Source organism: Sceloporus occidentalis, unplaced genomic scaffold (genome assembly GCF_023333645.1).
Source record: "Sceloporus occidentalis isolate IW3139 unplaced genomic scaffold, rSceOcc1.0.p SCAF_1, whole genome shotgun sequence".
NCBI classification, from domain to species: Eukaryota; Metazoa; Chordata; class Lepidosauria; order Squamata; family Phrynosomatidae; genus Sceloporus; species Sceloporus occidentalis.
Genome location: NW_028316981.1, coordinates 282,628,138 through 282,916,495, shown reverse-complemented (window position 1 = coordinate 282,916,495; position 288,358 = coordinate 282,628,138). Strand labels below are relative to the sequence as shown.

General features: G+C 40.1%; 3 protein-coding genes, 1 long non-coding RNA gene and 2 pseudogenes across 7 annotated transcripts; 5 read left to right on the top strand and 1 right to left on the bottom strand.

The window, feature by feature from the left end:
* The first annotated feature begins 31,999 nt into the window (after positions 1-31,999).
* RGS7BP (regulator of G protein signaling 7 binding protein) lies at positions 32,000-98,917 on the top strand. 3 transcript variants are annotated; one of them, XM_089495198.1, is made up of 7 exons: positions 32,749-32,817; positions 35,643-35,740; positions 36,882-37,048; positions 85,929-86,059; positions 93,620-93,767; positions 96,477-96,547; positions 97,860-98,917. In XM_089495198.1, the coding sequence occupies exons 3-7, from the start codon at positions 36,978-36,980 to the stop codon at positions 97,955-97,957; spliced, it is 519 nt and encodes a 172-aa protein (XP_089351324.1). In that variant the 5' UTR covers positions 32,749-32,817; positions 35,643-35,740; positions 36,882-36,977; the 3' UTR covers positions 97,958-98,917. The 3 variants fall into 3 exon arrangements, with proteins under 3 accessions (XP_089351316.1, XP_089351324.1, XP_089351334.1); XM_089495190.1 differs by lacking the exon at positions 35,643-35,740 and having other exon boundaries at positions 32,000-32,817; XM_089495208.1 differs by lacking the exons at positions 32,749-32,817; positions 35,643-35,740 and adding an exon at positions 38,083-38,147 and having other exon boundaries at positions 36,959-37,048.
* Positions 98,918-125,970: 27,053 nt separating this feature from the next.
* SREK1IP1 (SREK1 interacting protein 1) lies at positions 125,971-139,463 on the bottom strand. Its single transcript, XM_089495182.1, has 5 exons — positions 139,188-139,463; positions 135,116-135,163; positions 128,752-128,892; positions 127,903-127,981; positions 125,971-126,303 (listed from the first exon to the last, which is right to left on the bottom strand). Exons 1-5 carry the CDS (start codon positions 139,198-139,200, stop codon positions 126,111-126,113), a joined length of 474 nt encoding a protein of 157 aa, XP_089351308.1. The 5' UTR covers positions 139,201-139,463; the 3' UTR covers positions 125,971-126,110.
* Positions 139,464-140,191: 728 nt separating this feature from the next.
* CWC27 (CWC27 spliceosome associated cyclophilin) lies at positions 140,192-280,186 on the top strand. Of its 2 annotated transcripts, XM_089495164.1 has the most exons (14): positions 140,195-140,477; positions 146,401-146,497; positions 148,870-148,982; positions 149,628-149,771; positions 151,711-151,809; positions 154,065-154,168; positions 154,596-154,665; positions 155,712-155,791; positions 157,979-158,012; positions 159,934-160,091; positions 225,227-225,330; positions 243,504-243,613; positions 247,023-247,126; positions 278,786-280,186. In XM_089495164.1, the coding sequence occupies exons 1-14, from the start codon at positions 140,436-140,438 to the stop codon at positions 278,946-278,948; spliced, it is 1,422 nt and encodes a 473-aa protein (XP_089351290.1). In that variant the 5' UTR covers positions 140,195-140,435; the 3' UTR covers positions 278,949-280,186. The 2 variants fall into 2 exon arrangements, with proteins under 2 accessions (XP_089351294.1, XP_089351290.1); XM_089495168.1 differs by lacking the exon at positions 247,023-247,126 and having other exon boundaries at positions 140,192-140,477; positions 278,786-278,897.
* On the top strand, positions 176,327-177,835 carry LOC149323996 (uncharacterized). Its single transcript, XR_016277759.1, has 2 exons — positions 176,327-176,598; positions 177,437-177,835. It is a non-coding gene; the product is annotated as an uncharacterized LOC149323996 (long non-coding RNA).
* LOC149323995 (5S ribosomal RNA) lies at positions 238,061-238,168 on the top strand (annotated as a pseudogene).
* On the top strand, positions 238,180-238,302 carry LOC149323994 (U4 spliceosomal RNA; annotated as a pseudogene).
* Positions 280,187-288,358: the final 8,172 nt, after the last annotated feature.

Here is a 288,358-nt window from a genome sequence, read left to right as displayed (position 1 = left end):
GCAGCATTCCCCATTCTTACTCTACAAAAGTTCAGCAGATCTCTTGAGGTCAAGAGGGTATAGATTTCACTGCAATTTCAGCAAATATTAGATGTTGAACTAATGCAGTTATTTAGACTGTATCATTTTGACCATGACCAAAATGTTATCTGGAAAGGACTTTCAGTGGCCAGTGGTGACTGTAATACAAATGAGGAATCAATGAAATCAATGAAGATCATCTCTCCCCCTTTCCACCATGGTGATTCACCTATAGGATCGTATATCTCTCAAAGAGAAAACAAACTCTTACATCTGCAGGAACTTCTCTGTCCAACCAAGTGAAATTAGCCTCTCCACATGTTTACTCAGAAATAAATAAGTCTCATTAAGGTAAATGTATTCAATGGCATAGCCATGTCTCTTTCAGCATAAAAATATATTTCTAGAAATTTCTTAGGGGCAAAACAGATGGTCCTGAAGTGGTGACTAGATGCCGCCCCTTTCAGCACCGGATCGGGCTGACAGCTACCACACACTGTGGGCCCGATCTGATGCTTTGCGTTGCCAAAAAAAAAACAAACACACAGCAAAATGCTGCTCCTTTTTAGAGTGGCAAAGGGGTGCCCTTGCCATCACGGTGGCAGCTTTTCCACGTTTCTTTGGTGAGGTGCATCTAAACGCTGCAGTCAGGCAGGTGGCAAGACGCCAGCATCGGGGCAGAGTTGGTGTGTGTGGCATGCGGCCGCCATGCCCCCCAACTCCACCCCAATGCTGGCATTTTATGTCGGTCTGTTTAGCCCCATAGTCTCAAAGGTGCACCAGGATTCCTTTACATTTTTAATGAAGTAATGCATAAATGATTACAAATAAGTACTTATGGTATCAGTACATCTGAGAATTCTCTTTACTGGAAATATTGAAACCACAAATGATTATCCAAAGCAGATAATGTTTAATCCAGTGCTAGTCAAAGTGGTGGTCCACAGAAAGATTTTAAACCAGTCTTCCACACCAGATACCTTGAGAAGCACTGGTTTAAAATTCCATTTCTTATTTAAAATATCTATTCATTTATTGGGTAAATGGAGGATGCTTTGTAACAAGATCTCTCCTTCTACAAAGGATGTTTCCAGACTAAGGGCTTCTCAGTTAGCATTTTTAGAAGACACTTCACCTTTTTCATCTTTTCTCCTTAGTGAATTTTCCACCTAAAAATGGACAAAGACGTGGGATAACAAAAGAGGATTATGAGTGAAGTATGGCGCAACAATAACAACAACAACATAAACCAATTTTACTGGTGTAAGATACTATCAGTATAATATTTTAAGCATGCTTCCTGTATTGTGAACTGATACAAATATAATTGGAGAAGATGATGAAATTTGTTTCCATTATTTATCTCATCTAGAGCAAGCCTATTCAAAATAGTAGTACTGGACTGATGTTTTTCCATGACCCACCAGCTTCTGGCCCACAGTTTCCAAGGGGAAAAAAAGAAATCATTGTAACCTGTCATGCCTCTCCCTCACAGTTCGGCTTCTGAGGATGAAACAGAACCACCCAGCAGTCCTCCCCTACAGAGGTTCGGCCACTGCAGGTGACTTGCCACAGCCGGGCTCTCCTCTAGCTCTGTCTGACAGACACTTGAGTGATCCACAGGAGGAAGATGGAAAAGAGTTAACACCACAAGAAAGGGGAAGGTGTAGGCATCTCAAGCAGACTCAGCCATTCCCGCACTGATGAAGTGAGAGCTTTGTGGACACAGCAGTGAAATGCCCTCCTGGAATAACGACTGCAAGGAGGGTAGGTCTGACTCAGTATGCTTTATGAGGTGTGGGCTTTTCCCATCCCATCCCAGTTGTTGGAAACAACTGCATTGCTTCCTGAAGCCTGTGTTTACAAGACCTGACTCTGCGATGTATGATCTTGGACTGTTCCTTGGCCTTGCTTTCTGTGAACTGTACATAGGATTTACAGCCTCTGGTCTTTTGGCTGATTGATGTTGGATTCCACTTGCTCCTTTGGCTTCTGGACTCCTGGCACCCTGCCAGCTAGTGCAGCATGAAACAGGACAGAGCCAATGGTCACAAATATGGTAGTGGCCTCTTGTATGTTTGTGGGGGAAATGCCAGCCCTCCACATCAGGCAGCCTGAAACACATTACTCTAGAGCTTTGGTTCCCAAATTTTAATCTGTCAGGTGTTTTGGACTTCCACTCCCAGAAGTCCTAGCCAGCTTGGCCAACACTCAGGAATTCTTGGACGAGATGTCCAAAACACTTAAAGGACCAAAGTTTGGGAACTATTGCTCTAGAGTGCAATCCAGGTCCTGCTCCCATACTAATTTTAATCCACTTATACTTTAGCAATACATGTACATTTCTTTTACAAGTAATAATTAAACCCTGTTTATATAAAGTTGATGTTATACTCTTCATAGCCACTTTATATTGCATACAAAATTTTCAAAAGTAAGTAAACCTGTACTTTGGTGTAATACTACTTTTGAGGATCAAAAAGTGTGACTTCATGTATTTGCCATGTTAAATTAAGTTGATCTGGTAACTTTGACTTGTTGACCTGTAATTTGGACTCCATTTGAGTAAAAATCAAGCAGTACTATATAAGCCATTATTTCTCCAATGAGCAAATTGTGCAAATTTATTTGGGTGATGAAACAAAGGGTGAATCAATACAGGATTTAAGGACTTAATGAGAGAGGCCAAATAATTACTCCGGTGATGTGAGACTTGAATTGTGGTTCTAAAAAGGGTATTTTCAGCCCTTAAAATTTGCTGCTCTGTCTTTTTGGAAGAAATACTGTATAGCTTAAATGAGAACTCTGTAACCCAGGATTTTTCAGATCCAATAATAAATAAAGGGAATATTTGGCATTGGTGAAATGCAGCATAGTAATTATATATATATATATATATATATATATATATATATATATGGAGGCCCAGGGGCCCCATGATGGGGTGAGCTCCCATCACTAGTCCCAGCTTCTGCCAACCTAGCAGTTCAAAAGCATACAAATGCAAGTAATAATAATAATAATAATAGTAATAAAGTTTATTTATATTTCTCGCCTCTCCCAAGGATCGAGGCGGGATTACATCAGTAAAAATAATACGATACAATCAATAAAACATTAATACTGAATTAACCGACATTCCTATTAGTTCTCTAAAATAACAATTCATCAATAGACAAAAATCATGGTCAAGAGTGGAGCAATAGGTACCATTTTGGTGGGAAGGTAAACAGCATTCTGTGAAATCATGCTGGCCACATGATCATAGAGTAGTCTCTGACAACACTGGCTCTTCTATTTAGTAATGGAGATGAGCACCACCCCCTATGGTCGGACACGACTTGACAACCTTGTCAATGGGGAATACCTTTACCTTTAATTTTACACACACATACACACACACAGTATTCCTAACTCTCCATCTCATGATCTTCCATAGATGAAGCCTTTTGCTATTCTTGGCTTTTATTACTTAATATAAACTCTCCCCTGTCCCCCTGCAATTCTGTCAGAGGCAGCAGTACTGGAAGTGTCTGAAACAGTTTTTTTAGGGAATGCCGAAAATTTAACCACAGCCAACTTACCTGATAGCTGTTACTAAATTCCAGAAAGGTTATTTAAAGTATCCGGACCCCCCTCATGCAAAGCAACATTGCCAGGAAGAAACACCTTTGTTGGCCTTACATGACCAGAGAGCATGTTAATTTTAATCTTGACCTTGGGAACCATGGCAAGGAGTGCAGCAGAGTAAAGTTATTGGTTATTTTAGTTCAAAATGCCCCACTCTTCCTCCTGTTGAATTGCTCTCAAGCAATCCCAGGGTGATGTCCTCCTTTTCTAGGATATGTCCTCCATTTTGACCTTCTGTCCAGGAGGAATTTCAAAATGTTCTCCTTTTTGAACATGACTAAGAAACATCAATGTGGATTTATATCAGTGTGTTTAGCTTTTGTTTTGTAATGTCCTACATTGTTCTTGAATGTAGGACATTTTTGCAGAGCCTTGTCCTCCTTTGTGGTTATGACATCTAGTCACCCTGAGCAAGCCATAGTGGACAAGGAGGGGTTCAGCAGGAGTACTGAGCAGTTTGTGACATGGCAAAGCTTGATCATTGGGCAGCATTATCTAATCAGAACTGCTGCGTGATCCAACTTACCAATGGAATTATTTGTTTTATTTCTCTTATTAATTGAATAATTTAATTGATTAATAGACTCCAGTTGGGCTGTGAGGGTGGGACAACACTGTGGTCTTTGCCATCGAGGGGTGAATTTGTTTATATAATTATTGATTATTGATTGGGGTTGGTTTAAATATTGCTCTTATCTATTGCAGGTAGTGGGTGGGGGGAGAAAGTAGGAATTTGGTGAACACCTATGGAACCCATTTAGTGAAAGATAGGTCTCTTGAGCTATCACTACATTTCATGAGACACAGGGGTAAGGAAGGAGCCTGTCCTTCTGGCAGGCCTAAGGGTTTAGTCTTCACTAGATGTCATATGCCTTGGGGGCTGGATCCTCAGGTTAGCCTTCCAGTAGATGACCGGCTGAAGACCAACCACTTTTGGCTTCTCCCTGGGGCTCAGGTGTTTTGCCTGAAGAAGCTACAGAGGAAGTCTGCGAGAGACCAACTGGCCCAGGGGCTCTGCACTAGATGCTTCTTTTTGTAATTCTCAGTGGATAAACTTAAGTTTAAGGTGATAGTTTAAGTAAAGTGGCCTATATTTCAAGCCCAGTGACTTGGGGTGGTCTCATTATTTCCTGTGTTGGTAATCAAGATAGACAGAAGATAGATGATAGAGAGAGAGAGAATGGCCCTGTGCAGATTGGAACTTGGGCTGGCCTGGGAGCAGAGTCGAGGCATGGCATCTACGCAATGCAGGCCCTGGCTCTGCCCCCAGGGTGCCAGGATGCCATGCACCACACCACACGGTGCGTGGCATCACACTGCTCCTCCGTTGCTGCATCCAACCAATGCAGTGCCAAAGGAGCGCCATATAGCTGCGGCTATTCTGCCCTTTCCAGGGCACAAAAATTAGCCACTTTTTGCCCCTTCTTTTCATGCTCTGGAAAGGCCAGATCGGGGATGCAGTGTGTGGTTGCCACAGCCCTGATCTGGCTGGAAAAGGGGTGGCTGTCTCACAAACAATATACACTACCCTAAAACAGCAACAGAACATAGGAGGGGTTTTGCATGAAAATGCAAAAAACACAAGAGAAAAAGAATGGATTTAGGCATGGAACGGAGAATTCCCCCAAACTGCTGCCTAGATAACATATACTGCTGCTGTGAGTTATAGTAGCTTAGTGCTCTCTGGAAAACAGATTATGTGAGGCTCTTGGGGGCTATCATTCTCCCAGTGTCTCTCTGCATAGTTGGAGGGCATTCATACAGCTGAAATCAATCATGCTCTCACTGCCCTCAGAGTTTATGTTGTGTCTTTCCCTGCCAGAATCCAGTAATGGGGACAGGAAAAAGGCCAGTGCAAGAGTAAGAGGTTTGGAATGGAAGCAACTGTGCATTTTGTACAGGCCTCTGTGTTGCAACAAAAGCATCCAGTGCTAAAGATTCACGGAAGAACCCAAGCTACACCTTTATATTTACCCCTCCCTCTTCTTCTGTACTGAATTTGGCCTCTGTCACTGGGCAAATGGGTTTTAGAGTCCTTGTTAGCATCATAGCCAAAAGTTAACAGCTTGTCTAGTGGCACAGAAAGGGGTGATTTATATGAAAGAGCTTTGCTAGATACTTTTCTTTCATTTGGTAATTCAAGGCTGGGAACAAACCAGGAAAGTAAACTTTCCTTTGTTACTAACCTGCTGGTACAATGTTTATAGCAATGGCAATAGCAAGTACATTTCTATACCACTTATCAGTGCACTTAAGCACTCCCTAAGTGGTTTACAAAGTGTGAGCTAATTGCCCCCAACAATCTGGGTACTCCTTTTAGCGGCCTCCTCGGAAGGATGCAAGCCTGAGTTGAGCTTGAGCCCTTTCACTGGTATTGAACTCACAACCTTATGGTTTGTGAGTACACTGGTGCCTCGGGATAAGAAATGATCGGGTTACGAAATTTCCGGGATACGAAAAAGTTGGATTGGCAAAAACTGTTTCGGGTTACGAAATATTTTTCGGGTTACGAAATTCATTTCGGCGCGAAATTCAAATGCTGCAAAGTGCAGCTATAGGCTTTCCAGTGCTAACGGATTATTTTTCGGGTTACGAAATTTTCGGGTTACGAAAGGAATGGCGGAACGAATTAATTTCGTAACCCGAGGCACCAGTGTAAGTGGCTGCAGTATAGGCATTCAACCACTGTGCCACCAGGGCTCCTCATATAGGTTCCTCCTATAGGTTTGGGACAGGAGATGGACCACATTGATGCATTTCACTTTGCTGGCTTCTGCAGTATATAACCCACAGGAACCCATCTTTTATTTGTCTCAATCATGGGAGGGGGGCACTCCAGCCCAGAGGTCCCATTTGGCCAGCCATGAGGGGACAGATTTCCAGCACTGAGTCTGGGAAGAATATGGTCCCAGTTCTACCACTGGCTGTGGGGGGATGTTGGACCCCATGAGTGAAAGGGTTGATATGCTCCTCTGCTACATACAAGCAGCTCATTGTATTTGTGGATTGTTCAACCATCCATGGCATGAAAATATTCCAAAAATATGTAAATTCCCAAAAGCAAACCTTGATTTTGCCTATGCATGCATACATGCATACATTACATATATATATATATATATAGAGAGAGAGAGAGAGAGAGAGAGAGACATTTTACATAAGGGACACAATTTTACTATGACACAGTATTTAATTGGACTTGAGCACTTGTTATCCACTGAGGGTTCTAGAACCAAACCCAGCAGATATGAAGAGTCCACTGTAGCATCTTATTGTGTAACAGTAATGAGTGTCAGTGCTTGGTACCCAACAAATTCTGGAGGGCATCTGAAACTGCAACCAGCACCCCATGATATTTGGGTTTGTTGTGGTCACATAATAATCCCCTTACAATGCAGAAACAAAGTGGTACTGCAGAACATGCTGGGATGAAACTGTACAGAGTCCTGGCCTGGATTAACAGACGAATAGATTCATAACTCTTTCAAAGTTCAGATTAAGAGCCAGAGAGAATTCACCACCCGCACTGACATCAGTCACCAGCCTCCACTGGGAAAACTACCAGACTCCCTGTCTTACTATTTTAAGCAGTCTGAAGGTGAGCATGTTTTTCCCAAGAGTTGTTTTATGACTAACAGTTCAGTCCTACACATTACTACTCAGGCCGGAGGAAGACTATAGAGAATAGAGAATGAAGCCTCATTCTACAAGCAGTTCAGTATAAAGTTGGCCCTCCATAGCCACAGATTCAACCATCCACAACTTCAAAATATTCCCCCACAAAAAAACCCCCAAAAAACCCAAAAGCAAATTTTGCCATTTTATATATGAAATGCCTTTTCACTGTGCCATTGTATATTATAGAACCTGAGCATCCACAGATTTGGGTATCCATGCGGGGTCCTTGAACCAAATCCTAGTGGATACCAAGGGCCCCACTATATGTGCTTGCTTTAATACTTCTGTAAGCTTTTAATTTGTTATGGAACTTTTATATCATTTTCTTGATCATAGTGTTTAAATTTATTGTCCATAAGTTAGTTTTATATCAGCTTTCTTCCAATGATCTCACAAAAGCCTGCATGGCTCTTTTCTGCCCCATTCAACCCTGAGATGGAGCGTAGACCGAAGACAGTGCTAGCCCCTAAGTTAGCCATTAAGTTCTATTCCTCAATAAGGTTTTCCCAAACCCCAATCTAACAGTCTAACCCTCTACACATACTGTTTCTCTGCAAACACTTTAAAAGTAGGTTATGCATAAGGTAGGAAATAAATATTTTGTAAGTGTCTTATTTATTTCTTCTCTTATAAATAAGTCTTATTTATGAATATGCTTTATAATATATATAATATGTATAAATAAATTATTATTTATAGTAATATTATATATTATAAATTATTAAGGTTATTTGTAATAATATGTCTCATGTATACATTTATAATTTATTGACAAATAAGTCCCTTATTTATTTATTTATTTATTTATTTATTTATGAGATCAAGCGAGATGTAGTGGTTTGAGCATTGGTCTATAGCTGTGCGTACCAGAGTTCAAATCCCTGCTCAGCCATGAAAACCCAGCAGGTAAACTTGGACAAGTCACCTTCTCTCAGCCTGAGAGGAAAGCAAACCTTCACCTCTCACAAACAAATCTTGCCAAGGAAACCCCATGATAGGTTCACCTTAATGACTTGAAGGCACCCAACAACCACAACAAAGTCTCTTAAATGTATTGTTTTCTGACAAAGTCAGAAAAGGCATAACAAAAGCAACAGTAAGTGAGAATGTGCCAATCAAGAATTTCTAAAGAAATCTCTTTCCTTATCCTAAGTTGAAAAGATCTCAAAATATATTATTTTTCCATGCAGTTCCATATCTTCATTGTGTATTTTAAAATTGTTTATCAGGCAGTGTTGACTACTGGTTCTTTGATTCTAACTCATAAACATAACTGAAACAGGATGCATCCACAATGCAGAGTTAAAGCAGTTTGACACCACATTAACTGTCATGACTCTATTCGATATAATATTGAGATTTGTAGCTTGGTGTAGCACCAGAGTTCTCTGACAGAGAAGGCTAAATATCTCACAAAACTACAAATACCAGGATTCTGCAGGATAGAGTCAAGGCAGTTAAACTGCTTTAATTCTACACTGCGGATACAGTGTGAATTACTAGATCACCCTGCCCCTGATGTTGGGACTCTGACATGGCTTGCCATTCCTGCCATCTGCGATATCTGAGGAAAAGGAAGAGCAGACTTGATTCTGAAAAAGCATGTTTTAAGTAGGAATGGGCAGGGCAAAAAAAGAGACCAAAAAGGGCAATTATAGGTTTCACATGGGACCTTTTATATTACACAGTTATAGAATTTTCATTCCACTTAGCTTACATAGGTACACCCTATGGAACCCTGAGGCTTGTAGTTTGGTGAAGCACTAGAACTCTCTTGTTGAAAATTCTAAATACCCTCATGAAACTGGAAATTCTTTCTTGACCCATGTTGTATTTTGGTAGCAGCAACAAAAAGGGAGGCACTGTTGTTCTTGTCCTAGCCATCCTCTGTTTCTGCTGGGTCTGATGTCACTGATGGGTATCCTAGTGACCGGTCTTCCTCATTGGTCTCCAGGCCGCTCCATTGGTCTTGGGGGCCTGAATTCAGAAGAAAGAGGAGTGAAGATGGGTGGAAGGAACAGCAACCATCTAAAATATGCGGATGACACTACACAACTAGTGGAAAACATCACAGACTTGGAAGAATTATTAAGGAAGGTCAAAGAAGAAAGGTCAAAGGCAGGCTTATTGCTGAACATAAAGAAAACAAAAATAATGACCGTGGAGGAGCTACATATGTTCAACCTAGACAATAAGGAAATTGAAATAGTACAAGAATTCCCATCTCAAGGATCAAACATTGATCCAAATGGATTCTGCAGTCAAGAAGTCAGAAGAAGACTAGGAATGGGAAGGGTAGGCATAAAAGAGCTAAATAAGATCCTAAAAATATGCAACTGAGCACAAAATGTCCAAGCCATTATATTTCTCATCACCACATACGGATGTGAGAGCTGGACAGCAAAGAGATCTGACTGAAAGAAAATCAACTCATTTGAGATGTGGTGCTGGAAAAGAGTGCCAAAGAAAGCATGGACACCCAAAAAGATTATTGTCTTTTCTAATGAAATAAATAGGTCCCTGAGCAGACTAAACCTGAACTCTCCCTGAAAGCCATGGTGACGAAACTAAAGTAGTCGTACTTTGGCCACATCATGAAAAGGCTTCACTCATTAGAAAAGGTAATAATACTAGGGAAGGTGGAAGGCAGTAGAAAAAGAGGAGGACTGCATGCCAGTTGGATGGACTCACTTGGAGAACCAAGGATCTTAGAGATACCTCATTCACAGGGTCACCATGAGTCAGAGTAAATGCAAGGGCAGTTAATAACAACAACAAACTGGAAATCCCAGGATTCTATCAGATGGAATGATGACAGAGTGGAATCAGCACTGCAGTTGTTTGTTGTGAAAGGCCCATAAGTGAGGGAAATGGCAGAAACGATAAACTCTGTGGAATGTGGATGCTTCATTAGAAAGGAAACACAGGAAGGTTAGCATGATGTGTGTCTTTGTTTGGCTTTTGCACAGGAATGGAAGGGATGCATTTTCTACATGTGCTCCCAAAACATAAACTGTCTTAAATCCTGATGTTTTTTCTGTGGAACATCAGCCATTGATTTTTCCCTCTCCGACAAATTCCTCATAAATAATGTCTCACTGGAAAGGACCTTGCTTCTGTTCCTTCAGGCGAACCATGTTTTTGATATTTTCCCAAAGATAAGTGGCACACAGGGCCCTAAATAAAACAGCTTTGTGCAACATTATTCAGAAACCATGGCAACAAGAAACCACAGACCTTCACAACTTCATAATGGCTGCAGCCACAAGGAAATAGCAAGCCACCACTAAATGCCACAACATGAACCTGTCTCTCCAGGGCAAGTGTGGTGGTGAGTGTCTCCCCCTGAACACTGGTTTTAGATCCAAGTGTCCAAGTGATTTCAAACACTGGTGTTTTTGCTTGCAAGTCCCACACCACTGTGACCACACAGTACTGACAAGAAAGGCAATGGTTTTGTTGTTTGGGAGACTGTTCTGCTGTCATCTGCCCATGTGTAGCTTAAAAAAAAACATTGAAGTGTTTCCAGAATTGAATAATAAATGCACTCTTCATAGGATTTCTGTTTATTGGGTGTGTTCAAGCATTTAATATATTCACATTTATATTTGTCTGTAGACTAGCAGATCTTTTTAATAAACTGGGGGAGGATTCTATCCCGCTGGAATAGGGATTTTTTACTACCCTAGGATGGATAATTAAATGTTTTTGTCATTCTTTTACCATCCTAGTACAAAAAATTCTGCTGAATCAATAGAAGCGCAAGCACTGATACAGTCTACAGAGTCAGACAAGGGATGGTGACCAAAATATGTTGAAAAACATGTTTCTGACATTGCTGTAGTGTTTTAACAACATCATGGCAGGCAGCAACTCAACAGGTGCAGCTTTTTCAATTGATGGGTATGAGAAAAGCTTTGTCTGCTGAATTTCCTCCTGCCTGACAGTTGTGAAAAGCATAGGAACTGGCACTTGCCAGAAAAAAAGAACAGCAAAAGACAAGTTGAAGAGTAGGAGTGGGAAAAGGTAATAATCTAAAATCAGCATTGGTCATTTTAATTTATAAAAAGTAAGACTGGAAATATTCCCACTTCTTGTGCATCAGCAGTTATAACTGTGATCCCACTCTGTACTGTCAGCCAAGACCAGGAAAGATTCACAGCATGAATGTGCTCTAATAGACCTTTCCACATGTACTATAACAACATATTTTCCATCTAGTAAATGTTTTATAAATACTATACATTCAGAGAACTGAAGGAGGGGAAAGCTCCTCCTTAGATCCACTTTTAAAATATTATAACAGTTGTAACTAGACCCATTACTGGAAATAAAGAAGGGTGGTGTTTCTTGTGATTTTATTATTATTATTAACATTACTTTTTGAAATTAAAACTCACAATCTCAAATCTGTTCCCTTGTGAATAAGTATCAGAACATTTAAAATACCTACAATTTTCTGAAAATTGATTCTAAAATAACAGACTACACACAGAGAAACATACATATTGTCTTCATTTCACCAGTTCCAATTAGTTCCATTTATCTCAAGAATTGCATCCTAATATATGAACTGACTTCCTCTGAGATCTACCTCTGAGTTTTTACTCCAGATTCCCTGTTAGGACTTTTTCTGTTTAGTTCCTAGCATTTAAAATACTCTCCAAAGGACATTGTTTTGGCCCCATCACTGTTCATTCTAGCAGAAAGATCAGTTCTGTTCCAAAGAGCTTTACTGATCAGTTCTGTTACAAAGAGCTTTAGCCGCAGCCTCTCAATGGGAACTTTGTCAACTGACCCTTATATAAACTCAGCTGATCCAATGTCTGCATGCTGATTGTGACTTAGGGTTGCCAGATTGAAAACTTAATAGGGCTCCTGTACTGTTAAAGATTGTGTAGAAATGGGAATCTCAGCAGATGCACAATCAAGCAACAAAGAAAACCTGCTGACATTCCCACTTTTACACAACCATTAAAGATACCGAAGCCCTTTCTGGTTTTCTTTCTGGCAGCTCTATGGCTATCAAAAAATCCCTTGTCTATTGTTGTGTGCTGTCAATTCATTTCTGACTTATAATGACTTACAGCAAACCTATCAAGGTATTTTTCTTGACAAGATTTGTTCAGAGGTGGTTTGCCTTTGCCTTCCTTTATGGCTGAGAGAGAGTGACTTACCCAAGGTCACTCACTGGGTTTAAGTGGCCAAGCACAGATTCAGACCTCTGCCTCCAGAGTCATAGTCCAATGGTCAGACCACTACATGGCAATTGCTCTTTATATTAATTTTAAAGCATATTTATTTTATAGGATTGCTGTTTTAGTTTGCTAAAATTAATAATGTTAATTTCCCCCTTTATATATTCCAAAGAGTTTTTTAAAATCTTCCAAAAAAATTGAAATAACTTGCTCAAATACTTTAATCATTTCCAAGTGGAGTCTGAGTAAATGAAAAGAGCCAACATGTCACAGAAGTAGGCAGCAACAGAGACACGCTGGGTTGTTTGGGTTTTTTCTTTTTCTTTTTTGGCAAAACATCCCTCCCACATGCATAATTGAATATAAAGCACTCAAATAAAATAAAATAAAATAAATACAGATCTCCCCTCCCCGCTCATGTGATGTGCTTTTATCATTGCTTACACTTTGGCCATCCACCCAGATCTCAAAGATTTTGCTCCCAGCATGGAAGTAGGTGTGAATGACAGCACTTGACATTTCACTAATGAGAAAGCTTCTTCAGATCTTTGGCAGCCTGTACCTCTGAACTCTTCATCACAGTCTTTAAGATTAAGACAACAGTCTTATCCATCCTTACTGAATAGTAAGGCCCACTGAACTGAGACTTATTCATGACAAAACATGCTGAAAAGCAGTAGTTACTTTTTTGGGGAGGGTGTACATAAAGGAAGGGTAGGAAAGCTTGGATATTCCTGATGTTTTTGGATGACACATTTCATAATCTCTTGCCACTGACCATACTGGGTAGAACTGATGGGAGTTGTAAGCCAAAACATCTGGAGGACCAAATCTCTCTCACATCATGTCTCAAGCTACTTGTGTCCCTCATCGGAAAACCTACACAAGCATAAGCAGGGAGAAATGTAAGGTATTACACTTAGGCAGAAAAAAATATGTGAAAGTCTCAGATATAGGTTAGGTGACACCCGATTTGACAACAGTATGTGCAAAAGGGATCTGGGAGTCCTAGTAGACCACAAGGTAATCACAAGTCAACAGTGTGATACAGCAGCTAAAAAAGACAATATGATCCCAGGCTGCATCAATAAGAAAGTAGTGTTTAGACTGAAGGAAATAACAGCACCACTCTATTCTGTTTTGGTCAGACCTCACCTGAAATACTGTGTCCAGTCCTCTCCTGTCTAATTCAAGAAGGATATTGACAAGCTAGAGCGTATCCAGAGAAGAGCAACCCAAAATGGTTTCACCAGGCAGGTCCAGCTCCATCAGGACTAGACTGGAAGAATGAAGAGCCCTCCCTCCAATCCATCTGCCTTGGTCCAGGTCTCAGAGGGAGAGAAGATCCACTGGACCTCATCCCCTTTCCCTCCACCATTCCCTTCTCCTTTTGTTTCATGTCTTTTAGATTGTAAGCCTGAGGGCAGGGAACTGTCTGATTAAAAACAATAATTGTAAGCCGCCCTGAGAGCCATTAGGGCTGAAGGGCAGGGTATAAATACCTAAATAAACAAACAAACAAACAAACAAATAAATAAATAACTAAAATGGTGCAAGGTCTGGAAACCATACCCTATGAAGAGTGGCTTAGGGAGCTGGGTATGTTTAGTCTGAGGAGGAGAAGGTTAAGAGGTGATTCAATAGCCATGTTTAAAAATGGGAAGGGATGTCATAGTGATGCTGGAAGAAGCTTGTTTTCACCTGCTTCAGAGACTAGGATATGGAGCAATGGATTCAAGCTACAGGAGAAGAGATTCCGTCTCAACATTAGGAAGAACCTCCTGACTGTAAGAGATATTCAACACTTGAATACAGTGCCTCTGAGTGTGGTGGAGACTCCTTCTTTGGAGGTTTTTAAAGAGGCTGGATGACCATCTGTCGGGAGGGCTTTGAGTGTGTCTGCAGGACACTGGACTGGATCGCCCTTGTGGTCTCTTCCAACTCTCTGATTATATGATTCTATTTTATTCAAGTGAGGAATATTTTAGTTATGTAGACAAGCCTGCTATGATTCCACTTTAATTGCCATGGATGCGTTGTATGGTATCAAGGAGCTTATAGTTTTCTGAGGCACTGGAGCTCTCTGGCTGAGAATTCTAAATGCCCTAAACTGCAAATCCCAGAATTCCATTAGAATGGAATTATAATGCTAAAACTGTAGTAATGTGTAAAGGTCCCAAGTCTAAAGTAGTTGTATTTCAGACTACTTGACTCTAGGCATGGGACATTCCAAATAAGGCTTTTATTTTGCAATTGCCTGACCTCTAATTCACAGGATTGGGGGGGGGGGGGGCAGGTGTCATTGCCTTCCCCTTGTAATTCTGCCTTCCCTTTCTTCTGTGGTTTTTTTTTTAACCATAGGAAATCTGTTAAGAAAGCAAAGATGAATAGCTTTTGCATAATGCTTTTTGACTTGCAGCACTAGAGACCTTTTGCATTTGACTGAGAACAGGCAATCATAATATTGGTGTGGGGTACATGGACATGTTGCTAGGAATGAAGGAACAGGATTTTATTTTTTTTACAATTTGTGATCTGCACCACAACTAAGCTCATAGCTTTGTTCATATAAAAATCTAGGGGTGTTTTTTTCTTCCCCCAAGTATCCTTTTTCAGACACCCAATTTAGCAATTCAGGAGCATTTTGGTTTTGATGTTGCTAAATAACTGGTAAGAAAACTTCTCAAACTGCTCCAAATCACCCAGAGAACCACCAGTATATCCTGTTCTACCTTCTGTCGGCTCTTGATCTAAATCATTTGTTTTTCATCTTGAATTATTGCAATTCATGCAGGCTTAGCATGTCAAAAAGAAATTATTCCCAAATTGAAAATATTCATAGAAAGATCACAGTGCGAAGTAAAATATAGGGGAATAAGGTAGAACAATTGGCACATTCTCCTCAGAATATAGTTTAGATAAATAAAAGTTCAGAAGCAATGCTGGAGCAATCTCAGTACATGTAATTATAAGCCTTTTAATAAGGAACAGCTGCAGGGCTTTCCTCACTCCTCTTATGTCCCTGTTGCCCACGCAAAGCAATAAGCAATCACATGTGGTTTCTTATATGAGATCCCAGGGCGTGTGGATAGATCTCGTGGAAGAACTGCTGATGTTTTTATGGCCTAGCTCTGTGGCAACTATCCCCTCAATCCAGTGAGAGCAATTGTGGAGAAATAGACTTTTTTGTGCTGCTCTACTACCCCATGTGCCAAAAGGTGCCTGCCTTTGAAAGAGAGGTTTTTTTTAAAAAAAAAACAAAACAATTAATAGATTAAAAAAACATATTCCTCATTATTTTATCATGCCCTCCAACTGTCCCAGTTTGTCAGGGACAGTCCTGATTAATCATCTGTCATCCAACTTTTTTCAGATGCTTTCAACATATCCTGGTTTCTCTCACTTCCTCCTACTTTCCCTTTCATCCTCAGTTTACTTTAGTGCAAAAGTAGTTTGTACCCACCTTTGCAGCAGGTAGAGGTGAGGGGATAGGATCTTGCCCTTCCCAGAAGGCTCAAGCAGGATCAAACTGCTTTACCATCTCCACGCTTGTGTGCTCTTCCTCATTCATACCTTTTGCCATCTTAACCATGCTTTGATGTTCTCTGTACATATTTGTAAAAAGATGATATTCAAGCCGGTGCTCTCTCTGTCAGGTGCTCTGGCAAAAAGCCCCTTGACACATTACCAGCAATATTTGGAGAGGTTTTACATCGGATGCAATAAAGTAGAATTTGAAAGAATCTTGACATATTGTGGTTTTAGTGTGACATACAATCCAGGAACTCTGGCTTAATTTTTCACCCAGACCAAGCCATAAGCCATGATTTGTTCTTGTTTTATCACTGGGTTACCAGAACAAAAAAAGTTCCGGATGTGCACATTATAGTAACAAACCAACAAATGGTTTATGGTTTTAAGATGCCAGCCACAGATGCTGGCGAAACATCAGGAATAAACTCTTCTAGAACATGGCCACATAGCCCGAAAAACCCACAAAAATCTATGGTTTATGGTTTGTTTACCAATGAAAGCAAGTGAGACTTGTGCATATAGGGTGCTGATCAAATGATAAACTTAGTTTGCCCCAGACTCCTGGTTATTATTACATGTATTCTATCCCCTGATCATGTTTATATTCTTGTGGATATCTCTAGATATCCTTGGGGCCTCAGACAACTTCATCTGGGCATTTGGTCATACAACGTATCCTCAGCAGGGATGAAAGCTAGAGGGGGGGGGAAGTGGAGGGTTAATTTATGCACATTTGTTTCATGTTCCATGAGTTAGTCTTTGCCTCATATTCAAGATCTGTTCCTAACTTATGATGTGCAGGGAGTATTCTTAGCAAATCATCTACTTACCACCCTCCTCTGAAGATAGCAACTTGACATTTGAAGACAACTTTGTTTAGGAAGGCATTCCATATCACTGATTGTTAATTGGTCATGATGCTTGTGTTTTGATTGTGTGCCTGCTGTATTATTTTAGAGATGTTTTAATTTTATAATATTGATGTTTTAGACTGCGTGCCATTTGGCAGGTTTTTAATCTTATTTCATTTTGATTTCTACTGTGTAAAGCACTATGCAAATCCTACAGTGCTCTATAAATAAATGTTAATAATAATAATAATAATAATAATTTGTTTCTCAAGTTCAGAAAGGGGGACTGGCAGCACCTGCTGCTAATGTAGCTTATCTCTTGGCTTGGGAGTCAAGTAACAACAGCAAATCTATCAGATAGTCAAAAAACAGAAAGTTCTACATACAGTATATCATATCCCTAATGAAAGTATTTGATCCTGGTAATTTCTGAAATGTTGAGTTTTATTCCCATTCATTATCAGAGATCTGAACCAATCAGTCTTAGTGGGAAACTAGGGTCTTCCATTCTGTAAAGATTCATGAAATGGGTCCACAGTTCTTTATTTTAGAACTTTAACTTAGCCTGTCAGAAAAGTCAGAAATTATTTACCTTTTTAAAAAATGTTCAAATCACAAAAGAAACTTAATGAAATTAGTGTCAAAGGGGAGTTTCATCAGAATTTCAAGATAATGCATCCTAGTGGTAATGCTCATAAAACTATGATTTCCTATATTATACTATGTATTCTATTTCTAGAGCAGGGGGACCCAAGTTCTAAGCAAACCATCCCTATGAAAGCTCATGATATCTTACAAATCCTAGGACTCAACTTTATACAGTTATGATAGAAATTGCATAGCAATGTATGACTCTATCCTAATAAACCTTAGTTCCTATTATGGATTAGTTCTGCAAGATACAATATGTGCTGTTTGTAAGACTGTTGCCTTGATGGCAATTTCTTTTTCTTCCCCTTCTTCTTCGTCATCAACAATACTTATATTATGAAACAAAACATTGCAGTTCCTACATGCTTGCTTCTCTATGCGATATTTCTGAAGTTCCAGATGGCATCATTTTCTCCATCTGTAGACAGACACTGAGAGGAATTGTTTTGAAAGGAAAACTTCACAATTGTAAGACAATGTGTTCTGGAAGTTTGTAAAGAGCTACTTACAACAATTAGAAATCACCAGAAAGTCATGCTGATGTAAACAGACTACAAATGAAATAAAAGTCAAGTACACTTTAATATATTCTTTGTGTATATAAGTTTTCTATTTAGTTCTAGACTTGATTCCATCCATCTTTCCATCCCTTTATTTTTATTCTGTCCTTCTCCTAAGCTAAGACTCAAGGTGGCTTACAAAAAGGCAGAGAACAGAGAGCCAGTGGTTTGAGTATTGGCTTAAAGCTCTGGAGACCAGGCTTTGATTCCCAGCTTGGCCATGAAACCCACTGGGTGACCTTGGGTAAGTCACATGCTCTCAGCCTCAGGGGAAGGCAATGGCAAACCTCCTCTGGCTCAGGCAGGCTCACATGGGAAGACATGGTCCTTCAAGTGGCCTGGGCCTGAGCTGTATGGGGCTTTACAAGTCAAAACCATCACTTTAATTTATGCCTGGAAAAAGAACAGCAGCCAGTGGAGCTGTTCCAAGAAGGGAATTGTGTGCTCCCTGTAACCAGCACCCATTAGCAACCTAGCTATAGTTCTTTGGACTCGATGAAGTTTTCAAACACTCTTCAAAGGCAGCCCCACATAGATTGCAGTAATCCAATTGGGATGCAACTAAAGCATGTATCTCCATGACCGAGTCAGACTTCCCAAGGCGCAGGCACAGCTGGCACACTAGCTTTAACTCTGCAAATACATTCCTGGCCACAGCTGAAACCAGAACATGCAAGTTCAGTGCTGAATCCAGGTGTACAGCCATGCTGTGGGACCTGCAGCTTCAAGGAAAGTGAAACCCCATCCAGCACAGGCTTAACCTCTATTTCCTGATCTGCCTTACGACTGACCAGGAGCATCTCTTTCTTGTCTGGAATGAGTTTCAATTTGTTTGCCCACATCCAATCCATTACAGTTGCCAGGCAATAGTTTAGCACAGAGATAGCTTCCTTGGAATTAGGTGGAAAGAAATAATAGAGCTGGGTATAATCAGCAAATGAGTGACATCTGACCACAAAACTCCAGATGGCCTGTCCCAGCAGCTTCATGTATATATTGTATTAAATATATGACATGAAGGACAAGACAGAGTCCTATGGGATCCACAGGTCAACGGCAAGGGGGTTAAACAGGAGTCCCCCAGCACCACCTTTTTGGTTTGCCATTCCAGGAAGGAATTAAATAGCATTGGGGGGGGGGGGGGGGGGGCAAAACAGTGCCTTCAAGTCCCATCCCAGCAAGGTGGCCCAGAAGGCTACCATGGTTGATACCAAATGCCACAGAGGTCCAGCAGAACCAACACAGACACACTCCTCATCTAATTCTCTGCATAGTTCATTCACCAGGGTGACCAAAGCTGTTTCCATCCCATAACCAGGCTTGAAGCCAGATTGAAATGGATTCAGATAATCCAGAAACCCCTGGAATTGAAAGGCCACCACACATCCCAGAACCTTGTCCAAACATTGGTGATTGATACCTGATTATAATTATCGCACAGGGTGGGATCCAGCATGGCTTTTTAAACAAGGGCCTTACAGTTGCCTTTTTTAGGCAATTTGGGACCATGCCGTGTTGTCATTGCCCTCCCGTTATCCTGTCTTCCTCTGGCCTCTTTGGTAAGCCAGGGAGGGCAAGAACCTAGTATACATGTGATGGCTCTCACCTCTCCTAGGATCCTGCTTACATCCTCAGGCTGCACAAGTTGAAAACGATCCATTAACATTGGACAAGTAGGAGGCAAGGTTACACAAGATCTGTATTAACTGTAGCATCCAAGTCATAGCAGCTCTGATTGATTTAATCTGCAAAATACTTAGCAAATTGTTCACAGTTGGCTATTGAGTAATGTCGATTCCATTCCTGAGAGCCAAGGTGTAAAAGGCCCCTAAGGGCTTGAAACAGCTTTCCTGGATGGCTCTTTACAGATCCAGTGGTGGCAGAGAGGGGAAAAGTCTGCTGCCCACATTGCAGCAGAGTAGGTCCTCAAATCAGCTCTAGCCCATGTTCAATCAGATTCACTCAGTCTTCTTCCAGTGTCAGTCTAGTCACCATCTCACTCGTTTCGTTGCTGCCAGCTCCCTAAAGAATCAGGATGCTAGTTCACCTCTACTCTGTGAGAGGGATACTCAGCCACAGATGTGATTCTGTCCACCACCCTGGCCATTTCCTTATTCCAGAGGTCAACCAGGGCTTTGCCAGAATTTCCTGTTGTCAAAGTTTCTTTTACACAGGGCTCCCAACCCTCTAACAGTCACAAGAGAGGAACATGGTCAGTAAATGTATTTCCTATTGCATCACATCCATCACATTTCAGCTAAAGAACTAATCCAAAGCAGTGAATATACTGGAATCCCAAGGAGGCACAAAGATAAGAACACAACATATCCTAAAAATTGCAAGAACCATACACTAGAAGCACGAAGAACTGACAGGGAAGTCCGAAGCTTTTTATAGGATTTTTGAGAAGTGACTGCTCCCCTTGTCACTGGAGTCATCTTTCTTACAAATGGAAATTGCTTCATTGAACATGGCAAAGGAAAGAAGCTACAAAAAGCAGTTGGTGATGACAGTTTCCTTCACTGAAAAATCTAATCAAGACAGAAACATCTTTCCCTAGTAACTGCTACCTCTGAATGAAGCAATGAAGTTCATTGGTCAAACATTCACACCTGTAGTTAACAACGAGCCTGTACAGATAGGTCAAAATAAAGCTGCTTCGAGCCACTTTGGAGGCATGCTGTTTAAAAGATGCATGCATCCTAAGAGGCCAGAAGCCACGCCAAAGCCACACTCCACTCCTAAGGACTGGAGCACAGCTTTGGTGCAGCTTCTGGCCTATTAAGATGCATGTGTCATTTAAGCAGCATACCTCCAAAGTGACCGGAAGCAGCTTTATTTTGGCCTGTCTGTACAGGCCTATTGTTATTATTTTGGACTATGACTCCCAGAATCTTCCAAGCTGGAGGATTCTGGCAACTGTTGTCCAACATACTTTTTCAAATTCTGGTTTACACATATCACCTGATGCAGGGGTTGGCAACCTACGGCCCGTGGGCCGGTTCTGGCCCGGCAAGGCCTCGGGACCGGCCCCAGCCCGGTCCTACCGCCAATTGCCACCCCCACCGCAGCTTGGGCGCCGCTCTGGGCGTCCGCGGGGGCCTCACTGCCATCCTCCTCCTTCACCGCGCATGGCCACGTGGAGGAGGTGGAGGAAGAGGAGGGCAGCGAGGTCTGGGGCGGAGGAGGCGAAGGTGGAGGCAGCGCCTCCTGCACGCGGCTGCACCACCTTCCCTGCCTCCCCGCAGCCTCCAGCTTCCCTCTTGGCCTCCGTGGAGGGCAGCCTCCACGGAGGCCGAGAAGGAGCGCGCGGGGCCGCCGGCTTCCCTCTCGGCCTTCATGGAGGGCAGCCTCCACGGAGGCCGAGAATTAGCGCACGGGGACGGGAAAGAGGGGAGGCCTGCAGCACTGGCGCCCCCCCCCCCCCCGCCGGCTCTTTCCCGGCCTCTGACGGGGCCTGAGCCCCTCAGGGGCCGGGAAAGAGGGGAGGCCTCCAGAGCTGGCGCCCCCCCAACAGCTCTTTCCCGGCCTCTGACGGGGCCTGGGCCCCTCAGGGGCCGGGAAAGAGGGGAGGCCTCCAGCACTGGTGCCCCCCGTTGGCTCTTTCTCGGCCTCTGATGGGGCCTGGGCCCCTCAGGGGCCGGCAAAGAGGGGGAGGCATCCAGTGTTGGCGGCCCCCGCCGGCTTTTTTGCTGGCCTCTGACGGGGCCTGGGGCCCCGTTAGGAGCTGGGAAAGAGGGGGAGGCCTCCAGCGCTGGCCCACCCCCGGAGGGTGGAAGCTCCACCCCCGGCACGCGGCCCCGCCCCCAGAGGGTGGAAGCTCCACCCCCGGCTTTGGCCCACCAGTTATCTGAGGGACAGCAACCCGGTCCCCTGCTCAAAAAGGTTGCCTACCCCTGACCTGATGAATGGTCTTCCAGACCCTCAAAGAAAATGTTACCCAAGAGAGAAGTTTACTCAAGAGTTAACTGGAGTTCTGTTTGATTGTCCTAATTCAGTCACCAAGTTCCTTGCCTTGTGGGATACAGGAGACCACAACTACTCCTCCTTGTATGGATAGATTTCAGGCTGCACCACTGTGGATACCAGCAGCATGGAGGGCACAGCCTACAGACTGCATGCAGCTCAAGTAGGGTTGCCATAATTCTCTACTATAAACTGGGACAAAATGTAGGACAAAATTTAGAGCAAAATATAAAACAATTGCAGGACATTTAAGAAAAATGGAGGACCCTAAATATCCTACATTTTGGGCTAAATTTTATCCTACAGTTGTCCTATATTTTGGTCTAAATTTTGTCCTACATTTTGTCCCGGTTTGTAGTAGAGAATTATGGCAACTCTAAGCTCAAGGCTATTTTTCTGACCATCCCATCACCTTTTGCTTTAAAAAAATAAAAATATACACAATGCCCACAATCTATGAGCTTCAAGGAACGGCACGTGCAGGTCCCAGATATTGGATAGCAGCCTGCTCCTGTTTTATACATACCCAAAACAAATCTGCATCTAAGGCATGGAGGGGATTCACCACAGGCCTTTGCAGGCATGGCAGCAGCTTGCCACTCCCACCCCATGACAACCCTGTTTCTAAGTGTTGCAAAAATGTTGGCCTGGCTCTATAGATTTCAACATGTTTTTGCATTTTGATTACCTACCAGATCTTTTAGGATCATCTGCAGTACAAAACACTCATCGCCAGGATGTTCCCTGTAGACAGCATTTGATTCTGAGAAATGTTTTCTAAACACACGAGTCCAAGCAAGCCCATGCCTCTGCCATCCGTGAACTAGCCAAGGATTGTTTTTTTTCTCCATCTGTGTAACCAGGTAACATAAGTATACTTGAACACCATTAGTGTTACTTATTTCTGTAAACACAAGGATTGCTTTATTGTCACAATAAACTGTAACACCTATGACAATGACACAGCAATGCAGGAATACAAGACTTGTTCTGAATCAGACCATTGGTCCATCTAATTCAGTAGTGTTAGCAACAGCAGTTGCTCTCCAAGGCTTCAGACAAGTCTTTCTCATCACTAGCTGGGTCATCTCTGGTTAGTACTTGGATGGGAGGCCACCAATGAATACAAGGTACTGTAGGCTATACTTGAGAGGAAGGAGCTGGCAAAATCACCTCTGAGTATTCCTTGCCCAAGAAAACCCTATGAAATTAATGGGGTCACCGTAAGTCAACAGGTGACTTGAAGGAACACACATGCACCTGGAGATACCTGGACTTAACATGGGATCTTTCACATGAGAAGTGTTTCCTATGCTATTAATTTATAGGCTGCATCTACACCATAGAAATAGTGACATTTCCCTCTCATGAGTCCATCCAACAGAATCCTGAGATTTATAGTTTTGGGAACACCAGCTCTCTTTAGCAGAGAAGGCTAAAGACCTTGTACAACTGTAAATCCTAGGATTCAATAAGTTGGATCTAGAGCAATTAAAGTGATTTCAAACTGGATTATTTCTACAGTTCAGATGCACCCATAGCCTTCCACTGATGAAATATAGGTTGTGAAACCAGGGTAATTAAATGCTTGTTATTATTGCCTTCCTTAATGAATCACAGTTCTTTGCTTTCCTGGAAAGAACTATTTCTGTGCTGTGATTAGTATGCCGTACAAATTCAGTTCCCTTGCCTCATGTGACTGTTCAGGTGGAAGAGTTTGTTTATTCCGTTATTATATCTGTTTATTCATTAGTAACACTGATATCCTGCCTTTTCGCCAGTGAACTCAGTGTGACATTCATCATCTTTCCCCCCACCAACTCTGGCTGAGAGAGGTCAGGCAGAGAGGGATGGAAGGCAAAGTCATCCAGCAAGTTTCATGGCTCAGTAAGGATTAGAACCAGGTTCTCCCAAGTCCCAGTCAAACACCCTAACCATTACACTGAACTGAAGAATTGGAGTGAATGGACTGAGGCAGAAAGATGAGAACTCCATTTGCCTTCATATCATTGAAGGAGAAAGGTATACAGTCTGCTGAGCAGGCCTGATTCACCTGACAGCAATGTATTGGGAAAGGCTAGGATTACACAGGCACAGGATTATTCCTGCTGATTCTCTGAAGGTCTAGCTCCTTGTGGGGATGTCATTAACCACTGCCATACATGTACAGTTGGCCCTTTGCACTCTTTGTTTTGATTTTGATTATTTATGGTTTTGATTAAAATGTTCTCTCTAGGAATCTCCAGGTCCTCGAACACAACTCTGCCAGAAGTTGACCATAGAGTTGTGCTGGAGAACCTAGAAGTTCCTGGAGAAAACACTTCTCTAGGCATTTGTAGGTCCTCCAGCAAGATTCTATGGTCACCTTCTGGAAGATGTTGACCATAGGGTTGCTCTAGAGGACTTAGAGATTTCTAGAGAGTTGTTCTCTTAGGTAAAAGAAAATAGATTTTTTTAATTTGCAGTTTTTCTACATTCACGGGGGCCCTTCACCCCCAATCCCAGTGAATGTGGAGGGACCACTGTAGTTTCTTTATAAAACCACTGGGACTGGATCCAGAGACTTGTAGTTTCCCTAAAAACCACTGGAACTGGATCCACTGTAGTTTCCTTATAAAACCCTGGAACTGGATCCAGTTGAAAGGAGAAGCAAATCATATTTATATTGCTGCTGTTGTGTACCTTCAAGTCATTTCCAGCTCATGGCGACCCTAAAGCAAACCTATCACTGGGATTTTCTGAGAGTGTGACCCATCCAGTAGGTTTCCATGCCCAAATGGGGATCTTAACCCTGGTCTCCAGAGTCAAATGCTCAAACCACTATGCCACAATTGTACCCCCCCTCTCTGTATACACTTATAGGAAACCCATTCACACATTTCAAATACAAGGTCCATTCTTATTTACATTCAGGAAGGAGAGCTTAGTTCTTGTAAGAGCCACCATGGCACAGCACCTGCTGCTTCCTTCTCTCTGTGCAAAAAGAGGAATGGAGTGTAGAGATATTTTAAATAGTACAGTTGCCCTCTTGGTATAAGATCTAGGTTTCTCGAATTGAGCCACCATTCTCTTTCTGGAAATGGTCAGGCAAATACCTTTAAAATATGGTCACAAACAGGACCCTAAGGAAATTATCAGACAGCAAAAAAGGACAAAAGAGAAGTGGGATGCTCCCGTCCTTATCGCGTGATTGCAGAAGATTATCTGACATCCTGTGATGTCACTTTTATCCTGTCTTTCTTCCATCAGTGAAGTGAAATGGCCCCATAAGTTTTTGACAAAAACCTGCCATCAATCAAAAGTTATGGCGCTATTCTTCTAGTCTTCACTAATGGCAGAAGGACAGGATGAGTGTGACACTGCAGGACATCGCCTGATAATCTTCCTGCAATCACACGATAACGATGGGAACATCCTGCTTCTTTCCCATCTTTTTTTGCCGTCTGATAATCTCCACAGCTGATGGCTTTTGTTTGTTCTCTGCCTCCATCTGTCCAGGTTGGATAGTCAGTAACTGCAGAAATACTCCAAGGATTTCTCTGAGACATTTTTTTAAAATCATCTGATTGATTTAGCCTATAAAGTCCTGGTTTATATAATTTGGACCAATTTATATGTTCCTATCTGGTTGTCAGCAAGAAAAATTAGCTGGAGAGTAACAGGGAACAAGACACTGCCTTTTCTGTGGCAGCCCCATCATTTTGTAATCCTCTTGCCAAGAAGGTATGTATAGCCTCATCTCTGGTTTCTAGATACACATTAAAATACTTTTTTAAAAAAGAAAGAAAATCCAGTTATTGTGGAGATGATTTTAGGGTTGATTTTTATAATTATTTACTGATGTCATTTGTGAAATATATAACATGTCAAAGAAGGGACGCGATGATATTCGGGTTTGAGTTATTAGGGAGGTCGTTAGGAGTAATTTGTAGCGTATTTGGTAAAAAATATAACAGAGATACTTGGAGGGAAACGGGAAGTCTGTTTTACAGGGAGGATCCAGATTAAACAGGGATGTCACTTTATTAGTAGTTCTCATTGTAATGAAATGATTTCTTGTTGTCATTATTTTTGTAATACGTATTGTTTTTATTTGTGTGGTTTTTGTTATTGTTGTATTTTAATGTTTTGAAAATCAACAAAATTATATCATAGATAATTATTTGCTGGTGTTATAGTATATTTTATATGGTTACATAGTTCATATTTGATTGTTGTGGTACCAGTTGTTGTAAGCCATCCTGGATATTAAATCTTTCAGTGTATTGTAAATTCTGTAAATTAATAATCTGAGGTGGGGGGAATATTTCCTTCACTTTTGAATTGAGTGGAAATCAGTGTCGTCAGATAACAATATCAAGTGCCATGTGCTAATAAATAATAATAATTAAAAAAAATAATAAAATTTTTATTTATATACCGCCCTTCCATCAGATCAGGGCGGTTTACAGCAGTTAAAATAGAGAATAAACATTAAAATCATACACCATACAATATTACAAAAAAACATAAAAACAAAAGGCCCCAGGTTAGCCAGTCCCGTTGCCAGTGCGGCGGGGGAGGCCTATAGGACCTTATTCAGGGAATGCAGTCCTGAACAGGAAGATCTTAAGATCCCGTCTGAATTGGGCCAGGGAGGTAGCTGAGCGGAGCTCTGTGGGCAGCGTGTTCCAAAGGGCTGGGGCGGCGATGGAAAATGTGCTCCTGGTAGTGGAGACAAACCTCGCCCCGGGAACCCTAAGTAGTTGCTGCCCAGATGTTCTGAGGGTGCGGGGCGGAATGTACAGGGAGAGGCGGTCCTTCAGGTATCCTGGGCCCAAGCCTTTTAGGGCTTTATAGGTCATCACCAACACCTTATATTGCGCCCGGAAGCGCATAACAATGGTCCTTGCCTTCCTGATAATGAACATTTCTATCCTTGAGAGCAGGCAAAATCCATGTGTGTGCATATGCACAAGCATTTTGCAAAGTTTTTTTCCCAAGGCAGCATTTTCCAGGAGATTACGAGTGCACAGCAGCATGAAGTCATTCCACAGTATTTGTAAGATTTGTGTGGATAAGGCAAAAATGGAGTAGTAAGAACATCATGTGAATCGCACACCTATGGACCTATGGACACTTGGGTTGTCCATAGGTACCCAAATCAATAGCAATGAGGGAAAACATTAAACAAACCACTCTCAGATCTGGAAAGTGTGGGCCTGAGGATTCAAATTCAAAATCTCCCTACAAAGCGTGGGCTGGCGTTGCATGAGTAATTCTATCTACTGCAGCCTAAGTGCCTTTCTGCCAAAAGGAAAAGAAGAACCAGCAGGAGCACCTGCTCTTTGTCTGCGGATCCAGACAATAATGACCTAATTCTGAGGCCTCAGGTTCTCTGACATGATAATAGACAGAAGAGAAGACAGGAGGGAAATGACAGATCGCAGCCTCTCAGGGTGCGTCTACAGTGTAGAAATAATGCAGTTCGACACCACTTTTAAGTGCAGTAGTTGAAATCAACTTGGGGGCAGTTAACAGCAACAAGAAGCTCTGTCCTATTTGGGATTTGTAGTTGTACAAGGAGAGCCAGTGTACTATAGTGCTTTCAGTGTAGGATTCTGGAGACCAGGGTTTGATTCCCAGCTCGACCATGTAAACCCACTGGATGGAAGGGAATGGCAAACATTGGAAGGGAATGGCAAGCCCCCTCTGAAGAAACTTGCCAAGGAAACCCCACGTGATAGGTACGCCTTAAGGTGGCCATAAGCCAGAAATGACTTGAAGGCACACAACACACTCTGTTTTACAAGGTCTTTAGCCTTCTCTGGCCAAGATGGCTGGTGCCTCACAAAAATGACAAATCCCAGGGTTCTGTAGGATAGAGCCATGGCACTTAAAGTGGCATCAAACAGCATTGTTTCTATAGTGTAGACGTACCATTAGAAGGTCCAGAAACCAGTTCAACAGGCCTTGCCATCCTTTAAGCTGGGGCTGCCCAGACCTAGAGATAGTCAGCTTGGTGTTGGGTGTTGGGACTAGGACACTGGAAAACCAGGGTTGAAATCCATAGGAACCCAGTTGATGAATAGAATAGAATCTTTATTACAGTCATAGACCAGCACACTCACTTGATTGCAGTGGTAATGGCAAACCCCTTCTGAACAAATCTTGCCAAGAAAACCTTAGGGTGGACATAAATTGGAAATGATTTGAAAGCACACAGCAACAAAGATATACCCCTAGAACAGTGGTGGCGAACCTATGGCACGTGTGTCAGAGAGGTTGCTCAGAGCCCTCTCTGTGGGCACGTGTGCCGTTGCATTCGCCAGAGTTTGTTACTAGAAAGCTAGAGGAACATGGCACTTTGCCATAAATGAGTGTGTTTTGGGTTGCAGTTTGGACACTCAGTCTCTAAAAGGTTCACCATCACTGCCCTAGAAGTTGCAGAAACCAGTTCAACAGGCCTTGCCATCCTTTAACTCCAGGGCTTCCCTGTCATGTCCAAAGGTCTATCGTGGAGGCCCTTGTGTTGGTTTTTAATGTCAGAAATCTGGACCACTGTTTGAGGATGGTCTGGAGGGGAGTCTCTTTCTAGCTAGCAAATCCTTTCTTACTGGTGGAGATTGGGCAGAAGCAGCATGTAGCCACTGCAGCGGCCCTCCCTGGAGCCAGGCTTTGGAGAAGCAGGGGGCGGTGCAAGATGACCAGAGCTCCTCCTTTTCCAGGACATGTCCTCCATTTCAGCCTTCTGTCCAGGAGGGATTCCAAAATGCCCTTCCCCATTTTGTGCATGACAAAAGAGCATGAGTTTATACTGAGTGTTTTGTAGCTTTTCTTTGGTCATGACCTATGTTTCGCGGTGCCTTCCCCTGGGTGACTAGAGGCCCTCTTTTTCCAGGACATGTCCTCCATTCTAACCTTCTGCCTAGGAGGAGGAATTCCAAAATGTCCTCCATCATTTTAAGCCTAAGTAGAATGGATTTACATTTCTAAGAGTGTTTTGAGCTTTGTTTTGGTCTTGCCTTCCATTTTTCTGGAATGTACTACATTTTGTGTTGGCCTGCCCAGGGGGACCAGAGCTCCTCCTTTCCCAGGACATGTCCTTTATCTCAACCTACTGTCCAGGAGGAACTCCTAAATGTCCTCCATGATTTTGAACATGAATTTATGAGCTGGCTGTGTCCTCTGTTTTGCTTGAACAGCCTCCATTTTGAGCTGCCCTGTCCAGGGAGACTAAAGATCCTCCATTCCAGCCTTCTCTTCAGGAGAAGGGATTCCCAAAGGTCTTCCCTCATTTGGAGCAGGACAAGAATTTATATTCATAGGAATATATATTCTGACTAGATCGTTAGATAGATAGATATGGATCTATATAGAAATGTTGGAGTATATATTGTAAATATATTTTGTTTGTTTGTTTGTTTGTTTGTTTGGAGTATTTATATCCTGCTCTTCAGACACAAAGGCTCTCAGAGTGGCTTGCAAATTTATTTTATTTTTAATTAACAATTACCTGCCCTCAGTTTTATGATCTAAAAAGAGAGGACACAAAAGGAAATGGGGATGTATCGGAGTATGTGTATATATATGTGTGTGTGTGTGTGTGTATACACAGACACACACACACATATATATAAATTCCCTTCTCCTTTTGTCTTTTCTTTCTAGATTGCTTAAATCTAATCCTAAGATTTCTTTTTAGTTGCTTAAAACCATATATGTGTGTGTATATATATATATATATATATATATATATATAAACTTCTCAAGCTTTATTTATAAAGCACTGTAAATTTACAGTGCTGTACATACAATCCATTTAAACAGATAAAAATAAACGTGCCTATGGCATGCATTCTATGAAAATAATTATTTTTATTATTTTTATTATTATTTATTTAATTTCTATTCCACCTTTCTCCCTGAAGGGACCCACTCCAACTTAAAAAAATGAACTGTGGAGCTGGATTTCTCAGTGTGGGGTCCATGTTATGATATATATGTATACACACACACATCCTGTATATACTTGACTATAAGTTGACCTCATATTTAAGCTAAGGGCAGGTTTTGGGGCCCAAATTATGGGTTTTGGTATGACCCATGGATATGTTGATGGTAAAACCTAGGGGCATGGTAAAACAGGGATGCCTGCCTTGGGTCGGTAATGGGCTGGATGAGGGAAAACAAACTCAAGCTGAATCCAGAGAAAACGGAGGTACTCGTGATGGGTTCCCCAGGTCTGGGGAAGGAGCTCTGTCAACCAGTCCTGGACGGGGTCACACTTCCCCTAAAGGATGAAGTTCACAGTTTGGGAGTACTCCTGGATTCATCATTACAGCTGTCATCTCAAATAGAAGCAATGGCCAGGAGTGCCTGGTATCAATTTCTGTAATGTGCTCTACATGGGGCTACCTATGTACCAAGTTCAGAAGCTTCAATTGGTTCAAAACACAGCAGCCAGATTGGTCACCAGAACACTGAGGTCTGACCATATATTATAACACCTGTGTTAAAATCTCTTCCCTGGCTGCTGAATAGCTTCCGGGTGCAGTACAAAGTGTTGGTTATTACCTTTAAGCCCTTCATGGCTTGGGCCTGAGTTACTTGAAGGAACACTTCTCCATACACAATCCGCCCCGCACTCTCAGAACATCTGGGAAGAATGTATTAGAATACCATAAGCCCAGGTTAATGTCAACTTCCCATAGATCATTTATGGCTGCAGCCCCCAAACCATGGAACAGCTTTCCAGAAGAGATCCCTCTTATCACCATCTTGGGTGCCTTTAAGAAGGCACTTAAGACGGATCTCTTCCGGTGGGTTCATCCATCCGACCTCTTATAGAAGATCTTTAACATAAAATGCTTCACTTCTGGTTATGATGTATGTTTTCTAAATGTTTTAGATGTTCTAGCTATTTTATTGAATTAATAATAATGTCCGTGTTTTATTGGTTGTGTGTTATATGTGTACTGTGTTAATTTGCTGATGTAATCCTGCCTCGATCCTCAGGGAGAGGCGGGAAAATACAAATAAAAATTATGATGATTATTAAAGGATCTAAAGTGGATAAAGCAAAGCAAAGCAATTCCAAAGACCATACACAATTCCAACAGCGATAGCGATTTGTGCTCATACTAAAGACTGGTTGGAAGAGAGACTAGAAGGGGGTCAGTGCTTCCAGGGCAGATTACACACTTGCCTTTGACCACACACACACACACACACACACACACATATATATGAGTTAAGATACTGTACTTTTATTGGCCCATGGATAAACTGACCCAGGCTCTTCTAGATTTCTAGACTTATACATGAGTACAGTGGGGCCTTGTTATCCGCTGGGGTTTGGTTCCAAGATCCCCTGTGGATAATGAAATCCATGGATGCTCAAGTCCCATTAAATATAATGACAAAATGCAAAATGGTGTCCCTTATAGAAAATGGAAAATCAAGGTTTGATATCTGAAATGTATATGTTTTTTGAACAGTTTCAAACTGTAGATGCTTGAATCCTGTATAAAAAAATCTGTCTATAAGAAGGGCTGACTGTATATACAGTGTGTGTATATATATATATATGTATATAAAATTCTCTCTCTCCCTCTCTCTCTCTATAATACATTTAATATGTACACTATATATATATATATCAATGGAGACCATGGACCCCGCACTGGGAAATCCAGCTCCTCCCTGCTGGGCACTTCTCCATCAGAAAAGCTTCACAAACACTCTGAGAAGTCAGCTGGGTTCCATGGAGCTGTCTATAGCTATATCTTGGGTCTGGGTCCCTGGGGCCCTCCCTGGGGCCCCTCCTGCGCCTGCCTTCCCTCCCGCCTGCCTCCAGGCGCCTCCTCCTCCTCCTCCTCCTCCTGGGGCTCCTGCGGCGGAGGGAGGGAGGGAGGCAGGCAGGCAGAGCAGGCGAGGGTTCTTCCGGCGGCGACGGACGGAGGCGCCCAGGCGAGGGATGATCATGGCAGCCAGGAGCAGGCGGGCGCCCCCCGGGAGAGGCTCCGGCTGAGGAGGAGGAGGAGGAGGCTCCGGCTGCTGCTCCTGGCCCAGCCCCGCCAGGGATGCGCCCCGGCTGCCTCTGCCTCTGCCTCTGCCGCCCGACGCCCCGCAAGAGGAGAAGAAGAAGAGGAGGAGGAGGAGAAGGGCCCCTCCGCCCCTGAGGAGAAGCAGCAGGAAGGGAGGGAAGGAGGAAGGAAGGGAAAGAGAAAGGAGGAAAGGAAGAAGGAGACGGGAGAAAAGGAAGAGGAGGAGGAAGGGGTAAACGGAGAAGGAAAAGGAAAGAGAGAAGAAGAGGAGGAGGAGGAAGGAAGAGGGAGAGAGGAGTCAGGGAGAAGGAGAAGGGGGCAAGAGCGACAGAAGGAGGGAGAGAGGAAGGAAGGAAGGAAGGGGAGAGAGGCGGCCTGGGTGTCGGGGCCGGGACCTTCTCCTCCGGCTGCCTCCGGCTGCCTCTTGGCCTGGGCCCGGGGCTCCTGGGTCCTGCTGCTGGGGCTGCTGCCCGTGGCCTGCCGCCTTTGCCGGCCTGGATGCGTCTGGATGAGTGCTGCTGCGGCGGCGGCGGCGGCGGCTGGGCGGAAGAAGCGGCCCAGGTCCTCGGTGGCGGCGGCGGCGTCGGGAAGCAGCAAGGGCCCCGAGCGAGAGAGAAGGGCCAGCGGAGGAGGAGGAGGAGGAGGAGGAGGAGAAGGGGGGCCCAAGACCCAGCGCCTGGCCCTCGACGACTGCAAGATGGTGGGTACCCTCGCAGACAGCCGGGGCAGGCGGCCACGCTGCCGCAGAAGAACCCGCTTTGCACCCGCTTCGATTCTCTCTCGGACTCTCTGCTATGGAATTCTGGGAGTTGGAGTTGGTTGTGGGGTCCGGAGCGGAGCGGATTCTCCCAGAATTCCATAGCAGAGAGTCAAAGAGTGAAAGCGGGTGACTATGTTTCCAGAGGGAGAAAGATACACAAGAGCCCCTGCTGCTCCCATTCTGCCCCTCGGCGCCCACCCTCTTTCCCTCCTTCCTTCCCTCCTTCCCTCCCTCGCCTTCGCCATTCCCCTCACGTGCAGCTGCACTATTTTTAAAACTGCAGTCCGCCTTGGAGTTGAGACCTTGCCTCCTTCAAAGGCCAGAGAGAGACTCCGATGTCGAGGGAGAGGAAGGGAGAAGGGACGGGGTCCCAAACCCACATTTGGGAAGAAGAAAGAGGGGGAGGTGAGGAGCAGGCTGGGGAGAGGAGGACCTGGATAGATAAGAGGGGGACTTGGATGGGCAGTTAGGGACCAGGATCCTGGGATGAAGACCAGGATGGTGACTTGGGAACCAAGACATTGAGATGTGGACCAGGATAGTTGAGGTGAGGACTTGGATGATGATGAGTTATGGATTAGGATGCCCAGTTAGGGGCCAGGATGATGGCTTGGGGACCAAGATGGTGAGATGAGGACCAGGATAGTGAGTGGAGGTCTTGGATGTTGAGCTGTGGATCAGGATGGCAAGTTGGAGACCAGGATGGTGGGTTGAGGACCAGGATGATGAGCTGGGGACCAGGATGGTACGTTAGGGACCAGGATGGTGTGTTGAGATCCAAGATGTTGAGTTGGGGACCAAGATAGTGAGCTGATGGTGAAACAAGGACTAGGATGGTGAGTGGAGGGCTAGAATGTGAGCTGAGCACCAGGATCGTGAGTTGAAAACCAGGCTGGTGAGTTGATGGTGAGCTGAGGACCAGGATAGTTGAGGTGGGGACTAGGATGGTGGGTTGTGGGTCAGGATGGTGAAGTGAGGACCAGGATGGCAGCCAGTAGCTGAGAAATAGACCCATGGAAGTACAGGACACATTACTATGGTTCTTCTAATATGGGGAATCTGGCAAGCCCCTGTTGTGTACCACAAACCTAGGCTGCCAAAATCCAGATCAAGTATCCGGTGTAGGTATAAATTTAATTCCACTTGTAAAATCAGTAACAAGTCAGCCTGGGCATGGGTCTTTGCTGTGGTGCGCATAAGATTGTTGATGCCTCCACATCAGGGCTAACTAATTGGAGAGGCAGAGAAAGCGGCATCTCTAGGCTTGATTTTGCTCTATTCTGTGCATCAGCAAACCAGCTCCCTTTATTTCCATATCCAAGATAAGTAAGACATCAGTCTGGCATAAGTATGCTCTCCCTGAACCAAATTGTAATACACTCAGAGGCTTCTGAAAACTCCCAACCAACTGGGTTTGCCACTGCTGTCCCCCAAAATGTACTGTCAGATTCCCCCCTGGAGGGGTTATGTTAAAGCTGTTTTTCAAAAAGAAAACATTTTGTACATCATCAGCCCCAAATTTCAGTTTTGTGTAGCATTAAGGGGGTGACATTTAAAATACAATGTAGTGAATTCTCTGGGTGACGGGGCAGGGAGGGTCTGCCTTGGATTTTCCTCCTTTGGAGGCCTCTGGTTTTTCAAAAATGTCGTGTCTCTGGTGGGGATAACAATACAGTATATAACACCAGTCGTTTTTGAAAAGCCGACTTGGGTTCAGCTGGAAAAGAAATGCTTCCTAAATTTTTACAGGAAACATTAAGGCTGCAGTCCTCTGCAGCACCCACTTTTGAGTAAACACCTAGGATTTCACAACTACAGTCTGCATTTTAATTTCTCTTGGGCCCTGAATGGGTTACAGGCAACTGTCACTGAGCTGAAGTTAGAGAAAAATTGCATGTTCAAATAGGAGCCAGAGGAATTTTGCAGTTGTTGTTTTGCCCTTGATAAATATTAAAAAAACAAAACAAAATAAGAAGGAAGCCATTTTACTTTGGAAAAATAGCTTGTACCCACTAATAAGCCTCCTTTTCTTTAATACAGACTGTTTGGGCCACTAAATATTTCAAGTAGCATCCTATCAGTCTTTTATTTAAAATACTCTGTGCCAAAACTGGAAAGTCCCAGTGGTTTTATTGGTGATGCATAGTTCAGGAACATTGGGCCTGAACTGAATGTTGTTCAGCAGCAAAATATATTTTGGGGGGGGGGGGCTAATTTAAGCTAATTTTTATATCTGAGATATGTTATAATTGGCACAATGTCCATGATCTAGTGCCATGGCAGAACTGTTGCACTTAAACCAAAGAACTCTTATAGCAACCTTATGCCTGTTTACTAAGACGTAAATACTTCAGTGACTTTATTCCCAAGGAAAATATGCACCCGAGTTTTAGCCTTATGCAGATATGCCTTCTCTTAGTTGTGAGGGGGAAAACTGAACTCATCCTTGAAAGATCTCAGAATATGGATTTAACGTTTAAGACGTTTGAAAAGCATTTGGCTTGAGGTTTTTGTTTTAAATTACTAGCCTCTTTCTTTCAATTTCAGCTTTTTAAAAAATCCTTGGGTTTAAAATAAGATCTTTCTGTAGAAGGCCTTGAGAGCTGGAAATGTAATGTTTACTTTAAAAAAAATGGAGCCTAGGATTCACAGGGCTTTCTCAAGACTCTCCCAGCTTCCCAGAAGAGCTTTTGATGATAGTGTTGCTTTCTTTTGGCAGTCAGTCAAATGCATATTTTCTTCTTTTTCTTCTTCTTTTTTTTAAGGCCAAAGGATTTTTCAATCCGAAAGGAAGGAGATGGAAGATTAATTTTCACTCCACAACACTTTCACGCAACAATCCCTTGAGACTTTGACATACTGGGTAGATAATCCCATTTTGCAGTAAATCCTTGTAATTTCTTTGTGGAACAGCCACAGTTACTACCAGATCTAGTAGATAATATATGTTGATATTTTAATTAAGTGCCAATACCTGAAATGATTTATACAGTAGGAACAGGAGTGTTAATATTTGGGATTATGGGCCATCATACAGTCGACATGCATCTTGAGATTTGCTTTCTGAAGAATTTAGGATCCCTATACGCTTGGAAGAGATGTTGTTAGTCTCTTCTTTTGTAATAGTTTGAAAATTGGATTTAAATCCAGAGAAAATCTGGTGAAATCTATATTGTGCCTTCTTCCCCAAAGAGACCTTTTCAAACTGGTAATGCTTTTCCTTTCTCCAGTGTGTTCCTTGGACACATTTATTTTATTCGCACAAAAGGTTCAGCGATAGCAGTTGAGCTGAACAAAACAATAATCATCTTGATAAGCGCTGGGCTTGTAATGATTTTTCAAGAAGTGCAAAAACGGGTATTCTAGTTCGATGCTGGCGCGAAGTGTTTCATTGGTGGGTGGTAGCTTGCTTGCCTGTTTTATTTTACATGCTCCAGAGTGTTTGTATGAATGCTTAATGGTGAGGACCTTTTCTAGTATATGTGTCTTAGTAGCCAGCAAGTCTAGAATGTCGAATCCAGTGAGAACTGTAATGGAGCTAGAAGGAAAATAATGCCAACATACATTAACAGTGTCTATTGCAGAAAGGTGAATGGCACATTCCACTCCCTGGAAGGCTGGCAAGACACAAATCAGTGAGAGAGAAAAGGAGAGAACTATTTCTGGAAATGTTACCTTCTTTCATGATAAAATAATCCTTTGATTCCAGAAGCAGAAAAGCTGGCTTTTAAGCCTGCTTCAATTTTTAAAAACAGAGCCAATGGTTTGAAGCTTATAGAATAGTCCACCTTCTCCAGAAATACACCCTCTTCCTATATTAAGGGCAAGACCAACATCTTGGATCATATATATTATCACTGAGGCTGATCTTTGTCCTATCTGGAGTTCAAGGTTATAGGTGTTTGGTGTGATAGAGAAGAACTTTAAAAAGAAAAAAGAAATACAGCATTATCTTACAGTGTAGTGAAGTTTTTTCTGTTAGTAAGTCTTTTTTTTTTTTCCAGCTTGTCCAGGATTTCAACACCCAGGTGGCTCTGTACCGGGAGTTGGTCATTTCCATTGGGGACGTCTCAGTCAGTTGTCCATCTTTACGTGCTGAAATGCACAGAACGCGAACCAAAGGATGTGAGATCGCCTATCAGGCACACCAAAAGCTGACAGCAATCTCTGGGTAGGAGCCTCCTTCTGTTCTTTTTCCCATTTCCATTCTCTATGGTATACACATTTCTGGATTGCTTTGTAATACAAGCTCTGGAACTCAAAAGAAACTGCATTAGGTTATAACATTTTTATGTAATATGTTTGTTACTGTTTAATTCCTCTTTTAAGTTGTTCTGTGCTTAACTTTCGTACATGAGAAGAAATGTCTTAGAATAATCTTGTGTGGCCTTTAACTTCTACCCTGAGGCAGCTACAAATGGGTGGGTTTTACAGTAATGAAGGAGCATACCAGTTCTTAGGTTTCAAAAGTGTATTTAATACCACTCTCCTATTCTTCCTCTACTGCTGTGAGTAAGAGAGGACAATAAGTGCATGGTTGCACTGGAGTCCTTAAACAACTTAACACTTGATCTTTTGCATTCAAACTGGTTTAAAATGGATATATGTTGATATAGAAGAGCTAGGACTGCTAATTCTCAAGTAGCCTGAGGTAGTTACTTTGTGAATTGGTGAAGGGTGAGATTAGATTTTAAGGTTAATAGGAAGCTGCAGAGCATGGGTGGGCAAAGTATGACCTCAGGGCACATGAGCTCCCCTCCCCCAGTTGTTTTGGGGGGACTGGCTTTAACGGATGGTCCTTGCTCTTGTCAAAAAAAGGAAGAAGTACCTCTTCTGGTACCACCAGGAGTAATAATCCACCTTTTATATAGATGTCCGTTGCTTTTTTCTTGCCCATAAGACTGTTTAATTTTTTAAATATGATTTTCAAAACCAGAAGTGGGTTTTGGACACATCCAGTTTGGAGTTCCCTCTGTGCTGTGTGTGTGTGTGTGCATGTGTGTTAGTAGTCAGGATGGCCCCAATGGGTTTCAGGCATGAAATTATATACTAAATTTGCCCACCCAGAGGGACATTATTTTACTGACCTCTGCATGATTCTTCATATACCTTGGCTGTTAACTAAACTGTGGCAACCCAAATAATATAATTTGCTTCAAAACTGCTGTATTTTTATGTTTCTTTTTTTAAAAAAAACAATTACAGCTGAGACAGCGAATCACATCCAGCAAATACAAGACCTATCTGAAAAGGCAATTTCCCTCTTGCAGGTACAGTTAGCGCTTGTAAAATCTTCACCGTTGTTTAGTATACTGACCAGTTATCTCTGTGGTGCAGACAGAATTTTATCACATCTAATTTACTTGGTCTATTCATTTTTAAGTATCAAAATACACAGGTACTAATTGCACCTGCAAAAAGGAGGCTTAAAACCCATCTTTTTGAACGTTTATCCCAGGTAAGTAGTGAATACTCAAAACTGGTATGCTAGAATCCTAATGTTCAATAGTGTCTTCCTGGCAAGCATACTGAAACACGCTCCCTATTTCTGCAGGTACTAATAACTAAATTAACTAAATTGTTAAACATTTAACTAAACTAAATTTAACTAAATTGTCAAACATTTGCATCTTAGCTTGGTGGGCAGGAGTGTGGGCATACCCCATCTGCTCACACTGAAGTACGGAGAAAACAGAACAACTGTTGTGATATACGGTGGAGTGATCATGCAAGGACACTCTTTCTCTTTCTCTTTTCAGAGGTAAAAGGACACTGTGTTCTTAGAGGGAAAATGCTTGCATGACCATTATGCCTTCATTCTGTTTTTAAAAGCTGCAGGGAATGCATGAGGGTTGCTATCATCCACATTTCGTATGAATTTGTTCTTAGTATTAGCTGTGGCATGGGAAAAAAAAGATGAAGTAAGATACAGACTGTTGTAAACTCACTGTGGAGTTCATAACAACACAGTTTTGTATTCATTTTCTTTCAGTTTGTATGTCTTCTCAGATAGTAATGTGGGAAGATTTCTTTCTACACTAAGCAGTGTTTGGATTACTTTTTTGACCTGGTGCATATTCTATGTTGAATTTCTCAAGGACCAATGGGTAAAACAATAGACAGTGGGCCACGGGCAAACAGCCCTATAGGAACTACAGATTAGAATTTGAGAAGAGGCTGGAACAAATTAGTTAGAGGCAAAAGGCTGCTGCTGCTGTTATTGTTATTGTGTGGCATCAAGTAATTTCTGACATGGCAACCCTTAGATGACCCTATCATGGCATTTTCTGGGGCTGAGAATGCGTGACTCACCCAAGATCACCCAGTGGGTTTCCTTGGCTGAATGGGGAATCAAACCCTGGTTTCCAGAGTTGTAGTCCAATACTCAGACCATTATACCACACTGGTTTGCATTGGTTTATATCAGAATTTGAACAGGAAAATAACTATGTAGCTTCATATGCCTTTCCTTGCAAAACAGGGTGTGGATTGTGTGGTCCACTGAATATTGTTGGTAATTTCCATCTACCTAGCCAGAGGAGCCATGGTTTGGGATGTTGGCAGTTACAGCCTAACACTATCTGGATCCACATCCCTTGCTTAGGTATATTAGCCTTTCTGAAAATACTACAATGTTTTCCTGTCTTTGAATTAGTCCTTTTACATTTTACCTGTTTCTCTCAACTCTAAAAAAAAGAAAGAAAAGAAAAGAAAAGGAAGATTTCCCTCCCCCCCCCCCCCAAAAAAAAAAATGTCCAATATTTTCTAGCCTGTCTTTTTGGAAACAAAAACTGATGATTACTTTGTTGTTTGAGCAGTGTCTAGACTGTCTGGAAGACATGCTCTTTGTCTTAGAAACCATGTCCCAGGAGCCAGCAATTTTCATATGCTCAGAAGTAATGTTTGTCCTTAACATTGTTTGTCAAAATCATGTTCTGGATCTCTACCATTCAAAATTGGTTCACATGATAAATTTGGCCACACAACAACAGCCAGTGAAAACTGCACAGAAATAAATGACAAAACATCTTCACAAGAATCCAAATAGAGACATATAATAGCAAGGTACTGAAAGCCTTCTTCCTGTGCGAATCTGTCAGTTTTTAATTCTCTCACATTTAACTGTTCTTTGAAATCTCAGCATTCATAAAGAATGAAATGAAATCACTGCATTCATAAAGAATTTCATAAATTTGGGGAAGCTCTTTTTTGAAACCAAACAAAATTCTCATGTATCCTTATTTTACTTTTTCTTGCACTATGGTTATGTAATAGAAATGGAGCTTAACAGTCTAGGATTATATCAGCATAGTTAGCCTGCTTTAGGGAAAGCCACCTCCCGAACAACTCATTATGAGACTTCTTCATATACGTGACCCTTGTTTGCTTTTTGTTTTCCCAGTGATCCCTGATCAGATTGTGTGAAGTAGATTTGACATGCAATAAGGTTTTTATTGTTATGCGCCTTCAAGTTATTTACTTATGGCATCCCTAAAGTGAGTGTACCATGGGGTTTTCTGGGGCTGAGAGTATGTGACTCACCCAAGGTCAGAATGAGTATCCATGGCCAAGTAACAAATTAAACCCTAGTCTCCAGATTTGTAGTCCAGTACTCAAAATCACTAACCACACTACCTTGTAGATACTTGTGGAGATTGCTACAAATGAACCAGCCATGATTAATATCTTGCTAGATTTTTGCTCTTCCTCCTTTCCCCAGTTTTTGTACCACTGTTTCCAGTAGAACAAAGCAATATTTCCAATCCTTGCCATAGCAATTAGCCAAGTAATTTTAAGTGACCTTAATGTGCCACATGCTTTCAGACCCATTATATTGCCTTGCCCGTGTGACATTTTCATAGTTTTAGCACTAAGGAGGGAATAGCACACATTGTTATCATCAAACAAACACTGTTATCATCACAAACTGGCAACAGTTCCATTTGCTTCCGTGAGTGCTTACTGAAGGCATTTACAATGAGTTCAATAAGCAGTAATAAGATGGTGTAAATAATTTTCTTCAGAACTGTGGAACTGGAAAAAAGTAGTGGCATTTTGTAGTAAATGAAAAGGAAAATCAGAATCCAAGGTGTATGATTGAGAGAGAGAAAAAATAGAGATTGCTTGTAAATATATGTGTAAACCCTGCCCATAAAAAGGAAAAGATAATCCCTTGACACGAATGTCTTGTCGTAACCGACTGTAGGGGGTAGTTTCTAAGCCAAAGAGCCAGCATTATCTGAGGACTGCTCTGGTGGTTATGTGGCCAGTATGACTCCACTGAATTGTTAGAGAAAAAGATCTTTGGGATGGTTGATGTCTCTTGTTACTGGTGGTTCTGGACTGGTACTAACTGGAACAGATGCAGTCTTCTCAGCTACTCAATATCAAAGTAACTTCCACACAGATTTTCACTCAAATGAGGGTTTATTAACTTTGTTGCTATTTACACAATGCACAGCAAGCTACTATACATCTATTCTCTTTCAGAGTCCATGCTAGAAGCTTGAATGTGACATCAGTCTTTGTTCTCCCAAAAGATCAACCTTCCCACCAAGTGGACACACCTCTTTCCCATGAAGTCACCATACTACACAAGAGCATAACAATAATACATTTTGTTTATATTTTGTCTCAGCACATGTCCTTGAAGACTTGTTCTTCCAGGCCTAGTCTTTCTGGCCTGCAACAGGAACCATTTTAAACTTTAGTTAACCATTGACACATCTGAACATTTTCCATACAAATTAGAAATATATTTTAACATGAATGCCGTTACCTTCCCACTGAGACATGGTACCTGTCTATCTACTTGCATTTGCATGCTTTTGAACTGCTAGGATGGCAGGAGCTGGGACTAGTGGCAGGAGCTCACCCCATCATGCAGCACTTGGGCCTCGAACTGCCAACCTGCTCATCTTGCAGTCAACAGAGTCAGCATCTTAACCACTTGAGCCACTGCATCCCCTGTAAAACCCTGCCCATAGTACAGATTACATTAACACTCATTCTTGGAGATATGGAAAGTATCATTAATTATGTTTTTTACTTCATCATACCCCCTTTTTCCTTCCACTTCCTTAATCACAATCTCCCATTTATTTCTCCGTGATTCTTTATTGCTTTCCCCAGTCTATTTAAGTCTTCTTTCCCTAAGGAATTCAAATAATATATATTCTTTTATACATTTAAACAAATAAGATTTATTCCAATTAGATTTATTTTTCCACCCAAAAGCAAGCACTGCATTGGGCAGCTTTTAAAATTTGTTTTGTAACATATTTTTCATTACTGTCCAATCCTAATTCCCCTAAATTAAGAGTTAAACAATTTTCTTTGCTTAATTGTAACTCTATCATTATTATATTTATCGGTTCCTTAACTTCTGTCCATAGTTCTTGAACAAATGGGCATTCCCACCCCATATGTATATAAATCCCCATAGTTCCACATCCATGCCAACGTTTTGATTGGAATTTATCATTTATAAATGCTAATTGATGTGGCGTCCTGTACCCTTTTCCAATCATTTTCATTTATTGTTCTTTTACGTTTGTATTTTTAATTTTAACAATTTTTTGTAACCAAATCTTAATTTTGTCTCTATCAATCAATAAGTCTTTCCCCCAGTTCATTGTCAATCCCTCTACCATTCTAAATTGGGTTGTTAACATAATCTTATAAATTTTCGCTATTACACTTTTCCACCTTCTAATTTTTAAAATTATTTCTTCTAGCAATTCATTGTGATCTAAAATATTCCGTTTTATTTCACCTAATAATTTAATTATCAATTTTATTTGAATCCAATACTGATTTCCAATTAATATAATTAATTCTTCTTCCTTTATTCATGCCCCTGTTGAATCATATAAATCTCCAATTATTTTAAATCCTTTAGTCTTTAACTTTTTTAAATATCTTCCCAAAATCTTCATTATTACTCTTATTTAAATATTCTATTGGTAACCATTTCCAGTTTTGTATACCCTTTTATGCCAATATTTTATAATTTACCATCATAGGACCAATTTTTTTCTCCGCTCCTCCCCTTTCTTTCCCTATATTTTTTCCTTGTTGAGTGGTCTAGAGTCTCTTCTTGGGGACCAGGACATAACACCTCTGCTGGACAGCTCCTTGCTGTTGCATTGGTGGCAGAAAAGGACAGTTTCTTTGTCGTCCACACTGCTGCAGAGTAGGCTATCAGATAGGCTCTGGCCCAAGTTTGGCTAGACTCACTCCAAGTCTTCCTTCAACATTGCTCTAGTCTCCATCTCACTTGTTTCATCACTGCCAGTTACTGGGAGGTTTTCTAATTCCACTCTGCTAGAGAGGACACACAGATTGTGTTCACTACCCTGACTATTTTCCCATTGCATTTATCGATTCCCTTTCAGTGAGGACTTTGACAGAATTGCACACCAAACTCTCAGAAAAATCCTCAAGAACCATCAGGGAATCATCTGGATCCATAAGTCTTCTGGGCACTGTAGGGTGTGTAGGAGGCAATGAAATTGTTGCAAATGATGTTGTTATTTAATTATGTAGTGGAAATTTCTGTTCCTGTATCATTGCCTTTATAAGGTTGCTCTGCGTGACACCTAGAATTACAACACTGGACTATTTGGGTAAAAATGCCGAAGACAAATTCTCTTCTGCCTGTGCCTGTGTTCTGAATTGGGATTTCTGTGAGCCTTTCCATACACTGATTGAAGCATTTTTATTATAAAGAGAATTACTATTTAAAATTATTAAGAGAGCCAGTGTGATGGAATGGCTTGAGTGTTGACCTAGGACTCCCCACTGAGCCAGGTCACACTGTCTCAGCCTTAGAGGAAGACAGTGGCAAATGTGCTCTGAATAAACACTGTGAAGAAAACTTTGGATAGAGTCACAATTAAGTCAGAGTATGTTATGTCAAAGCACCTAATAATAATTCACATTTTCCTAAATTAACATAGCCACACTAAGTATAGCCACTATGATTAAAAAAACCCAAAACCTATGTATATGAGAGAGATATGTAATCATGTGATTTCAGTGAGATGGGAAAAATAGCTTTCTAGTTCTTTTATGTATAAACAGATAAAACACTAGACTCTTGCAATCATTAAATAGCATAGCAATCAATATCATCTTGTGCCCCATGTATGTGAATGCCAGTGATAATGATGATTTTGATTATGACTGAACACAAAATGCACATTTTCCCCCCAATGGATGTGGCCATGCCTCCTGGTGGTCTTGGATTCTTAGCCTGTGGTTCTACTGTGTTTCCTTGCTTTGTTTCCAGGGTTGGCTTGCAAATATTGTTGGCTAGAGGCTTTGTGTTTGGAATATCTCAAGTTTTATAAAAATTTTCATGGTGAGAAGAAAGTGGGTGCAAAGAAGCTTTCCTTCCTCTTTCAGGGTACTACAGCTTGGGATCACCCAAACAAACTGGGAACACATAGGCAACACAGAGATGATATTTCTTTTCACACTGGATTAGTAAAGCAGGATTAGAATTCTAGTTTGCTTTGGACAAGCCAGAATGCTGGTTCACACTGTGGTCCAGCTGCAAGGAGAAGCCAATAAACAAATAATGATATTTCAATCTATGGTTTTGTTTTTGTTTTTTTAGCAGTGTAACATGATTTCTCAATCCAGCACAAACCAAAATTCTGTTTTTTTAACTACCGCAAGTGATGGCAGCCAATAGCTTTAACAGAAGAGGGCAACTGCCAAGGGTTGAAGGGGTGCATTTCTCCCTGACAGAGGGCTAAACCCAGCACATCATGCTGCATGATGCCTCCCACACACACAGTGCCTTCCCACCCTTGGAATGTATTTCTTCACTTTTTAAAAAAGTATTGTTTTAAAAATATTCCCATCTCCTGGAGTGTGTAGAGAGCAATTCTGCAGTTTTTCTTCCTTATTAAAACAGTCCAGGTGGAGATCAAAACCATAAAAATGCTTCCCAAAGTTGTTTTTAAAAATCACACTTCAAATTAAGGGGTGGGGATTAAAAATGGTCTTTTCTGCATTCTCCCCCCCCCCCCCCCGCTTTAAAAGCTGCTTAGTCAAGTCCATGACAAATAAATGCTAATGATACTGAGCATAGTGGTCCCATGTTCCAGTTCTATGTACAGAGAGAGTATTTGTTTGTTTGTTTTTCCATTTAAAAACATTTCACTCCACATTTGAGCCCAAAGGTTTCCTTGAGCAGCTTACACATATCAGAATAAAGTGATCACTGTTTATACCCTTACAATCTAAAAGAGCCAGTCCTCCATGTAACCCCCCATAGTTGCCCCCCATACCCATTCTCCCCCATTGTTACCAGCTTGGCACCACTACTGCCTTCTTTGCCACTGTTTTTGCTGGGAGCCCCATCAATTTTTGTTGCCTTTACTGCAGCTCTATCTCCTACCTGAGTCATTTCATCCAGAGCTGCCTTGGCACTCCAAGACTTGTGCCCTCCAAAAGCAGATCCCAAATCATTGTACGCCAACATAACTGGAGAACAATCATTTGGAGAAGGCAGTTGTAATGGAAGGGGTCTGTTGTGTGGTTGGGTTCATATTTCTTTTTTGTTCAATCCATGGAGTGTTGGTATCTTGTTTAAATATAGACCCCAAACTCTTGATTTCCCTTACTGGGTTTGACAAAGTCATCTTCACTTCTTCATCTGTCTCTATATCTCGTGCAGGTGTGAACATACATTCATTTTAGTCATGATTCATTCATTTTTTAAAAGTGATGCATTCGTTTTATGATGACCACGATGATTCATTCGTTACTAGTAAAGAAAGAAACTCCACAGTCACGAATCAGTTCCAAATATCTTATATTCATTTGTTGCTCGTTTGGGTTTATTTCTCCTAGCAACCAGAATGTGTCAGATGAAGATTACATGGAGAGGGAGAAAAATCAGGGAAAGTGAGGTTGACACTATAAACTGCCCAAGTGTCAGCTCAAACACATGCTAACAAAACAGGCCCAGAGGAACTACAGTGCAACAAAAAGTACTGAATCCAGCTCGGAGGTTATGACACAAAATCATCAAACTGTCAAGTGTCAAACTGAGCATCATATCACTCAGTTCTAGCCAGTCCCTGTGGCCTGATAGGATACATTTCAAACAATGTCAGTGACTTCCGTTGCTTCAGTGGATGGCCTTTACCACTGAGTACTTGTGCCAGCAACTGGAGGAAAATCCTGAGGTGTGGGAGTCACATGTACATTGCTAAAAGTCCAGTATATCTAACCCAGCACATTGGCTTGGTTCCCCATTAGCTAGCAATTTACCTGTCATGTTTTCATACTGACTCCATGCCCCCAGGCGGGAATTCACCCTTTACAGTAGTTTCAGTCTACTGCAGGAAAAGTCTAGAAATCTCTCCTGTTTAACCATTTACCTTCAGCTTTCTGCGCTATTGAAACTGTGCAGTGCTATGTCTTTCTTTACATATGTGTTGGACATTCTATGTCCCAAGTACCAAAACTGCCACCAGAGCTTGTACCCTAGTCCACATGGCAATACCTGATTAGCGGAGCCACCTTTTCCCTTTCCCCTAATCCTTCAGTGTTTGAAAATGAGTGTTATTGCCTCTAAAAATTGGTCATCTACTGAATATCATGGATGATCCTTGATTTTTTGCAAGTAAGGCTGGGCTGCTGCTTTGGGGATTTGCATAGTTCAGGTAACCGAGGATAAAACTATTTTATTTCCAAACGTATTTATTTTCCCTTTCATCAATTACCTCTACCCTTATCTTCATAAAACATCTGAATTTGGAACCTGAGATTTATCTGCATACTTGACAACTAAAGGATTTTCCCTCTGGCATTCTGGACTGCACTGCCACATCGTACCCTTAAACCAAATGGGATGTTAGAAAAAAGCAGGCTGAAATCATTCATCAGTGATGGTGACATTAGCTGTTAGCTGTTGAGAACTAGCCTGAGACTATTGACATTCCCTTGACTTTCATTAAAGAATAAGAATGATACTGATATTCGATGGGAGAAGTAAGTGGGGTGTTTCTAGCTGGATGTGATCTCAGGATGTGACCATCTTGATTGCCACCATACTGCAAATGGAGCAGCAGATGATGGAAGATGGGAAAGCAGTATAATCCAAGAACACGGCTAGGATTTTGGATGACCTTGACAGTATGTTCAATGGCCTCATTGGCCGGCTGGCTACCCTGGGAGCTGATAAGCAATCCCAGCAGACCTCAGGATGTCCTATAGCTGCAAGGGCACATTGATCTTCTTGAATCTCTTTTTTCGCTTCTGAAATTTGCACAAAGAAGATCAATTCACCTTGATGTTAAAGGTAATGTTGTTAAAAGATACTGAGATACTTAAATAAGGCTTTCACTGGCACTGATTTCTCGGCAATAAAAACACACACATATCTTTTGTTTTGCTCATTTCTGCATAAACACTTAATTTCAAGGGGACACAAGATGCCTGCAGTATTACCCTTTGAACAAAAGCCGGCATACCTGTCTGTCAGCAGGAGCCACTGAGACTGTTGACTGCAGGTTTTCGTCAAATCCTCTCTTAGTGGAAATACATTAAATGGCTTTAAGGCAATCTATTAAGGCACAGAGGATTGGATATGAAATCTGACTTAACTGATTTAGTAAGAAGTACTTACTTCTACACTTCTAGAATGGCTATTATAATAATTGGATGAATTCAGTAATATGTTTTCACTATTTTCACTATAGATAGGCTTGTTTGTTTGCTTTTCTTGCTCTGTTATTTTGCTAAAAGTCATGTTACTATTTTACAGAACATTAAGATTTATTTTAGACAGTCCTAGTCCAGTGATAAAACATAAGCTGTTAGTGCAGAAGATTCCAGGCCCAGTCCTGATATTTCAAGCTGAAAAATCATGAAGGCAGTTTGATCACCTTTCTATGAGACCTTGAAGATCCACACTAATAAGAACAGGCAATATTGCCCTGGATAGCAAAATATTCTGACTAGAAATGGTGTGCTTCCTGTGACATATTAAAAGCTTGGTCATGAAGAATGGTAGACTGACTTTGTGTGCATCTACACTGTAGTTTGGCATCTACACTGTAGTTTGGCCCACTAACTGCCATGGCTCCATCCTAAAGAATCCTGGGTTTTGTAGTTTTGAGAAGCACCAGCACTCTTTGGCAGAGAAGGCTAAAGACCTTGTAAAACTGTGGATCCCACAATTCTATAGGATGGAGCTACAGCACTTAAAGTGATGTCAAACTGCATTATTTCTACAGTGTAGATCAGGGGTAGGCAGCCTTTTTGAGCCAGGGGCCGGGTTGCTGTCCCTCAGACAACTGGGGGGCCGAAGCCAAAAATTAAATATATATATATATATATATAAAATTAATTAAATAAATAAACCGGGACAAACGTAGGACAAAATTTTCAAATGGAGGACACTTTTTTCAAAAAATGGAGGACTGATTTTTGCTGATTTTTAAAAAAATGTTAATATAAATGCATGTTTCAGAAGCTTCTATAGACAATTGCCCCCCTTGCCCGCCGCTTGCCACCCCTTTCCCCGCCTCGTCCTGATAGGCCAAAGGCCCCACGCCCTCACGTGAGAGGCCAAAGGCTCTGGCGGCAATCGGCAGCAGGACCGGGCAGGGGCTGGTCCCAAGGCCTTGCCGGGCCGCATCCGGCCCGCGGGCCACAGGTTGCCTACCCCTGGTGTAGATGTACCTGTATTAGACAAATCAGCTCTATTGAGCCAAATGCTGCAGAGCAACTGTATGTAATTACTGGGGAAGAATGCAAATGAGAAGGAAGGGCAACACAGTTAGCTTGTTTCTCACTCTAATGGTCTTTTGACCCTCTGAGTGTTGTTTATAATGACACAATCCTACCGGAAATCCTACTGGAAATTATGATGACACAATCCTACTGGTGACTAGTTCTAAATCAACAAAGGAGAATTTGAATGGTGAGATTCACTTCCCTGCTTGTTTCATGCTGGAGGCTGATCACATCTTGATCATTTCATTTTGATCTTCATATAATACTCTGTGTACCTTGTGAATCTGCATGACTGTTCAAGATAAGATTCTGCCAGCTTTTTTTGCATGCCATAAGGGGTGTGTTATTGATTTGGTGTATGTTGTCTTGGCATTCTTTTTATAGTATGTAATTTCTACAGTGAGCCAGCATAGCAAGGGTTCAATTCCTCACTGAGTCCACCTTGGGCAAGTCACAATCTCTCAGCCTCAGAGAAAGGCAATGGAAAAACTGCTCTAAACAAATCTTACTAAGAAAACCCCATGATAGGGTTGGCTTAGCGTCGCCATAAGTCAGAAATTACAACAAATTTCTACAATGCTTCATATGAAATGGTCATTTTAAAATGGCCATTGGTAGTCTGCAGCTTGTAGAAATCATGCAGGATCTTCGTAACTAAAAGTTTAAGCAGTAGGTGGTACATTTCACACCAAACTAGATCAATCATCATTCAGATCTATTTCTGTGAGCTGGTTCCAGAACTGGACCAGATTCTTAACTTGCACTATCAAACACACTTGAAAGATGAAATGTGAATGAGTTTTTCTTGGCCAGTCTTAAGTTGCAGGAATAAAAGAAAAACAACCCAAAAATAGCTATCTGTGGTTTCAGACACTTTTAATGGTCTGTCTCCAAGTCTGGAATCTGGGGAAGCAATTAATGAAGTAGAAAACAAGGTCACTCACCTATAACTGGTGTTCTCAGAATATCTGTCCTCTGTGGATATACTTTCACCTCTCACTTCATCCATTCCTTCTCTTTGGGGACCTGCCTGGAGGTTGTAATGTGAGGGTGAAAAGTTCTAATGCCTCTTTTTTAAAAATAGATTCCTTCCTGAACAAGTTGTAGCTTGTCTAATTCTGGCTGTTTCTCACAGACATTTTTGCTTTATCTAAAGGTGTGTGGAACAAAGTAAAAATAAAAAAATCTTCAGGTAATAGTAGCAATAGCACTTACATTTCTATACCACTTTATACTGCTAAGCACTCTCTAGGCAATTTACAATGACCCTGAACAGCCGGTGAAAGGTGAAAAAAGTCACTTCTCCAACATTTGGCATCCATCTGTTTGCCCTACGATTTCTTCTTAATCCAGGAAAGTGGCGAGTTACTGAGTGGAAAGGCATACCTACATTAGTTTTTCTCTTTGGTTAGTCTTGACACCAACTTGGTATGCAAAGATAATATATTACTTTGGTTAAACAAAGGAATAGTTAGCTGATAGGACCTTGGGAATGCCACGATTTGTTGAAGTACTTAAAAAAAAAGTTATTCTATAAGGCCAATCTGCCTCTGAAATGAAGTGGCAGCCTAGTGAGTATCTGACATGCTCAGGAAATACAAAATGTCCTGTGTCACCTGAAGTGTGTTCAGTCTACATGATTACAGGAGTTGGTTACAATTTTAACAGCCCATGCTTCACCCTATGGCAACCTGGCATTTATAGGTTTGCAAAATCTTTCTCTAACGTACAACTCTAGTATTGTAGTTCAAGGGAACACACTAGAGAGAAGTCTAAATATTTCATTAAATGACAGACACCAGGATAATGTTGGTTGTACTGTGGCAACTGTCTGCATGGTCCCGTCTGCATGGGCCAAATAAAAGGTCATTCCCATCCCCTGTTCCCATTTCCAAAGTGAATAGTCCTTACAATGCAGGGCACAATCTCTGGTTCTAGTGCAGAATATCTGGATGATGTCTGGAAAGATTAGTATCGAACCCACTGTGTACCCCCCTTAAAACACTTAAGTCTCACCTTTTCTCTGGATTGTCCCAGAAGATCCAGAGCCCTCTGTTACAATGCCGGTGGCTATGCCCAGTGCTGCTGCCCCACATCACTCATTCTAAGGTCAGAACAAGATAAGCTCTTCTGGCAAGCCTATCCCCCTGACCTGCTATAACAATTATAAGAAGACATTTCATTCTGAGCATGTATTAGAAGTAAGATGTTGATATGAAATTTTTATAGGACTGTTTTATTGTTGTGTTTTTATGGTTTCTATGTTATATAATTGAATTTTAACTGAACTGTAATTATAAACTTATTGTACTCCCACCTCGATCCACAGGGAGAGGTGGGAAATATATAAATAAAAACTATTATTATTATTATTATTATTATTATTATTATTATTATTATTATTATGCCCAGCCATGTGATTGAGGCTGGGGCCCTCATTCTGATCTCAGAGCCAGTGAATTGCTATGGTGCTGGTGACTCCAGACATGATAGCAGGACCTAGGTGTGAACAGCCACTGAGCATCTCAGTGAGGACAACAAGTAATGAGGGACATCCGGTCAACTCTGAGCCAGGATACTGAAGGTTACTCCTGGAGAATTCTGGTCCACACAGACACCACTGAAGTCATATCAAACTGCTATAATTATGCAGTATGGAAACAACTCAAGAAAAGAAAGCATAGGAGGAGAGGAAAATGGAACTTCATGCAGCCTTACTGTTTATCGTATTCTGGAAGACTTAAACCTTGGAAAGTTACTTTCCAAAAATAATTTTTGTTGTTGTTGTTAACCGCCCTCGAGTCGATCTCGACCCATAGCGACCCTGTGGGTGAGACATCTCCAAGACTCCCAGTCTTCCACTGCTCTGCTCAGTTTCTGCAAAGTAATGCCTGTGACCTCCTGAGTAGAGTCCATCCATCTGGCATGCGGCCTTCCTTTCTTTCCACTTCCCTCCACCTTTCCTAGCATTATTGTTTTTTCCAACTATCCATACCCTATCAAAGTACGACAGCCTAAGTTTTGTCATCTTGGCTTCCATGGCATCCATGGAGATTTCTGGCTTGATCTGCTCTATAACCCATCTGTTTTTGACTGTCCACAGAATCCTCAGTGTTCTTCTCCAGCAGCCCATCTCAAATGAATTAATTTTCTTCCTGTCTTCTTTCTTAACTGTTCAGATCTCACATCTATACATGGTAATAGGGAATAAAATGGCTTGTGTGATTCTAACTTTTGGATTGTGTATATCTTTGCATTTTAGAATCTTTTCTCATTCTTTCATAGCCACCCTCCCCATTCTTAATCCTCTTCTGATTTTCTGGCTGCAGTCCCCATTCTTTTCAATGTTTGATCCCAGGTATGAGTACTCTTTTACTATTGTAAACTCTTTTACTATTGTTTACTATTACTGTTTACTATTTTACTATTGTTTACTATTTCTTCATTGTCTAGATTGAACTTGAGTCGATTCTCTGTGGCCATTATTTTTGTTTTCTTTATGTTCAACAGTAGTCCTGTGTTTGCACTTTCTTCCTTGATCTTCCTCAGTAGATCTTCCTGGTCTGGGAGGTTTTCTGCAAGTACAGTGGTTCTCAACCTTCCTAATGCCGCGACCCTTTAATACAGTTTCTCATGTTGTGCTGACCCCCAACCATACAATTATTTTCATTGCTACATGCAAATATGTGTATTCCAATGGTCTTAAACGACCCTTGTGAAAGGGCCATTTGACCCCTAAAGGGGTCCCAACCACAGGTTGGGAACCACTGTGCTAGTACTATGGTGTTGTCTGTGTATCTTAGATTGCTATTTTCCTCTTTTCACTCCTTCTGTGTCCAAGCTTGCTTTTCTTACAATATGTTCTGCATATAAGTTGAACAGCCTTGCCTGACCCCTTTGCCAGTTGGGAACCATTCAGTTTCTCCGTGTTCTGCTCTGATAGTAGCCTCTTGTCCTGAGTACAGATTCCTCATCAGGATGATCAGATGTGTTAGCACTCCCATGTCTTTAAGGGTGTTCCATAGCCTTTCATGATCTGTGCAGTCAAAGGCATTGTTATAGCCTATAAAGCACATGCTAATTTTCTTTTGGAATTCCCTGGTGTCCCCTATTAGCCATTGTTTGTTTGCAGTGTGGTACCTAGTGCCTCTTCCTTTCCTGAACCTCACTTGGATCTCTGGTATTTCTCTCTCCATGTATGGCTGGAGTCTATGTTGCAGAATTTTGATCATAATTTTGCTTGTGTGGTGGATTAGTGCTATGGTCCTATAGTTACTGCAGTCTCTTGTGTCTCCTTTTTTGTGGATAGGAATATATATATTGATTGTTTCCAATCTGTTGGCCATCGTTTTGTTTTCTATATTTGTTGACATATGTTGGTTAGCACTAGAGTTGACTCTGTCAATGTGGATTGCAGCAGTTCAACTGGAATATCATCTGGTCCTGGTGATTTTTTTTTTTTGCCATTTCTGTTATTGTAGCTTCCATCTCACTTTTTAGAATTGGGGGTTCATCTTTATATGGATCTTCATTCCATGTTTCCTTCATTTTGTCATCTCTTTTATATAACTCTTTTGTGTTATCTAAAATAAGTTCAAATGCCCACAGAATAGTTCATGGGAATTTTAAAAGCGCTGGTTTGGTTTGTCTTTATGCCAAAGTAACTGACGCTATGGAGTAAAACACAGCTCATATATATGGGCTTCCTTGGGTCCCTTTCTGGAAAAAAAAAAGTAGGCATAGAAATGAAATGAAATGAAATAAATAGTGAGACAACAGACTGATAACTACATAAGTAACTAAAGCAGTAACCCTGCAAAATGAGTGGTTATTCTGTTATAATTGTAAAGTAACTTAACTATTCCTCAGTCAATGCCAAAAAAGATGTATTAATTACAAGTGAATCTAGCTGTAGCTAATTTTCTGTATGTTCTGGGTTGCCTTACTGGCACCTTCACTAGGGATTGTAAGAGAGAAGAATATACTGCAGCATTCTAATGCAAAATGTTGCTTGTTGAATTTCATAGTGGAGATATATTTTAAAGAACAGTGTTTTGATCTGCTCACAGAGTCTGACCATCCTGTGTGTGTTTTATGTGTGTGTCAGTATACCACCTGGCTGGTTGGTTATTTTAAGTGGGTAACAGAACATGCAAGAGAAATAGTTTGAAGAACGAGAGAACAGGGAGAGCATTTCAACTACTATACATCAGTGAAAACACTTTATTTCCAGTCCTGTCTGATGATGATCTGAATACTGCAACAACAGTGTGCATAAGGAGTGATGCATTCATGCATTGTTTGAATGCACAGTTGTGACAGTTGTGTTAGACATTTGCTGCATGAACAAATATTTAAATTGTGGAATGAAAATAAATAACACACCCATCCAACCTGGGGGTAAGACAAGCTGACAGACTTGCTCATATATTTGGAACTCTGAGGATGTATTTACATTATAGAAATAATGCAATTTGACACCATTTTTACTGTCACAGCTCTATCCTACAGATTCCTGGGATTTGTAGCTTAGTGAGGCACCAGTACTCTTTGGCAGAGAAGACTAAAGACCTTGTCAAACTACAAATTTTAGGGTTCCATAGGATGGAGCTACAGCAGTAGTGTTAAGTAGTGTAGATGCACCCTGTGTGAGCTCCGGTATTAATGAACAGAGCTTGAGCAAGTTACATCTTTGGTCTCCTCAAGCCATTAGCCATTGTAGCTGAAGGTTTCTGGAAGCTAAAGTCCAGAAAAGTAGCTTTTTCAAGATCTCTTAATGCTACTGGCATTCAAATACTTATCCTCATGAAACAATACTGCAGAAAAACCTTTGCTACAACTGCCAGGTTGAATTTCCTGTTGGGATAACTAAACAGACATTATTTTAATGACATAATTTAAGGCAGTGTTGTGTAGTGTAGTGATGTGAGTGTTGAACTAGGACTCCAGGAAACCAGGGTTCATATCTTGCAGTTCAGTCTCTCTCTCAGACTAAGAACATATCCAAGGGTAGCTGTGATGGAGATTTTCCCAACATCACTATTGTTAGAAGGCAGCCTGGTTGCCATCCGAAGTGTCATGAGGTGGCGTCGCCTTGAGTTGGCAAGACCCATCATCTTTACAAAACACCTCTTCCTGGTGGAGGTAATAACTCATATACATGTAAATTGTTTTCATTTAATATAGCCATCTGTTTTTTGACTCTCCGTGGGAGAAACTATCTTGCAGAGGGCCTGCATGTTAAAGTTTACCTCTATACCACTGCTGTTCTCTGTCTTCCTGCGTGGTACTGTCAAGGAAACTGGAAGCTACTCTTTACAGTTTTAAACAAATCAGAGACTTTGACCCAGGCTGGTGTTTGTAGAATGAACATCTCAACTATTGCATTTACCATTGGATTTACCACTGCACACTTGGTCCACATTGTTTATAGTGGAAAGCTATGCTGGATCACTCCTGTGTCTAACTCTAGAAATTAATTTCTTCTAGCGCGAGCAATCTATTTGATTCAGTTATTTTAGCACTGGTGGGGACTATTGGATTTAGTTCTTTATTGAATTCAGTCCAGCAATAGCACTGCTGGTGATCAGATTCTTTATTATATCTGATGGGGGGCATCTTTGGTTGTGTTGTTGTTGTTGTTATTCTATGGTTGGTGAGAAGAAGCCATGGTGAGACTATGATTTCAAATCCTGACATTTCCTGCAACCATAATTCAAATAAACCATATTCTCCAGAGTTTGGATGTAATAAAATACCACATGTGTTTAAAATTGAAAGGAGAAGATTTTAGTCTCATCCTTGTGAAATATATTGCAGGAACTAATATAGCCTTGAATATATGGAAGTGAGAGTACCAGAACCTGAGGTTCACTGTGGATCCTTCCTATACTCCACTATATCTGCAATTGCCTTACATCAAGCAGTCAGTTCTGAAGCTTTTGCGTTCTATTGTGTTACTGAAATAGCAATCTTTCCCATTATGGATCTCCCACTATTTAAATGACAGCTTTTGAAGTGATTTAAATATTTTGAAGGTTTGAAAATATTGAAAAATACTCCTCTTTCTCTGCACCTCAGAATCTGACTATCTATTACACATAATTGTCTATTAAAATGTAATAATAATTGCATCCCAGTCAGATGTATTGTAAAAACTACTTAACACTATAAAACATATTCTGAGCCATGGAATAAAGACACAGTTAACGGCTAAGTGATAACATTTTTGTTATCATTACTGTTGCTATATAGCCAAGTTGTCATTTTTATGATATTATTCATGAGGAGGCAAGTAGGATGTATCAATCCAATATCATCCTGTTTAAAAGAGGTGTGGGTGGATAAGAATAAGCTTTACGTCTATAGTCCCAACTTCAAAGCTCTTCTTTGTTTTGTGAGAAGCAGTTATAGTCGGTAGTTACAGACATATTTTCTTGCAAAGTACTTACAGACAAAAGAACAGGACAGAATCCTAAGCAATGAAAGCCAATTCATACAATTATTTTTATTTTATTTTTTTTAAAAGGATTCTGAAGTTAATCAGTTGTAGAGTTGCCATAAGTGAGGACCTCCAAACCGGGACAAATGTAGGGCAACATTTTCAAATGTAGGACACATTTTTATAAAAATGGAGGACGCACAAAAAATTGAGGGTTTTTTAAAAAATGTTAATATAAATGCATGTTTTTAGGCATGATCAAAATGGAGGACATTTTGGCATTATTCCTAGACAGATGGCAGAAATGTACTTGCCCTCGGGTTCAACTTTACTTCTCAGAAGTGTGTACTTGGGCAAGGGACTGTGGTTTTTCTTCACTGCGCATGAGTTTGTAAAAATCACTGCAAGTTACATTGGCCATGCCTCAGAGGCTTGTTGATATCAATATCACCATCATCATCATCATCATCATCACCATCATCACTATAATTGTCCAGGAAAGGCAGACTTGTTAGCATTCAAAGCGACATAAATACACAGAAAATGCACTTGCATATATTTAATAATAAAACATAATGAAAAAATAAATAAAAAACAAGGCAGGGGTGTATATATTTGATAATAAAAATTAATGTAATAAAATACAAAACAAGCAATAATAAAAATTAATAAAATAAAACAAAAACAAGCAATAATAAAAATTAATAAAATAAAAAATAAAAAGCAATAATAAAAATAAAATAAAATAAGTATTTTCTGTTTTTAAATATAATTTAAAAACCCCAAAATACCAAGACAGATCTAATGGCCACTGACTCAGCTTTCGTCCTCCTCCTCCTCCTCTGGCCCAATTCTGCCCTGGCCTTCAGGACCCTTCCTCCGGCTCCTTCCTCCTCCTCCTCCTCTCCCCTCTCCTGCTCCTTATGATGGCTGGAGCGGGAGGAAGGGAAGCAGGGCAAGCGTGCGCACGCGCAGAGGAAAGCGGGGCAGGCGCGCATGCTGCCACTGGCCCCTGCTGAGGCCTGGGCGGTGCGCAAGCCCTCACACTGGAGGCGCGGTGGCAGCGGCGCTTCTGCCGCCGAGGAAGAGGAGGAAGGCGGAGCCGGAGGAGGAGGTGGGTTGGCGCGCAGCAGCCGCATTAGCGGCAGCGGCAATGGCCGGAGCGGGCCCCCAAACCGGGAACAAGGCACGGGTGGGGGCCCAAACCGGACCAGGACCTGGAGGGGCCCCCCGAAACCGTGATTGGCACGGGGGCCGCCGGATTATGGCAACCCTAAACAGTTGTGACTTTTCTAGAGAATTCAGCATACTGTAAATGTTTCAACTATGTTAAGTTTTGCAATATCACAAGGAGTTGCCTTAAAATATGTAGGGACAGGATATGGGGATCTGTGCTCTGGAACTGAAGCATAAACAACAACACCTTAATTCATTAAAAAATGAAGAAATAAATTAGAGCCATTTTAATAAGAGCAATTAAAATGTATACATGAGTATGTATTTATTTTCAGTCCAGTTTTTGCACCCTTTAGGGCAGAACTATAATTTGCTAAAGGTTTGGAGAGCCATTTGTTCCGAGACTCCTCTTCCTTCATGCCCAGTAAGCAACAGATAGCCCACTAGGGTACTTTTTGGTGGCCTGTCACCTGCATTATTTCCACTCTTTGCCTATTTCCCCCGGTACTTGATGGATAGGAAAAATCAGACACTTACTGAAACATGACTGTAGGGTTATATGGTTTTGCTGATGGCTGTGTAAAGCTTGGTGAATATGAAGCTGTGCAAGCCTTGTCTGCTGGGTAATTTTGGGCAGACAAAAGCAAATACTTTTCCATGCAGCACATTATCTTTGTGGAATATATTGTATGTATAAGCTGTGGAGGTTGCTACTGTCACAGGATGTGCTGACGGTCACCAGTTTGCTGTCCTAAATTACTTCATGGATTGGTAAGGCACAGTTAGCATTGATCATTAACAGTTAAAGGTCAAGAAACCAAGAAGTAAGTCAGAAGCCAGAGAAACAAACTAGATAGAGGATGCACAGAAGAACAGGGCACATTTCCAGGTGTCTAAGAAATCAAAGCCAGGTCTCTAAGCTGGCAAGGAGGTCTTCCATGAGGGGTGAGAGGCATTGCTTTCAGCACCTAACATGTTGGTGACTTACCCTTTTTATAGAGATGGATGGCTGAAGACAGCTGAGGCAGCTCCAATTGAGCTGCTGATGTCTAGACCACTCCATGAACACTCTTGCTTTGCTACAAAGGTGTAGCTTTGGAGAGAGGATAAATTGGGGACATTGGTGCTGCACTAAGAATTGTGTATTTCTTGTGCTGCAGAGACGGAGATGCTGAAAATCATTCATGCCTTTAAACTTTAATATTTGCTGTGTTAGCATTCCCTTGGTAATTTTGCCTGTCCCTTTTCTTTGGGTGCCTAAACTGTATCTCTAAGTGCTGATATGTAATTTTAAGTTGCTTGCTAGAAATTTGGAGACTGGGGGAAGGTTACATGGGAGGTAGACAGAAATTTTATCGGGGAGGGGGGCAATACCCTCATTTTGCCTCCTCACAGAGCTGCTGCCATCTCAAAAGGAGGGATGACAGTACAATTGATTTAAAACGGGTTAGACAAAATCATGGAGAATAGGGCTATCAAATGGCTAGAAATCATGATGGTTGTATATTACATCCAGAATCAAATTCAATATGCCTCTGAATACCAAACGCAAGAGACTGGGAGCAGGAATATACAAATATATTATTGTTTTGCTTGTGGGTTAACCAAAGAAATCTTGTTGGTCACTGTGGAAAGAGAATTATTTGCTCGTTAAGCCAGTGGTCTGATCCAGCAGAACTTTTATGTTATGAAACAACTGATGTGTCACACATAGACTCATATCTGGGATAAAGAAGGCAAAGTAATATATTTACATTTGCAGAGTTATATGTTGGCTGTACAAAACTGCTTCATAAGTAATTTGTTGCACAAAGTTACAGCCAAAAGTGCATGCTCATCTTCATATGTAATACATTCTCCATCTGCATGTGCTATGTTCAGTGTAGATATGCAAAGGCATCACATGTGCATCTCTGTTTCTACAACCTGGAACTAAATATGGACATGCCACATCAGTACAAAAATATCCACCCACTTTCATAGTGGAATTTAGACATACTTAACATAATGTATGGTTTGAGCATTGTATTACAACTCTGGAGACCAGGGTTCAATGCCCAGCTCAACCATGAAACCCACTGGGTGACCTTGGACATGTCACATGCTCTCAGCCTCAGGGGAAGGAAATGGCAAACCTCCTCTGAACAAATCTTGCCCAAAAAACTCCCCGCCATGATATGTTTTCTAGCCTTAGATTCACCATAAGTCGAAAATGACCTGAAGGAACACAACAGACACAGAAGACACCAATAAGGTTCTGGCCATTGTATGTTTAAAAAGTAAATGGAAGAATGACAGATGGAGTGGCAGTTGCCCATATGCCTGTCCTAAGACCTATTTCAGACAGGAATTTTTTCCTACATGTATAATACCTCTATGTAGAAAAAAGTGTCCTGAGCGTCATGCAAATCAATACATGCATATGCTATACTGTTTCCAAGAAGCACAACAGTGTATACACGATTGTCTCCCATGACAATGTTTGAGGGGTCTTGTAGCCAGTAGAGGATGAAAACTGAAAATAAAAAGCATTGTGGCACTGTCCATTCAAATGGATGCCAAATAAAACTTGTTTGCCTGTTAACTGCCACAAGACCATTCTGTTGTTTTTGTTGTGGTAAACACCCACCTCCAACTTTCCAAAATTGGAGCATAGTGTTTTCTGCAAATGATGTTCTACCAGATTCAAGGCTGAGTGTGGATAATTTTAGAAAAAGTAAGTCTGCTGTAAACTTGGGACTCTATACATTTTTGGCTTTTCTGTTTAGTGCTACCTTCAGGCAAGGACAAAAAGAAACAATTCTCAAAGGGAAACTCTGTTTACGGTTGTGGTTTGGAATGCTTGTCAGTGTAATAGACTAATCATGAGTGTTGTTGTTTTTTTGATAGACTGTAATTCCAGTTTACATTGGCTTTTATGATATCAGAAGATACTCATCAAAAATATTCCAACAGAGAAGTAACATTTGTTTGCTAGTAAAACGTTTGGGTAGAAAAACACTTGGTTGGAAGGAATCTTAACAGTTCTGAAAAAATTGAAGCTTTCATGCTTCTCATCTTCACCATGGGCCTGTTTGTAGATGCAGAATTTCACAAGAAACTCACAGTTGTCTTCTTCCACCTTCTACATCAATGGTCCCCAAACGTTTTGAGGCTACTGCCCTTTTTTCTTGGATGACAACCCTAGCACCCCCCTGCAACACATATTTCTCAATATTAGTTATATTGTTCTGCACATTCAAAACACCAATCTTGATTGCTGCTCCCTTTGCCACCCAGTCATGCTGGAACAACAACAAAGTAGCTGACAGAGCAATGACTGAGAAGCCTCTCACTTGAGCCAGCTTTGCGGCAGAGGTGTCACTAGGGAGCTTGCGGGGTATGGGCCACACCAGGTGACACCATATGTGGGGTGACACAATGACCAGCATGCTAGCAATGCCATGGTTGCTCCCTAAATGTCTGCTTTTTTGAAGAAACAGGGTTTAGCATCAACGTACCTAAGCTTAGTGTAAGAGAAAGTGTGGCCAGAAAGTGTGTGAAATGTGGGCTCTCTTTTCTCTAACTGCTGAGCTTCAAACACTCTTGGGAGAAGAAGAGGAAACAGAGCAGGGCTTTCTGGGTTCATCCATCCTCCTACTATGGCCTGGCCCCATCTGTGAGAGAGGGAGAAACAGACAAGAGAATTAGGGAACAAGTCAGTATGAGGAAGGCTGCTGTCTGCCGCTGACGCAAGTGCCTTCAGCTTCAGGAGTTGGGTGCAGGAGGAATCCAGGGATTCTTCCTCCTCTTAACTCCCAAAAAACAGAAGACTGTTGTTACAATGGGAGACAGCAGCCTCCACCGTTGAGACTGGGAGTTAGAAAGGCAAAGATTCCCTGGATTCCTCCTGCACTCTATTCCTGAAGCTGAAGATGGCTCTGTTTTCTGTTTCAGAAGTTAGGAGGAGGGAAGAATCTCTGGATTCTTCCTGCCCTGCATTCATGAAGCTGGAGTCTCTTGTGTGAATGGGAGACAGCAGCCTTAGCCTCCAGCTTCAGGAGGACGAAGAAGTTGTTTATGAGTTGTTTATATCACAACTGTTGCCATTACATTCAGTAATATATGGAATTCATAAGCTGTAACATTAGTACAAAAAACATTACTAATGATTTTGTATGGTCTAGTAGGGGAGGAGATTAATGTGATGGGGTGACACCATGAGTTATCACACCAGCTGATTCCAATCCTAGTGATGCCACTGCCTTGTGGCAAAGGCCAGTGTGGGTAAGAGGCCTCTTGGTTGCTGCATCCAGCTTCTCAGTTGCAGCTCCCAAAGTGACCAGGCGCAAAGCTTCTCCCCAGTGAGGAAGGACATCGGGGTGAACAGGGGGCACAGCCGGTGTATGTGTAAGGGGTTTACAGAGGCCACATGTTCTAGACTGGAGACTGGCATGGGTGGAGAAATTGAGAGATTTTAACCATTAGAGCCACTCCAAGGAAAAGGACTCTTTCCAAGAATTGACCCCAGATACTTCTCCCCCACCTTCCCCGGAGACATGCCTTCCCCACACAGCTTCAAATGCCTCCCCTTTTCCAACATTGTTTCTTCTGCTCTCTCTTCTCTCAGCCTGTCTAATGAAAGAAACCAGAAACACCCGTGAAACTCCAACCTGATCTACATGAATACAAACATCTCTGGCAAAATAACTGGTATAGAAGAAAATGGCCTGTGTGTATCCAGATTAGAAATAATAAGGTAGAAGGGAGGTGTGGAACCAAGATATCAGAAATTCTTATGAGACACACAGAAAAGTAGTAAAATAGTGGTAGCTGTCTTGGGCAAACAGAATATATCAGAATTCTCTCACACATATACATATATACATCCAGTCCTGTTGCTAACTAGTATAATGTGGCAGAAATATTTACCATATTTTCTGGTGTATAAGACGACTTTTTAGCCCAGGTAAATCTTCCCCAAAGTCAGGGGTCGTCTTATACACAGGGGAAAAAAGGCCTTGCCAGTTGGTTGGGTCCTAAAGAGAGGCCGCGGCGGCAAGGCCTTCTCCCGAGGCGGAAGATGTGCCGTGCAGTTCCTCTGCCTCGAGAGAAGGCCTCTCTTTAGGACCCAACTGGCTGGCAAGGCCTTCTCCCGAGGAGGCTCGCACGATGCGTCCTCCGCCTCAGGTATTTTAAAAATCCAACACTAATGATTCGCACATGTGAGATGAAACAACTAGGTCAAGCAAGCCTTGCAGGAATAAAAAAAGAAACGTTTTGATCCTTCTAGAGACCACTTGAAAGCTGCTTCCAGGGATATTTTTTTCCTTTCACCAACCTCCACTTTTCTTACAATTTTCATTTTAGTTCCAGACTTAGAAATCTGTGCTTTTTAACATGCTGGGGGGTGAGTGAGATGAGGCATGCCTATCTGCTTCCCCTTTTCTCTGTGTTTTGCTGTTGACACACACTCAGTGTGGGATTCTGGAGGCAGCTGCTGGTTGGTGGTGTTGTTAACTGCCTTCAAGTCTTTTCCCACTAATGACAATCCTAAGGTGAACCTATTGCAGGGTTTTCTTGGCAAGATTTGTTCAGAAGGGGTTTGCCTTTACCTACCTCTGGGGCTGAGAAAGTGTGACTTTTCCAAGTTCTCCCAGTGGTTGTTCCATGGCAGAGTGGGGATTTGAACCTTGGGTACGTTACAGACGCGCCGAAGGGGCGTACGAGGGTTAGGAAGGGGCGTGTTAGGTTTGAGAAGGGACGTCCCTTCCGGACGCCCCTCAACCCTAATACGGACCGAGTCCGTACAAAATGGCGGTGCTCGTCCACACAGGGGCCGCTATTTTGACGTCGCGGACGCATAGCGGCCGGATGTCGCGTGGCGGAAGTGACGCCGCAAGTGGGCGACTAGTGCCTCGCGGCACCAGTTCCGGGGCCCAGAAAGAAGTGCCATTTCGGTGCTTCTTTCTTGTTGCGCTCAGGAATCGCGTGGTTTGGCCGCTACGGTTCCCGGACGTAGCAACCGGAGGCGGCGGCAGAACACCCTTCTTGGGCGCTCTGTAACGCGCCATGGTCTCCAGAGTCATAGTCCAACACTCAAACTATTACACCATGCTGACTCTCACAGCTGCAGTCAGATTGGCTGGAGCAGAATCCCAATCCCATTCTTTCCCAGTTCAAGCTCTTTTGCTGCAGACATGCTGCTACAAACTGAAAGCCTGTATTTCTCCAGCCCTCTTTCACCAGCCAATACTAATTATGCTAAATAAACTCTGAGCTAGACAAAAGACAAAGAATAAAAGGTGGGGGCTGAACAGGCAGGATCCTAGTGGATCCTGGAATTAATTTGACTCAGTAGGTAAGTCCCAGAATGCAGATACCTGATACACAGCAATGAAAATACTATATTACTCCTTCTTTAGGGATACATTTGTGAATCTGGCCCAGCAAGATTTTAAAGGGGGTCCAAATGGAAACCATTGGATTCTGGCTACAGTCCACCAACCACTTATTTCCGTGTGGTGTAAGTCCACTCAAGTTAATGGGAGTGTTTCAGAATAAGTGGCTCTTGGCTGGTAGCCCAGATCTTTTAAGGGTTTTTCCTTTCACAGTAACAACTCATATTTCATCTTCAGTCACTAAGAAGTGGTAATTTTCTACCCTTTTCATATGAAATGCAGTCCTATGAGGAAGACTTATTATAATTTACTATGTAGAGATTGTAGCAGGGAGTAAGCAACTCTCACTTTCATAGGCTTATTACATCTATGAATTCATTATTTTTATTCATATGTTCATTTCTTGTTTATTCTGTCATTCTTATACTATAGGTGCATATTTTCTCATACTATATGGCACCATACAAAATTTTCCCAGGCTGTCTCCCATTCATTCAGACACTAAATCAGAACTATTTTGCATCACCATGCATCTCTTATGCCTAGTTGTTCTGTTCTGTTCCATTTTAGGAATTTGAGAGTTTAGGAGTGATAAAACAAAATAATGTTGTAGATTTTGTAGGGCTGTACATTATAGCAGTTCATTTTGTCAATGAGATTTATTTATTTATTTATTTCTATGCTGCCTTTTGCCCAGAAAGGGAACCAATTATAATTAACTATACTTAATATAATAAGTGATAAACCACAAACTGTTACATATTTAGTGGCATTTGCTATTCTGTTTTTAAATCTTTAGAGTAAGAGAACATTGCCAGATCCAGATCATAACCAGCAAGCACAGGTAGGGGAGGATAAAACCTTTTGAGTCCCATTATTGATAGAAAGGCAAGATATAAATGAATAAAATAATAAAAATAACCCAATCTGATGTTTATTTTCATTCCCCCACTTGGAGATTAAAGTGTAAATCAATCCATTGGTGCAAATATAGGTTCTTTCCCTTTTCTAAATTCCTGTGTGGGGCAGTTAAACATTTCAATAAAAACAAACAAAAGAATGGGATATCTTAAATCTTACGTACCAGTGTGCACTAGTCCTAATCCCGATCAGAGAGGCATAAGGTTACTTTAGACATTTAATAAAAAAAATAGGATTGTTAAACTGGGCACTGCATACTTGAAAGGAATGGCAACAGAAAGGAGACAAGAATAGTGGAGTTCAACAACTGACTCCACAGATGCTGCCACCAGGAACAATTCAGCTGCTTGGACCATGCTCTGCAGTTTCATAAAGATGGACGTCAAGTGATGGGTTGTACTTCACAGCAGATGTCAAGAACATTTTTGCTTAGAACCTACAAACCTGATCAAGAGGACTTTAAATTGAGTTATGTTGGAGAGGGAGACAGTATTCTTGAGGGTAGGAGTTCATCAAGTGCTGGATATAATACCCTGAACGTTACAGAGAAAATTGGTCAAACAATACAAGAATCCAACTGTGGGAGGAAAAAAAACTTTAAGCAGCTAGGAGGAATGACACATGGTCTCAGATGTGTACACTAATGCTCAGAACATGGGAAATAAACAAGATGAACTTGAATTATTAAAACAGCAAAACAAATATGATATAATAGGAGTTACTGAAACCTGATGAGATGAGTCTCATGATTGAAATGTAGTAATAAAGAGATATAACCTATTTTAGAGAAATAGATGAAACAGGAAGGGAGGAGGAGTAGAATTATATGTCAAGCATATTTGCTGCTGTAAAGCGATCTATGCCTTAAATCCTGGAAACTAGTGTGAGAGTATCTGGGTAAACATTAAGGGGCAGAAAACAACAAGGGATGTCATTGTAACGGTCTACTGCAGACCTCCAAGTCAGACTGAGGACTTGGAAGATGCCTTATTGGAACAGATGACCAAACATTCAGAAAGGGGAGATGTAGTAGTAATGGGAGACTGCAACTATCCTGATAGTTCTTGGAAGTCAAACCCTGCCAAGATTATACAGTGGGCCCTTGGTATCCACTGGGGTTTGGTTCTGGGACCCCCTGTGGATACCAAAATCTGTGGATGCTGAAGTTTTATTAAATACAGTGGCATAGTAAAGTTCTGTCTCTTATATAAAATGGCAAAATCAAGCCATGGATGGTTCAATCTGTGGATACAAAGGGCCAAATTGTGTAGTCCAACAAATCCCTCACTTGCCTTGCAGACAATTTCATTGTCCAAAAGGTGGAAAAGGCAACAAGGGGATCCACTATTTTAGATCTGCTCCTAACCCATAGTGATGACTGGTTAATCGGGTGGAAGTCAGGGCATCCAAAGAAGTGGGTTAATATCCATAAAAATACATTTAGTCTTAAATGTGCTAATAGATTCCTGCCTCTCTCACTACCCCCCCCCTTTTTTTTATGCTGCATTATGTTCAGTTGACATAATTGGCTATGGAGGAGGGGGACAAAGGCATTTTTCATGGTTGAGCCTCTGTTCCTTAAAATAGTGTTTTAATTCTTGCTTAGCTTTTTCTAATATTGTTTCATCTTGGAGGAGCAAATCTTTTTGTGACTAATTATATTCAATTTTTCTGTTAAATAGAGTCAGTAATACTAATTGTAATCTGAAGTAATCTTAGATAAAACTTCTAGTTTTTAAATTCTCTTGCTCCACAGTTTGGTGTGCACCAGAATAATAAGTTTATGTTTGGTGCCCACCAGAAAAATAAGTAAATTCTTTCTCCTTACCATGTTTGAAATGCCAGACATCTAGCAAATATAATTATCTAATGGGTCCATGAATATCTTCTGTAATTTTTATCTCTTTGTTTGTTCTATCCAAATCCATGTCTAATGTGCCATTTTAATCTCCTATCAATATTAAGCCTTCAAATTCAAATTCAGAAATTTGTTCTAATAATTTTTTGTAAAAGTTTTGTTGATCATCTGACACCATGTATACTTCTACAACCAAAGATTTTATTTCTTGAAATTGTAACTGAATTCCTATAAAATATCCTTTTATATCCCTGAATATTTCTTTAGCCCGATATTAAAAGGCACATTGAATTAAAGAAAACATTGTTGTCTGTTAAGCATTCTGTCCTTTAAAGTCAGAGATAGGGAACCTGTGGTTGTTTAGATGTTGTTGTACTCTAGTTCCCATTAGCTTTGGGCAGCCTGCCAAAGATTACGAATCATGGCAATAAGTAGCCCATTTGCATCTGTAGTTTCTGTAGCCCCTACTTGAGTATCATAACAAATCAATGAGTTGTTTTATCCTCATAATACTTCAAAAGCAAGTGATACGAGCAGCCCATCTGGGACATGGGTCACTTTTGTAGTCCAAATAAAGTAATGTTTACAAGCTCTGCTGTTTTGAGAGATTTCCTAAGTGCTTTCCTTATATTCCACACAGAAGCTGCCTACAGAAACTGGGTTTTACATTTAGCAGAACAGCATTTTCCTTATCTTTTAATTCTGGCCTTCCTGGAAAAGCACAGGCAATTACTTTGCAACACATTAAAGGGAATCTGCAATGTCCACAGGGAGCACATTGGAAGGATGGAAAGGGAGGGAGGGACGGATATAGCAGCAGGAGAAGCCTGATCATTTTACTTATGCTTGTACTTCTGAGGAGTTGCCCAGCCTAACAGATGAATGTGTCATTGCTTTGGTTTTGTTTTCTTTCATTCACAAAATGGTACCATGCACCCGCGTCATACGCGGGCGCGCTATACACAAATTTGAGCATATACTCAAACTTGTGTAGAGCCACGTGGGAGCATGCAGGGCACAAGGGACTGCACATCCTATTGGAATGAATGGGGTGCGCGCCCATGGCACTCGCATGCCACCATGCCAGTGCTCCTCCACATGCACAAGCCCCATTCATTCCAATGGGGCTTGAGTATGCATGGAATTCGGTTTACGCGGGGGGGGGGCTGGAACGGATCCCCCGCATAAGCCGAGGGCACGCTGTATTTTCTTCTTTGTTACATTTTAAAATTCAGGTGGGTTTTGTACAACATCAAGAATCCACAGCTAACATGGACCCTTCAACACTTCCTTTTTATTTCATTCTCTCAGTCACTTCAGCATGGTGAGGGTTCTCCTACCTTTGGATAGAGCTTGTGTGAAAATGGGTCCTGCCATTTTATCCTGGGCAACACAGCTCAGAGTCAGCATTAGATATGATGAGCAGATGCCACAACAGATCATCATCAGGTGGGGGTTACCTGCTCATGAAAGATGTGAACAATTCCAACTTTGAAAATGAAAGATTGTAAAACACAGTGCCAAAGGAGTACATGCCCTATGAGAAAGTGGCTCAGGTAGTTGGGTTTGCTTAGCATGGGGAAGAGAAGTTTAAGAGGTGATGAGATAGCTGTGTTTAAATATTTGAAAGGATTTCATATGGAGGAAGAAGCAAGTTTGTGTTTTTTTATTGCTCCAGAAACTAAGACATGGAGCAACAGATTCAGACTACAGGAAAAGATATTCCATGTAAACAAGAAGAAGAAGAAGAAGAAGAAGAAGAAGAAGAAGAAGAAGAAGAATGTCCTGATGATAAGAGCTGTTTGATAGTAGAATATATTGCCTCAGAATGTGATGGGGTCTCTTTCTTTGAAGGTTTTTAAGTAGAGCCTGAATGACCATCCAGCTGGACAGCTTTGATTGTGTGTTCCTGCATAGCAGGGGGTTGGACCGGTTGGCCTTTGTAGTCTCTTCCAGCTCTATGATTCTATGATCCCTAGGGAAGTTGGTCACAGGCTGGACAAGAGGGTACAGAGTCCCAGTTGCCTATGAACATCTAAAGATCCAGAATACCAACTGCATTGTGAATAGAATAGGAATGTTTATTTAGTTGTGTTAGTTAGCTTATATTGCTTTCTAACCTTGGTGGGATATGGTTTGTAATTGCTTTTGTAACTTTGTAAGTACTGTGCTCCTAAGCAACCTCTCAAAAAAGGTGCCTTAATGTAGAGATACCTTTTGCTAATGAAAGGTTTGCTTGCTTGGATTAAAAGCTTTACTTATAAGATCTCCCCATTCTTTCTTCACATGACTTTGTTTGGTGTGTGCACATATGTGTGTTTCGGACCCCTGCCTTATGTAGGAAGGGAAAGAAAAGTCTCTGCAGAGTCAGAGGTGGGGAAAGAGCAAGTTAAATCCTTCAGTGATTTTCCACTAAGTCATTTAATTTTGGGGTTCTCATTAGTGGCTTCTGGCAGCTGATAAATTTTAGAGGTCCTCTTATCCAGCTGCAGAGTAGAAGCTGGGGAGAAGCCCTGACCAGCTTGTAAAGGTGTTTTGGACTACTTCCCAGAATCTCCTAGCCAACATGGCTGGTAAAAACCAAATGAGCTGACCATGCTAGATGAGGGATTCTGGAAGTGTTAACTTTTGGTATCATCATCATCATCATCATCCTGTTTCTTTATATGGCACCATCAGTGTATATAATGCTTTATATGAGCAGTTTGTGAATTTGATAGTTCCCTGTCCTCAGGCTTACACTGTAAAAAAGACATGACACACAAGGAAAAGGAGATGGCAGTGGGGGTGCGGATTAAATCCCACAGATGCCAATTATTGTTTTCTTCTTCTGAGATCACAACATTGGCAGTTGGATGGAGGGAGAGTCTTTCCTCCACTCCTGTGCCTAGGCATAGCTCTGATTTTGGAGTTTTGAGGCATGAAGAACAGTGAGTGCAGTGCATCTTGCCCATGATGGAGCAGTACATTCATATTTTAAGACTTGTGCTTGCCTTTCTTGTTCTTCTGTACCATTTTTTCCTTCTCTCCTCTCTGCTATTCTTATCTTATATACCTTTACAGTTTCCAAGAAGCAAATACATGACCAAGAGTTCAGCCTTTGTCATTTTTTGTTAAGTGATGTGTTCAAGGGTGTTAAGGAAACATCTTAGTAGAATTTGACTTTTCTTTCCCTGAAGGAGGCATCATAAATTAGCAGAAGTGGCTTGCTCCGCCTCGCTGCCCTTAGATGGCATTAAAATTGGCCAAGCTATGGGGTCAGCTGCACTTCTTACCTGCTTTATGATACAGGTCCATGATTTTGGTAGCAATCTTGGATGTTAGAATGCTTAAGTCAAAATCCAGTTCTTAGCCCTTCACTTGGATCAGACGCTCTAAGGGACTGGAAACTTGGACGCCATATGCACTGCAGAAATAATTCATATTGACACTGCTCTAACCGCCATGGCTCTGTAGTGGAATTCTGGAAGTTTTATGAGATATTTAACTTTCCCTGTCAGAGAGCACTGGTGCCACAACAAACTACAAATCCCAGGATTCCATAGCATTGAGCCATGGTAGTTAAAGTGGTATCATTCTGGATTCTTTCTGTAGTGCAGATGCAGCCATGGTAAGCTTACACATAAATTCCATTGATTCAATGGATTTAAACTACTTCAAAGAGAATAAGGTTTAAGACTTAGAGATTTTATTTTCTCTGGCAGTATATAAGTACCACAATGGACAGCCAGTCAGAAGTAGGGAAATTTTCTTTCTTTGGAAGTCCTTTTGACACCAACAGTGGTTTCACATTTAGGCGACTAGTAAAAATATCTGTTTATTAAAAACTTGCAAGGCTAATTTATCTCAAAATGCTATCAAAGGATTTTTAACTTTGTGACTATATTTCATATTTTTAGCCTATGTAAATTATTTTATTGTTTGTAATTGTTTTAACCTAATGCATTATTTTAACTGTTTGCCAAAGGGGAGAACTCATGATTATGTACTACAGCAAAAACAAAGTAGGAGACAGATTCCACATGCTGATAGATGGTTACTTTATTTTCTTATTATTTTAAAAAGCCCAATGCATTTTGGCCTCTATCAAAATTGGCCTCCTTCAGGAGCTATGCTATAAAATACAAATAAAATTCCATTACATATATTAAGCTGGACAACACAAAATCAACTATATTAAAAAAAAAATACACTGTTTTCATTTCTCGGTTTTTAACAAGTTTTTGATCTGTGTTTTCTTGCACAAAGAATAATCAGCCATTATATAATTTTTCTTCCCATTCCACAAGTTCCTTGTATGCGTATTCAAATACTCATAGAATAATTGGCGCGGGACAGACCGTCCAAAAAGGATGGTCTCCTGGCGCCTGGTTTTGGTCCGTGGGGAAGCTGCAGCCTCCAGACCGCGGGACTTCCCCACGGACCAAAGAGAACCTGTAAAAAGCAGGTTCTTCTTGTGGCGCGATTATGACGCCGCAGTGCGCCAATGGCGCACTCATGACATCATAATGGCTCTGCAACATGCAGACGCTAGGCATCCATCACATAATGATAGCGACGCCCATCTCTATAGGGCGCTGCCATTTTGACGCCCTCGTCACGGGCGAGGGGCGTCTAGAAGCGCCACCCCTCACACGTGATAAGGGCGTCCTATCGCACCCGTCTAGACTGGGCCCTTGAAAGGTATTATTGAATTGTAAGTCTCATAAACAGAAGCACTGAAACTCCTTTTTCTGTCTTCCTTATTTCCCTCTTCAATTAATTTTGTAAGATAAAAGTGTTCAGACTTGCCCATTGACATTATGTAAGCCATTATTCACTTTCCCCCTATTTTTAAAATGCTGCGAATCCTTCATACTTTCCACTGTAGCAGGAAAGCATTGACAGAAATACTTGTTAATACAATACTGAAAGTCGCTAAGAACAGTCAGCCCACACTTACATTTGTGTTTCTCTTTAAAGTTCAGTATTTTCCTCATTATCAGAGTTTCACCACTTGTTTGCAATTACTCCAGACAGATGTACCTTAGCAGGGTTTGCAGTCCATGAAAAAAGCCTATCACACTATGCAAGCATAAGTGTTAGCCTATATTTAAGAAGAAAAACAATCAAACAGAACAATCCTATGTGTTAATAATCCAAAGAGGAAGTTTTGGTTTTCAGACAAGCAAGCCAATCCCAGTTTAACAATTTGAAAGAGAAAGTGTCTTGTAGAGAAACCACGCACACAAAAAAGAGTTTTCATAAAGTAATCATCAAAACTCAGGACCTCGACAGGCTGCCTCTTTTAGTGCTGGATCACGGCCGTGGCAACAACATGCTGTAGGCCTGATCTGGCCTTTTTGCACTGCAGAAAGGGCGCCATAGTCGCTGGCGTGTTGCTTTTTGCCACTCCTCTGGTGCTGTGTCATGTGGACACAGCGCCAGAGGAGCGCCATGATGCTGCCCACCATGTGGTGTGGTGCGCAGCATCACACTGGTCTGGGGGTAGAGTCAGGGCGTGTGCCATGCAGGCGCCATGCCCCCACTCCACCACCAGACCAGCCTTTATCGCTGGTGTGTATACCCTGCCAGTCAGGTTAGATAACTTGTACAGAAAGTCTAAGGAAAGCTATTAAGTTTCTGGTTTAATGGTTCAGTTTAAATGCTTTGGTATGATCTTTGTCTGAAATGCCATTATATCCAACACACACTATTTAAAACATCTACATGACAATTCTACACTTCAGCTTTATATAGCACAAATATAGGTTCAGGGGGTGTGCTCCTAGAAAAGACAAGTATTCCTTCTATGTTTTATAGTAAGAAGCTTCATTGGACCCATATAGGCAACGATTATATACATACACACACAATGTGAGTGAAGGGTTTACATAAAATAATAAGAGCTTCATGTCATTTGTCTTCATGTTGTATCCCATATAAAATACAATCGTTAAAACAATGACATTACTATTAATTCACTAAAATAATAGATCATCAATTAACTTTCACACTAACATTCATACAGCCAGATGAGAAGCGGAGTATTTAAGATCTCTTATAAAACATCAGGTGGGCAGGCCCACCAGAAAAGATCCGTCTTTAGTGCCTTCTTGAAGGCATCTAAGGTGGTGATACGACACATCTCCTCTGGCAAGCTGTTCCACAATCTGTAAGAAGTTGTTGTTAGCCTGGTTTTTGAGTACTCCAATAGGTTCTTTCCAGATGTTCTGAGAGTGTGGGGTGGATTGTGTAGGGAGAAGCATTCCCTCAAGTAACTCAGGCCCAAGCCATGAAATTGTGGCAACACTATCAGGTTTTTGTTTGGGGGGGGGGGGGGTTGTTTTGGCAAGGTTTATTCAGAGGACATTTGCCATTCCCTTCCTTTGGAGAGTGTGTGACATGCCCAAGGTCTCCCAGTGGGTTTCCATGGCTGAGCATGGATTCCAACTCTGGTCTTGTGGAGTTTTAGTCCAACATTCAAATCATTATACCCCACCTTTAAGAGTATCTGTTCTAAATCTCCCATCTCCGAAGAATATCTGTTTCTACTCGTCACTCACATTTTGGTGATGGCAGTTTCCATATTGGCTCATGCAGTGGGTGGGTGGGTGGTAGTAGAGTGTGCCACTATAGAAGGAACATCTTCCGTCATTCAGTTGCCACCTATGATAGGACCTGATTATATGTTGAAATTTTTACCCCAATGTCCCCTTACGCAAATAGTTCTCCAAATGCCCACCCTACAACAGGCCATATTAAAGACTGGTCAGTGTATTAGCATAGTTCTTCCCCCTTCAAAAGCAACAGTTGGAATAGCTGCATGAAATGTTTACACCAAGTTTTATTTCTGAGTTTACTACCTGAGATCAATCAGATATCTTTTTACAATTCCACAAGCCAAGGTTCACCCCTAATCATGAAATGAAAACACAGTTCCCCTGTTAAGGTATAATGGAAAATCAGTTCAAGGAAATCAGGATCTGTATTACTTTGGCTGGTATTCTGTGTGTTTCAGAAGTAAACAGTAGACATCCAGAGTTAAGCTCTGGCATTGGAAATAGATCTTGGAACAGAGCCCTGACACAAATTAACCACTAGTTAAAACCCTGAGTAACCAGAGTGGCGTCCCCTTCTCTCTACACATACATACATATATACACACATGCCACACATGCATGTGCATGCACATACACACACTTTTAGATTCTAGATGTACCATCTTCAAGAGACTGCCTCTAGGCTTTCGGTGCTGTGAATTAATGTGGCAAAATTCTTCACTGAAGATAATGTAATTTAATTAATTATCTGCAAATCCAGAAAGTTAGAATACTAGAAATATTCTTGAAGCAATAAACAGAGATAGATAAAAGTTTTCAGTTGCCAAGGGAACCAGCTGTGTTTTAAATGTTGGGGTGACCCAACATTTCCTCAAATGTTTTTGCATCATATTCTCTAAAAGAATCTAAAAATATGGTTGAAGTTATTTGTAACCTATTAATTATGTCAGTAGTTAACATACTGGACATATGGCAAGACATTACCTTTCCTTTTTAGGATAAAAAAATAAATCCAGTTAAAATAACTGTTCTGTTTAGGATCTTAGTTATTTTTAAAGTTCTTTCAGATTACTGTATTTTTGTAATTAACCTGCTATGAAACATTTTTGCTATTTTAAGTACAGGAAGCCTATATCTATGGATAAATACATTTCTTGAATGTAAATCCCTGGATTGTTTCAGCTGTAAGTAGAATAAATTTTCCAGGTGGTGTTGGGTGAATATCACTGTCAGTACCCTGAAGAAAATATATAATTGATGATAATATGTCGTGATGCATATTAGCTCAAAGTATAATTCCACACTACTTCTGTAATTACTTTAATAATACATCTTTAATTCTCACTAGAATACCATTTGTAGTAAAACACCTAAGAGTCTTTATTGTAAAACTGCAGAATTGACAATTCCTGTGTATTAGTAATCCCTTTCTCTCACTCATTTAATATATGGAATGCTCATTCTGCATTTTTTGAACAATCCTCAAATGCTTAATAGTTATTTCTGAGAACATTAATGGAGCCTGGTCAAGTGGCGTTTACAAAGAATAATTTTAACTTAATTTTATTAAAATTTGTTCCAGCCAGTATATCCAGAAAAAAATTGCTAGGGAGTAATGTATATACTTGACTACAAGTCGAAAAATTGATGCCCAAAAATTGACCCTAAAATCTGGGGTCGAATTATATAAGGGTCAGTACAGTCACCATGGGTTGAGATCGACTGGAGGACAACAACAACAACAACAACAACCAGTAATATTGCTCATAAAGCTCCTTTAAAAAGCAGCCCCGATGCCCCACTCTCCATGCCTCTTGCTGAAAGAGCTGTAAGGCGTATCTTTGTCTAGAATTATTTAGTGCAAAAATGTTGTATTATTATACCTGTCTTGTAACTCCAGAAGTTTCTGAAAGAGGTTTACAAGAGTGTCTCAGAATAAAATTACATTAAAATCAGAAATCAGGTACAGGATAACAGAATAAGCCTGTGGCTTAGACAAAACATAGAAAATTTGGAGAATGGTGTCAGAATGGATTTTTTAAAAGAAATTTCTTTACTTTTCCAATGGAAGAATTACAAAATTTGGAGGACATTTAAAAACAAACACATGTATGAAATAATTGCTTGGGTGTTTTTAAAATAAGTGAAATACTTTTTAATTCAAGGGTTTTTTTGACTCATAATATGTAATATGAACATTTGTATGTAAGGTAATTTGCAGCATTAAAGAATGATATTTCCTGTATGTTTTGTAGATCTCAGCATTTTTTAATGTTACTATAAAGGTTAATATATTATACTAATAAGCTTTTAGTCTTTGATATTATTACTACATAAGAGTGCTTCTGTCTGAATAATACACTTGCTTTCGTTATCTACAAAAAAAATTATCACTGTATTCCATTTGAAGAAGTGGGTTTATATCCATGAAATCTTAGTCTTAAAGGTACTGCTACATTCCTTTTCTTTCCCTGTCTTTCCTCTCCCTTTCTCCTTTTTATGCTACAAGACACTAACATAGCTACTTCTTCGAAAACTACAAAATCTGTTTTTCTTGTAACTGTTCTCCATCTATCCCACTTTTTCAAGCAACAATAATTATGATATATATGTTGGTGTAAGATAGCTTGCTGCATCTCTCTCCTTTCTTCCCTCTTTCTCTAATATTGCACTTTTGTTTGAACAAAAAGAAAAAAAAACATTTAGCTGGTGCAGTCAGTTCAGCCAGATCATTAATAACAAAGACAAACTGAGCTGACTTGGATCAGTTTGGACCTCTTCCATAATGAAATAGATTGGCCCAGGTTAGTGCTGCAAATTGTGTGAGTGAATAAATATAAAGCACTTGGGACCAACTCAGAGGTCTGGATGTTAAAAATGAGCCTTAAAAAGCCAACTAGTATGTCACCATCCTGATCAGATAAAGAGAATGCCAAAGTGATATGAGGCAGCGGAAGAAGAGAGAAGCTGGGCTTTGACCACTGGTAACTCTAATGTGTGATCTGGGGCATGAATCTCACCAGCACTTTTTTATCATAATGCTTATGGGGAGGGATTATGTAATTTCACTGAAGCCGTATAGTCAGTTGTCTTCTCTGGCATTTCTATTTGTTTGCTGTGTTTAGCACTCCTAGTAGCAGGAAGAGGTGTAGGAGTGGACAGTAGTTGATTATCATTGGAGTTCGGGGTTTTTTTTCTTTTTAATTTCCTTTTGTCTTGTGAAATAGCCAAATTTATTTTCTTTTTACCATCTTTGTTAATATGTTTGTTCATGAATCTTTGGCTGCGATCCTATATGCTGCTGAAAGATCTGGGAGGATCAACAGGCTAGCACTCCCCCTCTTTACCTTGCGGTAATCAGAGTAACAAAGACTCTTTGATGACATATCCTGGCCTGAAACAAGGCTGAAATGAGTCAAAATAACCTGTTTCCTACAAGAACATCTGCCACCACACGTTCAAGCACCTTGCCCAAATATGGGATATTAGTGACAGGGTGCAGTAATCGCAAACCTCTATAGCAGTATCAATAGCAAGTACATCAAGCTGCAACAACTGAAACTGATCTCAAGAAATTTTGCCAGATGATGCACTATACACCTCCCCAGACTCTGCAATAACTGTGGCATCAGGTTCTGAATGAATGCTAGCAACTTTCTGCTCAAAGTATCACAGCAGGCAACATGAGGGTTCTAATACTGACCTCTCCAAGACTGACCACTCAGAAAAGGTCTGTTGGGTGATGTGCTGAAGTATAAAGGAGGTCTAGAATAGACAGGTATAGTTGTTCTATAGACAGTCCCATCTCAACTACCAAGCTCTTCAGAGAAAGCTTCTCTCACTGATGTCATCCTTACCTGGTCTCTGAGGTTTGGTAGATGGCTTTCTTTAGGCAAAAGTTGTGGTTAAGTCATGCACTTTTCATTTTGTGATAATGGATTTAACAAGGACCCAGAAAATGTTTGTAGTGTGAAATATTTTTATAACCCAACCAACCCTAATTCTGCACAAATTTCTCCTGGATTTGTTTGGATAGCTGTTTTAGCCTCATGATTATGTTTGTTTAGATGTGCTCACCAACAAACTCTGGACTCTTCCAGAAACAGATGTACTAATCTGATATCATACGACATTAGAATTACACACAGATGGATTCAATTCACCTTCTATGGCAATGGTTCCCAACCTTCCTAATGCCACAATCCTTTAATACAGTTCCTCATGTTGTGGTGACCCCCCCAACCATAAAATTATTTTTGTTGCTACTTCATAACTGTAATTTTGCTACTGTTTTCTGATTGTCTTAGGTGACCCCTATGAAAGGGTCATTCACCCCCCCAAGGGGTAACGACCCACAGGTTGAGAACCACTGTTCTATGGGGTAGTGAATTGCAACAGAGCCAACACCAGGGCATAGCAAAGGGGATCAATAACACATGCAGCCAATCAATTGCAAATTTGTTTTTGTTTACTTAAATTTTGTGCCACAATGAAAATATTTTGCACTTTCACAGTGTTATGTATCTTTGTGTGCATCAAGTGGTAGCAATGCCAGTTAGGTCCATTGAAATTCCAGGTTGTAGCACAACAAAATGTGGAAAAGTCAAAGGAGGTGGTAAATATTTCAGCAAGGCACTGTAATTTATGCTTTATTCTGGCACATCAAGGATACTTCAAGTAATTTAAGAGACCCATTAATTCATCCATCAGGATTTATAGCGATGGTTCTAAGAGAGTCTGGTTAGAATTTGTTGTGAAGGAACTTGATTCTACCACTTGCTTAAAGAATTGCTAAAACCCATCAGTTAAAAGACTGATAGCCATTGTCAGTATTAAAGTTTTAAAGAGACCTGGAATGACAGTCAGTTGCAGCTCAAAACAGGGACTACATAATAGTGGGACTAGATCCCAGGATTGTTATTTGGCTTCACTATAGGCAGCAAATGAACAGGGGCTAATTCCAAGGACCCCAGCAGCCTCTTCAAGCACTTGGAGAGGAAACACCAAGTGGCTTAAATGAAGCTGAAAAGTTTGAGTAGCCAAGAATCAGAGAGAAGACCCTTAAGGTAGCAACAAATATATGCAGTCTGAATCAGGACAGGTTGGATCCAGATTGAATCGGGTTCCAAGCCAAATGCTTGGTTGGAAATTTGTTCTGTCCTGCATACTTTTGAATAACTGTGCATTGGATTATCTTGTGGAAAATGCTGAGGAAGATTTAAAAGATGAAGTTTCTCTGTAAATGTCACCAATATGTCATTGTACACCTATGCATTATATCTCATTAAGGCTGAAAAAAAGTTTAGGGTAGATGTAAAAAGTGTTGAACATATTTCATCCTCCCCCCTCAAATGTCTACCTCTACATAAAAAATGAAGTTTTTCCCCTCATGGTTTTAACATTTCTGGAAATTGTACATGACTAAGTTCCCATATGGTGCCAGATGAATCAAGCAATATTTTCTGCCTTTGTCTTTGAATCACTCCAATGTCACACTTTCTTTAGAGGCAGCAGTTTATGGTGAAGACTTCTGAGGCAAGAGTGTGGAGTCAAAAAACTGGATTTCTCTCTGTCTCTGATGGAGATGAATCTTCCCTTTCTGATAGTGGACTCCTATGGAGGACCGTTTAGAGAAGGAAGCAGGGAGAAGAGATGACATAGGTGGAATTCCTCCCAACAGGGGAATAACTCTGATCAGAAAGGAGCACATTTTCTTTAAATTCCTGATCTGTCTATTTTTAATCATAATAAGTCCTTAAAATGTACTCACATTTTAAGCCATCACATAATATATTGCAATTTAAGAAGAACATAGAAGCTAGTAATGGAAATCTGTTCAGGCTTACCTTTCAATGATTTTAATTTTGTGGCTTGTTTACTTTTATTTTGACAAGAACTTGTTTTTACTCATTTTTAATGGAATCCGCTGCCTCGGAGTGTACTGTAGTCTCCTTTGGAGGTTTTTAAACAATGGCCACCTGTCAAGGGTGCTCTGATTGTGTCTTCCTTCTTGTTATTTGGCAAGGTTACACAAGCTGGCCCTTGTGGTCTCATTCAACTCTGTGATTCTGTATTTTTAAAACTGCCTTAAATCATAAGATTGGAAAAAATTAAGGATCTAAAATAATCATCATCATAATCATCTCCACTTCCTCCTCCTCTTTGCCCCCCAGGATTTCAGATTTCAGTGTACGGGGGGGGGGGGGGGATCTGTACACAGTTGTAACTTTCTTTTTCTCAACCACATTTCTAGCACATTAACTGCTACTTGTTTGTCGGTTTGAAGTCCCACTGGAATTTTAGGTTATGAAATATCAAGACCTACAAATTGAGATTTAGCACCTCTGGGAAAAGAAAACAGCTGTGGTTCCAGTAGAGATAGATTTTCTGGGAGAAATTCTAAACGAAGTGTCAAAACATCTGAACAAACTCACCAAAGATTGAATAACTATAGCACAGTTACAAAAAGCGACATTGTTTGGAACATGTCCCATTATTGGACAATTCCTCACTGATTCCTAGATTCTTAGGTAGAACCCAAATCATTGGTGGTCCTAAACTGATAGACTGTGAAACTGATATTCTATCACAACAATAACAACAATAAGAGCACTGATACATTCTTATTTTCCAAGAAAAAAAGCTGTGTCTCATTCACTTTCATACACCCCCTTTCTTCTTTCTTTCATATTGATTAAATATTATGCTGTCAATAGCATGTAGCCAGAAACCTATAATGCTGAAGAGATGATGGCTGATACTAGAGCTCCCTCTATGGGGAGTAAATTAAAAAATCTTAGAAACTAGTCAGTCCATAATGTGGGTGTGTTTAATATGTTTAATAATGTGTCATCCTGAACAGATTCAAAGTAGTGTGGTTCTAAAAAAACATACTGATTTTCCTAAGTGCTAGAAGAATATGGTAATCATTTACATTCAGTGACATAGGTGGGAATAGATTATCATCATAGTAAACGAATTACAGCACTTGAACTCACTTTGAACAGTTCATTGATTCTGAATGTACAGAAAACACTGGCTTCCATAACATTAGTTGAAAGAGACAGATTTGGGGATTTGGGCGTCTCTATTTGGAGGGTGAGGAATCAAGTTAACTGGCATGTTTTTTCATGAGGCCAATATTTAATCCAGTTCATTTAACATACTGCACAATGAATATGTGCTGCTGACTGAAAATGTATAGAAGATCTTTGTGCAAAAGAAATGTGTGCACAAAATGCATTCAGGACTTGGTTACCTGAAGATCAACATCTGATAGGTGGACCAAAACATCTTAGATCAATCTAGAAACAGAACTACTGCGCTATTGCTGTCATGATGTTACTCTCCCCCAACGTGACCTTGTTCTTATCAGCATCAGGCCTTCCTGTAACTTCAGTCTGGTACCTAAATTGTAAATACTGTAGTGGATGAGCTACAGCTGAGAACCCTTGTAAGTGGTGTGCTAAGCTCTTAAGCACAGGAAGCCTAACCCATTCTGGGGAAAAAATCTAACTAATCTCATATTCCTTAATGACATATTATTTCCACTATTAGAAGTAGCATGTATCTGTATATCAATTGGTGGTGAACTCAAGAGGCAGTCATTATTGCAATTATGACCCGCTGCAGGTTTACCACAGGGATATGGCTGACCATTGTACAAAAGGAATGCTGCACCACATGGGGCCTTTGGTTTGGTTCAGTAGGGTTTTTCTAATGTTAAGAGGTCTAACAAATATGCAGGGATTATAGGGATGGAAAGTATATGTGACCTGAAGGAAACAAACAAGAAATGGGCTTTTTGAGTGTCCAACAAGGATCACCTCATTCCTCTTTCTTCTTTCTTTCCCTCAGTCCTCATTCTTGGCTTAACTATTCTTGGACTATTTGTGTCTCATCTCCACTTCAGTTTCACCTATTTCTGTTCCCACAAACTGGGAAGTGGAAGCCCACTGTTACCTAAAGAAGGGGGGGTGATTTGGGGGGTCCCCACAAACTACCACCATTAAGAGGTTGAAGGCTTTCATGGCCGGCATCCATAGTTTTTTGTGGGTTTTTCAGGTTATGTAACCATGTTCTAGGAGAGTTTATTCCTGACATTTCACCAGCATCTGTGGCTGGTATCTTCAGAGAATCTTCTCCAAAGATGGCAACCACAGATACTGGTGAAATATCGGTAATAAACTCTTCTAGAACATGGCCACATAGCCTGAAAAACTCACAAAAAACTATTAGCATTACTTCAAGTGTTGGTGAAAGTAACTATACAAGAGGCTGAGTAACCTTTAGGACCTTTTCCACCTATGCATACTGGTTACAATTGAGAAGAATTCCAGGTTTTGGTGATTTGAAGATTTTATTAGAAAAAGGCAGAATACAATCACAAACACAAACAAAATAGCAATTCAAACAGACACAGCATTAAGAGTTAACTGAAAGTGAGGTTTGAAAGGGGAATAGAGGAGTTTGGGGGGATTAGAGAGGACGATATTTACCTGTCCAAAGAAGAGACCACAGAAAGTAAGAGTGACTCAGATTGGGGTCTAAGGGCAACACAGAACATGCACAGAAGACAACTTGAGACAACTGTATGCATACTGTGTGTGCGAACAACTTAGATTTTGGGACCAAAATTTATACCTGAAAACTAGCCTCTGGGAATGGGGCTAGCTGATCCAATAACAAAGGCTTCTATCAGAAATCAACAATGAGATTGTGGACTGTGTGATGGTTTTAACTTTAGTGACACAAAAATAGTGATTGGGTCAGGATAACCTCAGGATGGATGGACAGGGAAGTTTAAATGGAAACACAGCAGGGGGTAAGCAGAAAGAGTTGCCCGACTTCTTCAGTGCAATGAGACCTGCTTTGTCTCTTGGTGCAAGAGGAAATGTAGAAGGTGGAAGAAGGGAGAAATTAGTAGACCCATTTACATTGGATTGTCTTATTACTTGCATCATCCACAAACCTATGGTCTTCACTCCTTTTTTCCTGAAAACCTGACCTAGTGTTCCTAAAAGGTCATCATGATCTCTCAAGAACATGCTGAAACATAGGTGTTGAGGCTGTAACCTGTCCAATTCTTGTCCAGTTTTGCCCACACCTCCCACTGTCCTGTAGAAAGAGGAGCAAAGAGAGGATTCTATTAGGCTATAGTCTAAATCCAAAATTCATTTATTTTTCATATACAGCTTGTACACATAGCCTGAATGTAATTGTATACATAATATTTTTTGTGTGTATGCATGAAACAAAATGTGTGTACACTGAGCCATCAGAAGGCAAAGGTGTCACTATCTCTGCCACAGATGTAGACAATTTTGGATTTTGGAATATTTTGCATTCTGGAATTCTAGATAAGGAAGACTCAACCTGTATTAATTTAAAAAATGGGCTCACACATCATTTTTGTGCTGGGATCGATGATGTTCTGTATTTCTCTGGTATTCTGTATATCAGAAATACACTCTTTCTGTATTTATTTATATTCCATTTATTCATTTAATTTCTGTGCCACTAATCCTAGAAATTGGGGGGAAAGAGCACTCTGTTTTGGACCTGCTTCAGGGCCCAAAACATCTTAAAGGCTGCTGCCATAGTGCAGAATTAATGCAGTTTGATACTGCTTTAATGTCATGGCTCCATCCAGTAGAATCCTGGAATTTGTACAGTTGGCCCTCCTTATCCTCAGATTTTTTTATACATGGATTCAAGCATCCACGGCTTGAAAATATGTTTTAAAAAGGTATAAATTTCAAGTATCAAACCTTGACTTCCCCATTTTATATAAGGGGCACCATTTTGCTATGCCATTGCATTTAATGGGACTTGAGCATAAACACATTTTGTTATTCACGGGGGGTTCCTGGAACCAAACCCCAGCAGATAACAAGGGTCCAGTGTAGTTTGTTGTGGCACTGCTGTAGCTCTGACAGAGAAGGCTAAATATCTCCCAAAACTATAAATTCCAGAATTCCATAGTATTGAGTTATGGCAGTTAAAGAGGTGTCAGATGTCATTAATTCTGCACTGTAAATGCAGCCTATATCTGGCCTTGCAAATATGTTTCTAAATTGGATTTGCCATTTAAAAAGAAGCCAACCTGTACATGCGCAAAACTGAAACAAAAATTTCAAACATTGTACAAAGAACAGGTCTAAACTGTATAACCACCAGGGATACTTCCTAACTTTATTTTTGTAGAAGCTAGGTTTTGAATATGATATTTTGCTCTCATGGGGGTGATTTTCAGAAGAAATCAATGAAGATGAAGGCCATGCATTTAAGAATGGAAGTCAGCAGTAACCTTACATTGACAGAAATAGCATGTTAACGGAGGTGCTGCGGTGCCAGGGCATGAAATCCGCATTGGATCATGTCTCCAGAGGTTGCTGATAGAAGCAAATGGGTGAGAGGGTAGAAAGTAGGAAGAGAGAATAGATTGTTAAAGTTGGCAATTACTCTAGATTTGTGTAACATTTCCTGCTCCAAGCAGAGTTTAATCCATGATGAAATTTACCTTTGACAGAAATCAGCCATTACTGTGTGTGATCATTTCTGTTTTTAGTGCAATGCTATTATCATTATACAGTGCAGCTAGCTTGATTTTTTTTAAAAGATAATTTGACAACATTGAAAATGGCATTATATCAAGCCCCAGTTTCTTAAATCCCTCAGAATCTGTTGATCACTTGGTAGTGGTTGTCTTTTACACTGTGTGATAGAACATCAACCCCTGGATTTGTTCTTGCTGACAAACTCTCCTTCTATTTCTGAGGATTAGTATCATGGTTCCTTCTTCATATATTTACTTACATATTTAGAGAGCCAGTGTGGTGTAGTAATGTGAGTGTTGGACTAGGACTCTGGAGATCAGGGTTCCATTCCCCACTGGCCATAGAAACCAACTAGGTGATCTTGGGAAGTCACATACTCTCAGCCCCAGAAAACACCATGATAGATTCACCTTAGGGTCGCCATTAGTTGGGAATGACTAAAGCCACACAATAACAGCCATAGTCCAACACCAGACCACTACACAATGCTGACTCTCTAAATTATGGTAACAGTATCATTTTTTACAGGCCAAAGGCCCAAAACACACTACAGAAATAGTCTAGTTTGAACCTGCTTTAACTGCCATGGCTCAATGCGAGGGAATTCTGGAAATGGTAGTTTTGTGAGACATTTAGGCTTCTCCGCCAGATAGCTCTGCTGCCACAACAAACAACAGGATTCCCTAGCCCTGAGCCAGGGCAGTTAAAACAGTTTCAAACTGGATTGTTTCTGCTGTGTGTTTTGGACCCGAGTCAGAAATTCTGGTTGATTAGAGCCTCTTATACTGTATACTATGGAAACTGAATAGATAAACATTGATTTCAGTAAAAGAAGTCATTTTCTTCCATCCTAGGTATATAAATGTTTTATTATTTTTCTGCACCTAAATCTGAGAAATCTAGGGATTGTCTGGAATTTGATCAGCAAACCTTGCAGAGCCTTTCAGAGCTGTAGGCTTTTAGCACATTGCTCTCTCTTCCATATCTAACACAGGACCAAAAAAAAGGAAGAAGGTAGTATCCCCAGATGAGTGTAGGCTTCTTCCATGGACTTTTAAAGTTAAATCAGATTGTTAGTTCCAGTTAGACTAAACCTATTGAATTAGTGTGGGGGCCAGCACTGGACTACGACTTGGAAGACCAGGGTTCAAATTCCATCTGAGCATAAAATACAGAATGCATGTCACACTCTTTCAGCCCCAGAGGATGGCAATGGCAAATGCCCTCTGAACAATCATGCCAAGAAATACCCAGGATAGGTTCGCTCTAGAGTCAACATAAGACAAAAATGATTTGGAGACACACGACAACAACAAATTGAATCAGTGGGAATTTGGTAATTCACTGATTCTGTGGATTCTGTGGGTTGTAAAGAACAAAAATAGGTTTTCTCATCTTTGATGAAAAGGGGTGCTCAACAAATCAAAGACACCGCATTGAGAAAATTAGTCAAACCTTCTTTGTGAAAAATTCACTTGTGGAGGGGGAAACTTGTTTTTTGCATTCACACAAAAATAAATGTTTTGCACAAAAAACATGTATTTCACTTTTTTATGTTCAAATGTGGTTTTGTTTTGTTTCATTTTGGAGATTTTTTGGCAAAAAAGTCCTGAAATAGGGCGGGGGGGAGTATTGAAAAAAATCCCACATAGTGGGGATGAAACTTTTGAAATTGTCTGTTCTCATGTGCAAGATGAAATAAACATCCTAAACAACTAGAGAATTACATTCCGAGTTGGGAATAATATTTGGTCTTTGTCTCCTTGTTTCTTGATTCTCTCAGGGACCTTTAAATGTTAATTGGTTTGGTATGGTCTCATTCAGTTTTCAGGTTTCCAGTGGGAAAGTATGTTGTAGCTAAGCTGCCAGTCTTTGGGTTGTTCTGTATGCTATAATGCAAACACTAAAACCTTTAACTCTTGACTATGAAATTGTACACAATCACTGTTGTCTTTAGAATGATTGGATTTGTGCATTTTTTCCAAAATTGGGAGGGAGCAGGAGGGTATGTTATTCTAGCATACATAAATAGACGAAAAGAAAGAAAGAGGAAGCCTTGGTTGGCTATATCATCATCATCATCATCATCATCATCATCATCATCATCATCATCGTCTACAGCATCATCAATCTACATGGCCCTTTACAAGTAAAGTTACAACAAAAATAGCCAACCCTACCAGAAGCATACAGTCTGAAATATACCATGTGCACATACAGAGGGAGGATAGAGTAATGCAAATATAAAAGTCTACAATACATTTATAAAACAGATTATCTGGACATAATGCAAGAACAATATGAATAAAGCAAAATGACAGAAATGTATCATTTATTAAATTAAAATCCCCAAAGCTTTGGAAAACAAGAATGATAACATTTTCTGTTTGTTTTTTTTATATTTTGTTGCAGCCCAGAAGATGGGGAGATTCATCCTGAAATCTGTAGACTGTTTATCCAGTTGCAGTGTTGCTTAGAAATGTACACAACAGAGATGCTAAAATCCATATGCCTACTAGGATCGCTTCAGCTTCATCGGAAAGGTATTTATATACATTATAAATCACCTTGATCTATTTTCATTTACTACAGTCATTACTGGCTATCTGTGAAACAGGACAAGTAACATGTCACCTTTATCTGTTATTATCCAGCCAGTCTGCTAATAGGATACATGAGTCTCTTCTATTCTGTTCTGGTTAATTTATTACACAAATGCATGTCCATTCACCCTTAGAGCTCACTTGAGATCTCTGTGTGCACTCCAGTGTATACTGGAAGGGAGCTCTTACATACTTAGGCTGCACTAATAGTTTCAGTTGAGTGGGTGGATCCATACCTCCAAAATAATTTGTACATGAATTTGTCTCTTTCACTGAAATAAGAAAGAAGCAAAGTATCAGCCATAAATGGTTGTTGTTGTTGTTGTTGTTGTTGTGTACCTTTAAGTCATTTCTGACCTATGGCGACCCTAAGGTGACCCTATCGTGGGTCCAAAGCTAAAATTACTACATCACTCTGACTCCTCATAAGTCATTACAAGATAAAACTTAAGTAGGTAATTTAAAATCATTAAAATGTGCCATCGTCTGCTGGATTGGTAGATTATATTGATATCCCATCTTTCCCCCAAGAAGTTAAAGGCAGTGAATATTTTCCCCTACACCTTGTTTATCCTGTTCTCCTTCTTCTCTACCACCATATTCACAAGTAGAACTCACACCTGTGCAGGAATTACAAAGATAATGTTTCCATATCTTTATCCATTGCCCCATAAACAGATACAGCAGCTTCCTTTCATACATCAGTTCTTCTTTAGTTCTGCCATCTAAATATGCCCCAGGTAGAGTCTGAAGATCAAAATATTATTACAAAATATTAATATGTTTTATATTTAATGCTTCCTTTCTATGGATTTGGTTCCCACATTAGTGGGAAAAGCAGTTGACAAAGATGAATTTCGACCAGCAATCATGACTCCTTTGGTCATGGACATCTGGTCACATCATGGATTATCTCCACTCTCAGTGGGACCTATATTTATATTCCAATTTTCTGTACTGATTGCTGTGATCTAGAGCTAAAATTACATTTTGGACTATATCTTCTGGATTTCTCCCAGCCAAAATGCCTATGAATTTCTGGGTGTTGTACTCCAGAAAGGAATATTTCCGGTTTCTGCTATGAATAGAGACTGTGACATATTCTATAACTGTGGAAGAAGCAGAGAACTGTTAACAGTTTGAAATCAAAGCTTTTCACGGCCAGTGTCTATAGGTTTTTGTGAATTTTTCAGGCTATGTGGCCATGTTCTGGAAGAGTTTTTTCCTGAAGTTTCACCAGCATCTGTGTCTGGCATCTTCAGAGATGTTAACAATTTATTTTTATATGATTAAATGGCATTTTAGTTATGGTTTATGAATTGCTCTTACCAGTGAGGCCCATCTGGTCCCTGAATTCTCTGAATGCTGCTCTCCACCTATCAAAGACTGACCAATCAGTGTGACTATCATAGAAGAACAGTGAGTCCTGGTAGGGCTTTGGTTATTGTGGAATATAAATGAGAATGCTAACTTCCACAATGGCCAAAGCAAGTCATATTCAGGCATAAAGTAGACTTACACTTGCATATGTCAAGAAGACTTCACCATTGCTATTTTGGAAAGCCAGTGTGGTTTTTAAAAAGCTTTTAATGGTTGCTGTTATTCCCCTCAGTGCCCTTTTGCATAGTCCTCTGGAGTAGCTAGTGTGTTTGGCAACATAGACCAGCATCTAGCAAGTTCATCACTACATTTCACAGTATGTTTTCTGCCTGGCACTGCTGATTTTGGTGGAGTTCTGGATGTGTGCCATCTGGTTGAGCCTTCTGTGCAGTTTTCCGTTGAGAACTCCAGCAGGCTACCTTTACACATCGGTGCACAACTTGCTTATTCAGGGATATGTTCCTGAGGGCATAAAAGGACTGAGCAAATGCTTGCACTCATGGACGCATATAGCACAGTCAGACCTGTGCTGGAAAAGAAGTGCGTGCAGACAGGTGCTTAGCAGAAGCACACTGGAGTTCAGCGCTTTGCTGACTTCACCTGCCTCGTGGGTATAGAGCAACCCTGGAGAATCAAAGCCTGGGGGAGGCAGGGGGGGCTTTGCTACTTTTTATATCTCTTATAAAGTTCAGAGAGCTTTCCAGGTTCAAACTCTTCCTGCAGGGAGCTGACCTACAAGAGGAAAGTTAGGAATCTTCTTCTACAGGACAATAAGCAGCTCCAAATAAAAACAACTCCGCTTAAAAAAAGCACTAAATTGCTGTTTGAATTCAGAGCTTTTGCAAATATTATACCCCTCTTCCATACACTAAGCTAGAGCAGGATCCAAGCCTTTGGAGACAGACTGTCACTGCCTGTGATTTGTGCTGGCCCTCCTTCCACCAGAAGGCACTTATAAGCCATGCGAGAAATCCCTTCATCTGATCTTTGTTAATTCCTGCTGCTAAAGCAGTACTAGGAAATTTGGCAACATGCTTTCCCTCAATAGGATCTATTTTATTTATAACGACAGTTTTAAATAAATGTAGAGGACCTAAATACCCTAAAGGCACCAGATCTGGTCTGATCTTGGAAGCTAAGCAGGATTGACCCTGTCTGGGTGAGAGACCACCAATGAATACCAAGTGCTGTACACTATATTTCAGAGGAAGGAACTGGCAAAACTACCTGTGAGTATTCCTTGCAAAAGAAAACCCTAGAAATTCATGGGGTATCTATAAATCGATACGTAGCTTGAAGGCACTCACACACACAGCTTTTTAACTGTACATTTTTTTAACTTTAGCTCTGTCATGGGAGAACCTAAAAGAAGCACTCTCTCTGCCACAATGTCACCTCTGGCCTTTTTGAATGCCTGGGTGGAAAAATAGTGGCGGCTGCAAATCTTGGGCAGTTCCACTCAAAGGAGTGTCAAGAGAGTAGAGGGGGTTGGTACTTGTTTTAGGTTCTCCTAGAACTAAATAAGCTCACACCTTTCACCACTTTACTGAGAGAAAGGGATGGATCTTTTTTTGATATGAGTTAATGCTGCACCTTACCTCTTGCCTTTACTCCCCCTCCCCCTGATAAAATAGCCACCATTTCCCTTCTCATTCATCAAGCCTTTAGGGTGACCTGTTGTGCCTGCTTTATATATATATATATTTATATATCTTTACACTTCAGGTTATTTTGGGTCCTAGTCTTCTGATCTCTAGACTATATATAATATATTTCTTGGCTATATATAATAGATAATGATACACTGTATAATATTATATAATAATATACCTTTTAAAATTTAGGATGAATTAATTGAACAAAGGCATTACATTTTTAAAATCAGAAACATAAGAATGACTTAAGCTGTTTCTGGGCACCTTGGCTATCCTAAGCAGACATGTGCATGAGCATACACACACACACACACACAGAGTGTTACATAACGAGTCTGGTATCTGTCATTCAAAGCCTAAAGTATTTCAAAGTAAGCTTCTTTCTGAGTGTCTGTGTAAGGCCTTCTACTCTATAGAGAGTTTGAACTACAGCTCACAGAATTGCTCATTGGAATTCTGAATGGAAGCAATAGGAGTTGATCGTTCAGCAATCTTTGAAAAACTAGTTGCTCATACAACTCACACACGTCTTTGGCTCTTCCCATGTTCTAAAGCCACATTCCTATGCTTGTTTGAAAAGCAAACAAGCATGGAAAGAAAAGTAATCTGGTGATCAATACTGACAATCAAAAAAGGAAGCAATTGCCAAGAAAGCTTTGGGTACTTTTTAAAGATAGTTTGTCAGTAGTCTTATTAAGAAGGTAGGGTATATATGAGGCATTTAGCTCTCTGTACACAGATGCCACTGCAGAACCCCTTCATACACATCCTGCCACACTGAAAATGTGGAACAAGTTCCTGGAGGCATCAAGTCCTTCTCAAGTGGAAATTGCTGATGGACAGCTGGACACCAGTATTTATTGTTTTGTGGGTGTACAACTGGCACCAAAGATGTCTGAAAGGATTCATTGTTCTGCAGCTGTATGCTCAGCTGTCTATTAGGCTTAAATCTGCAATACTAATTTAATTAGAAGGAGTCCTTGAGCAAAGGGACCTTTTAAATTACCCATTTAAGTCCTTTCCTTCTTTTTCTTTTTCTTTGTGAATCTGGAAGAAGGAGCCCATCACTTTTTCATTTTACCCTTTTTGACTCAAGCTATTAGTGTTAATATGAGCAAGTTACCTCACCTATTAGACAAATGCTTCCTAAAGCATAACATTTTGCTTAAAAGAACCACAAAAATCAATGTGATGTACGCTTGCAGAAATATCACCAAGCAGGTACTTTCAAGAAGAAAAGAAAGAAATGTGCCCATCGGGAAAAACTGCGTGTGTGCATCAGGGACAGGCTGTGCTACAGTGCTTCTCTGATGGAAATTCAAAATGATCTAGATATGGTACACCGAGGACACACCAAAATAAATGCTGTGCTGCATCTAACTTTATGGGCCAGGCACACTACAGTAGCCTCAGAAATTGAAATCCATTGCACAATTTGTATTTTGTGTGTTGCATAAAGAAGAAAGCTTTGCTAGCATCACTCTTAATTTTATATTTTAGACAAGGAAGAGAATTTGTAAAAATTAAGCACCACAGTTCTATATGATCTGTTATTTTATGCAATTTTACATCTACCTAGCTACATAGTACAGGTGCTAAGAAACCTCTTCACTAAATTACGAAGATATGTAACAGGACACCAGCAAGAGCATCTGGTGCACAGTGGTATGCAATGTTCATTTGTGCACAAGGCACATAAATGTTACACAACTTCAAAATTCTAATTCCTGCAGACATAGGTCCATCTACAAAGTCTTTAAGACCTAACAGGATTCTGACCCAGAGTTTTTTATTCTTTACATTAGGAATAAGGGAACAGTGAAGGAATGCACTGGTTAAACAATGTGTTCTGATTTCATAATTCTACTTTAAAGCATGCAATAGTGCCACAATCATAACTACATAGGGATCGCATCCATAAGTCTGATTCCACCATAACAACAGATCAATACAACCTCCAGAGCAAAAAAAAAAAAAAAGAAAGAAAGAAAGAAAGAAAGAAAAAAGAACAAGAAGACAGTTAACCAAGCATCACAAAAATTGCATTTACATTTGTTGTTGTTATGTGCCTTCAAGTTGTTCCCAACCTATGGTAACCCTAAGGCAACCCTATCATGGAATTTTCTATCATGGCAAGATTTGTTCAGAGAAGGTCTGCCACTGACTTCCCCTGAGGCTGAGAGCATATGACATGCCCGAGGTGAACCAGTGGATTTCATGGCCGAGCTGGGAATCTAACCCTGGTCTCCAGAATCATAGTCCAACACTCAAAGCACTTACATTATATTCCTGTAATAGTATACTCATCTTAAAGAGATGAGACTCAACATGCTAATTGATTGGATGATAGACCACATATGATTGTAGCTGAGGCCCTGTCCAGACCGGCACTTTGGGCTGGCTGAGGGATGGAGTTGGGGCGTAACATCTCCATGATGCACACCCTGACTCTGCCCCCAGGGTGCCATGATGCCGCATGCCACTCCACATGGAGAGCGGCATCATGGCACTCCTCCAGCGCCGTGGATAGGCCAGATCAACTGACTGCCGTAGCCCTGATCCAGCTAGGGAAGGGGCTGCTGGAGGCCACCCATTCAGGGCTGTATGTACAGCCCCTGAGTTATTGATGAAATAAAAGAAGACAAAACTGTAGCAAACATGTCTCTTTTTTCCCCAATTCCCCCAGCTCTTCAGATTATGCAAGTCAGCCTTACTCAAAGAGCAACTCCCCACATATTGTCCAGCCAGTGTTGAAATAAAAAATCTCACAGTATTTTTCATGGTCTTGTAATTTCTAACTGTGCAGGACCCAGCAATATAGCAATAAGCTCTTTGTGAATAAAACATTTCCATTTACCCCTTCAAAATGATTAATAATAATATAGCCCCTCTAAGGTGTCACTCCTTGTTGCGTTATTTTCTTCACAAAATGAATTACTCTATTCCATCTTCAGACAATGCAGCCTCATGTGATCTATCATACCAGTTGCACCACAGTCCTGCCAACAATACAGTGAAATATTACTATTTATAATGCAGTTAAAATAAATTTGCAAATTTATTGGGGAGAGAAAGATATAGCATGAATTCAGATGGAGAATGAAGATTCCTCTTTGTTTAACAATTTATTGTATGGCTACATTTCTAGAAAGGTAAACTAAATAGTATTATCAACCTCACATTTTTTGGCAATGAGGAACTCACAGAAGACTTACTCCAATGTTTTATCCCTTGCAGTGTGCCCTTTTTATTGCTTATTTGAGTTCTGAATGTGGAGGCAAATATAAACAACATGAAAGATGAAAAGAGAGAAGATTGTATAGGATTAAAGGCTTATTTATAATGGGTAAAGCATTATCATTGGAATAGATTTTGACAAAGCTGTATGATTTTAAACAGGTGATTTCAAAAAGCACCAGTTTGGTGTTTTTCTAATTACTCACACACAGGTACCAAGGGCTTCACATATGCCCCCCTTTTCAACAGTTAAAGGGCTGATATCTAGAATTTAGATAAAGATATAATTAAAGAAACATATGAAAGAGGGTATGGTACATGAATACTGTGAGACCTTTACCTCAATTTTTCTCTTTCAGAAAAACAATGAGTCAAAATATGGTCCATGCCACTTATAAATCAGTATCAAGCCTCATTTAGGAAATGTATATTTCATACTATTCACAGATGGCTTTTAATGCCAGTTATAACCTCTATAGACCAGCATTTTATGCCATGTACTCAACTGCCCGGCTGGGGACATCACGGCACAACATTTAAACATGCTGCTCCAAAGGAGCCCCGAAAAGCCACCGCCACTGTGGGTAAGGCGTGAAAAGGAGCCACTTTTTGAGGCTTCTTTTTGCACTGTGGAAAGGCCAGATCAGGACTGTGGCGTGCGGTTGCCGCGGCCCCCATCCGGGGCTTCTTGGGGCAGCACGAACCAGCCCCTTAGGGACCATCTGTTGAGCCCTTTGAATTTCACAGATTTTATTAAATGTTTTTCAACTATTTTAACATTGTGCTGATTTATTTGTGTGGATTTCCCCCACTTTTTAATTATAATCATTGGCTGAGACACTGCCCAGAAGATGTAGCTGTGATCCACTTTAAAAATAATGCAATCCCACCAACTGTAGGACTTTTGTGGTGCTGGCAAGCAGGGTGCTGAAGCATGATGCATCAAGCCCCTTCCCACAAGGAGAATGCAGTACAACATATACTAACAGACATTCCCGTGGAGTCCTGTCATAACTTCTTGTCACACCACAGATCACGAATGGGAGGGGGCTGGACATGTCATCATGCAGCACCCCGTCCACCAGTGCCTCAGAATTCCTTTGGTTGGTGTGGATGCCTGGTTTTTATAATATGAAATAAAACCATTTCTAACATTGCAGTTGATAGGAGATGTGAGCATAAATTGTTTGTGATTAGATTTTGTTCTGTCTTGTTCTTGCTATGAAAGGGTTGGAGACTTGTGCAGCACCCAAGATCATCGACAGTAAAATAGAGGAGAGTTCAGAAGTTCCTATTTTAGAAGACACCTCATCTTCACCAATAGACATCCAGCAACATTTATGGCAGGTTTCCACAGATATTGAAAACACAGAGAAGTACGTAGTATTTCTAATTTGAGCCAATTAAACTTTTTTCCACTTAAATTTTAGCAAAAATGATAATATGTGTAAGTAGTCTTAATCAATTCATACTTTTGTTCAGTGAGGAGTGTGGGCTATACATTCAGCTCCCCAACACTAAGAGACACAGATTGGTTTTTTGTGGGGGTTTTGGGCTACATTGGTATGTCATTACTAGAACCTTGGGCTAGCAATGACATACCAATTGTTTATGCCAGTAGCTTCTGTCAGATTGCTGTTGATAAAAAAAGGTGGAGTTAGAATGACAGACTTCAGTCCTTCAGCTTCTGCTCCCCAGATAGGCACTATTGCTGACTAAATAGGACTAGACACCTGGGCAGTAGTGGGACAGGAGAGGAGCCTAGGCTGAACCAGAGAAGGAACCATTTATGGCATAGTCAAAATTCTACCAAATTTGTTTATTAGAAATATAGCTAACATACTTAATATGCTGATACATGTATGTTTAAAATGACAAGTGGCGTTCAATCGTCCCTCTGTGTCCATGGATTCTGCACCCACAGATTCCACCAGCCATGGCTTGAAAATACTCCCCCCCAAAAAAGAGAAAGAAATCCAAAAAGCAAAGCTTGATTTTGCTGTTCTTTATAAGGGCCACTATTGTACAGTACATGCCAGTGGCACCCAAACTTTGGTCTTCCAGATGTTTTGGACTTCACAACCCAGAATTTCTGATAGCTGACCAAGCTGGCTGGGGCTTCTGGGAGTTGAAGTCCAAAACACCTGGAAGACCAAAGTTTGGGAACCGCTGATATATGCCATTGTATATAGTAGGACATCATGATGTCAGCCTGCAACCAAACCCCAGCAGATACAAAGGGCCCACTGTACTGTGATTTATTTTATAGGCCTGGGATTCTATATTTATATCGTTTTGCATCCATTCTTCACTTAGACTTAATAATTGTTAATTGCTACTGATTGGGTACTGACTGTTGCTGATTTAGCTGCAGTTCAGCATGGCTCAGTGTAGCGTGGTAGTTCCACATGTGGACCTATGCTATAGTGATATAGTGATATCACCACCCCCACACAAACCATGAAACTCCACTTCTCATGTGGCCATGGGAAGTGGGCAAGACTGTCCGAGCATCTGGCTGTGTCTCATAGGCAAAAAATGAGTACAGCAGCTGTGAGGTCCAGAGTCTTTCAGAAGTTTCAGCACTGGTATAACCGTGTTGTATCTGGTTACAACAATGGGAATCCACTTTTACCAGTTCTGGCTTCCAAAAATTGCAAACCTTGGTATTACCTGTATGAAAATACCAAGTTGGGCATCACCACATGAAGCATTGCTCGGGAATGATTACTTGTTGAAGGAGACTTTGTTTATCTATAAAGATCTATTGAAACACCATTTTAATAAGATTGAATTAAAATAATTAGAGATCAGAAGTGAGGGAAAACAGTGCAGTTGGTTGTTATATCTTGATAACGTGCATTACAATACACTGCCTTTTATTTATTAAATATTGAAATTTATGTCCTCCCTTTCTGTAATATATTCAAGTCTTATAGCACAATGAAAATTCACTGCCATCATTAGAAATAAAAATCATTTGAATCTACAGAAAAATCTAAAAGCAGAATTAAAACATAAGGTCTGAACACAAAAGTTATCTGGATTCAAGCTAGTTTTGTAGTTAGTTGAACATGAAAGGTGAGGAACCTGTGGCTCTCCAGCTTTTGTTACACTTCACTTTCCTTCAGTCCCAGCACCCCAGGCAATAGTGAAGGATGATGGGAGTTGTAGTTCAGCAACATCCAAAGTCATAGGTTCATTACTCCCATCAAAGCAAGCAGTGATGGGGACAGACAAACTCTCCTTGAGAAACTGTTCAGAAAATCTTGACTGCTACAACTGAAAAGTACCTGTCTTTGCTACCCAAAACAGATAATTGATTCCAGTTAACAGTCTTACATGGTCTGTGTTAGAGAGGATGCTGAACAGTGTACATATGCTGTTTGATGAGTATTTATGAATAGGTGTTAATAATCTTCATAGTTCTCTCATTCTTCCTCCCTAAACTTTAATTACTGATCATGTTGGTAGAAGATATTTATACAGGCTGAGTCTCCCTTATCCGAAATGCTTGGTTTGGATGTTGGATTTTTTATTTTATTTTATTTTATTTTATTTTATTTTATTTTATTTTATTTTATTGATTCTGGAATATTTGTATATACTTAATGAAATATTTTGGAGATGGGACAAGTCTAAACACTAAATTCATTTATGTTTCATATACACCTTATACACATAGCTTGGAGATAATTTTATGCATAATATGTTTAATAATTTTGTGCATGAAACAAAGTTTGTGTACACTGAACCATCGGAAAGCAAAGGTGTCACTATCTCAGCTGTCAATGAAGAAAATTTTGGATTTTGGAATTCCAGATAAGAGAGACTCAACTTGTTCTTAGGTTAGTAGTGTTTCTAATTAGACCTGCATCACTTGTTCACTGAAAATTTTGGGAATTCCTCAGTTCAATTGTAGAATCATTCTTGTAATCCTGAAATATGCAGATTGTTTTTATTTATTTTTTTAAAAATCTGAAATCATAGAAGCATTCTTGTAATTCTGAAATCTAGGAGGGATTTTTATCTAATCTTAACTAATATTTATTATATTTCATTAGTTCTTTGGTTCATTTCTGCAGGGATATGAGAGAAATGAAAAACCTTTTAAGTAAACTCAGGGAGACTATGCCTTTGCCACTGAAAAATCAAGGTAAGCTTTTCTTTTCATTTGTAATAAGTGGATATTTAAGTGGTCAAGCACAGTTTCTTTCAGGAATGGAAAATGAATGCCTTCATATGTTAACACAGAAAATGGTTGGCACTTATAAATGTTCCACTAAAACAATTATACAGTACAACAGCTGCCTGTCATTCCAGGAAGGGTCTTCCATCTACTTATTCATACAGATATAAAGCTTTGTTTATTTTGTTCTCATTCAAAGACTAAAAAATTCATGTTTTCTCTGTGCTGGATGAAATTATGACTGGCATCCTGTTGGTTAGTACCAACGTTTGTAGACCTATTCAATAAATCGTTGAATGTTGAGTCAACATGTAGGTAAGACCCATTGATTCATTGGGTCTATGGGAGTCCAGACTAACAACAGAATTTAGGCCTTTGTATGTTTTTGCAATTTTCAATTATTTTTCACATTTGAAAGGGAGCATTTGTGTAAAAAAAACACTTACATGAAAAGCTTTGTATTTTGTCTAAATACCGTAGCCAGAATCCTGTGAGTGACGTGTTTGCACACCCACATGTGTGTCTCTTTTTCAGTGGAGCACAATTATTCTCTAGCACTTTGTGACCCATCCAAAACCTCCTACACACTCACACAGAGCTGTCAAGCAAGGGAGAAGCCTTTGTTGCTGCTTACCAATAGAGAAGGGAGGAAGGGGGAAATAGATCAAACAGCGTAGTCTGAGGGGGATAGGAGAGTGTATGCCACCGGAGAGTGTGCTTTCATATCCTTCCCCCTCTAAGCCAAGATAACCATTCTTCATTGCTTTCTTCCCCTCCATTCCCTGCTGGTAAAAAGAAGCAGCTTGAGTGGCATGTACCCTTCTATCCCAGGCTTTACAGCTGCAATGTGGGATGTAGATTTTGGATGAGGTGTGAAAGGCTAGAGTATAGCCCTATGCAACCTCCAAATACATCGGTTTTCCTCTGCAGAACCTCTCAAAATGGAAAGAGGTAGTGATATCTGAGGTATTTGGGCTTGTGCTAGGGTAACCATTGTCTGGACCATGTAGTTGTCTACCCCTGCTGTAGGGCAACATATGCAAGTGTAAACCATAAACAGGATTCTGTCCGTTAGGCAATGATTCTGTTCTCAAACTTTAGATGTTATGCAGATCATGCATAATTGAATATAGTTCTATCATGTCTCTCTTTCTGTTCCTAAGCTAAAGGCTCAGAAAGAGCTATCCTTCTAGAATATCTTGCTTGGTTACTGTTTTCTGTAAATGCTTGATTGCTGCTTGGTGTAATTCTGACTTCTTCTTTAAAAAAAACTTTACAGATGATAGCAGCCTCCTCAACTTGACTCCGACTCCTTATCCATTAGTGCGGAGACGGAAGCGGCGATTCTTTGGACTGTGCTGTCTTGTCTCAAGCTAGATGACCCAATACAGAAGTGCACAGATGATTAACAGCCAATACAATTTGACCTTTATCGGGATAAACCTAAATGCTCTAAGTGATTGTGTATGTTTTCTACACTGCCCTAATTATATTTCTTCCCTCCTTTTTGAAAGTTTTACAGTTGTTGCTGATGAGAACCAAATCCAGAATCCAATTTAACATTAAAAATATTTTTAAACTTTTTTTAATGCCATACTGCATGTCCACTTTAAACCATTGTGTTATCAGATGCAAATATTTTAATTATGAAATAAAACATGCAGAGGTTTTTTTAATTTAGTGTAAAAACCACCACTGATTGTGTACAGTACAATACTTATGACTGTAGCTCTTGCTAGTATGATGTTAAACTATTTGAATATATTCTATTAAACAATCCTAATCCATAGAAAACTATTTAGAACAGCAAACCTGTGCTCAAATTCTAAACAGCTAAAATAAACAGAGCCAATATCTTAAGAGAACATGCACAAACTCTCCTATTGCTTTTTGTGCTCTCATTCATATTTAGTCTTCCACTCTGTATCTCAGCTTATATGAATCTCCATAAATACAGTATCTTAATTTCTAACTCACAAGCAACATAACATTGATATGTTGTTCCTGTAAATATCAGATAATTATATCTACATATTGTACAATGCATAGAAATAGCTAATTTACTTTTTAACCCTAGCCTCCACAAATGTATCTATTTCTACTTTGGGAAGAAAGGATTTCAGCATTTAAGAAATGGTGTAGGAAACAGTAAAATCCACAGATTTAAAGCAGATTATCCCATTTTGTTTCCATTAAAGGTTGAAGCATGGTGTCTGAACATCAACTTAGTGTTACTGCTTATAGGGCATGCCAGATGTAGCTCTACTTGTAAAATATTAAACATTTTACATTGTTAATAAATATTTTTAGTTAAATTAAAATACGTTTCTTTGGTAATTGTATTGCTGAATATCATGAATGACTTCCCCAAATTTCATTTGACTGTTAAAATCCTACCAGAATTAATGGTTTCCTTTTTGTTTCACTTCCATATATGCAAAGCATCAAGAGATGAAAGCATAATTTCCAGCAAAGAAGTGATGAGAGGTGGAGTGTTAATCCTACTTTTGCCTGCTACATTTTCTCCTTCATCTCATCTTACACATTTCCCCTTTTGTCTTGGAATATAGCAAAAGAGAGAGTTGAACCTGACAGATGAAGGAGCTTATCGCTCCCCTTAAATAACCCAGTTTACCTCATGCGAATTCAAGCCTAAATCGGGAAGCAGCAAGGATTTTACCGCCAAAGCTACTGGGCGAGTGCAGCCCGGCTGCAGCCCAGGTCCCAGGAGAGCTTCAGTGGCCTTATTTCGAAGCCGGGAGCTTTCCGACTTGGAAAAATGGCCACCGGAGCTCACCTGGGACCTGGGCTTCAGCTGGGCTGTACTCAGCTGGTGGCTTCAGTGGCAAAATCCTTGTGATAGGACCCAGCTGCCTCCCAATTTAGGCTTGAATTCAGATGAGGTAAAACGGGTTATTTGAGTGGAGCAATAAGCTCTGAAGTGAGTTATAGATGGAAACTCTGTATGGCTTCTGCCCTTTTGTGTTTAATGTAGACTAGAGCAACACTGTCTAGGCACATCTGAGTCCTTGGAAGATGGGTTTTTTCAGCTTTCAGCTTTGTAATTTTTAGATGGATATCCAGGTTGACCAATGTGGGTTAGTTGATTGACTTCAAGGTTAGGCTGGAGAAAGGGTGTCAGATCATGTTATTTTATCTGTATGATGGATTCTTATTTGAGCACCACTTCAGTCACTCAAAGGAGCAATAACATCACATATTAATCTATTAATCCCAAAGTCAAGGAAGGTGAAATTCCAGCCCACAGAATCCTCGGGATGAGGGCCCTACCAGAAACTCTATCCCCACATAAGGAAACGAGGGTGGCACAGGAACTGATCCAGTGAACTGAGACCAAGGCTCCATTGCTTTGGTCCTCTCTTGCCTCCACTACATGGGAAATCTGAAGGAGGAAAGAAGTGGGCTACCTATTCAGCTGGCACTTTGAGGCTCAGGTTGCTTCACTTCTCCTCTGTTTTTTTTTTTTTTTTTCAAACAGTGACATGGCTAATGTGGACTAGAGCAGCACTATCAAGTCAAATGAGTTCTTGGAAGCCTAGGGTGTCGCAGTAGTGGCTGGCCTTTTATACAGAAAAAGAAACTCCTTCCAAATGGGAAGCCCAATACTCTACTGAGTCTCTAGTGATAGGTAAAGAGAAGTTTGTGCAGCAAGAGATTGTGTAACAATATCCTTTGTGGCATATTCACTCCTATGCTTTCCCCATCATACTAAAAGCAAGACCAGGGATGTGTTCCTACTGGCCACCACCACCCTTCATGTTCTATTTGTAGCATTTGCAGCAAAGAACCTGTTATACGTGTGGAGGCTCCCTATGTGATTTTTCCACTTCATGATCAGAGTTCTAATTAATGTGTAGAGTAGGCTGGCTATTGCAAAGGTACATTCCTGACATATAGATGTCAGACTGTTCATTATGGGGTAACACTGCAGGCACAGTTTCACCCTCTTCCTCATACAATGGGGGATGCATGTAACAGTAGTTTCAACATCCAAATACAGCTATCAGAGTTTGAAAGGGTTAGGGCGGACTACAACTCACACTGACCAAGCTGGATGGGGGACTCTGGGAGCTGAAGTCCCCAAAAGTACGTTTTCCAAGCTCTGAGCTAAAGTACTGACAAACTGGAACAGATCGCTTGAGATTTGCTGTACTTGTTATTTAACAGCATTGGCTTACAGAAAATCTACTCAGATGTCCCACTCTTTTTGAGGGAGCATAGTAAGTGTATTTAGGATCACAACTGCAAAATGTTATGTATACAATGATGCCCAGACACAAGGGGATAGATATATGGTGCATAGTCCCTTTAATAAACTCATCTCTCTTTACCTTTGCTTATTATCCACACCACATAGCCCTTTGACTATGATGCAACAACATGGTGATGGGAGTCAGAGAAGACTGGCTGACATTCAGTGAACCTGAGATAGGAAGAGGTGGCATCTCCTATCCCAGCTTCCTTCTCATTCTAAATGCCCGCTTCGGTGGGTTAATATCTTCCTGCTTCCCCATGCTGTGATCCAATTCCTTCTTTCTTTTACCCCAACAGTTATTTTAAAGTTTTTTTTTAAAAAAAATTAAGCGCCAAATTACATGTTTAATACACCTGTGCATCTGGTCCTCAGTTCCTCTTTCCACCTGCAATTTGCTCCTGTAACAAAAAGATAATCGTTTTCATACATATCCTTCCACCTAAGTATTATAAAAACTGCAGCACAAGCTAGAAGATAAATGTATTACATCAGTCAATTTAATGCACATTATTCTTATGCAGTGAGCAAGTAAAAATGGTGCACAAGAAGGCTACAGAAGAAGAAAAATCTTCTAGATTCTTTGTGTTAGATGAATTATTTCAGTGTGAGTTCTGATGGGAAGAAATTATTCAGGGGGAGAGGGAAGAGAAAGTTTGCACAAATAGTCAACCTATTCAACCCAGTGTAGAGTAGCTAAATTTAAATTGTGCTGAAAACCCTATACAACTATTATCTAAATAGTTATACCAATAGTTTATATCTAGCCTTCTGTCATCTCTTACACCATATATTCTATACTGTATAAAATACACCAGATTATCCTCTATGCTTCATAGATTTCTTCCCAAGCCACAAAGTTGGCAACTGTATACTTTTGGCCTATCACAAATCATTTGTATGTTGCTGATGACACTAGAGATCAATATTTTTGATAGTCCTTGCTTGCTGCTCTATCACTTGCAATTACCATCATAATAAGGAAAGCATTTTGGTAGATGAGGACTGCACAAGTTCATAATAATCAACTTCTCCAGAAAATAAATCAAATAATGCATTATTGATCAGTGGTTATGAAAAAAGAAACTTCATTATGGTCCCTTTCATGTTCATCTCTAGGAACTCTATAACATGGTTTGACAGCAATGGCTAGAATCTATACATACATTCCCTGCCCCCCCCCCCCCCCCCCCAGTACTATTGATTCCTAAAGTTTTTAAGGAAGCCTGAGGGGAAACACTAAAGGAATATTGGAACTAAGTCAGACTGGCACATATAGGAATAAATAATATTAATGATGACTTGATATGTATATATATTATATGCATCTGTTAACATGCTTAAAAGTTTTAAAATAAATAATTAAAAAACAGTAGCTATGATGTAAATGACAGCTAGTGTGGTGTAGTAGTTTGAGTGTTGGACTACGACTCTGGATACCACAGTTCAATTCCCTGCACAGCCATGGAAACCCACTGGGTGACCTTGGGCACGTTACATCCTTTCAGCCCCAGAAAACTTCTAGATAGGTTCACCTTAGGGCCATCATAATTCAGAAGCAAATTGAAGGCACACAACAACAATAAAAGGATACAAAGGAAATAAAACAATAAACAAATCGGCTGTGTCTATATATTCAAACCTACTGGATAAGTATGTATCACTTTCTTTACACCAGGGGTGGGCAGCTTGTGACCCTCTAGATCAGTGATACCCAAACTCTAGTCCTCCAGGTGTTTTGGACTTCAACTCCCAGAAGCCTTGGCCATCTTGGCCAGTAGTCTGCAATTCTAGGAGCGGAGGTCCAAAACACCTGAACGGTCAGAGTTTGGGAATCACTGCTCTAGATGCACTGCAACTCCCACTGTCACTCTCTACTGTCTAAATTGGCTGGGGCTGGTAAAGGTTACAGACCATGAGAATGCTCTTTCAAACGCACTGCAGAAATAATCCACACCTATCAGGAACTCATCTCCTGATGATTAACTGTCCTTGATGATGTCTCATCTGACTATTCTGGACCACCAACTAGAAATCTGCAATGTGAGAGAATGGCCATAGGTTGTAGCAAGTAGTTAATGGTTAACTGAAGTTTGCAGTGACAACTTGACATTTTCTTCACAGTTGCAAATTCAAGGATAGGTCAGTAACCAACCCAACTAAGCACAAACTCATATTCTAAAGATATTCCCCGTTGACAAGGTGGTCAAGTCGTGTCCGACCATAGGAGGAGGTCCACATTTCCATTACTAAGCCGAAGAGCCAGCATTGTCAGAGACTACTCTGTGATCATGTGGCCAGCATGACTGCACAGAACACAATGATTTATTCTTTAATTTAGATTCTTCTTTATTTAGATAATGGCAATGTTGATAAGACGACTTCATTTATGAACAAAATAAATCCTGAAAGTGAAAGAAGGTGATGTTGTATATCACAAAAGAAGAAAAAAGTCTACTTCAGTATTTTCTTTTTAATATTAAAGCATGCTTACCTCATTGTGAAGGTATATACCCCATACAACCCAAGGTGAAACAGTTAAGAAGAGCAGTATGCATCCAGAGAGGTAGAAAACAGGATAAAATAGCAGGATAATTCCATTACAATGTATAAAGAAGGCCAGGAAGGTGAGTTTTTATAAAAGAAGAGAATGTATTTGAGACCATTACAAGTAAGTATTTCTGGGGCACATTTGTGAAGAAAAGAAAAACCTTGCATCTACTGGCTTTGAAATAACAGGCAGAAGCCTACTGTATTTACTTACATAAAGAATTTTTACCCAGCCCTACAACTGAACAAAGTCTCTCAAAGGACCTTACAGTATTAGTGCTAAGATAGTCCCATCTAAAGCATGACATGAAAGAAAAAGCAACAGGAAGAGAGGAGGAAAAAGAAAATGGTGGACATTAGTACTTAATGGTGCAGTGGTATGAGCACTGGACTATGACTCTGGCAATCAGAGTTCAAATCCCTGCATGGCTGTGGAAATTGACTGGGTGACCAGTCACATTCTCTCAGCTTCACAAGAAGGAAAAAACAACCCACCCCCCAAATAAATCTTGCCACGAAAACTCTGTGAAAGGGTCACCTTAGGATCCCCATAAGTCAGAAATGACTTGAAGGTACACAATAACAAAACGATCCCATCAACTGAAATTTCTCAGAAGTGGCTGCAATGCAGTTGAATGTTAATATTATGGAGTGTGGGCACAGCCTACATGGTCCGCCAAAAATTTGTTATTGTTGCACCCATCCTTCCATCAAGACAAACATTGGAAAGGTAATGTGAACAGACACTATGGGATACACAAAAAGAAACCCAGAATGAGAAGAGCTGGCATCATGACCATCCTGTAAGTCAATGTAACACAGCCAGAAGCTGGTGCACTCGTGTAGTGGGTGCTGCTGGACTTTTGCCACAATCTTGTTGCTCATGTATAGCTCAGGGGGGCTCTCATGACCCCATTGTCTCCAGAGCACAAGGTTCTTCTTTTCCTATTAGGACAGTTGGCTCTTGTGGTACCTGTGAACAGTAGCCCAAGTGCTGAAAGCAGCAATAAATCCAAACAAAAGGTCCCCTTGCTGTCATACAGTGGACCTCAGTATCTGTAGAATTGTCATCCGTGGTTTAAGCACTGTGGACAACAAATGGGCCCTACAGCAGATCAAGCTGGAAATCTTCCTGAAAGCCAAGATGACAAAAATGAGGCTGTCGTACTTTGGCCACATCATGAGAAAGCATGACTCATTGGGGAAAAAACAATGTTAAGAAAAGTGGAAGAATATAGAAAGGGAGGAAAGCTGCATGCTAAAAGGGTGGACTCTATTAAGGAGGTCATGGGTATTACTTCAGAGGACCTAAGCAGAGCAGTGGAGGACAGGGAGTCTTGGAGATGTCTCATCCATAGGGTCGCCATGAGTTGAGACTGACACGAGGGTGTTTAACAACAACAATTCAGTGTGGAGCTTATAAACACATTGCTCCTTTTACAAAAGTCCTACCTTCTCTATGTTAATTTCAGCAGTCTAATTTATGAAGAAAATAAAACATTTGGGTTGTTGCTGTTGGTAAAGCATTGCAAACTTGCTAGTCTATTGCAAATCGCTCAGAGATCATGTGGTAGTGTCCCCCTTCTGTTCATCCCAACTTGCAAGTCTTGAAGGGCAGGAAGTAGTAATTTGTTCACAGCACATCTCTGTTGCTAGACCAACAGCATAGTATTAGAAGGGTAAGCAGGGATGTAACTCTGATTTCATGCTGTAGTTTAATTGAGGGGTCTGTTTACTTACATTCATGACTTAAATCTAATTGTTAGCCCCAAAGAAAACATATTGTTAAATCAATAGAAATTATGTAAGTCACCGCTTTTTAACCTATCTGATGGTGAGGACCAGCATCCCCAGACAAATGGTTCCAGGAACTGGATGCTGATGGCTTATGTTTCAGAACAGGTCCATGTATCATCTTTTTTTTTTAATTTTTTTATTGTTATAACAAATATACAAAAATATGAATCACAAGTATTAAAACATACCAAGACAAACAATACAATTATTTACATTACGAGAAAAAAAAAACAAAAAACATTTAACAACATTATATTAAATTTTCCCACTAATCTACCGTATTAACAAAAGGCTTCCACAAAATTTTGTATTTAAACCATAAGCTTTTTTACCTTTCAATTCTAATTTCCCATTATAAATTATAAATTATAAATTCTTTTTCTATAATTCATAGACTCTTTATTTTCTTAATTTTCTTAATCCAAGTCCAACTTTTTAAATCTTTTTAAACACTCCCATTCTTCCTCTCTTTCATCCATCTTCTGGTCATTTAAACGTGCTGCTAGTATATCCATTTCCATTGCCTCTGTTAAATTCTCTAACCATTCCTCTATTGTGGGTGTCATTTGTGATCTCCAATACCTAGCAAAAGTTATTCTTGCTATTGTAATCATATATAATATTAATCGTCTATATTTTATTTCTACTTTTTTCTCTATGTATCATCTTTAAGTAGCAGTGATACTAAGTATGGAACAATATCTTCCACAACCTGTATACTTTGAAACCTGCATTGCAGATAGGTTAGACCAGGGGTAGGCAACCTTTTTGAGCTGGGGGCCGGGTTGCTGTCCCTCAGACAACTGGTGGGCCGAAGCCGGGGGATGGAGCTTCCACCCTCCGGGGGCGGGGCCGCATGCCAGGGGTGGAGCTTCCACCCTCTGGGGGCAGGGCTGCAAGCCAGGGGCGGAGCTTCCACCCTCCAGGGTGGGGCCAGCGCTGGAGGCCTCCCCCTCTTTGCCGGCCCCTGCCGGGGCCCCAGGCCCCATCAGATGCCGGCAAAAAAGCCGGCGGGGGCCGCCAGCGCTGGAGGCCTCCTCTTTTCTGGCCCCTCATGGGGCCCCGGGCCCCATCAGAGGCCGGCAAAAAAGCCGGCGGGGGCTGCCAGCACTGGAGGCTTCCCCCTCTTTGTCAGCCCCTGACAGGGCCCCAGGCCCCGTCAGAGGCCGGCAAAAAAGCCGGTGGGGGCCGCCAGTGCTGGAGGCCTCCTCTAGCAAAAAAGCCGGTGGGGGCCGCCAGCACTGGAGGCCTCCTCCTCTTTGCCAGCCCCTAACAGGGCCCCAGGGCCCGTCAGAGGCCGGCAAAAAAGTCCTAGAGGCCTGCTGCCACCGCCGGAGCCCTGTTGGAGGACCCCAAGCGACAGCAACAGGCCTTCTAGAGGCATTCTGCTGCTGCTGGAGCCCTGTTGGAGGGCCCCAGTGACGGCAATGGGCCTCATGCCGTCGCCGGAGCCCTGTTGGAGGGCCCCCAGCGACGGCAACGGGCCTCCTAGAGGCCTGCTGCTGCTGCCGGAGCCCTGTTGGAGGGCCCCAGTGACGGCAACGTGCCTCCCGGAGGCCCACCGCTGCCGCTGGAGCCCTGTTGCAGGGCCCCGGCCACCGCAATGGGCCTCCTAGAGGCAGCTGCCATTTTGTTTCTCAAAATGGCAGCAAAGCCTCACACAACTTTTCCCGTAGTCACGCGAGACTTTGCCTCTAGGCCACCACCATTTTGTTTCTCAAAATGGCGGTGAAATCTCGCGCGACCTTTCCTGTGGTCGCGCGAGATTTCACCGCCATTTTGAGAAACAAAATGGCAGCGCCCGGAGCGGCGAAAAGCTGCAATCGGTGGCGGCAGCAGGAGTGTGCAGGGGCTGGCCGATAGGCCTCAGCGGGCCGCATCCGGCCCACGGGCCGGAGGTTACCGACCCCTGGGTTAGACAGAAGTGTTTTAGCCTACACCAATTATCCTTGTAATTACACTGTAAAATAGGTTGTGCTAGTTTGCAAATTTATGGAATTCAAGCTTTAAGTTATTTGTCTAATGAGAACTAAGCCACACGGAGATCTTTTGTGTGTGCTGGTGCCTAGTTTGTTCCAGTATCAGGTTTGCAAGCGTAAAGGAGTATGTGGACCTCTGGATATTGTTAAATGTTGTTGTTGTGTGCCTTTAAGTAATTTCTGACTTATGGTGACCCTAAGGCGAACAGGACTTTCTTGGCAAGATTTGTTACCTTTGCTGTCCTTTGAGACTGAGAGAGTGTGACTTGCCCAAGGTTACACCATGCGTTTCCATGGCTGAGCAGGGATTCAAACACTGGTCTCCAGAGTCATAGTCCATAAATTCTTAATTCAAAGTATGTAGTTCATAAGATGTCTAATGATATGAAAAATGATAGTTTATATTATTCTCCATTGCTTAATATCACTATTCAAGAAGTAATATTATTGAGTTGACATTTAATGTGAATATAAATTATATTTATAGATATTTTTGTACTGAAACATTGATTGGACTGGGGAAATGCAACACTGGTTTCACTTGCTTTCATTATTAATATCCTTGTGCTTTGCTATTTGTTTCTTTATACAAAGTCACAGAGATTAGATACTGGTCTAAAGCTGCAACATCTGGAAATCCCTTCTACTCAAGAAGGTAGGCATCCTCTTGACAATCCAAGACTTACAAAGAGTCCTTAATTATAAAGGCCACACTGAATCATCTTTTTTAAATGTTTAGTTGGAATGACAAATAATTACATATCTTCCAGAAGTATATGCAACAGTTAACTTAAACAAAAACAAAACATTGCACACTTTTTAAACTTTAACTTGTAATCTGAAGCAAATACAAAATGCTGTTTTCCATATTTAACTGAAAAAATACTTGAATTAGATGTCTTAAGAAGAAAGACCTTTAAACAATCTATGTATAGCCAAATTGTTTTAGCAGTAACTTTTTAAAAATAAAAATCATTTATATAGCCTTGTGGATATTTTACATTAGTTTACAGTGGGCCCTTGGTATCCATTGGGGTTTGGTTCCAGGTCCCCCCGTGGATACTAAAATCCATGGATACTCAACTCCCATTATATGCAATGACATAGTAAAATGGTATACTTTATATAAAATGGCAAAATCATGGTTTGCTTTTTGGAATTTCTTTTTAATATTTTCAAATCGTGGATGGCTAAATCCATGGATGCAGATTCCACAAATACAGAGGGATAACTGTATATGAATTTACAATAAAGCTGTGAAATATGTCACTATTCGATGTAATGGGCTACATCTAAGAAAGATGTAGCTTAATTCTCCTCATGTAATGCCTTTCCTGGTATAGTGGCTTGAGCATTGGAGTACAGTTCTGGAAACCATGGTTCAAATCCTGGCTCAGCCTTGGAAACTCACTGGGCGACCTTGAGCAAGTCACATTCTCTCAGCCTGAGAGGACAAGGTAAACCCCCTCTGAACAAAACCTGCCAAGAAAACCCACCATAGGGTTGCCATTAGTCCAAAATGACTTGAGGGCACACAACTGTGATGCCTTTCCCAAATCTACTTAACCTGTATTGTGTTGGAATCAAAAAGACATCAATGCTTCTAAAGTGATTAGTAAAAGGGGACTTTAGAGAATATGGCCACCCTTTTGTTTCACCTCTCTGTTTCTTTCATTTATCTATGAAATCAAGCCTTTTTCTTTCCTTCCTGCTTACAGAGGTCACTTTTCCTTCTCCCCCAAAATAGTTAATCCTTTATTTTCCTTTGTCTGGGAAGAGAGTGAGTATGAGGGTCCTGCCTTGTGATGGACAGTAGTCAACCTCCATACATGAGAGCCAGCCTTAGGGGCTTTTTCTATTGAAGTTTAACTCATCTTTTGTGTAATTCCAAGATGGATTTCCTGAAAAAATAAATATAAGTTTCTTTCTTTCTTTCTTTCTTTCTTTCTTTCTTTCTTTCTTTCCTTCTTTCTTTCTAAGAGCATCCTGAGTATTTTCTCCTGTTTCTCCACTAGTTTATATTACACTGGCTTTGCTACACTCTGATGTAGATACCCAATATTTGATACCAAATAACCCTACACATTACAGCACCCTGAAGCTCAACCAAAGCCACTCCTGCCTGGACCTGCAAAGTTTGATAGACTTTCTAGAATAGGGGTGGGCCTGGTTGCATCCATTTTTGGCTTCTGTGAAACACCACAATGCCCTGTTGCAGCTATCACTTGGACACTTTTTGGCAGATCTTATTGTTTCAGGGTGGAGAACATAGCATTTTTAATTATCTCAAAGTTGGGTTTTTCCAAGCTGAAAAAAATTGGGGGGCATTCTTAAGCTAGGGGAGGTCTTGGAGGTCACTCTGGACCTCCAAGAAGAATGAAAGTGGAACACAGATGGCTATAATTAAAATTCGGAAACCAAAGCAATTTGGTGCTGTGTGGCTTTTCCCCTCACAAGGCATCTCTGGATCCAATGATTATGATTTTATTTCTGTCCTTCCTCCAATAAGCCCAGCATGCCTTTCCCTTTTATTTGAACAGTAAGATACTGTGATACATATTAGAAATGAATATATATAAAATTGGCTCACGGTCATCCAGTGAGCTTCATGGATGAGCAGAGTTTTGAACCTGAGCCCACGTTTACTTATGACATGCATGTATACCTCCGTTAACAAAGTAGATGTGAGAATTACTTCTTTACAAGAAAATGCAGTCCCAGAGGCATAAAAAAATAGAGATAGATCCTGCACCACAAAAAAGGAGCAGTTGAACATATTTCAATAGTTGTTTTTTTAAAATCCAAAACTAACAACATATTACACCTAAGTTAAAGTCTCTTCACTGGCTGCCTATTAATTTCTGGGCACAGTACAAGGTGTTGGTTATATCTTTTAAAGCCCTTTATGGATTTGGTCCAGCCTACTTATAGGGTCACCTTCTCCCATATAATCTGCCCCACACATTAAAGTTCTCTAATAAAAACTTACTGCAGCCAGCTAAAACTAGGCTGGCTGCAGTTACTCAGAGGACCTTTTCTTCTGCCACTCCCAAATTATAGAACAGCCTGCCAGAGGAGATCTGATGCATTACTGGTCTTGATTGCTTTAAAAAGGCAATCAAGACATATCTCTTCCAGAAAGCCTTCTCGGATTAATATTTTAGCAACCTTGTATTTAATCATTCAACAACTGCCCTAACTACCTCTGCCTTGTAATTTTAATAATTGTTTTAATACTTGCTTCATAATTTAATTGTATTTTATTGTGGATGGGAAGGTTAGGGAGGGTTTGGGATATGATGGCAGCAAGAGATTATTGTATTTTAGGGATGTTTCTAGTGTTAGCCACTTCGATCTTCTGGAGAAGCGAGATACAAATAAATTTTATTTATTTTATTTATTATATATTATAACAATATGCACATGTGAAATGAAACAAGCAGGTCAGGTAAGGCTTGCATAAATAAACAAAAGCATTTTGAACCTTCTAGAGACAACTTGAAAGCTCCTTCCAAAACACATGGATGACGTTTTCTTTCACCAGCCTCAACCTTTCTTAGAAAGTCATTTTGGTGGCCAAACTTATAGACACATGCTTAACATGCTGAGGGTAAATGGAGAGACAGGGTTACCTGCTCTCCCCATTTCCTCTCTGTTTTGGTGTTCACACATCCTCAGTAAGACTTTCTGGATACATGTGCTGTTTATGCTGCCTATCGTAGGAAGGAAAACACATGTATGGTGGGATTTGATGTTGTAGAGTCCCATTATTTTTACCACCATCTGAAGCTCATGAGATGTCTAAAGACGTGCTGACACCCTGTTCAGAGATAGGTAAGAACATGGAAATTAGAGCTCCTGTTAGCTTTCTTTTGATTCTTTTAGACTATTAAAAATAATTGTTTCAATAATAATGATCAACATAAGGAATTATTTTAGCCTACATATGTCAAACTTTGATGACTTGCTTTGTTAAAAATTTGTGTATGGACTTTTAATACAAATAAAAAATGGATTCCATGATTTCCACACTCCATACAATATAATATAATATGATGAGAGCCAGCGTGGTGTTGGACTCTGTGTTGTCTCTGGAAGCCAGGGTTTGAATCCCTGCTTAGGCATGGAAGCCCACTGGGTCGCACTCTTTCAGCCTCAGAGAAAGGCAAAGGCAAACTCCCTCTGAAGAAATTTTGCCAAGAAAAACGGTGATAGATTTGCCTTAGGGTCACCATAAATAAGAAACAACGTGAAGGCGCACAACAACAACAATATCATATATTTAAAGTATTTATATCCCACCCTTCAAACAAAAAGGCTCTCAGAGCAGTTTACAAATTATTAATGTGACAGTTCCCTGCCCTCAGGCTTACAATTTAAATAAGACACAGCACACAAGGATATGGAGATAGCAATAGTTGAAGGCATTAAGTCTAGAAGATGCTGTCTGCTCTTCTTTCCTTCATGGACCAGAGAAATGGCAGTTGTAAAATGGAGGAAGGGGCTCTCACTAGCGGTTGCAGCCAAGCAAGATGGAGTTGTGCCTGACTGCTCTTCTGACCTCTCAAGGCCATAGCAATGATTACTATATCTTAGTATAATACCAAAACTGAACCCAACCCAAGGCAATTTATGCCATACTCTGGGTTGAAATTAGGCACCACTATAGATAATTAACGGTGCTAATTAACTTTGAGCCTAGGCCTCCCAAAATACTGGTACCAGTTTATGAAGAAAGGCAAATATGCAATAAATTATAATTTTATTAAAGATCAGAAATTGAGAGTAGGGCCATCATTTGTTCATGGCAAAGGTACAAGTCTGAATGAGGATGTCCATAGGTCCTACATCCAATAAAGGCCTGGACGTTTAAAGAAAAGTGGATTCTGTCTGCCTATGGGTGAATCATTCCTTTTTCTTTAACTTCTTTCCCTTTCAGACTCAAGGCATTTATCTTTCTTAGCCATATAGAGTTGGAAGCCAATAATAATAGCCCATAGTGGCAAACAGGATGCAAAGAAAGGACATGTACTTGGGTACCAGCATATATCGAGAACAAAAGATTTAGTTAGTCAATGCAGTTTAAACATGACAAAATCAAATATATTGGGGAAGACGATATAATTATGTGAGCAGCTGTACTTCCAGTACAGTGACATCTTTCATTGAGACGCAGTCAGTATCAGGAAACCAAAAGAAATATATTAACTGAAATGTATCTTCTTGATCAGCAGCTGGAAAACAAGTCTATGAACACTTTTAGGACAAATTCCACTGGAATATATAAAATTTTAGTCTCCTTAATACCTGAAGCTATGTTTGTCCTTGTGTATTATTTTCCTTCATGCTAAACTGCTTTGGCCTTTCCTTTATCTCTAAAGGACTAATTTCCCCCTCTCGTTTTTATTTCAGTATAGGCAATTCCAGCAGAAAACACAAAAATAGCAGCTCAAACATAGTTGGAAGTTGAGCCAAACAAAATTATGCTGAATAATTAATTCAGGGAAGCAAACAAGCAGATTTTGCTGGAGTTGAGCATCCTTATGGCTTTGAAATCTCCAACAGTGACAACTGAAGTATTTATTTTCAAAAGGGAAAGCTGTTTTGGTTTATTCTAATTAAAACAACAGTCCTGTGGCCTTTTAAAAGTGAGCAAACTAATGGTGCAATACATTTTCATAGGCGAGAGGCAGCCCGCACAATGTATATTTTATTGTATTAAAAGAAAAAAAACCCATAATATTTGACTTATTTCATGTTCTGTTATTAGCTTACATATAACATTTCACCTACTTTAAATTGTTGAACTACTTGGAATATGGACTATCTTCTGCTTCCCTCTTTCTGGGTCATTGACTAGAATCTGCACTGTAAGAAGGTTGCCATCTCATAAATTTTATGCATATATATTTCAGTTACACAAGATGGGGGTTCCCTATGTACTGTTTGTGCTTCTCAGAGCATTTGCTGCTCCATTCTTTGCCTTTCCTCCTTCAGAACTGCAGAAGTGTTGGATATGTATCTAAGGCTCTAATCATATGAACAATTGCCTAGAAGAAGCCTACACTGAACTTACACCTCAGTTACTGTGGATAGAATTGTGCTGCACAATATTTAAACAGAGCTTCAAGATGAGGATTTTTACTTGATAATCTCAGGGCAGGAAAAAGTGGCTTGAACCTGCCTTTTCTGAAGCCACATTGAAACCCCACCAACTGCACCATCAGCTCCCAAGGCAGCTGGAGCACTCATGTCATGACCGCATCATATGGCTTCAAGCCAAGAAGAAGCAGGGAAAAGCTGCTTCTATTTGAAACAGCTTTTCTCTGCATAAGGCACCTAGAGGGCACTTTCCTGCTGGCTTCAAGGTATGTGTCATCTAAATGCCACACCTTCAAGTCAGCCTGAAAGCACTTCTTCTTGCCTGTTTGTTTAGCTCCATAGTGGCAAAGGCTGAAAATGAAAGGAAGTTTGTTTAATTCTGAAGACAACTTGGTTTTATTGCTTTGTACAGGAAATACAATGAAAGCAAAACAAATACATACAATCAATAAGACCTTCTGGGGGGAAATGCAAGCTAGAGAAAATGTTCACAACAGCTTCTCAGAATTAAGAGCCTGGTCCATTGCTGTAACATCAAGATCAACCTCCAAGGCCTGCTTAAGACACTGTTTCATTCTATATACTGTACAGTCAGCCCTCCATATTCACAAACTCTTTATCCACAGATTCAACCACCCACTGCTTGAAAATATTCACGTGTGTGTGTGTGTGTGTGTGTGTGTGTGTGTGATTCATATGATTGGAGCCAAAAAGCAAACTTGATTTTGCCATTTTATATAAGGGATGCCATTTCACTAGGCCACTGTATTTAATAGCATTTGAGCACCCATAGATTTTGGTATCTATGGGGGGGAGGGGTCCTGGAGCCAAACTCCATCAGATACCAAGGGCCCACTGTACTTCATACATCATCAAGCTCTACAGTTTGGAGGCTATACTTTAGATCCTACCAACACTTGTAAATATGTTTGCACAGAAATGTTTCCATCTGATGAAAGTGACTGCAATACTTGTAGAGGTAACCAGTAGGTCTGCTGCTATGGATTTTGCAGCCACTTATCTGTAGCTATTGTATGTTGAATGGGAGAGCTGCTGGTGAACGTGTAAGGTTTGGGACTAGCTGAGCTTCTTCTGAACTTGGAGCAGTTGTGGGAGAAGCAGAGGCAAAATCAAGAGTAGAGTCTAATGGTGGATCCACTGGCCTGCCCCAAATTCATTGTAGTTATGTGCCTGTATACTGAATATACCATATTGAAAACTAGATTAGACTCAAAGGAGGCATGGAAATTGATGGAAGGAGCATCAGCAGTTTAATATACTCAGAAGAAAGTATACTACCGGCAGAAAATAATAAAGACTTGAGGAAAGTTAAGGAAGAAAACCACAAAAAGGGATTATAGTTTTTGGCCAGAGTTGAACATTAAAAAAAATAAAAATAATGACCACAGATTGTTTACATACCTTGAAAGCAGACAGTAAAGACATTGAGATACTTGAAGATTTTCTGCATCTTGGCTCAGTCATCAATCAAAATCGAGACTGCAGTAGAGAAATCAAAAGAAGACTAGGACTTGTAAGGGCAGCTATGAAGGAATTAGATGAGATCCTCAAATATAAAGATGTTTCATTGAACACCAAGGTCAGGATTGTTCATAACACCATGTTTCTGATTTCATTGTATGGGTGCAAAAGCTGAACAGTGAAGAACGGTGATAGAAAGAGAATAAGCTACAGTCCGTCCTCGCCTTACGCGGGGGATCCATTCCGGATCCCTCCGCGTAAGGCGAATTCCGCCTATGCTCGAGCCCCATTGGAAACAATGGGGCTCGTGCGCGGCGGTGCGGCAGCGTGGGCGCGCGCGGGGCGCAATGGGACGCGCCGTCCCTTCCGCCCCGTGTGCGCCCCGCGGCTTGAGCGCGTATGCTCAAGGCTGCGTATGGCGCGGGCGCGCTGTAATTTTAAATGTGGTACTGGAACAGATTTCTACAGATACCATAGACTCCCAAAAAGACAAATGAGTGGGCCTTTTAGCAAATAAAATCTGAACTCTTCTTAGAAGCCAAAATATCTAAACTGAGACTATCAGACTTTGCACATATCATGAGAAGACATGATTCATTAGAATAAGCATTAATGTTTGGGAAGGTGGAAGGCAGTAGAAAAAGATGAAGACTAAATTACAGGCCGATGCATTTAATCAATCACAGCGCTGAATTTGCAAGCCCTGAGACACTTAGATGTCTCTCATTCATAGGATCGCTATAAGTCAAAATGGACTTGACAGCAATTAATAACAAAGGTCCCTTTGAATTGACGCTAACTTATATTGGCCCTGTCATAGGGTCGTCTTGGCAAGATTTATTCAGAGGAGGTTTGCCTTTGCCTTTCTCTAAGGTCTGAGAGTATGTGACCTATCACCTAAGTTCACCCAGTGGGTTTTCATGGCTGAGCAGAGATTTGTACTCTGGTTTCCTGGCATCCTAGTCCAACCACTACATCATGCTGCCTCTTCCTTCCCTGAATACCTGCTGCTTTAGCTGTTGGTGCAGAATTTGGTATACTAGATATCAGGTTGGTTGAATGTTGCAGAACTGGTTTGTGAGCACAGGACCTGTTTCCACCTTGTCCCATGATACAGATCTGTATACTGAAGACATATTCCCTGGCTTTCTGTTCGGTAGTTAAGATATCATAAGCTAGATTTAGGATATCGTAATACCTGTGGACTAACATTTAGGATCATGCACAACTGAATGGGACCCTAAAATCCTACCTTCACAGCCTGTCAGCACTCTGACCAAAGCTTTTCTGAGGCACTGGGAAATGTCCACAATGCTCTCCTGGTCGCAGGATGTCTTGGGACAAGCAGTTTTGGCAGGACCTTGATGATGTCTTTCCAGCTTCTTTTTTCAAGATCATCCCCAGTACCCTGACTGCCAGCATCTCAGAAACTTTTCAGTCAGACACTGCCAGGTTGTGAAGGTAGGTGGAGAAGGGCATCCTCAGTTATAAATTCAGTGATAGAACTCTGGCCTTCTTCTGTTTTGCACTGTTGTAATAGGAGGAGAAAAAACATGATGGTTTTCCTTTTTAACTACAGCTTCTCTTCATGGTAAATTACAAATATCCTCTTGACTTTCTTCAACATTAATGAAAGGCACTTTTAAGGAGGTGTGTGTGTGTGTGTGCGCCTTCAAATCAGCCGTTGACTCATGGTGACACCATGAATTTCATAGGGTTTTCTTAGGCAAGAAATACTCAAAGATGGTTTTGCCAGTTCCTTCCTCTGAAATATTGCTTACAATACCTGATATTTGTTGGCAAACGCCCATCCAAGTACTAACAATAACTGGCCCTATTTAGTTTCCAAGATCAGATTAGGGTATTTAGGCAAGTTATTGATATACAAATATTCATACAAATACAGTTGGCCCTCCATATCCACGGATTCCTCACCCATGGGTTCAGTCATATACAGATTGAAAATATTTTTCAGAATATATAAATTCCAAAAAGCAAACTTGGATTTGCCATTTTATATAAGGGACACCAATATACTATGTCACTGTATTTAATGGGACATGAGAAGCCATGGATTTGGGTATCCATGGGGAGTCCTGGAACCAAACCCCAGTAAATACCAAGGGCTCACTGTATATTTAATGTTCCTTCAAACTGACACTAACTTATGTTGGCTCATGTTGTATATACAACATATGTTGTATATAAAGTGTATATTTAATTTTAATGTGTTAAAAGTCATTAAAAGGCTTGAATTCTGTTGGTGGCCCCAAATAGAGCAGATGTGGTGAGTCAAATGTCTGTTCATGAATCAAATGATGAAATAAATAAAAATTAAATACATAAATTAATTAAATGGATCTGCTTTAATTCTGACTACTGACAATAGTCAGTAAAAGGTAAATTTTATAGTTATGGAAAACCCTAGTTTTAATAGGGGAAAAGAAACATGTACCTGTAGTTCAATTATAACTGAGTTATTTTAGCTGTCCCACTAAATTCAATGTTCCACTGAATTCAATGGGATTAACTCTCTATAAAGGATGCTTATGTTACAGTTATCAAATGGTATTGCTAAAAAGAAACAGATGTTTTTCATATTGGCTTAGGAAACATTCTGAAGTTACTAAACAAGGTCAAGTATTTATTTGATTGACATACAAGGGAGTAGCATGCTGGTAAAGTGACTCTACAGAGTGCAACTTAACAATTCTATCGCCCATAAAGGTTGCTTATGTTTGCACTTAATAAAAACGAACCCTGCTGGAAATTCACTCTGAAATATGATTTGACACTTGTCTACTATCTGCACTTACCCATCAGTTTAAAGAGCCATCACTAGAAACCTATTTCAACTGACAACCTGACTGTTCTTATTCAGCACATTAAGTAAATGTTTATAATACTTAGTTTTATGAGTGTTTATTTTGAGTACGTGCTTGACAGAATTAGGCACTTGTAGTTCTGAATTCAGTTGCTAATCTTGAACAAAGTAGACCTATTTGATCAATGGCATTTATTTACATGCCAAATAACTCACTTTTCAACAATTATTCAGTCTACTCACTTTGGGGATTGCTTGGACAGGAATTAAAATTGACACGTGCTTTAGCAAAACCAATGCTTTCCCTATTCTAATACTGGAAATTGATATACTGAACATTAATTGAGCCCATATACAATGGCCCTTCCAATTCACTGAGGTTAGGCATGAAGGACCTCTGTGAATGTGGAAAAACTGCAATTAAAAAAATACTTTTGTTTTTACCTGAGAGAACACCTCTCTAGAAATCTCCAGGTCCTCCAGTGCAACACTATGGTCAGCATCTACCAGAGGTTAATCATAGAATCATGCTGGAGGACCTACAAATGCCCAGAGAAGTGATTTCTCTAGGAACTTTTAGATTCTCCAGCACAACTCTATGGTCAACTTCTGGCAGAGTTGCACTGGAAGACCTAGAGATTCTTAGAGAGAATATATAAATCAAAACTGCAAATAATCAAATCCACAAAATAATAATAATAATGATAATAATATGATTTATTTGTATACCGCTTTTCCTACGATCAAAGCGGTTTACAGCATACATATGCATATACAAAACAAAGCAAGTAACAAAAAAAAAACAACCTCTGTTTCTCTCCCCTCAAGATGGAGGCCGGGGGGAGGGCTCTTCCACTTGGCAGGCAGAGGCCTGTTGTTTCTTGCCTGCCTCTCTCCCCTCAAGATGGAGGTCGGGGGGAGGGCTCTTCCACTTGGCAGGCAGAGGCCTGTTGTTTCTTGCCTGCTTCTCTCCCCTCAAGATGGAGGTCGGGGGGAGGGCTCTTCCACTTGGCAGGCGGAGGCCTGTTGTTTCTTGCCTGCCTCTCTCCCCTCAAGATGGAGGTCGGGGGGAGGGCTCTTCCACTTGGCAGGCAGAGGCCTGTTGTTTCTTGCCTGCCTCTCTCCCCTCAAGATGGAGGTCGGGGGGAGGGCTCTTCCACTTGGCAGGCAGAGGCCTGTTGTTTCTTGCCTGCTTCTCTCCCCTCAAGATGGAGGTCGGGGGGAGGGCTCTTCCACTTGGCAGGCGGAGGCCTGTTGTTTCTTGCCTGCCTCTCTCCCCTCAAGATGGTGGTCGGGGGGAGGGCTCTTCCACTTGGCAGGCGGAGGCCTGTTGTTTCTTGCCTGCTTCTCTCCCCTCAAGATGGAGGTCGGGGGGAGGGCTCTTCCACTTGGCAGGCGGAGGCCTGTTGTTTCTTGCCTGCTTCTCTCCCCTCAAGATGGAGGTCGGGGGGAGGGCTCTTCCACTTGGCAGGCGGAGGCCTGTTGTTTCTTGCCTGCCTCTCTCCCCTCAAGATGGTGGTCGGGGGGAGGGCTCTTCCACTTGGCAGGCAGAGGCCTGTTGTTTCTTGCCTGCTTCTCTCCCCTCAAGATGGTGGTCGGGGGGAGGGCTCTTCCACTTGGCAGGCAGAGGCCTGTTGTTTCTTGCCTGCTTCTCTCCCCTCAAGATGGTGGTCGGGGGGAGGGCTCTTCCACTTGGCAGGCAGAGGCCTGTTGTTTCTTGCCTGCTTCTCTCCCCTCAAGATGGAGGTCGGGGGGAGGGCTCTTCCACTTGGCAGGCAGAGGCCTGTTGTTTCTTGCCTGCCTCTCTCCCCTCAAGATGGAGGTCGGGGGGAGGGCTCTTCCACTTGGCAGGCGGAGGCCTGTTGTTTCTTGCCTGCCTCTCTCCCCTCAAGATGGAGGTCGGGGGGAGGGCTCTTCCACTTGGCAGGCAGAGGCCTGTTGTTTCTTGCCTGCCTCTCTCCCCTCAAGATGGAGGTCGGGGGGAGGGCTCTTCCACTTGGCAGGCAGAGGCCTGTTGTTTCTTGCCTGCCTCTCTCCCCTCAAGATGGAGGCCGGGGGGAGGGCTCTTCCACTTGGCAGGCAGAGGCCTGTTGTTTCTTGCCTGCCTCTCTCCCCTCAAGATGGAGGTCGGGGGGAGGGCTCTTCCACTTGGCAGGCAGAGGCCTGTTGTTTCTTGCCTGCTTCTCTCCCCTCAAGATGGAGGTCGGGGGGAGGGCTCTTCCACTTGGCAGGCGGAGGCCTGTTGTTTCTTGCCTGCCTCTCTCCCCTCAAGATGGAGGTCGGGGGGAGGGCTCTTCCACTTGGCAGGCAGAGGCCTGTTGTTTCTTGCCTGCTTCTCTCCCCTCAAGATGGAGGTCGGGGGGAGGGCTCTTCCACTTGGCAGGCAGAGGCCTGTTGTTTCTTGCCTGCTTCCCTCTCCTCAAGATGGTGGTCGGGGGGAGGGCTCTTCCACTTGGCAGGCAGAGGCCTGTTGTTTCTTGCCTGCTTCTCTCCCCTCAAGATGGAGGTCAGGGGGAGGGCTCTTCCACTTGGCAGGCAGAGGCCAAAGTCAAAGCCGCAAATGTGGAGGGCCAACTGTATGTCTGTATGGGTGTGTGTGTGGATGTGGGGTGGAGAAGTGTGTGTGTGTGTGCACATGTATAGAGAGAGTGGGTGGTAGATGGTAGGGGCTCAGTTTGTGTGTGTATTTGAGGTGAAGTAGAGATCAACCTTAAAAATCAGAATGTAATCAGGAAATACTGTAATAATTTATTTTTTATTTCATTTATTTAGAGCATTTATACCAGGGGTAGGCAATCTTTTTGAGCCGGGGGGCAGGTTGCTGTCCCTCAGACAACTGGGGGGCCGAAGCCAAAATATAAATAATTAAATAATTTTTAAAAAATTAAATATATAAATAAACCAGGACAAATGTAGGACAAAATTTTCAAATGGAAGACACTTTTTTAAAAAAAATGGAGGACACGCGAAAAAAATTGCATTTTTAAAAAAAAATGTTAATATAAATGCATGTTTCTGAGGCTTCTATAGACACTTGCCCCCCCAAAGGCCCCGGCGGCAATCGGCAGCAGGACCGGGCTGGGGCCGGACCCAAGGCCTTGCCGGGCCACATCCAGCCCGCATAGGGTTGCCATAATGGAGGACCTCCAAACCGGGGCAAATGTAGGACAAGGTTTGAAAATGTAGGACATTTTTTTTTTTAAATTTCCTGGCTAGGAAATTAAAAAAAAAAGTCCTAGATTTTTAAATCTTGTCCTCCTCCTCCTCCTCCCGGCCTGGGAGGGAGCCTAGGCCGGCTCCCAGGCCGGGAAGGGCGGGGGGAAGCTTGGCATCGCGGCGATCGCCGTGGTGCCAGGCTTCCTCCTCCTCCTCCCGGCCTGGGAGGGAGCCTAGGCCGGCTCCCAGGCCGGGAAGGGCGGGGGGAAGCTTGGCATCGCGGCGATCGCCGTGGTGCCAGGCTTCCTCCTCCTCCTCCCGGCCTGGGAGGGAGCCTAGGCCGGCTCCCAGGCCGGGAAGGGCGCGGGGAAGCTTGGCATCGCGGCGATCGCCACGGTGCCAGGCTTCCTCCTCCTCCTCCCGGCCTGGGAGGGAGCCTAGGCCTGCTCCCAGGCTGGGAAGGAGGCGGGGGCCGCTCCTCATCGCGGCGATCGCCTCGATGAGAGCAGTCTCTGCTTCCTCCCCGGCTTAGGAGGAAGCTTGGGCCTGGCTCCCAGGCCAGGAAGGAGGCGGGGGCCGCCCCTCATCGCTGCGATCGCCACAAGGGGAAGCGGCCTCCTCCTCCTCCCGGCCTGGGAAGGAGCCTCAGCCGGCTCCCAGGCCGGGAAGGAGGCAGGGGCCGCCCCTCATCGCGGCGATTGCCGCGGTGGGAAGCGGCCTCCTCCTCCTCCTCCCTGGCCTCACGCAGGCCTTGGAGGACCCCGCGGCCGGAGCTCCGACCGCGGAGCCGCCTCGAAGGCCTCGCTGGGGCCCGGGAGGGAGCGTCTCCGCGGCTGGAGCTCCAACTGCGGAGAGCCTTCCCAGGCCTCAGCAAGGCCTTGGAGCCGCCGCAGGGGCTGAGGTGGCTGCGGTGGGCGGGGCCGTCCCGGTTTGGGCGCCAAACCGGACCGGGACTGGGTTGGCACCGCCCAAACCGGGATTGTCCCGCCCCCCGGCGGGATATGGCAACCCTAAGCCCGCGGGCCGCAGGTTGCCTACCCCTGATTTATACCCTGTTCTTCAGCCATAAACGCTTTCAGAATGGCTTACAAATCATTAATTTACTAATTTCATGCCCTCAGGTTTACAGTGTAAATATACCCTTTCCTTCTGAAGCCACAGCAGTGGCCGCTGCAATGGAAGTGAGGGCATTTCATCATGGTTGAATGTAATGAAATAATAGATTTTGGGATAAGATGAATCCTGCATGAAATAGCAAGACAACTAAACTATTAAAAAAGATTTCCTTTCCTGACAAATCGGCACTTACCTAGTAATAATCAGCTCCATTATTAAATGAAAATCTGCTAACCTGAAGTGTGTGCGTGTGTGTATAGCAAGCTAGGAAACATGCAACCCTCCAGATGTTGTCAGATTGCAAATCCTGTGAGATGTAGCCAACAAAGCCAGTGGTACAGAATGATGAAAGCTATACTTTAATATCTGGAGGGCCATACATTCTCCACCTCTGTTTTATGGAATCTGCCTGTAGGTTAACAAATACAACACAAAAGAGCAAAGCAAGGAATTCATTACAAAGCAAGGATCTGCCAAACTTTGACAAGGCTTTTTGATCAGAAGAACTCTGAACTTGCTTTTTAAGCAGTTCATTTACACTGTCCGTTGCTTTAGAGGAGCAAAGTAGAAGTTGAAGAGGGACAAGATGACAGACTATTTGTCTAACCCAAAATTACAGTTTTTTGCATCCTTGTGGCCTTTGTGAAGCACTTTGCAAAAAGCATTAAATTGTTTGGGCAAGATCAGTCTCCCAGCTCCCTTTTAACCAAATTCTAATCCTCCGTCGCCCAAATTTTTTGATGGTGATTCCCTCTTGGAAATGGTACTGGCGTTGAACAGATCCAACTTGTCTGATTAAGGACACCTGCACATGTCACCCAAGGCCATATCTGTTCCATTCTCATGGGCTTTCCTATAAACTAGATTTAGCCAAACTCACTAACACAGAACTTATCCTGCCAAAGATATAACAGGTTCTCTGGCTTTAACATAAACCCATTACTTTTGAACATTACAGAGCTCTTGTTGTCTGCTGGGTTTTGGTTCCAGGACACACACACTCCCCTGGTGAATCTGTGGATGCTTGAGTCCCATTAAATACAATAGCATAGTAAAATGGTTTCCCTTATATAAAATGGCAAAATCAGGGTTTGCTATTTGGAATTTATACCTTTTTTTGGAGTATTTTCATGCCATGGGTGCTTGAATCTGTGGACAAGAATGGCCAATTATATGCAGTAATAGTCAACTTCTCATAGCCATGTGTTTAGATTCAACCATTCCAAAGACAACCTTCAATTTTGCCATTTTATATAAGAGACACTTTACTATGCCACTGTATTTAAAGGGATATGAGCATCCATGGATTTTGGTATCTACACGGGGTCCTGGAACCAAACCCCAGCAGATATTGAAGGCCCACTGTATTTGATTATTTGTAATATTTTTCAACTCAGATTAGTTTTCAAGGCAGAAAGCATTACAAACCAAACAGCATACCATACTGAAGGCCATAATTGGAAAGTTTCATGCTGAAAGTCTTTAAGAACCTCTTTCATTTTAAAGGCTTTTATTTTTAAGAGGGCCATGCTTTTAGAGCTGGCAGATCCCAAACAGTAATAAAAATAGAAGAATGCTGCACATAAAACAAACCAGTCTTGAAAAACTGCAGCATTCACAGTATGAATTTATCAGACCTGAGAAATCAGACAGGTAAGGCTTTCTCTTAAAGTATCTCAGACACAAGTAGTATAAAGCTTGGGCAAGAGCCAGCTCTTATCTTGGATGTGGGTTGGGACTAAGTGGAAGTCCATTTAGGAGTGGACGGTTAAAAAATATACAAAAGTCTCCTTTCATAATCCGAAAGCTACAAAATAATGTGCTTGCTATGTCATTTTAACAGAGATGACAGCAGTAATCTTATTTTTAATACTTCCATGCTATGACTTTCTTACCTTCAATGAAAAATATTCCTTTTTTTGGCTTGGTTTCAACTTGAAATTTTCTAATTTATTTGACATCTGAAATATGCAGAACAAGTTATTGCATTTTCACACATTTCCTTTGCCAGTTTTGCCTCATGCATTTCACCATATGCTACATTGTCAAGTGTCTGAGAGATGGAACTATGTATAGGGTAAAATCTGAAATTTGATTGCCAAATGAAAGGATTTGTGCATTTGCTTTCATCATACATTCAATATTGAACATTGAAATGCAGTGTTTTGTAGATATGGGCAGACCAATCTTTGAACTTTGTTCAACAGCTCTTCATAAATGCTTGCACTGCATTTTGGGGCATATTATGCTCTGATTTCAACAAGAAATGCTGTCTCAACACACATACATAGGCACAAGGCCTGGCTGGTGGACAAACAGTCCTGTCTTTGAGCAGAGGGTTGGAATGCCTTTGGGAAACGGTTTCATACAAAGCTATTAAGAATTAATTGCTGCTGAAAAATATATTCCAGAACATGTCTGAAGGATAAACATTTCCCCAAAGCTTTTAAGTTTCTAAGAAAAATAATTTCCGACAGTGAAGCCTGATGAAATCTCAATTGTTAGGGTGAAATTTTTTTAAAACTGCTCCTCTAGTAGGTTATTTAATTTCGTTGGGGTTCAACTACCTTGATACTCCAAGGGCCATCTGTTTATGTTTGATGTTTCAAAGTCCATCTAAAGAAAGGTTTTTTAAAAAGCAGCAGACAGAACAGAAAGCAGAGACCTTTCAACTGTAAATAATGCATACTGGGTTCTATAATAAGTATGGTGGATAAGCAAAACTATGTTCTGCACTCTATATTCCAGAAAGCTACAGCTTTTCAGGGGAAGGGAGAGGATTAAAAGTATATTAAATGTTAATATGTACAGGTAATTCCTTTAAAAGAGGAGAAACTGGGGGGGGGGGGGAATCCACTTAGCCATTTTTGTGTTTATGTGAAAGACATTCTTGATGCCTATTTCATTAGAAAAATCAAGTGAACTTTACAAATGTTCATATAGGATACAGCTGTTTTTGTTGTTAATTGCTGTCAAGTCAACAGCAACAGCTTCTGTTCTGGGGAGGGCCAGAGGAACATGTAAAACAACAGGTTCCAAAGCTGTCCTATTCCCCTTCTGTCCCCTAGAATTAGGGGATGATCTATGCCATATGTTCTTCCTATTGGAATTAATTCAGAGCCAGGGGAAGGGATGTTCAAAGGAAAACATACCCTGCAGTTGTTGTCTGGAAGAACCATGGAAAGCCTTGTTTGTTAAGGCCAGAACCATTCTTGTAGGGATGGTTACATGAGCAAGGTAGAAATGGGAGACAGTTCTGTATTATAATATGCTTTAAAACTTGCTATCTTGAAAGTACATAAACACACAAATCTTGCGTTCATATTTGTTAATGCAAAGAAAGATGCATGGACCAATAAAAGATATTGGTCTTTGATGCTAATTTTCTGTCTACATGTTTCTTGCAGCTAATTGTACAGAGAATAAGAACACTGGATGTACTTGTTGTTCAGCCAAAGAAATAAACATAAAATAATAGCTTCTGAGTTTTATACGAAATGGTTATTTTGCCGTAATTATTATACAGATACATAAGATCTTTACCGCATTACGAAAGACGAATGGCAGTCAGCTAAAAGCAGCTGTTTACATTTCAACATGCCTTTGAAGCACTTCCATTCTGTTTCTGATGGAGACAATTGTAAAAGCATGCCTTTTGCCCTGATGGAAAAATCTATTTAGCAAAAGTCACACTTTTGCAACTGTCTCCCTCTGGACGACTTCATGCAGGGAGATAAGCAGAAAGCCACTTCTATCTCACTGCCTCTCCTTTGTAATGTGATAAGGACCTAAGGTTTTAAGAATCCAGGACAATCCTACCATTTCTGTATTACTCTGTGGTTCTTGGATTAAGTAGCTGGGAAGAGACTCCTCTAAAATATTTTGAACGGTCTACATAAAGGCAGTAGGAAAAAAGGAAGACTACATTACAGCTGGATAGATTCAATGCAAGAAGCCACAGTCCTGTGTTTGTCAGTAGGGCTGTTGATAAAAAGATGACCTGGAGTCCTCTCATTTATGGGGGTCAGAGAAAAAAACTGTAGGAAGTAAAATTAGTTCTCTTTCAAATCTGAAATGGAAATAAAGGTTAGAAGCAAAGGGGAAAATAAGCTTCTTTAGGCTTTGAAAAAATAGTTTAATATAAGGAAGAGACATAATTATAAATAGCTTTTTTTCAGTAAAAATATATATACATATTAACTAGATCACAATATGAACTGGAATGAATCATCATCATTTTAGCTTTGCTTCTCAGTCACTGCTAGAGGAGTCTGAGCTATCAGAGGATGAAGAATCTCTCCCCTTCTTTTGCTTCTTTTTCCCCTTTTTGTGGTGATGTTTTCTTTTCTTGGATTTATTCTTCTTCTCCTTCTTCTCCTTTTTGTGGGATTTCTGTTTTTTTGATTTAGGCTCATCCTCTTCTGTAGCACTTGAGGAATAAGACCTATTTGAATACAAGAATACAAACATCTGTGATGTGACACTCCTTGATATTCAAAAATGACCACTCCATTATCACCTCAGTCTTCTCTTCTCCAGGCTTAACATATCCAATTGTCTCACATTTTCCTTATAAGGCTTAGTTTCCGGGCTCTTTTACAATCTCAGCCACACTCCACTGCATACATTTCAGCTTGCTGATATCTTTGTTGAATTGTGGTGAACAGAACTGGGCACAGTATTACATGTGAGACCAAATCAAAGTAATATTACTTCCCTTGATCTGGACACTACAGATCAACACAAAAATGCCCAAAACTGCATTGCCTTGTTTTGCCACATCTCACAGATGACTCAACATTTATCATGCTGTCTACTAAGACTCCTAGATCCTTTTCACATCTACTCAAGCCAGATGTTCCCTATCATACTTGAACATATGGTTTTTCCTGCCTAATGTATCCTAAATTCATCTCCGTTGACATTCATTTAAAAAAAAATTTGGACCACTACTCCAATCTGTTGAAGTCAACCTGAATCGTGAATCTAACTTATGAGGTATTAGCTATCCTTCACAATTTGATGTCCTCTTTACTCCTTCATGAAAGTTATTTAAAAAGATGCTAAACAACACTAGGACAAAACCCTGTGGCCTCTCACTTGTCATGTCTCTCTAGACTGGTGAATAACACTAGTAAGCAATTTTTGGGTTCAGTCAAAGCACTTAACAATAGCATCATTTAGTTTACATTGTACCAGCATTACTGAAACCAAGATACATTACATCCACAGCATTCCCCTGATCCACCAGGTTTGTAATTCTACTGAAAAAAGAGATAAGATTAGGCTAGCATGATTCCGAGTTGCTGTTGTCTGCCTTCAAGTAATTTTCAATTTATCCTAAGGGATATCATGGCTGATTTTTTGGGGCAAGATTTGTTCAGAGGAGGTTCATTATTGCCTTTTTCTGAGGCCAAGAGTGACCTTGTTTCCATAAAGACATTAAAGTCTTCATTAACTGATAGGCCTACACTGGGCTTGTTATCAAAACATCAGAAAGCTGGGATTAAGCTCAGCATTAGCAGGAATGATGATTCTGACAACAGAATGTCTGCTCAAAGCTGTCACAAAGACAAGCAAACATGGTTTAAACATTCTGAATTTGGCCAAATGTACATTTACGATCACAAAATCATAAATTAAAATTACTGTTTTGTAGGGGAAAAGGTACATTTTATTTATAATGCTTCAAGCACAATTTACAGCAACAGTATGGCCTATATAAAATGTCTTAGGGATTCCTCATACTTAGAACAGACCAAAAGAAAGCAATGGACTTGCCAGTCATGATTAAACAGAAGTCCCATTTATTTTAATAGCTCTACTTTATGTATGATTAATTGTCTCAAACTCAAAGTTGTAGAAGTATTTTGCTCTATTGCCTTTGGATAAAAAAAATCCAAGTGATTATCTACCAGATTTTAAAATTACACAATTGTACAGAGAGATTTATATGAGAAGGTAATATAAAAACAAGATTTTAAAAATTACTATCCAAATACTGCGCATGTAGGAAATATGATATAAAAGTCAAACAATATACCTTTTTCGTGCTTTCTTTAATTTTGATTTTTCTTTATGCTTCTTTTTGGCCTTTTTCTTATCTTCTTCAACACCAATATCTATGAATTGAAATGATAAGATTTTAGAGCAACAACAAAACATTCCTGATGTCTTTAGTTTATACTTTGCACCTGAGGTGCTTCCAGATAAAACTTTTTAGTATTACAATGTCCACTCAGTCTTGCAAATCTCCACAAGTTCTGGGTTTTCATCTTTCTTCCCATCAAAACCCATGAGGAGGAAAACAAGAACTAGCTGGACAATTTATTTGGACTGGTATTGCTGGAAGCCTTCTACTTGGAAGCACTCTTCACTGTAAAGACAAACTCCAAAAGATCATTCATTCTCTAGTTTGTTTACTATGCTGCTAACTGCCAAGCCTGGAAGTAACTAAGTATAGATAATGAGTAACATGAAAAAATATTTCTGCAATGAAGAAGGTGTTACAGGTATTACAAGTTGAATGTATTATAAATGTACCTTAACAAGGGATAATGCCACACCTTTTTTGATGAAACACTAAATGGTGGTAGATGAATGTTATATGTTTTTAGTGTTGACTTGTGCTGTGCTTCATGCTGCTGAATTAAAAGCATCCATGTGGCTGGATTTTTTTTAAGCAAGTAAAAAAGTGTATGTGCTTTTGAGAAGGAGAGTGTTTATTTAACAACTGTAACTACAACCACAACAGCAAATAACTAAGGGATATAACAGTAACCAATTACTTATTAAAAGCAATTTGTCAAGATCTTACTAACACATTTAGTCCCAGCAGGGAAAGAAATTCTGGTAAAAAGATAAAGAAGACAAATAGGATGCTTAAATTTACTCTGTTTTTCTGGTATGGGTTGCAGTTTTCCCAGTTCTTCTTCCTCACTGTCTTCACTGCTTGTGCTGCTGACATCTAAAACAATATCCCTTTTGGGATCCACTCGAAGAAAGTTTCGGCATTCAAATGTCAAATGGCCAGCTAAGTAAAATTCAACGAGAGAAGAATAAGTTAGGAAAGCCAACAAAAGAATGAACAAAATAATAATTTACTGTTCAGTGGGGTGGGATAACTTATTCTATTTTAATCAAAATACAAGGAAGAAAAACTGTCATTTATAACAATAAACTACTTGAACAGTTAAGTAAGATACCATGAAGAATAAATGCATGATAGAGAAAAGAAGACCTCCACTGTAACAGACACTTTGTTCAACTGCATTTATTTAGAATTTAAATGTAAAAACTATCTTTTCCAATAAAATGTGTAATTGGCTTGAACATCACAGTTTTCTAACCAAGTCCTGTATTCAAGTGTTCTGCTGCTATAGAACACCAAATCAAACTAAGAGGACTCAAACATCACCTTGGATCCTATGCAGGGAGAAAGGATATAAGTTAATAAAATAATAATATCAAAAAGAGACAAAGCATGCCCTTCTACCAAATACTTCATGTCTCCCTTCCTTGCAGCAGGCAGCCTTGCTACTCCATTTTTGTTTAGTACAAGATTACTTCTATGGGAATGGGCTGCAACAGCCCCACAATACAACCTCCTTGGAGACTCATTTGTCTAAGGGTAAATATGTATTTGATCATTATTTTTTTGAATTATAAATTTTAGATTTTAATTGGATCATACTTGGCCCATTCTCCTAGGGTGGCTCTGGGCAAGCTGCAAACTGTGCCACAACAGCCACTGTCGTCTTGTGAGACTCCAAGAGTAAAATAATATTTTAAAAAATATTAATGTACAGAAGCAACAAGAATGATAATTTTGAAGTGGGTTAAATCCAGTCTTGAGATAATGTATTTACATTGGCATAATAGGATGCCTAATCTCCTCCCTCCTCCAGCCAGCCACCCTGCTTTAAAAGCTGTTCCACTCCTCTACAGCAGATTTTCAGGTAGAACAAGAACAGGTGAATTCCTTCTCCCAACCTTCTGCTGACAGAATGCTTCCATCAACACTGATGGGTCATAGCTAATAACTTTTCTCATGAAACTTACCTCATTTCAAAATAATTTATCTGTGAACAGGCTGTATCTATGAACATGGCCAATTTGATTTTGTATCTAAGTGATTACAGTATCTAGAAGTATTTTCTAATGGTTGTTATACTAATGGGAAGAAAAAGAACAGAAGAACAAGAGATGTACTGCTGTGTTAAGAACAAAAATATAAATAGTTTTCACACAAGCCGAGTGGCCTTTCATATCTGAGATATTCTTCTAAAATATAAGTAACAACAAAAACAAATAATAAAAAAGAAAATTAAGAGCCTATAAAGACAGGCCAAAATAAAGCTGCTTCGGGTCCCTTTGGAGGTATGCTGTTTAAATGATGCATGCATCTTAAGAGGCCAGAAGCCACGCCAAAGCCACGCTCCAGTCCTAAGGACTGGAGCGTAGCTTTGGCACAGTTTATGGCCTCTTAAGGTGTGTGTGTCATTTAAACAGCATACCTCCAGTGACCTAAAGCAGCTTTATTTTGGCCTGTCTTTACGGGCCTTAAGTTTTATCTGCCTAACCACATTTCTATTTCATTTTTAGGAGGCCTCATTAGTCACATTTCAACAATTCCCATGCCATTAGCCACACAATAGTGATAAAACACAAACTAAATAATGTTGCTAACGAATTCTTGCATGTGAAAGGATTTTTAAATGTAAGTTTTAAATAATTATTATTGCAACTACAACAAGACAGGTTAGTCAAAATTGTATATGATCAAAATACCTTATCCAGATCGCCTTCATTTTTACAGCTAGAGACCTAGTCAAACTAAAAGAACACTAAACCTCAATAATGGGAAGATAACACTAATCTCAGAGAAGTACCACTGCAAGGTTTCACATATATGACTGTGTTTGTACTCCAAGACCTATGTCAGAGGTCCTGCTGTATTAGAGGTACGTAAATCTAAAACCATTTAATCCGGCACAAGTAACAGACAAGTCCTTCCCCACCGTTATATGATTTGTTTCTGGTTAACATTTGCCTGGTCTCCTCAGTAAAGGCCTTCAAGAGAGTCTTAAAAACATTGGCCAGTATTCTGTACCAGCTAGTTAGTTAAGTATAGCCAGCGTGGCATAGTGGTTTGAGCATTGGACTACAACTCTGGAGATCAGGGTTCAATTCACGGAATGAAGCATAAAAAGCCAGTGGGTGACCCTGGGCAAGTCATGCACTCTCAGCCTCATAAAACTTTTTCACACAGGGACCTATGTGCTTCCTTCCCGAAAATGGTTAAAGTGCTGGCATCCCGGAAAAGCAAGCCCATTTGCTAACTGTTATCAGACACAGAGCACAACAGGAGGTTAAAGGCACAGTAAAGTGGATCTAATGCAAATTTGGATATCAAACGGAGGAGGACAAATCCCCATTACCAGCTTTTATACGCATGCTTCAAACTGTCATTTCAACAAGCTCCCCATGCTCCAGAGAGGGAAGGGTGCCCCGTCGCCCTGTCATTGCCCGCTGCCTCTGTCCTGCCAGGTGCACACACTTAGCGTGCCCCCTCCTCGTGAGCTGCTCCCTCCCAACTTGGAGATTGCCCTCTCTGGGGAGTGGAGGAGGAGAAGAGGAGAGGAAGCTTAATCTGGCCATGCAACTCAGCTCTCTGAGAGGCTAGAAAGAGCCAAGCAAGGAGGGACTGCCGCCTGGCCAACAAATAGAGCTGTGGCGACAGTTCCAAAGAAGCAGGAGCAGCAGAGGACAGAGCAGAAGGCCAAGGCAAGCAGCAGGGGGTCAGCGGCAGTGCCAGGAGGACAGGTGTTGCACGCCTGAACCCCTCCCCCCCTTTAATGGAAGCCATGGAGGGAGAAAGGCAGCGGCTTGGGGGATTCGAGCTGCCCCCCCAACTCCAGGCCAGTGCTCCAGGGGTTGCTGCCAACCTCCCGTTCTGCTCACCCACCCCCTCCACCACAGCTCTGAGGCAGAGAAGGAAGAGAGGAGGCTCGCCTTGAGAAGAAGGAGAAGCAGTGGCAGTGCGGCGGAAAGGGAACCGTGATGACGGCTTGGGCTTCATTCCCTCAAGGGCCCAGGGTTGTGGGTGGCTCTTCTGCCCGCAGAAAAGTAGCATGGGAATTGTAGTTTGTTTGTAATGAAGGAAATCCATGGTCGATGTAGATAAGCATTTCATAACAAGGCAAAAATGAACTGACTGCAAATTCGCTGTGCAAAAGGATTTATAAATTTGCTTTTTCACTGAATTTAGTTATTCCTGGGATTACTCGTGATTCCATGTGGATTGGCTTTGGACTGGCTCTGACGCCGTATGATATTCACTTGCAAAATAATGTCAAATCCCCTTGATGACCCTGGATTCACCCTGGGATAACCTTCCAATTTTCCCCATGTGAAAAAGTCCATAGTATGAGGGGCTGTCCACATGGGCCAAAAAGCCTGTTTTTCCACTGGCCTTGTGTCATCCTCGAGGAGAAGGAAGAAAGAAAGAGAAAGGATCAGCCAGGATCCTGGCAGACTGGATGCATATCTGGCCCAATCCTGGGTTAAGCAACCCTTAACATGAGTCAAGTCAGTTTGCTGAGCAGTTTCCTTGAATCTTCTTGGCAACCCCCAGCTGTTTAGACATCCTGTGTGCTCCTTACCTTCCCCTGAGTCTCTGCTAGTGAGCAGACCCTTGTTGCTGTGCCTAACGTGGAAATGGGGCGCCTGGCTCCACCCCCATGCTTGCATGAGAGATTAATGCACTATTGATTGGTTACTACAATCCCTGCTTTCCTCTTTTTTTGGAACTGAAACATTTGAGTGCTTCCAGTCTGAGGGCCGTTGTTTTGTTTTCCATATATGTTGGCAGATTTTTGTCATCACTTGAATGGATTACATCTCTAAAGCTTGAAACAGCGTGATGCAATCTACCTGTGGTGATTTATTTATCCCAAGAGCTTTGACAGCAGCTTCCGTTGCACTTTCTTAAACTGTGAATTTATCTGTCACTTTTGCCCCCTTTTTATATAGCTCCTTAAGGTATTGCTCCCACCATTTTTTTTCGTGATTGTATAATGGATTCCCCCGTTCTTCATATGGCATCTCCCTTCTGGCTGGAGAGGAGGAGGAGAGTCGCAGGAGGAGAGCTGGTGAGGATATAATTGCCAAAAACTGTGAGAAACAAGGAAGGTTGTATTTCTTTGAGAAACTGAAGTGGAACATTCTATATGGCATCTCCATTCTTAGTTTGAATTTCAGGTATACTGATGTGTTTGCACGAGTTCAGTTGTGATTATTTAGTTTTGTGGGGTTTTTTTGTTTTGTTAGTTTGTTTAATTGTTGATGTAGAAGTTGAGGATGTTGAACATTTTGTTTTGTTTTGTATGTTAAGTTTTTCTTAAAAGTAATATTTAATAATAAAATCAATCAATCAATCAATCTTTATTAATGCTTAAGCCAAAGGCCATTCGCATGATAAAATATAAAACCAATGACAGCAATTCAGAATTATAAAATATTCCATCAAATAACATCCAAATTTAATACATAATGCTTCCAGTCAATTAAACAAGACAACATTAAAAAACCACTTCAAGGTTTAGATAAGGTCATCCCCCTGACAATCAACTGCAATGTCTGCTATTACCCTTGCCCGAATTTTGATTGCTGCTGAGGCCAACAGCGAAACCTTATAAGTTACCTTAGAACAGGGGTAGGCAACCTGCGGCCCGTGGGCCGGATGCGGCCCGGCGAGGCCTTGGGACCGGCCCCAGCCCGGTCCTGCCACCAATTGCCGCCGGGGCCTTTGGCCTCTCGCACGCAGGGGCAAGGGGGTCAATTGTCTATAGACGCCTCAGAAACATGCATTTATATTAACATTTTTTTAAAAATCAGCAAATTTTTTTGTGTGTCCTCCACTTTTTTAAAAAAAGTGTCCACCATTTGAAAATGTTGTCTTACATTTGTCCCGGTTTATTTATTTATTTAAATTTTTCAAAAATTATTTATTTATTTATTTTTTGGCTTCGGCCCCCCCAGTTGTCTGAGGGACAGCAACCCAGCCCCCAGCTCAAAAAGATTGTCTACCCCTGCCTTAGAATCAATATCAGACAAGAGATAATAAATCTTTTCGGAAATGGTATTAGACTGTAAATTGGACAGAATAGATCCCATAAATGTAGTTCTTGGACCAGTATATAGTGAGCAAAAAAACAAATAATGAGGCAAATCCTCGATTTCTGGGGCTCCACAAATACATTTAAATTTAAATTTAAATAATAAAATTTGTATTTTTAAAATTTCCTTTAATCTCTTGGATCTTGTGAAAGAGTTTACTTATTCTACCCTTTTGGTTTCCTTCCATTTCTTTGCATTGGTTATTATAATCAATAACTGTTTTAAATTAGTGTTTTTAAAAGGACTGCTTATATTATTATTATTATTACTATTATTATTATTAGTTTTAATTGATATTGTAAGCTTCCTTGAGTTCCATGCTGGGAAGAAGGTAGGATATAAATTAGGCAAACAAGTAAACTGTGGTAGAGCATAAAAAATGAAACTGTGAGAAAGGAGATGAGGACTATTGCTGCACCAAGATTAATTAAAATGATTTATGAAAATGAATTAAGCTCTTTCAAGTTTTCTACCCTCCTTTCCCACCATAGCCACCAATATACCCAACCCTCAAACTGTCAAATTATTGAGAGCGGGACCTCTTGAACTAGTGTGGGATGGGACACTGGAAGGAACTCAAAAAGAAGGGAACTCAACGTCTTCCTTCACCCAATTCAGACTGTTCAGTAGGCCTTCATATTGTCTGGCAAAATCTGTGTGTGCTGCATGAGGTAGAAAGAGATATAAAAACCTTTCTTCCCTGAACTTCCTTTCATTCACTTATCTTAAAAGCCATTTTGCTGATCATTATATTTTTTAAGTCAGTCTCAACTACTCACATATTAATTTTAATCAGACAATGTCATAGAGAAGTAGTGAAGTTTAACATAAAATCTTATGAATGAATGAATGAATGAATGAATGAAGGTTTATTTATATACCGCCGTTCCAATGATCACGGCGGTTAACAATAATAACAGAAACAATAACAATACATTATATAACATAGGAACCCCCCAAGATAACACCATACAACATCATAAAAGCCATCATTCATTCCTAACTTAAAACCAATAAAAACATCAATAAAACCCACTAGCTAAAAATTAGGCAATTATATCTTGGTAGATACTTACGATAGCCACATTTCTTGCACCCTGCCCTGATGTTATCTTTATTACCACCTGAAAAAGCAAAATACATTTCATATTAGTTTTGGAAATGGTTCAAAATATGTACTACGCAGGATAACACAGAGAACAGAGAACAATAGATCTACTAAACACAGGAGCAAAGTTGCCTATTTGCATTGCTATACATAACAAAGTGGTGGTGGATTTTCTTTTGTTTTGACACAAGTTGGTTATCTTCCCATAGACATTTACAAAGGTTACGGCCAATGGAAGTTGCAGGCCAGAAACATCTGGAGGATGATTCTGTACTCCAAGGTTCGAATCCTGTCTCTGTCATGTAAACTCGCTGGGTGACCTTAGGCAGGTGACATTCTCTCAGCCTCAGAGGATGGCAATGGCGAACCCCTCCAAAGAAACTTGCCAAGAAAACTCTGTGATAGACTCGCCATAGACTTAGGCTCATCATAAGTCTGAAACAACCTGAAGGCACAGAACAACAACACAATAGTTCTAAAACCTACTGTGTTTTAAAATTCATTATGTCACTGTCTATTCAAGTGCTCACCCACTTAATATGAAAGAACTGTAATTATATTATGCTCTGAAAATATGTTATCAAAATCATCATTGCATTACTAGTGTTCCTTCTTGGTAAACAGTGCCACCAAGGGGAGAAAAACATGACAATTCATAACTCCCTTTGCAAGTTCTTTTAGGAAGCTGGTTTTACACAGGTTGTATTTCATCATGAGGCAGTGGGCAAAGGTTTAAACTGAGAATGGGAAACTCTACCCACAATGCTAATGTAACTCTGTTGTCTTTATCCTGATTGGGAGTAGTTGAAAAGAGTACATTATAAAACCTTCCTTGTATGCACCCAAGACAGAACCTATCAACTGCTCCCTCATCTACTGATCAGTTTTCCTTGATGGAGCATACTCAGTAGCCTATCTTCCCTCAGATCACTCCAGAATAATGTCTGGCAGGAGCGACAGAAAAACTCAATTAAAAAAAAAACCCTCTCAATTACTTCAGATACCATGGTGGAGTGCTACAGAAGATACTTACTGTATATACTCATATATAAGTCTAGAAATGTTAGTCAAAAATATGACCCAAAAACCCTGGGTTGACTTATCCATGGGTCAATGTGAGTACTGTCCTTCAACTCATATACACACACATGAAAGGAGCCATCCCCTGTCTACTCTCAAATCCATCATCCAGCCTTTTGAGCACAGTTATGCCTGCCAGAATTTTCTAGATTCTTTGGCATCATTTTCCTTTGCATCATCCTTTACATCCTTTGTTACATGCCCCCCCCCCCCGAAGTTTTACCCTTGACGTATCCACAGGTCATAACAAAATCCATAATTACAATTTTGTCACAATTATAATGTAAGTCTTAGGAACTTGATATGGTTTGAAAATATCTAAATCCACAATAAATTCTATTCTATTATCCACTGCAGCCCTGTGGCTGCTGCTGCTATCGAAACACCTTGTTTAATATAATGTAATATTATTGGTGGTGCAGTGGTTAAATGCCTGTACTGCAGCCGTTCACTCAAAACCACAAGGTTGCGAGTTCAAGACCAGCAAAAGGGCCCAAGCTCGACTCAGGCTTGCATCCTTCCGAGGTCACTAAAATGAGTACCCAGACGGTTGGGGGCAAATTAGCTTACTTGCTAATTAGCTTACTTGCTGTTCACCGCTATGATCTTTGGAATAGCGGTATATAAATAAAACAAATTTTTATTATTATTAAAATTATTTAAGTGTTGGAGATTATTTATTGTTTTCCCATCTTCCTCAGGGATGAGCTAATGCAACCATTAGTGAGTAAAGTAACAACTGCCATCCAGTGTCACTGGCCATGCTGGGTGGTGCGAATGGGAGTTGGGAGTCCAGTAACATCTGCAGGGCCACATATGTTGCTGACATTTGTGTGATGCTTCGTGTTCCATTTTATAACTTTATGTATTATCATCTTAATGCTGTAATACATTTGTGGTTTTTTTTACCCATTTTTGTATCTTGAACCTGTGGTATAGATTTTTATAATCAGTTTTATAACTATGTCTCATTTTTAGGTACTGTACTTCTAATGTACTTATATTGTTTTACATTTATATGACAGCCATACAGTACTCTATATACATCTCAGATTCTGTGTTATTACATTTTAGTTCTTTTCTAATTGCTATAGAATTTCTATAGGATTTTATAGTGTGTTTTACTTGTTTTAGTGTTATTCTGAAATGGCTTAAGGGCTAATCAATAAACATTTCTTCTTCTGTTACTGTCGCCATGCCCTGTTAAGAGAGGTCTAGTGCACAAACTTAAACTGCAGCATCTGAATTCTCTAGAGGAAAATTCTACCTGATCAAACTACAACTTACAGGATTACTTAGGATGGGGTCATGAGAGGTAAGGTGATTTCAAACTACTGTAGGTGTGTAATGTGGGTTCGTTATCTGGAGAAAAACGAAGGAAGACCATCCTAGCCAGTGGAAGATCAGCCATCTCCCACCTTCTGGCCTGAGAAGGAGCAGGTGCAGGAGATAGCTTCCCCTTCCCTTCACTACAACTGTCAGCAGTTTTTGGATGCAGAACCAAAGAGAAACTTGCTCTGATCCTAAGGAAGTGTTGCGTGGCGGGAAGAGCTGGTGTGTGGAAGTACATTTGTTGCTTATAACCCTTTTGAGATCCGTTTGATTGAAAGTTGTTGTGTAAATCTTGCCAAAAATGTTTTTACACTTCTGTGCATCCATTTAAGGCAGAGGAGACACCAACTACCTCTCTGGCCATTTCGACAACCACGGATGGACCCCTTTTCTCCTTGCATGCCTTCAAGTCATTTCCAACTTACGGCGACCCTAAGGCAAACCTATCATGGGGTTTTCCTGGCAAGATTTGTTCGGAGGTGGTTTGCCATTGCCCTTGCCATCCTCTGAGGCTGAGAGAGTGTGACTTCTTGCCCACGGTCACCCAGTGGGGTTCATGGCTAAGCTGGGAATCGAACCCTGGTCTCCAGAGGCACAGTCCAACACTCAAACCATGACACTAGGCTGGCCCTTCTTTTCATGCCAGATAATTAGATAGGTGCCTATGCAAAACACGTAAAGTAATATAGAAAGAAAGAGGGAAGGAAAGAAACACTGAGGTGAGCAGTGAGCAAACTGTGGCCTCTGGGAGGTTGCAGTATGGAGGAAAGCGCTTTGGAAAAGATTGTAGGAAAGGATTCAGTGAAACCTCACTCCTTCTTTTAGCCATGAATTGGGACCAAGGGATGCCAAAGAAGCAGGGAAATTAACAAGAGGCTCCACACTTGTTTCTCTGTCGCAGTATATAGTAACAATATACGCTCGTCCCGCCAGGTTTGTGGCTCTGATATCTGCGGCTGTCATTATTCACGGATTTGTATATGAATCTGTTCTCTCTAGGAATATCTAGGTCCTCCTGTGCAACTCTATGGTCAACTTCAACCAAGAGTCACACTGGAGGACCCAGAGACTCCTAGAGAGTACTTGTAGCTCCTCCAGCGCAACTCTATGGTCAATGTCTGGCAGATGCGTTGCACAGAGTTGCCCTGGAGGACCCAGAGATCCCTAGAGAGGTGAAACATCAGCAGAAGCATAAGTCTTTCTGTGATTGCGGTCTCTCCATATCCGCGGGGTCTTGTGCCCCTGACCCCAGCCAACATGGAAGGACAAGTGCATTCCAATGGATGCCACCGTGGCACTCTCTCCTTCAGAATGGCTGTAGGCCAGTGCATGGGGCATGGACTCTGGGGACCTGGGTTCGAATCCCTGCTCAGCCATGGAAGCCCACTGGGATCAAGGCTCCAACCCCCCAGCACTGAGCCAGGGGCTGCTTCTGCGGTGTGCTTTGGACCCAGGTCCCACTGAAGCATTAACTGATGACGACGATGGGATCTGTTCCTCAGTGGCTTCCCCTCCTCCCCTCCAGCCTCCAGATGGGACTCCTTTCATTCCCAGATGTGAGTAACGAAAAGCGGAGTAGTTACTATCAGTCGTTACTCCCTCCGTTACCTCGCCCTGGAGCAGCTCACCTGGCGCCGCCATACAGAGAGCCTCCGCCACCTCCTCTCCTCTTCGATGGGCGACTTCCCAGGATGAACAACGCTGCTCTCACCCCCGCCAGAAAACTTAGACTCGTCCACTGAGGGCTGTACTACCAGCAACGAAGGGGGGGAGCAACAAAAGTGCCCTATTCACTCATATGGAGACAGCCACAAACCACCCCTCCTTTGCAGAGTGGTACCTTCCAAGGAGCCCCCGTTCTGTCCCCAGCGTGAAACCACCCGACTGGAAATCCTATTAAGCACGCGCCACCCCCGCTTCCCTTGCAATGGAATGCTCCTCTTCCTAGCAGCCAATCAAGTCTAATGGCAGAGGGCGGGGCCTGCACGCTTGATTGGCGGAGGCTCAAGCCAATAGCAACGCAGGAAAGTTTGTCCTCTGGAAGAATTGTGTCCAATCGGTGGTTCCCAAACTTTGGTCCCCCTCCGAATGTTTTGGACTTCAGCTCCCAGAATTCCTGACTGTTGGCCAAGCTGGCTAAGGCTTCTGGGAGTTGGAGTCCAAAAAACCCCCTAGAGAACCAGAGTTTGAGAATCACTGGACTAGGGAAAGCTTGCATTTTGTGCATTTTGGTTGTTCAAATAAAGGGTTTAGTGGGTTTCTTGGGTGATATTGTACTTTGCTGTATGGCCAGCACGGCTACCCTGGATATGTTTATGGGGCTCCTGCACTGTAGAAACGATGCCATTTGCAAAAGTGCAAGAGATGATACAACAAGGAATGCATTATGAGGAAGCAGACTTAAATCTAGGGAAGCCCCTGCTGCCGATGTCTGTCTTTCAGTGAGCCTCAAAGGCGCTGCAAGATCTCTCTGCATTCCCAGTTCTCCCATCCTCCGCAGCAGATCAGGCGGAACTGCTTCGAGGCGGAACGAAACAGCTGCGGGCAGCGATACTCAGCCGGAAGCCATTGGGCAGAGCACGGCGGGCTGTACCATTCTCCGAGGGGGGACTCCCCGCGCTGCGAGGGATCTAGTGCTAGGAATTAGATTAATACGCACTCAGACACTGCTTTAATATGCCATAGCTTCAAAACTACGTCGACACAGCTCTTCCCGGCGCCGAAGAAGACACTTTGGAGCCCTTTCTTCCGCGTCGCTGCCCCCGCGCACCCCCGCCGAGGAAGTGGTGGCGCCCGGTTCTCAAAATGGCGGGAGGTTCGCCCTGGAGCCTGAAGTAAGAAGGAGACTCTCCTGCTGCTGCTTCTGGCTCCTCGCCATGAGCAACATCTACATCCAGGAGCCCCCGACCAACGGAAAGGTGAGGGAGGAAGGAAGGAAGGAGGCGGCCCCCGCTTATGCCCAGGAGGGCTGGATAAACGCCTGGTCCTTGGGTTTGTTTACCTTCTTGGCAGGAGATGGAGTGGGAATCTATGGGGAGGACCCCAAAGCAGTGGCTTATCTGGGGCTGGCTTTTCCCCTGGTCTCACCCCTCCATTGACCTCCTCCTCCTCCTCCTCTTCTTCCCATTTCACCCTCAGGGACGCTTCTTTTGTATTAATGCAGAGAGACCTTGTGGCCCCTTTGAGACCCACTGAAAGAAAGAGGTTGGCAGCAGGAGCATTACTGGACTTCAGCCTCCTTCCTCAGATGCATTTGGATATAATAATAATAATAATAATAATAATAATTTAGAGAGACCTTGTGGCCCCTTTGAGACTCAATGAAAGAAGGAAATTGGCAGCAGGAGCTTTCCTAGACTTTGGCCTCCTTCCTCAGATGCATTTGGATATAATAGTAATAATAATGTATTGTAGAGAGACCTTGTGGCCCCTTTGAGACCCACTGAAAGAAAGAGGTTGGGAGCAGGAGCTTTCCTGGACTTACGTCTACTTCTGAGACAGATGGGTTTTAATGATTAATATCCCCACAATAGATTGGTAGCAAATGGCTGCGCAGTGGATACCTAAAAGTAAGGCTTTTGAGTTGAGGCCTTGTGAAGAAAGAGGATGCTGAAAAGGACTTGCAGCAGAATGTTTAGAGACAACAAGATGGCCTTTGGAGGTCCATCAAGGCACCTGGCTCTGCTCTGAAGGCCATAAGGATCAAGGATAGGAAACAGCCTCCTTGAAAGAGAAAGTATCACATGGGTGATAAGGGTGATGGGATATCGATAGTCCAAATGTGCCTTAAGTGTGTTTTAATGTATTCATGTATCTTTGCTCTGGTTGCAAGAAAGTTCTGTACGTTTAAACTTTGAACCGTCCAATAGAATGTATGTTAGGGACCTCTGTGTTTGAATTACTATAAAGGTTGCCATTTTCTTTTATTCACAAATATATATATAAGCTACAAATACACACACTCATATATATGCCATTGGTATGCAAGAAATGTCAATTCAAATTCAAAATCCTTTGTGTATGGAAATGAAGTGGCTCAATTTGTATGCTGTTTATTTATTTATTATATTGATATTGATGTAAATAAATATAAATATTCAAAGATATAGCTGCGTTAGTCTGTAGAAGCAGTATGTAGAGAGATCTTGTAGCCCCTTTCAGGCTCACTGAAAGAAAGAAGTTGGCAGCATGAGCTTTCATAGACCAAAGGCCGAGTACAGACTGGCGCAAAGCATGTGGAAATGCCAATTCGTATTCAAAATCCTTTGGGTATGGAAACGAAGTAGCAAGTCCAGTTTTAACATGGTCATTTGGACAAAGACCAAGCTGAGTATTTCCATTGGGCATGGAAATGAGATGGCAGGACTAGTTTGGCTTTGGAAGGTGGGAAGGATAGATGAGTGTAGGATGCTCCCATGAGGATGGGGTCAGATACTGTTGAAATGTGTGTAGTGAGCCAGGAAGGCACTGTCCCTGTTCAGTCTATTGCTGAGGAGGCTGTAGTTTATGGATGACATTATGGACGAAATTTGTTTAAATATGCATAGTTTCATGTGGTTAAAGTTGGATGTTTTTTTAAAAAATCTTTTTTTAAATTTGAATTTTTCTTTTATTAAAAAGAAACATCCTGGGGCCTGGCCTTTCTCCTCCCTCTGAGCCTCACCCCGTTGCTTCACTGTTTTAAGGGATGCAGGCGAATGCCACAGCTGATTTCTGCCCAAATGCATCTGTCTGAGGAGGAGAAAGGTTGTCACCCCTCTTAGGGTGTCACCTGGTATGGTCTGCACACGCACACCCCGCACCACCCTAGTGATGCCACTGCCCCAAGGGCCATGCAGTCCACCCCCACCCACCCACCCCGCCACGTATGTGCCTGTATAATACACAAATAAAGCACTTTTGGAAGTTGGCTGTCTGATCTCCCTTTAAGGACTGCCAAGCAGCTTGTAAAAATTTAAACCCATCATTTTGTGTCCTAGTAGGGTCCATATACATTAGAAGTAATGCAGTTAGACACCACTTTGTGAGACATCTTGCCTTCCCTGTCACAAATCTCTGGTGCCACAACAAACTACAAAACCCAGAATTCCATAGTGTTTGAGCCATGGCAGCTAAAGTGATGTCAACCTGGATTATTTTTGCAATGCAGATGCAGCCTAAGTGTGGTAGCTATGGAATCCTGGGATTTGTAGTTTTGCAAGGTCTTCAGCCCTCTCTGCCAATGAGTGTTGATGCATCTAAAAGGTACAAGTCCCAGGACTCTGTAGGATGGAGCCGTGGCAGCCGAACTGGTATCAAACTGCATTATTTCCGTGGTGTAGATGTATTCTAAGTCTTTGAAAGGGCAAAACACAAGCTTGCTATATGTTTTGTATAACATTTATTTCATTTATTTCCTTTATATCCTGCCTTTCTCCCTGGTGGCGCCCCAGAGGGACCCCTTTAGGTATCTAACAGTGAGAGCCGCCATGATGTAGTTAGTGGTTTGACTGCTGGATTACAACTCTGGCAACCAGAGTTCAAATCTCTGTTCGCCCAAGGTAATCTACTGAGTGGCCTATGGCCTTGGCTAATTCACACTCTCTCACCTTCAGAGGAAGGCAAAGGCAACCTCTCCTCTGAGCAAACCTTGCCAAGAAATCCCTTTGATAGGTTTTACTTCAGGGTTGCCATAAATTGGAAAAATTATGAAGGCACACACCAATCACATCACCTTTCAGTCTTCTCCAAGACAAACGTACCAAGCTCCCTAAGCCATTCTTAATAGGACAACAACAATAATAATAGGATTTATTTATATGTCGCCTAATCACTGGGAATCCGGGCAGCTTACAACAGAGGGGATAATAGGCAGTTCCCTGCCCTCAGGCTTACAATCTAAAAAGACACGACACAAAAAGAGAAGGGAATGATGGGGGGGAGGGTATCAGGTCCAGCATTCTTCTCTCCCTCTGCGGCCTGGACCAAGGCAGATGGACTGGAGGGAGGGCTCTTCTTCTTCAGGCTAGCCTGGTCAACTCCCTCATAGGCCAGAAGATGACAGTTATGGAGGGAGGAGTCTCTTCTTCCCGGCTAGCCCTGGTGGAGCTGGGCCTGCGTGGTCAACTCCCTCGCAGGCCGGAGGATGGCAGTTCTGGAGGGAGGAGTCTCTTCTTCCAGGCTAGCCCTGATGGAGCTGGGCCTGCCTGGTCAACTCCCTCATAGGCCGGAAGATGACAGTTATGGAGGGAGGAGTCTCTTATTCCAGGCTAGCCCTGGTGGAGCTGGGCCTGCCTGGTCAACTCCCTTGCAGGCTGAAGGATGGCAGTTGTGGAGGGAGGAGTCTCTTCTTCCAGGCTAGCCCTGATGGAGCTGGGCCTGCCTGGTCAACTCCCTCGCAGGCCAGAGGATGGCAGTTCTGGAGGGATGAGTCCCTTCTTCCAGGCTAGCCCTGATGGAGCTGGGCCTGCCTGGTCAACTCCCTCATAGGCCGGAAGATGGCAGTTGTGGAGGGAGGAGTCTCTTCTTCCAGGCTAGCCCTGGTGGAGCTGGGCCTGCCTGGTCAACTCCCTCGCAGGCCGGAGGATGGCAGTTCTGGAGGGATGAGTCCCTTCTTCTAGGCTAGCCCTGATGGAGCTGGGCCTGCCTGGTCAACTCCCTCATAGGCCGGAAGATGACGGTTCTGGAGGCAGGGGTCTCTTCTTCCAGGCTAGCCCTGATGGAGCTGGGCCTGCCTGGTCAACTCCCTCATAGGCCAGAAGATGACAGTTATGGAGGGAGGAGTCTCTTCTTCCAGGCTAGCCCTGGTGGAGCTGGGCCTGCCTAGTCAACTCCCTTGCAGGCCGAAGGATGGCAGTTCTGGAGGCAGGGGTCTCTTCTTCCAGGCTAGCCCTGATGGAGCTGGGCCTGCCTGGTCAACTCCCTCATAGGCCAGAAGATGATAGTTATGGAGGGAGGAGTCTCTTCTTCCAGGCTAGCCCTGATGGAGCTGGGCCTGCCTGGTCAACTCCCTCATAGGCCAGAAGATGATAGTTATGGAGGCAGGGGTCTCTTCTTCCAGGCTAGCCCTGATGGAGCTGGGCCTGCCTGGTCAACTCCCTCATAGGCCAGAAGATGATAGTTATGGAGGGAGGAGTCTCTTCTTCCAGGCTAGCCCTGATGGAGCTGGGCCTGCCTGGTCAACTCCCTCATAGGCCAGAAGATGACACTATTTACTGTAGTGAAGTCTGTTTTGAAGAAATGTTTTGTTTTTTAATTTTAAAAAGTGCAGTGTTGGGATTTGTTATGTGCCTTCAAGTTGTTTCTGACTGATGGTGACCCTAAGGTGAACCTATCATGGGGTTTTCTTGGCAAGATTTGCTCAAAGGAGGTTTGCTATTGCCTTCCCCTGAGGCTGAGAGCATGTGGCTCAGTGGGTTTCATGACTGAGTTGTGAATAAAACTCTTTTCTCCAGAATCATAGCCCAGCACTCAAACCACTACACTACAGTGGCTACAACCCTTTTAAAATGTGAACTGGTGCTCCTGGAGGCGGCACAAGTAGACTTTGAGTCTGCATGCATCCCCAGGGCTGTATGCTGCCCATCCCAATGTTATTCAAATTGTGCCAAAATACAGACTTTTCCCAGTCTTCTGAACTGAAGAGGATTTACTTTTCTGAGAAACCAGGAACTGCTTCTGGCTTCTATTTTTGACTATGTGTGCCCAAGAGACTCATGGATTTTTTTTTCTTCTTCACTGCTGCTCAAATTAGGAACCATCATTTGTCTGCAGCTGAAAGGCATGAGATAATCTATTTCAGTTTCTGACCAAAATGCTACTTTGGGAATTCTGATGACATCAAGGAACAAGCCAATTTGAGTTCTTTCTCATCTTTTCTTCTGTAGACTCCACACACACACACACACACACACACACACACACCATGTCAGTGGAAAACAGGACCATATGAAAGGGCCTTCTGATAGTGAACAGTCTCAAGATTTCTAAAGTTATAGGAGATTGTCTATAATGGTTATGGCCATTACAGCAAATGGAGAAAGTGTTGGGTGTGCCCTTTCCCTTGCACTGTTCATTCGTGGAATATGTTCAGCAGTGGGTATGGTGACTATGATGATGGACAGATCATCAAATTTAACATGGCTTTATATTATGGTAGCTCTCCTCGGCCTGGGGAACTCCAGATGTATTGTACTACTACTCCCATCATTCCTGTCCAGAATGGCCAACACATGTTATGTAATCCAAAATGTCTGAATGGTACATGATGGGGAGAAGTGGAAAAATATAGCATTGGAAAAATCTTTCACACTAGATCAGTGCTTGGGACTCAGATATTTACTGAACAGCACAAGAATAATTAACACGGTGCTACACTGGGTGCAAAGCTGAAGTGAATTACAGAGACAGTGTAGCACAATTGGGTACTAAAAGAGTCCCCAAATGGAATATTCAGAACTTTGAAAAGTTACTTTTTAAAAACTAAGCTCTCAGAATCATTATCCAGTATGGCCAGTTACGGTTAAAAAATAGTAATTTTCCCAAGCCCTGGACGTTTTCATTGTGAATTCTACTTTCCAACAGCAATTTAGGTATGATGTGGTTTAGGTATGATGTGGTATTGAGCTGTGGGAGTTTCAAAACAGGGCATGGATTTAAGAAGGGAGAATTGCAATGGTAGTTATGAAAATAAAGATTAAAACTGGATATATTGCCTGTAAGTGGGACTTTCTTGTTCTCGTGTTTAGCAATACTCTGAAGAAAGGGAAGTTTCTGGTGGCAGATGAGTGCAAGTTGTTCTTACTAGATTTGACAAACTAGAACATGCACCTGTCTTTGAACCTGAATTCTGTTTTTATCCAGGTTTTACTGAAAACAACTGCTGGAGACATTGATATTGAACTATGGTCAAAAGAAGCTCCCAAAGCATGTCGGAACTTTATTCAGCTTTGCATGGAAGGTAAGATAATATATTTGCCTGTTAACTGAGGTACTACATTTCAACAGGAATGCATATTCTTTATTACATTTCTTTACAGAGTATTACAGATTACACTGACTTACTGTTTGGAAGCCTAGAACTGCAGTTGGAAATACTGAAGTTTTTTTGTTTTGTTTTGTTTTAATGAGCAGCTGGCTGCTGTTGTGTCTGCTAGGAAGAACTCATAAGTTTTTTTTTAACCTACTTTGTATTGCAGTTTGTGAGCAGGAGAAAAACAGAAGTACTGTATTTTCTGTCTTATAAGACTACTTTTTAACCCAGGAAAATTTTCTCAAAAGTCAGGGGTCGTCTTATATGCCGGGTGTCATCTTATAGGGTGGGTGCTGAAACTTCCATGCTGGACTGGAGAATCTGCGGTCGCCACATATGATGGGCAGAGCTCAAAAATGGCTGCGGCCACATCCTCGCCGTATGCGGCGACCGTATGAAAGCAGCAAGGATGGCACTGTACAAGTACGGTAGAAGAAAATCCACTCACCAGGATTCGTGGATAGAAATGACTTAACGTGATCCCGATGACGAGGTGAGGGGGTGCCTCACCAGGAAGGTGTAAGTAAAGGCCAGAGCAAACTGCAGGCGTCTGGGACGCCCAGGGTATGGAACAAAGAGACGTGTTTGCATTACTGCTCTGATAGTCTTGGAGACAGGGAGGGCTGGGCAGGCAGGGTGAGCTCACCAGTCCAAACAGGCTTTTTATAAAACAAGTTTTCCTGTTAAGTACCTGCATGTGATAAGCATTTGAATTAAAATTACATATTGAAATCAAATCTGATGTTTTTAAAAAAATTTATTTGGTGGGCATTGGAAGAGGGATAGTCTTATAAGGCGAGTATATCCCAAACTCTATATTTTAACTGGAAAAGTTGGGAGTCGTCTTATATGCCCAGTCGTCTTATACACCAGAAAATACGGGTATCTCTTGATATTTTACATAAGGGCATGACCAGGCCCTCAGCATCTGCAAAAGGCCTCTCCATTGGAGAGGTGATTCATTTGCATGAAGGACATTTCTCCAAAATTCTTGTCAGTGGTTCATGATCTCATATCTTTCTTGAGCCCTCTGACAATCTCAGAGGCGTGGATATTTCTGAGTTTCACAAAAGTTAAGACGACAGGAATTATTCACACTGTTTTGAATCCAAATCTCCATGTAATTCACTCTGCCTCTTGGAAGCCCTCAGAGAGAAATAACATTTTTGAAAATAGAAGAACAAGCAAAGGAGAGCTGGCAATCTGAAAGTCCCAGTTAGATCTCTGAAGAGTTGAAAACATCTGACCTTTGTCCAGCACTTGATTTATTTCTTCTGAGAAGGAATATTGAAGATATTTTGACCAGAGACAGATAATCAAAATGCTAACAAGGTTTTTACCTATGATCTGTGTTTATCACAAGGCAGTGTTGAGTCCGTATAGTAATTTATTTTTTAAAAGTTAAGGGTTAGGATTAGGCTCCATAGTTAATAAAATATAGATTACAGTCAGCCCTCCTTATCCATGGATTTTTTATCCACAGATTCAAGCATCCATGGCTTGAAAATGCTTTAAAATATATAAATTCCAGAAAGCAAGCCTTGATTTTGCCATTTTATTTATTTTCTATGCCATTGTATTGAATGGGACTTAAGCATCCACAAAATTTGTTAACCACAGGGGGGGAGGTTTCCTGGAACCAACCTCCAGCAGATAACAAGGGCCCACTGTACATATGTGTTGCCATTTGTAGAACATAGAAAGAAACATTTATTATATGACCCACTAAGACCTTCAGCAATTTCCTTTGTCTCTGGCTGCATCAACAATGCAGAATTAATGCAGTTTGGCACCATTTTAACTGCCATGGCTTAATACTATGGAATCCTGGGATTTATACTTTTGTCAGATATTTAACCCTCTCTGTCAGAGAGCTCTGTTGCCACAACAAACTACAAATTCCAGGATTCTATAGGATGGAGCTGTGACAGTTAAAATGGTGTCAAACTGGATTAAAAAAGAAGTTTGAGAACTGCTACACATGAAAACAAGGGACTCGTAGTAGGGAACAAATAGGGCTTGGCTTTATATCATGTCAGTATTTGTGGAACCCCTGTCAGTAATATTATTTGTTCATTATTTGTTCAATTTTTTTAAAAAAAAATGTAAAAGCATTTCTAAATTTTGTAATCGATATCATAGGATTTTGATAGCTTAGAAAGTTAGCAACATTTCTTAATTTAGTTAATTTGAAGGAGTTCCCTTTGAAGGAATAACATTCCAGTTAACATCTAGAATTCACTTGCCAATGAAAATATTTCTACCAGTGTAAACTAATACAATATAATATTTCTTTTCAGATTATTACGACAACACAATATTTCACAGGGTTGTGCCTGAATTTATAGTGCAAGGTGGAGATCCAACTGGTACTGGATCAGGAGGAGAGTCAATCTATGGTGCTCCTTTCAAGGTAAACTTCTGTTTTACTTGGGGTTTATTTTCCATGCAAAAAGACATTTGCCATTATGTTGTTGTTGTTATTATTATTATTATTATTAACCTTTATTTATAAAGTGCTGTAAATTTACACAGCGCTGTACATACAATCTTTTAGTTAGACGGTTCCCTGCCCTCAGGCTTAGAATCTAAGAAGACACGACACAAAAGGAGAAGGGAGTGGTGGTGGGGAATGGGAATTGTACCTTTGGGGGGGAAAACTGCTGCTTCCTGCTTGTTAACTGGGATAGCTAAAAACAAAGATCCTCCTGGTGCAAGTTGCTTCTGATATAACTAAAGTAGTCTACATTTGCAAGTCACCAAAGGGCTTCACCTGTTATATGTTGCAAGTCCTTAGAAGTTGGAATTATGTTATACTTATAGCATATAAATTATATGAGTTGTTTCTGAATTTTCCGGTGAAGATGCACATACGTTTATAACAAAGCAAGTGAAAGAAGTACGTATTATAATGAAAGCAGGTGTTGTTTTTGAAGTTCATTTTAATGGTTTTTGATGCAATACACTAAAGGTCATTCTGTGCATATGAATGGACAAGCTGTTGAATAACAACAGCCAATTAAACCTGTTCCTTAATTGTTCTTTTTTTAATTCACAGGATGAATTCCATTCTCGATTGCGCTTTAATCGTCGAGGTCTGGTTGCCATGGCAAATGCTGGGCCTCACGATAATGGCAGCCAGTTCTTCTTTACTTTGGGTCGTGCAGATGAACTTAACAACAAGCATACCATCTTTGGAAAGGTTTGCCTGGCTTCTATCTTGTACATCATTATTTTTCTCTGGATTCCTATTAGATCTGATTTGTTTACTCAGAAACCTCAGATGATATTCTTATAAGCTGTCGAGGACTCCTTGGAAAGGTGTTTGGGTCTTAACCTTAAAACAGGATTGTACTATATTCATTATGACTTTTCTCTGTGGCTTCTTGTCAGCCCCTGCCTTCAACCCATAACAGTTTTCATATACACAAGAATACCTGTATATACTCGACTATAGGTCGACCTCATGTATATGTCAAGGGCAGGTTTTGGGGCCAAAATTATGGATTTTGTATGACCCATAGATAAGTCGAGGGTAAAACATAGGGGCATGTAACAAAGGATGTAAAGGATGATGCAAAGGAAAATAATGCCAAAGAACTTAGAAAATTCTGGCAGGAATAACTGTTTGTGCTCATCCTAAAGGCTGGATGGATGAGAGAGTAGAGGGGATCCATTCTTTTTTTTTTTTTTTTTTTTTTGGTGCTCCCAGGATGGACTGAGCTCTTGCCTTTTATTCAGAGAAAGGGGAAGACTCCTTTTTAATATATATGAGAGGTAAAGTACAGTACTTACATTGACCCGTGGATAAGTCAACCCAGTTTTTGGGGCCAATTTTTTGACTAAAATTTCTAGACTTATACATGAGTATATACAGTACTTTTCAAAAAAAATACTGCTTTCATGAAATCAGTATCCTAGAGAGGATCTACTTACTTTAGTTTCCTACTTAGTATTCACACAACAATACTTACCCAGTTACAGTGAATTAAAAAAAGGTGTGTGTTAAGGAAAGTGAAAGCAAAAGAATAGAATAAGGGGCAAGTGGATAAATCATAAAACAAAAGAAAACATAAATACAATTTTAAGAAGACAAAATATAAAAATAATTTGATCAGTTTATCTCAAGTATGCAAGCTTATGGGGAAATGAATATTTATCTCTAAAAAATGGTGTGTAACCAAGCTGGTTTATCCTAACCTTTTCTGAAAAGATACTCATTTGTTGCAACTCTGTGATGACACTTTCATTCTTTTGAAATGACTGGCTTCTGAACAGCATGAACTACACAATGAATAAGCAAACAAAAGTAATTTTAAAGTGAATAGGTGGGAACCTGAGGCCTTCCAGGTATTGGACTGCAGCTTCTGTGATGCCTTACCATTGGCTATAGTAACTTGGGCTGAAGACAATTGCAATCCAACAACATTCAGTGACGCAAGTGGCCATTACTGCTTTATTGGTTCAAATATGTCTAAAGGAAAGGTGAAGAATGAACTTATGCAAAATTCTGGGGCAAATTGGGGCTCTAGGGCTTTCTTGGAGTCCCCTTGCCTGCCTAAAATGTCTCCCTGTATTCTGCTTCCATGACCAAAATGAATTTTCAGTATGTTTATGGTTTCACAACTATGATGACTCCTTTTCTTCTTTGGACACTGAGCTTTATCACCACCCCAGAATATAGAAAGCAGTTAGGTATCTCAATATTTTTAGTACTAAGGAGCAACACGGTGATGAAAGACAGAGAGAATTGATACACAAAAGCATGTCTTCCTATTTTATTTTGCTGTGCTACAGAATGGGAGAGGTATCACCAGTGCAATGGACAACTCCCCTTGAATCATCAACAAAATGAGGCTACACAGACTGAAAATGTGGTTGTGAAGTTACAGTACTTGGTTATTTTGTTCTAGTTGAGCTCTGGTCTACATTTCCTACTTTCTTTTACTTTTGTAAAATTATGCCTTTGCAACACAAAGTTCTCATTTATAGAAAAAGACTGTTGTGGTATATACAAGGTATTAAATTTTTGTTTTCATGTTCTGACATCAGTACATGAATTGTCTTTAAACTATTCTGAATGTACTTTGAAAAAATATGCTTTTACAATAGCTTTTAAAAATCATCTTTTAATTTTGCAGATCACTGGAGATACTATATACAACATGTTACGACTTTCAGAGGTTGAAACAGATGTGAATGAAAGGCCAATCAATCCATATAAAATAAAAAATACTGAGGTAGATATAAAGTTTTCTAAACAAATTAAAAAACACATTTTCTTGACCTCAAACTATGAAAATAGAATTGAATTAATTTTTGCAGTGCTGTTTCATTGAAGGAGTTATCAGAATATGTCAATTACAAATTCTTACATTCTAATCATATTGATATGTGTCAGTGTCAGGAGTTGCTTGCCTCTCTCATAGATCATTCCCTATGCTTAGATTATCTTGCTTTGTTGGGTGGTCTGCTTGGTTCAGTTAAAACCATTTCAGTCAGCATGGGCAGCAAAAATGGGCAGACGTGATGCCCATGAGAACATGCTACTGGTAAAAATTCTAACAGAATCAGCAGGAGATTGTTTTTCCGATGAATTCAAGATCATCTGATAGAGTTAGTAACACTGCCTCAGCCCAATAGTTGATCCTGAATGGCAAAGGCTAGGTATATACGCTTTATTCACTATTTATTGGCATAAATCACTTAGGACATGCTTTATAAACTTATCATTTTGAAGGACATTTAAATATTGGTGTGTAAATGTCTGGGCTTTCCTAGATAATTGTTAGGTTTTGTTTTTTCTTTTGAGGAGAAGCCATATTAGCTTCACTTTTAAGTACTGATGATACTCCTTTGTGTCTACTGGCTTTACCTAGATATGATGGCCAGAGATGCCCCATATATGTAGTATCTTTCACAGCTCCAAGCATTCAGTTCACTTACTTCAGCAAAGCCATGAATTTAGGAAAGTATCTCTTTCTTAACACTACTTTTTAAACTTTGCTGTCCAGTTTGGATTAGATCTGAGCAGTATTTCCCAGTAAAGAATTGTGTAAAATCACTCCAATTTATTCATGATCCTATCTCCTCCCAGTGTGATTATATGCCACGTAGCAACTTGGGGCCAGATATTTACACTACCCCCACATAAAATAGCCTATATACTAAAGTCACCATCAGAGGACCTGCTCAAGGTGTTCCTACTAGTAGACCTATGGGGGGATGATAGTGCAAGTGAGGAGGCCTTTTCAGTGTTGGTGCCATTTCTGAGAATGCTGTCTTCAGGAAGGTTCACCTGCCACTTAGGGCCAGTACAAACCGGCATGAAAAGCCAGCTTCAAGCCGGCTTGGGACAGGGCGAATGCACAACGCATGCCCCCATGATGCCCAGAAGGCGGCTTCAGTTGCCTGGCTGCCCACACAGCAGCCAGTTTTCGGGCACTCCAGTGGCACAGCATTTACATGCTGCAGGAGTGCCATAAAGCCATGATGGGGCAGAAAAAGCCGGCTTTTTGCCAGCACAAAAAGGAGCGGCATTTTGCTGCTTCTTTTTGGGCAGGCAAAAAGGCAAATTGGGGATGCAACATGCAGTTGCTGTGATCCCAATCCAGTTTTCTCAGGAGCAGCTTTAAGCCTCCCATTCACAGTGGTCTATTCCACCTTTGAGTCAGATATATTTTATTATTTGGGAAATTTTTTTTTTCTATTTCTAAAAATTACAATGCACCTATAGTTGATAACTAGCAGCATGATATATGTTAAAAACATTTTAAAAATCCAAATTCCAAATAAACTGCTATGTTCTCTGGCTATTTTAATTGTTAGTTTTAATCCTGAGGATTTGATTTGTACTGCTTTGCTCTTTGCCCTGTTACTGCACACCATCCTGTATATTATTTCATTTTTAACTGGACTATGTAGCCTATCCTGGAGAGGGAGATTGATGCTTAGGGTGCAACTATTTTAAAGAAAGAAAAAACCCATTACATTTTGTGATAGTGCAGACTTCTGGGGCTAAATCCAACTTTTATTCCCAGATTCCTTAAAGCCTTTGAATCTATGGGTTTTTTATAAGTCCCATTCTTTCAGTAAGTCTGCTCCTTTTTAAACCAACCATTGGATTTAGCTTCTGTTTTGCTTGAGAATGCAGTACAATTTAAGTGCTATGGAATAATATGCTCAAAGCTCAGTGAGCAAACTGTGTGTTTTGCATACATCCAGTTCCAGACCACCTTCCGTTAAAGGGAGTTAGAATAGCAGTGCTGGGAAATACCTTAGCATGCGATGTTGAAAAGGTGCTGCCAAGAAAAAGAATATACTACCTTCTCCGTACCAGCAGCCAGACCCAGTGTATGACAGTTCCATATGTTCAATATTTCTGATTATAAGTCTTTACTGACTGTTATTTTACTGTATTGCTTGGGTGGGTTTGAAAAATTGTTACATTTCACATTGGGGAGACTTTAAAAAATGTAAAATATCTTTCTTACAGGTTTTATTTAACCCTTTTGATGACATAATTCCAAGAACCAGTAAAAAGTTGAAGAATGAGAAGCCAGTGGAAGAAGAAAAGAAGGCAAAATCCAAGGGCACAAAGTAATTGTAACTTGTTATTTCTTTTCTACAAGTTAAATTACAAGATTCTATGTAGTAGTTAGGATCAAATTCAAAATAGCTTCTTAATTGTATAAATAAAGAGAAATAAATATGGGTGGGTTTTTTCTTTGAATTGCGTATACAGTGTGGCTGCATCATATGTGGGTGCTTTACTCGGCTTTCAGCTTATGCTGAAAGCCGCTCACCATAAAAGGTAATGGTGCACATGCACTCGCCATGACACCACCGCATGTTTTAAATGGGGCTCGAGCATTTGTGGAAATTCTCTCACGCGGAGGGGTCCAGAATGGATCCCCCGCGTAAGGGAAGGGTGCCCTGTATCACTAAACAACCCCGAACTGTCAATTTCCTAGTAAAATTGTCTAGGTATAATAAATACTTTCTTTTTGCCTTTTTCTACATGAAGAAATTTTAGCTTGCTTTCCTTTGGAGAAGAAGCTGAAGAAGAAGAAGTGGAAGTCAACAAAGTTAGTCAGGTAATGGTTTCAAAATGATCACCTTTGAAGCTTTAAAATAAAATTACTTTGTGACTATTGCTTTGCCCAACTTTGTTCAACTTTGTTATCTAAACCTGTAACTTTGCTGTAAAAATATGTATTGCTAAGCTTTGCTATCAAAATGTATTCTAATGTTTGATGCTAGATGTGGGATGCTGAGTTTAAACAGGAGTGTACACCTTGTGGCCCTCCAGATGTAACTAACCAATTGTGTTTTGGGAAAAGTGATTTTTGGCTATCCAGAGGTGAAATAATACGGGCTGACACCATATGAAGTGCTGTGGCTCCATCCTATGGAATCCTGGGATCCTAGTTTTACAAGGTCTTTATCCTGCTCTGCCAAAAGTGTCCTGGTGCCTAACAAAACTAAAAATCTGTAAGATGGCACCATGACAGTTAAAGTGGTGTCAAACTGCATTTTGTCTGCAATGTAAATGTAACCCTTGCTTCTTGGGCTGCATGTAAAGCAACTGGAACTGCATGGCAGCCTTCATCCACTCTAAATCATAGTTTAACCATACGTTTAAGTATCATACAGAACAATAAATTGTGACTAATTGAAAATGAATATAAAAGGTTATTCTTCTTGCAGTTTCCTGAAAGGGTTTGAGAGGGGAGTCCTGAACTTTATACACTACACCTGAACTTTATACACTGTAGCACCAAACTATAATTTAATGCTACTGTACTTTCTAACATAATGCTATATTATGTCTAGTCGCCTCTCTTGAATAAAAATGTCTCTGGCCTCTGCAGTATTACCAAGAGAAAGCTAATCCGATATTACTGGTAAGTATATGGATGATTGTCTGAGTTTCTATTAGCTTCTGGTTACCTGTATTAACAGCTTTCTGGTGAACTCTTAGTTCAATAAGAAACATGTATTGCACAGACGTTTTTCTTTATTTGATTCTGTCTGTCTTTATTGACATGGATTGTGTGATGCAAAAGAAAGAATATTTTTACCAAGATTCCACTGCCTTACTGTACTCTGATTACTCTGATTCTTTTATTTTGAATTTTAGAATATGAAAGGAAGAAGCAAAAGCAGTCATGACTTACTGAAAGATGATCCACACCTGAGTTCAGTCCCTGCAATTAAAAGGTTAATATGCTACTTGCATATTTGGCATCTGTACCAAATTAGATTCGTTGGATCTCTGTTGTCAATGCATGCTTCTGCTATATCATAAATTCAGTTATCTGTCATTTCCCCCATTTCCTCATCCTGCTAATGATGATGAGTCTGTTGAAAGATGCAGTTATTAAAAATGTCCATGAGCTGCCTTTAAAACAAATCTTCCCAACAATATTAAAACTGTTGTGAATAATAAAACAATGATAAGATCAAAATATTCAAAATAACTTTTCTGTGCACTTGACCAGCACTCTGTTTTTGAGTTTAAGATTATCCCATAGTAGTACCTGCAGATTTGGGACTAAGATGGAGTGAGGTAATACTCCAGCATAGTCAGGATGTGTTAGAAATGGTGTCTCAGCTGCCTTGAAACTGTGTCTGTCGTAATGCAAAAACAACAAGCATGCCAGAATGATGCCTGCATTCTGCCAAAACACACAGAACGTATATTAGGAAGCTCTATTTTTGCATGAATGTTACCTTCTTCTTCTAGTATATTTCAAATATTCAGGTTTTTTTAATTCGAAAGACAACAGTGACCTCTTTATGCTCCCTACTTCACTCCATTTTGTCTACCCTGTGTCCCTTTTCTTTCCTCCCACCCCATCTGCTCCCTGTTCCTTCTTATCGACGTAGGACCTGATTCTTTTCTCTTTCCTTGTCCCTCACCTCATTCTTTTCTTCTAAAGTCCATATTACATTATTCTGTGTGGAATTGCTGTGCTGTGTAAATTTTAGTTGCAGTAACAGATACAATTTTTCAGTGTTAAAATGGTAGATATCTATAAAGGGGTTATGCTAAGTGAGTTGGATTAGAGGAGGAGAAGACAAAAAAGGACATCTCCATTCTGGCTATTAGCATCTACGAAACCTCTGCCTCTGCTTTTCTATATGATTCTGATGCTCAGCGTATGAATGGAAGTTGCGTAACTGAAGTCTTATATATGTGTGTGTGTGCACTAGTTTTTGTACTCCTCTGCTTTTAATTGCACATTTCATGCTGCAGAGAAGAGTATCCTTGACTGGGTAATCTCTTTCCACCACCAATAATCCGTACTCATGCAAATTTTATTCAGCCTAAGCCCTGAGTGAGTGATAACCTCTGCTAGTCTTTCCCATCCTGCCAGAACAGATCAAGTGCAGCTTCTCAGAACTCCAGCATTTTCAAGGCTTTGACTTACTTGGTAGATTTATTTAACCTTCCTCTTTGGCTCCGGTGTGAGTATTTCTCTGGAGATGGATGTAAGCATTGTTATACATATGCTTGGCAGGGACTCTGCAATGAATGCTTATTTCTGAGGGTCTGAACAAGGCCCAGACTTAGCTCAAGACACTAGCATGTTGAACCAGCAGAGGAGAGACAGTAAATAAGGTTTTTCGTGTTGTCCCAGTACCATTTATTTTTCATCTGAACTGGTTGGAAAGATGTAGCAAAATCTTGACAGCTCAAAAATGGTGGGGGAAATCCATTCCCCACTCCTTTTGTTTAAAGAACTGATGTCTGCTGCAGTCAGTAGGGGGCGTCTGTCTGCAGATTGCAAGAATGCTTGAGCTTTCTCTGCCTCGCTCTGCTTGTGCCAAACACATAGTGCTCAGATTGTCCTTCCACAGCTGCAGTAAGGGCAGCAAACACTGAAAAAATCTCCAAATCTACTTCCAAAGAGGCTTCTCTTTGGAGCAGCTATAGTAAGGAGATGGAATGCTTGATCTCCTTCTCCTCCTATTCCAACAAGAGGGAAAGAGAATTTACCATAGAGGAAAAACACTAATCCCAAAACTGACCCTAATTAGGCTTTTTGTTCTGCAAGAAGATTTTATTCTGCTTTTTAAAAAGGTAACTAGAGTTCTGATAGTGTACTTTGCTAGTGTGACAATGCTATTTTAGTCAGTGATAACAGCAGGAAAGAAGCTGTAAGCTCAGCAGTAATGAAAGAAAGTAGACATTGGAAAAATAGGCTGTTTGGAACTAGTCACCACCATGTGATTCTCATAGAAATGTAACCGCTAGCATAGGGCACTAACACTACTTTGGCCACAATCTTTTAACAGTGAACCAAGAAAATGAAGAGGCCATGAACATTCTGTTCTGTGTAATTCAGATATTTAAAATACAGTAGGGGAGAATGTACTTACATATGTTTTCTTGCGTTTCAGTGAAAACTCAAATGAAAATGATAATTCAGATAAGGTGAGTGGCATTTTCCTTTCTGGTTGTGATCTGCTGAACTGTGGGTTGGCCCTTTCCCCCAATGGAACGGCTTTTTTCAATGAAACTGGGGAAAGGAATAATTTCCCCTTATCCTTACAACACCTACCTTGAGAACAACTATTGGCTTTTGACAGTTAAGAGACCTCAGAATAGATTTTAATGAAGGATGGAGAAGAAGAGATAAATGCTCCCCTGGGTAAATAAATAGAGATCCACTTATACAGTGGTTGAATTTGCCCCATGCAACTGTCACTTTTCTTGATCATTGCTTGTGAATAGTACCAAGCAATGTGAGTTAAAAACAAAATACTTAGAGAAGAGGCGACATCATTTATAAAATATAAAATCCTGAAGATAGGAGTCATTTTTAGGAGGCCTTTAAAATGCAGAAGAATATTTTCTTCATGTAACTTTCATGTATTTTGGTATCTCTTTGCCATCTCTTTTTGTATCTCTTTAACAATTGGCTAACGCAGTGTAAACCTAGAGCGTGCTTAGCACTATAAAATGGTGGAGCAGCAAACCTCCTTCCCAGATGGACCAGCCTGAGACGCTGAATCTTGGGCTCCTTTTCCCACCCATTCCACCGAGCCAGGCAAGAAGCAGCACTAAGGGAGAGAGAGAGGGGCGTGTCTGGGAGCAGCAAGCCATCTTGCCAGAGGGACCAGCCCAGGAAGCACAGCAGCAGCAGCAGCAACAACAACAATAATAATAGCAGCAGCGGCACAGCAGCAGAGGCGGCACTTGGTGTTATTGTGCTTCCTCAGGACAGAAGTCATCAGCCAGCTGCAAAGTTTCTCCCAAGTTGCCTGATATTATCAACCTCCTAATATGGTCTCAACTCAGGCCCAGATTAGAAAAGCCTCAGCTCAAAACACACTACCCATTTTAGTCCAGAAATCAATACTGGAATATTATGACCCAGTAAACGAAGGACAGGAGCAGAGGCCGAACCCAAAGGTTACAGAATTGCCCCCAATAGATAACCCTGGCCCCTCAAAGAGCTCAGTTGAAACAGCTGAGGTAATACATAACAAAATTGAAACAGAAACTCCTTCCTCCCATTCCTCCTTTGAAAATGTCACAAATTGGTCTATTGGTCCTGGCTTTGTTGAAGTAAATATTTCACCCATTAAGCAAAAGCTGTTTTCCTCATATAAAGAAATGGTAAACGAATTAAGAGAAAGGAGCACTAAGTCTCACCCAGTATCAGCAGAATACAACCCTCCCTCTTTGTATAGTTTTTTTACAAGATCAATGTTTTCTAGCAGAGCAAACAGCAGTAAAATTCTTTAATAGAATGGATGTACTGTAAAAGGAAATTTCTGGTCTTAAAGCTATTATTGAAACCTTAGTAGGACTTGTAGAGCTTGGGATTTTGACAGTAGCCCCCCCCCCCCCCCAATTGTTTCCCAAGTGAAGAAAAAGAATGTGGGGCGGGTTTGGATGGCCCTCAAGATGAAGATATGCCTGAAGCAGTCAACCCACCCCTAAACTCTGCAACAAAACAAGTAAATGAAATTATGGAGGACTCGATCCTAAACTGTGTAGCCTCTTATCAAGCTAGAAATAATGAACAAGGTTTGTGTTCTGGAAAAGCAACCTCCGTTCTCAGTCTAACTCCATCTGATTCAAGATTTCAGACTATTGATGAGTATGAAGATGAGAACTCGGGCACTGTCCCTCTCTTTGAACAAGGAAAGGATAATAATATTCCATCACCACAGCACTAAGTTCCGATATGGTATCTATAAACTATAAAATGGTATAGAAATGTAAGTGTTATTGCTATTTATCCATATCTATCAATGGCTGTGATCAGTGGTAATATTTTTTGATGAAATGAAGCTTTCAGATGTGAATAAAAGATAATGCATGAACTCACCATCTGTTTCCTTAGGAGGAAGAGGATGGATATTGTGATGAAGGTGATGATATTGATAGTGATGAAAAAAGTCAAATGAAAGAACGAATTGTGAAGAAGCTAAAGAAAGATACCATTCTAACTGTTAAAAAAACAATGAAAGAGGATGAAACAGAGAAGAAAAGTAGTCGCAGGTGAGTAGTGCATTACACTGAAGTTACGGGAGTGTAGTAAACTTTCCATTTCATTCCACCTTGTCATTGAAGCAAAAATGACATGTCCTCATGACATGGTCTTATGTTTTGTTTTGTTTTTTTGTTATGTGCCTTCAAGTTGACTTGGTGATCCTATCATAGAGTTTTCATTGCAAGATTTATTCAGAGGTGGTTTGCCACTGCCATCTTCTTAGGATGAGAGGGTATGTCATCTACCGGGTTTCCATGGTTGAGCCAGGATTCAAACCCTGGTTTCCCAGAATCATAGTCCAGCACTCAAACTGCTACACCATACTGGCTCTCTGTACGATTTTTAGAGGAGCAATGTTATATATTTAAATTGTACTATGTGCCACCATATAAATGCTTCTGGATAACTACTAAATATCTAGGATGAAGCTCCTTTGACCTCAATAAGAAAAAGTGGTTGTTGGGTTTTTAAAAAAATATATATTGTGTGGTGTTATGTTCTCCCCTGTGCTTATGACTTTCTGCTCATTACCTGAATGTACCTAAAGGTAGTATTGAAGCCAGAGATTCTGATCTGGGTATTTTCCCAATAAAGGAACTTTCAGCATGGGGCTTCCTGAGTAGATGTTTGGGCAAAGTTGGAATCTGGGTTGGCAAGGTTTTGTACCTGTTTCACCATCCATGTTGTATGTCCTCCTGTAGGTAAGTAATTGAGATTGTGAGGTTATCTGTAGGCAAGTAAAAACCTGCCACAAACTGTCCTTGAAAGGGCAGCATTATTGTCCAGAATGGGTTGTAGTTCATTGATGATACATCTGAATAGTCTGAGGTGAGAACTGTATGTGAGCACTATTGGGGTCCTGTCATTAATATATTCTATAATAGATTAGTTCTGGATGCAAGTCTTGCTTTGTTGATTTGTGGTTTGTTTGGTTTTACTTCATATGGTGGGTACTGTAGCTTGAGGAATGTTTGTTGTAACTCTGTGTTTTTGGTGTCCCTGTCTTGTGGGTCTGAGCAGATGCAATTGTGTCAGAGGGCTTGGCTGTAAACTATGGATTTGGTAGTGCAGTGGAAAGTGGAGGCATGTAAGTATGCCTAAGGGTCAGTGGGTTTGTGATATAGTGTGGCGCTTAAATGTCTTTTTATTGCTGTACTGTGCTGTCGATATTTTCAGGCTGAGATTGATAGTAGGTTGGAAGTTGTTGAAATTCTACTGGAATGTCTTGAGTGTGTCTTCTTCACTTTCAAAATTATGTCTGACTATATAAATATGTTCTCTATTCCCATTTGACTTTCTTTCATTCTTTTAGAAGATGTGCTATATTCTTCAACCAAGTCCAGTTTCTCTAAACTGCTTGAACATTCTTTAGTTTTTAATTTTAAACTTATGGTTTTAAATAAGCAGCATTTTAATCTTCCTCTTATGTATATTTATTTATTTTATTGTGCCTCCTATCCCCTCTGTCTTCAGCATTAAGCATTTCATAAGTATGGGGTCAGTCACAGACATCTCAAAGGACACAGCAATGTAGAATTACTTCAGTAAGTTGTTGAAGTTTCTGCCATGCTTGAAGCTTCCCCTGCTTACTTGTGGATTTTGTTTAGAAATTGTGAAAAATGGGAATTTCAAGATTACTCTTGCTATACACAGATGTGTTGGAAACTAGTGATATGGTGCATTGTCCAGAGAGAATTTCAAGGATGCTGATTCAATCTTGTGTTGATCAAAGCAGGCAGTGATTCATGGATCTGGGGTGCCAAAAGTCATGGAACAGAATCTATAGTGTGTGACTTCAGTGGGAGGTTCTCGGAATATTTTGTGGAACATCTGAGTTATCAAGCCTTTCATTTCATCAGAAAGCTAGATCAGCAAGTAGAGCATTGTAATGCAGTAATGGCTTATATTTAGGACAACACTTACATCAAATCTGTTGCACTGGTCTAAACTGTACATTTCAACTACAAAACAAATAATAATCCTTATTTGGTTATGCCTTTTGTGGAAGAGCTTTTCTACTTACTAAAAATTATCAATTTAAAGACAGCTATTATTACTATATTTTGTGCTTCTACAAAATAGGTGCCCTCCATATAACTTGGGAGGGAACTTTGTGCTATCCACTATAGACCACTAGGAAGCTGTGACAGTCCTATCCCAATGGCTCTCAGACAGGTGCTGTTGCATCTGGTGACCCAGGGCCTGCGCCGGAATTCTACTTCAACTCTGACTGTCATTTGGAGTCCTTTACAGTGTCTACCTTCAGGAGACTTCAAATAGGATCTGGGGCAAATCTTCCTCCAGATTTCATTTAAATCTTGTGGTGCTTGAAATCCCATGTGACAGCTGGTTATTGTTGGCTAGGCCATGCATAAAAGGAGGCCGTGTGGCTGCCAGTTGAATTTAGGCTTGCGACCTGCCTGTGAGGGAGGGGAACAACTGGGATAGGTACGGGGAGGGATGCTGGGGGGAAATGGGGCCCAAGGGCCTAATGGGACAAATGGGAACCTGATCTAGCAGGCTGGCAGGAATGTGACCGACAAGGGGGAAGGTTAATTGAGGCAAGCAATGGGTTTGGGTCAGCCTGACATGGCAGTGGTGTTACTTTGGCAAGGATGGGTAGGAGGTATATGGCAAGGGGAGGCTTTCTGCTAAGTAGCATGTAGCTGATTAAGGGACTGATGTGGCAGGCTTGCAGTAGGATGCCTATCAAGGGCAGAATTTCAGGTAAGTGGGGGCCAGACTGGAGAGGAGGGTTCATGGCAGAAGTAGCTCAAGGTGGCAGGAGGAGAGGGGAAGAAGTGGGGGTAAACAATTAGGTAAGCTAGGGTCTTAATGTAGCAGGTGTGTGAGGAGATGTCTGTTGAGGGGAAGGAAAGTTGAGGATAGGTGGAAGCAGGCTTGGGACTTGCGGCATAGGGATCCTGAGGCGGCAGAAAGAGAGGGAGGGGATAAAATGAAGGAAGTGGCAGGCAGGTAGAGGAGCTGATTTGGTGGGTGGGGAGAGGGTGCCCAGTGGGGGGAAGGGACATTCTAGCACACAATGAGTAGGTTGATGGGGAACTCGGCAGGGGGGCTGAATGGGTGGACTCTCGTTCAGGTAGTAGGGGTAGGAGGTGAATCTGACCTTCAATCTCTCACCCTTCAGGCATGATGGCTGGAAAATCAGCTTGGGTTGGACAGAGAGGTGGACTTGCCTTTGTCTGGCAAGCATGCCAATGGTGGTGGTTGGGAGGGATGGTGGTGCAGGGGGGATTACATTGTGTGTGTGTGTGTGTTGCTTTTTGGTTCTTTCTGTCCCACACAATCCGCCCCGCACTCTCAGGTCATCAGGGAAATTCTTATTAGAATGTCCAAAAGTGAGACTGACAACAACTCACAAGAAGTCATTTTCAGTGACAGCACCTACCCTTTGGAATAATCTTCCTGATGAAATCCGAGCCTGTTCCACTTTGGACGCTTTTAAAAAGGCTCTGAAGACACACTTATTCCGACTGGCATATCCGTCTGACTCTTTGTAATAATTATTTCTAATAGATTTGCATGTCATTGACTGAAAGATTCCTGGCTGTATGTTTTTTATGTGTTTTTTATGTGCTTTATGCATTTTTATGTAATTTGAGATTCGCGGGTTTTATCTTAACTCGTATGTATTAACATTTTTGCTGTACACCACTTTGATCACCGGAAAAGCGGTATAGAAATAAAGTCTTATTATTATTATTATTATTATTATTATTATTATCCAGGCTGCCTTTATGCTGGCCTTTTGCTACCATGTGTATTAGTGAACTCCTTCCCAATTCAAGTTCAGACAAGTTTGTTCTGTCCCTGTAGATTTCAGTTCTACAGTTCACCTGGCACAGAGTGATATTACATTCCAGATGTTTAAAGATGTTCAGTAGAGGAGGGGGTCAGGTCATGCTTTTGGGCAGGGCACCATCGGATCAGATATGTCTTGTGCAGGTCGGGTTGTGCTACTTAGAATCCTGCTCAGCTTCATCCCTCTGGCCTTCCCCTTACCTAGTTCCAATTTTAAGCAGTATTCAGATGGATCATTGCAGAGATCGGTATCTCCATGGATTAATTTTCTACTCATTCTACATAGGAACAACTACAGCCACAGCCAGTCAAGGTCTGCCACATGCTGATATTCAGACAATGGGACATTGGCATTCATAAGCCTTCCAATTGTATATGCACACTCAAGTCAGCAGCTCCTGGTGGTATGCCTTGAGGATGAGCCTTTGGGCTCCCCTTCCATCTAATTCTTTCTGTTTCTTGAGCAGGCACCTCCAAAGCAGTGTGGAGAGTTGGATACAGCCTCATCTTTTGGGCTGAATGACATGTAGTTTACTCAGACAGAAGCAAGACATCGATCTGTCACATGTGGCAAGTATACATTGGTGGGGATGCCAATGGATGCTATGGTGAGGGAGTTCTACTCCCTGAATCATTGAACTGACCCTGGTCCATCTGCATCCTGACATTCTTCTGACTCACTTGAGGGAGAATGCCGGAGCCCTGGTGGCACAGTGGTTAAATGCCTGTACTGCAGCTGTTCACAGCCACAAGGTTGTGAGTTTGATCCCAAGGCTCAACAGTGGACTCAGCCTGGCATCCTTCTGTATGTAGCTCAAATGAGTACCCAGCTTGTTGGGAACAATTAGCTTACACATTGTAAACCACATGGGGAGTGCACTGATAAGCGGTATACAAATGCTTCAGCTGGTCAGGATGATATTAGCTGGCCTTCACAAGATCAGACACATCCTCCTGGACACTATTATTTTGTGGATTAACTTGTTCCCAAGGAGGATTTGGCAAGGAGCTCAAAGTGAAGCAGCCATCAAAGCAGCTCACCACCATGTCAATAGGGACATCATGCAGAACCTCATTTGGGTGGGTAGCACTATGGTTTCTCACCCCAGGATTCATGTGGAATTGGCTCACTTATAACAGCGAATAACAGTGTATATTTGAAAGAAACCGTACCTTCTGGAGATGTGTGCACCTTCAACCCTTGATATAGAATCATAGGCCTGTTACAGACAGCCAAAATAAAGCTGCTTCGAGTCACAGTGGAGGTACAGTGTTTCAATGATGCATGCGTCCTAAGAGCCCAGAAGCCACACCAAAGCCATGCTCCAGTCTGCTTAGGACGCATGCATCATTGAAACACCGTACCTCCACTGTGACTCGAAGCAGCTTTATTTTGGCTGTCTGTAACAGGCCATAGAATCATAGAATCGTAGAGTTGGAAGAGACCACTAGGGCCATCCAGTCCAACCCCCTGCCATGCAGGAAATCCAATTCAAAGCATCCCTGACAGATGGCCATCCAGCCTCTGTTTAAAGACCTCCAAGGAAGGAGACTCTATCGCCCTCCGAGGGAGTGCATTCCACTGTCGAACAGCCCTTACTGTCAGGAAGTTCCTCCTAATGTTCAGGTGGAATCTCTTTTCCTGTAGCTTGCATCCATTGTTCCCGGTCCTGTTCTCTGGAGCAGCAGAAAACAAGCTTGCTCCCTCTTCAATATGACATCCTTTCAAATATTTAAACAGGGCTATCATATCACCTCTTAACCTTCTTTTCTCCAGGCTAAACATCCCCCAGCTCCCTAAGTCGTTCCTCATAGGGCATGGTTTCCAGACCCTTCACCATTTTTGTCGCCCTCCTTTGGACACGCTCCAGTTTCTCAATGTCCTTTCTGAATTGTGGTGCCCAGAACTGGACACAATATTCTAGGTGGGGCCTGACCAGAGCGGAATACAGTGGCACTATTACTTCTCTTGATCTAGACACTATACTTCTATTGATGCAGCCTAAAATAGCATTGGCCTTTTTAGCTGCCGCATCACACTGTTCACTCATGTTCAACTTGTGGTCTACTTGGACTCCTAGATCCCTTTCACACGTAGTTTCATTCAGCCAGGTGTCACCCATCCTATATCTGTGCATTTTATTTTTCCGCCCTAAGTGCAATACCTTACATTTCTCTGTGTTGAATTTCAGTTTGTTAGCTTTGGCCCAGCTTTCTAGTCTATTCAGGTCATTTTGAATCTTGATCCTGTCCTCTGGGGTATTAGCTATTCCCCCTAATTTGGTGTCATCTGCAAATTTGATAAGTATATGAACCCCCTGACGCCAGACCAGTCCCAAAGGAGTGTTCCATGGCATATAAATGCACTGGTGCAGGGACACATTTAAGAAGGATGGAGCTGGCAGTGCAAAAAGGGAAAGTGTGGCACTTCAAATGGCTATAAGTACAACATACACAAACCGGACAGTCCAAAATGGGGTATGGGGTGAATGAGGCATGTAGGGGGGGCAGGATTGTGCAATGCCAGTGTTTTACTGGGCACGCCTCTGCTCCGATGGCCAGTGGAGGGTTGCAGGTGCAACTGTGGGCACGATGAAAGGGGATGGCATGGCATGGCATCTAGGTAGGAGGAAATCCCCGACAGTGTGTTCCTGCAACGGTGTGCATAGATGGTGGGGGTGATGGTAAAAAAGCCTCATCAGTGCAAGTTGAGGCCGTGCTGTGTGGTCATGGCATGTGCATGTGCATGTGCCTTGGAACGGGCGGTGCAGTCAGTGGGGACTTGGGCCGCTCTCAGAAGGAGCAGCTTTAGGCTGCTCTATTCCTGTACAAAGTCACTTCCAGTACAAAAGCCACCATAATTCCAATTGATACATTGTCATTAGAATCTTGAAAATTATTGAAGTATAAGTGTTAGGATGTTGGATAAGAAAGACCTGGATTCAAACCCTCACTCAGCCATGAATGTTGATGGGCAAATTTGGACCAGTAACCATCACAAGGCCTAAACTCTCTTACAAGATTACTGTGACATGGGGGAGTAGGTGGGAGTGAATCATTTCTGTAACCCTTTGAACTCTATACAGGAAGGGATAGAGAAATGGAACAGATTAAGCAAACTTGAAAAAGATTGCTTATTTATGATGTGGCAATTTCCCAGAAAAATGTCCCAGAGGATTGAATGGCCTCAAGCTGATGCTAAAAGTAGTCATTCATTTCATGATGAGCCATCCAGTACATGTTGACAAAGATCTTTCTCAAGACTACTAAAACAAATGACTCACTTTTTAAATAAAGATATTGCAAATTAATACAAAATGTTAAACCAGATAGTATCTAACATTCAAATAGAAAATCATACTTTCCCTGAGGAAATAGAAGTTGAACAGCCATGTGTCTGGAGGGTGTAGTTGCATTTTCTCATGAAGATCCTGCATTGAACAGTATCCCTTCAGCTCTTTGAAGACCTTTAGTTGAAACTCATTGCATAATTTCCAAAAGGTTGTTCCTCAGATGAACTTACAGAGGCTTCTTTTACTGTTCTATTTGTATACAATCACTGTCCAGTTCAATACTACTGATTTGTTAAACACCTCATGCCCAGAACACTTATTATAATTTGGTCAAATGGCCCATGGAGCAGGAATGCTCTTTTATACATACAATCAGCCCTCCATACTCATTGATTCTATATCCGTGGATTCAACTGTTTACAGCTTGAAAATATTTTTAAAATTAAATTCCAAAAAACAAACCTTGATTTTGCTATTTTATATAAAGGACAGAATTTCACCATGCCGTTATATATAATGGAACTTGAGCATTCATGGATTTTTGTATCCATTGGGGGGGGGTCCTGTAACCAAACCCCAAGGACCAACTGTGCAACTTTTCAAATGACAGTCATAGAGCAAAACCATAGTTGTAGTGGAACTGTGCAGAGTATCACTGTAGAAATGATAAAAATTGATAGCTCATTGTAGAAATTCTAGACTCGAAAATTTAAGGTTTTCATCAAGTGGACCTTTTGGGGTGGTGCTGAGATTTTGTTAAAGGCATGAAAATGATTACTTTGGCAAGTATTCTCCTATTTTTAAAGAAATATTCTTTAAGGCTTTCATTCAAGTCTTTATCCTATAGGTGGAGCTCATATGCCATAAATTTTTGAATGACCTCTGTCTTGCTCTTCTTCTGTTGGTTAATATGACAGTCTCAAAGCTTGAAAGTACATGGGAGCAGGGAGTTCGGATTGCTAACAAGAAATTATAAAATAATGGAAATCAGTGTTTTAGAGACTAAACAGTATTTGCAAGACTGTTATCACCCTAAAGTCAAACATGAGTTCTCAAAATCTGTTGTTGTTGTGTGCCTTCAAGCCATTTCTGACTTATAGTGATCCTAAAGTAAAACTGCAACTACTGGTAGATTAATCAACTAAATAGGGAGGGATCAATTTTAAGCAGTGATGACAAATTTTAATTAAGTAGGACAACAAGTTAGCAGCATTATTTTTGTTCATTTTTAAAGACTATGTGTGTTGCTTTAATTAGGGAATGGAAAGGGGGGATTAGGATAGCATTCTCTTGTTTAGCTTTCAGTTATTTTAGGACTTCTGAAAAACACCTATTTTGTTTTAGAAATAGGTTTGCCTATCTATGTGTTTACCTTTTGTTAAAAAATGAATAAACAGCTGTGAAAACCTATCACTGCGTTGTATCTTGCATGCCACAGCTGTGTTCCTGTTGATGTCCACTCATAGTGGTAGCAGCTGATGAATACTGTTCGTCTGCCTCCTCCACAAGCAGCAACTGCTGCCAAGTTCAATAGAATCTAATTTTTCTCAAAAATCTTTTTGGTTAGGCTGGACCAGAGATTGGAAAATTACTTTTTAAAAGTAACTAATTACTGCTAGTAGTTAACAGTGGTTGAAAAGTAATTCAGCAATATCACACAACTGATTATGCTCTTAAAAAGATTCTTTTTGATTCATTACTCATTACTTTGATGAATAAAATCAACTCATTAAAGGTTAAAACATGCCAGGATGAATATACAAAACCAACAGAAAGCATAATGAAAGTTCCTTATAAGAAAGAAGGCTGTGGTGTCTTTTTAAAAATGGGGAGATAGCAGTCACGATGGAGTTTCAGAGATTTGCTGATCCATTCCAGACTAAGGCAATCTTTTTCTTATGGTTCAGGGTTTTTTTTTTTTTCATAATGAGGAGAAAAAATTCTCTTGTTTTCACATCACTTTGTTTCCTTTATCACATGTATGCCTTTACCTTTGTGAAGCTTAAAACCAAGGCTACAACCTATCAGGAAGTTCTCTTGTGTGTTTTTCTGTTGTGTTCAATAAGAACAATAGAAGGGTGTGTTTTCACAAAGATATCTGCCACCAACAGGGCTTTTCCGTTTCATCACCCTGCAGTAGGATGCTTGCAAATACTACAATTTCAGTTCTGTTTAAATAGTAAAATGTACAGACCAGCTCTTGATTTCCCTTGATTGGGGAGATGGTAGGGTCTAATTAGCCCAAATTCTCATTAGTGGTGGCTGTCTCTATATGTTTTTGATGGAGAATTGTTTGGATTGAAGTCATGTTGCTTTCATTGTATTGTTTAAGTGTTCTACTGATTTCCAGGAGTCATTAAATAATACATTTTCTCTTTTTACGTCTGATAAAGCATGAATGTAAACAGAAAAACGATCGACTAGCATATTTAATCTTATTAGTCAGGATTATCTTGCGTCACCCAATTTATTTGGACTGGGCGTGAGAGTATTTCACCTCACTCATGTTTGTGGGCTGATTATATTTATAAAATATGATAATGGAGTTTATCAAACGAGGGAAATTGGAAGTATAATCCAATGGCAATCTGAACGCAATCATGGGGTTTAATGTTATTGCGTGATAACCCACTACATGCAAATTTGGGAAGTCAGTCCAAACGCAATCATGTGTTTCACATTATTGCGTGATAGACTGCCACATGCAAATTCAGGCAATGGCATGCTATTTTTGGGCAATGGGGAGCCAGTTCGAATGCAATGAGCATTCACGTAATTGCGCTAAACTAGCGACTTTAAGTGAATGCGTTCTGGCCTCACTTTCTTTTCATTTGAATTTAAGAGAAATTCCTCCCGTTTGATAAACCCCATAGTTCCCCCCCCCCCTTTTACTCTGTGTGAAGTCACTAGCTGTGTTTTCAAAATGTTTATTATTTCATTACTGTCATTGCAGAGAGCTTTCTCTTGCTGGGGGCTTGATGGACTAATTGGTCAGTGATTTAAAATTAATAATAGGTGGTTCTGTATCTTTAGGCAATTTGGATATAAAGATGTCTTGGTTCATATACTCACTGGGGCCTGTGCTCAATTTCTGTGGAGAAGGTGACACATGAGCCTTTAACCTCCTGCTGATAACATCTTGTGTGGGTTTGGTGCTCCCTGACAAGACCCAGTCACAGCTTAGTTCACATGACTCTCCCTTCCCCCATGAGTAAGAAAGATGTTCACACTGAATGCATGGCTCACAAAAATGGATTCTTAGAATGTACACCATGGGCAGGTTTACTTTATCTATTTTATTGTTTGTATGTACAGCGCTGTGTAAATCTACAGCGCTATATAAATAAAGCATAATAATAATGATAATAATAATAATAATAATAATAATAATTCTTTTGCAGGGTTTTCTTGAAAAATTAAATGCAGGGTGAAATGATTCTAGCAACTAGGTCTATCAGTATAATCCCCAACAATGGAAGTTATTTAACAAATAGATACCTTATATACTGGACTATAAGTCAACCTCATTTATAATTCGAGGGCAGGTTTTGGGGCCAAAATTATGGATTGTGCCATGACCCATGGATAAGTCGAGGGTAAAACTTGGAGGCTTTGAGGAAAACTTAAGTGTGTATATGTGTGCATGCAGCAAGAGAGCCTCTAATTGAGGCTTTTTGCTTCAGCGTTTCAGCCTTGGTTTCAGCTTTCACTCCTCAGACAGCAGCAGCGCAGGTGAGACTCTGTTTGTTTGTTTGTTTGTTTAACAGCAATCAACCACCTAGGACTCTTTCAAGAGGGAAGAAAACTGCTCTCCTGACCGCATGGGGAAATCTGAAAGAGGTGCTATCACATTACCATACTGGCCCATAAATAGGTTGATCTGGGATTTTGGGGTCAATTTTTGGGCATAGATTTTGTAGATGAGTATATACACTTGAGCTGGCTAGGACCCCTATTATAGAGGTTTACAAGATGTGCGATGTCAGGGATGTTTTGCATATAGGATGTCTGAGATAAGGGATGACGCTCTGGAATTTATCCAGTGCTAGATAGTGAAATAATTTTGTCTATCTGTCTGTCTGTCTATTTGTTTGATTGATGCTGTGTGCCAGACTCTTTATTTTTTAAAAAAAATACACCCTGTGTTAGGTACATTTGCAACTGAAATATGTGAGGTAGATAGGAAAGATCCTGCTTTATCCCACTGGTCTTTAAAGTAGGAGCTGGAATCATACAGCCTATAGGCCATATATGCTCCTTTTGGGGTGCCCCGAGCAGCCCTTGGTACCCTGTTCCCCCAAGCCACCAGCACTCCTGATAAAAAGCATAATTTTTTGACTGGAAAAAAATGCTAAAAATTACCAAATTAAAAAATGCAGCTCGGGGTGAGTTGCTCACCCTTAAATAACAGGACCCTCTTCAGAGACCAAAAAGAAAAAAGAAAAGAAAAAAAAGCAACTTGAAGTGACACAAGGTTACTTTTAGTTACCAAAATGGTGGCTACAAACAGTGTAACTATAGCTTTCCAGAGCTACAAGCAGCCTGTAAATTGTCTGAGTGACCCTCTAGGCTTCGAGGTATGCCTACCCCTGTTTTAAAGCTTGGCTTACCCCTGTGGATTAGTAGAGCTATTATAGTGTTCATAACTTAGAGACTGTGCAGACGGAATGGGACCGTGGCACACTGCAGCCCCAATCTGGCCTTTCCGGGGAGCAAAAAGGAGCTGCAAAAAGTGGCTCCTTTTTGCACTCTGGAAAGGGCATGATAGCTGTGGCATAGCAGCTTTAAGGTCCTCCTAAGGTCCTCGCTATGAGAAGAGAACCATAATATCCATTGTAAGGGACCCTGATTTTCAGTGTCTATTTGGCCCAGACTTATAGAGATCCTGGAAAAATATCTAAGTATGCCACTTCATACAGAGTTAAAGTACTGTTGCATCATCCTACTGGGAAGAAATCAATTGAGTCTGTGTAATAAAAAATATTCATGCTTTTCATAAATCTGTACCTCTTTGTAGTAATTATAACAATAGTGTAATAGTACAGCCTCTGCTATTGCTATTAGTTTTGTTCATTGCTTACTTAATCATGGAGGACATTATGGAATAGCCTTTCATCTGACAGTTCAAGGCTTCTTGGGATGGGAGGAGAGGGGAAAGAATGAGAAAATGTTACAAGACAAATATTATTTTATTGCCAAAAATAATAATGGTATAATTTTGGTACTTTATCTCTCATCACTTATATGACTTACTTTAAATACAGGATATTGTGTGTATCCTGCACTTAAAAAGTCCCTGTGAATGTTTGTTATGAATATTAAAAGAATTGTCTCTTATTTTACACCACTAAAATACACTTTCCTCTGTAGTGGTTCTAGATCATTTATAATACTGTGTTGGTTGCTCATATAAATATATTTTATTGATCAGAAAGTAGTTATTAGATTTAGTATGCATGATGTGGTCACACAACAGAGTAACAAGTAAGCTGGCTGTCTTCATTTGATCTTCAGGGTGAGGTTTAGCTGAACTTTAAACTCTGTATTATTTGGCTCTGAAATGCCTGTGATAATAGAGGTTCTGACACAGCTGTTAATAAAAGGTTGTGTTTTCTTTGTTTTGAGTGTGGAAAGGGGAGAGAAACAGGCTTTTTTGTGGGTCATGCTTCCTGTGTTGTTCCCCCCAGAATCAATTAGATGCAGTATTCACGTTTGTATTCTGATGGCACCAAGGGACTGAAGACCACATTGTTTTTCTAGCCACTGTACAAATACAGGACAGGAGGATAATCCCCAGGCTAAAGCAGCAACAAATAAGATAGACAAAAGGAGAAGGGGAAAAAGATTAACATGCAACTAGAGTAAATAAAAAGAGGGGAATGGTGGGTTATTGGTGGTCCAGACTCTCAAGCACATTCTTCCTGTCACCTCTTTACTTTTCCCCCCTCACTTTCCCTTTAACCCTTTTATTCCATTCCACCAGTTTTAGTGTTCTGTATTTTATTTTGAGATAGATACCTTTTTGTGAAGGTATTGTTGTTTAAATATTCGTGCAAAGTTTTGTGGGGCAACTAAGGTGGTAACAGAGAAGTTTTGTGGCTATGTTCAGTAGCCTTATTCTTTAACAATTTGTGCGTTGTCAGTTTACAGGTGGTCTGATTTTAGACAAATGTTATTTTATAAAAGTCACACCAAGTCTCCGAGAAGATGGAATAAAAGTAGATCAATATTTTTTAAAGATGACTCTTCCAAAGTTAAATTGCTTCCCTCACAGGACACTTTACATTTTTCTGTTTTTAGTAGAAGTGGGCTTTGGAGTTTTACAAAAATGTAATAACTGTTTCTGTGATGACCCATTACTAGAACAAAGTAAAGGCTTCACTGGCTTTGCTATTATTGATTACCTAAAGGCACTTGTGACCATTCTTCTACTGAAATTAAGTGGGTTTGACCCCAAGCATTGCCTGCATGGGCAGTCATATGTAAGTGACTCTCATCTCTTTGAAAGGAGAGCAGAGCTGAAGTGGGATTAATAAATGAAATAACTGTTTGGATCAGAAATATTTTATCTATCTACATGTTTACCTCCTCCCCTTTGCTTCCTTCAGAATCCTTCTAGTTTGTCGTAACATTGCTGTTATGAACACAGTGGTGTACAGAAGGAGCACCTGTGTTTTAGTGTGTAGTGAAGCATACTTCATTATGAAAATGAAATAGTTGTGATGTTTGCTTTACCTTCTAAAACTTATCCACTTCCCCTTCTTAAGGCTCCAGGGTCTGCTACACATTAACTTGAGTGGCCTTTGTTTCTGAACATCTGGGAGAGCAGAAGTGACTTATGGGATGGGGAGGCAGAGTGGGAAAAGGGTTGGATTCTGATGCTTAATGTTTAGACAGCCTATACATTGTTCGAGAAATCCTTTTGCAACAAGATATTGTCAGTTTGTTTGGGAGAAAGATTTGTTTATCTGTTAACTAAAATTTGTAAATACTATATATTTTGTTCACAAAAATTAACTTAGCTGCATGATCTTTCCACCACTTTTATCGTACTGTACTTTTTCTATATCTCTTTCTGTGTCCTTGCTAGAATTCTTGAAAGCAATCTCAGGCAAGCTCTTCATGTTGAGTACATGATTGGCAGGGCCTTGAAAATAGACTATAGTATATTAAACACAAGCACAGATTGTTTAGGCGCAAAAACTGTATCCCAGCACTGAGATTTTTATTGGCTCAGCTTCAAAGCATGTTAATAGGTATAGTCTTGGCCTGAGACAAAGGCTCGATTGTTACAGTGGTATATTTCATCCTGCTGCTACTTGGCAAAAGCCAGTGTACTTTTAAGTGAAATTTGTGTGTTCACTTGTCTAGTCACCTGGAAAAAAGGATACTTAGCTGACCCGTGAAAATGCGGCTAGTGTGGTGGAAGGTGAGAATGTGTAATCCTTATTACACAGTAGATTGTTAACACCATATGGAGGGAAAAGATATAATTTCAAAGCACTACAATGCTCTTGATTGTTTAGCTGCACATTCATCTTTTGTAGTATAGATTTAGTAGAGGCATTACAGTGCATATCTTAATTACCAAATTTTTATCCTTTTTCTTGTTTCTCTGGAGAAACACAGAAAGTATAGCTGTTTGGGCTTCTGTAGCTTTAACTGGAGGTACAAATTTTGTTTGTGTGAACATGCTTAAGTTAGTTAATCTTGATATCAGTATTAAGATATAAAGCCCTATATGGTCATACTAGCCATTACGAGTACATTTCTTTTTTTAATGAGTTAATTATCCGTTAGTTTGTTTACTAGATTTTTGCATTGCTGATGAAAGATATAGGAGAATAGCCTAGATGTAGTTTTGCTTCAATTTTCAACACATTTTTTTTAATACTGTGTGTGTCTGTGTGCATGTGTGCTACCAGTCACTAGTCAGGCTCATAATCTTAAGTAGACCTAAAAAAATATTTTCACAGCATGAGGTTTAAAATTCAGTAGAACTCATAGTCAGCTCTAGTTTTGAAAATACAAGGAAGATAGGAGATCTGTAATCAACAGCAGACTGCAATTGCTATTTAAGAGGTCTGTTAGGTGTATTGCAGAAGTGGTATGGTAGGATCAGGCTTTAGGTCAAAGCAGGGCCAGTAGCTGAATATCAAGGAGTGCCTGTGCCCAACTTTGGTTGGGAAGATAGACTACTGTATGTATTTTACTGGCGTGGGATATCTATGGCGGGTTATAGACTGCCGCTTTGAGGCGGTCTGCCACCGCCGCCGTTTGCTCCGTAAGGGAGCCGCTGCAGCCACACCGCGCGGCTTCCTTGCAGAGCAAAAAAGAAGCTCCAAAATGGAGCTTCATTAAGCGGCGCCTCTATGACGTCGCGAGGCGCCAGGGGCGGACTCGCGACGTCATAGACGCCGCGACACGTGCGGACGCACAGTGTCCGATACGTAAACATGGCAGCCCCCATGTGGAAGGGGCGCCGCCATGTACGTATGGAATACGTACTAGGGTTAGGGGGGTGCAGAAGCACCACCCCTTCCTAACCCTAATACGTATTCCATACGTATTTTCTGGCGGTTTGTAACCCGCCTATGTACATGTAACAATGGATGTAAAGGAAGAAGCAAAGAAAATGGCAACTGCGTCAGCACTGATTCTAGCCTTTGTATTTAATTTAATAATTTTGCCTGATTTTAGCCAAGAACCTGGAAAAGTTGACAAACTTACACAAATGTCTTAGTGGCATTATTGCATGCCCTACCACTCTTAGAGGCTAGCTTGGTGAATATCCACGACAGGTTTCTCAAAAGCAGCATTTAGTTTATGGTGTTCCCTTTTAAGGGAGGTCAGGCTGCGTCCATCCTTTTTGAGTTTCTATTAGGCAGCTAGCATGGCACTGTTTTATATTGCCTTTGGTCCCTGAAATTGGGCTAGCTTTTCCATTTTGTATGCTGTAAATGATTGGTTTTATAAGTATTTTTTTGATTTGTGCTTAAATGATATTTTTTATCTGTTTTTATCCATACTGCATTGCCTTGGAGACTGGCTAAAAAGGTGATGATATTTAAATAAATAAATAAATAAATAAATAAATAAATAAATAAATAAGAAATGTTGTGGTCTAAGATACACCAGGACACTGAAAAACTGGCTTCTGTCATGTTTAATAAAGATAGTAAGAAAATGTCTGCACATTATTATTTCACATTTTTAGTTGATTGTTAAGATCTTGAAGCCCAGCATTAATATATACACACAACCGAGAGTCATCCTCTGATAACTATGAGCTCTCTGTTAGCCACCTTACACTCTTCCTCTTTTGATATCAGAAATGCAGGTTAATTCGCCCCTCTATGACCCTACTGTGAACGCCATTACTGGGATTCCTTCATCACAGGTAAGCTATCAATAGGAGTCGCCTGGGCCCTGTTTTTCTGGACATCCTTGAGCAGGTGTGAAATGCCCACCATAAGATGATGCCATGGAGTCAATGGCACTGGCACCTTTACACACTAATCTTCCTGATTTCAGAAATGTACTTCCATCACCCATATTCACAAACCAATGCTACCACTTCCGAAAACCGACTTCAAAGGGATTCAAACCCATTTCAAAGGAATCACCAACTTTTTCTATACCCTGAATTTTGCCCCAGGGCTAAAATTCCCTATATACATCAGTGCTTTTTGTTTCCCCAGCTTAGTCCAGGATCAGGCAACCATGGTGCCTGTTTGCTTGGCTAACCTTTTTCTTGCTTGCCAACCTCCATTTGTCTCAGGAGTGAGTGAGTTCCTTTTATCTCCAGACCTGTAACAAGCATAGCAATTATTCAATTCAGGTGCAGTATTTCCATCAGTTTGGCCTTGTAACACCTTTGAATTTCCTAGTCCTTGTGAGTGTGTGTGGTTGTATGTATTGGATGATTGTTGAATTCCCCTTTTACAATAAACTACTTAGAAGCCTGCCTCTGGAATTCTTCATGTCGCTGAACTTGGTATACGTAGGAACTAGATCCCATAAGGATCCCATACTAAGTAACCCAGCCACTACTATGGAACTAATTCATAATTCTGAAACATACATTGGTAGTTGAGTATCCTTTTTAGACAAGTGTACAATCCAGGATTACATCTCCTTGATCAGTTCTTTATTCCTCCCACAGTGAGGAAAGAAGAGAATGAAAGCACAGACATTAGCCCAAGGCCCATATTCTGTCTCTCTCATTCTTTTTCCAGCCTCTTCCTGGATGCAAAGAAGGTGGAATCTGTTTGGATCCTGATTAGCTGATGGCCAAGCCATCATTGGTGCACTGTCCCATCACTAGCCAATTAATATCCAGTATCACATACTATTGAAGGCTCTCCCATGTTTTGAGAAGAACAGATTGCAAGCAGAGGGTGTAGTTGCCTCAGTCGACTTCCCTGCCTCTTTTGGGACACAGCCCCCCAGTTGCCATGTCTACTGTAACTAAGCCAGAACATGTCTAACTGAATGGAATGTATATCCTTTCCCAGTTTATCCCTGCTTTCTTTTCCTTTCTTTGTCTGTCTTGGAGAAAATGGTAGACTGTAAGCCCCTCCAGACAGGGACCTGTCTTTATTTAAAGAACAAATAAATGCATTCAAGTGACCCTATGCGGCAGACATGTGCTTTTCTTTTCCAGTGGTAATTTTTATACTTAATCCCTAAACCATTCCCGTACATTGATTGGGTAACAGGGAAGCCTGAATGTGACTGAGTGTTTCTAGCTGCTCTCAGACTTGGAACAGTATTTTGTTGCCAGACTGAAATTGCTTTGAATGGGCATTGCTCAGCCAAATAGCCCAGAGGAAACCCATGTAGCAGGGAAACTTTACTTCAGTTATTATTTTGGGAACAGAAAATAACCATTAGGTGCAAGAACTCCAGAGAGTTCAAGCTAGACTTGGCACTTGAAAACAAACTGTAGCCAAACGTACAAAGATTTTGGGTGAAACCAGTTTTCAGATAAGTAGCAAAGGGTGGTAAAAAAAATTGTTAGTAAAATTGATCTAAAACTATACTATAGAAGACTACAACAGATCAAACTATTTGTCCATCTAAACTAATCTTGTCCATTCTGACTTGCAATGTTTTTCCATGGCTTTGGGCTATGGTTTTTCCCATCCCCAATTACCTGTTCACTATAATAATAATAATAATAATAATAATAATAATAATAATAATAATAATAATAATAGGATTTATTTATATGCTGCCCAATCACTGGGAATCCGGGCGGCTTACAACAGAGGGGATAATAGACGGTTCCCTGCCCTCAGGCTTAAAATCTAAAAAGACACGACACAAAAAGAGAAGGGGATGGTGTGGGGGGGGGATCAGGTCCAGCATTCTTCTCTCCCTCTGAGGCCTGGACTAAGGCATATGGTATTAGTATCTAATTTGAGATACTAGGGATTAAATTTTGGGGTCTTCACCATGTAAAGCTTGTGGTTCCCATATGATTTCTTGTGATCTAATATTATGTCAAAATGAAAATATAACACATATGAAACAAAAAAATATTTACAGTATAATCTTGTTCATGTTTATGCAGGATTAAGCCCCAATGAGTTTGGTGTTTTTGATTTATTATTATTATTTATGATATTTATACCCCACCCTTCAGCCCTAAAGGCTATCACAGCGGCTTACAGATAAGCATGTGTGAATGTGCATGTTGGATTACAGATTTAGACCAACAGAGATGGGCTGGGAAGCAGAAGCAGTCAGCTAGACTAAGGTGGATAATGTGTTGTCCACGTACAGTTCCCAAAGCCATTTTGGTTGTACTGCAAGGTGGCTCTTCAGAACCGTGCCAAAACATTTAAAGTAAATGAAATTATTCTTTAAAGTAGCTTGTAGCAGTTTGCCACTTAAATTTGGTAGCATAATTTGAGGGTGGAGGTGGCCACATGATTCCTAAGCAGGTCTAAAATTGGTTTATGGACTGAAAAGGTCCCCCAACCCTGGTTGAAAAGGATTAAGTAGAAGAAGGGTATGAAAATATACATTCATCCATTCCTATATACAGTGCTACCTCGGGTTACGAATTTAATTTGTTCCGCGGCGCCGTTCGTAACCCGATACATTTCGCGACCCGAAAAGCCGCTGGAAAGCCGCTAGCCGCGCTTTGAATTTCGCGCTGAAAAGATTTTCGTAACCCGAAAAATCCTTCGTAACCCGGAACAGTTTTTTTAAATCTAACTTTTTCGTACCCCGGAAATTTCGTAACGCGGTGAATTCGTATCCCGGGGTACCACTGTAGTCATAGAGATAAATGCTGCAGTTTCAAAGGTAAATTCTGAAAGAAACAAGCTGTCCTAGAGGGTATAAGAAGTGGTTTGAATCTTTCTGCTTATAGTATGGCATTTTTTGTCTTAAGGATTATGAGTGGCATTGAACAACTTGGTGTTGGGGTAAAAGTGTGTGGTGGTATGCAAAACAGTTAATTAGTTTTATTTATTTCAGACATTGTAATCCTGAAGAGATCAGGTTTCAAACCCTGGCTTGGCTATGTAAACCCATTGGGGTACCTTGGGCAACTCACCCTCTCATCCTCAGAGAATGGCACTGGCAAATCCCCCCCCCCCCCCGAAGGAACTTGCCAAGAAGATACATTTTACAAGATACAAGGGCTTTGTGTTAAATTATAAAGCTCACATGTTTCAGCAAACCATTTAAGACCAAACACAGCTTCTGTAGCATTAGACATCATGACACACAGAAGATAATTTAAAGTGGAAGTAGAACTTACTCCTCCAGTCTCCCGTGCCAGAGAAAGAGACGGGAGAAGTAGCAGCGCATGAGTTTGCCCCTTGCTGTGAAAAGTCTTTGTTATACTAAATCTATCCATAAAAGCCTAATGAAGTAAAAACATTTTGAAAGCCCATGAAAAGAAAAAAAGACAGAATACAGTGGTACCCCGGGATACGAATGCGCCGCCTTACGAAATTTCCGGGTTACGAAAGAAATTCAATTAATTAATTATTTCCGGGTTACGAAGGTTATTCCGGGTTGCGAAAGAAATTTTGGTGCTTTTCGGCGCGATTTCACCCGGAATCGCGGCTTTCGCTATTAAAGCCTATGGGCTTTTTCGGCTAGCGAAAGTTTCCGGGTTACGAAGGGCTCTGCGGAACGGATTACTTTCGTAACCCGGGGTACCACTGTATAGTGGATTTTACACAACAGTGTGCCATAAAAATGCAGCTACCACTGAGAATGCCCTGACCCTGGTACCCACCAATCTTGGGTCAGAGATCAGACCTTGCGATACCATTCTTAAGATCAAATTGATCTTCTGCTATTAACAGGTAACATTCAAATGTCACCCTTTTCCACGTTGCACAATAACAAATTGTAAAGGATTGGGTCTAGTTAACAACATAGCTTTGAGTGGAACAGTAGATTCTCTCCAATGTTGTCATTTTCCTTTACAGAAAAGCTGATACTGTGTCTTGAGAATTTCTTCTGCCCTATGGAATTGTCTGCTCTGGGGTTGTTTAACTGAACAAGTTTGCAGCCACTAGGTAGATTTGATTCCGATGTCCTGGTACTAAATGAGTTAAGTCACACTGTTTTGACAACTTTCCAAGTTAAAGAGTAGCAAAGCATTCCACAGTCACAGTTGGATAATTTTACAGTAAAATCACTTTTTAATGAGAAGTATATCAGCAGTGCAAAGCTTTTGAAGTTCTTCTCAGGATTGACTGATAAGCAGCCATACTGAGCTCATTGATGGAAAAGCATCATTTTCTGAAGAAAACTCTTGTTAAAGACTGGAAGTAACGGTTACATCATTGCTTGCCTAATTGGCTGCACCTGTCATTTGTTAACTGCCATAATCCAATAGTCTCTAAACCACTTGTTGAAAGGTCAGAAGGATCAGGAAAGAGATCGGTTTACTGAGGGAAAATTATTAGATGTTCCAGCCTGGCAGCCTGCTGTGCTTGTTATGTTGAAATCGTCACTCTTAAATCATCATGCGTGTTTCCCATGCAAAACATTGCAAATAATAAAGGTTTATGTTAATTTCTCTTTTTCTTCACAGTTTATCTAGTACTTGCCATTTGTAGATTTCATATTGGGAAATGGCCTTACGCTGAGTCAGACCATTGTTCCATCTTGCCCAGTATTTTCAGCTCTGACTAGCAGTGTCTGTAAACAGTTCCGGCCCAGATTTGTTCTTAGTGGTATCTAGAAATCCCTGATATTGTTTGGTGGTCTCCCATTCAACTGCCTTGTTTAGCTTCTGGTCAGACAAGAATGGGTGAGTTCAGAGTGGTGTGGCAATTTTTTTTCACATTCATATTTTTGAACTGAGTTTGAATTTCAATTTTTGGAAATTAGGGAAGATGGCTGGTCTTTACTAAACAATGAATGGCTGATTTCCTCTCATTGCTTTTGTAAGCTAAATAGTCATGTGGTCTGCAGTATTTGCAGAGGGACTGTTTCTCCTTGGTTGCACACATACCTTGCATGCAGGAGATTTTAGGTTCAATTCCTGGTATTTTCAACAAGATGTTTTCATGGCAGATGATAAGAAGGACCTCTGCTTGAGGCCCTGGAGAGTCAGTGCCCATCTGTATATACAGTGTCCAGTTCAAACACACGTTAGTATAGCATTACAAGAGCAAGCCCACAGCCTCCCTCTCCAGCAGGCCCAGAGACCCGAAAATTCAATTTTAGATTAATATAGAGAGGTCTTGAGACTAACTGAAAGAAAGAAATTGGCAAAATGAGCTTGGCAAGACGAGCTTTCATAGACTTGAGTATATTTCCTCAGATACATTTGGTGGAATGGAAAGTAGGGACAGACCGATATATGCCATTATGTGTGAGAATGTAAATTCAAATTGAAAATCCTTTGTGTATGGAAATGAAGTGGCAAATCTAGTTTTAATTATGGTTATTGTTGAATAAAGGCAGTGGAAACTAGCCTATAGGTGAGGAGAAGAGATGACTTTGGGAAACAGAGTGATGTGATGAACAGGTCAAGGGCATCCCCATGAGAATGTGGTTAGATAGTGTTGAAATGTGTGTAGTGTGCCAGGAAACCATTATCATTGTTCTAGCTATGGGTGCTACAAAATCTCTCTATGTACAGTACTGATTCTACAAACTAACACAGCTATATGATGCTTTCAAGAAGAACTTGAAGACTTTTTTGTTCCGCCAGGCTTTTCCCCCATGAGCCTTGTGGTCATTCTCTTCCCCTTGGCAATGTTTTTGCGTATTCCATTCTACACAACCACTTGTATAGGGTGTTGTTAGTTTTTACTGTTCTTAATTGTTAACTTTGTATTATTGTCATGCTGATGTTTTGTCTTACTCTTTGATGTACACCGCTGTGATCGCTGGAATAGAGGTATAGAAATAAAATTTTATTATTATTATTATATCTTTGAATTTTGAATTAATAACTCTTTGTTCCATTGACTGAATCCTACATTGTGTCTAATATTAACCGTACTAAGCAGAAACAAGTCACTTTTATAAATCAGTTTTCGCGTGCATAGGAAAGAATAGCTCTTTTAACATAACTGCTGCAAGAAATAAAAATTGTTGTTGTTGTTATATTTATGACGCTCTTTACCAAAATGGTCAACAAAATCTTTATTCTGTCACAAAATAAGTTTGCTTCTCGCTTCCTATATAAAGTTTTTACCAATATGCATTTTTCACTTAATTTAAAATTTATTACTAAAATTCATGCAGTTAATTTTTTTAAAAAAATAGTTTGAGTTGACAGCTTTGCTTATTAGCCTAGGGAGAGACGTCAACAAAACAGAACTTGATTAAAGCACTATATCCCATATTTCACCACTCTGGTCTGTTTATTGGTGTTACTGTGTCTGGGTTTGGGTGTTACAGAGGGACATAATGTTATCCTGGAAAATACTAACATGTCATTGTTAAAGAAAAACAGTCCATATCTGGATATAGTTAATTAGAAATTTATTTCTTTATTGACAGCCTTTTTCATATAAACATTTAGCCTACCAGAAGAAGACTAATTTACTTGTCTATATTTGCTAGACAGATTTGGAGACGTATGTCAGAAATATAGTATCTGGAGCAATGTTAATGGCAAATGATAGAGGTAGCCTTGGATAGAGAAGTCTTCATGTTCTAGACAAGAATGTACAACTTTAAGTACTATTACACATGATTTTCCCCTTGGATACTAACATTTCTGATTGGTTTTATCCTAGTCTCGATAAGTGGTGTGTTCTCTAGAAGGAGAATGACTGGGGTACTGTCAGAATCGTTTTAGTAGCAAGATCCCCACCCAAGGCACTTGTTTTCCTGTGTGTGCATGTGTGTGTGAAAGAGGTTCCTAGTCTGATTTGCAAGTCTCCTCTTCCCATGGAAAAAACACCTCCTTTAACACCACTTGCTTCCCTCCCAGTCCAGTGTTAAAACCTTTCCTCCAGCACCTGGGAATCAGTGTTAGGTGGTTGGGAGAGGTCCGGAGAAGGAGGGATGGAAGTGCTATTTCCCCATTTCCATCCTTCGTTATAGCCCTTGACTTATCCACAGGTCATATCAAAATCCATGGTTTGGACCCTGAAACCTTTCCTCAACTTATACATGAGGTCGACTTGTATAAATGATATGTATGAGTACATTTTCATTTCGGAAAAACTTCAAAAACAGCAGTGGGTAACCTGGGAACATTTATTGATTTAATCAGGAGTCTATTTTAATGGAATCACATAACTTTAACTTTGGTTCAGTTAATCAGTTACTGTTGGAGCCTTAGCTTCAAGAGTTTCAGACTAATCTGAGTTTTTTATGTGGTAGATTATTATTTTTATTGTGATTAGCTACAATGGTCTTGATTTTACCTTGTACTTTGACTGTGAACCACTGAGCATTCTTAGAGCATGGTATTAGGGTATATTACTTTATATTTACTCTGAAGTAAATATACAAAAGTGATATGAAGAGTTGTAATATTCTGTGTTGCGATGAATGAAAGTTATGTTTGGCCTAAGGTTCATCTTTATTTTCCCTTTACTTTTTTGGTTGGTTTTTTCCTCCTCTTTTCTTCTTCTTCTTTTTTTTTTTTAAAAAAAATAACATCTGCTTCTTCCTGCAGGTTCTAAAGATTAAGTAGCCGATTTGATGTTAACTACAATTAATAGTATATTGGCAAACATTTCTTTCTTTGTTTCACTGTGTTCATTCAGGCATTTATTTGCAGATGCCCTGTTCCATTCTCTTTGACTCACTGCATTGTTTTTTCCTTCAGCTATTGTTGAAATGATAGTTCTTGTCTGCTGACATAAAATAAGGATTTTGAATGGTGGCTATTCTCCTGGTTCCTTGAACCCCTCTAGCTATAGACTGAGCAAAAAAATGCCTGCTCAAATGATGTGTCAGTGTTGTCTTCTCATAATGGGAATAGTGAACTATGAAGTTTTAGCTGTTAAGAAATTTGAATCGGGAAAGGGATGCAAGGAACCATGGTAGACTTAGGGCATTTCTTGTTTTAAGTGGCTTTACTCTTCTCAATAGTAATAATGATTATTAAACTTTATTTATAAAGTGCTGTAGGTTTATACAGCACTGTACATAAAATAAAATAAAATATTTAAGAAACATGTCCAATTTTAAATATGGATTATTTACATTGCAGTTTATTAAATATGATTGTCAGAGAATGTAAAAAAGATTAGAAACTTCCCTACCCTCATGCCCTCCAGATGTTCCACAACATCTTGCATTTTATCTAGGCAACAGAGATATTGACACTGAGGAAAGCCAATTTATCTTAGAAGAAAGTGATGTCTTTAATTTTGATTTGTAGAACATTCTGCTGCTAAGAATTCTACCCTTCAAGAATTGTAAGGGAAACTTGTTTTATTTCTAGAAGTTTCTTAAGAACCCAGTATGAGGATGACGTGGAGAAGAAAGCTCTAATGAAATGAGTCCTACAAAACATTTAAATATATTTTTTTCCTTAGGTGACAGATTGGGAAGTTGTTGTCTGTATCAATGAAATACAGTCCTCCCGATTCATGGGGGATCTGTTCCGGACCCCGCCATGAATCTGGAAAAACACAAATATTCGAGTCCCCATTGGATACAATGGCGGTGTGCTCCCGCCATTTTGTCCCTCCCCACTTGCTGTCTGTGAAGGAGCAAGACCGCAGACTCCAAGTCCGTCAACAGGGAGGGACGAGAGTATATGTATTAACATGGACGTCATGAATGGGCAATTTTTGTTACCCTTAATTAACCCAAGCACCTTCTGGGAGCAAAGACATCTTTCCTATATGAGGGGACTGGGCCATTTTAGGTCTACGGTTTCAAGTCACTTCCTGTTATTAAAAGAAGGCCTCCCCTGGAGCCCAAAACATGCCACTTGAAGGACATGTGGGGGCAACACATTGATTTTTATTTTTATTTTTTGGATTATAGCCCTGCAAGGCCCCTTTGCAGACTGGTGCAGCCCAATAGTCTCCCAGTAGTTGCCCACCCTGCTGTACATTGAGTTAGCAGGTGTTTTTAAGGTTTGCAAACAGCAATACCTTTCAAAGTGACTCAAGCAGAGATGTAGTAGCCCAGTAGTTCTCAGACTCTGTTTAAATGTTTGGGATGTCAGCACTCAGAATCCTTCTCCACGGCTATGCTGGGTAGGGCTTTTGCAAGTTGAAGTCAAAATATCTGGAGGACCAGAGTTTGAGAACCCTTGTAGGAGGCAACAACCAAATCTTAGAGGGAAAGAATAGTGTTCTATATATCTTTGTATTCTGTGCATCCCCTTGATCATAGGAGAGGGACTTGTCTGAAACCAGTGGGTAGTTGACCTACTCCAAGCTAATCACGAGAGGAGTGGGTTTGAACCTGGAATGTCAAACCCAGGTTTAGATCCACATTCACCCATGAGCCTCACTGAATGACCTTGTGCTTATCACTCTCTTGCATCGTAATCTCCCTGTCAGAGTTGTGAGGAAAAAATACAGGGGGATAATACTGTATACAAGACAAAACTCATTCTTTAGAGGAGTGGCAGAATGCAAGTATAACTGGCTCTTGGGCTTGTTTGGGGTTTGTTTTGGCGGGTGTACTTTGAACACAATAACATGTCTTTCCTATAACACATTAACAGTTCTTAGTGTATAAGTGACATCTAAGAATTTGAAGCACAAGAGCAGAAGTAGATGATGAAATCCAAAACTGATGAGATTCAAGACAGTGGGTGTGTTTTCTGGCCCAATGGTATGTAAATGTTTTCCTTTCCACTAGTATGCTCTTACTTAACCATCATAAAAGAACTTTTATCTTACGTTTAGGATTTACATGTGATTTAGGAGAATGTGCAGTGTGACTTAGAATGGAGTTTCATGGGGATGAAAACCATCCTCTTCAAAGATGTCCATGCCATGGGGACATTTTTTAAAAAAATAAAATAAAAATGCTTTAGAGACCATTTGCTTTTATTGTAATAACTTCACAAAATGGTTTCCCTTTCTCTCACTCTTGCTGCCCTTATTTTTAGAAATGACTAAAACCTTTTCACTGGATTTTAAGTCAGTATTTTAAAATGAATCATCATATTTCTTTGGAGCAGGGATGGCATTCCTTTTCTACCCTGTGTCTAAATCTAGTCACTCATTCTATAACACTGTGTCTTCATAGCCTGGCTTCCACTTCTTTGCAGAGAGGGCCAGAAGGGTAGAATTTCTAGCAAAGAGGTGTCAGGCAGGAAGGAGGGCACTTAAATTTTATCTTACCTGCCACATTCTCTCTCCAAATCCACCCACCAGCCACCTCTTCCCTGTCTGGTATTTCAGACTTCATGTCTCCGGTGTGAGCATGGGTTCAGACTCAGAGTGAAGGAAAGTATCCAGGGTTTTGAAGAACAGGTCTGGAAAAGCAACAGACAAGGCATAGAGGTTTAATTTCTGCTGCCACTTCTCTGCTTGGATTCCTGATTCAAGGCATAGTTAGACTGTAAGACACATGGTGATTGCACCTTCATCCCATAACTTGGAAACATTGGCAGAAATCTTGCAGCTCCCCTGTGGCACAGACAAACAGACACACACACACACACACAAGCAGAAATGCATCCAGTAATTTTCCTTTAGGTGGGCACACTGTGGCAGTCATCCTCAGGGTCCTTCTAGGGGTCCTTAGAAAGTCTATGTGGGTGATAACTGTATTACGTACTGAAAATACGAGTGTGTGTGTGTGTGGGGGGGGGGGTATTTGGTCATTGCACAGTTGGAACACAATTCTCAGCTGCATAATAACAAAAAAGGGGGCTAAAGTTGAGCATGTTGACACATCCTTGCAGTACAATAAACCCCTTATGTTATACATATCATGGGGTATTTTATAACCCTAGTGAAAATCACAATATGTCACAGGATGTAGTGTGCCATGACCAAAGGAGTGTTTATGTTTGCCTGTTGAAGAAGTACTGTGGGTTTCATTCGAATACCCAAAGCCAAAAGAACAAACTGGGATAAAACTAAAATAAGGGCCCATACAGACAGACCAAAATAAAGCTGCTTTGGGTCATTTTGGAGGTATGCTGTTTAAATGACACACACATCTTAAGAGGCCAGAAGCTGCACCAAAGCTGTGCTCCAGTCCTTAGGACTGGAGCATGGCTTTGTCGTGGCTTTTTGCCCCTTAGGACGCATGCATCATTTAAACAGCATACCTCCAAAAGTGACTCGAAGCAGCTTTATTTTGGCCTGTCTGTATGGGCTCTAAAACTGGATAAAATGAAACTTGTACGGTACTTTTTGTATCATTTAGTGTTTCCCAGTGCACCTCTCCATCACTGCATAGTTTATAGAGGGGAAACTGTAAATCGTAAGCAGCTGAAATTTGGGGACATTATTTACTGCTATTGTTGTGTGCCTTTAAGTAGTTTCCAGCTAACAACCCTAATGTGAAACTATCAAAGTGTTTTCTTGGCAAGATTTATTCAGAGAGGGCTTGCCTTTGCCTTCCTCAGAAGCTGAGAGGGTGACTTGCCCAAGGTCTCTTAGTAGATTTGGATGGCTGACCAGGGATTCAAACCTAAACCACTACACCATGTAGACTCTCATTTGCTACTGAACAGATGACAATATCTTAGAAGATATTTAATTTCTTTAATTCTTTAATTTCTGTCCAGCATTCAGCTGCACATTATCACATCCACCCACCGCTCTGACCACATCTCTCCTGTGTTGGCATCCCTTGACTGGCTCCCACTCCCTTTCCGCATTCAGTATAAGCTCCTGCTGTCAACGTTTAAAGCCCTCCATGGGCTGGCCCCTCCTTACTTATCAGACCTTATGTATTATCTTACTAGAAAGGCCCCTTCCCCTCCACCACTCCCTTCTCCTTCTGTGTCGTGTCTTTTTAGATTGTAAGCCTGAGGGCAGGGAACCGTCCAATTAAAAAGATTGTATGTACAGCGCTGTGTAAATTTACAGCGCTTTATAAATAAAGGTTAATAATAATAATAATAATAATAATAATAATAATAATAATGCATTATATATTTTCTTCTGTATTGATTCTGCAAGATACATGTGTCTGGGTAACTAAAATATTGCATTCTTGCATAGGAAGGTTTTGATTTTTAGAATTTTTTAAAATGATCATTACCATTGGATTATGTTGTAGATAACAGAATTACAGTGGACCTTGCTGGGGTTTGGTTCCAAGATCCCCCGTGTATCACAAAATCCGTGTATGCTCAAGTCCCATTAAATATAATGACATAGCAAAATGGTGTCCCTTATAAAAATGGAAAATCAAGGTAAATTTATACTTTTTTGGAATATTTTCAAACCGTGTATGCTTGAATCCGTGTATAAAAAATCCGTGTATAAGAAGGGCCGACTGTATATATTTACAGGGTAAATTTGCCACCGTGTTCATCAAAATTATGTTTTTCACACATTTAGGAAAAAAGTAAACATTAATTAATGCATGCACATGCAACCACCCTTCCATACTACCCCTGATTCCCTGTATCCCATTCTTCTTCTGAATCTGAGAGCTTTCAGTCCTGTAGATCACAAAACTGAACTTAGTTTTCTGCAGTTTGTTCCTTTTGGGCCTCTGAACAAACTGATCAGACAGAATTGTTGCCTCACGGGTCCATCAATGCAGTCAAACACGTGACTCTGATAATACTCCAATGGTACTTTCAACCAATGCAAAATTATCTTACCCCTCCACCTCTCTTCTGTTTCTCTTTGTGAGAATGGCTTTTATTTCCCTCAAACAGAATTGGCCACTTTTCTGCTTCTATGTTTTGTTTAGTGAGGTTTCCAAATCAAGGATCCTCTCTTCCCAAACAAGCCAGAATCATAAGCCATGGTTTGTTGTTAGTTTCTGATTACTTTGACCTATATAGAAGCAAATTAGAATCACCAGTTGAAACATCATGATAAATAAATCACAGACAAGTTAATGTCAGATTCAGTTTCAAGAGAAAAGGATATTTAAAAGTCACCATTCTTATAAATTTGCAGGTGTACATCCCCTTTGTTTCTCAACGTTAAAAAAACAAGTCACAGATAGTTTCTGTTTCACAGTCATTCTGTGTTAGAGTCATTTGGCTTTTCCTACACTGGATGAAATGCACATTTCTATATAGCATGTAGAAATTTAGATGAAGCTAGCCACAGTCTTGAGAGTTTGTGTGTCTTGGCTGATAATTCTCCTTCAAATAGTGATTTGGTTGTTTTCTTTTATCAATGTAAAGAATCATTCTTCTCTGTGTTCCTTCAGGAAATCAGTCATTCAATTAATTGGGCATTCCAATTCAACCTTACATCATTTTTTCCCAATTTTGCAAAAAGAATTTAAAGTTCCAGAACAAAATTACACTCTTAGCTGCTACCATTTCTCTCTCCCCCCCCCCCCCCGCCCCATAATAATTGAGCATCTTGCTCCATACCTAAAAATGCCTATTCAGGCTACAGAATATTTTAGATGAGGGTCTGTCTGTCTGCCTAAAACTATTTGGGGTGGTGGTGGTGGTGGTGTAGGATTTCACCCATCCATCAGGCATTCTTATCCTACCTGTGGGTCTATTAGGGTCTGTTATCTCCAGGCCTGATCCACTCAATGCTTCTCAATGTACATGTCTCTTCAGGAGTTAAGCTTTTTGCACAAATAAGGCCTATCTTAGCAGTTCACAGGCATAGGCTTTTGTGAGCTTTACATCCAGTGGGTCCAGTGCATTCAGAAGGGAACAAGCATGGACAGACATGATCTTGTCATTCTGTATTGTGTGAACTGTATGTTGTTGGATCAAGTGCAGTACTTGCAGTTTTGTTATTGCTTTACTTTGCTTGTCTTGATAAAGAGACCACTTATCAAAATTACTTCAGAACCACATGTGTATTATTGCACAGTTATCATTGAGCAGGTAGAGTCATGACTGCTTTGTAGATTTCTCTATAAGGCTGCATTAGAAAATCTGTCTAGGAATCCTACCTCAGTATTGAAGATTATTTTTCTTGTTCTTTTGTGATTCTTGTTTCTGTAGCTGAAAACTAGTGTATTGTAATCATTTGGCCTTGAAAAAATATGTCATGAGCCTGAATATATGCCATGAATTGTCTTTTTAATAAGTTGGGTTGTAATGATAGCAATGCTGCTCATGTCTCCAGACATGTCCATATGATGATACAAGCTAGTGCAGATTCAAATATAATATTAAATGGAAGATGTGTGGTCCTTCATATGTTGTTAGATTTCAGCACTCTGTCATCCCTTACAGTTTGAGCATTCTCTAGGACACCTGGAGGACCATACTTCCCTGTCCTTGTATTCAAGAATAATATCCATACCCTGGTCTAGAGAGCTAGTGAGGTGCAACCAAGTTCAAAGGATTTTAATTCCCCCCACCCATAGATTGTCTCCCACCCAAAGTATCTAGTGGCCTCTGTGTTGTTGGTTTGGGGAATCTCCAGAAAGGTTTAGTAAAAACTTGGAAGGAGATACCCAAAGTGCTGAACACATTGAATAATTCTTTTAAAGTTTGGGGTAAAAACCAGTCTACCACGCCACTAACATGGGAGCTATTACTGCTTAGCCCCTTGACTAAAACCCCATTGCTTGTCTTCAGTCTCAGTTGCTGAATAGTAACTGAACATCTATTTAAATCCCACTAATTCAGTATGTCTCCCCTAGCAGTTGGACCAGCAGTTGGATTTAGGTTCTTGAATCACAAAGTACTTTTGATACACTTTCATTTTCTAGGATGAGAGATGCCAGAGCTTTCTGCCTGAGCCAGACTTAGTGATTCTTAGCTGATGAAGGATTTTATTCATTCAATTGTGCCTGTGCATTGACCATCAAAGAATGGTTTTGCAGTTAGATGACTTGACTTGTAGATATGATATGAACAGTTCAAACAATTCCTGAAAAATTTCTTAACTGTCATGACCTGAACTGCATGGGTTAAACAAAAATGCTTAATTGAAATCAGAACCAGATTTTCTGATATCACTGAGTACATTTTTTCTTCAGGGAATAATTAATGTTTTTCCTTCTGCTAGAGTTGTAAAATTTAAAAGATGGAGTGTGCAGTTCATGAATATCTTTATGGCAACTAATTCATTCTAATCAGTCTAGGATCAACTAAATACATTCCCTTATTTTTTATTTTAAATACATAAATAGATTTCTCGGCAAATAAAACTTAGTTGGTGGGCTTTGTATTTTTCAAGAAAGTCAGAATTTCTGACCTTTTAAAACAAGCTTATGACATTATAAACAACAAAGAAACTCCAAAAACCTGCTCAGAGCTAATTTCTACACTTGGATTCAATTACAAATATTCAAGTAAATATGTACCAGTGTATAATGAAAGAAAGGAATCAGATACTAAGTTTGGTAGACGCTAATTTATTTTTAGATAGATTTAAGGCTGTCAAAGAGATTCAAGAATACAAAGATTAGTTTTTATTGTATTTTTTAAAAGTTATATGCTGCTTTTCTACAAAAGAGCTATCCACAAAGTGCAATAAAATAAAACAACAACAATGTAATTGTAATAGCATAAATATTATTATAACATAAGATTTAAGTTCACTTCTGTTCTGTTTGTTATTAAGAATACACAGATCAGGCAAACTTGAGAGGTACATTATTTGGGAGCTTTGGCATTGTCAGAGTTGAGGTATCTGCTTATATGGAAAGTTTTAATTGTTGTCATCTATGTTCTATGGGATTTGAATTCCACTCAGCTATGGAAATTATGGAAACTCCCCTAAATGACCTTCGGTAAGTCACATTCTCAGCTTCAGAAGAAAGTTATCCTGCCTATGCAGGATACCCTAGGTGATGTTGTTAACCTCTTCCATTTGTACACAGGCTACCTTCAGTATTTTTAAATTTGGTTCCCTGGAGGAACAAAACAACAAAAGACATGTTACAATTAATTGGCTTCCTCCTCCTCATTTCAGCTGTAGCTGACCATGACTGCCTAAGGTCCTCAGTGTCAACCGACAATTATAGCACAGTGTGGTATAGCAGAAAGGCCTGGATTCTATTTCTGAAACTGTTCTTGGTAACATAGGCTATTTAATGGCGACAAATAGGGATAGGTTACTTTTTAAAAAGAAATGTTCAAAGCCATGCTTTGTGCCTATGTTTGCATGTGTGATGATGTACATAGTTAATCATGTGTTTTGCTGCATATCTTCAGTGAGTGCTAATTTTGATTTTATGGATTTGGTCTGTAGGATGTGAGGATATGCTGAGGCTTGCTTGGTGGGTAAAAAGTCTGTAGAGTTTTTCAATACTTTCCCCAGTTCTTTCTCTTTTAATTAGGGAAATAGTTTTCATATGGCACAGTACCTTTTGTGCATGTAGTTTTATCAGAAAACTACATTTTCTGGCATTATTAAAAAGTCCAAAATGCTTATCTTCACTGGCTTGTTAGGCATCAGATATCTGATTAAAATCTGTGGGTTATAGTGACACAGTCCTGATTATGTACTGGGCAAACAGATATATGCTGAATAACATGCCAGGTTTGATTTATGAGAAATTGACAGGCCCCTGTTACAATATCTTGAGCAAATGACTTGTATTTTGTATCCTGAAGGCAGAATTTCTGTTTTGTATGAAGTCAGGATGTTCCTGGGAAAGGAACGTTAATTTAAGAAATGATATCATACTGTCAAACTGCTAATATCATGTGGTAGCATGTATAGGAACAGGTGTGGCTAACTAATTTTTAAAGGTTGTTTTCTGTTTGTATTTTGTGTTAATTCTGAACCAGGATACTAAATGAAGTCCTAGACCATTATCTTGAATGATTTCAGGAAATGTTTTAATAAAAAATGGACATGAAGACAAGCATAATTAGCCTGCAGCATATGACAAATCACTTCCATTATTAGTTTATTTAAATATTTCTGCCCATTTGAGGTGGCTGAAACATAAAACTGACTGTATATGCACCATTACATATAAAGATAAATACCTACATGGCTCAGTCTTGATTATACTTTTCCAAACATGGTATAAAATCCCCCCCCCTTTTTTTTTTAAAGGCAGATGTATCAGTTTCTCCCTCTCTTTATAGAAGCAAGACATTCTTAATACAAATGTGATTCTGCAGAGCGTAAATATTTTTCCTTACCTAAGTAAACTGGTCTTCATAATACATCATTTTCTCAAAACAGCCACATCCTTACTGTCCCATTTTGAGTAATGATTTCTTTTGTGTTTCTGTGATTGTGAGAAATTTTCAAAATTTTGTCAGTCAACTTGCCACAGACTACTGTCAGGACAGAATACATAGAAACAGAAAGGTATCTGGTGGTGGTGGTGGTGGTCAGGCTGCATTTTATCACCATATCTGTTTAAGCTTTATGCTGAAAATATCATATGTAAAGCAGGATTACACTCAGAGTAATGAGGCATGAAAATACTGTAGGAGGAAGGAACACCAACAATTTAAGATATGATGATAACATACTGCTAGCAGAGATCAGCAAAGACTTGAAATAGTTCAAGAATTCCCATACCTTGGCTCAGTCATTAATCAGAATGAAGACTGCCATTGTATTTCCCATTTTTATGTATGAGTGTGAAAGCTAGACAGTGAAGAAAGTGGATAGGAAGCAAATCAACTCATTTGAAATGTGGTGCTGGAGAAAAGTTCTGTGGTTACTGTGGACTGCTAAAAAGACAAATAAATGGGTCCTAGAACAAATCAAGCCTGAAATCTCCCTTGAAGTCAAGATGACTAAACTGAGGTTGTAGTATTTTGGTCATATCATGAGATGACATAGCTCACTAGGAAAGACTAGGAAAGGTAGAAGGCAGTGGGAAAAGAGGAAGAGCCCATTGCAGATTGATAGACTCAATCAAGGAGGCTACAGCCCCGAGTCTGCAACACCTGATCAAGGCTGTTGAAGATAGGGTGACTTGGAGGTCTCTCATTCATGGGGTTACCATAAGCCAAAGTCGATTTGACAGCAGTTAACAACAACAACGAAGTGTTTCAGTGCAGTATGACCCACGCATCCACAGTGGATATGTTCCTGGGCTTACTGTGGGAATGCGAAACCACAGATAATAGGGAACCCTATTGAAACTAATGATTTCATAATTTTATGCTGGAAGACCCAGAGATTCCTAAAGCAAACATCTCTCTAGGCATTTCTAGCTCCTCCTGCACAACTTTGTGGTCAACGTCCACTGTAAGCATACCATAGAATTGCTCTGGAGGATCTAGGAAATGACTATAGATAATATAGGTTTTCAGACATGGTAAGTGAAACTGTAAGTACCAGTCCCATGAATATACTGTGTATCAAACTTTGGGAAAGTGACTAGCAGAAGGGCACTGAAAGAGTTTCATAGCTTTGTGGAGAAGACATCTTGAATCTCCCGAGTCCCAATCCAGCAATATGAGCACAATACCTCAGTGGCTCTCAGTAATCTCTTAATTTTCAGTAGTCAGTGACAAAGTTGACAGGTGCATTTTTAGTAGTAAGACTAGAGATAAATGGCCGGCACAGGATAGGATATAACTAGAGATGCCTTGAGAAAATAAGAAACATTTTTGGCAAAATGCATTATTTCTATATCCTCTTCCCCTGCCCCAGTTGAGAATGTGTAAGTGAGGTCTGTACCTGTGACAGAAAGAAAGGAAGAATGATTTTTTTTTCATAGAATGAAAAAGAGTCAAAAGGACTAGTTTTGACTTCTGGAAATCTGTTACTTATCCTTGGAGAGCTGATGCGCAACATTGGAATTTATAGCGGTTAAGCTGTACCTCTGCTTGTCCTCATCCAGTATAAATTTGACTTTACAGAATACCATAAGATTCCAGTAAGTCTTTCTTTGAAAAGAAAGCCCTGGTCAGCACTGTGCCTCTTCAACTTTTTACTGATAAATAGGGAAAGTGTCATATAATTCAAACTATGTATCTTGGGTCAACTCACCTCCTGGCTGATACTAACTCACCTCCTGGCTGATACTAACTAAATTATCCCTACATTTGGGGACTCTGGACTTTTTCTCCAGATTGCTCTAAGATCTTAACAACTGTAAGACAATGGGAAGTGTTGATGTTTTGAATGTCCTTGTAAATAGCATCTCAGAGTTAAAAATCACAGTGGTGCTACAATGACTTACAGACAGCAATGCAAAGCATGGAAGGCTTTAATATCTACATCCCAGCACAATAATTTTTTCTAGACATGGAAAAACTGATGCATACATGGTGCTCCTAGACTTAAATCAGTTTTCAAATAATGATGGATCCTTTTTTCATGTGTGAGTTGACTTCCTCTGTTGAAATCCATGGTACAAGAGCTGTGTCTCTGCACAAAAGTGCATTTGGAACTTTGGATGAGGGCACTTATCCATAATATATGTGCATTTGCAAGAAAAAAGAAAAAGAAAAGAAATGTGTCCCTTTTGCCATTACTATAGTAAGTTCCTGTATAGTTTTTATTCCTTGATGAGCTTTTTGAGATACGCTCCTCTCTCCCCTATTCCAAAATATTAAGGTCACTTACCTAATTTGCAACTTCCCTGTTGTAAAAAGTATTGGTATGTTTATAATCTAAACAAATGTTACTATTGCTCCTCATCACCCCCCCCCCCCCATTATAGAAATTCTTGCCTTTCACGAGAGACGTACAAAATGTCTACTTAGTTTTCAAGAAAAAAGAAGGTTACTAGAGGAGCCTGGCAGAGAGATCAGTGGCTATATTTCAGCAGAGCTCCTGACTAATTCTGCTGTTTTATATCCTGCTACATACATTGAACTGCTATTGAGCAGAAGAGAGCTCTGAAATCCTTCTCTCTTTTTTTGGTTTAATGCTAGTCATAACAGGACTTTTAGCTATGCCATTCCTCTAAAATTCAGGGATAAGAGGTTTTCCTGTATGGCAGCCCACAGCGTTATATTTCAAGCTCCCTTTTGTACTTCTTTCCTTGAAAGTGACTGTTCAAACCATTTCCCCAACAAGCTCAATACCCAATGGAAATATTTTTTTTAATTGTTTTTGCGATTAGAAAGCATTCTGTATTGCCATATGATGGCAGACAGCACTTCATCCAAAGTAGACAAAGCTGCATTATTAAGAGTCTGGTGCAATACCAAGACCAGTTTAAAAACAAATGCCCTCTAACAAAAACCTTGTTTTCATACAGAGGAGATGAAGAACTAACCCTGTGTCTGAGTTGATATGGACATTTGTACCAGAACTTGAAAAAGTTACTGTAATATCCACAAATTGGTCAGTGGTCATAATGGCTGAGGAATACTGGGATCTTTAGTCTAAAAAGCACTTTTCCAAGTTTTTTGTGGGCTTTTCAGGCTATGTGGCCATGTTCTAGAAGAGTTTATTCCTGCCATTTCGCCAGCATCTTCAAGATGCCAGCCACAGATGCTGGTGAAACGTTAGGAATAAACTCTTCTAGAACATGGCCACATAGCTTGAAAAACCCACAAAAAACTATGGATGCCGACCATGAAAGCCTTCGACTTCACACTTTTCCAAGCTTTGTTTTGTTTTGTTTTTAAACATGAGTGAAGTAGAACCATACTGGTACCAAAATGAAGAGAAAATTTTTCTAGGCTGTTTCATCTTCCTGGTGTGCAGGGAACTGGCTGCAAAGGAACATTGTGATGTTTGTAAAACAATGCCCTAGATATAACCAAGTGAATTTAAGTCTGAATATCCCATAGCCTGGTTTACCCACAGAAACAACAGCAATGGTTTACATCCATACTTAATCTATAAAAGACCAACTAAAATCATTGGGACTTCAGTTAGTCATGACTAACAGTCCTACTATAGCAGACCCAGTGAAACCTATGAGACCTACGTCTGAAGCCAGCATATAGGCTAGTGAGTTTATCAGTTTTTCTACTTATCCTCATTTCTTAAAAACTTACATAAGCAATGCTCTTCCATTGGACAGTTGAACCACATTATGAAAAGGAGTCAAAATAAACCAGGAATATAGGAAGATCCTTGTGGTGACATGACAAATGAGATAAACTTGTTAAGATATGCTTACAACAATCACAATGGCACTTAATGAGGAAAGATTCTAAGCCAAATGGAGCTGACATTAAGTACCTAGGTCCTAGTGAAAGAGTGTATGGAAGAAACTGATTCAACAAAAATACTGCAGAGGGTTCATGATGACAGCACCCTTCAGAGGAGAATTTTTCTTTTCAAAATGTCTTTTAAGATGTTCTGGAAATTAAGGGTAGATGAAAATAACCCACGTGTGGAAGCCCACTAGTAGTAAAGGGTGGCACCTCCTCCCACTGCTTTATATACAGTAAGTATGAAACATAAACATTTAATCAACTCAGTTCCTATAGAAAGGTCACATTTTCTTAGTTCATTTCTTATTAGTTTACTTAATAATGGGCTTCTTACACTTAAAATATCAGAGTTTTTTGTCAAATAAAAATTGGTTATGAATCTGCTGTTGATCAAATTTATCATATTCAATAGAAGAAAAGTTTTTTTAAAAAAAGAGAGGGAAGGAGATTTTATTGTTACTGCTTCTGCAGAGCTTATACATATACTGTTTGTGTGTCCGTGTGCACATGCGTGCGTGTGTGTGTTAATTTTAGTATAAGAACTCTAACAGAACTACTGTGAGTACTCAAAATTGCAAGGGTGTAGCCTTTGGCAGAACTTAATATTTGCAGTGGTCACTCATTACCTATACTGAAATATTTGTAACAGTGAATTAAAATAGTATTTCTTCAGGTAATATTTATCCTGTACTAGGATTTTCCCTCCAAATTAAATGCCAACAGTAATAACTTCCTTTCTTTTGCGTTTTATTCCAGATGTATTTATTTTAAACCAAAATCTATTATGACTATAGACTGTTGCTGGATTCTGAAATTACAGATACATAGCTTAAAAATGTGACTTGATGTTCATGCAACTTTGTCTCCAGAGACCAGTTCATCCTCTTGGTCCTGGCCTGGCCAACTGGGATCGACTCCTGCAGACCTTCTGGACTTTCTGTGGTTTTGATCCAGTTTACATGACTGGAACATTCTTGATCCATTTTTCTGGTCCAGGTTCTATAGCAGGAGTGGGAATCATGTGTCCCTCCAACTGTTGCTAGACTGCAACTCCCTCACCTTTGTATCCGGGGCTGCTGGGAGTTGCAGTACAAGAAGAACTGGAGGCTGCATGATTCCCAACTTTGACCTAGGATTGTCTCTGGAACCTTCTAGAAAGCAACATTTTTCTGTACTTGTGCCTATTTCTTCCTTAACTTGTTTTGGATGCAATCTGACATTGGGTTTAGCCCTGAATACAGATGCTGACATTCCTCCGAGGAATAGGTAGAATACAGGATAGTCTCCTGTAGTTTTAATTGTTAAGAGATCCTGAATTAGAAAGAGACACCATAAGGTTCTGCCAGGCATATCTCCTTTCTCACCCCACCTTTCACCTGCTGCAGTCCCTACATGGCCAGTGTTTTGTGTGTGTGCACATGAATACTGAATACTCTGCTACCCATATTTGAGACTTCATCTCCTGCAAATCTTCACTATGTTATTTTATTTAGAGTTGATAGGAGTTACAGTATTAATATGGGGCCAGAGAAGGCAGAAGTAGTGCAGTAAGGCAATAGTGGTGCTGTTTCTGGTTATGTATTTTGTGGCAGGTTATTCTTGTCACAAAACTGTCCACTTCTCTCTCGCCATTGCCTGCCTTTGTTTTGCATTGTCTCTTCAAGCTTTTGTTTTGTCCCACCGCCACCACTACTCTGCTAGTCCTTGTCTGGGGTCTGACATTTTGAATTGTCAAAAGACAGAAGGAAGGGTGAAGTGTTATTTATATGGTAGAATTATGGCAATACCATTTCTCTATTAAACACTCTAGCATTTGAACTGTATTTATTTTCTTTTGTTTTCTTTCTCCCCTCACCTCATGTGTTTGGAAACATGCTGGAGGAAGACTGGATTGTAAGTCTCCATATTTGAACAGTACACAAATATACATGTGTGAACATAAAATTCACTTTGTCCAAAACACACTACAGAAATAATCCAGTTTGATACCGCTTTAACCGCCCTTGTTCAGTGCTAGGGAATGCTGGAAATTATAGTTTATTGTGGTACCAGAGCTCTCTGACAGAGAAGGCTAAATGTTTCACAAACCTAGAGTTCCCAGAATTCCCTAGCACTGAGCCAGGGCAGTTAAAGTGGTCTGAAACTGAATTATTTCTACAAAATGTTTTGGAACCTTGTTAAAATTGTAATGTATGTGCAAACATCCAGATTAGACATCTAGAAAAAAAGTTTTGACTCTCCAGATGTTGTTGGGTCCATATTTTCCTCAACTTTGGTTAGTGTGACCAGTGGAAGATCACAAGTTGTGCACCCTTGTTCTAGTTAGAAACTGGAGTGATGGAATTGTATACAAAGGATGATGAGAAGACAGAGAGTGGGTTGTGTGTAGATCACTGAACATTTTACTACTTGATGCTAGTATTCATAACAAGGAATGGGCTACATGGACTTTGGTCTGATCCATTATCTTTTTATTTCTTCTTGAATATGCAGTGTGTTCCCCTGATGGCCATAGAGCATCTCCACTCTTTGGTATAAATTTCCCTTTGAATTCTTGGATCTTGTAGAAGACTCTTTTGTTCTACCTTTTTTGTTGTGGTCTTCTATTTCTCTGCAAAGATTGTTATAGTAATTCACTTTGTTTCTACACAAAAGTTTCTGAACAGTTGATTGAGCATCACTGCAGATCTCATGTCTTTACTGCAAATAGATCCCAATATTATGCCTAATATTGGCCCATACCAATGCTACTCTGTTTTTCCATGAAAGATTAAACTTTTAAATAATGTTTTCTATCTTACTGGCAATTTTGCTTCCATTTTATATTCCAAGATTTAAATCCTTATGTCTACTCTGAATTGACTGGTAAACAGTGTGCTATAGGAGCATAATCATATATGCTGCTTTGGAGAAAAGGTAGGTTATAAATGTACTAAATAATACTAAATACTAAATAATAATAACATAAGAACAAATTCCAAAGTAGATTTCCATACGACAGGAGCCTTAGATCCATTTTTCTTATCTGATCAGTCCAAATACTTAAAGCACAATTCTCTGCACGTTAACTTGGAAGCCAGTCTGAGCTTTCTCCCAGGTAAATATGTATAGGATTTCAGACAGGGGGTTAAATCTGAGTTTAAGTGGAGTCCCTGGTTTCCTGAATGCCTGATGTTTGGGCTGCTAATTTTTGGAACTGTTAAATATATCCTTGAGGCATTTACTGCTGTTTCATTATAGTGGCTTTATGAACTTTCCTTGCTATATTTATTTATTATAAAGATGGCAGTAATTTTATCCTGCCACAAAAAAACCAACTTGCATACAAAAATTTCCAGTAACAAAATACAGTGTGAGGTTCTGACTGCTCTATTTTTATATTCTTAAAACATCACGGTAATTTCTTTTACGTTAACTTCAAAAGTTCCATATTTAATTTTGAATGATAGCTCAAAATCTAGCCAAAACATTTTGGTCTCGAAATTGGGCTCAAAAATTTCCTATGTGATTTGCAGTACTTCCTGCTTTGGGTTAGTTCAGGCATATATGCGATTAGCTTCCTTCCCTCCCCCCCCCCCCCTTTTCCCCCTCTTTATTTCTTCTGTTCTTCTTCTCCTCCTCCTCCTCCTCCTCTCTCTGTTCCTTCATTTTTGAAAATGTCAAAGATGGAGAACTGAGTGCCTGTTCATTATCACTTTTCTGTGGCACTTTTCTGTATACACAATCATAGTAGCTTTCAAAGCAATAGCCAGGCTAGTCTGTCACAGCATAAAAAGGAAAAAGGGACTGATTTGAGAAAGTTTCAAAAGTGCTATTAATCTTCTCTCACCCTACCACTGCTTTTCCTTTTTGTGCTTTGGTACTATCATGTGCATTTTAAGTTTTGATTTCAGCAGGACTTTGGCATGCTGAGCTGTGCCAAGAGAAAAATACGTTCTGTAGAAATCAGTAGCATATGATGCATAAGATTGCAGTTAATACCACTGGTCTGGATTCTAGGAATCAAGTTCCATGCACGATTTTCTACTACCTTCCTGGTGCAGCCCTTTGCATACTGTTCCTGTCCCAAAACTAGACTTTCAAAAACCTCAAGGGATACACAGGTAAGGGGAAGGGACATTGGGAATTGCCACTTTTTATACCTGTGGAAATATTGTAGTATTGAGTCCAAGCTATTATTTCAATACAACCATTCCAACAAATTCTTGTATAAGCATGGCTGTGTGTATTCTCTGCAATGAATTTAGAATTAAGTTCCAGCTACAGAATCTAGCATCTTCAAGTAACCTTTCATCTAAACAGTTTCTTGCCCTACAGTTCTACAGATTGGCTTGGAAGACTATGGGAAATGCTTTGTAAAATGTTGGAAGCCGTATGGGAATGGGAAATGAGTGGGAGGACTAAGATTTTAGGTAATTGAGGTGGAGTTTCTGTGCTTTAGAGAGCACAGCAAGCTCCTTGCCCTATTCCCAGTAACAGAAGGAAAATGATTTATGCAGAATAAGATATGCTAGATGAATACACACACACACACAGAGTTGGCAGAGTGTAACTTTTCCTGGTATTGAATTTGACCTACCTTTGCATACAAATGTTAATTTTTAATCCACATATCCACAGGTCAACTCTTAGTTCTGTATTGCTTGTTAAATGTTCTTCGAGCCAGATTTTAGTTACAGCCAGATTTTGTATTTCATACAGCATGTTGATATTGGGGGATGGGGAAGGAGCAGTTGTGCTTCTTTGGCTTTGGCTTGTGTCTCTAAAGGGTCCTGAGTGAAGATCACATAGTTTTTCACTGTTAAAAAAATATTGCTTATACTGTATTAAATGTCACACAAGAGATCAAAAATTAAAAAGAATGATATCTAACCTGGATGTCACAACCTTTAATTATAATAGTATTCAAATGTTATAAAGCATCTTGGGGGAAAATGCTAGATGTTCCCTTTGGAACACTTTGGAACATTCTGAGCTACTTTAAAGTGAAGAGAAACAAAATAAACAATTAGAAATACATGCTAAATTTGAGAAAAAGGATATACTAGATGATCTGTTCAATTTGTTTTCTGATGCCAAAGTTGAGAAATTAATTTTAGAAGGCATTTTCAAGGAAGTGATACTTGTATTTACTTTGTCATCAGAAAATACATATGAATACACAAAAAGCTATTGCATTATCACTTTGCATGGGAAAATGTCACCAACCATGGCATTATTGTAGAACAATTAGCAATACAGATATACCTTAGTAAACATAACAGATGTGATCTGGACATTACTTGTTCAACAGAAAATTTGATACAAGGATAAGGGTAGATTCCTGCAGTAGTTCAATGTGTTTTGGCAAAGTTTTTATGTTTATTCAAAACTAGCAGTATGCATGTGTGAAATGAAACAATCAGGTCAGGAAAGCCTTACATAAGTAAACAAAAACATTCTGAACCTCCTGAAGATCACTTGAAAGTTTCTTGCGAAATGTGACAGAGAATTTTTTCTTTCTTTCACCAGTCTCCATTTTTTAATCTAGTAGCTTCCATTTTAGTGGCCTTACTTATCAATCTCTGCTTTTTAAACATGCTGTGGGGAAACTGGTGAGGTAGGTTTATCTGCTTTTCCTCTTTCTCTCAGTTTTACTGTTCACACATGCTCAGTAAGGGATTCTGGAAACAGCTACCGTTTGCCTTGCCTGCTGTAGGCAAACTCATACAACTACAGTAGGACTGGCTACAGTAGAATCTCACCTCAAATTTTATTGCATAGTTTTCTTCAGACGCACTGCTGCAACCTGATAGCAAAAGTCTGTGTTGTCAGCCCTCCTCCCTGTGCCAATACTGCTTAAAAAACCTTCCAGCCAAACATAGGGTAAGAAGAAAAAGGTGAGCGGTGGGCAGGTGCAAAAAGACTTTGTAAAAAGTAGCTTCGTTGTCAAAGGCCTTTTGTTAAGTGAGGTATGTCTGTACACTGACCCTTGCTAAAATCTAAAACACAACCATGAGAGGTATAGCCATTGAATGCTAACAAAGTTGTCTCTCAAAATCAATATTAGAGTTCTATAAGCAATAGCTATAGAAGAATGACAAGGAAGTGTCACTGGACACTAACACTTTCCAGTCAGATTTGTTTGTGCTGATATTTTTTAAAGGAAGCCCTTGGGCAAGTCATACTCTTTCATCCTCCAAGGAAGGCAATGACAAACCCCTTCTGAAGGAACATGCCAAGAAAACTCTATGATAGGTTCACCATAATTCACAAATTACTTGAAGGAACACAATAATAACAAAGAAATCATAAGAAGGGTTAGAAATTGAATATCTGATGGCTGATAAACTCATTATGGTGCTTTGATTTTAGCTTAATATTATTTAGCATTGTCCTTACAATGATTTTACCTTTTTAAAAATGTATAATTTAAATGTATGCATCTGTTCATTTTCTTTCATTTTATTATGTTTTTTTCCTTGGTCCATATGTTTAGCCACGTGTAACACCAGCCTGTCTTTGTGTCCTGAGCTGCCTAAGCTGTCGGATGTTTCTTCCCCTCCCCCAAGTCCAGTGTCCATATATAAATGACAGGCTGGAAAGAAGGGATAAACATGGAAAGAAACACCCCCTCCTAAAACTTCCTCCCTTGTGTTCTTGGTTATCCTTCCTTTCAGTCAGAAGAGAAAGAAAAGAACAGAATGCTTAGTGTACCCTGCCAAGTGTTGAGCACATTCCCCAGGGCAAGTAGCCATGATAGAAATCTTCCTTCTCTGGAACTTTTGTAAAGAACCTGGAGGTTGTAGATCCCAGATAAACATGGACTTGAAGCATCCCAGATAAACTTGTAGATCCCAGATAAACTTGGACTTGGTATTGCATGCTACCCAGTAGATGAATTTCTCATTGATTTCAATATGCTGAGCTCTTCGTCCAACTTTTTCTTCTAGCTGCTAGAGGCTAATACAGAATTGTTTGTGAGTTGTCAGGCACTGGCTTGGACTGGCAGTTTATGGATATCATCAGGAAAGGAATATCAACATAAGCTGTAGTCATGGAATGGAACCACCCTGATGAACTAATTTAGAAAAAATGTATGGCCTGTTGTCTGCACATTGTCGAGATGTGCAGGGTAGTGCTTAATTTCCAAAAGGAGAGTTTGACCTCTATGAAAGCTATTCCAAATTCCCTGAAAGGAAACTCTTTTGCAATTATAATTTCACAGGGACAGGCTGCAGTGATCCATTTTAAAAGGAAAAGCTTTCTCTATATAATCTTCTTTAGATCTATAATATGGGATATAGGTGACCGCATAAAATTGTACGTAGGCCTAGGCCTAGGTCAGGGTTTCATTCCCTGCTCAGCCATAGAAACCCTTTGACTTTGGGTGAGTCACACCCACTCAGCCCGAGAAATCCCTGTGATAGGTCTGCCTTGGGGTCTCCATAAGTCAAAAATGACTTGAAGACTGCTGTACTGGGTCATACCTGCTGTATTGTAGGAGTTCCCCCCCTTAAATCGCTGGCTTAAGCCTTTGTAAGACACTGATGGTTAAATTGTTCAAAGGTACCTTAATCTTTTGATCTGTGCTGTTAAGATGGCTGATGAGTATGGTGCAGCTAAATTTGGAAGAACAAAACAAAGCCACAAAAATAGTTAGCTCTTTGATTTATAGCCTCTTCGGGAAGACCAAGCTCCTGTCTGGCTTCCTATGACTGACCAGAAATACTGCCGCTCAGTCATGATATGAAATGAAACCCACTTTACATAACTCTTATTTAGTCTACTCTGAAAAGAAATTTATTTCATAGATGTTCACTGTCATTCTAACAAGTTCAGTAAACCAACACAATGATATTCGAAAGAATTCTCCAAGCAGGCTGCTGTGTTGAACAAAGGCTGGATTGTTTCATAGTGAGATTCTTCAAAAGTTCTGGGCATGTGGCCGAGACTTGGCTGCTTACCTGTATAGTATATGACCAGGCAATAACAAAAACAGTGGAAATAGGTTTGTATATACAGTATAAAAATATTTTTATAATACATTTAGCAAGTGGGAAGCAGTGATTAAACCATGTTAAATTAACAAAATTAGATAAGGTAACTTCCCCAACCCATATTTCTTGTCATTATGAAAAGTTTTTTGGCATCCTTCTTTCCCAGCAATGAGCCAAGTATACCTTTTGATTAAATACTCTAAGATAATGTAGCTTACAGTTCTTGGAGTAAGGAATGGTAACAGTCTCATAATACAAAAATATTGCAAACATTTGGAGACATTTTGTGGTTTTCCACACATCTGGCTCTTCCCAGTTACCAGAGACTCTAAGGTTTCATAAAGATTTGCCATAAATGTAGAAGAAGGTGTCTGAATACCAGTTTTCTCAGAACCTTTTGAAGGAAATGTGTGTGTGTGTGTGTGTGTGAGAGAGAGAGAGAGAGAGAGAGAGAGAGAGAGAGAGAGAATATACATCTGTATGCATATGTGTACCCCTCTTTAATAATAATAATAATAATAATAATAATAATAATACTTTTTATTTATAGACCGCTATTCTGCAATGATCATAGCGGTGTACAGTACAAAAATGCAATACAGTCTCTCTCCCTCAAGATGGTGGCTGAAGGGAGGGCTTGTCTTCTTCCAGGGAGGCCTGTTGGAGCTAGCCTGCCTGTCTCTCCCTCAAGATGGAGGATGAAGGGAGGGCTTTAAAATATGTATCCCACAATTCTTATAAGCTGAAATGTTAATATGGTTGGTCTGTGTGTGCGCGCACATGCACCTGCCTGTTGACTTATGGCGACCTCATGAATTTCATAGGGTTTTCTTAGGAATACTCAGAGGTGGTTTTGCCAGTTCCTTGGTAATAAAAGGATTGGCATAGGGTTCTTTTAGGAAAGAACTTGAGGTTGTGAAGTGCTACGTATCTACTTGGACTGTGACAATTGGCAGATTAAAAACTGCCCCAAGTGACCAAGTAGGAATGTATTACTCCCCCCTCCCCAGTCTTGGCCACAGGTAACTGTTATAGGTGTGAGAGTGCATACATACTAAAAAAGACATTTACAGCTAGTGTATGGATTTATTTACAGAACTGGTATAAGTAGTCTGATGATAGTAATAGTTGTTAGTATATAAATAACTCCTGAGCCAGAGTGGCACAGTAGTTTGAATGCTGGACTATGATTCTGGAGACCAGGGTTCAATTCCCAGCTCAGTCATGAAACCCATTGGGTGACCTTGGGCAAATCAATGCTCTCAGCCCCAGAGGATGGCAATGGCAAACCTCTTCTGAACAAAACTTGCTAAGAAACCCCCATGATAGGTTCACCTTAGGATCTCCATGAGTGGGAAACAATTTCAAGGCACACAACAGCAAATATAAATAACTATGGCCAAATAATACAAAATAATCAACACAATGACATGCTGACTATATGCTGTTATTTGGTATATGACTCCTAAACATTTAAGACAGAAAACTCTTTTGACCCATATTATTTTAAAAATATATGGAAAAGGAGGAATTTTCTCCAGGGTGCGTACATGTTCTCTCGAGTCTTTGCAGTCAAGTTCAGACATTGTACAACACCATGACATTTAAATATAGCTTGTTTGATGTCCAAATTGACAACACATGGTCTGTCCTTTTGTGCAAGATGGAATAAAAAAATTAATGTTGAAGCACTTTGCAAATCATGGTTTCTGCTAATTTTGCCATGATTTTCCAAATCAGCAATTCTGTTATGGCACTCAGTTCATCTCCAAAGACTGCCATACCATAGAGACAAGGGTGCAAATGGAAATATCCAAAAGGCTCTTACTGCTGGTTCCTGGAATGACCCTTCTCAGTATTTGAGTTGATCTGCAACCCACATCACACTGGTGATCCTCCCTACCTCTGAGCTCAAAGCATCACACCTTATAGTTTAAATCAGTGATTCTCAAACAGTGAAGTAAAACCAAAGGGGTGAGGTGCAAGAGTTGCTGTAGGGGCCTTCAAGAAATATAGGCTCTAATTAACTGACATCTGATCTAAGGAGGGCAACCCACCTCCCCATTGGCTCATTAGATCTTCTCGAGTGGGGGAGCCAAACAGGCTCAGGTCAAAAACTGTGTTCTGCCCACATGGAATGGAAATGACTTCCACCTAGCAGCACTCCTCCTCCTCCTCCACCAGATGGGAGTGCAGTGATGGAGCTTATCACACGGGAGGAATTTCTCTTAATTTCGAATGAAAAGAAAGTGGGGCCAGAACGCATTCACATGAATTCGCTAATTCAGCTTGCCATTGCCCAAAATTACGTGTGGTAATCTATCACGCAATAACATGAAACCCCATGATTGCATTTGGACTGACTTCCCATTGCCCCAAATTGCGTGTGGTAGTCTATAATGCAATAACGCAAAACCCTATGATTGCGTTCGGATTGCCATTGGATTATACTTCCAATTTCCCTTGTCTGATAACGTCTGATGAAACCCTTGATCTCTACCTTCCCACTGGGAAACTTGCACCAGTTTTTAAACCTGTTGATCTCTCCCAGGCTTGTGGTGGGAGGGAGAGATCAAGGGGTTTGAAAGCTGGTTAAGGCTTTGTAGTCTTGAGGGAGAGATTGAGGGGTTTAAAAGATGGATCAGATTTTGTCACGAAGAGGGAGTGTCTGAGGGGTTCAAAATCTGCCCCAGGTTTTGTGTTGGGATTGACTTCCATCAATCACACTTGCCCTTTCCCTTCCCACCAAGTTGTTGCTGCAGCCTTTGCTACTGCTCTGGAATCACTCTTCCTTGCCTGCCTGCAGTTGATCACAAATAACGTTTTTTAAAACGAATTTTGTTTTGAATCTGTAGTTGTATCAAATCTGCGGACACTGAACCCACAGATACCAAGGGCCTACTGTATTCATCATTTTAGTAAATTTTACGCTTGGAAACAATCACATGCCTCACATCAATAAATATTGTCTTGAGTTGAGTATTGAATGTATTACAATAAAAATTTTCCTATTTGAATGATGTTACTTCCTTATGAAATGGTAAAATACAAGTGTACATGAATGTGTGGATGAAAATATGCACAAAATATATTTATTCATATGCTACATCGAGTGGGGGAGAGGCTCCATGCATATGTAGATGTAAAGGAGGGCTGGGGGAAATCTGAGAACCACTGGTTTAAATGAAGCATACAAAATCATTAAAATACATTTACCAATAAATATAATACTTTTTGAGCCCTATATATTGTGGAGTAATGTTTCATAATAACTGTAACAATGCTGCTTTGACACACTTGTCTTACAGTCAGCTTTATTCAATTTGAAGAAGTCCATCTTCCCAATGGCCTATCTGAAAACATATTTGTATGCTATTGAATATGAAAAATATATATTCAGTAGGAGATGGAGGTATACTGAATTGGTACCCTGGAACCAGTGTGGACTGCATGGCATCATTTGTCCAACTGCTTTGCCAGTGCAGCCTATCCAATTTGTTCCTGGTGCCTTTACCATCAGTTATGATGTGGCCCCTCTTTCTCCCTTCCCTTTCTTGGAGGTCTCTCTCCTCTCCCATTTCCAGCACCATTGGGCAAGTCCCTACCATCCCTCAGGCATTTCCAACTGACTAGCCAACTCCCTTCATCAGCCCTGACGGAGGATCTGTAGAGCAAAGAGGGGCCACTGAGTTTCTCTTCAACCCTTGAATAGTACACGCTAATATTCAACTCTTTGGTTAATTAACTGTAAACTCTTACAGTTTTGTAGTTATATCATGCATGTATTTACTGGGAAATAAGATTTTCTCTGTACAGTAGAAACTAGCTCCTGGTTAGGAACAGTTAATACACTTTAATCATTTAGACAGGAGAGACACTTCGCTTAGTGATTCACTGATCCATATGTCTTAATTGTTGGACTGAGTATTCCACTGATATAATTAGCACCACAAATCCAGTTATCTTTCTGACATTGGCACTAGGAAGTGACTGTGTTGAAAATTACCACAGAAGTTGTATTTAAATATAGAGAAGCTTTTTGTGGGGTAACAGAAGTTTAGTGCACAATTGTGAGATGATTCCATGCCGCCTCAAGTTGGGAACTGGGGAGTATAATTGGAGTTGGTAATCTTTGTAGCTTACTTCTGAATGGTTTCCAGTAGCTTAAGAGCACATGACACGTGTCTCTTCTACTTCTGTCCAGCTTTGTGCTTGGGAATGTGGAGTGGTGTGTGTGTGTGTGTGTGTCTTTATCTTGAGTTTCAGAAGTACAATGTGAAATCAGGAGCAAAACCTCCCATATCTGGGTGAGGATCAGTATCCTGGAAAACATAGATTTTAATTGGACTGCCAAGGGCAGCTGAAATTTCTGGCTCTTTTTCTTCGAAATGGAGGATGACAAGGTGAGTCTGGGATATAGGAACCATATACTCCCATTCCTGCCTGAAGAATGCATTCCATCACATAGTCTTCCTTCCTCAATTCCATATTTGTTGTTCCTCCTCACACAAGTCTATAACCTTGGAAACTTGAACTTTTCACCACATTGCCTTGACTCTACCTTTTTTTGTTCTTTGTTCCACTTAGGGGTTGTGCAGACAGCCCTGAAGGGGCGACCTCCTGCCGCCCCTTTTACAGCCAGACCAGGGCTGCGGCAACCACATGCCACAGCCCCGATATGGGAACATATGGTTCCTATATCCCAGACTCACCTTGTCATCCCTTTTTGCATCCTGGAAAGGGAGGGAGAGTCATGTCGCTGCAGCTTTATGCTGCTCTTTTGGCGATGCGTCGTGATGCCATGTGGTGCAGCTTGCAGCATCATGCCGCCCAGGGGGCAGAGTCGGAGTGTACATCATATGGATGCTACGCCCCGACTCCACCCCCAACCCAGCCTTTAAGGCCTGTCTGCACAAGGCCTTAGTCTTTGATACTAAATGAAAAAAATGGGCAAATAAAGGTTACACTGCACTAGGGCATCCTATGGAGCGTGCATGGTTAGAACTATGTGTTCAACCTACTTTGAATAAGACAGTTATAGTTGTCAAGGGGATAACTGTTAATGATATAAAATATATTCAGCAGCAGTAAGCTTTCCTGGAAGAAAAGTTTAATTTGGATGTGAGTTATAATGTTCCTTGTTAGAACTAAACTGTGAACTTGATTCACTGGAATGACAGTTAAAAACAAATAATAGCAATGAAAGGGTAGCCATATTGACCATAAGACAAATTCCACTCTCTATTTTGTGAAGAAACTTTCACTAGTCCAACTAAAAAAAACAACATTTTTCTGCTAACTTTCAAATAATATAGGCTTCTTTATCAGGCAAATAATGATTTAAAAACATGCAAATGAAGGAGAGAATCCAAAGTTATGATGTTAGTCACACAGTCTGTTGATTTAAGGAAAAATTGATTAAAAATTTGTGTGGACTGTGAAATGTGGTTATGCTTACAATGGCTATGACCTGTCTTGAAACAAAGGCAGTAAAAGGCAGTACAATTTTTGATTCTCTGTTTGGAAACACAAAGCACTCATATTTGAAAACTCAGACATGTCTATACCTAATGTCAAACTCAAGGCTCTTGTTTGTTTTCTTTGTTTGGTGAGTCAAAGTACATCTGTTAGTACCATTCTTTTCTCCATTAATAAAATTTATAACATATAAATGCAAGAATATTATGGTTATGCCTCACACAGGCAATGATCTAATTAGGGAGTTGAAGCTAGTCATATATTCCACAAAAAGAATCTTCTTGGATAATAATCACTGTTACAAAATCTAATGGTAATATTTATTTATCCAGCCCAAAAATAATAAAATTCAAAAATTACAATAAAGCTATCTCATAATGCAGCTTCATGGTAGAGATATTTAGGCACAAAATATCTTTTTCTTAGAATAACTTCCGTTTCAAACATTTGTAGAAAATCTTGCTTATGTCTCATTTTCTTTCTTAAATCCTATGTCCAGTGTGAACAAATATTTTTTAAAAATTGAAAGAAACATTCCTATTGTGTCAATTCTGCAGCAAGTCATGCAGAATAGGCACAAAAATACACTAAACGCTTACTAGATCTCAGCAAATACAAAACAACTCCACCAAGTCCCATTTAACTTAACAATAAACTGGGAAATGTTTCTAGAATTTATCTTGAAGAAATTATATTTTAAATATTAGATCTAAAGTCTGCAGTTTTACTAATGTGTTGATGTTTTACTTTATCTTGCATTTTCTTTAGGGTGATTTGAGTTATCTCATTTCAGCTGCCCAGCAGCCTAACTAGGTATGTCAGGCTGAAAATGATGACTCTGTCCAGATTAGCCAATGAACTTTGTAGCTAAGGTGGGATTTGAACTTAACTTCTGTGTTGCCAAATCAGATATTGTTATGTCACCATCCCACTGCTTTGTTCACTTTGATGTGAATTCACTAAACTCCTGTTAATTGTAGATGTGTACAGGGGATGTTGTGTTGCATTCACTTATGATCTTTCTAATACTGTGTTTGTGTAACCTGAAACATTATTTCAGTTTGTATGCAGAAATGGGCAAATCTGTTGGTTTCACATTCTTCTACCTTCAAATTTTGCAGATTTTGGTTAATTCTAATTTTTATGCATATAAGTGCATAATTGTTTAAATAAAGCTGAAATGAATTTTTTATCCCATCCCTTCCAAATGTACAAAACTGTTTTACCTTCCTCAGATATGAATTTTAGGACTTTCATAAATTCTGATTCAAAATGAACCAAAATACTCATTATTGGTGATAGTGAAGACCATGTGTCTGTTTCATTACTCCAGGTCCACAGAATGTCTGAGCCTATATCCATATGCCCTTTCCAAGACTGTTGTTTCAGCAGATGCAGTATGTTTGTGATTAAGTCTACAGACTAAAGAACATGAAGGGTGTGCTATTCAGTGTAGAATCATTTCCATCTGTTGTAAATTCTTGTCAGATGTTGGGAAACAGCAGGCAAAACCTAACAGCAAGTGTTCTATCCTTGTTACAAGGAGAAGCACTTTACTGTATAGGCTTATATTCTGTTGTTAATTAAGTTAATGTATTTTGTTGTTTTTCAGTGTGCTCATTTATTTATGATATATGTATCTATTTAAAACATTGTCAGGGCAGTTTTAATGGCACAAAAATGTATTTGGACCACAGTCTGGAGAATGAACTATACAGCTGTCTGTTTATCCAAGAGGCCTTTGGGTTATGTCTTGCGAAACAGCCACGCCTTGCAGTGGCTCCCAACAAGCTACTCATTAAACTTTAGAGAGAGATTAAAATCAGCTTGCAGTCCTGTGTTGGAGGTGCGGGGCTAGCCACCAAAGAAAAGTCGCAAAGGCCACTGGATGCATGTAAAAGAGAGGAATAGATAAGCCCTTTCAAACGACTAGGTAGTGACAGTTGTTAAAGCCTGCATGGCTAAAATAATATGAAGAAAACTTTTAAAGAATATTTTAAGATTGGAATGCACAAAGGGCATAAGGCAAATAGAAAGAGTGTCATCAGTTAAGGGTGCTCCTTTAGATCAAATTTGGAATAGGACGAGTGATCCCTAGTAAAAGTAGGGTATGGGTGAGTCAACTCTCAAGATAATTTTATAGATCATTTTAAAAAATTGTGTGTATGAAAAAAAAGTTTGTCTGTGTTTGAACCATCAGAAACCAAAGGTGTCACTATCTCAGCCACCCATGAAAAAGTTTCAGTGTTTGGAATATTTTGAATTCCAGATAAGGGAGATCAAACCAGTGTCATAATTATGATGGTTAAAACAAGCAAGTTTAATAAACCATAGTATGAAGCTGGCTTGTTTCAACTAGCCATAATAAAGCCATAATTGTTTCAGCTAGCCATAATAGAGATTAATTATAGTCCTCCAAATCCCTCTACTGGAGAAGAAGTGGACAGCTGCAAAGCCCATTGCCCCTTATTCCCAGTTTATAATGATAAACTGGGATTAAAACCATCTCTTTAGCTGAAGAGAGAGGGTGAAGTGAATAGGAGGTTGAGCTATAACATCATTCCTCAGAAAAATCTTACATCTGCCCTTGTCACTCAGCATCTAACTCCTTGCCCCTGCCCTGCGCATGAGCTTCCCAAAGACATCTAGTAAATTGCTGTAGATGGACTTTGGATCTGATCCAACATGACATATGTTCTTATGGTCTCCCCTCACAGTTTGTAATATTACAGGCTTATTGGAAGTGTTACAAAGACAATGTGGGCTAGTTCAGAAGGAATGGGAAACATGTGTGAGCCTCAGGCTAGCATGCTCCCTTGCCCTCTCTTCCCTTTGTGCACCAGAGGAAGAGATTAGAAGCATCTCGGTTTGTGGTATCTGACTCCAGGAACTATGGTTTGTTTAAAATATGAGAGAACTCTCCTGTGTCGCTCATACTCTAGAGTGGAAACAATCCTGACTTTGGACACCATGGAGAAGTGGGGTTGTGTTGAAAATGAGAAATTTTCAACACATCCACTTCCAGTTGTCTCCTATTGGGCAAAAAGTGGAAGATTTGTTGCTGTAATGGGACATTAAGGCTGCTGCCCCACTGATACAACTTTAACTGCCATGAATCCTGGGATGTGTAGTTTTGTGATAAATTTAGTCTTTCCTGTCAAATTGCTTTGGTGCTCCGTTTAATTACAGATCCCAGAATTTCATAGTATTGAGCCATGGGAGTTACAGTGGTGTCAAACTGCTTTATTTCTGCAGTATGGCAGCAGCCTAAGGTCCAAAACACACTGCAGAAATAATTTAGTTTAAACCTGCTTTAACTGCTGTGGCTCAGTGCAAGGGAGTCCTGGGAATTGTAGTTTATTGTGGCACCAGAGCTCTCTGACAGAGAAGGCTAAATGTCTCACAACACTACATTTCCCATAATTCCCTCACACTGAGCCAAGGCAGTTAAAGTGGTCTCAAACTGTATTATTTCTGTAGTGTGTTTTGGACCAAAGTTTTTTCTTATGTCTGAGCTATGCCTGTTTGTCAAGCACTATATAAACCCAGTTGTGGTGATGATGAATAGAAAGACAAAAAACATACCCAGACAGACAGACCGGCAGACAAAGGAATCCAACAGAAGATGATTCTAGTGTTCTGCATTCTAAAGAAAACTGTAAAATTGATGCTATCTTAGTCTGGAATTAATTTTCCAGCACAGTAACCAAAAGTGCATGGAACGTCTTACTCTTACACCAGCCAGACATGTGTAAAGAAGTGGCAAGTTATTGGAATAATGGGGACCAGTTGTTCATAAAAATACAGTTTTAGAAGGAATCAGGATTCGTCTGGAATTGCTTGGGCAGTCTGTATCCACACACTTCAGAGTTACTGAAATGTAAACTAGATATGGATAAAGAGCATGACTGTTGATCAGTGCCAACTTGAATTCACTCATCAAACTCAAGAGCAGCTAATTTTCAAATTTTAATTTCTATGCTAAATTGTAGGGTAGAAAAGTAGAACTATTAATCATCATACCTGATTAGGGAACTGAGGTGTCATTTTTTGTCTGTATCTACAACTGTTGCTGATCCCTAATTTAAGAACAGTATCCTGAGTTTTAGAAGTTTCTAAATGTCATATATATATATATATATATATATATATATATATATATACATACATATATACATACACACACACACACACACACACACACACACAGAGAGAGAGAGAGAGAGAGAGAGAGAGAGAGACATACACATACATATATGAATAATCCAAAACCAGGGCTCAGTGTTAGGGCATTTATAAACTGCCAGGTTCCTGGATCTCCAGTTTTAAAGGATCAAGTAGAAAGCAGTGTGAAAGATCTCTGTCTTGAGTCTTTTGTAAAGTGATACCATTCCAGATAATACTATGTATTTGTGATCTAACATAGCCTTCCTATGCTCAGTGTGCTTAATACAAATTAGTAATACTGTAGTGAACTTTACGGAACAGTGTTTGTTGACTTTAATTCAGTGGATGTATACAACTTGAAAGATCACGGATTGTATACATAAACTCTTTACAACACTGTGTCTCAGTACTGAAGGATCCATGCATGCTTTTAACATAAAACTCTACTTTTAAGATTCTTTCTGAACATGCCATACCTTATTTTACATATTCTACGGTAGCAAAACCCCCACAATAATTGCTATTTTACTTTTAGGACATAAAAATGTTCCTGAAAAAAAAATCAACAGGATCACTCTCCTGCAACCAAATAAAATTAAAATGACAATGAAGAGATTCTTTCACTTCATTATTTCATTACTTTCCAAATTTTATAAGCGCTGAAAGCCATGCTTTTCAGCAGTCATGCCAGCTAGATTTCAAGGCAAGGTAACATCAACTGCACCCCAGAATTTAATGTTTATGAAACTACTTAACTCTCTCCTATCCTGTCATGGAATGTTAATATGTTGTTCCTTGCTCAGCTGATGAAACCTCTTTGTGAATCATTTGGTTCTTTTGAGCTCAGGATCCTAACAAGGAAGGTTTTTATCCTTAATGGAAGTGACTTCAGCCTGCAAAGTGGAAGATGTCAGTTGCAATGTCTAATAGCTGATTCACCCTGTGCTATTAATACTAAAAAGTGCTTTTACATCTTGGGAGCAGTAATATTAACTAATCCAGACAGCAACCCTCTTTATTTACACATGGGAAAATTTTGATACAGAAAGGTGAAATGATTTTTCCAAAGCAGCTCAGCCCTGGACAGTGAGAAAAACACTCAACAGCTTTTTAGTCCCAATTCCACATTAGATTGGTTGTTTCATTAATACACTAAGAGAGAAAAGGTGAAATTTGGGTATAATCTCTCTTGAACAGAGCATGTCATTTTTCCTAGTCAGTACATAAGCTTATTTTTTTAAAAAAAAATTACTGCATATACTCATGTATAAGTCTAGCAATTTTATTTTAAAAAATTGATCCCAAAAACCTGAGTCGACATATCCATAGGTCAATGTAAGTACTGTACTTTAACTCTTTTTTAAAAAGTAACCATTCCCTGATGAAAAGCAAGAGCATAATCTGTCCTGGAAGCATTGACCCCCCCCCCCCAATTCTCTCATCCATCCAGCCTTTGGGATGAGCACAGTTTTGCCTAGTGGAATTTTGTAAGTTGTTTGGCATTGTTTTCCTTAGATTTTTTTGTCACATGTCTCTAAGTTTTACCCATGACTTATCCACGAGTCATATCAAAATCCATAATTTTGGCCTCAAAATCAACCCTTGATTTGTACATGAGGTCGATATATAGATGAGTATATATAGTATACTTTTTTTCTTATTAATCAATGTTGCATTGCCTGCTTTATCAATAAGCAGAGGTCATTCATTAAACAGATATGTACTTCCCTCTATCAATTACAGTGGTCCAAATAAGCCACATCAGAGTTAGGTGCTTATGGTCAACCAAGTGGAGAGATGCATTTTCAAAACAGTGCTCCTTGGACTTAAAATGTGTATGAAAGTCCATAAAATGGCACCTTTTGAAACTAGTTTCATTGTCACAGATAGTGTTTGGGAAAATAATACACACACACTCTGCACACAGTGTTCATTTCCTTATTTCAGTAGGAAGAATACCTGCCTCCAAGGGTTGTTCAAAGTCTTAGTTAATATTTGTAAAGCACTTAACGATGAAAAGCACAAAATAAATATTAAGTACTTGACAAAGAGCAAAGGCTTGGCTTTGTTCCAAGTTGTAAGTAATTCCTCTTCCTGCCAAATGAATCTAAACTAGTCAGAAACAAGACCTGTTGAGTAAGATATTCTGTCAGTATGCAGCTGGTAGAGGTGATATAGACGGAAACTATGAATGTAAAAAGGATTGGGTCAGGGAGAGGTTTCCTGCTCCTGCTTGCAAGGGCCAGTCCCAAGCATAGTGTGATTGCCAAGTTTATTTTAAGCATAGCAGAATATGCTGGTACATCACTTCTATATTGCTGGGATTTCAAAAATGGTGGCCAGAAGATAGCAGGGAAATCAGCCCAAATCTATTTCAGTTTATCTGTATTCTGTTGTGAGAGCAAATTCTTGTACTTATGAGCTGCATCCACACTGCATAAATAATCTGGTTTGATACCACTTTAACTGCCATGGCTCAATGCTGTGGAATTATGATACATTTTCTTGATAGTTTGTGGCATTGGAGCAAGAGGGTAGTAAAGACATTTTAAAATTATATTCATTACTTATTTAAATAAAATATTTTACTGTTACTTATTCTATGGAGAGTTCAGGCTTGATTTACACTCACTCATTTATTTGTCTTTTTAGCAGCCCGTGGTATCCATAGAACTCTCCTTTGCCACCACATTTAAAATGAATTGATTTTGTTCTTGTAAGCTTTCTTCACCATCCAACTTTCACAATCTTATATAGAAATTGGAAATACTGTGATATGGTCAATCCTAAATTTTGTACTGAGTGATATATCTTTACACTTTATCTAGTTTCTTCATAGCTTCCCTTCCCAGTCCAAGTTTTGTTCTGATTTCTTGACTACAATCTCCATTTTGATTAAAGACTAAGAATAGAATATATTATAGAATATACCAGCTGATTTTCTTCAAATATTCTTTGGTTTGATCCATTATACAACTCATGTTTGCAATATGTTCCATAGTTCCTCTTCCTTTTCTGAACCCAGCTTGGACATCTTGCATATATTACCATATATGTGCTATATATGGTAAAAACTTTGAGCATCATTTGGCTTGCATAAGAAATTAATGCACTAGTCCAATAATTACTGCAATCCCTCCCATCTATCAGCCATTGTTTTGTTTTCCATCTCTGTTGGCAGATTTTATTTAGATTTTTGAATGGATTATTTAAGGGATAAATAAGCATTTCACTGTCAGATTGCATTACCCCAGTGTCATGGGGCAGTGGAGGCTCCTTGGGTGGTAGGATCAGGAAAATGTAACAAGTTCAGATGTCCCATGTTTTTAATAATAGGAAAGTGGAAGAGGGGGGAATCCTAGTTAATTTTCAGAGGCACCTATATAGAAGGAAGGCCAAAAGAAGGTTTTTGTGCTTTGTCATATAGCGTTGCCCTGTCAATGAAAAGAGAAATCATGTGGCAGGCCAAGAAGAAATTATGTTGGCTATTTTTTCAGACATGGTAAATATATCTTTGAGGTAGAGAGAAATTGAAGAGAAGAGAAGAACTCACGATAGGGCCAAAGCAGAATTTATAAAAGAATGTTGCTGTTTTGTCTGATACCTCTCACTTTATTGGATATGATTCAGAAATATCATTGACCAATATAAGAAACATATTTATAACCTTTTCAGAGCCATACCATATGATAGAGTCCTGCTGGTCTAAACAAGGGATAGATTTATAACCTTTTCAGAGCCATACCATATGATAGAGTCCTGCTGGTCTTAACAAGGGATAGATTAGTTTTAGTCTTTCATGGTCTACATTAGTGATGGCGAAACTTTTAGGGACTGAGTACCCAAACTAAAAGGCCTTCCAGCAGTGGGTGTTACCCAGTGCCACAGGCAGGACTTCGGGGGGGGGCAGTACTTTTGAGGTGGGACTTCTGTCCTCTGGGGGTGGGACTTCCAGAGCAGGACTTCTTCCCCCTGACTTCCCAGGCCTTCAGCTGCCTTTCCGGAGACAGCTGAAGACCCAGGAGGGCGAGGGAGGAAGAAGAGGAACAGGCACGCACCTGATCTTTCTCTTCCCCTGCCCCCCGTGTCTTTAGCTGCCTTTCTGGAGGCAGCTGAAGGCCCAGGACAGCTGGGAAGGAGGAGGAACAGGCAAGTACCTATTCCTCTTCTTCACCATCTTCCATGTGCCACGAAAAATGGCTTCACGTGTCATCTCTGATCTACATCTTGCCGCTGTCTTTTAAAATAGTTTATCAGTGTATTTTAAATTTATAGAGTGCAACCTGTGATTGATCTAAAGTATGATTAGGACTGTCAAATGATTCTGAGCACACATTATATTTATAAACTTTAGTGTCTTAATGGATCCAAAAGGTTTTGCGTGATGTTACTGCAACAAATATACTGTGTTAGATAGTCTACAGTAAACTAGCCAGTATCTACTTTCTGCCAAAACGTGATTAGAAACATAATGGTCCATCAAGGAGCTCAGTTTGATTTGGACCCTTAGAAAGTGGTAAACATTTACAGGCTTATAAGTTTAGTTTGTGTACCCAATGATTAAAGAGGATAAGACACCAGAATATTAAACTGTAATATGTAATAACAGAATCTGAGGAATCTGTTACAGAAGAGTTGGATTGTGGGGGCCTTCTCATTCCAGATGATAGTTCCTTCCTTGAGTCATAGGAGCTGGTGGCTCATACAGTTGACAGGTTCCTCCTCAGTAAGACTTGATGGATGCCAAAGAGATATCCCTGTCCTTTGAGGCCAGGAGAAAAAAGAAGGAATAATGTTGTAGGAGACAATGTCAGCCATCTATAAAACTCCAAGCAGCTTCTGGGAGTCCTTGTTGCTCACTTCCATTCAGTCTTCTTGACTGACAGTTCTTTCCATGCTTGTGTATTTCTTTGGATTCTTGTTAATTTGGTTGGATCTTGGGCTTCTTTTAACAGAGTCTGTGGCTGAGACCTATAGACATAGGATAAAATATGTGTGCTTTTTCAATCACAAATTGTACCATTATGTGCAAGGGCTCTGGCCCATGCATATGTTTCTCCCATTACATACAAGCTTGACTCTTGCCCATCTTGGCTGATAGGATTCACAGAGGTGGATTAGTTGGATGATTCCATGCAGTTTAAATATCTCATTGTATCATTGAAGCAGGGATGGTGCCTTCTTCCCTAAAAGGGAGTACCTTCTCTTGAACAAAACTTTCCTGTACAAAGGTATTTGAGAACCACTGCCTCATTGTAAATACCCTCCCTTTTTGCAGTGTCCTATTCCAAATTTGAACTAAAGGATCACCCTTAATGGATGTGTTCCTTTAGATGCAATGTGCTTAAGAGCAAAATAGCTGGGCAGTTTAAACCATTCCTGGAGGTTCCTAGTTATCTAGATCAGTGCTGCTCAAAGTGGCGGCCAGTGGACTTATGCTGGTCCAAAAGCTATTGGTTGTTGGTCTGCAGCAAGTTGTAGTCAGTGGGAACAAATAATGGCTCCAGTCCCTGCCACATTAGGAAGGGAAAAATTAAAAGATTACTGGTCACCCACATAAGTTAGCCTGACAAGCACTGACCCATTTTAATCTGGTTTCAGAATGAGCTTTAGAACTACAATAGTCTGAAAAACTATATCAAAAAGTTACAGTGTGAAGTAAGGTATATGGTTGGAAGACAGGGAAGGCATTTGGGCAGCATTTGTCCCTACCTCTGTTTTAGATAAATAAACATGCTATTATTTTCTTTTTAAATACACTGTGTTTTTAGATTCAGTGAATTATTGTCCTATGAGAGGATATGATTTTAGGTTTTGCTAAGCTCTTGTAAACATCATTATGCACCATTTTCAAACATTACAGGAAGGTTTCCTTGCCTCAAAAGAAATATTTAATTGCCAGTGGTTACTCAAAGAAACTTAGAACACTAATTTTCATTATCAAAAAAAGTGTCAAATATTAGCATTCCTCAAAATGATTCCAGCCAGAACTTGAAAATACACTGTTACAAATAAGAATGTTACCTATAATGGTAACAATGATAGCCTCTCCTACCCCATTTGTAAAATTAATGTTAATGTATTACATTTTTTAAACTATCACCCTTTAGTCATTATTTTTCAAACATTGTAAAAATCATTAATGGGTGGGTGGTTGGGTGGGTGGATGGAGCATTTTTGCCACTTTACTATATATACATGTGTTTTTTTTAAATGAAAAAGTTGTGCTAATGTTTATAACTCTATCTCCTACCATGTTCAGTCTAAAAACAGTAGTCACCTATATGACAGATGACATCTAAATTAATCATGCTTCAGAGTGTTCCAGGGACATATTAAAATAACAGCAGAGATGCATACTATCTTTAGTAAGGATGTGGAAGTGTCTTGTCTTGCTCAGGGATACTTGGGACTGAAATAGACACATAATTTCCCCAACACCACATTTTAAAAAATGAAGAACGACATTATTTAGAGAAGGTTACCTATTTGCACAGCATGGTTCTACATTTTGTCTAAGGAAAGGGAGAAAGCACCAATACAAAACAGTTTTCCTGAGAATGAGTTCCTTCTCATTCTCTCTGACTTCTTATTATGCAGAAGGGAAAGCAGAACACTCAGGGGCTTTTATTGAGGAGATGGTTAAAATGCCTCTCTTCCAGTAATGCTCCTAAGATCAAACTAACATCCAAGTCCTCAGCAACACCACATCTGCATTTCAATAAAAAAGAAAATGGGAGAACCAGCCATGGATTTCCTCCATGATGTGATTTCTCTCTAACTCAATATTGCTCACACTCCTAAAGCACTTAAGTATTTATACCATAATCTTTAGATTATTTTGTCCAAACTCCCAAGTGTGAGAATAGAGTCAAGTCCTATGTAACATATTTGGGTGGAGTGGGGGGATCCAAATAATAATAATAATCCTAATAAATTAAAACACAGTGAACATGATCCAACCAATTTGAAGAAATTTCAGACTTCGCTAATTGTCAGTGGGATGCTTTTAAACATTTTATTGTTGAAATCAGTAGCCCAAGACTGGGACAAAACAGATTTTCTGTACCATCTATGTTAAACTAATCACTAAGGATTTTTCTGCATTGCAGTGTTTATACCGATGTTACTGTCATAGCTTACCTGAAAGAATCTTGGGTTTTTCTGGTGTGATGAGTGTGCAAAAATTTTGTGGAATACTCCTTACAAATACAAATTCCAGGATTTTCTAGGGTTGGAAGTTGATTTTTTCGTGTCTTTGAAAATAAATCCTGAATGCTTTTTCATACCTATGTAGAAGAAATACACAGTACAATCATGTACATGCAGTTACCTTTGTGATTACTCAGAAGTAAATCCCATTTGGATTCAGTAAGTAGATACAGACCTCAACTGCTATCTAACAGGTCTTGCCTAGATAACTTTGCGACTTTATTCTTTTGACTTTTTGGCATTTAATAAAATATACTACAAATGTTGTATATCATAGGTTAGTTGCCTTCCTGTGTGAAATAAAAACTAGTACTAATTCAATGGATAAAAAAGGAATGGGGATCTTTTGCTTGTCTTATTTGTCATCTTTCCTCTTATTTAGTAACATGATGCTAAATTACTGTTATGAAAGGTTGGAGAAAATAGCTACAGTCAGACATAATCCAAGAATGTGCTGTGCAAGCTTCACTCCACAGCTCTGTCAATGCCCTTTAATTCGTCTATTATTCCAAACTTGGCTGCTTGCTCTTGACTGATGACGTTTTCACTCTCTGGTGGTGAACTGTGAATGGGTTACTTATGAAAAGTGCCAGACTGGTAATCCTGGTAATATGAAGTTATTGATTCAGTCATGTACAGAATAGACAGCAATTTTGGAAGCTTAATATACTGTCCCACAAAATAACGTGAGGATGACAGATAGTTTCCGTAGTATGCTTGTATCAAGAGTATAAAACATTTTTTTTGCCTTGAGGATTGTAATGTCAGCTGGGGATCCCTGCATGGTACATGTTCACATACTTACTTTTTGGAGTTGGGCAAAAACTTCAGCCTTAACATTCCTACATAAAATAATTTGGTTATATGGGAGTTACATTTGGATGACTGTAGGAGAAGACAGCCAAAGTCTCCTTTACCCCAACCCAATCCCAATCAGTACTGTTTGTTTATATACCACTATTATTCACTGAGGGAAGAGATGGCTTCAGTGTCCCTTCTTGATGTTGCTGTCTCCGTGCCACCAGTAGTGAAATAGAAGCACCAATTAAAAATACTTGAAGATCATTGGGAAAGTGGGGTATTTGACAATGTTTGGCATTAGCCTTCATGGGGCTCCATGCTTTCCACATTCCATTGGTTGGGAACACAGTGTGAGGTTTTAGCTAACAGTTGAGTTGTTTCAAGTTTAGCAATATAGAATACTAGACTGTTGAGACCTATCTGAATCCAGTTGTCTGAATTCAGTTTTTAAGAAAACTATAAAGCCAGACTGCAGCTTCACATTTTTTTTTAGACTGTCCAGTTAGGAAGTTGCATTTACCTTGTATACTCTTCTATAAATCAACCTCATGCATATGCAGAGGGCAGGTTTTGAGGCCAAAATTATGGATTTTGTTATCGCCCATGGATAAGTGAAGAATAAACTTAGAGGCGTGTAACAAAGGATGGAAAGGACAAAGCAAAGGATAATAATGACAAAAAAATTACAAATTCCAGCAGGCATTATTGTTTGTGTTCACCCTAAAGGCTGGATGGATGAAAAAGGAACTACAGTAAATGGTTGCTGTGCAGTATGGTGGTAGATGATCAGGTGTAGGCAGGGCTAAGAAAAATATACACGTCAAAAAGAATGTAAAGGCAATAATTAAGTTACAGTATTAACTCTAATCAAGAAAAGAACTACCCCCTTCTTTGAGTAGAGTGGAGAAAAGCGAGAGCTTAGTTTGTCCCTGGAGAATCTAAAAGAAATACTAACCCCATCTATTCTTGGATCTCCTTTTTGGGGAAGCACCACAGAGCCACTATTTTCCCACCCAGACATTCAAAAAAGCCAGAAGCATTACCATGGTGGAGTGAGTAGAAGGAATTGGTGTTTCTTTGAGGCGCGTTACACACGGCCATAAGGGACGTCCTTAGGACGTCCCATTTTGAAAAGGGGCATCTCTTCCAGACGCCCCTTACCCTATTACGGACAGAGTCCGTAACAAATGGCGGCGGCTGTTCCACATGGCCGCCGCCATTTTGACACGTCGCGGCCCGGAAGTGACACTGCGAGTGCACGCTTTGGCACGTGCAGCGTATCTTCCGGGTTGCCGGAAGGAGGGCGATTTTCACGCTCCTTCTTTGCAGCATGGAGGAGTCGCACGGTTTGGATGCTGCGACTCCTCTGCGCTGCAACCGGCAGCGGCCCAAGGCCTCCCCTTTTGGGCGGTCTGTAACAGGCCGTAGGTTTTCCATTTTGCCACTCCTCTCAGAGAAGAGGTGGTTCTTTTTTTGATAAAAGTTAAGTCACAGTACTCCCATTAACCTGTGGATAAGTTTCCACAGGTTTTATGGATTTTTTTAAACTAAAATTTCTAGAGGTATACATGAGTATATATCGTACCTTGTATTTCACCATGTTTAATTACTGATTTACTGATAGGTTGCTTGTTTGGCTGTGTATGTGTGTCTGTGTGTTTTAGCCATATGGGGATTTTTGAAATTCATAAAATGCTAACATGAATAAAAACAGTTTACTACGTCTTAGTTTTGCTTTAGTTTGTTTCAAAAAATTAAAAATTTTAAAAATTGATGTATTTAAACATTATTTTCTACAGTGAGGAGCTCCGAAAAGAAGTGCGTCAGCTGAAACGTGAACTACTTGCAGCAAAGCAAAAGAGGGAAGAGAATGTCACAAAACCAAAAGAAAGTAACAATGAAGGTAAGCCATGAAATAAGGTAACATGTGTTTGTACTTGTACACCAGTGCAATGCGATAATTTTCTCAGGAAGGCAGGGTGCCAAATATCCTCAAGATATACAAAAATCTAGTCCATCGTTTGCTCATGAAAAAAACCCTTGAACATCAGCCAGTTATTATCACTTATTTAACTTTTCCTTAATAGTTTGCTGATTAAATTTATGGTAAAATACTTTTCTCTCAAAAGGTTCTAGAGATTTTGTCCCTTGCACAAAGTCTTACTGATTGCAGGCTATTTATTTTGCAGAACAGGAGCAAATGGGATCAAATGAAAATTGAGTCTTCTCCAATCTGTATAGCATTTCCTGTCTGGTTTTATGATATATCCTGGGTTGCATTTCTTTACTTCTCTTTTAAAATGGTAGCTTATTGTAACCAAAAAAAAAAAAAAAGGCACACACAAGTAATATTAAGTTGGAGGACTATAACATGTAAATTATGCTGAATGTAAGGACTATCAGTTTAATTTCTAAAATAGCCCATTGAAAAATTAGCTTGCACATTAAAGCAACGTCCAACTTTTTATTTTTCGTTTTTCATTATTTCAAGATTAGTTGTGCTTGTGATTTTATCCAGTAAGTGGCTTTATAGAATCTAGCTACTCTTCATAATAAGTTCATTATAAAGTCTAGATCAACAGTCTCAACATATTCTGGTATTTACCTTTGGTCAGGATCAATACAATATCCTGGAAGTTTGTAAATCTTTCCAGATTTCTGGTAAGTTATTTTATTTTATTTTACAAAATTAAAAAATTAAGAATATATATGCATTGAATAAAGTAACTTAAATTCCCAGGAAATACTGGGAATGTTAATAAGTTGATTTCTGAGGACTGAGGTATATTGCTAGATTATTTTACTGTAATTCACTATTAAATTAACATATCGCCCTTGCTGAAACACTAGTAAAGATCCAAATCTCTATTTGTTATATTCTTCATGTCTTTGAGCACAATTCTAGCTGGTGAAGATGGACAAGGACCAACTGAGCCAACCTTAGACCAGATTAATCCTGTGCAATATCCAACACCCTCAGTTTCGGCTGTTGGAAATTACTTAGGGTATTTTTGTCCAGACAGCCAGTGTGGTGTAGTGGTTTGGGTGTTGGACTAGGACTCTGGAGACCAGGCTTCAAATTCCTGTTCTGCCACAGAAACCCACTGGGTGACCCTAGGCAAGTCACAGTCTCTCAGTTTCAGAGGAAGGCAGTAGTAAACCCCTTCCTTATAAGTCTTGCCAAGAAACCCCCATGATAGAGTCTGCCATAAGTCAGAAACAACTCAAAGGAACACTGCAACAAACAAATTTTTGTTCATAGTTAATCTTTGTGGCTGTGTCTCTGGGCTGGGACAGGTTTGGATCTGAACTGCTGCAGCCATTGAAGTACCTCACCCCTTTATGGCTTTTATGATGGCAAATCCTAACAAGCAGAGAAGTTGTACCAGCAGACTGTTCTGATGACAGATCTGTGTTACCTAGATTTTATAGGTTAGGTTTGTGTCATTAAATTGTGATAAAGAGCAGTACTGAATTATTTTGGAATGGCTTAGAAACAGCATTATTTTCCCTCATATTGGGCTGGTTCTGATGTAGTCATCACAGCTTAATAAACTTGGATTTGGGCCATGCAGTTTCCCTTCAAACCTCTTCTCACCACCTGTACTGTTTTTATCCTGGTTAGTTTACACCAAGGTTAGATTTCAGCCTTAAAAATGTACTTCATTTTCTAAATTAAAACCTTGAGATCTGCTAAACAGAAGCAGATGCAATATGTGACATGGGGAGCTAGCTCTAGGTCATTTAGAATTAAGATAGAAGTGCCTCTGAGCACATGTCTAGTTCAAGAATTTGTGTTCAGGATCAAAACTGATGCCTTAATTGTTTCCCACACATGTCTGCTCCTGGTTTCACTCCAACTTTCTGTGCCTCAGCAATCTAGTTTAGATGGTGGGGAAACTTTCTTGTTAAGCTGTTTATAGTGAGAAATTTCAGACCAGATCATCACAAGCTCTACCAGTAGATACCAATCTATTTTCTGCTCACCCTTCCTTTAAACCCAGTTTCCTATTTACTCCTAAACCAGGAAACTGTGGTTGATTTTACTAACCAGCATATGAAACTGGAATCAAAGCATAGTATCAGTGCCTATAGCTTTTGGTATGCCCTCAGACTCTTTAGTAGAGAACAAAGTCCTCCTATAATGATGGCTGTTACAGGAGCTGGAAATCTTTAACAACTGCTTTTTCATTTGTGTCATTTTATTTTGTTTGACCACTGGGCTAAGTCTCATGCTTCAGCTGCTCCAGGATCTTCTGCTGCTTTAGCAACACAAGATATAATTTTCAAGCCTCTTTCAATCTTTCTTTTGTAATCCTGCTGCCAAACCAGGCTTTAAAAATGCATTAAAATACCTCGGGCTCTGCAGTGCCAAAAGCTTGCAAAAGTCAAACCTCATAAACCCAATTTAAACAGTAGGCTTATTCCCAATGTTATATACCATCTGTAATAAAAACAAGAAAGAGCCTTGTGGCACATTAAAGACTAACACATGTATTTTGTGTCATAAGTTTCTGAGGGCTAGAGCCATCTTTTTCAGTTGCATTGGTGATAAGCGTCCTAAGAAAAGAAAGAAGATACTTGGTCCTGCAGAATCAACATAATAGTAGTATTCACTCATAACAGTAAATTGACATTCTTCTTTGATTGTGTACAACCTCTGTGCTTGTACATATACCGTGTTCATACCCTCTTTGCTATTCCTTTAAGGTACTCTCCAGTTAAACAAATCAAGAAAGAATAGTTTATTGGGACATCCAAATATAGGATCCTGGCCTGTGGCTCCTAAATAAGCCAATATTATTAAGATGGCTTTAAAGCAGCTTTTGTTGTTGGGTTACAAATCTTGGCTTGTTTTAAAGGGGGGATCTATAATACTACGTTAGGATGTCATTTATGGGCCATTGCTACCTACTTTTTAAAATCTGTGCAAAGGAAGGAGCCAAGTGCAAAAACAGGCTGTGAGTCCCTCATGTTCATTGATCACAGTAAGCCTGAATAAATCACAATCTTGGCTTATTGTTACTTGTCAGTGTGGTCGCTCCCTATTATGTAGTTGCCTGACAGTAACAACCGAGTATCTCATGCTGTAGGGTGCCAAAAAAGAAAGGGGTGGTGGTGTTTCCAGCAATTGCAAAAGCTGTGGTGTCCACTGAGTCTAGGAGAGATGAGAAGGAATAGTTAGGTGAATGTGAGTAACACTCATGAGATTTCAGTCTCAGAAATTGAAGTAGGAGTCTGGAAAGTACTAATGTGAGTTACCTGACAAATAAAACAAGGTAGAGGAATGGCCACGTTGGAGCTGAGTAACTACAGAGCCAGGCAAAAAATGTAGGGAGTACTAGGACCAGTGAGTCTTGAGTTTGTGGCGAGCACTAGCTTTTGGTACATCAAAAGCTACTTGTTCTTCCCAGTGGTTTGTTTTTAACTGCTTTCAATTTGATTGATAATTTAATTATATTTTAACTTTTGTACAATGTGATTTTTGTAGCTACCTCTGTTTACTTTTGTAGGCCTCCTTGGGTTCCAGATTGGGAAAAAGGCAGGAGGAGGAAGAAGAAATAATGACTTGTCTTGAATGCATATTTCAACTAAGAAATGTGCACATTTCAAATTATGCAATCTGACATTCAGAGGCTTGCCCTATTTTGCCATTAAAGAACAGTAGTGAGGCCATCCTCCCCACCCACAACCCAGAGTTACCTTGAAGTAATTTCCAATTTACAGTGACCCTAAGGCAAACCTATCATGGATTTTTCTTGGCAAGATTTCTTCAGAGGGAGTTTACGTTTGCCTTCTTCTAAGGCTGAGAGGGTGTAACTTGCCCATGGTCATCCAGTGGGTTTTCATGGCCAAGTGGGGATTCGAACCCTGGTCTCCAGAGTTGTAGTCCAACACCACACTGGCTCTTCCAATCCAGAATAGTTTACCATAATAGCCTGAAAGTCCTGATTGGTTTACCATGTTCTGGATAAATTGGTTTGTTCATTTTCTTCACACCTTTTCTCTAAATTATATTGCTCAATCTTCCTCCTATTTTGTGAATTTAAATATTTAACTGAAAGTGTCATGCAGCAAACCTAAACCCTCTACACATGTAGGTTTAGGTAAATGCTAATCTGCTTTAGAAAGATAAAGTGTCAGTTCCTTTCTGGTGCATTATCAAAACAATGCCTCACTTGTGAATTGTCAAAATATAGGCTAGAAGGAGCAACCTGAGCTTTGGAAATAAAGAAAGGATTAAAAACAGTGGTTATTTGAGATAACACCTGAGGCAATATAGAAGTCACATTCAATCATTTAAAAGTTTCCAAGTTACATTTTAAGGGAGAATTACATAAATAACAGTGCCATGTTACCATATAAAGACGCCTGTCAATAGTTATTTGTATTGTGGCTTTTAAAAATGAATGTTATTATCAAACTGAAAAAAAGGATTAATTTGAAAGCTAGAAAGATAATGTATTATTATTATAGTTTAATTCTATAGTGCTGTAAATGTACACAGCGCTATACATACAAATGATCAGATGAATAAAAATAAAACCTGCCAATGGCATACAATCTACAAAATACGTATAAAACAATAGGTAATAATATAAATGCATAGGATTGTCATTGCCTACCCAGTATAGAAGATTAAGAGGCATAGTGGTTTGCATGTTGGACTACTGACTCTGGAGACCAGGGTTCAATTTCCAGCTTAGCCATGAAACCCTTGGGCAAGTCACATGCTCTCAGCCTCAGAGGAAGGCAGTGGCAAACCTCCTCTGAATAAATCTCACCCAAGAAAACCCCATGATAGGCCCACCTTAGGGTAGCCATAAGTCAAATACGAAGGCACACAACACACACACAATCCCTGATAACAAGATGATATTGGCCTAGATTTAGGAGTGGGTATCAGGTCTTGCTGCTGTCAACTAGCAGTGAGATGAAGATAATTACAGTAGGAACCTGGGTTTCAAACCCTGCTCAGTCATAAAACATATTGAGCAGAGTTATACAGTTATAAAGATTAGATCAGTCACCTTTTCTCAGCCTAATCTTTATAACTGCATTATGTTGAAGATAAAATGGGATTTTGGGTGGGGATGGAGGAGCATATAACCACGCTGGTTTCGTTTTAGAAACATAAAACTGTAATCAGTTATTCACTTTGAACATGAAGACAGTCTGTAGTTAGAAAGAGGTAATTGCAAAGCCAATTTTTCTTAGATGATCAGACTTGATGGGAAAGCATGGCGTGGAAATATTTGCAAGCATCAAATAGGTTATCAGTGATTGACTCTGGCCTTCTACTATTGTATGAAAGAGTCTTACTTGTTGTTCTGCATGCTTTTCACGGTTTTTCAGCTGTAGAAAGGTCAGACAGGTTTAAGATAGGAACTGCCTCATTCCCTATCGCTTTTAGAACTCTTTAGTAAACTGTTTTGTTGTTGATGTTATATTTATTTCTATTGCACCTTTCCCCAGTTCAGGACTTAAAGCAGTTTTCAACAAATCAAAAAACTTATTGTTAAAAATCCACACGATAACAAAAGTTAAAATGAGATTGAACAATCAAAAAATTAAAACCAGATTAAAACAAATATCATTAAAATGCACACACATAGCAGCCCAACAAACCGTTGAAACAACATGCAAGCACTCTTAAGATGTTTTTTAAAGTCCAAGTTGATTTTGTCCTACCATCATTAATGCAAAAAAGATGGAAGGTAGAAACATTTTCTCTTTTTCCTCATCACATTTATATATTAAAATATTTGTATGTCAGCTTTCTTCTAAATGAGGCAACATTTGCTGGCCACTAGTTATAAAGTTACATGGCAGACAGTAGTGTATTGGAGTATAACAGCAATGTAATTAGTTGATAAATTCAAAACAGATAGGTATTTGAGTCTTCAAATACTATCAAATACATTGGCAACTTTAGTGGTATAGTTTGCTTTTTCATGCTGTCCTGTTTTGGCACAGAATTGTTTTGGTTTTTGTGTGCTACTTTTGGAGGATCTATCAAACAGCATGACCATCTTGATTATCTTTTAACAATCTTAATAGGGTTTGTTCTTTCTAGTTATGTAGTTTTATGACTGTATATTCTTACACACCTTGTTGGCTCATTTATTCTGAGTTTTATGTATCTTGAGATCAAAACATCCTCTGATATTTACCTTGAAACTACCTGTGGCAGTAGCTTTTCCAGCAACCGTTTTCCGCGTTGTGTTACATTTCTTCCTTCTTGTAAAGAAAGACAATACCCCGAGGCCAGCAATTTCACATTCTACTTGTAAAAAAGGACTGGCATTTTTCCAAGAGCTGTCAACACTGTCCCATCAGATTACTATAGAACGGGATGTGTATGTGAGGAAACCAAGTGCTGGGAGGAAGATCCAAATCATTGTTCCATATTCATTGCCAGCATACGTGTTCATGCCACTGCTCTGTTGTCATGTTTGACCCACCTTAATCCTAGCAACAGTGGTCTTCCTATCAAATGTGTGTGTGTGCTGCATGGAAAATTGTTCACCTTTTGGTCCCTGAGACTATGAAGAGGCAGCATAAATGCTGGTCTTACTGTTTTAGAATCTCCCCAAACTCTGAGGTGACAAGGTTTAGAAAGTCCATTCCTTTTGAGTTTAGACAAGAGGAAGCAACCAACAGATCTGTCTTAGTGGTGGCATGTTTTGATATAGAACCCCGCCTAACTAGACATATAATCTTTGTTCCCAAGACCTTTTCTAGTTAGATAAGACTTTGGTTAATTGTTACACCTGTTTCTGGATTCAGCTGGTTATTGTCCTGTTCCTTTTGTTGCTCCAAAGTTGGTTTGTTTTTTTATTGCCCCTTAGGTATTATATCTTTAAATGCTGATCATAACCATCTCAAGAGTCCTTATAGTAAGCAAGATACATGGTCTTAAAACTCTTGCTTCCTAACTGAATGTGTTCAATTTCAAATGTTATATTTTATTTGTGTATGTTTATATATGTATTTAGTGTAGCTGACATCCAGTTAAGTACTTACGAGAGCCTAAGATGTTACTTTTGGGATTCACATTTACACTAATTAACGACCATTTCCATCCAGGCAGTATTCTAGTTGAAGACTGTTTTAGACACTGTAAATCAGGATGCTTGGAAATGACAATCTATAGTGATCCCCAAATTGTAGGACATATTTATAGAAGCAGTTGCAGTAAGACTCCAAGGGTTCTCTCTGGCGGCCTGTTCTCAATGTACTCCACGACCAGCTGTCTGCTACAGATGTCATTTTCCAGTGCTCCAATCTTCAGCGCCTCGGAAACTCTTCAGTTGGGACACACTGAGAAATGACAGTTGGCATGATACATGAGATGTAGCTACAGCATTAGGGCTCAGTCATCATAGGGCTAAAACACACTGCAGAAATAAACCAATTTGAGACCACTTTAACTGCCCTGGATCAGTGCTAAAGATTTCTGGGCATTGTAGTTTTTTGTGGCATCAGATCTCTCTGACAGAGAAGGCTAAATGTCTCGCAAAACTACAGTTCCAAGAATTCCCTAGCATAGAGTCACAGCAGTTAAAGCATGGATTATTTCTGCAGTGTACTTGACAGGATCCTGGCCTGTATTAATATATTGACTTTACTTAAAATATAAGACACTGTTTGCTTCTTTCTCCCTGTTTTTAAGCTCAAAACAGCCATATGAGGTGGGGAAGTGATAATGGTGGTTAGTCAAAAGTCACAAAATAGGTTTAATTTGTTCCCAGGTCTCTCCAGTGACACTCTAACCACAAAATCACACAGACTGTCATAAAAAAGTATATTCATAGAAATAATATAATAATAATAATAATAATAATAATAATAATAGATTTTATTTTTATACCGCTTTTCCGCGATGATCAAAGCGGCATACAGATTAAAATTTCAACATAAAAATACATACATATCGATAAAAACAATGTAAAAAATATCACATTAAAAGCTATTACACAGCCAGCTTGGTTGAATTGATCCAAAAACATTGCGAAAATCGTTACACAATAGGGGGAGAGGGCATAATATCACATCTCATGGGGGGAAAGCTTGGTGAAAGAAAAAGGTCTTAAGGTTCTTTCTGAAAAGGTCCAGGGAGGTGGTGGAACGGAGCTCGTCGGGAAGGTTGTTCCACATTTTTGGGGCCGAGATGGAAAAGGCCCTTTGCGAGGTCGCCGCATATTGCGCAGTTGGGACCTTCAGCAGATTCTTCCCGGCTGACCTGAGTGTGCAGGGCAGATTATATGGGGAGAAGCGGTCCTCCAAGTACTCTGGGCCCAAACCATTTAGGGCTTTATAGGTAATTACCAACACCTTGTACTGGGCCCGGAAGCGAATAGGCAGCCAATGGAGATCTTTCAAAATAGGTGTTATATGGTCTGCCCTGGAACATCCAGCGACCAATCTCGCAGCCTTGTTCTGCACTAATTGAAGCTTCCGGGCTTGGTTACAAGGGTTGCCCCATGTAGAGCGCATTACAGAAATCCAATTGAGAGGTTACCAGAGCATGTACAGTCAGCCCTTCTTATACACGGATTTGTTATACACGGATTCAAGCATACACGGTTTGAAATGTGTTCCAAAAAAGTATAAATTTCAATGATCAAACCTTGATTTTCCATTTTTATAAGGGACACCGTTTTGCTCTGCCATTATATTTAATGGGACTTGAGCATACACGGATTTTGTTATACATGGGGGATCTTGGAACCAAACACCAGCGTATAACAAGGGTCCACTGTACTACAGTTTCAAGGTCCCCCCGGTCCAGGCAGGGTCGCAGCTGGCGTATCAGCCGAAGCTGATAACAAGCGCCTCTGACCGTCGCATCCACCTGAGATGTCAGTTGGAGCGATGAGTCCAGAAGCACTCCCAAGCTGTGAACTGAGTCCTTCAGGGGGAGCGTGACCCCATTCAGGACAGGTGGACAAATTTCACTACCCGGGCCTAGGGAACCTATCACTAGTACTTCCGTTTTCTCTGGATTCAGGCTGAGTTTGTTTTCCCTCATTCAGCCCATTACCGACTCCAAGCAGGCATTTAGAGGAGAGATGCCATCCCTAGTCACTGCATCAGTCGGGGACACAGAGAAGCAAATCTGGGTGTCATCAGTGTAGTGATAACACCGCGCCCCGTGTCTCCGGATGATCTCTCCCAGCGGTTTCATGTAAATGTTAAATAACATGGGGTACAAAATAGCTCCTTGAGGGACACCAGATGTAAGTTCCCTCTTATTGGAGCAGACGTCCCCCAGCTGCACCATCTGGAATCTACCCGAGAGGTAGGAACAGAACCACTGGAGCGCAGTGCCCTCGATACCTAACTCCCTCAGGCGTTCCAGAAGGATACCATGGTCAATGGTATTGAAAGCCGCTGAGATGTCCAAAAGCACTAACAGGGACACGCTTCCCCTGTCCGTGCCCAGACGGAGATCATCGACTAAGGCGACCATGGCAGTCTCACCTCCATAGCCCGCCTGGAAGCCAGTTTGAAATGGGTCAAGAAAATCTGTTTCATCCAAGATCGCTTGGAGTTGGAAGGCAACTGCTCTCTCGATCACCTTTCCCAAAAAAGGCAGCAGCGACACAGGCCAATAGTTGTTATGTATCAGGGGGTCTAAGGAGGGCTTTTTTAGCAGAGGTTTAACAACTGCTAATTTCAGGCTAGATGGAAACCGCCCCTCGCTAAAAGATGTATTAATTATGCGGTGCAACATAGATGTTACTGCAGTTCCCCCCTGAGCTGCCAGCCATGAGGGGCAGGGATCGAGAGAGCATGTAGTCTTCCTAACGCTTCCAAGAATCTTGTCCACTTCCTCGGTACTCACAAACTCAAAGTGATCCAGTTTAACAGAGTTCACGGAAGCTCTGGACACCTCTCTTATAGGTTCTGAAGAAATACTGGCGTCGAGATCAGCCCTTATCCGAGAGATTTTATCCGCAAAGAAGTTGTTAAATTTGTCGCTGCAGATTTTAGATGGCTCTAAAATGGGGTTCAGGGAGGGGGCAGTTGTGTTAGCTCCCTCACTACCCTGAACAGCTCTGCTGGACGCGACTCCGCGGACGCAATACGTGCAGCATAAAACGAATGTTTAGCTGCACTTATTGCCACTCCGTAACCCTTCAAAAGAGACTCAAGGAGTGCCTTGTCGGCTAAGTGCTGATGTCTTCGCCAGTTGCGCTCTAGTTGTTGCACGGTCCGCTTCCTTTCCCTGAGATCTTCTGTATACCAGGGTTGCTTGTTGGAAGCAGGAAAGGACGTTTGGGAGTGATACTGTATATAGCCCTGGAGAGATCTTTATCCCAGATGTTAGTCAGGGCATCAACAGAATCGCCGTCAGTACCAACCATATACCCCTCTAGGGCTTTTTAGAACCTTTTGGGTTCCATCAGCCTTTGAGGGTGGACCATCCTAGTAGGTTCTCCACCCCCGGGAGGGATATGGGTAGAAGCCTTGAGCCGAGCCTCAACCAGGAAATGGTCCGTCCATGATAGGGCAGAGATATTGCATACCTCTGCCCACGGAGTGTCCATGTCCGTACTAAAGACGACATCGAGTGTGTTACCAGCACAATGCGTGGGCCCTGAGACCAGTTGGGACAGGCCCATGGCAGTCATGGTAGCCATGAACTCCCGAACTTAGCTAAGGAATATGCTTAGGAATCATCAAGATACTCCAAATTTTACATGCTATGTCATTTTGTATTGTTTTCCTTGTTTTAATAACAGGTGTTTTACAAATTTGTTACATTACTACAACATCGAAACAAAATCCAGATAGGAGTGGATTTAAACATTATGTTAAATAAGCCTTCTTTACAATTGCAATTGTCCATTTCACTGCTTGCTGTTTGAGGCGTTTCCTTCTACAGAGACCCCATTCAAAGCAGTAGAGAAATACAGAATACTTGTAGTATGTAATAGTCTTTCAAACCTAACATGTTAATTATTTTATAATACGTTTAAAAAAAAAATATTGTTTGAATTTCTTAAAGTGGTTTATTTGACTTGTATGCTGCTCTGAGAAATATTTCAATAAATAAATATTTTGCATTGTAGAAGTATTTAAGGGCATTTCTGTGTTTGTTATTCAAGCAAACATGGTTCTGGTACCACTGAGAACTGGATCTTCACTGGAACTGATCATATGTAGTATTTTTTGGACTGGAGTCCCCTTAAGTATGGTTGCAGAGGAATCAGAATAGCTGCTTGGACTGATCTTATCATGCAGATATAGACTGTTGGGAACATTGAATGAAATTGGATCTTTTCCAGTGTCCTATCATCACCCAATCCAACCTAATTTATTACATATATTTGAGTTAAGTTTTGTAAACAAAACATCAAAAGAATGCCAGGTTAATTTTGTGTGACCTTTGTAAAAATCTGAAATGTTTCTACAGTAGCCAAAAGTATTTGAACTAAAATGTTTTATGAGAGGGATGGAGTTCAGTAAAAAGTACATTTTGGGGAGTTTAAGTGTTATATATAGGGAAATTTAAAGCTTTATTTGGAAATGATTTTGATTAGAATATCTTCCAATACTTTAAGGCATGGCAACTTAATGTGTTTCCCTTATTTTACTTAGATTTTAAACATGTGCTTTATAGATGCAGCTAGGGTTTAAAATCCAGTGTTTCATTCCTATATCACTTTGCAAAAAGGAGGCCATACGTCAAAGGAATGTGTTAGTGTAGCAATAAATGCTAACGTGCACCATCCACCATAGTTAGAGCATAGAGCAGGTCTCTGATTCAAAGCAGAGCAGAGGTTTGCCAGAAAAAAAGTTTGTATCACCAAAACGGAGTACAGCAATTTTCTTAAAAGTGGCACGTTCTCATTTATGTGTGCAGATAAGTGTGTCTGCATTTGTGCCTTCAAGACGCCTGTCTACTTATGGTGACCCCATGAATTTCCTAGGGTTTTCTTAGGCAGTGAATACTCAGACCAGTTCCTTCTTTTGAAATATAGCCTACAGCACCTGATATTCATTGGTGGTTTCATCCAAATAGTAACCAGGGCTGACCCTGCTTAGCTTCCAAGATCAGATGGGATCTGGTACCTTTAGAATATTTAGGACTTGTGTGAAGTTCCCAATCCACAATTATAATAGGATGTGGAGATCAGAATGAGCAAGCAGACAGTTTGCTTGTTCACAATCACTTTCATGGTGAGTTTTATTCTCTTTTTAAATGAAAACTATTTTTTAGATGTCTGTGTATATAAAAATAGTGGTTGTCATTTAAAAAGAATTGGGATGAATTTGTTTGGGGGGAGGAATTGTTACCATGCAAGCTGTCTGCCTGGTCAATCTAATCTGCAGATATTGATGTAATTGTGGATCAGGAACTTCCAAGTTCCCTGCTTATAGTTCTTTATCTCTAAACTGGACTTGGGCCAGGTAGTCAGTCCAGTTCAGGTCAATAGGCAATGCCTTTCATTAGAGAACTATCTTTCAAATAGAGGACATACCACAAGGTTTGAAATTTTGAAGGAATGTTCATTAAATAACATGTGCAGCTGATATATAGTAATTGTATTAGAAATTACAATTATATTATACTAATACACACACAGACACACACAGACACATACATACTATAAAATTACGCCTACAACCATACCACCCTGACTCGTCTGATCTCGGAAGTTAAGCAGGGTCGGGCCTGGTTAGTACCTGGATGGGAGACCGCCTGGGAATACCGGGTGCTGTAGGCTAAAAAAAAAAAAGCTTTGCGCAGTGGCAGTATCGTAGCCAATGAGGTCAATCCGAGGCGCGATTATTGCTAATTGAAAACTTTTCCCAATTAGAATTTTGTCCAAAGATAGCTTTATTATCGTTATATGATAAAACTAACTGCACTCAAGTTATAAAGGATCTAATTACAAATTTATTAACAGCGGCGAGATTAATGATAGCAAAAAAGTGGAAAGACCAGGGAGATTTACAAATACAAGATTGGTATAGAGAGATATGGCAAATAGCAATTAATGATAAGTTAACTAGTGAAATTAAGTTTAGAAGAGGAATAATCAAGAGAAATGATTTTGAAGCAATATGGGAAACATTTGTACAAAAAGTTTTAGGAAAAGAAGGAGGTGTTTTACCACCAGAGGAAGAGTTACAATTCTGGAGATAGAGTAATAAGAAGACAGGCTCGGGTGATGGGGAGCACTTGGGGGAAGGGGGGAATTATGAAAAATATATGATGAAAAGAAATATGAATTAAAGTTAGATAAAGTAGTAAAGAATCAAATATAAAGGGATATATTATATGTATGGGGAATATAATGTAAACTTTTTTTATATATTATTGTAAGGTGAATTTAATCAATATTTTGTTTTATCAATTTATTATAATAACATTTATTAATTTCATTCTACCAATAAAATTATAAAACAGAAAAAAAATACATACTATAAAATTATATCGTAATTGTATTAGAAAATAAAGATGGATTCTCGAAAAGGATTGAATCAATACAGTGGACTCTTCCCATCCATGGAGTTTGGTTCTCCGCCTGCTGCAGATGGAAAAAATGCAGATAGTCAAGCCCCAATGAGAAGCGGCATGCATGCATCACCATTTTCCCCAGATACCATTTTCCTCCAGATACTTCAGCTTTCTTTTTAGACTACAGTGCATATCAGTTAAAACTCTGTAAATAAGAACAAGAAATGAATGAATGTGTGTTTCTCCCTTTTTCTATTTGACACAATCTACTTTCTCTCCAAAGACCTGTCAGCCTTAAGACTTATGCCATCCTTTTTTTTAAGTATAGATTCAGTATAGATTTACTAGTCTAAAACCCTAGTACTTTGCCTTTTCCCTATAATTATCTTTCGTTTGATCTTCTGTTATTGTCATTCTGTGCTTCAGGTCTGTGTGCTCTTTAATTGCAAAACACTATGCCTGACAGTTCCTTCTCTGTTTTGTAAACTACATAGCAGCCATGTACATTTGCCTTCTAAGAATAATTAGAGGTTTGTTAATATGGTGAATCAGATAATAAAAATCAAGGAAATGGGCTAATACAATATGAAAGTATTTATTATTCAGCATGTTTGTATTCTAAGCAACAATTTGAGGTATACATTATTGGGTTTTTTTTAAAAAAAATTTAAAAAATAAGGTGCTTTGGATGCAAGATGTAAGACCTGTCCGGTGGACCAAGGGTTTATTTTAAATGTCCTGTACCTGTGCTAAATTTCCTTGCCCTGCTCTTTCCTTTTTCATGCCGTACTTCATTCAAGCTTTTCTGCTTTCATAAACCATAGTTCTGGCAACATTTAAACTAGATAACCATGGTTAAGAGAGTCCCAACAAACCACTATAATCCACCCTAAACATTCCACTATGAAATAAAAGATGTTTATTTATCTCCTTGATTTTCTGACACAATTATTCTGTTCTGTTGATGAACTTGGTCAGTGAATTCATTCATTTCAGTGGGCGCAATTGGCTTACACATTGTAAACCACTTAGGGAGTGTTAGGTCATGTGGTATAGAAATGTACTTGCTATTGTTAATTTATTTTTTAAAAAAACCAAAAAAGAAAAGAAGAAGCCATTCCGTGCTTAGAATATAACTACTATTTCAGAGCCAATCACATATCATTTTTACCATAGCCAGAAGATTCATTTCAAGATTCACAACTCCAGAAAATGTTCAAATCTTTAGTTTTGACCAGTTAGTCCTGGTATGACCTGTTACATCTAAAATAATTGAGAAAACGGATGAATCCACCATGATCGCTACAGCAGTTACTTAAATAAATTACTGGTTTTCCTTCATTAAACTTTTTTGTTGCTTCTGTTTGTGTTTTTTTTTATTAACATAATGAAATCTGTCTATGATTTTGAGAAATGTGCATTTCCTTTTCGCAGTGATTTGTGGTTTCCTCAGCCAAAAAGACAGGACAAAACAAGAAAGCCGTCAATAGTTACCATTAAATGCAAGAACAGCAGCCAGTTCTAACAGCTGGAAAGGCAGTGCCTGGAGGCAGCATCATTCAACATTCTATAGGGCTAGTCTTGGGCACCAAATAAAAATGTAAAATAGATTAAGACAAAGTGTTGCTGAAAGCTGGAAACCTGAATCCAGTCTTGCAGATAAAGGAAACATTTGTTTCTTACCTTCTCCCCAGTACCTTGTCTAATCTCTTGATCCTGTCCTGGTCTGAATATATTGAATACTGGTCATTGCATTTTATTACTTTGCAATATCTGCATTTCCCCACAATGTTTACTAATCCAAGTATAATACAGTAATTGTCCGTTGTTGTTGTTAATTGCTGTCAAATCAACTTCAATTTATAGCCTTAGAGATCCTCAAATAGAATTCTTGACACATTTTCTATCTAGCTTTGTAATTCTGGATCTTTAGTATTCATTTAGGCACCAAAGGATTAATTTAGATTTTTTAAAATTTTCTGATATCAGGCATAGTAACATTCCATTGGCCTGATCTTCCAGTCTTGAGAACTGAGTAGCTAGGCTAAAATGGAGAAAGGACTCTATATTTGCAAGAAGAATGGTATCCGTACAGATTGTTATCAAACTCCTGAACAGCTATGGGCTAATTCCACATGTTCCTTTCAGTCATTTACAATCACTTATAATCTTCATATGTAAGCAGTGTGAAGGGCAGTTGCACAACATTACAATTTACTTTCCATGAGTCAGGAAGTCCATCATTTGCTCATAATGGCATAATGCAAATTTAATCCTCTAATATTATATTTATTGTACACATGAGTCATACATTTACATTCATTCTTATTCAAACATTCCTTTACTCTAAGGATTCATAGCAGGGGTAGGCAAAGCATGTCCCTCCACATATTATCAGCATGGCCAATAGTGAGGAATACTGAGAGTACTTTGCCTACCCCGATTTAGAGTGGTTGCTTGCATAGTTTTGGATGTACTCCTTAAAACATCTACTGGGAAGCAAGCCCAGCAAACACATCAGGATTTTCTTCTGTTTAAACATAGAATTTGTGTTCCATTCAGTTTTGGTTTGAAGATGAAGACTTGATTCTTGAACATACAGGCTAAAATTTTGGATTGTAGTCTTTTCCTCCTAAAGAGACAGAGTGGTCTTTGCTATGCTCTAACTTTCTCACCTATCAAACTATAAGATTAATAAAGGATGTTACTGGGATATTGCTACTTTGAGTACGTGAGGAGTCTGCACATTAAAATTATTGTGTGAATTAAAAACAAGGGAGCTTAGTGTATTTATAGTTTTTCTATTAAGTGCAGCAGTAAGCATAGCTTGAAGGTCAGAAAAGGAACGAAGTCTTGTGCTGCATCCACACTGCGGAAATAATCCAGTTTGACATCACTATAACTGCCAGGGCTCAGTGCTATGGAATTCTGAGAATAGCAGGTTGTTGCTCTGCTCTGGCGCCACAACAAACTACAGTTTCCACAATTCAGTTATAAAGCAGTTAAAGTAGTATCAAACTGGATTATTTCTGCAATGCAGATGCAGTCTTTGTCCCTAGTGATTTCATCTCCTGATCAGCTATCCTTTCCAACAGTCTTCCACTGTACATGGTGCTTGTTTGTGGTTATGGCTATTTGAGATAGCCTGGGGATTCTGTAGCTGTACTTCCCACATCACTGATCAACATTTTCATTTCTTAGCTGATGGATATGTTGTAAGAAGTAGTACAGAGACTTCCATAAACTTGAAAAACTTCAACTTTCAAACCATGTCTGGGATACCTTGGAATTTCATAACTTCTATGGCAACTATAGGTGTGTTTCAGACTATATGCTGTGGTACACTTTGGATGTAGTGTTTTGTAATAGAATAGGGAGAAATGATATGAAGGTTGGGAACCAGTGATGATTCCACTGTTGAGGACCCATTCAGGATTGTAACCTCTGCAAGGGTCAGTCCGTATGGTCCACCCTAGAAAATGATGGGTGCAAATGTAGCATGCATGGTGGTATAGAAATCTGTTGGATGTTCCAAAAATTATAGGTGTAGCCATGTTTAAAAGCTCATCAGTCAGTTAGTTTCAAAGATTTTCCAACAAAACTCTTGAAGATCTTAAAGAAGATTTTGGATTCCAAATTTTGGGATGTTATTGTTGTTTTTTAAAAGGGGTAGTTCACCAAAAATTTGCAAGGGAAAGACAGAGTATTATGTATGAATTCAAACATGTGTAATATATTTGGAACATTAGCATAATGAAAAAAATCCCAAGTAAGAAAAAAAAATTACTCTCTGAAAGTAGGAAACAAATAACACTTGTTCATCTAGGAGTTGATGCCCATTCATTGTAAATGTTCTTTGTTTGTCTTTTAATGGAATAAACTATAGTTAATTGCTAAATCTGCAAGTTTTAACCTGGGATCATGGTTTTAGGTAATAATTTTGGACAGTGAATTGGTGCAAAGTAATTAAAACAAAACAGATACAGAATATATTTGAAAAAAAAGTACACTTTTGCAATTTATCACAGTTTTTAAGATTATACAATGAAGCATAAAATTTTAATATCATAAAGTGGAGTAGTTAAGCACCAGGTTGTAAACCCAGACAAGTCAAAATTGCAGATGAGTAAGGTATAACCCCATTTGTAAGCATGTAATTTTTACTCATACGATAAAAGGCAATAAGCAAAGAATTTTCCATGCAATTGCATTTTCATAACGCTTTTATTAATATGTATTGCTATTAGCTTAGCTGTAATAGTAATCCAATCCAAATTCACTAAATTCTCTTTCCATTTCTTCAGGAAAAGTATTCCTATTTTAATTTGCAATATGAAAAACTGGTACAATTTACCAAAAATTTGGGTGATCAGTATATATCCACGAATAAGTCCAGTGAGCTTACTTCTGTGTCAGCATGCATCGATGTGCAGTGCACTATTATCTCAGCAAACTATCTTTTATAATGACTACATGTGTTGATTGCCCAATTTGACAGACATAATCTATACAGATATCCGTTTTATCTTTTATCATCTACACTTACAAGTATTGCATCCTTAAATAAAACATATATTTTTACTGTTTTCCAAATGCAGAGGAAAAAGCTGTCCCAAACAGCATAGTTGCAGAATACTTAGAAGAGAAGAAGAAATATGAACAACTGAGGAAGCAACAGCCAAAGAAAGGGTCATCTCGTGAAGACCAGGTAAACAACTGAATAATTGATCTGGTATATTATTGAAATCAGAGTGATTTTTTTAGAAATAGATTTTTTCTCTCCATTAGGTTATTTACCAAGGAACCCCTGTTTATTCCTATCCAGACTATGTATTGCAAGTAACTATTGGTAAAAATGGGCAGGCTTCCTTTAAATGTCATTTATATATTATTACTCATCTGTTCATTGAGGAACTCTTAATTCTCATTCAGTTTCTAACGGACTGCCATAGCAGTTACATGAGAGAGTGACTGAGTCAGACAGGTTAGGGCAAAGTCTGCAGTGGGGAAAGACAGGTAGGTAGAGCAGCTTCAGAAAATATCCCTCAAAGAAACAGAGTTACAAGAGGGCAGCTTGTTTTTCTTCATAATCTCTGTGTTGAAACTAACACAGAAGAAAGGAAAGTAGCATTAGACAGTGACAGAGCTCAGAACAAGCTGCTCACAAAGGGTCCAGTGCTCAGGTCCAAGTACAGCGCGCTCGCACCATATGTGGGCGCGCCATACACGGCCTTGAGCATACGCGCTCAAGCTGCGGGGGGCGCGCAGGGCGGAAGGGGCGGTGCGTCCCATTCAATTGAATGGGCGCGCGCCTGTTGCGCCCCGTGCACCGCCGCACCGCCCGCACGAGCCCCATTGTTTCCAATGGGGCTCGAGCATAGGCGGAATTCGCCTTACGCAGCGGGATCCGGAACGGATCCCCCGCGTAAGGCAAGGACGGACTGTATCTAGCACATTATAGTTATATTTGCATGGCATGGCATAATGGGTAAACATTTCAAAACCACTGTGATAAATTTTCTGAGCATGTGTGTGCACATGCAAACACACACACAAACACACCAAACTGGTAATGATGATGATGCTCATGATTTATGAATGGATAAGGCAGCAGCATAAAGCTCTTCAGAGACCTTTCCAAGAGAATAATTGAGACACCTTTTTTGCTTCAGTCTTCTCAGAAAAGGCATTGGGTGGTCAACATGAGGATAATGGAGCAGGGGACAGAATAGGGAACTTTCAGCACAGAATAAGTAAAGAGATAGTACAAGAATACCTGTTTAATCTAAATGAATATAATAATAATAACTTTATTACGGCCATTTGGCCAGCACAATTACAAAATTCCAGTTTAAAACACAACATAGGTTCATGTACAGGCAAATTGGAGAGTATAAACAAATGACAGTCTATAAAAAGTAAGGATAAAAAGCAAGGATAGGACTGCACGATCAGAATATAAGTCTCCAGGACCAGATGAACTACATCCAAGGGTATTAAAAGAACTGGCAAATATAATATCGGAACCATTGGCAATAATCTTTGAGAACTCCTGGAGAACAGGAAAAGTCCCAGCAGACTGGAGGAGGGCAAATGTTCTTCAAAAAGGGGAAAAAAGAGGATCTAAACAATTATCGTCCAGTTAGTCTGACATCTATACCAGGAAAAATTCTAGAGCAGATCATTAAATAGAGAGTCTGTGAACATCTAGAAAGCAGTGCCATAATCACAAAGGGTCAACATGAGTTTCAGAGAAACAAGTCATGCCAGACAAACCTGATCTCTTTTTTTTAATAAAATTATCAGCTTGTTAGATGAAGGGAATGCTGTGGATACAGTATATCTTGATTTCAGTAGGGCCTTTGACAAAGTTCCTCATGATATTCTTGCACACAAGCTTGTAAAATGTGGGCTAGACAAGGCAACTGTCACATGGATTTGTAATTGGTTGACTGACCGAAGCCAAAGGGTGCTCAACAATGGCTCCTTTTCATCCTGGAAAGAAGTGACCAGTGGGGTCCCACAGGGCTCTGTCCTGGGCCCAGTGCTATTCAACATCTTTATCAATGACTTGGAGGACAAAATTGGAGGCATACTTATCAAATTTATTTGTTTATATTTATTTATTTAGGTATTTATATCCCGCCCTTCAGCCCTAATGGCTCTCAGGGCGGCTTACAATATTATTTTTAATCAGACAGTTCCCTGCCCTCAGGCTTACAATCTAAAAGATGTGAAACAAAAGGAGAAGGGAATGATGGAGAGAAAGGGGATGAGGTCCAGTAGTTCTTCTCTCCCTCTGAGGCCTGGACCAAGGCAGATGGATTGGAGGGAGGGCTCTTCCTTCTTCCAGGCTAGTCCTGATGGAACTGCACTTGCTTGGCGAACTCCCTCTCAGGCCGGCAGATGGCAGTTGTGGAGGGCGGAGTCTCCTTCCTTCAGGCTTAGTCCTGATGGAGCTGGACTTGCCTGGCCAACTCCCTCTCAGGCCGGCAGATGGCAGTTGTGGAGGGCGGAATTTGCAGATGAAACGAAATTAGGAGGAGTAGCTAATACCCCAGAGGACAGAATCAAGATTCAAAGTGACCTGAACAGACTGGAAAGCTGGGCCAAGGCTAACAAAATGAAATTCAGCACGGAGAAATGTAAGGTACTGCACTTAGGGCAGAAAAATGAAATGCACAGATATAGGATGGGGGACACCCAGCTGAATGAAACCACGTGTGAAAGGGATCTAGGAGTCCAAGTAGACCACAAGTTGAACATGAGTCAACAGTGTGATGCGTCAGGTAACAAGGCCAATGCGATTTTAGGCTGTATCAATAAAAGTATAGTGTCTAGATCAAGAGAAGTAATAGTGCCACTGTATTCTGCTCTGGTCAGGCCTCACCTGGAATACTGTGTCCAGTTCTGGGCACCACAATTAAAAAAGGATGTGGAGAAACTGGAGCGTGTCCAAAGGAGAGCAACTAAAATGGTGAAGGATCTGGAAACCATGCCCTATGAGGAACGCCTTAGGGAGCTGGGTATGTTTAGCCTAGAAAAGAGAAGGTTAAGAGGTGAAATGATAGCCCTGTTTAAATATTTGAAGGAATGTCATATTGAGGAGGGAGCAAGCTTGTTTTCTGCTGCTCCAGAGAACAGGACCCGGAACAATGGATGCAAGCTACAGAAAAAGAGATTCCACCTGAACATTAGGAGGAACTTCCTGACAGTAAGAGCTGTTCGACAGTGGAACAAACTCTCTCGGAGTGTGGTGGAGTCTCCCTCCTTAGAGGTATTCAAACAGAGGCTGGATGGCCATCTGTCAGGGATGCTTTGATTTAGATTTTCCTCATGGCAGGGGGTTGGACTGGATGGCTCTTGTGGTCTCTTCCAACTCTATGATTCTATGATTCTATGAAACTGGACTGAGGCAAATAGGGCAATTATTCACCTTACAAAATTTGGATATTTCTTTTTAGAACATATATTCATCAACACATAAGCACAAATTTAAAACTAAAACAGTGTGTTCAACTTATTTTACAATACATGATATACAATTTTCATCACTTAATCACTTGGTACTGTAGTTAGGAAAGACTGACATAGTAGTAATCATACTTTAATTCCAGACACTGGCACTACTGGACAGATTCAAATCAAAGCTAAACCAGGCGATAGCAGAAACTCCTGAAAATGAAGCATCTGAACCTGAAGTTGAGGATGATGAAGGATGGTAAGGAATTTTTGGATTCTAGCTTTGTTTAGGAGGAAATACAGTGGTGTTACAGCCATTAAAACAGGACTTTTTAGTGCTTGCTACCCAGAACTATATATGAGATCCTGGTAGGATGTCTTTCTGATTTCATTTGCTAAAATGCCTTTTAAAATTTAGCACAGACAGTTTACAATTAAGAAGAAATGTAGGGAGGCTTACTAGACTGCATATATCATGAAACCCTGACAGTCTGTTTCACACATCTTAGGAACTTCATAAGGTTATTGGCCAGAGAGGTGCTAATGTTGTCAAACTGGGAAGTAATGATCTAAAATTTCTCTCCCTTGTACAGCATGTAGCCTTTCTTGAATCCAAGTACTAATTTCAAACTTATAAGTATATAAGCTAGAGCAACATATTGGAAATAATAGTCTAATTGAAACAGACTAGTTCTGTTAGCAACTGCTCTACCAGAGTAACTTTGGTAGCAAAATCAACTTCTGCATGCACAAATGGGATAACCAGGCTTAACACTGGTGTGCAGTAGAGGACTGTGAAATGCTGTGTCAAAACCTGTTTTGGACCTGTAGAAGCTAGAGAAAGACACTGACAGCTGTTTAAAGGGCATTCTAAGAGCCATCAGATCAAGGCCCAATTGATTTTGTTTATTTTTATAGCACCCTTCAACAGAGCTCCTTGGGTGTTTACAAAAATAAGATAAAATACACAACTTAAAGCACACCAACTTTGTAAAGAAGAAAAATACATTACACATACACACATGCATATACATACATATACATACAACTGAGAGAATAAAAATGTCTTTGCTCAGCCCTGGAAAGACAAAAATATTGACATCAAGTTGGCTCCTTTAGAGCTCAAATTCCACAAATGAAGCACACTTTTAAGACAGTGCAGTCTCTCTGTTGACAACCTGCCTAATACAAAGAGCTGAAGAGTCGATTACCTCATAGCAAAAAGAGGTTGGTATGGAAGCAGGCACTGCTTCAGATATTTGGATCCTAAGCCATATTGAGCTTTAGGGATCATCCACAGGGCCGCCATGAGTCGAGGTTGACTCGAGGCCAGTTAACAACAACAAATCTATTTAGATATGTTCAGACACTTATCCTAAACTTGGAAATAAATTTCATTTCCCATTATAACTCACTTCTAAGTATGGGGTGGGTGAAGTCACTCCACATGGCATATACAGTCCCCATAGCAGCCCATGTTAAGGAAAATGCAGCATGGGTTATACAGTGAAAGAAATAAAACATGTATGTGAGAGTCAGGATGACTCAGCAAAAGCAATTAGAAGCCACACAGGTGAAAAAGGTAATGGAATTAGCAAGTCCTAAATGCCAAGGACAGAAATGCAAAGTGGATAATTGAACACACCTGAGAATTGTTAAGTGGACAAGGTGAAATGATGAAATCATTAATTGTGGGTTGAACCAAGAGAACCAATGAAAATGGTTGTACATGCCCACTGGGTGGAAACTGACAAGAGTGGGTGGTGTTTTCCAAGGGCTATAATAATTGCTATGAATCCCAATGTATTTTGTGGGTAGTAGTGAGGAGTATTGGAGTTGTGTTGGATAGTTTTGGAGCTGTATATAGTAGAATAAAGTAGATCTTTTATATAAGACTACTGAGTTGTCTGGTGTCTTGGGAAAGATACAAGAGCCAGCTGGATCCTGAAGAAGTGGGAAGACTTCTGTGGAGGCAAGAGTGAGAAGGCTTGGAGAGTTTGTCAGGGTCTTCAGCCTATTCTCTGTAACTCTGCTGCTTTAGAGCAAAGCTTTAACCACTGGCCAAAACTGGTCAGCGCCGGTGCGTAACAAGGTGGTGAGTTCGAGCCAGAGGTGAAGAGCTACAACTCCCATCATCCCTGACAGCCCATCCACACTCTGACCGAACCCCTTTCCACATCCAGAATTTTGTTTACCGATGGGACATTTTGCTACATTCTCTTCTGTGCTGGGTTTTATGCTTCTGTGAGCCTTTTCAAAATCAGGAATGACTTTATGATTTAAAAAAGGCATCAGTGGCTCTAAAACTGGCCAGGACATTAACAAATACTGCACAGTTTTGGCCTGAAGGATGGGTGAGGTTTTCAGAGGCTCAGCTGAAAAGAGCCTTTTAAATAAGGAAAACATGAATTCTACCTCTCTGGCTTGTTTACTGGTACATCTGAACCTCAATTTCTATTCATTTTTCTCTCCTAATAAACCAGAATCACAAACTACTTACAAATCCTGGTCTATTGTGCTGTTAATTAGGAGAGCAACTAGTTAGTCATCACACTTCTAACATAATGCTAAACAAAACATGGATATAGACTTCTTGTTGTGTTTAGCCACACTTGCTAAGCAGGTGCTCTACTGTTTTGGGAAGAGGGCTGCTAAATTCTTAATAGAAGGCAACCTGTATGGATTACTTAATTTGCATTAATTACAGTTAGTCTAATTTGATTCTCAGAGAATTAAAGTATATGAGGGAGAAACATAAACTAATCCTGAGGCACAGCCCTGATGACCAAATCATAGTTGTGTCTTTTGTGTGTGGTTTGAACAGGAAGATTATTCTTATCATTGGAAAGTCATAACTCTTACCTTCATATGGGATCCTATTACAAAAATTGGTATATACTGTAACATTCGAAACAGTTGTTTGTTTAATACGCTACAGTTCATGCTAACAAGATTTCCCCCCAATGCTATTTAAAAGTAAAAAGAAAATAGCATTAAATATTTATTGGAAGACAAAACACGTAGGTGGTGGTGGAGACATAAGGCCTTGAACTGACATGTTAAGAATAACAATTCTTGTTTCTTTGTACATTTCATGGGTAAAGGACACAGACATTCTCCTAGTGTTGTCCCAAAGACTTTGCTTGCCAAAGGTTGCCTTCATTTGTAAGAGAAAGGAGAAAACTGAATATAAACATGGATGTAGTTAAATGTTCCTTGCAATTTTTATCTATTTTTCTTAAATTCTTGAGGAGTTTACATTCATATGAGGTAGCAGGGAGGAAGGGAGCCTGCTGGGCTTTGCTATATTTGCAGCTACTGTGAAAATGTTCACTGTGTTTTGAATTACCGTGTTAGGAATCCTAGATTATACAGCAGACTTCACCTCAATTTCTGCATTTGCTGTTCAGCTGTGGTGGTCATGGTGCAGTCGTAACAATATAAAAGATAGGGTCAATAATGTGATTGGTTTTGTTTTGCCACAAAGAGTAGGTTGAGAAAATTTAAATCTAATCTGCACTGATACTTCATTTTCATCAAAAATTATTTTGTATCCTTTTTAAATAAAAAATCTTCCTAGGGGGTTGAATTTAATTAAATTACCAGTATGTTACAGAAAGTTCAGAGAAAATACTCAGCAGACAGCAGTGGGTGCAGCTCATGTCTTGTCACAGTCTATTTGTGATATAGTCAACCCTCCATATCCACAGATTCAAGCATCCACTATTTGAAAATATTGAAAAATTGTATAGATTCCAGAAAGCAAACCTTGATCTTCCCATTTTATATAAGGGACACAATTTTACTATGGAGATTATCACACCAGTCCCTTTCTTGCCTCTTTCCCACTGCAGTCCGCAATCAAAAATTAAAAAAAACAAAAACCCTTCTTCTGAGTCTAAACTTTTCTTAAATTTTCCTGCTTTTCTTCTTATATTTTATGTGTACAAGTTGAACAAATAGGGTGATATAACACAGCCTTGCCTGACTCCCTTGCTAGTTGGGAACCATTCTGTTTCTCCAAATTCTGTTCTAACAGTAGCCTTTTGTCCTAAGTACAGATTTCTCATTAGGACTATCAGATGTAGTTGCACTCCCATGGCCTTGAGAGCCATCCATAACTTTTTGTGATCTATACAGTCAAATGTTTTGTTATAGTCTATAGTGCACATGGTGATTTTTTTTCTGGAATTCTTTTGTGCATTCCATTAGTCATTGTATGTTTGCAGTCTGGTCCCTAGTGCCTCTTCCATTCCTGGACTCCCTTGCACTTCTGGGATTTCTTTCTCCATGTATGGTTGGAGTCTGCTTTGGAGAATTTTGAGCATATTATTTTTTCTTGCATGGGAGATTAATGCAGTGGTCCTCTAGTTGCTGCAGTCCTTTGTGTTTCCTTTTTTGTGGATTGGGATATATACTGTTTGTTGCCATTTTGTTGTCCACTGTTTTGTTTTCCATATTTATTGACATATATTAGTTAGCACTCGAGTTGCTTCTGTCTGTGTGCATTGTAGCAGTCCAACTGGAATATAATCTGTTCCTGGTGATTTGTTTTTCCAATTTTATTGTACATCTACTTCGCTTTTTATAATTTGTTGGAGATTGTGACTATCATAGTTCTGCCCCCCCCCCTCTTTTCCCCCCTCTCTTTCCTTTACTGCATGGACTATTACTTTTATGATTTTCATCTGTCATCCATTGTTTCCTCTCTTTCCTTTTGGCCACTGTTAGTGTCTTTCTGCATTTTTCCTTAATTATCTCCTTGGTTTCTGCCCATAATTCTTCAGGTTCTTGGTCAATTATACTTAATAGTGCAAATCTATTTAAATTAATAAAATTAATTGTGACTTCTTCTCTTAACCAAACCCCAGTGTCCAAAATTCTTAACCTGAAGGGCTTGTTTGTGTCCCTCTGTTATAACTGTCTTTTGTCATTGAGTGAAACCATAGATAGTACATTTTGAAAGATAGCAACATACACACTGTCCTCACCTCATAGAGTTCCCTCCCACCTTCATATCATTGTCCAAAGCAAGAAACTATAGTTTGGTTTGGTTTGATTTGATTTTTCCAGCAAATCCTAGTTTGAAGAACAAGCATAGCTCATAGTTTGCTCAGACTGATTTTTCATAAGCAGGAAGGAATGGAGGAAATAGTAATGCGTGAGGACAGTAGGGAGCATTCATGTGCAGGGATCCTTACTATAAACTCATTCAAAGAGTACCAAACCAATCTTTAGGGTTAATTTTAATCAGGCCATAGCCTGATAAAGGCTGTAATAAGAGTATGGATGCAATGTAACAGTGGAAACCATACTTCACATCCATTCTGCTACCCTGGAGTAAGTGGTTTTAACACTGTAACATTCAGTATTCAGAAGACTATGAAAAAAGTGCAAGGAATCCTATGGGGAATAAAACATATTTGGATTAAAATTCTCTGCTCATCCCCTCCCATTTTCAGGGTCCTTAGCTAGATTGGGTAGCTGGATCCAATTGTGGCAACTTTGAAGGAATGTTTAGTGCTGACTTCCAACCCACTCCTCAAAATATCGCAGTATGCTTGTGATGATTTATTATATATGTTGTGTGTGTGCGTGTGCTTGTGTGATGTGTATAAATTATATGATATCTAGACCATTTTGTAGGTTATGGTTGCTGCTTTTATGGAAAGTGAAAGCAGCCAGTATGCTGCACACTACTGTCAGGGTGTGTTATCTGAAATAAAATGATTGCCTGTAAGACATTCTTATGTGTCCACATGAGTGGCCACACATTGAGGTATAATTTTCATTTTCTGTCAAGATAGAAGCCATTACCAATTTGTTATATTTTCTTTTATTTGGCAGTCCTTTCTCTCTCTGCATTTTTGGCTGAGTTGCCATGTTGGCATAGAATACAGCAGACATTTGGGTACTTTTCAGACGTATTTTCCTTCTCTGTGCAAAAACATTTTTAAAAAATTACGACTCTACTGTAAACAGTGTGTATGGTGTTTGATAATTACTACCAGATTTTACTGTTTTACAAGGCATTTGAGGAAGCATTGTTAAAAGATCTAACACAAGATTGATAGGATAGAGTTTCATTCTAAAGTTGAGAAATTTATTGGGAGATACCTCTGAAACTCAGCAAAAGTTTTGTCTCCACTCCTGGTTCTGTCTCCACAAAACAAAGAATATAAAGTCCATATAAAATACAGGTTGTAAATGCTGATGATACACTTCTAGAGCTGTTGATGGGGCCTCACAGAAACCTACAGTCCTTGACCACATGACAATCTTAGATTTGGCACAAAAGCAACAGTTACTACATTTATTCATCTTTTCTTGGCAGTGGCTGGAGATGAGGTGTTCAGAGCTGATAAATTTAAGAGGAACTATTTTCATTACTGTTATTAAGAAGGTGCTTTTGATGCCTTCTGGTTTTGTTTCAACTTTTGTTTTTTATGTCAGTTCCCCCTCCCCTTCCTTTTTTTGACATATCACAGGGGGTATGTAAGGATAGCTTCCAATGGCAATTCCTTTGAGGTTACCTTACATTGGTTTGTGTGCAGCAAGTTGTATGTTCTGGTACATTCAGCAAAGAAGAGCACACTGATGAGCATGAGGGACAAATCTTCTGTGAGTTTGGATTGCAGTCAGCCAAACAGGAAAAGCAAATTGCAGCTTTAGTCCTGGGAGAATTTGTATCATATTGGTAAAGCACCACAGTGGCTGCTCCAGAGTCTCTTGGTACCATATTTCCACTCTGGCAAATGTTGCAGCAGGAATGTGGCAGGCACAGCTGACTACACAGTATATTGCTTGGAGGGGACTCTGTAAGACCCAGCAGGGAGATATGCAAAGAAATCATCTACCTTGAACTTCCAAGCTAGCGCCCATGGCTCACTGGCAGTTCTCTATAGGGCTCCATGGAGAAGAGGCTTCAACAGCATTTCCCTGATTTGGAAATGAATTCCGACCACTGAATTTTTCTCTCTGCATTAAAGAGACAATGGAGAATTACCCACACAGTGCTTGTATAACCCAATTTCTGCACCAACTGAAATTTAGCCAGTCGGTTGTGACTGGAGGGCTACCAGCAAATTCATGTCGATGAAAGCAAGTTTGAGGACAATTAAGTTTGCCTGCCATGCTTTCTTTAATCAGTTGTACTTTTAATACTTTGGAATCATCTATTATAATTGCAGACCTCTTTGATTCTTCAGGGTCAGCTTTGCCTCTGTGCGCACAGATTCCTCCTTTGGCATCATTTTATGTTCTTGGAAATGAGAAGTAGAATAAAATAAAATTTTAAAAAAGAATCATATGCCTTGACATATTCATGTTACTGTAAGTCAGTTTTGTGCAGGTAGGATAAGTTTTATTGTAAAAAGCAACTCGCTGGGTTTCTTTTGGAACAAAGTTGGAACAAAGTTACAATCTATGTCACAGTTCAGAGGAAACAATTGGAAACTACAGACAGGCCAAAATAAAGCTGCTTCAGGTCACTTTGGAGGTATGGTGTTTCAATTATGCATGCATCCTAAGAGTCTGGAAGCTGCACCAAAGCTGCACTCCAGTCCTTAGGACTGGAGCGTGGCTTTGGTGCGACTTCTGGACTCTTAGGATGCATGTATCATTTAAACAGCATACCTCCAAAGTGACTCGAAGCAGCTTTATTTTGGCCTGTCTGTATCAGGCCAATACCTCCTTTATTCTGAACACTGGCTCACACTAAAGGCATGCGGTAGATATTTCACACACTCTATTCATCCACATGTGCATATTACTAGCTTCCATTCCTTCATAAGATGATAGTACAACATACAGTTTGTCGCACTATTACAGTGTGTAACTTTTGCTAGGTCCAAAACACACTGCAGAAATCATCCAGTTTGAGACCACTTTAACTGCCCTGGTTCAGTGCTAGGGAATTCTGGAAACTGTAGTTTTGTGAGAAATGGAAACCATGCCTTATGAGGAGCGGCTTATGGAGCTGGGTATGTCCTGGGGAAGAGAAGATGGGAGGGTGACATGATAACCATGTCTGAAGGGGTATCATTATTGAGGATGGGTCAAGCTTGTTTTCTGCTGCTCCGAACACTAGGAGCAATGAATTCACACTATAGAAAAAGAGATTCCATCTGAACATTAAGAAGAACGTCCTGACAGTAAGAGCTGTTTGATAGTGGAACATGCTGCCTTAGAGAGTAGTGGAGTCTCCTTCCTTAGAGGTTCTTAAAGAGATTCTTAGAGAGACTGGATGATCATCTGTCAGGAGTGCTTTGATTGTGTGTTCCTGCATGGCAGGGGGCTGGACTGGGTGGCCCTTGAGGTCTCTTCCAATTCTGGGATTCTGTGATTCTAATTAACTCATCAAACCACACATATATATAATAATAGAAAGCACACTGCACACCCCAAATCCAATGCAAGACTTTGAGGTTTTGTAAAGGATTGAGATTTGAAGCAAACTATACATAAGTGTGGTAAATATTAACTTTCATTCTTTCTCTATTATGACATGAGAAGGCAGCTTTCACTTAGCATGGACTCATGTCCTAGTTTGTCAAGTTGATGCAGTAGATTTCATTCTTATATGCTAGTTGATTAAAAAAATTTATTATTATGGACATTTTCTGTTTGGATCTAGATTAGGTTGGTTGAAGAGTCTGTTATATAAATATATTCCACTCTGGAAGTGATTACACCAGCAGTTACAAAAGCATGCACAACTTGGGTTTATGTATGAAGCAAGATAGTTAAATGCATTCCCTGGCTATATTTCTAGAGTGCAGCATCAGCCTGTTCAAATGTCTGCTTTCCAGGCTTCGATGTGCTTGATTTTTGAATGCTTCCTAAAGCATTGACATGCTAAGGACCTTGTTGCTGCCTAGAATAAAAATTTCCAAGGGCTCATAAATGTTTCAGTAATTACAAGGTTTGCATGAAAAACCAGATTGAGAATATATTTTCAGCAACATTTTGAGGATAGGAAGACAGACTTAAGATCTTCATTTCTACCATGGCATCAAACATGAGCCATAAACGCTGACAAAATTCATGGCTTGGTTACATGTGTATTTCATAAAACAGACCTCATTCAAATTGACGTGACTCTTCTTGGAAGAGTGGGATAATAAACCACTAAAAGTCCTATGATATGGAAATACTTGTCACAAATTTGGCATTAGTGAGGAATGTTTTTAATATGATTCATTTGGTGTTAACAAGAAAGAGCCTTGTTGTTATATGGTTCACAACAGGTTTGGGTTTAATTTTTTATTTTTTTTAATTCAAGGAGGCATTCCTCAAGAATGTTTACAAACACCCTGCCTGAGGCATGTACCTCAGTAGTTAAGAGCCACATGGATTATATAAGAAACTGTGCCTTGGGCATTGTGGATTATCTTGCTTTCCCACCCACCCACCCTCTCCTCCTTGCTTTTACACTGTGCTTGCCCCAATATGGTTCAGTATCAAAAACAATTAGTTGGATTTGTTGACATTGCTTTACACTCCCATGATAGCTGCAATGGCAAAAAGACTCCTGGTTTTACCAAGATTCCACCTGGTAATTCTGTAGTCTGTGGGAGATGTCATCTTGGCTGTGTCACAGGCTCTCATCTCCAGTTAAGAAGAAAAGGGGAAAAAACCCACAGTGATTTCTCCTCAACAGGTCTGAGACCTTTCCATGGTTGAAAATACAGCACCAGTTACTGCAACAACTGTACTTAATATTGTCCTGCCCAGTATAAAGTGTTGGTTATTACCTTTAAAGCCCTAAAGGGCTTGGGTCCAACCTATCTCCAGGACCGCCTCCTTCCATATAATCCTCCCCGCACACTTAGATCTTCAGGGAGGAATTTGTTACAGCCTTATAAAACAAGGCTGTCCACAACCTCCCAGAGGACCTTCTCAGATATCGCACCCAGATTGTGGAACGGCCTTCCGGACAAGATCGTTCATATTACCACCCTAAACAGCTTTTAAAAAGCTGTAAAGATGGATCTCTTCCAGCAGGCCTTTCCTGAATAGTTCCCCGGACGCTAGAAGAAATCTAACTGCTGACCTCTGACCTCACCTCAGCCATGGTCTGTTGTTCTTGTATTAATGTTTAAGTATGTTTTAATTCTTACATTGTTTAATAGTATTTTAAGGGGGAGGATTGAGGGTTTTGGATTATATATTTTTTAATCTGTGTAAACTGCCTTTATTGCATTTTGTAGAGGGGCGGACTATTTATTATTATTATTATTATTATTATTATTATTATTATTATTATGTCCTCTGTAAAAAAAACAAAAGCAATAACTTAGCAAAGTCATAGTACTGATAAATGGGACCAGGTCAGTAACTATTTCTTGTGGTTGTTAACTGCCCTCAAGCCAACCTTGACTCACGGTGACCCTGTGGGTGAGATATCTCCAGGTTCTCTCTTTCTAATTGTGTTTTAATATGCTGTACCCCTCTTTGAGCCTTGAGGACAGATAATAAATAAATAAATAAATAAATAAAATTATTATTATTATTATTATTATTATTATTATTATTATTATTATTATTACCGTCTAGCTTTCCTGTCATCATTCTCTTTTCCAATGATTCATGCTTTCTCATGACGTGACGAAAGTATGATAGCCTCAATTTAGTCATCCTGGCTTACAGGGAGAATTGAGGCTTGATATGCTCTAGAACCCAATTGTTTGTATTCTTGACCATCCATGGTATCCTCAGCATTCTTCTCCAGCACCACATCTCAAATATGTATATTTTCCTATCAGCTTTCTTCACTATCCAACTTTCACATCTGTACACAGTGATGGGGAATACAGTGGCTTGTCCAATCTTCATTTTAGTGTTCAGTTATATCTTTACACTTTAGGATCTTGTCCAGTTCTTTCATAGCTACCAATCCTAGTCGTCTTTGAATTTCTTGATTGTGGTCACCTTTCCAGTCAATATTTGATCCAAGGTATGGAAATTCTTTGACTCTTTCCATTTTTTCATTATAAATTCTCAGATGAGTTCTTGTAGATCTACTGTGATCATTATTTTTATTTTATTAATGTTCAGCAGTAAGCCCACCTTGGCACTTTCTGCCTTGACCTTCTTCAGTTGTTGCCCAAGGTCTTTCTTAGTTTCTGCTAGTATTATTGTGTCATCTGCATATCTTTGGTTGTTGATGTTCCTTCCTCCAGTCTTCACTCTTCCTGCCTCTGAATCTAATCCTGCTTTATGTATGATATTTTCTGCATACAAATTGAATAAATAGGGTGATAGAATGAAACACTAAATCAGACCACCACCACCCCACAACTTCTTGTCCCTCTCCCGTGGAATAATTAATGCTCACATAACACTCCTGCTCGTGTTTGCATTTTCTTGGTCCTTCTTTATCTCAGTAACTGACATTTAGTACATGGATGATGCTCACAGGTAGGAAGATAAAGTGAGAACTGAAGTTTTGGTTCAGCAAGAATAAAAAGCATGGATTTTAGTGTGCTCATAGCATACACCTTACAAGAAGCACCAACAATGAAAATAATACTGGCCTTTCATATAAAGTGGTTGTAAAAAATAGCCACAGCATCAAAGAAATTCCCAGCACTTGTGTATCTTTGGTGATTCACATCAACAAATCAGTTCTAGTTATTTTAATTCCCTGCTAGGAACAGGTTATAGTGAATGTGAATGGGTTTTATGTGCTCCTTGTCAACTTACCTACTGTGAGAACTGCGGATAAGTCAGAGGGAACAGGGAAGCTGAATTAGATGGCAGACAGTTTCATCCCTGCTAAACCAAAAATAGGAGTGCTCCAGCTCTCAGTCCTGACCCTGCCATGTCCTATTTTCATTTCTTTTGGACCATTTCTGAAGGCATTTTTTTCCATTTTGATTTTTTTTTCTAACTTAGGATAAAGTAACAAGGAAAGCTAAATATAAACTGTTCTGTGAGTAATTTTTCTATAGAATTAATATAGCCATTACAATTCCATATGCACACATTAGTGACTTCAAACTGATGAATCCACTTTATTTTAATTTCATCATGGATATAAATATGACCATTATTTACTTGTTTAATTAAATTTCTTTCCCCATTCTTCTCCCATAGACTAAACATAGCCAATTCCTTCATATTTGCCTCATTAGTCTGGTATTCTGAATCTTTTCTTGTTGGAATTGCTTCCTGGACTTTTCTACATTTTGTCACTCTTCCCCTAAAAATACAAGTCCCAAAACTGGATGCAAGTAAATACTGAGAAGTTAGAACACTTGTTTTTGTGTTGCCTTGTACAGGCAATTTTTTCCCTTTTAATTTGTTTAAGACATTTTTATACTGCTGTTGATAATACCAGATTTTAAAGCAGTGTAAAAAATAAAACAAATGTGAAATAGACTAAAACAAGACAATAGCAAATATAACATTAAAACAGAACCAAACATCCTTTTATGCATCTGTAAAATATATTAATATGACTGAATAAATAAAGCTGTTTCTGCCTGCTGCTTGAATAACATTAAAGCAGGTACTGGGCAAACTGCTTGAGGCAGGCCTTTCTACAATCAATTTGCTGTTGTTCAAAAAGCTCCTCATACTTCTAATGGAATAATTTGGTCACAGGAGTTGGTGAAAGAACTTGTAGAATTTCCAACTTGTAGAGTCCAAGTCCTGGGAAAAGAGCGGGATACAACAACAACAATAATAATAATAATAATAATAGAATGAACAAATTGATATGGAACTAGGAGCTTCTTCTCAATAACAGTGGAGCTGGTGGTAGGCAAATCATTTTTGTTTGGGCGTTTTACAGCCAGTTTGCTGTTGTTGAAAAAGCTCCTTGTGTTTCTAATGAAATAGTTATTTGGTCAAAGATTTCCCATACCTTGGATCAAATATTATTTGGAACGATGTCTTGCAGTCAAGAAATTAGAAGACTAGGTTTGGGAAGGGCAGCTATGAAAGAACTGGACAAGATCCTAAAGTGTAAAGATATACATATGAAATCAAAGTGAAGATTGTCTAAGCCATTGTATTCTGCATCACTGTATACAGATGTGGGAGATGGATAGTGAAGAAAGCCAATAGAAAAACTCATTTGTGATGTGCTGGAGAAGGGTGCTGAGGATAGCATGGATGGTCAAGAAGACAAATAAACGGGTTCTAGAACATATCAAGCCCAAATCTCCCATGAAGCCAGTATGACTCAATTGAGGCTGTCGTACTTTGGCTACATCATGCAAAATCAGTCATTAGAGAAAACAATGATGCTAGGGAAAGAGTAGAGGGCAGTAGAAAGAGAGGAAGACCATATGCCTGAGCTTGCAAGATTTGAGCAGAGCAGTGAAGGACAGGGGTTCTTGGATATGTCTCATCCACAATGTTGCCATGAGAGTCAAGGTCAACATGACAGCAGTTAACAACAGCAACAAAGTTATTTGTTCACAGCCCTGACCAAAGATCTTGTAGAAAGAACAAACTGGTAGAGGAGTTGGCACAGTTCCTTTAGTAGTCCTCCCCACCAGCCACCTTAAGAAACCCAATTTTCATCTAATTACATCAAATGGGGCTATAATTTCTTGGATCCTTTTTTAAAAATTAATTAATAAAAATAGTGTTGTATTGGCCAGTCTCCAGTTTTCCTGTACAGAGGCTGATCTTACATGTTTTGTTACATGTTTTGTTAGAACACATTACGTCATCAGAAAATTGGCAGTGTGACATTTTATTTGTGTAGTAACACTTTCAATACATACTATCGGGCTCTGGTGATTTATTTTCAATCTGTCAATAAATTATTGTAGTAATTTAATTCCATTTTGATATACTATTTTTGTATGTTTTTAACTGTGTGGTATTTTTTAATCTTGTAAGCCATGAACTACTCATAACAAAAATCAGAGTTAAGCTGAAGAAGAGTGAAAAAAACATCATTATACCAAAATATGACCTTTCAGATGAATTCAAGGACAATGTAAGAAACAGATTTGAATGATTGAGTATAATCAACTGGGACCCTGGAGAACTATGGACAGAAGTCAAAGACATAATTAAGGACGAATGCAAGAAAACACTAACAGTGGCCAAAAAGAAAGATAAGAAACAATGGATGACAGATAAAACACTTCATACAATTAAAAAAAAGAAGACAAGCAAAAGCAAAGGGAGATAGGGACAAAGTTAGAAGTAGGAACACAACTGTCCAATGTCTAAGACGTAGAAATAAGAAGTACTACAATAACCAATGCAGAAAAATAGAAGAAAACAACAAAAAGGGAAGAATGAGAGACCTCTGTCAAAAAATCCAAGAAATTAAAGCCAAGTTCAAACAGAGGGCAGGGATGCGCTATGGGGGGAGGGGGGGAATAACATTATACAGGAACAAGAAGAAATAAAAAGACGCTGGAGGCAATACACAGAAGAGTTATACAAAAGAGATGAGGGAATAAATGTTATTTAGATTGAGGAGCCATATGAAGACGAACCTCTAAATTCTAAGAAATGAAGTGGTATCTGCAGTAAAGGGAATGGGAAAAAATAAATCACTGGGAACTGATGATATCCCAATTGAACTGCTACAGTGCCTACAGACAGATGCAACTTTAGTGCTAACTGAAATATGCCAACAAATATGGAAAACAAAGCAGTGGCCAACAGACTGGAAACGCTCGATATACATAGCAATCCACAATAAAGGAGACACAAAAGACTGCAGCAACTATAGGACAATAGCACTAATCTCACATGCAAGCAAAATAATGCTCAAAATTCTTCAGCATAGACTCCAACCATACAAGGAGAGAGAAATTCCAGAGGTGCAAGCAGGATTCAGAAAAGGAAGGGGCACTAGGGACCACATTGCAAACATGCGATGGCTAATGGAGCGTACCAAAGAATTCCAAAAAAGAATCAGCATGTGTTTTATGGACTACTGCAAAACATTTGATTGTGGAATGCACTCAAATACATGGCTGTGCCACTACATTTGATAGTCCTGATGAGAAATCTGTATCAAGGACAAGAGGCCACTGTCAGAACAGAATTCAGGGAAACAGAGTGGTTCCCAATAGGCAAAGGGGTCAGGCAAGGATGCATCCTATCACCTTACTTGTTTAACTTTAATGCTGAAAACATCATAAGAAAATCAGAATTAGAATCAGAAAACGGAGGAGTGAAAATAGGAGGAGCTAACATTAACAAACTAAGATATGCAGATGACACCATAATATTAGCAGATGACATTCAGGAATTGGAACAGTTAATAAGGAAGGTCAAAGATGAAAATGCAAGAGCAGGTCTGATTCTGAACATAAAGAAAACAAAAATAATGACCACAGAGGAAATACACAAATTCAATCTAGAAAACGAGGAAATTGAAATAGTCGAAGAATTCCCATATCCAGTATGAAACATTGAACAGAATGGAGATTGCAGTCAAGAAATCAGAAGAAGACTAGGAATGGGAAGGGCAGCTATGAAAGAACTGGGAAAGATACTAAAAAGCAAAGACATACAACTGAGCACTAAAGTCAGAATCATTCAGGCCATTGTATTCCCAACTACCAGTACGGATGCGAGAGCTGGATAGTGAAGGAAGCAGACAGAAAGAAAATCAACTTATTTGAAATGTGGTGCTGGAGAAGAGTACAGTGGACCCTTGCCTTACTCGGGGGATCCGTTTTGGATCCCCCCCTGCGTAAGGCAAATAACGCGTATGCTCGAGCCCCATTGAATATAATGGAACATGGGCGCAGCCTTTCTGAAAAATGAGTTCAAGTGTAGGTATTTACCCTGTATCTTCAGCAGGTCCCTTTATCTTCTTTTGGAGTCTTTTAAGTTTAATCATCCAACTATCTAGGTGGTTCCTGTATCTGATTTAGTTACAAGTTTTTTTATTGATCCTATTAATGATATGCTCCTCCAAATCCTTATTATTATTATTCGTTATTATTCCTTATTGTATGCTTGCAATTTTTGTACAAGTGTATGTTAATTTTTTCTTCCCCTCAAGTGGGCACGTTTTCCAGGTTCTGAAAGAAGCCTTTTCTCCAGTAGTTTTTTGGCATTTTTTTTACCATGTTGGTAACCTCTTAGCTTTGATGGTGCTTTTCTTGACCTTCTAGCTGAACTTTCTTATTGTGGTTTTGAGTTACTGCCAAGCATTCTGCAGAAATTTAGCTCTCTCAGTTTTACTTTTCACTTTCCATTTTCCACGTACCTTTGTTTTAGAGTGATTGTGTTCCTGTATTGTAGATTCAGAGAATCCCAAGTTCTTTGAGCCACTTCAACATAGGCATTCATGAGACATGATGGGAGTTGTAGTGCAACATCACTGGGAGAACCACAGATTCCCCAGCCCTGTCCTAGATCAATCTAAGAGATTCACATATCCCAGGAAAACACCTTCATCATTTATTTTGTTTTAATTTTTTAGCACTATGGCCTTTGTATCACCATTACAATCCACAATAAATAATTTCCTTAACTACATTCCTAGGAAGTGGTGAGTGCCTTGATGGGTTAATTTCTTTTCCAGAGGGAAGGAGAGAGAAAGAGGGAGAATATTACATAATTCTTCTGCCAGCACTTAATTTCATTAATATAACCAAAAGTTTCTTGTGTTACAAAAATTGTTTGCCTTAACATTTGTCATTGTTTGAACCAGGGATCTGACTTTCTATGTTTTGCCACATTGTTTACTTACCACATGTACAGATTAAATTTCATAGAGAGAATCTAAGGATGTGTAGTGTTATATGCATTAAATGGAAATATTATATGTGTCCCTGATATGATAACAAAGGAATATTGGCTTAATCCCTCTGGCTGAGCCCAGGCATCAACTTCCCCATTATATGTTAGGGTGTTGAAACTAGGAGTATGAAAAGTGTGCCAGATCCATTCAGGTACATATGTTACCCGAAGAGCTTGTTTGCCCACTGAAGGACTACATAGACCATTCTAAGCCTGCATAAGTTCCCACAATGAACATACATATCAGGTACAATATACATTTGTGCCAAGTCACTTTTGTGACATATGTAGGACACATGACTTGAGCCATACTGTGTATCAGCATGAACAGTGAAGTTAGCACCATAAGAAGCATATGATGAAGGCTAAGGAAGTGTTGCACAGTGTTGGATAAACAGAAATGTGCATGCTGAGCAGTCCGCCGTCCATCGCTTAAGCTAGCCTACTGTCCTTATGTCATGGAAGGTGCAGTACTTTCAACAATGTAAATCTCAGTCAGCTTCTGTACATGGAAATGGGAGAGGCACCATCTTGCTTTTCACCCCATGGAGCAATATGTCTTGAGTGGGTGTTTTTTAAAGAAATCCTTTGGGTAAGTACAGCTAGGCTGGAAAATATTCCAGAATATTAGACTGACACATCACATTTCTAGACACCTACATGTTCAGACATCCAGGATTTATCTAGCCCTAGTCATAAAAGCCAGATCTGGCTGCACTAGATAAGGCTTTGATTGAAGAACTCAGCACGTCTTCATAACTGTCTCGGTCTTTTTTCTTAATTCTTCTGGGACTGTTTGGGTTTTGCCAGCTACTCTCATCCACAATGTGCTGGGCTATTGTCAGCTTGCTTTGAGACCTGGAGGTCAACAGAATGCCTTAAGGATATGAGCTACAGCAAGGGTATTAGACTAATTGAATTATTGTCCTGCTCCAATAAGAAAGGTTTCCTGTACCTTAGAAGACATGCTTTGTAACTCTGTGAACATGAGCATGCTGTCTGGGATGACATCTGGCCTTTACATTATAATGTCTCATATCCATTTGCTCTACTGGTATGTTCTCTTTAAAGTACTTGGTTAATCATTTTTATCAAAGCATTTGAAGTATGTTTCTGTGGCAGTTTTGGGAAATGTTTTAACTATAGTGTATGTGTGAACTGTTCCTGTAAACGATAGAACAAAGGCATCATGTCTGTGCTTTGCATAGTGGAAATACTGGAAGCATAAATCATAATGGTTTTATATGTCTGTGTTTCTGATGTGATTGCAAAACCCAGTCGCATTTTTTTAGTAGTACTGTGTCAAGGCTTTCAGTTCTGATAGCTTGGCTTTTCATAGACACATTAATATCCCACTAGACAGGTTGTTCAGAATATTTTAAGAGCAAAATGACCACTTTGGGCCTCTTAAAAGAACAGGAGCAGAGAGATAAATCTGTGGAAGCAGCTTTTATAAAGCAAAGTTACATTACCATCAACCCCATTTCAGCAAATAGTGGAATATTTTCCAGTAGATTCTAGATGAATGAGATGCTCAGTTGCTTATGCATTTAGTTTACTGGGTGCTATAATGTAGCAGTGTGTTCACAGACATGTGCGCATATCCAAATAAATGTGCACAAACAGAACTAACACTGCTGTAAAGCACTGTGAAAGTTACTTCTAAAACGTGCTGTGCTGATTATCACAAGAGCATTAAAACATATTTCTACTGCCCTCATATCTATGCCAAATTTCAGAAAGCATTCATTCTCCTTCCAGACTGGTTTCTGCTGTGGTCAAGCATAGAAGTGTAGTTTGTAGGTACAGCAAAAGAGAATGTTGCATCAGTACATGTGGAAATTCATTATAAACAAACAAATTAGCTAAACTCGTGGGCTGAGCCCACAGAGAGGGAAAGCCAGCTTACCTTCAGGGTTTCTTGATTCGCAGGGAGAGCCCATTGACTGCTCCCACAATGAGATCAACACCCATGGGCAATCCACACCATCTTCCTTTGTCTGCAGGGACAGATCCACCAAAATAGGACATTTGCGGGTACAAGCTGTGCTATTCCATTACTCTAGCTCTCCTTTCTTTAGCTGCTCCATGATAAAAGCTTTCATAAAATACCAGTTTATTTTGCCTTGAATTCATTGGGGGTCTCTCTTTTTAAAACATAAATTCCTTAAAAACAAAACAATAGCCCAAAACAGAAGGACCAAATAGAGCATTTTTATAGAGCATTGAAGATTTTATAATCAAGATTTAGTAAGGAGATCAGTCTATAATTTGTTGGATCTTTCTTATATTTCCCTTCTTTTAGTATTACAGTAGTACTATATTGGCATTATTCCATGAAATTAGTTTTGAGTTTATTACTACTTCATTTAGTGTTCTCTTTAATGTTATGATTACCTCATTTTCTAATTCTTTATAATACAAGGATGATACTTCTTCTGGTCCAAGTGTTTTCTCTATCTTGACATTTCTGATAACATCTGGGTTCTCTGCTATTGTTATGGGACGATTTAAAAGTTTGTGTTCAATTTAATGATTCACTGAGGTCTTTCTTAAATGTTCATTCACCAAATGGTGGTAATCAGAGGTCATAAGAGGGTGATGGTCCTAACCCTGCTCCAGTAAAGTTGAGGAAGTACTTCACAAATCTGTTTCTTTTGGGGGTTACTAATTTAACTAGAGATTCCTTAACAGTGGGTAGATTGGTGGCTGTGATACTTCGGGTCTGATCAAGACTTACTAGCTTTATTCCTTCCTGGTGCAAGCATACATCCTGTCCTAGGAAATATTGTAGCTAGATCAGGACTACCTATCTGACAGTGGTTTGACAAAATCTTATTGCCTGTGCTCCATTCATACCAATCTTAGGGTCAAGAAATTACTCTTATTTAAAAAACAGAAATTATATTTCTGTTAAAACAGAATTTTTTAGGTGACTGCTTGCTCTTGGCTTTTAAATGTATCTGAATATTTTATTTCCTTACTGAGTTACCTTTGTTTCAGTTGGCGGGTCTGTAATTTTGCATTTCCATTGGAGTTTTTCTGTAACTCTCTGTTCCTAGCCTGTTGAGCTTTCAAATTTGTCTAGTCCATGAAACAAGAATATAAAAGGGAAGTGGAACTGCTGAGCAGTCTTTCTGGTCCAAATGTTCCCAAGACTTGGAAACTGTACATAGGAGTCATTAATTAAGTGGAACATGTTAAGGGCACAGAATTCTTTGATACTGAGTGCTGCATCCCATTGAAAGCATGCAATGTTATCATTTTGTACTGTTGACAAAACATTGATGACTAACCACTACTGCAACATTAATACTTCCAAGATGATTTTCTGAGTTTCAATGTCCACGAGTTTCATGGCGAATGGTGATAGCTTGGGTCAGCTATATGTAATGACTTTGTTTTATGATATTTGTAATATAGCCTTTGACAAAGTTTGAATCCCCCCCCCCCCCCATTCACCATATATACTGATTACAGATGTGTGCTGCTAAATCTAACAAACGTTACGGAAGAACCAGCAGTGGCAAGTTCCTTCCATGCTTCCTCCCACCCTTCCACTAGTAAAGAAATGTACCTGAAATCCTGTCTCCTTTGAGGGAGCCTGCCAGCTGATAAAGAAGAGTGTGGTCTGTCTAATGGGTTACTAGCATGCATTTGGGAATCAGCAATTTATTTATCCACTTACATTGCTTTAGAGTTAAGGATATTTTTTAAAACTTTATGGAGACCCCATTTAGGGCTGGAGAGATTTGTTTATGAACTCTCTTCAGCAATTAGTTTTATTGTTTGGAGTTTAGAGACAGAACATCCATCTTTCCTCCATTGCTTTCCTACTAATTAGCTTTTTTATCACAGTTTTGGTTTTGTACCAAAATCTCCCCCTTTTGTGATTGATTAAATGTTCCCACTAGACTTTTTAAAATACAGTCTCAGGATTGCAGGTCTTGCACTCACAGATTACACATGCAATCCACCAAGTACTGATTCTGCCTAGGCTTCATTTGTCTCAGTGCAGTTTTGACAGGAATGGCCCAAGGCAGAATCAAATTGAAAGGAAGAAGTGCAGCAGTGGCAAATGATCAGTGTTTCTACACTGCTGAATTGCACCCTTACTGCTTTCTAGGCCCAAACTCTGTGAGCTGTTGTAGATCAGATTAAGTGTAAAACGAGGATTGCAGTCAAATCACATAGTAAGGTAGCCAACATCTTGGGTTTCTTTGCAGCAGCTTGCACTCAAAAGCAGCAAAAGAAATAATCTGTTTCACCTTAGTTTTTACAGAACCTCAGTCCAAACCTATAAACTCATTCAAAAGAAAGAAATCCATCTTAATTTTCTAATGTGAACAAAACAGGCCAAGTGGGTAGATAAACAAGATGTGATTGAGAATTCTGGTATTTTATTCATTTTTGTCCGGTAATTTGTGGTGATATTTTTCATTCCAAATATTCTCTTTCCACATATATTTGCTCTTTGAACCAATATAGAGCCTAATCCTATGCAGAGTCAAATTTAAGCCCATTAATTTCAGAGGTTTTGAGACAAATATATCAGGTAGCATTAATTGTTGCTGGTATAACATCTGCACTTATTTTGAGTTTTCATGCTTTCATGAGAGGCATTTTCTTCTCTTTTTTTACTGTCCATTTGCAGTTTGGTCACTCATATGCACTCTCTCCCTTTCTTTTTCTTTCTTCTTCCATCCTCTTCTATTCTTTATATTTCTTTCTCAATTTATTTTTCTTCCTGGTCTCTTTGAGTGTTTCTCATCTATCTCTCCTCTTCCTGTGCCACCCGCTACTCTGCTGGATATGAAAAGAGTGCTAGCAAGTTCACTCTTCCAGAACAGCTAACACTTCTTTTCCTGGGAAAGGAGACCTCTTTTGCTTTGATCTGTGGATTCACTCATCTGTTTTGTCTGTCTGCCTACTTTTGTGTGCTGACGTTCTGGGGCAAATGGAAGAAGAGTGTTGCAACAGTTTGCGGTCCTAACATTTCAGTGATTTTAAGAGAGTAGATTGAGGGGCTCTGTAAAACAAAAAGTGCATTCCTGTTGCTCTCTTTACAAACATGCTACAAACCATAATGACTAGGTCAGCATATCTGGTAAGATCCTACAGCTAGTGAGCAGGCAGACAAACATAATCTAGACACTCTTTCTGTCTTGAAATGCCAAGCAGTTGTCTTGTAATTTTTTTCAGCAAGGGGTTTCCTGGACTTAAGCTAATGCCTTAGAGCTTTGCTAGAATCACCTGTTTCCCAGGTACAATGAGCATGCTGGGCCATTTGTTGGTGCTGTTATTCTTATTAACTGCCTTTGAGTCAACTTTGTCCCGTACTGACCCTGTATATGAGAGACTGCCAAGTCACCATATCTTCAGCTGCCTTGTTCAGCTCCTCCAGACTCATGGCCTTGGTCCTGGAGTATGGTCTTCCTTTTTTCCTCTTGCTTTCTACTTTCCTAGGCATTATAGTATTTTCTAGTAAGTTCTTTCTTCTCATAATATGACCAAAATACAACAGCCTTAGTTTAATTACCTTTGCTTCCAAAGAGAGTTTGGGCCTGATCTGCTCTAGGACCCATCCATTTTTAGCTATCCACAGTATTCTCAGAACTCTTCTCCAACACCACATCTCAAATGAGGTTTTTTTTTCCTGTTAACTTTCTTCACTGTCCAGCTTTCACAATCATACATAGAAATGGGAAATAGAATGGCATGGACGATCCTAACTTTGCTATTTAATGACATTTCTTTACACTTCAGGCTCTTGTCTAGTTTCTTCATAGCTGCCCTTCCAAGTCCTAGTCTTCTTCTGATATTTTTGAATGCAGTCTGAGTGATGATTGAGCCCAAGTATCCTGAACTATTTCGATCTCCTGTAAACCCTCACTGAAATGAATGAAGGGTATACAGAGTCAGTACTTATTATTATTATTATTATTAACCTTTATTTATGAAGCGCTGTAAATTTACACAGCGCTGTACATGCAATCTTTTTAGTTAGCCGGTTCCCTGCCCTTGGGCTTACAATCTAAAAAGACATGACACAGAAGGAGAAGGGAGTGGTGGCGGGAAAGGGTAAGAGGTCCAGCAGTTCCTCTCTACCTCCGAGGCCTGGACCAAGGCAGATGGACTGGAGGGAGGGCTTGGCTTCAAAATGGAAGGTTAATCTTCATCCAGGGAAAATACATACTCTCAAGTAGGATAATACATATACAATACATAGCAATACAGGAAATGGTTCGATAAACAGGCAACAAAAGAACATCAGATAGTAAGCGACAATTATGCAATGCCTGGGAAGGCTTCTCTGAACAGGATGGTTTTCAACTCCGTTTTGAAGCTAGTTAAAGAAGTGATGGCTCTTGCTTGTGGGGGAAGAAGGTTCCAGGAATGAGGGGCAGCAAGTGAAAAGGGGCGAATCCGGGATGGGGCAGAGGAAATCCTGGGCTGAGACAGGAACCCTTGACTACCAGAACAGAGGGCCCGAGTGGGAAGGTGAGGAGAATGAAGGTCTGATAAGTAAGGAGGGGCCAGTCCATGGAGGGCTTTGAATGTCGACAGCAGGAGCTTATACTGAATGCGGAAAGGGAGAGGGAGCCAGTGAACGGATGCCAACACAGGAGAGATGTGATCAGAGCGGTGGGTGGAAGTACAGCTGAATGCTGGACAGAGATTAAAGGACGGAGGTGAGAAAGAGGAAGCCCAGCCAGGAGGACGTTACAGTAATCAAGTCGTGAGATCACTAGGGCATGGACCAGGATCTTGGCAGTAGAGGCGGAGAGATATGGTCGGATTTTGGCAATATTGTACAAAAAGAATCAACAAGCCTTGGCTGTGGTCTGGATCTGAGGGATACACGACAGAGAAAAGTCCAAGATAAAACCAAGACTGCAGGCTTGCTGGACTGGTTGAATAGAAATGTTGTCCACAGAGACAGAAAAGGAGTGTTGAAGGGTGGACTTAGGAGGAAAGACAAGAAGCTCCGTCTTGGACATGTTGAGCTTCAAACACCGATGGCGCATCCACTGCGAGACAGCTGTGAGGCAAGATGAGACTTGCTGTTCAAGCCTTGGAGAAAGGTCAGGGGTGGAAAGATACAGCTGGGTGTCATCAGCATACAGATGGTAGGAAAAACCAAAAGAGCTGATGAGTTTTCCTAAGGACAGTGTGTAGAGAGAAAACAGAAGGGGACCCAGAACAGAGCCCTGGGGAACTCCAACAGATAAGGGAACAGGAGAAGAAGTCTGACCCCCTGCAACTACTGCAAAAGATCGGCCAGACAAGTAAGATCTAAACCAGTCGAGAACAGAGTCTGAGAACCCAAGGTCAGAGAGTATGTCAATTAGGAGACAGTGATTAACAGTGTCGAAGGCTGCAGACAAATCGAGAAGGATGAGAACAGAGTAAAGGCCATTAGCCTTGGCCTGTAATCCACTTGGTGGATTACGTGGGTAATCTGTTAAGTGGAAGACCTGCAAATCTTAAAGTGCCAGCCAGACCGTCCCTTCTCTGAATAGCAGCCCCACTAGTGCAGAGAGCAGCACGGCACCTAGTCTGATCCCCTTAGCATCTGAAACCCTGCAGTCCCCAAATTGCCCATTCCCCAGATCTCTAAACAAGTCTTAATCTCATCTGGGCTTTAAATATTTTTCTTGAGAAATGTTCACCTTTTGTTAGTACAGAGTTTGTGTACAAAACAAGCACAAAACCTTCTGACAGCTGTTTCAGTTACTTCCAAAGATATGTTAAAAGGATTTTCATGCTTTGCCATCCATTTTCATGAGTTAATGCTGTTCCAAAATATATTTCTTTCCAAGGCTTGGGGTTTTTGAATGCCACCCTCTATTTACTGAAAAATAGGTTTCACTGACATCTGTGGCATTTAATCCCAAAACTCCTATGAACAGTCATATAGGGATTGGTTACCAGTAATATTTGGCTATTTATTTCTTTGCATCCTGCAAAGATATAATACTAGTTTAACATACCTAAGTGCTACTAAAAGACACCAGATCCTATCTGATCTTGAAAGCTAAGCAGAGTCAGTCCTGGTTAGTACTTGGATGGGAGTTTAGCAATGAATACCCAGTGCTGGAGGCTATATTTCAGAGGAAGCAACTGGCCAAACCACCTCTCAGTATTCCTTGCCTAAGAAAACCCTATGAAACTCATGGGGTTGCCATAAGTTGACAGGCAACTTGAAGGCACCTACACACACACAACAAACAAAGCTTTGGAAGGCAAAGCATGAAAATCCTTTTAACATATTTTTGGAAGTAACTGCAACAGCTGTCAGAAAGTTTTAAAAGCCATCTGTTTCCTCTTTTAACTATACTGAGAGAGTGAACCCGACATACCATATGAAATACAGTGGTGATTATTTACAATAGTCATGTCTTTGGTGTACTTTGTAATATGATTAATCATACTAAGCTAATTAGATTTTAAATATGGAAATGATTTGTAGGCTTTCTTCAGTATCTATTTGCCCCATGATGTTTATTCTGGCATTGAGCAAGGGGCATATTTCTAACCAGCCCTTATTTTGTGCCCATGTCAGTTTGTTTAGGCAACATACACAATCCTGCTTTCAGTCTTAACATGCTTTGAGGGCATACAGAATAAACCAGGCCAAACGTTTTTTGTTGTTCTGTTGCAGACTGTCTTTGTAGTTTTAGTCAAGTGGTCTGTTGGCTAGGGTTCTGCCTCCTCCTGGCAGTATCATTATGATATCATCCAGGAGTGGGAAGGGGGAGTCTCACATGCTCAGATTGGCCCTGTTTCAGTGGCAGGGAAAAAAAGGTTTTTCTGAAATTGAAGGGCTTTGTTGATTTCTTTTCTGAAAACTCAAAATTGGGTGAGGGAAGGCAGCTAATTAACTCCCTTTTTGAAAAGGGCAGCTCTTCTGCAAAGCCTCAGATATGCAGGACTACACTGGATTCCATTCTGTCATCCATGTATGTTTAATGTTCAAGCAGAACCCAGAAGAGCATTAGTGGAAGAGTGCAAACTGAGGTCATGACTATACTGCGGGTGCCCAGACCTACAGCCTCCAGCAGCAAAATCCATCATCAATTCTTGTGAAGCTTTAAGCAGCTTGTCTGTACTGTATGTTTGAAATCATAAAGGAAGCAGTATTCTGTATCTGGGTTTTTAATATATATATGCCCTCCTGTCTTGTTCTCCTGTGAAAAATTGCTGGTGTGCAGTGCTTATTCTCAAAATATGTGAGGTAGAATTAGTTATGGAAATCACTGACCATTGCTAAGGCGCATCCTAACTGCTTTCAGTATCTGTGTTTTTTTAAGCGCTGCTTAGCATGTACAGTCAGCTCTTCACATCCATGGGGGTTAGGGGTGCAAGAGCTCTGTGAAAGTGGAAAAAACATGAATATTGCTAGCCCTCCCCCAAACCTTAACTCAATCTATATTTTGGGCTTAGGAACCCGAGCAAAGTGCCTCTTCCATCTTGCCATTGTGGGCATAATGAGCCTTGTAGTCCTGGTTGTGGTCTGAGAAGAGGAAAACAGCCGTTTTAGGGTAACCATTACCAACCGAGGCTCCACAGATGGAAGGGACGCCAGGATACTGTGTTATTTTATGCATTTATGACTTGCTAAACTTTTTAATGTTTACTTTTTTAATGTTTACATTTTCTAGTCTGCATGTGTCATCTGCAATTTTCTTCAGTAGACCACAAAACTCCCCCCCAAAAAAACCATTTAATTGCTTAGGGCAAACTCATGAATAATCAAATCCACAAATTCACAAACCTGTGAAAGTCAAGGTTCGAATGTACATGAATCCACTTGTGTCAGCAGTTTGCTCACGACACACAGCTCTGTCTCTCCTTAGCAGCTCAATCCAAGAAAACTGTTTTGGTTCTAAACCCATAATGGACCGGATGAGGGTGAACAAAGTGAAACTTAATCCAGACAAGACAGTCGTCTCCTACTCAGTTGAAAGAGAAATTAGGGATTCAACCTTAGGCGGCTGGGTATGTTTAGCCTGGAGAAGAGATGGTTAAGAGGTGATATGATAGAGCTGTTTAAGTGTGTCATATTGAGGATGGAGCAAGCTTATTTTCTGCTGCTCCGGAGAATAGAATCTGGAACAATGGATGCAAGCTACAGGAAAATAGATTCCACCCCAGCATTAGGAGGAAGTTCCTGACAGTAAGAGCTGTTCGACAGTGGGATTCTTTCAGTGAATCCTTCTTTGGAGGTCCTTAAACAGAGGCTGGATGGCCATCTGTCAGGGGTTATTTGATTGTGAGTTTCTGCATGGCAGGACTTGTGGTCTCTTCCAACTCTATGATTTGTGATTCTATGACATGTGGTGAATGGGATTACATTCCCCCTGGAGATGCAGATTTGGAGTTTTGGTATATTCCTGGATTTAACCCTTAACCTGGATGCTCTGTGGTGCATTTATAAAGCCCTATACGGTCCCGGCTATTTGAAGGACTGTATCTTCCCATACAAGCCTGCCTGAGCTCTTTCCACCAGCAGATAAAGACCTTTTTATTTAAGGAGGCTTTTAGTTTTTAATATGTTTTGGCAGATAACATGTTGGGGGAAAGGTGGAATATCAATTATGTATATACACACGCGCGCGCGTGCGCGTGTGTGTGTACTTTATATACTCAACTACAAGTCGACCTCATGTGTAAATTGAGGGCTGTTTTGGAGGCCAAAATTATGGATTTTGATATGACCCATGGATACGTTGAGGGTAAATCTTAGAGGCATGTAACAAAGGATATAAAGGACAAAGCAAAGAAAAATAATGCCAAAGAACTTAAGATTCTGCCAGGCATAACTTTGTGATCACCCTAAAGTTTGTATGGATGAGGAGGGGATTTTGGTAAATGGTGGCTGTGTGACTTGTGGAGTATGGGACCGGACAAAGGTGAGTCTAAGAAAATGCTCACATTAGGATGAAAATGATGGAAAAGCAAAGCAAAAGTAATGGTGGAATTTAACTTTAATGTGATAGCTTTTCTGATTTTAACCCGGAAAAACTAATAAGAAGAAGCTTTATTTTTACCCTGCCTCTCTGTCAAAAAACAATCGAGGTGGCTTACCATTAAAAGAATCCATACAAAAACCAATATCCCAGTTCAGCTCTCTCTCCCCTAAACTATAAATTAAACAAAAAGTAAACTACAGACAAACATACACAAATGTCTTATTAAAACCCTTCAAAACCTGATTCCTCTTGGCATTCCTTTGAGGGAAAGCATCTAAGAACTGCAACTGCTGTTATTTCCCAACCCAGGCATTGAAAAAGTTCAGAAGCAGCACCAATAGAGGTGCATTGGTTCGCTCCTGGGATGGACTAAGCTCTTGCCTTTTGTGACTCTACTCAGAGAGGAGGATGGTTCTTTTCTGATAAGAGTTAAAGTGTAGTACTCACTGATCCATGAATAAGTCAACCTAGGTATTTTGGTCAATTATACATGAATACATCCAGTGCATGCGTGCATGCATGAAGCAAGCATTTCAAAAATATCAAACTCAGTTATTAAAACCTTCCCTGTATATGCATATTCACATACATATACAGGCAATGAGTTTATAACTGAGGGGCTGTACAGACCGCCAAGAAACACTGGCATTGGGGTGGAGGGTGTGGTGACCGTTCACCGCTGCCCACCCTGAATCCACCCCCAAAGCAGCATCATGCCGCCTGCCTGACCAGACGTTGGGGGGGGGGCGTTACCACGTTTCTGCAGCACAGCGTTTACACATGCTTCACAGAAGAAATGCAGAAGGGCTGCTGTAGCGGTGGCAAAGGCAGCTTTTTTACATTCCAAAAAGGAGCAGCATTTTGCCGCTTCTTTTGGGGCTGGAAAATGCTGGATCAGGGCCACAGTGTACAGTTGCTACAGCCGCAATCCAGCAAGCAAAGGGGCAGCGCAGAGCCTCTCCTTTAGGGCCGTCTATTTTCAGCCTGAGTTTGATATTTTTCAAATGTTCGTTTTTGGATGGGGGGGGGGGGTTCACTGATTTTTAACTGTTGCCATTTTCACTTACCTGCTGCTTGGTGGATTTTTAAAAATGTATATTCTTTAAATCAAGTAACATTGGCATCTTATCTGTTGATGGTAGTTTTTAATATTTTCAGCAAAGCAGCCATAGGAGAGTGAGCTGTTGATAACTTTTTCATCTGCTATTAAAACCTGTTCTTTGAAAAACAGGCTCATACTCCTGTAGTACAAAACAAGCCCTTAAGAGAATAAAATTCATAATGATTCAGTTGTGTTTTTTGAAGTATGACCTGTCAGCTTCTGGAGATACATGTAAGCTGCAAAAGATGAAAATGTGGAACAGTGACAATTGGATGGGTAGTGTAAAGCTGTCCTGAAAACTGCAATCTCCCAAGATGGGTAATAACCTGAGCAATTTTTTTAAAAAAAAAGATTGCCTATGTTTGTTGGACAGAATATTCAAAGCATATGCTTAATATGAATGCTTGTGCTACAGACACTGCTGTTGAACAGCCAAAGAACAACCTTAAGGATGCCCAACTGGCAAAGCTTGAAAAAGTTCCCTTTTCCCTCCTCTGCAGCTCACAGAATTGTTCCAAATATGTTTTCCTAGATCTGCCAACTGGTTGGATGTGCCCAAATTAGCTCCTCCTTTTTTTGTTGGATAATAACCCATAGCATATTGACGTGAATGTTGTTTGTCATGTAGCTTGAAGAGATGTTCTTTAGGAAACATAAGCCACGCTAACTAAGGCTGCTCCTGGACTGCAGAAATAATCCAGTTTGACACTGTTTTAACTGCTATGGCTCAGTGCTGTGAAATCCTGGAATTTGTGCTTTGTTGTGGCACCAGAGCTCTCTAACAGAGAAGACTAAATATCTCACAAAACTACAAATCACAGGATTCCATATCATTGCGTCATGGCAGTTAAAGTGGTGTAAAATTGGATTTTTTCTGCAGTGCAGATGCAACCTGAGTCACCTGAGCTACCTGTGTGTTTCTTTAGACCTATGCTGCTCCTACTGTAACAGATCTGGACTCTTGGAATTGTAAAATTTAGGCATGCTTTCACTTCAGTATAGTAAGTAGCTTAAATGGAGACATGTGCTGGGAATCATAACAGATCTATACTCATCTTGTATCACCTACAAAAAGATATTACCTTTACTAATATATGGTTGCTTAGGAATGAGACTCATTCTTCTCTGTTTAGTAACCAAGGTTCAGTCTGAAAAGCTGAAGGTGAGGTTGGGGGACAGCTGTTTTTCTACGTAAGAAAAGTTGTTAGAGTAGCTCACCACCACACAATAAAACCATCATGCACTCATCGGTAAAATGCATTTTTTAAAAGAGAGAAGAAAAGCCCACTACATAAATGAAAGTATTTTTTTTAATTTCTTTTAAAAATGTGCATCCCAACATCTTCAGTACAACTTGCAACATTAAAACAAAGCAACCCAATCAAGTTAGCTTAAAAAAAATGAAATAACAAACAACAAATAAATGATTAAACTTGCTTTGTATTTAGCATTTCAGAATAACTGTTGAAAATAAAAAGCCAGAATCTCCCTTCTAGTAGGCAAGTACGCTTATAGCTTCAGTGAAAAGTATTAATCCCACAGGTATTAAGGAAAGCCACATTCAGTTGCATGTTATGATGTGGGAAAGTGTTGGATTTCTGAATGGGGAAAAAGACCCAGGTTTACAATTCCTAAACTTGTCATTAATGTGAAAGGGGAAGTCCGAGAGTGGAACATTCTTCCAATACATGAGCTTCAACTTCTAATAAAGCCAGAGTTGATATGCTGATCCATTCCAGGCTTTCCTGGCACTTAAAGCCAAAGAAAGATAGCTACAGTTCCCACCCATGTTGATAATCTCCATACCAATGATAACTTGGTTAATTGAAGTTAATACAAACATTGTAAAGATATGAAATTAAAGAAAGAATTGTCTTCAGAAGCAGTGTTATAGATCACTCTTATACTAGTAGACTGAAATAGTTGTTAGACCAACCTGAGGATGCATACAAATTGATTGTAAAATCTGTCATCCTAAAGAGTTGACCTCTTAGGCCAACAGAAGAGTTTCAAGTTGTAACCCAGTTTTTACTGCACCATCCATGCTAAACACACAATGTGATCAATAGGAAAGTTGTGGACATTTCTGTTTGATAAAAGAATAAATCTATATCTGAGACTTCTGATATAATTGGTTTTTGGTTTCTCCCAGAGATTTGTAAGAGTGGCTTTTATCTCTCAGATTTGTTGTTGTTGTGTACCTTCAAGTTGTTTCCAATTTATGTCGACCCTATCGCAAAGGATTTTCTTGGCATATTTCTTTAGGGGGAGTTTATGACTACCATCCTCTGACGCTGAGAGAGTGTGACTTGCCCAAGATCACCCAGTGGGTATCCATGGCCGAACCAGGATTCGAACCCTGGTCTCCAGAATCATAGTCCAATGCTCAAACCACTATGCCACACAGACACTCTGTATTAAGGTTAAAAATGATATTCTGAGGCATTTTCTAATCTAAATGAGAATTCCAGTGCATTGAAGGATAGCATATGGATTAAGGTTATGATTAGGAATGGGGACTGATAATACAAGTAAACAGATAAGAAAACAAATGGAAATACAAAATAGAACATTAAAATTACAGTTTAAATGAACATCAAATATGACAGTGGTACAAAAACTAACACTCCTATATTAAATAAATAGAGGCTGCATTTTTTAATTATTAAATACCTCAGCTCTTCAACTGATTATTGCTATTAGCCACCACTCTTTGACATTACAGGTACTAAAAACATTTAATCATCTGAGTCTATTTGTTTTTGTACTGAATCACACTGTTGTATTATGAAATACAACAAAATTATAATTTTTTAAAATATTTAGACCTCAGGGCAGCTTAATAATGATGTTAAAACAACAGATGAAAAGGTTTAAAAGATTAAAAATAATTTAAATAAGATAAAAACATGTTAAACATCATCATGAGTTGAAAACAGATTTTAAAGTGTTAACATCAGTATTTGGGATAATGGTGTGCATAGGATTGGTGGGATTTTTTTTATCATAGCTATCCTTTAAACATGTTAAAACCTATTCTAGGGGAAATGTTTATAACTAACCCGAACAACCACTGTGTTTATCTTTTGTTCCCTAACAGGATGTCACATGTGCTCCATTTTGAGGACAAAACCAGAAAAGTAAAAGATGCAAGCGTGCAAGATGAAGACACTTTTGAAATTTATGATCCTCGGAACCCTGTGAATAAGAGAAGAAGGGAGGAGAGCAAAAAGATTCTGAGAGAAAAAAAGGCGAGGAGATGAAATGAATGTAAAGCTAGCCAGAGCCAACTTGGAATATGCACAATGTTCTGGCTCTGTAGTAGCTGGTGTCCCAAAATATATCACTCACAAGGTGTGAAAAGGAATCTGGTGTCTGATTTGGACACAGTATTATCTCCTTTGTTTTGTGACTTCTGATGTAAAATAAGCATGTGTTCTCAGAAAAGCTTTCCGAAACCATTTTGAGCTTTTACTGTCAATAAATAACTTATTTTCTATTGCTCTTTTTATGTATTTGAATTGTTAAAGTGCAGGGTTATGTATTTACAATATTTTCAGAACAGTGAGAAGTATATTTTCTGAAAATGGAACAAATGGTGATAAAGTTGTTATCATCACTAATAACAAATTCTATGTTAACAAATTCAGATGGTGAGTACTGATAGGAATAGATCAAAAATAAGGCAACTGAGAAACAAGAGAGAGATATAGGCATGCTCAGGAAAACAAAAAACTTTTCAGAAGCACAAGGAATCATTTTTTAAAAAAATCACAACAAGGCAAATACCAGCTCAACAAACAGCCAAATATATATTGAAAATATGTAGACACAGGATGTTGATTTAGCAGATGAAAAAGAAAAGTGGCGGGGTGCAGAATAGAATGACCTGCTTAGACTCCATCTACATTAAAGTATTATGGAGGAGGTACGGTTTGCTGAACTGGAACCCCAGTCGGGAGCATCCCTGTAAGCTACCTCTTCTTAGTATTGCATTAATATTTCCCAACATACTGCTTTTATTATGCAAAATGCTTTACAACCTTGATTTATCTCTATCTCCATTTTGGGGATCATTCATTTAGCCTGTGTTCTTAATGACACTTGCAAGTAGCTTCATCATTAATAATATATTTCTGTAAGAGTCTCCAATATGATTAGGCATAGCTCAGTTAATGAAATAGATGTGTTCCTGAACATTATTTCAGTCATAGAAAATTTGGTAGCAAATTAACATGGAAATAAATGGGATAGATTCCTGCTCCACCAAAACTAGGAGTGGTTCAACATGTTTCAGCAAACCTTTTATTCAAAACTAAAAGTATGCATTTGTAAAATGAAACGAGCCAATAACTTGTCATGGTTTGATGATATGGGATTCGTAGCTTGGTGTGGCATTTAGAATTCTCTGGTATAGAGCCTTCTTTGATTCCCAGTCTGGGAAAAAGGGAGGGATACACATAAATAAATATAAGGAGGAGGAGGAGGAGGAGGAGGAGGAGGAGGAGGAGGAGGAGGAGGAGGATCCATCGTTCAGGCAAGTGCACCTGAGTTTCAAAGTACAAATCTTCCATAGGGTGGAAGATGGAACATGACAGTTATAGTGGTCTAAACTGCATTATGTAGTAAATAGTGCAGATGCACCTTAAGCCATTGAGATTTGTTATTAATACAGCATTACAGTCTAATAATCCCCAGCACTGAAAGTTAAATTATCACGGAACTCAGTACTATTTTTAAAATGACGAAGTTTAAAGAAATTGCATGGATTTCTATTTCAGGTCTTTAAAATAAATGATTGGTGATAATGTTCTTTTTCAAAATGGATTGTGCTGAGTATCACACATTACAATTACTACATTACATTGTACATCCTACCTAACCTATGTGGAGCTCAAACATCCGATATTCAGGCAATCTCCCACTAATCCCATGCATGTCTATTAACTTCAGTATGGTTGCTGTATTAAGTGTCTTCAGGCACTTAAACAGTTTATTTTTTGAACCTCAACTTTCAAAGTCCCCCAGAATCTTGGCTAGATGATTCTGCAAGTTCTTCCACCGATAAGTAAAATTTCCAAGCTCTAAACATAAAATGAGTTAAATTTTTAGTTGATACTCCAGTATTCACACATTTCTGTAAATCTTGTAAATAATGCATGTTCTAATGTTACAACCATGGGCACTGTCTATCGGGTGATTCCAATAAAACGCATAAGAGCTGTGTCAGAGCTTGTTATTATTCATTTCAATGGGAGCTTGTGTGGGACAACTTTCTGGTGGATATTACCAAGTATAAATTATTTATGCATGAAGTCCAATAACAAGTGATGCTTCTTTATTGGTATCAACCAAGGTCATTTTAAAAGCTGAAGTGCAACTTTACTGATGTTGTTTTTAGAATGAGTTCAATAAAGTATAATATCCTTATCACATTATGATAACTAAGTTTCGTGATAGGGTCAGAAGTGTGAGGTACATAAAACTGTCTCGTCATGTTAATATGGTCCAAGTGGTGTGGATTAATTTAGTGCCGAATATTGTTTAAATGTGCTATGTAATCTCTCTTAAGATAAGAAGAAAGAAAAAAGGAGGTGTGCAGAGAGTCCTTGTGAGAGGTTGTCACTGTCCCCAACTTACTTGTGAGGGTACAAAGGAGTTAAAAGGTGTTCTTGAACTGTTCCTCACAATGAAGCACAGTTCTTGTACTCCTAATTTGATGTTGGGTTGCTGTTACGACAGACTCTCTTAAAAACAGCTTCTGGTCTACAATCTCACATTCATGCATCATTCATTAATCATCTTCCTTGTATGTTCAACTACAACAGTTTTATTTTATGAAAATATCAGCAAATAATCCCATTCTACAGATAGATGTTCCTAATTCTAAATTTATTTGTCAAAAAATAATTCACATGGCTATTCTTATAGGTTATGGACAGCAGTATCTTCTAATTAATAATAATGTTAGAAGACCACTAAGACTGCATCTGTACTGCAGACATAATGTGGTTTGACACCACTTTAACTGTGATGAAAACTACAGTTCCCAGAATTCCATAGCCTTGAGCCATGGCAGTTAAAGTGGCATCAAACCACATTATGTTGGCAGTGTGGATGCAGCCTAGGACTTCCTTATCCCAGGTAGACAGAACAGCCAGTTTCCCCTTACTGTCATAACCACTGCTCTTCTCCTGAAATGGTCCCTTCCCATAAGACTGGTTGAAAGTCTTAGGACTTAAATGGATTCGTATCCACATTAGACAATAATGTTCCTCTAGCAGGCATGGTAAGACTACAGTTTAGACAGATTTACTTTTTAAAAATCCGGAATACCCAAATCCACCAACCATTGCCAGATGGAAAAGACATAAAGGTATACCTCAGATAATGTAGATGTATTCCTCGTTATTAGTTCTTCAACAGGAAATTTGGTAACAGATGCGGAAATAACATGGAAATAATACTGTTAGGGTCCTTCATCACAAAAAGGAGAGCAGTTCAACAAACCTTTCATTCAGCACTAGAAGTAAGCAAATGTGACGTGGAACTAGCTCAGGTAAGCCTGGTGTAAGAAGACCAAAACATTTTGAATCTTCTAGTCACATGCTCTCAGCCTCAGGGGAAGGCAATGGCAAACCTCCTCTGAACAAATTTTGCCAAGAAAACCCTATGAAAGGGTCACTATAAGTTGGAAACTACTTGAAAGCACAACAACAGCAAAGCAAAATCATTGTACATTTTGTGGAGGGACTTTCTGGAGGAAATATTTCATAACCTGTTCTTCTGGTCTTGGATGAAACGGATTATCTGGACCCTTTTCAAACTGGCTTTCGGGCAGGTTATGGGGTTGAGACGGCCATGGTCGCCTTGGTCGATGATCTCCGTCTGGGCATCGACAGGGGAAGCGTGTCCCTGTTGGTGCTCTTGGACATCTCAGCGGCTTTCGATACCATAGACCATGGTATCCTTCTGGGGCGCCTGGCAGAGGTGGGAATCGGGGGCACTGCGCTCCAGTGGTTCCGGTCCTACCTCTCTGGGAGGTCCCAGATGGTGCAGCTGGGAGACGTGTGCTCCGATGAGAGGGCCCTTAAAACTGGGGTCCCTCAAGGAGCCATTCTGTCTCCCATGCTATTTAACATTTACATGAAACCGCTGGGAGAGATCATCCGGAGACATGGGGCGCGGGGTTATCAGTACGCTGATGACACCCAAATAGTTTTCTCTATGTCTCCGACTGATGCAGTGACTGAGGATGGCGTCTCTCCTCTCGTGGCCTGTCTGGAGTCAGTAATGGGCTGGATGAGGGAAAACCGACTCAAACTGAATCCAGAGAAAACGGAGGTACTTGTGATAGGTTCCCCTGGTCCAGGAATGGCGGTGGTTCCACCTGTCCTGAACGGGGTCACGCTCCCTGTGAAGGACTCCGTGCGCAGTCTGGGGGTGCTTCTTGACTCGTCGCTTCACCTGACTGCTCAGGTGAATGCGACGGTCAGGAGCACCTGTTATCAGCTTCGGCTTCTTCGCCAGCTGCGCCCATACCTGGCCCAGAGGGACCTTGAAACTGTGGTACATGCCCTGGTAACCTCGAGATTGGATTTCTGCAATGGACTCTACATGGGACAGCCCTTGTACCAAACCCGGAAGCTTCAATTCGTGCAGAACATGGCTGCAAGGCTGGTCACTGGCACGTCCAGGGCCAGCCATATAACACCGGTTTTAAAAAACCTCCATTGGCTGCCCATTCGCTTCCGGGCGCAATACAAGGTGCTGGTAATGACCTATAAAGTCCTAAATGGCTTGGGCCCAGGACACCTGAAGGACCGCCTCTCCCCATACATTCCGCCTCGCACCCTCAGAACATCTGGGCAGCAACTCCTTAGGGTTCCCGGGGCGAGGTTATCCTCCACTTCCAGGAGGTCTTTCTCCATCGCCGCCCCGGCCCTTTGGAACACGCTGCCCATAGAGCTCCGCTCAGTCACCTCCCTGGCCCAATTCAAAAGGGAGCTGAAGACTCACCTGTTTAAAATCGCATTCCCCGACTGAGTCCTTATTGGCCCCCCCGCCGTAAAGGCCGCACAGGCAATGGTTTGCTAACCTGGGGGCATTTGTTGTTGTTTTATTTTTGTATTGCTTTGTAATTTTAAATCTGTTTTATTGGAATTTTATGTATGTATTTTAATGTTGTGAACCGCCCTGATCCTACGGAAGGGCGGTATACAAATAAAACATTTATTATTATTATTATCAAAGACATTTAGTCATCTTTATATTTTTGAGTACCAAGCTCTTCATAGAAAGGAAACACTTGGCTAGCCCGAAATGGAATCAATTGCTGCCTGAAAAACAGATAAAAGTCGTATTACTGTATTTTAACACAAGTTATTATACTACCTTTAGTACAGAGTTCAAAATCAATCTGATTTTCTTCTTTGGCATAATCTGGATGTTTTTGTCCATTTTCATGTGGATCTACGCTTGCTCCTAAATGTACAGTACAACTAACTGCCTTTTTCTGTGATGAAATTAAAGCATTTTTGAGAAGCTGAACTCAGTGATATTATATATGTCTCCTTCTTTGAGCCAACATAGTGTAGTGGTTAGACTAGGCTGGAGGTTTGGACTAGGACTCTGGGAGGCCACCTAACACTTGGTTGATCTTGGGTAAGTTACACTCTCTCACCCTCAAAAGAAAGCAATGGCAAGCCCCATCTAAATAAATCCTGCCAAGAAAACCCCATTCTAGAGTCACCTCAGGGTTGCCATAAATCAGAAATGACTTGAAGGCAAATAACAGCAACCACTCTTGAGATAGCCATGTATGTTGCTTTACTTGCCCCCAAAATATGGCACTGTGTTTTGAGGGCCTTCTTATCCTGGCAGCTCCAGTTCTGCCCTTCTGCCCCAAAGTCCATCTCCACCAATACTTTTTGGGCACTGAAGCATTTCTGTTGTCGAACAAGCACAAGTGTCTCTGTTGTTATTTTAAAGTCAAGATTATATCTTAATCCCCTTAAATTGGACTTTCCTCTTCCTAAATCCATTTTCCCCAGGCTGCAAGGAAAGATAAAGTAATTATATCACCCCCGCCCTTGTTCTCGATAAGTCTGCAATGGTCTTCACAGCTAATTAAGTTGGAACACATAAAGTTTATTTCCCATGTTTGCATTTCCTTGGCAACTTTGCCTGCTCCTTTTCTTTGTATGCTGTATTTCAACCGAAGTTCTACATTACCACAATGCTAGAAATTTGGGAACTGAACGAAAAATTTAATGGGGGACCAGAATTCTTATTGAGGAAGGGAATGCCCACATTTTGCCCTCTCTTCCATAGCTATGACCCTGGAGAGTAATCTGGACACTGAGGGGTCTGAAAACCAAGTCCTACAAGGAAAATTTGAAAGCACATGTGTTTTGTTTTGAGTGGATAGAATAATAAAATGCTAATAAATGGACAGCAATTTTGGGCTCTATGATTGTTTTTTGTTTCTTTGTTCATGTGAGTACGCATATTAGGAACAGATCAGAGCTCTTAATAGCAAATTATTATTCTTTTACCTTATACCTTAGCTAAATTTGCTTTTCAAATTCACCAGTTAATTCATCTCTCCATATTAATGCTTCCAAGTACACTCGTCCCTCCACATTCTCTGGGGTTAGGGGCACAGGACCCCAGTGAATGTGGAAAAAATGCAAATAACAAAAACACTATGTTTTTACCTGAGTACCTGAGAAAACACCTCTCTAGGAATCTCTTGGTCTTCCAGTGCAAACCTGTGGTCAACATCTGCTAGATACTGACAATAGAATTGCTCTGGAAGAGATACAAGGGCCTAGTGGAATGTTCTTTCTAGGAACCTCTAGGTCCTTCAGTGCAACTTTTGGTTAAAGTTGACTATAGATGTTCCTAGAGAGAACATATTAATAAAATCTGTGAATAATCAAAGCCGCAAATGTGGAGGGATGAGTGTTCTAGATTATGGCCAGGATTGTACATGCAAGTTATGTACTACCATAGTTGCATAGCTAAGTAATGTCTCCCAGCTCAACCCCACCCCAATCCATACTTACTGAGGAAACTGCAAAACTGAGGAATTATCACAGGGACCATGAATGTCACACCAGAAATACTTGTGGAAGGGTGGTAGAAACATCAGTCTACTGTGTCTTGATCAACTGAAGAATAGACACAGCAGCTGCTGCCTAGTAAGCCAAAACTGGGGGACTCTGACTACCCCTACATATTCCTTTCTCTATGGAATACATAAAGATCATGACTACGAATCATTTACGAGTATGTAATTCTACATTACACATTTGTAACTAAGATCATGAATTCCAGCCTATGTTTAAATAAATGAGTCACTTGAGTTGATTCACCATCTTACTAATATTCATGTTTCATTTATAATAATTGTTTTTATTTATTTGTCTATTCATTTTTGTATGTGACTATGTAACAGCAAATCTCATCCTCAGACAATGGTTCCCCTTTAGGCCACATAACTAAAAAGTGAGAAGGTGATGAAAGCATTGTGTCTCTCTCACTCTGGCTTTGCTTTGCGAACGAAGATTCAGGAAGGACTCATCCCGCGCTTTGTACAAGCACGTTGGTGACTAAAAAGGCCAATCCAGGACAAACATGTCCGGTTGCAGAAAGCACAGCGGAAAGTCTCCTTGGGTGATGTTTCTGGGTAGTGGTTCTTTCTGCGTTGTCGTTTCTCTTCGAGACTCGTTCGCCGTGAGCTTTTGAAAAAGGCTGCAGTATCATGGATAGTGCGTCTCCATGCCTCCCAATGTGAGGCCAGGGCGGACCATTGTTGGTGATCAAATTGGCCAAGCCTGAGATGTATTTTCAGGGAGTCCTTGTACCTCTTCTTTGGGGCGCCCCTCTTACGCTGACCCGTGGCGAGTTCACCGTAGAATACTATTTTTGGGAGGCGATGGTCCTTCATCCTAGAAACGTGTCCTGCCCAGCACAGCTGCGTCTTCAGTAGCATGGCCTCAATGCTGGTGATCCCTGCTTGCTCAAGGACAGCAACATTCGTCACATAGTCAGTCCAGTGTATATTTAGAATTGTGCGTAAACAGCGCTGATGAAAGCGTTCAAGGAGTCATAGGTGTTGGCAATAGGTGACCCATGTTTCAGACCCGTACAGGAGAATAGACAGTACAATGGCTCTATACACACTGATTTTTGTGCTTCGCCTCAAGTGTTTGTTATTCCAGACTCTTTTGTGAAGCCTTCCGAATGCACTATATGCCTTTGCCAGTCTGTGATCAATCTCTTTATCAATCTTGGCGTTTGAGGAGATGATGCTTCCCAGGTAGGTGAATTGCTGGACGGACTTAAACACAGATGTGCCTACAGTGATGCGGGGATGGTAGTGTTCTTCCTGAGGTGCAGGCTGGTAGAGAACTTCCGTTGTCTTCAGATTGACTTCCAGTCCAAAGAGCTGCCGTTTTCATCCCTCGCCTATCGCTATAGGGCTTTTTCAGAGATTGGATGTATCCTTCGAGCCTGTGCAATGGATTTTTCTGGTGGAGCGCAGTGTGCACAGAACTGGCCTCGCCCTTTAAACCAGAGGTTCGACTGCTGAGGCCTTGACAAACATGGACAGTGGCAGCGAGGTCCTCGGGTTGTAAGTTTGATTAGAGTTTCCTTCTCTTAGATGATTGACCTTACAGGGTTAGACGAGCACCATCTGCCCGTGTTTGGGATTAGAGTTTTCCTTCTCCTAGGATGGTTGCCATAAGGCTAGAGAGCCCATCCTGCCCTTTGGCGCTCTTGGTCAGACCCTTCAGTTGTGACTTGTCTGGCATGGGAGGCCCTGCCGGTGGCTATTAAACCACCACCAGCATAGCTCACAACATCATTAGGGTGCGCAAGCCTCCCCCACGACAAGGGGGCATCAATGGAGAGGATAGCATTGTGTAGATAAGTAACAAATGCTGCATACAATACTCTCCCTCTTTCATAGCTAGTAATATTTAATGTCACTTGATCATAGAATCATAGAATCATAGAATCGTAGAGTTGGAAGAGACCACTAGGGCCATCCAGTCCAACCCCCTGCCATGCAGGAAATCCAATTCAAAGCATCCCTGACAGATGGCCATCCAGCCTCTGTTTAAAGACCTCCAAGGAAGGAGACTCTATCACCCTCCGAGGGAGTGCATTCCACTGTCGAACAGCCCTTACTGTCAGGAAGTTCCTCCTAATGTTCAGGTGGAATCTCTTTTCCTGTAGCTTGCATCCATTGTTCCGGGTCCTGTTCTCTGATGATGGAAAAATGACATGAACATTGTATAGTTTCTCTCAACTAGACATTTTATAGTGAGTTTTTATTTCCTTTTTCTAACCAGAGCCTTATAAGGACATTGAACATTCAGTACATTTTAAAATGCAACTTACTGTACATCTAGAAACTGCATTCCTTTTGTGTGCTAGAGATAGCCATGCAAATGTTGACAGTTTGTGCAGATATTTGCTGTGCCATTTTGGACCTTGTTATCATCCCCCAGAACATTGTTTATCAATTAGTATTTGGTCTGCAGGCTCCGTCACTTCTTGCAGGACAAGGTTTTCAATAGCTCCCAGGGTTGACTAACTAGAAAAGTTTTGTCTGGGGCTGCCTTTGGAGACAACTCAAAAGCTTTTAATGATGAGAAGT

Bases quoted from the DNA above. Each gene is read 5' to 3' on its own strand.
- RGS7BP (XM_089495190.1), top strand. From the start codon at position 32,626: ATGAGTGCTGCTGCGGCGGCGGCGGCGGCGGCTGGGCGGAAGAAGCGG. The intron at 86,060-93,619 runs GTATTTATATAC...TTGCTATGAAAG, and splicing joins GCTTCAGCTTCATCGGAAAG to GGTTGGAGACTTGTGCAGCA. The intron at 93,768-96,476 runs GTACGTAGTATT...TCATTTCTGCAG, and splicing joins GATATTGAAAACACAGAGAA to GGATATGAGAGAAATGAAAA.
- SREK1IP1 (XM_089495182.1), bottom strand. The intron at 128,893-135,115 runs GTAAGTATCTAC...AATTTTACTTAG, and splicing joins GTGCAAGAAATGTGGCTATC to CTGGCCATTTGACATTTGAA. The intron at 126,304-127,902 runs GTATATTGTTTG...GTATTCAAATAG, and splicing joins TTAAAGAAAGCACGAAAAAG to GTCTTATTCCTCAAGTGCTA.
- CWC27 (XM_089495164.1), top strand. From the start codon at position 140,436: ATGAGCAACATCTACATCCAGGAGCCCCCGACCAACGGAAAG. The intron at 149,772-151,710 runs GTTTGCCTGGCT...TTAATTTTGCAG, and splicing joins AGCATACCATCTTTGGAAAG to ATCACTGGAGATACTATATA. The intron at 155,792-157,978 runs GTTAATATGCTA...CTTGCGTTTCAG, and splicing joins TCAGTCCCTGCAATTAAAAG to TGAAAACTCAAATGAAAATG.